The sequence below is a fragment of the Mauremys mutica genome, chromosome 9, assembly GCF_020497125.1.
Source record: "Mauremys mutica isolate MM-2020 ecotype Southern chromosome 9, ASM2049712v1, whole genome shotgun sequence".
NCBI classification, from domain to species: Eukaryota; Metazoa; Chordata; order Testudines; family Geoemydidae; genus Mauremys; species Mauremys mutica.
In genome coordinates, this window is record NC_059080.1 from 103,627,248 (window position 1) to 103,913,366 (window position 286,119).

General features: G+C 49.0%; 7 protein-coding genes and 2 long non-coding RNA genes across 18 annotated transcripts in view; 2 read left to right on the forward strand and 7 right to left on the reverse strand.

Annotated features, from left to right (window-relative positions):
* Nucleotides 1–20,235: 20,235 nt before the first annotated feature.
* On the reverse strand, nt 20,236–26,038 carry CPN2 (carboxypeptidase N subunit 2). Of its 6 annotated transcripts, none has more exons than XM_045029250.1 (3): nt 25,866–26,038; nt 24,623–24,704; nt 20,236–22,001 (listed from the first exon to the last, which is right to left on the reverse strand). In XM_045029250.1, exons 2-3 carry the CDS (start codon nt 24,697–24,699, stop codon nt 20,348–20,350), a joined length of 1,731 nt encoding a protein of 576 aa, XP_044885185.1. In that variant the 5' UTR covers nt 24,700–24,704; nt 25,866–26,038; the 3' UTR covers nt 20,236–20,347. The 6 variants fall into 6 exon arrangements, with proteins under 6 accessions (XP_044885185.1, XP_044885188.1, XP_044885191.1 ...); XM_045029253.1 differs by having other exon boundaries at nt 20,236–22,006; XM_045029256.1 differs by lacking the exon at nt 24,623–24,704.
* A 3,382-nt stretch (nt 26,039–29,420) lies between these two features.
* Nucleotides 29,421–37,302, reverse strand: LRRC15 (leucine rich repeat containing 15). Of its 2 annotated transcripts, XM_045029244.1 has the most exons (3): nt 36,930–37,302; nt 31,445–32,806; nt 29,421–31,400 (listed from the first exon to the last, which is right to left on the reverse strand). In XM_045029244.1, exons 2-3 carry the CDS (start codon nt 32,799–32,801, stop codon nt 31,006–31,008), a joined length of 1,752 nt encoding a protein of 583 aa, XP_044885179.1. In that variant the 5' UTR covers nt 32,802–32,806; nt 36,930–37,302; the 3' UTR covers nt 29,421–31,005. The 2 variants fall into 2 exon arrangements, with proteins under 2 accessions (XP_044885179.1, XP_044885178.1); XM_045029243.1 differs by having other exon boundaries at nt 29,421–32,806.
* Nucleotides 37,303–56,287: 18,985 nt separating this feature from the next.
* GP5 (glycoprotein V platelet) lies at nt 56,288–60,567 on the reverse strand. The gene is made up of 2 exons (XM_045030878.1): nt 60,506–60,567; nt 56,288–59,097 (listed from the first exon to the last, which is right to left on the reverse strand). Exon 2 carries the CDS (start codon nt 59,081–59,083, stop codon nt 57,131–57,133), a length of 1,953 nt encoding a protein of 650 aa, XP_044886813.1. The 5' UTR covers nt 59,084–59,097; nt 60,506–60,567; the 3' UTR covers nt 56,288–57,130.
* A 7,385-nt stretch (nt 60,568–67,952) lies between these two features.
* ATP13A3 (ATPase 13A3) lies at nt 67,953–178,523 on the reverse strand. The gene is made up of 34 exons (XM_045030653.1): nt 178,414–178,523; nt 132,974–133,070; nt 130,200–130,373; nt 128,727–128,897; nt 128,236–128,306; nt 123,666–123,746; nt 118,669–118,738; nt 116,714–116,848; nt 111,522–111,594; nt 107,974–108,105; nt 106,734–106,913; nt 99,480–99,637; nt 98,529–98,717; nt 97,277–97,338; nt 96,354–96,504; nt 95,728–95,844; nt 94,595–94,612; nt 94,326–94,479; nt 94,119–94,239; nt 89,428–89,552; nt 88,149–88,327; nt 86,673–86,795; nt 86,504–86,583; nt 85,561–85,603; nt 85,345–85,454; nt 83,929–84,025; nt 82,767–82,839; nt 80,660–80,837; nt 79,166–79,353; nt 77,840–77,928; nt 77,258–77,338; nt 74,283–74,372; nt 72,268–72,480; nt 67,953–69,422 (listed from the first exon to the last, which is right to left on the reverse strand). Exons 2-33 carry the CDS (start codon nt 133,022–133,024, stop codon nt 72,283–72,285), a joined length of 3,762 nt encoding a protein of 1,253 aa, XP_044886588.1. The 5' UTR covers nt 133,025–133,070; nt 178,414–178,523; the 3' UTR covers nt 67,953–69,422; nt 72,268–72,282.
* LOC123377585 lies at nt 149,588–162,475 on the forward strand. The gene is made up of 3 exons (XR_006582247.1): nt 149,588–149,633; nt 160,468–160,556; nt 162,337–162,475. It is a non-coding gene; the product is annotated as an uncharacterized LOC123377585 (long non-coding RNA).
* Nucleotides 178,524–180,157: 1,634 nt separating the features above from the next.
* Nucleotides 180,158–195,696, reverse strand: LOC123377996. The gene is made up of 4 exons (XR_006582417.1): nt 195,534–195,696; nt 185,544–185,595; nt 182,819–183,016; nt 180,158–180,928 (listed from the first exon to the last, which is right to left on the reverse strand). It is a non-coding gene; the product is annotated as an uncharacterized LOC123377996 (long non-coding RNA).
* Nucleotides 195,697–206,787: 11,091 nt separating this feature from the next.
* On the reverse strand, nt 206,788–224,868 carry TMEM44 (transmembrane protein 44). 4 transcript variants are annotated; one of them, XM_045029397.1, is made up of 10 exons: nt 224,762–224,868; nt 222,392–222,518; nt 219,482–219,575; nt 218,695–218,864; nt 216,556–216,642; nt 215,316–215,486; nt 214,924–215,067; nt 214,209–214,313; nt 213,711–213,869; nt 206,788–209,450 (listed from the first exon to the last, which is right to left on the reverse strand). In XM_045029397.1, exons 1-10 carry the CDS (start codon nt 224,776–224,778, stop codon nt 209,271–209,273), a joined length of 1,254 nt encoding a protein of 417 aa, XP_044885332.1. In that variant the 5' UTR covers nt 224,779–224,868; the 3' UTR covers nt 206,788–209,270. The 4 variants fall into 4 exon arrangements, with proteins under 4 accessions (XP_044885332.1, XP_044885331.1, XP_044885333.1 ...); XM_045029396.1 differs by having other exon boundaries at nt 213,711–213,950; XM_045029398.1 differs by lacking the exon at nt 224,762–224,868 and adding an exon at nt 222,635–222,824 and having other exon boundaries at nt 213,711–213,950.
* A 10,054-nt stretch (nt 224,869–234,922) lies between these two features.
* Nucleotides 234,923–254,043, reverse strand: LSG1 (large 60S subunit nuclear export GTPase 1). Its single transcript, XM_045031368.1, has 14 exons — nt 253,751–254,043; nt 252,421–252,547; nt 250,255–250,375; nt 247,764–247,850; nt 246,746–246,832; nt 244,471–244,531; nt 243,443–243,619; nt 242,120–242,542; nt 241,725–241,826; nt 240,815–240,958; nt 240,311–240,434; nt 238,811–238,890; nt 238,153–238,323; nt 234,923–235,604 (listed from the first exon to the last, which is right to left on the reverse strand). The coding sequence occupies exons 1-14, from the start codon at nt 253,838–253,840 to the stop codon at nt 235,425–235,427; spliced, it is 1,974 nt and encodes a 657-aa protein (XP_044887303.1). The 5' UTR covers nt 253,841–254,043; the 3' UTR covers nt 234,923–235,424.
* A 30,867-nt stretch (nt 254,044–284,910) lies between these two features.
* Nucleotides 284,911–286,119, forward strand: part of FAM43A (family with sequence similarity 43 member A) — a 2,193-nt gene continuing 984 nt past the window's right edge. The window contains exon 1 of the mRNA XM_045029036.1: nt 284,911–286,119. This exon is cut by the window's right edge and continues 984 nt beyond it. Within this exon, the coding sequence (XP_044884971.1) occupies nt 285,080–286,119 (1,040 nt within the window). The 5' untranslated portion in view covers nt 284,911–285,079.

A 286,119-nucleotide genomic window follows, 5' to 3' on the forward strand; every position in this document is an offset into this window, starting at 1 on the left:
GGCGAGAACTGCAGCTTTCTGTTTAGTTGAGTTCATTAAGGGCATTGCTTTGCACAAACCCTTTGATGGGTGAATACCATGGAAACGACATGTTTAAACTCATAGGGCCACCTCATAAGTAGATTTAATTCAATGGAGCTACACCGATTGACACCTGCTGAGGGTCTGGCCCACGGCGTTTCCAGGCCTCTAGGCTGTTCTTTCCGCTTTCTGCAAGAGCAGGGGTGATAGCCCCTGAGGCTGCCCAAACTCCATGCTGAGTAATCACACACGGCCTCCCTGAAATTCCCCCTGCGCTTCCCATTGGACAAAGTATCCTGCCTCCCTTCCTCTCCTGTGGCCTGCCCTTGTGCCAGCAACACTCCAGCTGAAAGGGCTGTTCAGTAAGTGATGTTAAACTCTGCCTTGCTCTGCCCCAGTGGCAGCTGCATTTTGAGTGCATAAGTGCTCTGTGATTCTTCTGGATGTGATTCTTTGCCGCTGTATTCATACAGTTTATGAACATGAAATCAACACCAAATCCTACACACACACCGGTATTACGGCAAATTCAGGGGCATGTGGCTTAGCACCAGAGTTGTTGGTTCTGAAACAAGGTTGCTGATGGTGGTATCACATTGCAGCCAGTTTTCCTTTCTGGAGATCATTAAAGATTAACAAAAAAAAAGTTAGCGGCTCCAGATGACACAGAGCTGTGCATGCTGGTGACGCAGCAGCAGACACCCTGCTTTAACCTACCGACCGCTATGCCTACCTTCATGCCTCCAGCTTCCATCCCGGACACACCACAAGATCCATTGTCTACAGCCAAGCACTGAGGTACAACCGTATCTGCTCTAACCCCGCAGACAGAGACCAACACCTAGAAAATCTCCACCAAGCATTCTCAAGACTACAGTACCCACACGAGGAAATAAGGAAACAGATCAACAGAGCCAGACGTGTACCCAGAAGCCTCCTACTGGAAGACAAACCCAAGAAAGAAACCAACAGGACTCCACTGGCCATCACATACAGTCCCCAGCTAAAACCCCTACAACGCATCATCAGGGATCTACAACCCATCCTGGACAATGATCCCACACTTTCACAGGCCTTGGGTGGCAGACCAGTTCTCGCCCACAGACAACCTGCCAACCTGAAGCATATTCTCACCAGCAACTGCACACCGCACCATAGTAACTCTAGCTCAGGCACCAATCCATGCAACAAACCTCGATGCCAACTCTGCCCACATATCTACACCAGCAACACCATCACAGGACCAAACCAGATCAGCCACAACATCACCGGTTCATTCACCTGCACTTCCACCAATGTAATATATGCCATCATATGCCAGCAATGCCCCTCTGCTATGTACATCGGCCAAACTGGACAGTCTCTAAGGAAAAGGATAAATGGACACAAATCAGACATTAGGAATGGCAATATACAAAAACCTGTAGGAGAACACTTCAACCTCCCTGGCCACACAATAGCAGATCTTAAGGTGGCCATCCTACAGCAAAAAAACCTTTAGGCCCAGACTTCAAAGAGAAACTGCTGAGCTCCAGTTCATCTGCAAATTTGACACCATCAGCTCAGGACTAAACAAAGACTGTGAATGGCTTGCCAATTACAGAACCAGTTTCTCCTCCCTTGGTTTTCACACCTCAACTGCTAGAACAGGGCCTCATCCACCCTGATTGATCTAACCTCGTTATCTCTAGCTTGCTTCTTGCTTGCTTATATATACCTGCCCCAGGAAATTTCCACCACTTGCATCCGAAGAAGTGGGTATTCACCCACGAAAGCTCATGCTGCAAAACGTCTGCTAGTCTATAAGGTGCCACAGGATTCTTTGCTGCTTCTACAGAACCAGACTAACACGGCTACCCCTCTGTTGCTTTAGGCTTGTTTGCGTTCAGTATGGTCCTGATTCCAGCCTGGTTATCGGCCGAATTCTTTGCCATGTTTTGTTGGGTGTTCTGGCACTGGCAGCTACATGAAGTGCTCTGGCCTCTCTTATAAATTAACAACGTCACTCTCAGGAAGAACCAAGACTGCCAGAGAGGGTCCTTTGTCTTTGGTGTGTTACTATCACCGGGCCGAGTGCCACACTGCTCTGGAAGCAAGGTCAGAATGAATCTGTTTTGCAGATAAGCACTTTCAAAGGCTGAGAACGTTTCTGGCTGTGTTCAGTGGCTGACAGTGAATGGACGACAGGCTCTCCAGCAGACGTCTCTGCCATCAGGAGCCAATCTCGCCAGTGGCAAGCATGGCAATGGACGCTAGAGGCTTCTTGCATCTGAAGAAGTGGGTATTCACCCACGAAAGCTCATGCTGCAAAACGTCTGTTAGTCTATAAGGTGCCACAGGATTCTTTGTTGCTTTTACAGATCCAGACTAACACGGCTACCCCTCTGATACTAGAGGCTTTGTGAGCCATTCAGCCACAGCAGTCAAAATAACGAATGCTTTTAGTCCTGCTCTGCACTACGTCCTTAGAGCTGCGGAAAATTTCACACCCTATGCAATGAATTAAGCTAACCCAAGCCCCAGTGTAGACAGCAGTAGGTGGCTGGATTGTCAATCTAGCTAGCATCTTTCGGAGAGGTGGATTTACTACTGTCGTAGTAAGTGTCTTTACTACAGTGCTGCAGCTGTGCTGCCATCATGTTCCCAGCATAGACAGACCCTTAGACAACATGTAGCAAAGTGGCCCTGATCTCTGCACTCCAGTTCGCGTGAGCTCAGTGGCCAGATGGTTTCTGGGTAAAACCCGTAACCACTGAACCATTAAAAAAGGAAAGAGCCTCCTGTCTACCAGTGGTCCCAGTATCAGCAGAGGTCAAAGTGTCCCACAGAAATACCTTGCTATAATAACAATGACAGGTACCATTTTCAAAAGCACTAAGTGATGCAAGGAATCCACATCCCAGGGATCATCAGCAGGACTTTCAGTGGTACTTAGGTGCCAATTCACTTGGTTACTTCTGAAAATTCTCCCCTCCTTGATTTAAGGTGTGATACTTCATGTTCTGTTAGGGCTAGAAACAAGCGGCAGATTCCATTCCAAGAGAAGTCCTGACCTGTAAAGCCCCTGGTTTAGCTCGAATGAGTCTTCAGGTACATGAACCCAAGACTGAATTGGCCCAGGACTCCTTGTCCCAGGACTGAATAGATCCAACCTACACAGCAGGTCAGGGTAAAATTCCACATTTGTGACTGAAAGTAGGACCCTAATAAGTAGAAAGTAGGTCATAAATGATCTGGAAAAAGGGGTAAACAGTGAGGTGGTAACGTTTGCAGATGATATAAAACTATTCAAGATAGTTAAGTCCCAGGCAGACTACGAAGAGGTAAAGGATCTCTCAAAACTGGGTGACTGGGCAACAAAATGGCAGATGAAACTCAATATTGATAAATGCAAAGTAATGCACATTGTAAAACATAATCCCAACTATACATATAAAATGATGGGGTCTACATTAGCTGTTACCACTCAAGAAAGAGATCTTGGAGTCACTGTGGATAGTTCTCTGAAAACATTCACTCAACGTGCAGCGGCAGTCAAAAAAGCAAACAGAATGTTGGGCATCATTAGGAAAAGGATAGATAGTAAGACAGAAAATATCATATTGCCTCTATATAAATCCATGGCATGGCCACATTTTGAATACTGCAAGCAGATGTGGTTGCCCCATCTCAGAAAAGATATATTGGAATTGAAAAAGGTTCAGAAAAGGGCAACAAAAATGATTAGGGGCATGGAACGGCTTCCATATAAGGAGAGATTAATAAGACTGGGACTTTTCAGCTTGGAAAAGAGACGACTAAGGGGGGATGTGATTGAGGTCTATAAAATCATGACTGGTGCAGAGAAAGTAAATCAGGAAGTGTTATTTACTCCTTCTCATAACACAAGAACTAGGGGTCACCAAATGAAATTAATGGGCAGCAGGTTTAAAACAAACAAAGGGAAGTATTTCTTCACACAGCACACAGTCAACCTGTGGAACTCTTTGCCAGAGGATGTTGTGATGGCCAGGACTATAACAGGGTTCAAAAAAGAACTAGATAAGTTCATGGAGGACAGGTCCATCAATGGCTATTAGCCAGGATGGGCAGGGATGGTGTCCCTAGCCTCTGTTTGCCAGAAGCTGGGAATGAGTGACAGGGTTGGATCACTTGGTGATTCCCTGTTCTGTTCACTCCCTCTGGGGCACCTGGCACTGGCCACTGTTGGAAGACAGGATACTGGACTAGATGGACATTTGGTCTGACCCAGTGTGGCCATTCTTATGAAAGAAAAAAACATTTTGCTGGGAATTCAGGAGGGCTACGGAGCATTCCCCTGAGCCAGGCGAGCAGGATTCAACCCTGTTTCTGCTAGGGTTACATTGGGTTGGGACCAATGTATTGGCAGTGCAGTTTCCATTGATAAGCTATAGAGGATCAGAGGTCAGTATTGCTGCCGTGTCAGACAGGCTTCAGGTGGCCGAACTGCACGCAGCAGTGTTCCAGGAGGACCAGATCGGAAGGGAGCGGCAGAGTGGCAACCACAGCACACATCAGCACAGTGCAGCTTGATTGTGGACAAGGGCTCAGCATGGCATCCATGCTGCATTGCACTGCGTGTCAGCACAGGCCCTGCCATGGGCCTCTGTTTCCATGGGGTTGCATGGGCTGTTCCTTCACCCCACTCCAGAGAACAAGCCAGCAGTGGATGACACCACATAGTTATTATTCAGCGACACGCTGGTGTCGAGGCCAGCAGGGACCATTGTGATTGTCTAGTCTGACCTCCTGTACAGCACAGGCAGAGACCTGCCCCGACATAATTCCCAGGGCATATCTGTTACAAAACCGCCCACTCTTGATTTTAAAATTGCCTGTGATGGAGAATCCACCACATGGTTAGTTACTGTCAGTGTTAAAAATTTACACCTTATTTCCAGTCTGAATTTGCCTAGCTTCAGATTCCAGCCAGTGGATCCTGTTAGGCCCTGTCTCTGCTGGATTGAGGAGCCCATTGTTAAATCTTTGTCCCCCATGTAGATACATATAGACTGGCATCAAGTCACCCCGTAACCAATAGTCCCTTTAATTTTTCCCATGCATGTGCAGAATTAATTTTGTTATGTGCACCAATATTGCGGTGATGTGGGGGGGGCGAGGGGTTCGGAGTGGGGAGGGGGCTCAGGGCAGAGGTTTGGAGTGGGGGGGGTGAGGGCTGGTGGTGTGGGCTCTGGGGTGGGGGTGGGGATGAGGGGTTTGGGAGGGGGCTCAGGGCTGGGGCAGAGGGATTGGGGTGCGGGGGGTGTGAAGGCTGGGGGTGTGGGCTCTGGGGTGGGGCCGGGGATGAGGAATTTGGAGTGTGGGAGGGGCTCAGGGCTAGGACAGAGGGTTGGGGTGTGGGGGGGTGAGGGCTCTGGCTGGGGTTGCAGGCTCTGGGGTGGGGTCAGGGATGAGGGGGTTGGGGTGCAGACTGCCCTGGAGCTGCAGCAGGGAAAGAGGACACCCCCCGCAGCCCTTTCTCCCCACAGCAGCACCTGGGCTGGGAAGGAGAGGTGCTGGGAAGGAGAGCTGGGGGAGAGTGTCTCTCCTTGCCGCGGCAGGTCCAGGGCTGGGGCCACGGGAGAGCGTCTCTCCTTGCCGCGGCAGGTCCAGGGCTGGGGCCACGGGAGAGCGTCTCTCCCCTCCATGGCAGGTCCAGGGGTGGGGCCATGGGAGAGGTGCCTCTCCCCACTGCAGCCCTGAATGCTTGCGCGGCCCTCAATAGGCTGCTGCTCGGCCGCACAGCTTACAGGGAACTTAGCCCTTAACCTTCTGTTTGTTAAGCTAAATAGATTGAACTCCTTAAGTCTGTCACTATAAGGCAGGTTTCTAATCCATTAGGCATTGTCATGACTCTTCTCTGAACCCACTCCAGTTTTTTTTCAATTGTGGACACCAGAACTGGACACAGGATTCCAGCACCGGTTGCACCCTGCCAAATACAGAAGTAAAATAACCTCCCTGCTCCCACTTGTGATTCCCCTGTTTGTGCAGCCAAAGATCACATCAGCCTTCTTGGCTACAGCATCACGCTGAGAACTCAAGTTCAGCTGATTATCCACCATGACTCCCAGATCTTTTTCAGAGTCACTGCTTCCCAGGACAGTCTCCCATCCTGTACATCTATCTACATTCTTTGTTCCTAGATAGATACGTATACATTTAGTCCTATTAAAATGCATATTATTTGCGTGTGCCCAGCAGTCCAGATCGCTCTGTATTAGTGACCTGTCCTCTGCGTTGTTTACCTTCCCACTCCTACAATTGTTGTGTCATCTGCAAACTTTATCAGTGATGATTTTATGTTTCCTTCCAGGTCATTAATAAAAATGTTAAATAGCACAGGACCAAGAACCGATCTCTGCAGGATGCCACAAGAAAAACACCCACTTGATGACAATTCCCCATTAACAGTTACATTTTGAGTGCTATTAATTAGCCACCTTTTAATCCATTCCATGTGTGCTATGTTGGTTTTATATCATTCTAGTGTTTTAATCAAAACACCAGGTGCTACCAAGTCCAGCGCCCTACCGAATGCTATGTCTGTTCCAGCAACACTCTCAGCTTTATCAGCCAAACTTGTCATCTCATTGAAAAGAGATATTGAGTCAGACTGGCGGGATCTATTTTCCATAAACCCATGTTGATGGGCATTAATTGCACTAGCCTCCTTTAATTCTTTATTAGTCGAGTCCCCTCTCAGCTGCTGTATTATCTAGTCCAGGATCAATGTCAGAGTGACAAGCCATTCACACTGGGTGCTAGGCAGGGCACTCCTGCAGCACCTGTGATACACAGGGCTTGAAGAGGAGTCCAGCAAGAGGGCACACGCTGGAGGTTAGTACAGTGAGGGAGCTAACCCCCTTCTCGCTCCATGCCGGCACGCACACTTTTCTCTCTGCTCTGGCCCCAACCCTACTGCACCGCTGGTGATGCCCAGCTGTCCTGCTGGAGCACACAGACCTCGGGGAGAACTAGAGCCATGGGGAGAACAGTACGTGCATTTCGCAGTGGAGTTCAGAATTACGAACATTTCAAAATTCACCTAGAAACAGAGACCAAAAAAAATTCTTTTTGAAAAATCAGAACAGGCTGTTTCAATGATTTCTAACTGATGTTCCGCCTGGTGGGTTTATGGGGAACCCGGAAGCACAGCAGAGCCAGAGCATAGGCACATGAGTGCTAGCACCCCCAGGGACTGCTGGCTCTCGACTCCCCTGCAGCTGCAGCGTGCCTGGCAGGCTGAAGGGGAGCTGGGAGCCTGGCAGCACTGCCTGAGCCAGGAGCTGGTGCTTCCAGGGATATCAGGAGCTTTGCTCCGCATTAGCTTGCCAGGCAGAAGAGCCAGGTGGGTGAGCTGGCAGGAAACCAGGCAGGCTTGGCTCTGTCGGACCTTCACCAGAATCAAACCATCTCTGGGACGGGTTCCGAGTTCAAGCAATCTGCATCCTTTGAAGGAAAACCACTCTGACCAGCTCCCACGACAGCAAAGAATGTTGAACTGACTCCAGGCTCATTCCGCATGGTTCAAGGCTGCTATCCAGAGGTGGAGCCCTCAAACTTCAGACAGATCCGATTACAGCACCAGCTCCTGTCACCATGGCTCTCCTGCAGCGAGTCACCACCCTGCCGACTCTCCTGCTGCGAGAACCACTCCCAACAAACAATTGATTCCAGGGTGGTGCATGTCTTCCGGATGAGTTCATTACTCACCACTGTCCAGGGAACAGCTCATTTACCCTTGTGATTGTTCACTAAGCGGTCACTATGACTATTTGCACTTTGTGACTGCTCACATGGCATTGTTTCTGTTCCCTGATTGGCTAATCTAACATTTTATAAACAGGGAAAACCCCTCTTCTACTGGTGAGTTACCCATCCTCGTTCAATGGATCCACTGAGCAAACAACAAATATTAGCTTTTCAAAATGTCAACAGAGCACAGCTAGCTTCAATATCCCCGTCCTCACCCCAGCTCCCACCAGCCTCCTGTAGGTCCTGCTTTCTGCCAGCGTTCTCAGGAATAAAGTCTTGCTTCTCTGAATGACAAAGTAAAATGGGTCATAACTAGTAAGCAGGGAAATTAATGGATGTGATTCCCACAAACATAAAAATGCTTCTCTGCTTTGTTCCCTGAGCTTTAATCACAGGTGAGCACATACTGCTACTGAGGGCTCTGAGTCCTCATGCTCAAGACCACTGAAATGTGTTCTTCCAGTTATTGGTTCTCGGGATGAAGTATCAAACAGAGACTTACCTTGCTAGGCAGAAATCATACAGCAATTCTGGGATCCGGGAGATTCCCCAGATTTCACTGGGACTCACAATGGCTGCTTAATGCAGCAGCCTTTAGTTAGATGCGGCCTCACGGCTAATACCTGTAAAGTTCACGTCTGGTTACATTGCTCCATTATACTGACGAGCTGCAGTACAGATACCCGAGGAGCCACGGTGCAGCTGCGTTTAGACTGTTAAAGCAACATTTGTATGTGTCTGAGCGGGTGCTGCATAGATTAGAGAAGGAAAGTGTCAGGATCTTTTATACAGCCCTTTTCAGCCAAGGATCTCAACGCTTTATAAACGCGCATTAACTGAGCCCCAGAGCTCCCCTGGGAAGTCAGTGTCACTATCCCATTGTGCAGACAGGCAAAGGAGAGGAGCAGAAGGGTAAAGTAACTTGTCCAGTGGCAGAGCTGGAAATGAAACGCCTGATTGCTAGCCCCTTGCTCTAACCACTAGCTTCACTCCTACCTTTTCCAGAGAAATCCACCAAGCTGGATGGCCAGTGTAACTTGATCATCAGCCACAGCAGGAAATGCCCTGGCTGGCTCAGAATGCCTTCCCAATCAGCATGTGACAGCACCCAGAAGTGTGCGGGACCCTTGAGCGGATACTCAGCCAGACCGAGCCCTTTCAGGGGACTGTCAGGGACAGTATAAATGCTGCTCTCGGAATGCTGGCCACTTCGCTTCAAAGGTAGGAACGAGGACTTTGGAGAGGCTCCTTAGAACAGCATGGACAAAACTCTGCAAAGATTTTGCTCAGTTGCCAAACAGTGCAAGGGGGGACAGGTGCCTCTGAAAAGCACACAGATCTGCAGAAAAGGGCAGCCCATACACCCTAGAACGTGCACCCTTAGCCACAGGCCAGATGGTGCTAATAAGACGTAATGAATGAGAAGGTGGGCGTGCTTTGTGGCTCTCAATGTCCCTAAAGACGTGGTTATGTTACGCTACTCACACCCCTGAGCGCTGCCCTGCTGAAAATGCACTGGGCCAGCCAGTATCTACAAATCAAAACCAAGCCCTCTCACCTGGGAAATGTCCAGGGTTCAGCTCCCCAGAACCCTGTAAAATCCCACCCCTTCGAAAGCATTTATTAAGCAGAGTACATCTGGCCTGCCAGGAAAAACACACCCTCCCCACATCTGTCTCTCATTACCTTGAGTGACGGGCCTTCCCGGGGCTCCAGTTCCTATCCCACGCAGATGGGCTGCTGCTCCACTTTTCCCTTACAGACATTGCCAGGGCTCCAGCGAGCAGCTGCAGGTCCCAACGCACCTCGCTAGCTCTTAGCACAAACTTACCATCAGGGTTAGTGAACTAACACAGAGCAACTTTCTGCTCCTTCTAGAGCATTTCTCCACATGGCTGAGGGCAGGCAAGTTCCACCACTGGGGCCGTGTCTGCTGAGACAATCCCTGCTATCTTTCAGCAGCGCAACGCACGGGATAAGTTCTAGGACAGGAATTTTGCCAGGGTAAATATTGCTGCAGCTCAGAGCAGGCACACCCCAAACGCCGAGGGTGGCAGCAGCATGCCAGGTGTACCACGACGTGGAGGCAAGCACCATAGGCCATGGGGCGGTCCCAGTGACCACTCAGACAAGAGGCCGAGGGAGAGGGTATTTCACTGGGGCTGGCAGGGAAGGGGCGGTGGCAGATGTCCTAGGTACAGAGGCTAAAACAGTCACAGTTCAAAGTCAGCAGGAGCAGTTCCTGTTGGGGTCCCTGGGGCAGCCCATCTGAGCCTCAGGCCTCTTCAGCCTAGTAACTGGGCTGCCCTCTCCAGGCCTGTCTCTATTCAAGCAAATAAGCCCTGGCGGGTTTCCAGGCCAGGCTCAGTCAGTGCCTCTCACTGGGACCCGTCTGCCCTGGCTCCCTGCCCAGCTGCTGCTGCTCCCCCGTGAGTGACACACAGACCTGCTCCCAGCCAGCTGTGATGTCTAGCAGCCACAGCCCATTCCACAGGCAGCTCTGGGGGCTTCCCGCTGCCTCCAGCTTTTCTGCAGCTCCTGGCAAGCCATGCAGCCACCACTCCCCAAAAGCAGCCAGTCTCTTCCTGATTCAGGACCCTTCCCCTTGGCTAGTGCAGTGGGGAAGGATGAGTTGGGAAACATAGTTCTTGCTTAGCAGATCCCTCACTAGCATGTCTTCATTAATGATCTGGAGAATGGCGTGGATTGCACCTTCAGCAAGTTTGCAGAGGACACTAAACTGGGAGGAGCTGTAGATACACTGGAGGGTAGGGATAGGATACAGAGGGACCTAGACAAATTAGAGGATTGGGCCAGAAGAAATCCGATGAGGTTCAACAAGGACAAAGTCCTGCACTTAGGACGGAAGAATCCCATGCACTGCTACAGACTAGGGACCAAATGGCTAGGAAGCAGTTCTGCAGAAAAGGACCTAGGGGTTACAGTGGACGAGAAGCTGGAGATGAGTCGACAGTGTGCCCTTGTTGCCAAGAAGGCTAACGGCATTTTGGGCTGTATAAGTAGGGGCATTGCCTGCAGATTGAGGGACGTGATCATTCCCCTCTATTTGGCATTAGTGAGGCCTCATCTGGAGTACTAATGGTCTCAAGTTGCAGTGGGGGAGGTTTAGGTTGGATATTAGGAAAAACTTTTTCACTAGGAGGGTGGTGAAGTACTGAAACGAGAAACTGGAGATGAGTCGACAGCGTGCCCTTGTTGCCAAGAAGGCTAACGGCATTTTGGGCTGTATAAGTAGGGGCATTGCCTGCAGATCGAGGGACGTGATCATTCCCCTCTATTTGGCATTAGTGAGGCCTCATCTGGAGTATTGTGTCCACTTAGAGGTTTTTATGGTCAGGCTTGACAAAGCCCTGGCTGGGACGATTTAGTTGTTGTTGGTCCTGCTTTGAGCAGGGGGTTGGACTAGATGACCTGCTGAGGTCCCTTCCAACCCTGATATTCTATGACTCTATGAAAGCCTGAACCTGGTGTACCTTCGCACGTCCATTGTCCCTAGCACAGGCTGAGCTGCCCCTGTGCTGTGCAAATGGTGTTAAGTCCTAATGGGACCACCCTATGATGTATTGCACAGTCAGGGGAGTTTTCATTTCTCACTACCATGTTTTCAAGGTATAAAGGACCGTGGGAAAGACACGTCTAGTTCAGTCTAGAGATGGATTCAGGCTGCAACATTCAGATCCCATGAATCTCCAACATCCCAGCACTCAGGCTGTTCAGAGGTAGGGCCCAGACCAGGAACCTAGAGTTTAACTGCACTTATCCACGAAAATGGGCCTGAGCTGAAAAGTTTGAGGTTGGCTCCAAATCTGGATCCAGACTTTTCCAAAGCCCAAGGATGTAAAGATCTGGATCTTTGGTTGAGCTCATTATAAAGAGAGAAGGGGCACTGGCTCAAACACCCCAATACTCAGTGGTGTCCCCTCTAACAGTTTTGGTCTAGGCCCATTCCTAACACAAAGCACTGTCGGGTTTCTGGATACACAGGAGTCGTGCTCTCTGTATCCTCTTCTGCTCAAAAAGTGGTTCGAGTATAACTTTGCCTCTCCCCTCTGAGTAACCCAGAAGACAGTGGAAAGCCAGGCTGTTCTTTCCTTAATATTTGGCTCGCTGTGTTTGTTTTCTCCTGCTTTGTGTCCTCTTAGATATTCCCACATTGGGATGACATTTCAGAAAGCTGCAGAAACTTTTCAATCTCTGGATCCAAAACTAGCGGGGAGGGGACCTCTACAACGTTTACAGCTCTGTCTAAGTTTGAATCAGAGGCAAAAACCTCACCTGATTTCTATTTATTTATTTATGGATGCAGATACTATCAGTCACAATGATTTATTTCAGACTGAGAACAACAGAACAAGAAAGAACAAAAATAAAGTCACAACGTTGCCAACACCAAGCATTCAAAAAACATGAGTCAGGCCCCGAAAAATCACGGGCTTGTAATCTATAACACATTTTCAGTCCTTTTATTTGCCTTCTGGGTTGAGCCTTTAAGGTTCACATTCTCAAGCTTTTCTCTGCACTCATGAGGGCTTGAAATTTACATTTTGTTTTGTTTTTCCAAAGGAAGCTGAGATTCTCACCTACTCACCTCACTCCAGGAGCTGGGACTTGTAAAAAAGGCTATTGTGAGACCGATGATAAAATGGAGAGTTAGCGACATTGAAATCTCCAGCGGAGAACACACAATGTGTCTGTCCCCTCTGTGACAGGCTGCATTGAATGGAACAAAAACCTGGCTCCCTGTCTCTGCAAACATGAGCTCTTAGAGAGGTAAAGGTGCAGTACACTGCAAATGAAGGCATAAGAGGTCCAGGGCTGATACACTTATTATCCAGAGCTTATCAGATCTACCTGAACCCTTTGGGTCAGCAACTGCACTAAAGATTTCATGGGAACAACTTCCTAGTGACAGCTTTGCAACTTCCTGCTAGGCCAGGACAACCGCGATGACAGACTCGGTGTAGTTTGGCATGTACCTTTCTGCTGTGAGCTGGAGCCCAGGACTACAGACTCGGGGACACACGTCCAAAACCAGGAGATTAGGACAGTTTGCCAGACTTGTTCTGAAGTTCAAAGGAGAGCTGGAGTCAGCTGGGGATTCTGGGGAAGGTTCAGGTCAGTTATTGTAGCTGAACACACTGGCCTGTCCCCAGCCAACTACAGCTCCAGGCAGCACATTGGCCAGGCAGCATTTCAAAGAGGTGGCAGGTTTGTTGTTTGCTTTTTGCGGGGAGTAATTTAAAGGAAAAGGTGCTTGTTCTCTCTCTCCCCGCCATTGTGTCAGGGGAAATTTCCCACCCCAGGGTGCACAGCGCTTTCTGCCAGCAAGTTCTGGTTTAGGACCCCAGCACTCAAGCAGAAGACGAGGAACAGAACCCACTGCAGGAGGTTACAAGGAGAAAGACCTTAGGATAAAAGCATTTGCCTTGTCAGCAGGTTAGTCCAAGGCAGCAGAAGCCCTCTAATGGGAGCAGGATCAAACCCTGTGTGCCTGGCCTGTCCCTTGGGAGCTCAATTGTCAAAGGCAAAGATGATGATCAGCTTTGTCAGAAACAGCCCAAACCAAGTGCACCAGGGCAATGCAAATACCCAGTTCTGGGCAGACGCCCACGCGCCCCTATGGGCTGTCTCGGGCAAATGAAGTTTAGAAATGAAGGGGAAAGAGAGCAGATAAAAATGGGCAGAGGCCCCTCAGAGCACAGCCTCCCTTACTCCAGTGCTGCGTGGCATAAACCCAGGCTGAACCACATGCAGGACTCCCTCCATGCTCCATAGTCCCCAGGACCAACAGGGAGAAAAGTCCTTCAGACTCAGCTGTGGCAATGAGCTGAACACTGCCTGTGGTAGAGAGTCCCAGAGCGACCCAAAGTAATTTGTCCCAATAACTGCCCATTATTTTTGTGCCACCCCAGCCTGGTGGATTATGCCAGTGCTTCCAGAGCCGTTAGTCTCTATTTCCAGCTCCTGCAGCCTGTCCCGCTCACTGCCGCTGTGCATGGTGCATGGTGCAGTGTAAAGCTGTTGGGTAAAGTCCGGGGCTGGAGCGTAGCAAGCAAGGTCACTGGCTGTCGTTTGGTGCCATCTAGCGACTCTTTGCAGAAAGACCTGTCAGAAGATTTCCAGGCCCAGCAACCTGTCTAACATCAGCGCTGTCTTGTTTTCCCTTAGCGCCTTTGCCGGTTTTCTCGGTGATGGGCTGTGCTCCCACCCTCGGAGGCAGAGATTCCTTCTCTCCTCCCACACTCCCAGTCCCCTCTCTCCGCTGCGCCCAGGTGCTGTCATTGTCACAGGAGACCCTGTGTGAGCGAAGCGAGCGCTGGAGGCAGGTTAGCTGCCTGGTTGAGTCTGCAGCAGCAGCAGGGATGCCGGTGAATGGCACCTGCAGCCCCCTGCATTCAGCTAACCCTGCAAATAATGGGGGGGAAGTGAGGTGCACCCACACAGCACCCACCAGAGGGACCCCATCACGGGGGGGTGGGGAGGGGCCCGAGGCACTTACCATGATGGCCAGCATGAGCATAGGCGCTGCAGGATAGGGCAGAAGGACTCAATTCCCAGAGACCAAGATGGGCACAGACACCCCCTGTTCTGGGACACCCAGAGCCCTGGGCACCGGGCCTCAAGTGGGGGGAGCGTGTTGAAAGGGGCAGCAGCGTGCCCGAGCTGCCCCCGGGTCCCTGGCAATCGAGGGCCTGGCTGCACTGACGGAGCAGGCCGGTGTCTGTGAGGGATGGCTGGGCACTGGGCTGCACTTGCTATTTACATATACTGCAAATGCTGCCTGGGGCTCCATGCAAAGCCACCTCGGCTGGTCTCCTCTCCGTCCAGCCTATGTCTGTAGCCCCTGCTGTGGGGGGGAGGTGGCAGCATTGGGGACAGGCTGGGGGAACTAGGGCTCCCCTGTGGGACTCAGGGTGCTCGCCCGTCTCCGTTTAACTTGGGCTTTTCCTCCTGGCTGAGCTCTGTGCCAGGACCCGCTGCCCCCCTCGCTGCCAGGCGACAGGGCAGAGTGCCCTAGGATGGCATCGCAGCTCATCCCGTGTCTCTCACACGTGGGAAGGGGGCCGGGGGCTGAGTTCATTTCCTGTTCTAGATGTTGGGCCAGATGATGAACTGTTTGATCACTGGCGCACCCAGCGGAGCTGCAAGAGGGGCAGTCACAAGGCAGCCGTAAAGACACCCACATGTCACAACCCAAAGCGTCTTGCGGCTAGCGATAGCCCCCATCCGTGGGGACTGAAGCATGGACCTCCAGCCCCACACACAGACCTCCACCTCCTCAGCTCAGGAACACAAGGCTCTGGGCTCCTGCTCCACTGATCGCCCAGCCGTGAGTGCCAGGGGCTGTAACTGGGAAGCTGGAGGGCAGGGGAAAGCGTGTGGTGCCCTTGGCAGAGCATGGAAAGGGCTCTTGCTGGCAGCAACGGGAATGGGCAGCAGCCGGCGCCCCGGCAGCCCCAGTGCAAGAGCACGACCCATTCCCCGGGGGAGATGGTGCAGAGAGCAGGGGCTGGAGGCCCCGGTTCGTTACTTCCAAGGCCTTCCCGGGGAGAAGCCAGTCCCACGGAATCCTGGCCTGGGGCCCTGACGTTTCTGAAAGACACGAATGGTGCTGGAAGCTGGGCTCACGACCCCTCAGTTTGCTGGGGAGGTACTTGGGTTCTGTGTCCGTGGCCTGTCACTCCACACCTCGGCTTCTCTGCAGCTCACGACTCGGCCACCAGCCCCTGGGGCAACAGCTGTGGCACTTGGCAGAACCTCTGTGTTCATTCTTCTGTACCCAGCCACTTCCCCAAGTATGGGTCCAGCCCGGAGAGACTCGAGGTGGTATTGCTATGGCAAGAGTTCGCCTTCCTGTATCAGCCTTATCTGGTGTCTGCTGTGAGCAGCTGTTGGCCCTCTGCAGCGCAGAGAGTCATTGGAGCGCAGTAAGGCTGAGAGACAAAGCAGCCCCTTGGCCAGCTCCTCTCCCGAGTCGCCAGACAGACAAGGGGGAAGAGGTCTGAGAAGGCTCTGTCGCATCATTTCACTCGCGTGTGTTCACCTGATGCTGGCAAACCCAGAGCTGGATTCTGATCTCAATGCACCAGCCCAAGTCGAAGGGTTTGGTCGACAGTTCACGGGCACACCTCTGAAACACGCCTCATTTCAGGGACCATCGCCGGGTCAGCACAAACTTCCTGTCAGTCATCACAAATTTGGTGTGTTCCGCCCCCCGAATTTTTTTTTTTTTAGAGTTATTTACATCAGGAACAAAGAATCACGATGAGCGAGTTGGTTGCACTCAAGGAACGTTGATGTTTGAAGAATCACACAGGGGCCAGATGTGATGTTCAGATTCAGTTTCACAGTTCCTCATCCACACAATCAGGGTGACAACACTCCACTCCTCCCGCCCCAACAACAAAGAAACTGGGGATCCCACAGCTGCCAAAGCAACCATCCCAGGCTGCCGTGGTCTATGCCAGGCGCGGTGGGTGTGCCTATGCAAACACGATCAGCCCCTGAAATTCTTTTCCACACTCGCCATAATTCACCACCAGATGTCAGGGTAGAGCTCATCCTGACTCTGCTTACATAACTCTAGCGGTACAATTATACCTTTCCATGCAGAGCGGCCCTGAGCGACAGGGCACCCCATGGAGTCTGCAGCCCTGGCTGGTGGGCACAGCACAGCACCAGCACGAGCTCCTCCCGGCTGCTCGGAGGGCAGCGGTGGCTGTCCCCCAGCCAGCTCCCTCCTCGCCTCACTGCCCTCCTGGCGGGGCAGCCTGGAGCCGAGAGGGAACTGGGGGAGGCGCACAACATGGGGAAAGTGTAAACACAGTTTTTCCTCTAGCCAGAGCTTGCAGGCTTCCCTCCCGTCTGCGGAAGATGTTGTTTGGGTGCTGGGTGCCCATGTCTCTATAGACGATCAGCTGTCTCCATTTCAGCGGCGCCCCCTGCTTTTGGCCACGAGATGGCGCTGCAGCACAGGCCTCTGAGTAACTTTCCTCTCCAGCTTGTAGCCAGGTGGGGTTATTCTGGAGTCACCAGGGGTGTTTTCAATTCACAACCTGCCTTAATCCGAATTGACTTTCCGGTGCAGACCAGCCCTCGCGGCGGGAGGGATCCAGATGGCAGGAGCACACTCACCACATGCTTGGGCTGGGCTTGAGGCTGCAAGGGGCTGGGGCAGCAGCCAGGAAACTGGGAACAGTAGAGCAGTAAAGCGCAGTTAGGTTCATCAGTAACTGACCTGCCTACGGATTGCACAGCCCAGCCGGGGCTGGAAACGGCCCGGGGCTCAGCCAGGCTGGGGGGAGCAGCCGCATAGGAGAGCAGGGGGATGGTCTCCTCGCAGTGCAGTGCAGTGGGACCCTAGTGCCAGACTCTGGGCCCGCAGGGCCGGACAGCACAGAACTGCCCAAGAGAAACGAGGTCTGTATCTACTTTTCTCTTTCCCTGCGAATGTGGCGCTACCGCAGTGAATGGGACCGGGGCCCCGGCGACCAGCGAGCTCCTTCCACAGCGTGGGCAGCGGCAGTGCACAATCCGGCCCTGGAGGGGCCCGTGCGACGGTCACCGGGATAGCGCCGTCCCTGTCCCCTTTAGGCAGCACATGGGCGTGGACGGACCAGCCCACGTCACCCCAGCCACCAAGTGGTAACAGCCTCGGAGCTGGGGAGCTGCCGGTGAAAGGGTTTATAACCCCTCAGCATCCCCCTGTCCAACCACCCTCTGCCTCCCCCGCCATGTGATGGGAATTGGTGACACTGCGCTCCAAGGTAGCTGGGTGGCTTTCCCTGGGCTACCGCAGCAGTGGCAATGCACCAGCTGGACACACCCACCAGGGGATGTGCTGGGATTGCTGGGGCCTGCACCCCTGGGTGGATGGTGCTGGGGCTCGCGGGGGGAAAACTGGCAGGGTAAGTCTCGCTGAGCTGCAGCCACACCTCGGCTTGCAGGGTAGACACGCCCTCTGGGGCTGGGTTAGGCAGCCAGTGCTGTGCAGTAAAAACAGGGGCAGCGGGGTTGTTATTTGTATTAGCTTAGTGCCCAAGAGCGCCAGCCACGGCCCAGGGCCCCAGGGCGTTAGGCGCTGTACAAGCCCTGCCCCAGAGAGCCTGTCGTTTTTACTACTGAATTAAGCAAAGGCCTGTGCAGCGGGGGGACCCCGTGTCGCCCAGGCCAGCCATGCAGGCAAATGTCCTAGCCCAGGATGATTGTACACAGATCTCAGACCGAGATTTCCTGCCTCATAGACGTGGTTTCTCAGCCTGAGCGAGGGGTCGCTCTGCATGCGGAAGGAGCCAGAGACTCTCTTGACTAACCTCTGGTACAAGGAATGCACCGACACATGCACTTGTTCATTCCACATGGATCAATTGCTTTGGTGTCCTCTGCTCGCCAGCCCAGCCAGCCACAGCCGCGGGCGTGACCTCGGCGAGGGAAGTCGCCAAGCAGGGGGTGGGGGGCATGGACAGTTCTGAAAGGACAAACGCACAGCACACCAGCTCTCACCAGACCGACGCTCAGGGGAGCCTGAATGGCAAAGCAGGTGACTAGCTGGGGTCCTTCCCCCAGGGCTGGCTGTCACTGGGTCCCGCCCCATGTGACTGCTGTCACGTCCATCCCAAGCCTGCGCACGGATCAACGGGGAGATCCTCTGGGTGGGCAGCCCACTCCAGGAGCGTACAGCGGAGCCTCCATTCCGGAGAAGAGCGAATAGGGCAACCTGCTCTGTGTACCCCCAATACTCCTCCCCCGCCCCTGTGACACTGGCAGACCAGGAGACAGCTCATGCCAAGGCCTGAAAACTTACAAAGTCATAGCTGGAAACAGACTTGCTTGCCTGTGCGTTAGCGTGATCAGCCTATGCATTGGCTGTGAAGTTGGTAACACTGAACTGCATTCAGTGTTTAGACTTCACGAAATGCTTGTAGGATGCAGCACGTCTTGCTCTCCCCTAGAACCTCGCTAGCCCATGGGGCAGCTCTGTTGCTGGTCGGTTGTCAACCTCTCTCATTGTGTAACTCACCACACTGGAGAAGCAGCATTAGATAGTTAAAGTCTCGGCCTGCGGAAGGCCGATGAAATCTGGTTAGCATCAAAGGCGAGAGGCCCCGTGGAGTGCAGGCCTCATTCCTCCAGCAAGGAGAGACCTAGGCATGACGCATCCCAGGGGTTTGGCCTCTGGAGTGAAGGGGATAAAATCCCTGTCAGGAAGAAACTGAATCTCTGATGCTGTCTGAACTCGGAGGGGCAAAGGTTCCTAGACATAAGCAGAGAGATGCCCTGCTGCTTGGTCAGGGTCAGCCCTAGGAGGCCGTTTGAACTGCGAGATTACTACAACCCTGTCACCTTTCCAATTGGAGGCTTCGGCGACAGTGCCAGCCCATGTCGGTCTGACGACGTCGCGGTGATTCCCCGCAGCACAGATGCGGGAGCTTCTCCCGGCAACACACCTACCAGCTCTCGGGAGGTGGAGTAACTACGCCGAAGGGAGCCATTCTCCTATCAGCACAGGTGGCGTCATCACTAAGTGCGACAGTGGCACAGCAAGTGTAGACAAGCCCACAGACTGACACTCACTGGTGTATCTACGCCTGTCGCTTTAACCGGTAACTAGCTCTCGTCTTCCTTTCTCCTGGTTAGTTTATTACAGGACTGGCTACCAGCGCTGTCTTTGCTGTGAGGTCTACGACACAAACTGACCTGGGGAAGTGACTGGTCTCTTGGGACTAGGAGCAACCTGAATATTGTGTCATCCTTGGGATAAGTGACTATTTATCCCTGGGTGGCACAACAGACCAGAGCGCCCAAGGGGCCCATCTGGTGAGACGGTTACTCTGCTTCAGGTGTTCACATCTGTCCTGGGCTGGCGACACTGAATTGTAGAACATGCGGCCAGTCTGGGGTCTTGGCTGTCAGCCTGCCCCAAGCTTGGTGCAAACGGAAGTGAACCGCTCCAGACAGCATGACCCCCCCCCCCGTCTCCCACGCATTCGGGGGCTCTGTGTCCCAGCTGGAGACTGGGGCCTGATTTCCAGATGCGCTGAGCAGAAGAGAGGAGGATTGTTTATTGAACCCGTCTCTGTGCCACCCCACTCCCACCCCTTTGCATAAGTACCCCGGTGCCCTTGGAGCAGCTCCCTTGGGCCTGGCTATTCAATAACTCCCTCCCCACTGACACCCCCGGAAGTGAGGTCACAACCAGGCCCCTCCTGCTGGCAGGTCAGAGGGACACCCTGGATAGCTGCAGCCCTGCAAGTATTTATCTTGGTGACCGCGAGGACGCCCCCATGCACCGCCAGAACGGGGGATGCAGCGTCACCCTGGGAGCAGCTGCACGTTCTTTACTGTGGGAAACTTTGAACTAGGAATAGCATTTAATGAAACTTGAGCTACAACCAATACATAGAGATGCCTGGAAACCCGTAACAATGCCTGGCGCACAGAGCAGGGGATAAACGAGACGAACAATAACAACCCATCACTCCGGTTGTGACTTTTAATGGCACCAGCCCCTGGGGAGAGCTTCGGTCTAAGGCTCAGAACAGGGGTTGTGAGAACCAGCCTCTTCCTCCCTTGCCGTCCCTCCTGGCTCTGCACGGATGGTGACCCAGACCCTCACCATGCCACAGCTGGAATTCAAGACCCAGTTGCGATTGTAGGCCAGTCCCCGGCCAGTCGAGTCCCCTTGTGGAGGGAGATGAACTGTTAACCGGTGGCATGCGGCTGTGTCACAGGCGAGCTGCACGGTGCCTTCAGGGTCATTGTAGGTGCATGGGGCCCGGGCTGTCTCTGCCTCTCCCGGGGACAAGGAGGAGTCTGCCGGGCCCGGAGCAGCCAGACACACCAGCTGCTCTTGAGGTAAAGCCGGGAGTGCCCATCCCTTCAGGTGGTCAGGGCTTGTGCAGAAGGTCTGAGAGTTCAGGGGCGCAGACCAGTTCCGGATCCAGCCGGCGAGAGAGGCCAGCCGGCAGTCGCACACCCAGGGGTTGTCCTTCAGGGCCACGCCGAACAGGTAGTCGTTGGAGTCAAAGATCCCCTCGGGCAGCGCCTGCAGGCGGTTCCCAGCCAGGCCCAGCACCTCTAGGCTGAGGAGGTTGTGGAAGGTGTCCCCCGCCAGGGTGGTGAGGTTGTTGTGGTCCAGCTGCAGCGTGGTGAGGTTGAAGAGGTCTCTGAAGGCCCCCGCGGGCAGGTGAGTGAGCTGGTTGTGCGAGAGCACGATGGTCTGCAGCTGGAGCAGGTTGCTGAAGATCCCCTCAGGGATGGTCTCAAGCCGGTTGGAGGCGGCGAAGAGCTGGCCCAGCTTGGGCGTGCCCCGGAGCAGGCCGGCAGGGAGTGCAGAGAGGCGGTTGCCCTCCAGGTTTAGGACGTCCAGGTTCGACAGGCAGGAGAAGATGCAGGAGCGCAGGCTCGTGAGGGCGTTGTGCTGGAGCTCCAGTCTCTGCAGGCGGGAGAGCCCAGAGAAGGCTCCTGGAGGCAGATCCGCCAGCGCGTTCCTATCCAGGGAGAGCTCTTTGAGGCTCCTCAGGGGCCGGAAGATGCCAAGCGGGAGGCGGGTGAGGCTGATGTTGCTCAGCTTCAGCACTTGGAGCAGGGCGAGCGGGTCGAACAGCCTGTCAGGCACCGGGGCCAAGGGGTTGTGAGACAGGTCGAGCACCCTCAGCTCCCTCAGCGGGGAAAAGACCGTGGGGGGCAGGGTCTCTATCTGGTTCCCTTGCAAGTGAAGCGCTTCCAGGCTGGGCGTGCGGTTGAAGAGCCCTGGCTCCAGGGCTCGGAGGGCGCTGAAGGTGAGGAAGAGATTGCGCAGCTCCAGCAGGCTGCCGAAGGCCGCGCTGCTCAGGGCTGACAAATTGCTGCCTGAGACCTCGAGCTCGGCGAGGCTGGACCGCTCCCCAAAGGCGCCCGCTTCCAGGGCCAGGCCCGGGTTGTTCAGGAAAACCAGCCTGGCGAGGCTGCTGCAGTTGCCGAAGGCCCCGCTCCCGACGGCGGTGAGGGAGGTCTCCACGAAGAAGAGCTGAGTGGCATTGCCCGGCAGGCCCTCGGGGATGCCCCAGATCTCCTCCCCGGAGCAGAACACCTTTGTTCCGTCGTAGCACTGGCAGGGGGGCGGACAGGCCTGGGCAAAGCTGCCCAGCAGCAGCAGCAGGCCCTGGAGACACGGCAGCAGGGCTCTGGGAGACATCATCCTGCGCTAGAGAAAAACACACAGTCAGTAGCCCCTGCCCAGCCCGTTCCAGATGCCATTGGCTGGGGGGGATGGACTGGAAAAGTCACAGAAAGCAGGAGCTCACCAGGGGCCGCAGCCTGTCCTCTAAGGCAAAGGCTGCTCTGAGTGACAGCTGGCTGGGCTGAGCTGTCTGCTGAGGTCGGCTCTTCTCACCTCTGCCACCAGGCTGCTAGGGATCTCCACAGGCTCCCCCCCGTACAGCCACGAGCCATGCCTCTCCCCCAGCAATCCCGGCCTCAGGAGAGCTGGGGATCTACTGGCTTCACCCCAAAAACTTCTCCCTGCAGCTCCGCAGGGAGCCTCCCCCCGGCCTGGCAGCCACTGGGTGCCCAGCCCCTGCGTGTGGCCCCGAGTCGCGATCCTGCGCACCCACCCGCCCCACTCCAGGGTCCCACTGCAGGCAGCTCCCTCCAGCCGGGTGGAGGAGGGGCAGGATTTGGGGGACAGGCGGGAATCCCGATAGAGCTGCTGGGAGGTTAGGGCCCCCCCAGCTACGCAGCGGCAGGAGCACAGGGGGCTGAGGCAGGGGCAGGAGCAAAGCAAGGTTCTAATCCCCGTTCTGCCACGGAGCCGTCGTGAGGCCTTTGCCAAGGGGTGCAGCTGGAGCACTTCAGGGGGGCTGCAGTTGGGCGTGTGATCCCAGAGAAGTGCCGAGGTCTCCGCCCTGCCGAGGGCAGGCTCAGGCTCAGTGTTTCAGTGGGTGGCTCAGGGAGCTCTGAGCCACCCACACAACTGCTGCCGCCAAAGTCAAAGTCTTCTTTGACTTATCACCTTTAAGTGAAGCAGCCGGCGCCCATTTGTGTCCATAAGGGCCGTGAGCCAGTGCCCAGGGCCCCGTCCCCCCTAGACCCGCCCCGCTCCTCTAAGCAGAGGGGTTTGTCTCTGCCACGTCTCCTGGGCCGCCTGCTCACGCAGTGTTTGTTATTAGAGCCATGTGCTGGGCTGGGAGCAGAACCACATCCGGGCTCTGTGCCAGGAGGAGAGAAGGATCCCTCAGGCCGATTGCTGCAAGGGCCAGGCGTGCGCTTGGCGACACCGGGGGAATTCCTGGCGAGTGATGCCGAGTCAGCAGCCTTACACCGGGGAAGAGCGCTGGCTGGCCCCACAAGTGTGCATTTGCTGCTGATCTTTGAAATCAGTGGTGAAGAGGGACTAGGCCTCACGGCTAGTTAACGTGTGTGTGGGCAGCAGGAGGGATTCAGGGGGGTGAAAGTAAATGTCTAACTGGGGTTTATTACCACATCTGAGGAACACACAGTGAGACACTTGATACGGTTATGAAAATACCTGTTCTGCAACAAGGCGCCTGTCGCTCTTACGTACATAACTTCATTACCCAACCCTTAGTAAAAGGATGTTCTGTAGAATTGGTCTACACTAGAATGTCTAATGAAAGTTCAGGGGCAGTGAGCCAGATCCTCAGCTGGTGTAAATGAGCTCCAGTGACTCCAATGGAGAGATGCCAACGTGGCTAGATGAACCTCTGCCCCATTAGGCCTGGTTTTATGTGAACAGGTCTCCAGGCATCGCGCACGTTCAGTGATGCACCTGCTTTATGTCAGTACCATTCTGTCTGCATTTGGAAATGTGTGGTTTGCGGGTGCACAAGGCACTTGTTTTGCCATGCATGTGCACAAATCAGGGATTTAGAACACACCTGTAGCAGTGTGCATGCACATGTCTGCACACCCAGGTAGGCAGGTACAGCCAGAATCAGGGAGGTCTGACACAGAAGTGATACACTCAGTGGATTTTTGTAAAGTGGCTTTGCAAACCTTCTATTTACAAGTCACACTTCAGCATCAAACGTTTAGTGAGATTGTAGGGGTGTGTCTGTGCACAGGCAAAGTGGCCTAACTTTGTATGTGCACTGCCAGGAGTGCAAGCACAATGCTCCAATTTGCACATACATCTGGCAGGTTAACTAGCGGTGTTTACATGTCCGTCCAGTAGGACGTGTAAAACACCCTGCACTCTTGTAGCTACAATGCCCAGGCAGAAAGAGGGCTGCTCACACTCACATTTATAGAAACCAGTTAACATTTCAGACAAACCCACCAACCATTTCACATTTTCCCCAACCTGCAAATCCGTGGTGGGCTTTGAGTTTTGCACAACGCTTGCTATCAGATGAACCTTCATTCCCTTTCCCAGACCATACTGGGTGAGCTGAATAGCTGCAGCCAACATTAGGTGATATTTTGCTTTCCCAATGCCTGGTCTTAGCCTATATGGAATCAGACAGCGACAGAGATTTCAGACCCCTCAAGCAACGAGTCGCCTCCAGAACACAGCTGTTATCTGCAGTATCCAAAAGCATGCACGAGTTACACTGACGAGATATCTGGCCAACTTCTTCTCTCCACGGCACTGCTGTCAACCTGGAGTGACGCCACTGATTTTAGTAGGGAGACTCTGGATTTACACCAGGGCAACAGAGCTGGATTTGACCCACCCTTTTTAGCTCTACAACCCATGCTGTTTTTCATGCAAAGCCAAAAGCAGCTGCAAAAGTCCCCGTTCCTGCCAACAAACCCAGGATCCCAAGCACCTGAGAGGAGTGACAATGCAGACACCTACCGTCGAACCAAGCCAGGCAGCCGGCGCGATTCTGCTGTTTCCTCGCAGGAGGGATTTGCCCCTTCAAACAGCAACATGTTTACTGAAAGGGACACGGAAACAACTGACCGAGCACGTTCCGCCTGGGTGGGGCCAATGATTTCTGCTTGGCATCAACAACATCCTCTGTCCTGAGCGTGCTCTGAAAAGACTCAGTGCGTCGGCATGAGCAGAGAGAAACGCTTTGCTTCTCAGTAAACCAAAGAGCAGCATACCACCACCACTGACCAGCTCCCCCAAAACAAAGGCACTTTCCAGGAGCGGGGACAGCTTCTGGAACACCCAGCATCAGCCCTTTCTAAAAAAATTAGAATGCAACCAGCAACGCTTTTAAATTCCCCCTCGACTTTAATGAAGCTCACTCAAGAACGGGCCTAGCAAAGTGGGTAGAATATAAAAATCTGATGCTTATAGAGCACCTTTCATTTAGGAGGATCTCAAAGCTTTTTACAAACTGCCTGCATGGTGAAGGGCTCTCTCACCCACCCCGTAAAGCAGCCACCACTGGGGTGAAATGCAGCAGCTGCTTGACACAACACCGCCCAAAGCTTTTAGGGGAAGAAGTGACCAGTAACTTCTCCTGTTGCTACCAAGGGGGAAATGAGAGGGATGCAGAATGTGACCGTTAGAGACAGAAATCCAGATGCAAACTGCAAACACCGCCCCCCCACCCCACACACACACACGTTGGGGACGTTCAAATCCAGTCCACACCCCAATTTCTCTGTTAAGGCCTTTTAAACAACTGCATAGCTTGGCCCCGTCTCTAGCCATTAGGAATTGGCCAGGAACTAGCACTAACATTGATGATCTTGCAGAAAGTTCCACAGGATTAATAAACCACCAGGGTTTGAGGGTTTGGTTTCTACAACTCATCCGAAAGGCATCCCTTCCAGCAGCGCAGCCCCCAGCGCCAGGCTGGGCATGCTGTCAGAGTCACCATCTCCTGATCAGCCAGCACTGCTTCCTGCAGCCCCCGGCTAGCCTCACATCCAGCCCCCAGGCTTGCTTGGCGTGGGAGAGCAAAGATCTTGGCCAGCTGTGATATGGCCAGAGAGACACCCTGTTCCCCAGGCCCTGTCAGTGAGTCCTCGCTCAAAGGACCCCCTTCAAGGGCCAAGAAAAAACAGTTGCCTAAGCTATCAGGGCTAGAGTTGTATTTAGTAAATCTGGGGGGGTCGCTTGCGGGGAGATGATCACATACCTGAGGAAGTTGTCTGGTAAGGGGCGGTTCTTGTATAGGTGTCACCAGCTGGCTGGATGCCCAGAGCTGCTACTGTACAAAACTTCTGTCATAGTCACATCCTACACTAGCCATCAGGAACTGGCTTTCTAAAACCAGACTAAGCCCCCAGCTGCGTTGGGTTGTTTAAGTGCCTCTTAGCTCCTGCTCTCTGCGGGGTGAGACCGGGCCACGGAAGGTGGGAAGTGTCTCTTGCTGTAGAAGCAGAAAAAGAAAAACCAGATTCAGCACTTTGTCAGCTGAGTTAATGTGAAGCAACCGCTTCCTCTCAGCTGTGCTGGGCTCAATGTAATTTCTGCCCTGTGGTGAAACCTCCTGCCGCCACTTAACACACATAACCCAGGTCTAACCAAATGCCCAAGAGGAGCAGAGCGGTGAGTCCCTGCTCGCTCATGCTGCTGTGAGTCAACTGGAGCACCACTGCCGCCGAGGGCACTACTCCAGCGCAACACTGGTGCAAGCAAAGGGGGATGAGATTCTCCATCGGGACTGGGACGGAGGTCTCTGATCCACCCCACAGCTATCACCTGGCCCTGGCTCCCAGTGAGCTAGAAATGCCCAGGGCCTTCTCCCTGGGTCAGCCAAGCCCACGCACCTGAGTTTTGTCGCACTCATCGCCTCCTCCACCTGTTTCAGGATGTGTGGCAGATTCTCAGTTGGCGCCAGTGGCCATGGGGTTACTCTGAGCCACACCCGCTCAGAGCGTTCAGCACACTTGGCTAAGGACTAGAAGATAACTCAGAACGTGTGTAGTGCGGCTTGACGTTCACGCCAGGTTATTCGCACATCCAGGCTAAGGCCCCAACCACTCTGGGAGTGACACGGCCACTCACCGCGTCAGTAGGAGAGGGTGTGGCACCTACCGGGCAGGACTGGAACCGAACAGGCACGGGGCACTTTCACGTGCTTGCAGGAGGTTTTGCACAGCCAAATGTGTAGCTCTGAATAAAACCCGAAGGGCAGGTGCTGTGGCAGGAAAACATGTGACACGGGAGGCCGGCCATACAGTTACAGGGGCCTCAGTGGCTGGACGTTCACCCACTCCCTGTCAGTGCCCTACAGCTCCCGGGGTGCCCATGGCTAGTCTTGTGCCAGTGTCAGGGCAAGCAAACCCAGTGGTGGGGTCCCTGCTTACGCTTAATAAAGACATTCCCCCTCTCTCACACCACCTTTTCTCCCCAGAGACCTGTGCTGACCCCAGTGTGTGAGAAGGAGGTGGTGTGGGTGTGTGTGGGGAAGCAAATCTGGCCCTTTTATATTTCAGTGCTTCCAATAGGCACCAGCAGCACACAGTCTCCTCCAGCCAGTGCCCTCCTGCTAGCACGGAGCCAGGGCAGGATGGCCACCGGCAGCATAGGGGAGGCAGATCCAGCCTGGTGTCCGCTCTGCCACGGCACCTCCGTATCAGCCCTGCTGGACTCGCTTTCCCCAGTAGGCTGCCTCTGACATGGCCACACAGGGTTCAGCTGCCCCACTGGCCTGGGTGCCAATTGGGGCCGGACACCGCAGGGATTGGGCAGGGCCTCAGCACTCCAGAGGAGACTCACCGGACTGGATACAGTATTTCTGGACCTTCAAAGTGTATCAAGCAAAGCATCATCTAAGCCCTGGTGACACGCTACCCCTGCCTGTCAGCGCGTGCCGTCTGCACAGCTGGGGTGTAAAGCAGTGTGCGGGTTCATGCTGGAAGTGTGTTCTTTACATAGGTTTTGGAGGCAGTGGATATTCCAGCCTGCCCTAGGCAAAGGAACGGTGTTTCATCTGCCTGTGTCTCCCCCGTAAATTGAGCGCAGAGACCATGGAAGGACATTTACACCTAAGGTAAACAGTGATTAAGCCACCTGGAGAAGCAAATTCACCAGCCCAGGAGGGACACAGCCTGGAGTCTGCACAAGCAGCAGGGGAGAAACCGTTACCCACGAGTCACTGGACACTGAAAGGACGGCGAGGGAACCCGTCCGTCGCCTAGGGGACAGCACCCTGGGAGTGGTGGATGCAGGGCCGGGAAATGCTGGTGGCCTGATGGCAGCGAGGCAGCTGTGGAGGGAAGATTGTAGCTTGCTACAGACAGACACTGAAAGGCCTGTTTGATTTTGTTTGTAACCATTTGCCGTTTCTCTGTTTAGTATCACATCAATCTCTGAGCTTTATTAATGAACTTACTAGCTGTGCTCTTAGCCGTCTCCGTGCTGGTATAGTGAAGTAACGAGTGAGTCCGCAGGGAGCCGAACGGGCTGGCGTGTGTACTGTCTCTCTGGAGACAGCAGCCGTGGGTCAGTTCTGTGGGTCTCCTGGCAGAGAGACCGGACTCTGCAGAGAGGCATCTCGGGGATGCTCAGGAACTGGGTTCACTGAGTGCTACCAGCAAGGCTTAGTCTGGCAGAGTCCTGAGGTGGAGGGGCGGACAGACGGGTGTGGCAGAGAGCTGACAAGTCCCAGCAGAGGTAACACAGCAGCTTACGGGTCTGGGTGTCCTAGCAGAGCGTCACCCATGTCCTGGGTGGAGGGCAGTGAGGGGAACCCTGACCCTTGTCCCCAGCTCACTGCCAATGCTTTCCAGTTAGCCCACCGCCTGGCCCGAATTTTAGCCATAATTAGGGTTTGAAACTAAAATGGGGAAGGGCGGGGGAAGGAATCTGGCTTTGAAACAAAAATCACTGCTCAGGCCAGGGGACGCCTGTTTGACAAATTGCAGCAGAGCAGGCCCCAGCCTGGGCACTATGGGGCTTCATTCTTGTTAGCCACACAGGGAACCCGCCCCGTGGAGCGTCCGTGTCACTCGGCCAGCGGCAATAGACACGCAGAGATCGCTGGGGCCGGGGGGGAGCACGCAGCCCCAGGGAAGAGGACCAGCACTGGGAAGCGAGAGTTACATGGACGCGGGAAGGAAGGACGAGGTGTTCCTAACGTTGCTGACCAGAGCAGGGCCAGCACGTTCAGCCCCTCGCTGCGAACGCGAGGAGGAGCTCCAGCAACGTGGGCGGATGACAAGACAGGCGAAGGGCTGTGGTTTGAGGTCAGTGAAATAAAGAGGATGCGCACGAGGGGGAGACACCGAGCCAGGCCCGGGCTGGGGAGAAGCCGTGCCAAAGCAGTGGGGGCCGTGCTTGGCATGGAAAGGGAGCCCAGCTGACAGTGCTATGCCGTTGGCTGAAAGGTGCGCCCAGCCCCGCTCTGGGGCAGCGCCAGCCATCAGCCTGGGCGCTTCCCCAGCATTGGGCAGATTTTCCTGCCACTTCCAATTCCGGTGGAGTAAATGCCCACTGCAGACCCAGCGCACGTCAGAGCCTTCAGCCCGGAGGGGCAGAGTCTGGCCTCAGCGACTCAGGTGTAAATCCGGCGTGAGTGCAGTAAGGTCCATGGGGTTATTCTGGATTTACAGCCGGCGTCACCAGGGTCACGCTCTGGCCCTTGCTTTCCAAACAGTGGGCTTGGAGGTTTTGTTTCACCAGTTTACACTGATCCGCCCACCCCAACGCTCCCAAGAACATCAGAGGAGTCTCTGACCAAAAGAGCAAGGGAGCTGTTCGGCCTGCTCAGTCACCATGTGCTTTGGAGGGTGGGGGAGATGCAGCTGCCTGGGGCCTCACGGCCGGCGGCTCTCAGAGTCCGGTGTCTGGAGAAGTGAGAGGAGAGGTTAGTGACCAGACAGAGTGGAGTTTGGTTGGGTCAGTGATATTTTATTGTCACTTAGTCTTCATATTGCTGTAGCACTTAGGAACCTCAGCCCTGGGCCAGGACCTATTGTGCAAGGGGCTGTACAAACGCAGAGCAAACAGAAGGTCCCTGCCCCATAGGGCTCACACTCTAAGTATTGGCCAAGAGACAACAGGTGGATACAGACAGGTCAGTGGGGACGACACTGGTCAGCACGATAGTCAGGGGAGTCGGCTCCGGAGTGGGGAGATGGCTCTAGCCATGGTAGGTGAGGGATTCCAGTCCATACTGGAAATGGGGGGATGGCAGAATGGGGGGTGTTGTGCCATAGCGAACGGGGGAGAGGCAGACACTGGGCACTGCTGTAGGGGTCAGTGTTATGGGTGCTGAGAGGTGAAAAAACAGGAAGGTCCATGCTCCATAGCAAACAGCATGCAGTGCGGGAGCACAGGGACGCCCACCCCCGCTGATTGCACTGCAGACACACACCAATCCAGCCCAGACCTTGGGCCGCAGCGTTTCCGGGGCACCAGGCGTTCGGATTGTGCCCATTTTTTCCTGAGTTTCCATGCAGTATAATTGTTTGCCTGAATTGGGCTGATTGGTTCTGCGAGTTGCTCATGGGTATGGAGCCTGATTCTACGGCCAGCTCTGCCCCAGGGCTGATGGGAGCAGGAGCTATGGAGGGCTGGGGCACCCCCACGGACACACTCGGCCACGACACACCTGTGTCACGGCTGGGCTCGAGCCCCAGCAGAGTCAGTGTGCGGCTCCGGGGACCCTACGCCCAGCTGGCCTGGGAGTGGAGCCTGCCCTGTCCTGACAGCAGGGCCATGGCCATCGGATCCCTGCGCACGTGGTGCTGCGGTGCTGGCAGCTCAGAGGCCAGGCAGAGCGTCAGGCTGGCCCTGCTCCTCACAGGCCCCTGGCCCTTCCCCAGCAGAGCCCTGGACCCTCGCAGGTGACGGAGCTGGGACAGTGAGAGGGACGAAGAGCCAGGGACTGACTGCGCCAACTCCTCCTCACGCGCCCACGGCTCTGCCTCAGAGCTGCTGGGGGGAAGCCAGCGTTTGGTGCCTGCCTCTAGCCTACGTCCAAGGCCCCAGGCTGACCCCACCACGCAGCGCATGGGTGGAGCTGTGCCACTCATGGGGTGGCCATGGAGAGCCCCTGGGGGGGGATTCTTCCTGTGTGCCTAGGCTGGGCCCATGGTGGCACCCACAGGGGCCAGGGTGACAACAGGCCTCAGGCTCTGCCTACAGGGCAGGGTGAGGAGGTTTGTGAGGAAGGCAATTTAGCCCCAGTCACTATAGTCGATGTAAGGCCTACTGGTAGCATATGGACTGAAATCCTCCCCCTCTCCCAGCCCCACACCCACTGGCCGTGCCCTGAGGGGGCGGGGCACAGAGGGGCTCTGCAGTGCCAACGCAATCCGCACAAAGCTTCACGGTGTCCAGCCTACGCTTTGTTCTGCCCCTTCCTTCGCTCCAGGACCACCTGGCTCCTCTTCCTGCAGCTGTAGGCTACCAGCCCCACCAGCGTGCAGAGCACTGCCAGGCAGCCCAGCGTGATGACAGCAACCACCACCCCGCTCTGCGTGCGAGTCAGGCCCCACAGCCCCCTCTGGGTGACGCCAGGGACGGCCGGTGGCCTGGTCAGGGACCCACTCGCCGTCCCTACGCTTGGCTGGTTGGCCAGCGAGGGGCTGAAGGGTGTTGGTGGAACTTTCTCTGGAGCCTGGTCGGATGGATGGGCGTAGGGTGACATTTCTGGGTGACCGAAGGAGGTGGGGTTGGGCCCGTATGTCGTGGCCCCAGAAGGGGTCTCCGGAGAGGAGTGCCCCTCATCAAACGATACAACTGGGGCACCCCTCACGAGGAGCGGCAGGGCGCACACGGGCAGGCTGTCTCCCACCTTCAGCAGATTGACTCGGAGCCAGTTCTTCAGCGCCAGGATGCTGGCGTCGCAACGCCAGGGGTTGTCATGCAGCTTCACTTGGTGCAGCTGGGCCAGAGGATCGAGGAGGCCTGCGGGGAGGTTCTCCAGGGAGTTGTTCTGCAGCTGGAGGCTGAGCAGCCCAGTGGCGTTCCGGAACAGGTCCCCCGGCAGGGCACGCAGCCTGTTGTTCTGCAGGGAGATGTTCTGCAGCTTGGGCAGGCCCTGCAAGAGCGCTCCCTCCAAGGTGCGCAGAGCGTTGGAGTGCAGAGACAGCTCCAGGAGCTCGCCCAGGCCCTGGAAGGCAAAGGTGGAGATGGTGCGGATCTGGTTCCTGCTCAGAACCAGCAGCTGCAGCTGGGTGAGGTTGCTGAAGACGAAGTCTGGCAGGGCGGTGAGCTGGTTATCATAGAGCCACAGCTCCCTCAGCTCGGGCATGGGCCCGAAGGCCCCAGGGGCGATGTCTCGCACCGCGTTCCCATAGAGTGTCAGCTTGGAGAGCTCAGGCAGGTGCAGGAAGACCCCCTGGGGAAGAGCTGCTATGACGTTGTTGGACAGAAAGAGCTTCTGCAATTGGCCATTGTGTGCGAAGAGCCCGGCCGGCAGGCGCCTGATCTGGTTCTGGTGCAGCCCCAGCTCCTGCAGCTCCCGGAGCCTGTCGAAGGCGCCCGCAGGGATCTCACGGAGCTGGTTCTCGTACAGCCTGAGCACCTGCAGCCTCGGCAGCCTCCGCAAGGCCTTGGCCGGGAGGGCGGAGATGCTGTTCTTGGCCAGGTTGAGCTTGGTGAGGCTGGTCAGTCGGTCGAACACCCCCTCCGGGAGGGAATGCAGGCTGTTCCCGTGCAGCTGCAGCTCTTTGAGGTTGCTGAGCTGGGCAAAGTGGGAGGGCTGAATGTGCAGGATCTGGTTGCCCGACAGCAGCAGCGATTCGAGTTTCCCCAAGGTTCGGAAGAGCTCCACGGGCAGCTCTTGCAGCTTATTGCTGGACAGGCTGAGGTAACGCAGGGCAGCCAGGCCCTGGAAGGCTCTGGGGCTGATCCGAGACAGGTCGTTCTTCTCAATTCTCAGCGCAATCAGCATGGAGACGTTGCCGAAGGGAGCGTCCCCCAGCTCAGCGATGCGGGTGTTGATTATCTGCAGGCTCATGGCGTTCGCGGGGATGGGGCTGGGAAGGTGCGTGATCCCTGCTCCTGAGCACGCCACTTGGGCTGATTTGGAGCACTGACATTCTTCAGGACACTGCCCGAGCGCCAAGCGAAGGACTTGAAACCCCACGAGCAGCGGGACCCAGCCTGTCAGCGCCATGGGGCCTGGAAGCAAAACAAACAGAGACATTCAACAGCCATCCGCTGCCAGCACGCCAGGCGGGCTGGAGGGCGCCAGGCCAGCAGTCACCTCACCAGAGACCGGCTCTTACAGCACCAGGCCTGCAGCAGCTTCTCACCGCGCAGGCCGAGGAAACCAGCGTTCAAGCAGAGATGCCCTGCACTGGCTGGGTGAGATTAGTAGCCACCGGCATCTGGGTGACACACACAGCGCCCCCAGAGACACTAGCAAAGAGTGAGAAGTCCTTAGCGCCTAGAGAGCATGTGGCCTCAGGGGCTGCAGGCTCTACAGATGTGGGCCTTGTTACCCCCACTTCGCAGAGGGGTGGAGAGGGGATGTGGCTGGCACAAGGGCCCAGCAGGTCTGTGGGAGCGCTGGGGTTAAAGCCCAGATCCCCTGGTGCCCAGTACTGGCTCTAACCATTAGAGAATGCTACTTCCCTTATTAACATCTTTGGAATCCAGCTGCAGCTGCCCCGCCCGTGACCTGCCCCCGCCTCCCCCTGTGCGCTGGGACGACAAGGCAGACGACATTGCAACAGGGAGCTGCGGCTGGAACAGGGCCTTTCATAGAATCACAGATTATTAGGGTTGGAAGAGACCTCAAGAGATCATCTAGTCCAACCCCCTGCTCAAAGCAGAACCAATCCCCAAATCCCTAAGTGGCCCCCTCAAGGATTGAACTCACAACCCTGGGTTTAGCAGGCCAATGCTCAAACCACTGAGCTATCCCTCCCCCCCATCCTGCAAGGATGCACCAGATTCCCCATTCCCAGGGTGGCAACACGCCGGGAGCCCCTCACCCGCAGCAAGGGCCAGCCACACACCTTCACACCCTGGGTTCAATGGGAGGATGCTAATATACATGGCAGCTGACACATGGGAACAGATCAATAGCCCCTCTAGCCCTGGAGCTGCTGGCAGGGCCAATGACCGATGCTTCCACAGGGAGTAGATGCACCTGGACTGAGCAGTGCTGCTCTGTGGGAGTTGTACTGACAGAAATGAGGCGCCCAGAGGCCTAGCTGGCTGGGAACGGGGCCAGAGGATCCTAGCTTGGCTCTGTGGTACGTATTTTGTACACGTTACTAAAGCCAGTTACAGTTCCTTCCCGAGCCAGCCACTTTCCCTGGAGAAGATTCAGGCTGGAGGGCTCGACCACGCCACTGAGGATGCACAGACCTCCCACCCACCCGAGGGATGGGAACGGGATCTCAGAGTGTCAGCCTGGACGAACAAGGGCAGACTGGAAAAAACTGGGAGCAAAGCCAAGAAGTGTCTCACACGCAGCCCGGCAGCCCCCGCACCCCACCACAGCTATTAGAATCATTCACAGACTTTTTGCAGCAAGAGTAAAAATTGCTCTGCTCCTGCGCAGCCCCCAAGGGCCGTGAGCGTGGTTTCCTGTGCTCCGGCAGAGCAGCGTTCGCGAGCTGTTCCAGCTGGAACCAGCTTTGGAATGTCTCCAGAGCAGAACCCAGTGGAAAACTCAAACCAGCAGTTCCTGGCATCCAGTCAGGGTTTAGAAATTCAACCAAACCCCAGGACAATTAGGTGAGCAAAGCTGCTAACAATAACACTGGGCTGTTACATAGCCCCCTCCATCCTCGAACAGTTAGTGGAGCTGAATAATTACATCCACTGCATGTGCATTAACTGCACTGTCCAGCAGGTTCCCCACTGGAATGAGCCTACGGCTTCCTCTGCCACAACAGCATCTCTGGGGCTGGGGCGGAGCGGAGCTGAGCACAGACACCCAGGCCTGCACACTTGATGGCAATAACCGGAGGGGGTCAGGCTGATGGCTGGAAACTCTGAGCCCTGGCATTTGCAGGGCTGCCGAGCAGGCGTAATTCCACTCAGAGCTGGGCTTTGGACAGTTTACGAGCCCCGGTAACTGCAGCGACTCCAGCCACTGCACATTCAGTGCTCGCTAGTCAGCCCCAGTGGCTCACTGCGCGGGGTGCACGGAGCCCAGGGGATCTTTCACAGACACATCGCAGCTCCGCTGCATGCCGGGACAGGCACCTCCAGGCACCGTGCAGCCCTGGCCGGGGCGAGCTGTGACTCACGTTAAGTGCCAGGCTCTTTGGAACCGTTGCTAATGCTCGCAGAAAGCAGCTCTTTGTTTGGGGTTAGCCCTGTGGGGAGACAAAGGAAACGCCTTGGGGGCAAGTTCTCTGGCTTGCCCTGTGGGCCGGTGGCCTGTGACCCTGGGCTGTGGGAGGGAGTTCACTGGGAAGGCCACCATGGGCCTTGCCAGGGGGACCCTGGTCTGGGGGACAGGCTGGCTCCTTCCTGGGGAGGAGTGCGGAGATGGGGCTGTGGGGCCGTCCTGCCTGTGCAGGGCCGGGGGCAGGGGATGAAACACACCTGGCTTCTGAGCCCACAAGAACTAAGACATGCCCCTTCCCCCACCTTACTGCAGCCCCGGCGAGGGGCTGAGCAATGAGCCCAAACTGGCAGACGCCTGCCCTGAGCAGGAGGGCACCCCCCCACCCTCCCACCGGGTCCCAGCACGCAGGCCCCAACACAGGCTCAGCGGCTCCAGAAAGGCCGTCCACAGCCCTGGAGCGCAGCTCAGATGGGAAAATCCTCCCAGATGTGTCTGGTTGTGGCCCTGGAGCACATTCCCAAAGAGCCACACCCATGAGGCAGGCCTAAAGTGTCCAGTTGGCATCCTGAGGAGGGGCCGGCCCACCCAGGGCTGTGGTGCACTGAGGAGCCTGCAGCTGGGCAGCAGAGGCTGGCCAGCCTCTCCCAACCCACCTGGAGAGAGAGTCAAGTGATCAAAGGCAGCTGTGCGGCCGGGTGGAGACGGAGCCCACGCTCAGGCCCTGCTCCTGGGGAGGGGGCGCTCTGAGCCCGGGGGAGACGCCTGGCACGATGGCACGGTGCCAGCGTATGGGCTGCCTCGGGATGGCGCGCGGGTGTGAGCACTGGGGTAATCATGGGGCCACTTTGCACTTCTCTGGCACGCCCGGGCTCCTGGCTCTCTATGTGGGTCCAGAGACCCTTGGCAAACCCTGCCCCAGGGGGAGGAGGTGTCTGCATAGGGCTTGCAGCAGCCCGGCCCACCTCACCTTGGGGGGAGACAGATGCCCTTTGGAGCCCAACTGTTCTCAGCCATGGGGGGCCCCAACGCCCATCCCCAGCCCCTGGCCTCCCACACTGGGCTCATGACCTTCACCCCCGCGGGCCACACCCGTCACTGGATGGAGCCACGGCCCCGATGCTATCACAGCCCCATCCACCCCCGTCAGTTCAGAACTCGACATAGAGGTGCTGGTCCATACAGGGTAGAAATGGAAAGTCGCTGGTTGCCCCCCTCTCCTGCTATTCAATCACCAGCCCCTGGCAGCTTCCCAGGAGCTCTGACCCCTGACTCCAGTAACTCACACTGACACCCCCTTTACCTGCCAAAGTGCTGGGTGAGCGTCCCACTGTGGAGCTGGGAGGACTCACTAACTGGACTTGCTGTATCGCTGCCAGGGAAAATATTTGCTCGCAAGAGGGAAAAAATCCCTAAAAAGCCATCACATTTTTTTGGTTTACAGATGGAAACAGTTTGCATCTGAGAACAATTTTGTTTACATCAAGCATCTTATAAACTTAACCGAGCACTCTGCACATCAAACGGTCTCTTCATGTCACACCCTTTAAAGTGAACTTGAACGATTCAAGCACCAGGTCATTAAAACCAGCTGAAAAGTATTATATTCCTTTGTCTTGGTCAGGACAAGAATTTACCACTGTACAAATGAAGTGCCTGAATATCACACACACACACACACACACACACACACACACACACACTGTTCCCCTTTAACAATCAACCTGTCTGAAACTTTGATTTTAATTTCTCTTTTCACCCATTCTTTAGGGATTATTATTTATCATGCTTTGATTTTTACTCCTCTTCTCTAACTATTTCTGCTCTCACAAGAATTCTCTAGAATTGGTTTGCTGCATAAGAACAAACCCTCGGAGCTGCTAAAGGAACTCGAAGGCTGGATGAACACACTGCTGTCCCTCAGCCCTGTCCCTGAAGAGCTGCACTGAGCCTGGAGCCAGCGCTCTCAACAAAGTAAATGAAAAAGTAACTTACCAGCCCTGTGTCTTGCTGCTCAGATCTCGCAGAGCCAGGGAGATGTTGAGCAGCAGAAAGCCCAGTGCTGCTGTGTGAGCAGAGTGCTATGTCCCCTCCCAGTATTTAAACGGTCTGAATCAATGAATCAGCAACAGGGCAGCGTCAGAGGCTAGAGAAATCATTGGAATAGGAAAACCTTGGGACTATTTCTCCCCTGATGTCCCCAAACCGAAGGGAACGTTTGTGTGAAGAGCTGTAACGTAACCCTTTATTTGAACCCTTGAGAGTCCTAATGCTTTTGTCTGGAGGAAGCAGCGAGCCCTGAGAACTGGATGTTACAACAGCAGAGATGCTGCCCAGATCCCAGGTCCAGGTCACAGGGGGAGAGCTCCCCCTCCCCAGCGGATCACAGACAACCCTCCAGTGAGACACAGAACCACTCTCGCTCCTACATTGAGACTAACCATTTCTGTGCCTACAAACCTGGGGCTAGGCTGACGATTAGCAGAGTCTCATGCTGCTTAGACAGAGCCTTTCCCCACTGACCTCAGCGTGCTGTACAGAGGGAGGGGGCTGCACTTCTCAGATGGGGACACTGAGGCACGGGGAAATTAAGTGTCTTGCCCAAGGTCACACAGGGAGCCAGGGATACAGCAAGGAACAGAGCCCAGGGCTACTGCCTCCCAGCTCTCTGCTGTAACCCCACTCAGCGCTGCCCCTGCCCACCGGCAGCTTTGACACAGCGTGTGCCCCACTGGAGGACAGCCCCACGCCCCCCATAACAGTGGGAGGAGACACTTACCGAGCATCAGCAGCGGCCAGGGCCGAGGGCGCACTGCTTGTCCAGGCCAGCCGCCTGCAGCGGGGCCCCTCATGCGGCTCCTGGGCGCCGGGCCGCGAGCCAAGGCCTTTGGGAGCGACCCGCTCTGACCCGCCAAAGCCAGGCAGCCTCGTGCCACTTCCATGTGAGCCCTGGTCCAGCTCGCCCCACGCCTGGCTCCATCACACTCTCCCCACAGCTCCATGGGCCTAGGACAACCCCCAGCAAACCCCTGCTCAGCTCCGCCTCCGGACCCCAAATAAATACAATAATAAATAATAATTGGAGATATACCAATCTCCTAGAACTGGAAAGTCATCAAGTCCAGCCCCCTGCCTTCACTAGCAGGACCAATTTTTGCCCCAGATCCCTAAGTAGCCCCCTCAAGGATTGAACTCACAACCCTGGGTTTAGCAGGCCAATGCTCAAACCACTGAGCTATCCCTCCCTGCAGCTGGAGTGAGTCCCCAGCACACACCTGGCCCAGCAGCCTCTGGTGACTGCACCCCACCCGTGCCATGGCAGTCCCTCTGCCTGGCCAGGCGGGGAGTGAGGGACAGAGCTCGGCTGGGGGCGAGGGGGGGCTGGGAGGGCAGGGCTATTTGGGGCTCCATACAGTACGTGGCCCAGGCCTCAGGCCACTCTTGGCTTTCGAGGAGCTGGTTAAGTGGCAGGCTTGGAGCTAACCACAAAGTGCAGGCTGCAGCCAGAGCCGCGGTCGTGGAAAGCTCACGGCCAGCGCGCTCGGTCAGTCCAGCTCACACGGTGCCACGCCTGCAAAATGGCCCTGGGCTGGCCCTGGGGCAAGCGTCCGCCCTCGAGCCCAGCTGTGCTGCTTCACGGACTGATGGGTGATCACCGGGCCTGATCCCACAAGCTCTGCCCGTGAGCCCACCGCCAGCCGCCACCCTAACTCCCTCCCGGAACCCGCACCCCCTCCCACACCCCAACCCCTACCCCAGGTCAGAACCCCCTCCCACACCTAACTCCCTCCCGGAGCCCACCCCCCCCACACATCCCCTACCCCTGCCCCAGGTCAGAACCCCATCCCACACGCTAACACCCTCCCGGAGCCCACACCCCCTCCTGCACCCCCTACCCCTACCCCAGGTCAGAACCCCGTCCCACACCTAACACCCTCCCGGAGCCCGCACCCCCTCCCGCATCCCCTACCCCTACCCCAGGTCAGAACCCCCTCCCACACCTAACTCCCTCCCGGAGCCCGCACCCCCTCCCACATCCCCTACCCCTACCCCAGGTCAGAACCCTGTCCCACACCTAACTCCCTCCCGGAGCCCGCACCCCCTCCCACATCCCCTACCCCTACCCCAGGTCAGAACCCCGTCCCACACCTAACTCCCTCCCGGAGCCCGCACCCCCTCCCACATCCCCTACCCCTACCCCAGGTCAGAACCCCGTCCCACACGCTAACACCCTCCCGGAGCCCGCACCCCCTCCCACACTCCTACCCCTACCCCAGGTCAGAACCCCGTCCCACACGCTAACACCCTCCCGGAGCCTGCACCCCCTCCCACATCCCCTACCCCTACCCCAGGTCAGAACCCCGTCCCACACCTAACACCCTCCCGGAGCCCGCACCCCCTCCCACATCCCCTACCTCTGCCCCAGGTCAGAACCCCGTCCCACACCTAACTCCCTCCCGGAGCCCGCACCCCCTCCCCAATCCCAACCCTCTGCCCCAGGTCAGAACCCCGTCCCACACCCTAACTCCCTCCCGGAGCCCGCACCCCCTCCCACATCCCCTCCCTCTGCCCCAGGTCAGAACCCCGTCCCACACCTAACTCCCTCCCGGAGCCCGCACCCCCTCCCACACCCCAACCCCTACCCCAGGTCAGAACCCCGTCCCACACCTAACACCCTCCCAGAGCCCGCACCCCCTCCCGCACCCCCTACCCCTGCCCCAGCCCTGAGCTCCCTCCCACACTCCAAACCCCTCATCCCCGGCCCCACCCCAGAGCCTGCACTCCCAGCCAGAGCCCTCACCCCCCTCACATCCCAACCCACTGCCTCAGCCCAGTGAAAGTGAGTGAGGGTGGGAGAAAGCAGAGGGAGGCTGGAGTGAGTGGGGGCGGAGCTTCAGGGAGGGGGCGGGGCAGGAGTGAGGCCTCAGGGAAGGGTAGGGGCAGGTTCTGTGCAATTAGAAAGTTGGCAGCCGTACGCCACGGCCTGGCAGTCAGGCCAACCCCACAATGCCCTGACATCGCGCTGCGATACGGGAACTCGCCCCCAGGACAGACCCGAGTCTGCTCGTCAGTAGTGACGGCCCCTGCTCAGGCCCGCCTGCATGGCCCGTTCTGCTGGGTGCATGAAGGGACTCGCTTCTTTTCCTCGGCATGGGGTGGCCACAATTGCTACTCCTGATGCTGTGCATATAGCACGTGTGTGCCGCAGACAGACAACTAGACACTGCAAGATAAACGGGGGCAGGAGGGGGCGGAACGAGGGGAGCCACTGGAAGAGAAATGGGATCCAGGGCAGAAAAACAGAATGAGGGGAAAGAACGAGACGAACTCAGCAGAAACTGGAAAGTACAAGAGAGACCAGAGAGTTTGTAGCTGGGGCTGGAAGATGGAGCGCGGGAGAACAGCAGTGCCAGAATCACGGCAGGAGACGTGGCACACGCAGCCACTGCACCACATACCAAGCTTTTTATTCACAGGCAACAGCTGGGCTTGGTGCAGAGCAAGGACGGGGGGACACAGAGACACACACGAGGACACGGAGCCCCCGGCGCGCACACGCGTGCTCAGGACAGCCATGCAATCAAGGAGTGTGCTTCTGCCATCCTCCAATAAACCCGGTGCCTTCGCCCCTGCCCTAATCAAATGCACGGAATTGCAGGGGCTAGTGTCCTGAGCACAGGGCTGGCGGCCTGGCGCTCTATCCCCCACTCTGGCATAGGCTCCATCTGTGGCCGAGGGCGAGTCCCCATCCCCCTCTGTGCCTCAAGGGCTGATACGAACAAACAATGTCTGGAGGAGGAGAGGCTCCAACGTGGGCTCTTTGGCAAAGGCATTTCCGAGGCTTTCGTGTTTTACAGGCTTCCTCCTGTTTTCCTCGGTGGGCAAGGTGGGCTCTTGCCTCACACTCCCTCCCTGCCGACACAGGAAACACCATGCAACAACAAACAGGCTTCGCTAGGCAGGGGTGAGCCATCAGCTTCCCCTCCGCACCACGACGGCTCCCCCCATTCGGGGAAGTGCTTTCCCCTACCCAGGGCCAATGACACCCTGCAAAGGGAATGAGTCACAGAGCACAAGTACATTGTTGTTAGGACATATGCCGCAGAGGAAGGGCCACTCCAGAGAAGCAGCTGCTTTCCCAGAGAACGTGATTCCTGGAGCCAAACACTGCACCTCTGTCCAGCCAAGGATTCACCCCCGCACCAGTGCCATGGATGTCAGTGAGCTAGTAAAGGAGGATGGAGGAAAGCAGAGATCTATTGGGGAGCAACATCCCCCCTCAAGGCTGCCTGGAATCTTGGGGTCACTGGTCCAATCACCCCCGAGGGGGAGCAGCCGACGAGTCCCTGGCCCTGCCGGGCAGGGTGCTCAGGGGAATTGCAGAGACACGCTGGCTACAGACTGTCCATGTTGCCACGTCTGCACGAAGTCGGGGAGAGGACCACTCCGCCTGTCCAGTCTGACCTGGGGGTGCCCCCAACCTCACATCAAAGACAACTCAAGCCAGCCCAAGACCGCAGCTTCTCGGCCAGCACTCCAGCCTCCGCGCCAGGCCAAACCCCAGCTAAGACAGCATCGGCCTTTGGAGAGGAGACGATGCCCGCTTAGGACCCAGCCACGAAGCCGTGCCTAAGCAGCACGCCCAGTGATTGCTCACCCTGAGAACCGCGCCATGGGAGCTGGGTGACTCTGGGATGACACAACCAAAACAAAGACTCTTGTTCAAAGCCTGCGCGCGGGTCCATTCCTGGGGCTTTGCTCAGGCAGAACTCGCTAGCCGTTTGGATGAGTTATGCTTAATTATACTTTCCAGGCTGAAACTCCCAAACTGCTTACGTGGGGCTGAAACGGAGCAGCCCTTACATTCTTCACAGGGCGTCTGCGTTTGTTCTGCCGCCCAATCCCTTAAAAAAATGAGTTTCCTCTTCATTAAGGCCTGGGCTGATTCTGTGCGTACCCAGCCCCCCGAATGGAACCATTCAGCTCATTGCCACATGAATGAACGTGTCTGAGTTTCCAGCACCATCCACCAGTGAATGATGTAGAGAAAGCGGTTTAAGTGAACACACGCATGCACACGCACACCACGCAAACACACCCCAGAGCGGAAAATGCTTCCCTTCAGCAGCTATTCCCGTCTCTATGATTTCATGTACATCTAAAGCCCCTTTCCCCATCCCCCGCCATGGATTCGGGGCTCCTTACACGCAGACATTCTTGCACGAGGGTTTGCTGCAGTAGGAGTATGTTGCCTCAGACCCTTTGAACAGAAGGAAGGGTCAGACCGACTGATGTAGAGTCACGGGGCTCGGTCACCCACCCACCTTTCAACACAGTAAGACTCATCCTTCGTTCGGCCATGACCTGCTGGGTACTCCGCTGTGATGCAATTTTGGTTCTTTCCTCACCAGCTGAGATCTGCTGCTTTAGACAAATGCCTGCAGGCGGAGGCGAGTCCTGAAATGCGACACAATTTACCTGGGTTCTTCAGCACTTGAAGCCTTACCTTTAAATCGAGGTTGGATGTCAGTTTCTAAAAGATCTGCTCTGGCTCAACCGGAAGTTATGGGCCGGAGGCAGGAATCCTTGGGTGAGGGTCTCACATCTGTTCTGTGTCGCTTTTTACGCCACACATATCACTGCAGCATCTGGACGCCTTTCAGTCGTGCGATAATTAATGCAGCTAATCGCTGACACGTTGCTCCCTCAAGCAGAAGCGTGTGCAGCTGGGGAGCGCTTGGAAGGAAGGTGGAGAGCTTGGGGTGGTCCTTGGTTCCTGGGGGTGTTCTTCCCACAGCCTGGACCAGCCCCGAGGAAGCTCTCTCCTGCACACAGACAAGTTTTGCCTGTATAAAGCCCCGCTGGGCCAGAGGAGCAGAGCTGCTGACCGGTCTCCATCCCAGAGCTTTAGTTGATCTTTTAAGTACCAAGGGCCGAGGACATTGGCCCCTCGAAGATGAGGGCTGAGACCATGAACTTGATTCGCTCTTCTGTGTGAAGCTGGAGGAGAGAGGGGAGGACAGGTGTGATGTCAAATTACAAAGGATGAATATAAAGAAACAACACAAGCATGTAGGGCCAAAATTAGAAAGGCCAAGGCACAAAATGAGATTAAACTAGGTAGGGACATAAAGGGTAAGAGGAAAATATTTTACAAATACATGAGAAGCAAGAAGACAACCAAGGACAGGGTAGGCCCGTTACTCAATAATGGGGGGGAAGACAGCAACAGAAAACACAGCAGTGTGCAAAGTAGTACATGCCTTTTTCGTTTCAGTTTTCACCAGAAAGGTTAGCAGTGATTGGACGACTAACTAGTGAACATCAGTGGAAACGGGGTGGGATATGAAGCTAAAAAAGAGAAAGAACAAGTTAAGAATTACTTAGGTTAGATGTCTTGAAGTTGTCAGGGTCTGACAAAATACATCCTAGGATACTTAAGGAATTGGCTAAAGACATCTTGGAGCCATTAGCCATTATCTCTGAGAATTTGTGGAGGACAGGAGAGATCCCAGGGGACTGGAAAAGGGCAAATACAGTATTTATCTATAAAAAGGAAATAAGGACAACCCAGGGAGGGAATTATAGACCAGACAGCTTCACTTTGGTACCTGGAAAGATAATGAGGAAATAATCAATCAATTTGTAAGCACCTAGAAGATAATAAGGTGATAAGTAACAATGAACATGGATTTGTCCAGAAAAAATCATATCAAATCAACCTAATATCCTTCTTTGACTGGGTAACAAGCCTTGTGGCTAGGGAGGAAGCAGAGATGTGGTATATCTTGACTTTAATAAAGCTTTTGGTACTGTCTCACGTGGCCGTCTCATAAACAAACTAGGGAAATGTAGTCTAGATGAACCTCCTAGAACAGGGGTTCTCAAACGTTTGCACTGGTGACCCCTTTCACATAGCAAGCCTCTGTGTGTGCCCCCCCTTAGAAATTAAAAACATTTTGTACATATTTAACACCATTATAAATGCTGGATGCAAAGCAGGGTTTGGGGTGGAGGCTGACAGCTCACGACCCCCCATGTAATAACCTCCCGACCCCCAGTTTGAGAACCCCTGTCCTAGAAGGTAGGTGCACACCTGGTTGGAAAACCATTGTCAGAGAGTAGTTATCAGTGGTTCACACTCAAGAAGGAAGGGCATATCAAGTGGGGTCCTGCAGAGATCTATCCTCGATCCAATTCTATTCAAAATTTTCATCAATGATTTAGATAATGACAGAGAGTACGCTTATAAGGTTTGCGGATGATACCAAGCTGGGAAGGGTTGCAAATGCTTTAGAGGACAGGATTAACATTCAAAATGATCTGGACAAACTGGAGAAATGGTCTGAAGTAAACACGCTGAAATTCAATAAGGACAAATGCAAAGTACTCGACTTAGGAAGGAACAATCAGTTGTACACATACAAAACGGGAAAGGACTGCCTAGGAAGGAGCACTGCGGAAAGGGATCTGGGGTTATAGTGGATCACAAACTGAATGAGAAACAACACTGTAATACTACCGCAAAAAAGCAAACATCATTCTGGGATGTATTAGCAGGAGTGTTGTAAGCAAGACACAAGAAGTAATTCTTCCGCTCTGCTCAGCGCAGATAAGGCCTCAACTAGAGAAACGGGCACCACACTTTGGGAAAGATCTGGACAAACTGGAGAAAAGCGAAAAGAGTGACAAAAATGATTAAAGGTCTAGAAAACATGACCTATGAGGGAAAATTGAAAAAATTGGGTTTGTTTCGTTTGGAGAAGAGAAGACCGAGAGGGGACATGATAACAGTCTTTGAATAGGTACAAGTTTGTGATATAAAAGAGGGTGATAAATTGTTCTCCTTAACCTCTGAGGACAGGACAAGAAGCAATGGGCTTAAATTGCAGCAATGGGAGGTTTAGGGTGGACATTAGGAAAAAACTTTCGGTCAGGGTGGTTAAGCACTGGAATAAATTGCCCAGGGAGGTTGTGGAATCTCCCTCATTGGGGATTTTTAAGAGCAGGTTGGACAAACCCCTGTCAGGGATGGTCTAGATCATACTTAGTCCTGCCATGAGTGCAGGGGACTGAACTAGAGACCTCTAGAGATCCCTTCCAGTCCTACGATTTGATGTGCTGGCAGTAGCCAGCATTGCTGAGGAGCCGCACTGCAGCATTCGGTACCAGCTGGAGTTTCCTAAGCACTGAAGGTGCTCTTGGTCTGTTATGCAGGACTTCAGACTAGATGATCCAGTGGTCTCTTCTGGCCGCAGAACGTACGACTCTCTGAAGGCAGTACGGCTCTGGTTCTGACTGCAAACCCGACAGCAGATGGGGTCGTGGAGAAGGGAAGGGCATTCCAGACCTCCTGCCTGAACCACTCCTGATGGAATGGATCTCGGAGAAGAGGTCACCCCTTGTTTCGAACGTTTGCAGCACGGCAAGCAGGTAATCTGTGTCTGTGTGCAGAGAACACATCCACGGCTAAAGCTGTGTCTACACGAGGCTGTTCCCCACTGTCACGAGAGCTGATGAGTAATGGCCAGAGCACTAGTGTACGCAGGACTCCTGCAGCCTCTGGCAGTTTTACCACCCTGCTGCCTGTCCTTGCTCACTGGCAGCCTAGAGAACAGTGGATAAAACCCCCACAGCTGCAAGCACTTTGGCTGCTTTAGTGCTCGTGCTGTGGCTCCTGCCGGTGAAGCTGGTGGTGGGGATCTTAGGGTTATACAAAGCCAGCGCAGACAAGGCTGATGGCACTGGGACTCTTCTGCAGCAGGGAGACCATTCTGCTTTCACATTCAGCCCTGTTCCCATTTGGGACCTGTGCAGCAGGCACCATCTTTAATCAGGGGTTGATGGAGGAGCCACGATGAACACCCAAACACACTGCTCCCGAGTCCAGAGCTTTCCATCTGGGACGCTGTAGCATTAGCGCATGGTTGCAAAGAATGATCACAGGCAAAACAATAACCTGCCCTCCACCCTCTGCACAGACCCCACAGCACTGCCCCTTGTGCATGGGCTGGCATCTCTGTGTGTCAGTATTAAGCAGCTTGTACCTTCAAACCACTTTGCAAACTGCAGCTGACTTCGTTTCACCACAGCAGCCCTTGAGGCGGGTACATAAACACTGTTAAACCCATTTTCCAGGTGGGGAAATGCAGTGAGAAGGTAAGTGACTTGCCCTCGGCCACACACCCCAAAGGCAACAGCAGAGTCAGCAACAGAATCAGGGGATGCCAGCTGCAGGCCTGAGCTCCCTGCACACGTCCGCACTGCACAGCTCTCTGGGACGTTAGCAGAGACTGATCTGGAATGTACTCAGCATAGCTGGAAAGCAAAGGCAGGGCCAAGCACGAACATATAGACATAGTTTAGGATGAGCTAAACATTTGTCAAAGCAAATCTGTTTTGCTGTGAGCCTGCTGACATAGGACAAGACTAAGTATGCCTAAAACAACTAGCTAGCCTTTAAAAATAACCAAGCACTAGAGATTTTTCCCTCATCCAGTTGAAATGATTGAAATAGGGTCAGATCCTGAGGCCCTTACGCAGTTTTTCTTAGTCTTCGACTCATGCAGAATTCGCACTGCCGGCAGTGGGATTTGGTCTGAGATCTGGCTCATGCTGTGTAGGCCGAGAGTCTGCAGGCACTAGGGGCGGCTCAGCTAATAGAGACACAATGGACAACGTGTTTGAGATCTTGCTGGAAAGCAGGCTGAGCTCTCAGAAGGGAGCGATCTCCTCTCCAGACAAGCCAGGACAATGCAGAACAACTAGGTCAGGAAATGGCAGTGCATTAAGAGCTAGAGGCTGTCCCAGGGGAGCAGGCAGCTCTCTGCTGTCTAGGTCAGGGAGTTTCCTCTCACAAGGAAACCGTCGCCGTCCTTTCGAAAACGCCGTCCCGCAGCCCCCGTGTCCCCGCGAGGGCTGGAGCAGGCTGCTCTGCTCACTCTGCTCCTGGAGCTTTCACTCTTCAGCTGCAGCCAGTGCCAAAGAGCACCAGATGCTGCTCCTCAGAAGCAGAGACCAGCCCCAGACTCCAGTGTCCCTCGCTGAGGGTGGATTCACTGCGTGTTTGCGACGGCTTTTTGCTCTAGGGCAGAGGTGGCTCGAGCAGATCACAGGTGTGTTGCTAACCTACTGCACCCACCAGAACTGGAGCTCAGACGGGCGACGGCAGCAGCACCTTTCCAGCAGCCCAACACGTCTCTGCCATACCCCAGCCGCAGCGTCTTTATACAGCGTTAGTGTAAGAACAGAACGGCCAGGTTGGGTCAGCCCAAAGGCCCATCTAGCCCAGCGTCCTGTCTGCCAACAGTGGCCAGTGCCAGGTGTCCCAGAGGGAGGGAATCGCCAAGTGACTCATCCCCTGTGGCCTATTCCCAGTCAGAGGCTGGGGACACCCAGAGCATGGGGTCGCGTCCCTGGTCATTCTGGCTAATAGCCACTGATGGGCCTGTGTGGGGCTGGCTGCTGCCTGAGCCCCCAAGAGGGGTGTGGTGCTCTGCCTGTCCAGGACACTCTGCAGAGAGAACGTGGGCTCTGCCCCGAATCCGAGTGGGACACGCCAGGCAGGGGCCCACAGGGCAGCCCCACAGAGGGAGAGGTGGGATTGCTGGGGGAAAGGGGACGTAGAGGGGCTTGGGGTGGGGGGGCTGCTCGGCGGGGGAAGACAGCAGGCCTCGCTGCAGCCCCCTCCCGCTGGGATTTCACTGGTGCTGCATCTCCAGCACCCCCGGAAGCTGTGTGAGCAGGAGATCAGCTCCCGGGGGCACAGCCAGACGGAGGGAGGTGAATGAGGCAAGGTGCCCGGGGAGCGTTGTAGCAGGCACGTCCACCCCGGCTACCCGGGAGTGAGCCAGCTGCTCTGGGGAGGGAAACAACCGTGCCCAGACTGCAGCTGTTCCACAACACTCGCCGGGGGGGTGTGGCTGTCCTGCACCTCCTCACACCCACTGCCTGTGCCTCAACCCCCCACCCCCAGGCACACGGCCCTCCCCACTGGCACCCTCCACTCCCCCCCCAAGTGCTCACCTCTCCCCGCAGCTCCACCCCTATGTCCCCGCCCCCAGCCCCCTCCCCCGGGCACTCCCCCTCCTCGTCCCCTGGGCACTCCCCGCCATCCCAGGACATGCCTAACAAGGAACAAAAGTAATGCCACACGACAGCACCCGGGGCCTGGGTGTTCCCATGCACCAGTCACAGGGGAAGCTCCCCCAGCCCCTCTCCCGTTTGCCACCCGCCCCCTCACGCCAATCACTTGGTACCTGCTGGTTGTGTGTCATTGGGGCAGGGTCCGTCTCGGATTTCCTACCAAAACAGGTCCCTGCCCCTGATGGCGCCATTCGCCCTGGCACCAGCCCAGCCATTGCCCCGGGAGCCCTGTGCAGGCCCAGCACTGAAGAGACCTGGGCAAGACCCGCTCCCCCTCGGACAGGCCAGTTCTCGCCCCGCACCCCAGAGCTGCGCGCCCAGCTCCCTTGGCCAGTGCGGGGCTGGGGGTGGCAGGGCTCCGGCCAGGGCCCCAGGGCTCTATTCAGAGATTGTCTGGCTGGAAAATCAGAGTCATGGCTAAAATTAGCAGCTCCGTGGGCTTGGCCTTGGCCCCAGTTTCTCACACCGCTGCCAAGCAGCCGGCAATGCTCCCCGGCCGCCAGGCAGTGAGACAGCACAGTCTGCTGGAAACACGGCCAGCCTGGGAGCCAGCTTCTCCGCCGGCCCTCTCAGAGGGCGAGAGATGACATCAGCCTCTGAGGCAGGATGAATCACAGCTCGGATCTCGCTGTTCCTCGCACGGCGAGGAAATGGCAGCATGGCCTGTGCCACGGGAGGGGATGGCCCAGATCTGAGGCAACCGCACGAAGCCCTGCAGTGTGTCAGCCCCTTACACCGGCTCCCGCCAGGGCCTCAGACCCCTCCGCTCCCTACACGGACCCCTCCGCTCCTTGCGCCGGCTCCCGCCAGGGCCTCGAACCCCTCGGCTATGTACACCGGCTCCTGCCAGGGCCTCAAACTCTGCTCCCCACGCCGACTCCCCCCAGCGCGTCACACCCCTCCTCTCCCTACACTGGCTTCCCACAGAGCAGCGACTCAAGCTCAAGGGCTCGGTGATGATCTCCAAGGCGCTCGCCTCCCGCACACCCCTTTGCCCCTGGGACAGGACGGGAGGCTGAACCAAATGGGACAGACGTCAGCCCTGGCTCGTCTGAGCGGCGACTCAGACCCCAGGAACGAGGGTGGGGTAAGAACCCATCGAGAGCAGAACAAACCTCGCTAGCCCAGGCCACTGCTCCCCATGGGATTGAAGCACGACACACGCCACCACTCTCCTCTCACCGCATTGCCCTCTGCTCCTCGCCCGGCTCCCCTGGGCACCCCAGTTGCTGGTCGCTGCTGGGGAAGACCTGTCTCAAAGCAGTGGGTCTTGTGCTCAGACCTGACCTGGAATCGCTTTCCAGGAACGCACGAGGGAAACACACGTACACAGAGGAAACCGTCTGCTCCCCGCAAACACCACACGGCCTCCAGCGAGCTGACCTCACTCTCACCAGCCACCTCAGGGGGCGTCTCTCACCCCATTGCTTCACCCCATACTGCACACGCCGAGATTCCTGCAAAGTTATTTCACGTCCTTCAATCTACCCCCTTCACCATCTTCGCCCTGCCTGCGCCATCTTCCTCACACTCCTTCCGCTTCCTTCTCCCGCCCGGGGCCAGGCTGCTGCCGGTGCCATTCAAACCCCTGCTGAAAAGAGAAGGATGGCGCAGTGGTTGGGCTGGGACCCAGGAGCCCTGGCTCGCTGCTCCCTTCCTGTGCAACCTTGGCCAGTGCGTGTGCCTCCACTGTCCTCCATCGCCCAGGGATGAGAGCCCTGCCCTGCCCCCAGCGGGTTGCAGTAATAAATACAGGAAAGAGCGCGGGGTGCCCAGACGCTGCAGCAAAGGGGCCATTTATACCTCCAATAAACAGAAAACTCCCCCACCAGCCAGGTGCTGTCCCCCCACCTAGACCAGGAACTCTGTGCCCCCAGACACCAGCCTCCTGGTCCCCCATGCCTGGGCCCAGACTGTGGCCGGCTTCTGCGTGATTGCGAGGGTGCAAAGATCCAGCCACAGCGTGTTCTCTGCACCCTCAGCACACGCCACTGCATGCGGAGAAGTCACAGCGGCGCATGAGGGAAACCTAGCTGCTGTGTCCTGCTACGGGGTGATGACTGGGGACCTCGGTGCCTCCCCGTGTTCCCCCCAGGGCGCGCCTCAGCCCTGCCCAGCATGGGGTATAAATCACCACCACACTTGGTCTCCCAGCCTGCAGTGACCATGTTAACCTGGGTCTCTCCTACCGCACCCAGGCTGCCACTTAAAGACTAGAGCTCCCCTCTGAAGGGGTCAGGGCCTCTGCCCCAGGAGAACTTGCCACAGTTACGCGGGGCCCACCCAGCGATGGCTGAGCTTAGCAGCCGCCCGGGGAAGAGGGGGCAGCGCTGTTTCTTTCACAAGGACATGACAATGGCGGGAGCACAGCCCAGCTGTGAACCATGTTCAGAGGAGGAAGACATCTGCAGCCTGTTCTCCGTCAGCGAGCCATCGGCTGCCCAGATGGGTGAGGTAAAGTTAAAAGCTCCACTGAGTTAACAGAAGGAAAGTGACTGTTTATGAAAAGTCCAAACCTTTGTGTTTCCACCCCTGCCCCTTCCTGGCAAAGCCCTGACTGAGCCCAGGTAATGGGACCGGACGGGACCCAGCAGCGTCGGCAACGTGGGGCTTTGGCCTGGGCCCCAGGGCCGTGTTCGCTGAGGAAGGAATGAGGGAATCCCAGCCAAGCCATGCTGCAGAGATCATCCCAAGCGGAAGCGACGTGTCTGAGGGCTGGGGATGAATGGAAAACTGGATTGCAGGGGAGGTGGACCTTGGACCTCCCCGTGCTCATGGGTTGAAGTGGAGGAAGCGGCTCACTGGAGTTTTGCCAGCCCAGGATTTGTTCCAGATCAGCCTTTCCCCACTCCACCAAAGCAGGGGTCGGCATCCCCATCCACCCTGCAACCACCAAACCATCAGACACAATGCGCTCCCCCCACCTCTGCCTCCAGCTCCCGCAGGTAGGAAGGTGAGGTGTTATCCCCCCTTTTCCAGAAGGGAAGCACCCAGGAGGGGAGCCCCGAGCAAGCCAGCGTCTGAGCACAGATCAGGTGCCAGGAGATGCTGGCTCCCAGCCCTGGCCATTCTCCTCTGAACAGAGAGCAGATCAGCCCCATCCCAGAGAGCTGTACGGCGCGGCGGCAGGCTAGGCTGAGGAGTGGGAGTGTGGCCACGAGGCGATCCAGGTGACGTGGCTGGCTGGTACACACTCAAAATACGAGTGCCCTTCCCACAAGAGTGAAACAGCATCGCCCGCAGCCCTCACACAGAGCACTTTGCAAACGGTTGCCCCCGCATAGCAGGGGACTAGAAACCCAAGTCTGAGAGGTTAACATTGAAAGCTACTTTCTCCAGGCCTGAGAAGGCAGCTGTGAGTGCTGGGATTGGAACGCAGCAGTCCCTGGGCCAGGCTCCCTCTCCCTTCATTTCCCTGATCATTTTCAGTTTATAAACAATAAGAATAATGACCCTTGGCTGCACCTTGTCCACCAGCTCCTCCCAATCTGTTACCACCAGGAAGTGCCTTGGCTCCTGCATTGCTATTGAAGTAACTTCACTGGGGGAGATGCATTGGCACAGAGCCCAGACTCATCACACATCTAATCTTTTGAGACCTCAGCCGGTGAATTCTGTGGCTCTTTACACATCCCTCATCATTAACATTAGCCAACACATGCATCTTCTCCTGGGCCGGCTCCTTGCTGATGGCCTCCTAAGCACAGTGATTTTCAAGCTTCATCTGTTGTAGGAAAGATTTTAGACTTTCAGCTTTGCAAAACTGCAGTGCAGTGGCAACACAAGTCCGAGGATGGGCAGCAGAGATGCAGCAGATGGAAAGGGCCACTGCGGCCAGGGAACTGCATGATGCTAATTGTGTCATGTCATTTAACCCAAAACCACAGCACTGAATGCTTCAGGGGCAGGCGGGAGGGAAGGGAGAGCACCGTGAACAGAGCCCGGTAGCTCTACTAGGTGGGTGTGGGAGGGACCATGGGGAGACTCTGGAGCTAAGGAAGGATTAGGAGGGGAAGCGGCTGGCATGATCTACAGCAGGGGTAGGCAACCTATGGCACGGGTGCCGAAGGCGGCACATGAGCTGATTTTCAGTGGCACTCACACTGCCCGGGTCCTGGCCACCGGTCTGGGGGGCTCTGCATTTTAATTTAATTTTAAATGAAGCTTCTTAAACATTTTAAAAACCTTATTTACTTTACATACAACAAGAGTTTAGTTATATATTATAGACTTATAGAAAGAGACCTAAAAACGTTAAAATGTATTGCCAGCACGTGAAACCTTAAATTAGAGTGACTAAATGAAGATTTGGCACAGCACTTCTGAAAGGTTGCCGACCGCTGGTCTACGGGAACACAGGGTGTCTTAGTCCCAGGGCAGCCTGGCAGACGGCAGGGATGTGCTTGGAGCAAGGGGCATGGGAGTTAATATCTTCTCTCTGGGTAAATTCATAGAGAGCTGGAAAGAGTTTCAGCGCCCGGGAGCAGACTGGGGGAAACAGAGCTGCAGCTGTGATTACGCTGTGCTGCAAGCATGCTGCATAGCCCTGCATGCCAATGTGACATTTCAGAGCTGCTCCTCCCGCTGGGCCCGCTGTGTGTCAAACAGGGTCCAGCCCAGGGCTGTCCCAAAGGGAGCAGGCCCAGGGAGGGGCAGGGCTGCTGAGCGGGCACTGCAGGGCACAGAGCAGCTTGCAATGATCCAAGAAGCAGCAGGAATTGGCTGAGGTGTAAAGTTCACACTGCACACCAGGTCCTAAGCATCATGTGCACCCCTCAGACGGGTGAATCCAGCCCCCAGGGGTGCAGAGCCCGCCTTGGCGTGAAGGTGATGGGGCTTTGCTGCACCGTGGGTGTTTAATGGGCCAGGCCTGTGCACAGCAGCCTGCAGAGTGGATTGGGCCAGGAACCCCCCTGTGAAGTTTCTCTGCCACCCCCTGGCCCCATCCCTAGGCAGGGCCTCGTTCGTAGCACAGCCATGGGGCTGAAATGGCTCCAGTCATCCTTGGGGAGCAGATCCCCAGCACCAGGCCCAGCGACCGTGGCTAAGCACTGGCCACCAGGGCACCAGGGCAGCGTAAGTGGGTCCAGGGACTTGCAGAGCCCGTTGGCACCGAGGCGAGTTTCACCCTTGGAGTTGAGGGGGCTCAGCACCATCCCGGAACAGGCCTGAGAAAGAAGCTGCCCCCTTGACACAGGCGCCAGGGCACAGAATTAAAGCCTTTCCCCTGCGTGTGTCCATGTCGGGGGTGACCACCACCAGGGGGCCAGGCAGTGCCCCCCAGAGAGCAGCACCGTGGGTTTAAGGCGGAGGCATCTTCCCTGAGGAGCTCCCTGTGTGGGGGCAGCTCGACACACAACTGAGTTCAGGTTCCCATCCTGCACGGAGCCCCGACTTTGCCCAGGAACCAGACGGGTCTGTCCAGGCCCTAGGCCAGTCCCCGCACGCTGGGAGGTCTGGACTGGGAGCTGTACCGCACAGCTCAGCCCCGCTCTGGCCCTGGGCAGCAGCAGCTAGTCAGAGCAATCTGGGCCTGGGAGAGGAACCGCCCCCACCCAGCTTTCTATTCTTATCTCTCCACTGACCTCAGAGCCTTGCACCAGGTTTCCTGTTGTGAAATCCAGGATGCCAGGCCATGGAAGGAGATCACGCTGCTCTGAGTGAAGGTCTGACTGTGCTGCAGTGAGCTGAAGCCTCCAGCGTGCTCAGTTTTGGAACTTGGTCATTACGAATGAATTTGGATTCAGGTCTGGATTAGGGTTAGGCTAGTCTGAGGGCTTGAGGCCAAACTGGGACAAGATGTGGAAATCTCTCCACATGTTGTTCCCATGAGACTTCTGGCATTTTGGGCCACGATCTTGCACAAACAGTTTTTGCAAGATTTCCGATGCATCCACTTCTGGAAGAGACAGCTCCTGCCAGCTTTGGATCCAACTCTATTCATCAAACCCCACTGCCCTGAAATTTGGGTGCCCCCTCGCTAATATATATGGCAGGAAGGAACAGTAGCCCCTGCTAGTCTGCAGGACAATTTCCTCTCACACATACATGCTGCCTACCTTCATTTCTTTCCGGATTATAGGTAGATTTGCAGTATAATATTGATATGACAGGTACTAGAATTGGTCTGACACCAAATGCTCATAAAAATGTGCATAAGCAGGAATCCACATGTACGGTAGCAGCCTGTGAAGTCTCAGTGTGCGTTAATCTGGAAACAACTGAGAAATAGTTTCACACTCTTCCCTCTTCTCTTTGAACACACTGCAATAAAACACACTACTGCTTCTATTCATGGTGCTTCCAGGCAGATCCACGCTTGCTGTAACAAAACAGACCCAACCCTCCCACTCTGAAGGGGTTTATCACATTGTACTACAAGGCAGATTAAACACAGATGAGCCTGTTTTCATCAGCAAGACAACTGCTATTCAGCACAAGTTGAGGAAAGGGCAGGCAAGGCTATGTTGCCTCATTCTGGTACCCGTCCCAGGTTGAGGTGTTAGTAGAGACGGTTTTGGAACAAACTGATAAATTAAATAGTAAGAAGTCACCAGGACCAGATGACATTTACCTGTGTTCTGAGGATGAAACTGCAGAACAACTAACCATGCTATGTAACCTAGCACTTAAATCAGCCTCTGTACCAGATGCCTGGCGGTTAGCTAATGTAACACGGATTTTTTATAAAGGCTCCAGAGGTGATCCTGGCAATTACAGGCTGGTAAGCCTAACTTCAGTACCAGGCAAATTGGTTAAAACTATAGTAAAGAAGAGAATTGTCAGACAAGTAGATGAACACAATATGTTGTGAAAGAGTCAACATGGCTTTCCTAACGGGAAATCATGCCTCACCAATCCATTACAATTCTTTGAGGGCATCAATGAATGTGGACAAGGGTGATCCAATGTATATAGTTTACTTAAACTTTCAGAAAGTCTATGACAAGGTCACTCACCAAAGGCTCTTAAGCAAAGTAAGCTGTCTTGGGATAAGAGGGAAGATCCTCTAGTGGATCAGTAATTGGTTAAAAGATAGGAAACAAAGGGTAGGAATAAATGGTCAGTTTTCACAATGGAGAGAGGTAAATAGCAGGGTCCCCCAAGGATCTGAACTGGGCCCAGCGCTGTTCAACATATTAATAAATGATCTCGAAAATGGAGTAAACAGTGGGGTGGCAAAATTTACAGAGGATATAAAATTACTCATGAGAGTTAAGTCCAAAGCTGACTGTGAAGAGTTACAAAGTGATCTCACTAAACTGGGTGACTGGGCAACAAAATGGCAGATGAAATTCAATGGCGATAAATGCAAAGTAACGCACATTAGAAAACATAATCCCAACTATACATACAAAATGATGGGGTCTAAATTAGCTGTTACCACTCAAGAAAGAGATCTTGGAGTCATTGTGGATAGTTCTCTGAAAACATCCACTCAATGTGCAGCAGCAGTCAAAAAAGCTAATGATGTTAGGAACCATTTGGAAAGAGAGATTAGTCAGAAAATATCAATGCTACTATATCCACCCATGGTACACCCACACCTTGAATACGATGTGCAGTTCTGGCTGCCCCATCTCCAAAACAATACATTAGAATTGGAAAAGGGGCAGAGAAGGGAAACAAAAGGGATGAGGGGTATGGAACAGCTGCCATACAAGGAGATATTAGAAAAGGGATGACTCAGGAGGGCTAGGATAGAGGTCTATAAAATGGTGCATGGTGTGAAGAAAGTGTTATTTACCCCTTCTCATAACACAAGAACCAGAGGCCACCCAATGAAATTAATAGGCAGCAGGTTTAAAACAAACAAAAGCAAGTATTTCTCCACACAACGCATGGTCAATTTGTGGAACTCATTGCCAGGGGATGTTGTGAAGGCCAAATGTATAACTGGGTTCAAAAAACAACTAGATACATTCATGGAGGATCGGTCCATTGATGGCTATTAGCCAGGATGGGCAGGGATGCAATCCCATGTCTGGATGTCCCTAAGCCTCTGACTGCCAGAAGCTGGGAGTGAGTGACAATAAATTGCCCTGTTCTGTTCATTCCCTCTGAAGCACCTGGCACTGGCCACTGTTGGAAGACAGGATACTGGGCTAGATGGACCTTTATTGTGTTCTTAGACGTTGCAGCAGGGTGCAAATGCAGATCACTAGACAATAAAACTGACTAGAAACAAAGGAAAGTGACTCGTTTATTTCCCATTGTCTAAGCAGAGTAATGTCCAAAAAGTGAACACCCTGTGGAAGCGATGAACACCAATAATCTAAGGTGCCGTTTGCAAGTCCGGTGAGGAGATGGATTTTCTAACAATGCGGTTTAGTCCTTTCCAAACACACACAATTTGAAGGCCAGGCAGGGCCATTATGATAATCTAGTCTGACCTCCTGCCAGGGCAGGGGGAACAATTGTATAGTGGGGGTGCTGAAAGCCACTGAACCAAACTGTAAACCCTGTCTGTGATGGAAACCACACATTGGTTGCTATTATTTCCGCAAGCCATGGGGTGCTGCTGCATCCCCATCACCCAACTTCCAGCACGTCTGCATCACACAGGTCAAGAACCTCACCCAGCCATTCCTGCTTCAAGCCCATAGCTTCTGTTTGATCTGGAGCCTCTCTTTTAAAACTAACAAAACAATACATATAACTGAGGGTACAGAATTATCCTCCGAACAGCTGAAACCAAGAGCTATTCAAAATGTGCAAACTGAAAAATCCTTACGATTACATTAGTCTGATTCTCTACAGCAGCATTAGTAGTTAAGCATGATGGCCAGACTCTGTACACAACCTCTACACCTAGTTTGTGGGCACTTCAAAAGCTCGAGAACTGGCTGAAGCTGGGGTTGTTGTTGTAGGCACATGCTATAAAATACACAGTAGATAAAGGACATTTTCAATATACAATGCTGTGCAGCTGAGAAACACACACAGTCTCCTGTTTACAGTGCTCGCTATGCAAGACCTGTAATGTCCAAAATATGAGGCCTGTGCCCAGTAATGCAACTAATCCTCTATGTTACATTAGTGCCGAGCTCCTAATCTGCATTCCTAACCCCATGTAAAATTCTCACCAGTACAACGGATTGAGCAGGGCTATTGCTGCGGTGCACAAGCTGCCTGACTTCATACACCACGTAGAAAGTGGTCACAACAGTTAAAACTTGGACTGTTACAGCCAAAACATAGAGAGACAAAAATATTTGACAATATGGAATGTTACATTTAAAAAATGGCCACGCATTGAGACAGTCTTGTGACCAACTGACCGGTGCGGCAGTGGTTGAGACAATTTCTCTTACTCTGTTGATTTCTCTCCTTATGCCGGTGGGAAGTTGGGTTGGAATTTCTGTGGGGTGAAATTCAGACAGCTCAACATCTCCAGTGATGGAGTCAGTAAAATATGGAGTTGCAGACGGAGGCAGCAAGGGGGTGTTCGTATGTATCACGGGCACAGGAGGAGGAGCTGTGGGGGTCTTCCAAGTGAAAGGCAAGTGTTCAGTGACAAGAACAGATGCTGTGTGGGAACGAGTGGAGCTCTCAGGTGTGTGGTGTGGAAGGGCTGTGGTAGAGGGGCAGTGAAAATGATCATCTGGTAGAGACAAGAGAGAAATATTCCTTAATGCTATGGGACTGTCACAAGTTAGGAACGTGACATTTTTTACTATGTCTAAATTCCTCTGGAGCCACCCTTTGAATTCAGCGATTTGACAATCACATTTCCAAGGATTGTTGTCAAGCACGACCTCTTGCAGCTTGGATAACGACGCAAAGAAGTCTCCAGGAAGAGACTGCAGGCTGGTACAGTTTAGGTAAATTGCCTGGAGATTACTGAGATTATAAAAGAGGTTTTTAGGCAGAACCTCAATCCTGTTATTGAAAAGGGAAATCTCCTGAAGTTTCTGCAGACCCTGGAAGATGCCCTCCGGGAGAGTAGAGAGATTATTTGTATGCAAAGACAAACGCCGAAGTTCATGCAGGCCACTGAACACGTTCCTTGGGAGAACACTTAACTCAGGATTGAAAGTCAGCACAAGTAGCTCTAAATCTGTCAAATTACCAAACACAAAATCTGGCACAGTGGAGAGTTTGGTGTCATATACCCACAGACTCCGGAGAGTCCGAATTTCTCCAAACAATATTTCTGGAAGGGATCCCAGTGGATTTCCATACAAGGTCAATTTAGTCAAATTGTGCAAATGCAGAAAGAGCCCATGAGGTAACAACTGCAGTTTATTTCGAGAGAGCGTTAAACTATTTAGTTTAAGGAGATTGCGAAATGCACCCGGGGCAATGGACTGAATGTCATTTGAATGCAGAAGAAGCTCCTGCAGCTCTCTCAGGTTATCAAACACACCAGAGTCTATTGAACTGAGCCTGTTCATATACAGAGTGAGCTTCTCAAGTTTGGTTAATGTGCTAAATATATTTCTAGGCAAGGCTGCCAAATAGTTTCTGGATAAGTTCAGTAGTTTAAGCTTGGCGAGGTTTCTTAGAACTCCATCAGGAAGCTCTGTCAGATGGTTTTTGTTCAAAAACAGCTCCTGCAAATTGACTAGTTTGTCAAACAGGCTGCGCTCAACATCTTTCAGCAAATTCTTTTCAAGGATCAACTGCTGAAGGTCCACCATTTCATCGAACACTCCTGTGGGAAGCTGAGTTAACTTGTTGTCAAACAGTTTGAGGGTCTTCAGCTTTACTAAGCCTTTAAACGCTCCTGGCAAAATTAGGGAAAGCTGGTTTGAAGACAGAATGAGACGCTGTAGCACTGTCATTCCGGAAAAGACTTTGTCCTTCAACTCTGTTGCTTTAGTACTTGTTATCAGAATTTGTGTCATGTTGGTAGGCAGACCTAATGATGCTAGGTCTTTGATACCGGAACCAGAGCAACGGATGGCATCTTTCAGAATACACTCGCATTCCTTAGGGCAAACAGATGCATTCAGCTGAAGGAAAAGATGGATGATTACAGCTAAACGAAAAACCAACATCCTTGCTGAAGTGCCTGGAATATGAGCAGTTATAAATTAGTACTAGAGAATCCAGTTTCCATTTTACATATTTGTAACAATTTGGTACTAATCATAATATGTACTGTGTGAATGACTGTAGCAAAAACCTAAAAATGTACTAAACTTCCGTTTGGATTATGATGAAAACTCCCCAAACTCTGTGGTTTTATTTGATTACGTGCATTTCAATGGTGCTCACTAGGGTTGCCACCTTTCTAATTGCTGGTAACTGGACTCCCCGTGGCCCTGCCACTTCCAAGGCCCCGCCCCGTACTCCCCCTCTTCCCCCTGGCCTCAGCCCTTCTCTGCATCTTCCCCCAGACCTTGCCCTCTCTCCGCCGCTTCCCTCCAAGGCCCCACCCCGTCACTAATTCCTCCCCACTCCCAATCACTCGCTGGATCGTCGCCAACTCCCCCCCCCCCAACTGGGCTCCCTCTGCTCTGGGGCTTGGACAGGAGCTGCTGCAGCCTGACAAGGAGCTGGCCTGCAGGTAGGAGGCAGCGGGGCTGGCAGGGGTTAATGACCCCACAGTATCCAGATGTTGGTGCCCGGTCAGTACATCTGACCGGACACTGCCAGGTCCCCTTTTCAATCAGACTGTTCGCTCAAAAACCAGGCACCTGGCAACCATAAATGGCACCCGGATACAGAAGCCAAAAACCAACTGTCCGGGTAAAGGCTGGAGGGATGGCAATCCTGGTGCTCATCTTTAAATTCAGAGTACTGAAGATTTATCATCTTGATTTTTTCATATTTGTATTAGCCACAATAAAAGCATATAATATATCAATATTTTGTGATCACTATTCGTATTTAAAACTTTGAAGCATGCTCTTCTCTGAAGATTAAAACATTGTATGTTTTATCATTGTCATGCAAAACAAGCCCTCTTACAGATATGGCCAAACAGCTCAGCGTAAGCCATCCTCCACATCTATATGGTTACATGAAATTTCTCTCCCAGTTGTACGTCACCTAACATTTGGAAATTAGCTTTGAAATTGTATGTATTAGCAGAAGCCCAATAGGGTTTTAGATCCTGTCGTACCTGGGTAAGAGTTTAACTGCTGAGAGAGATCAAAGAGGCAGCAAAATCTAACAGGGTGAGATAATGGAGGACTTCAACACCCCACCTATAAACTGATCAAATGGTTCAACAACACAAAGTAGAGAGAAGCAATTTCTCACCACTTCAATGATTGCGTCTTGGAACAGTGAATTCCTGAGCACACAAAAAAGGATATTCTAGTCATATACAGGAGCTAATTCAAGAAGTAACAGGAGCTGAGCTGATAAGTAACAGTGACCATCATATAATTAGACTCAACACCCAAGGGGAGGTAGGTACCAGTGGTACTAAACTTTGGAAAAGGAGATTTCAGTTGTGGCAGAGCTCTGACCTTGCTCCCGTGGGTCCTGCGCTTCTAGGCGGTTTATGCTAGCCTCAGTGGCTCACTGTGACCCTCCACGTAGCCCTTCTCTCTCTAGGGCCAGGGTTACAGTCTACTGAGCCCTTTTCATCATAGGCTGCAAGGTTGGTGAGAGAGCTCCCACAGTCTCTTGTTCAGCCTCCTGTCCTGACAGGGACCTGACATCCCCTTCCAGGAGCTGTTCCTGTAGTGGTGGGTTGGGGGGAACCCGGGCCCACCCTCTACTCCGGGTTCCGGCCCAGGGACCCTAATGGTAGCAGTTGTTGGCAGCCAACCTTTCACTGCCAGAGTTGCTACATTTCCCTGGGCCACTTCCCTACAGCTCTCCTGCTTCTCCCTTCTTCACCCTTACCTTAGGGCTCCTTTAACGATGGTCTAAGGGTGTCTTCAGTAACCAACCCTTCAGCCGCACTTCCTCTCCTCTAGCTCCCTGGCTCTCCCCTGCCTGACTGGAGTGAGCCCTTTTTATAGAAGGGCCTTAATTAGAGTCAGGTGGTCACATTAACTGAATGGCCTCACCTGACTCTTTACAGGTTAATTAGAGTCAGGTGTTCTCATTAGCCTGGAGCAGCCCTTGCTCTGGACAGTCAGGGAACAGAAAACTGTTAATCCAGTGGCCAGTATATCTGCCTTCTGCTATTCTGCTGTACCCACCTGGCCTGGGTCTATCACACAGTACAATGAGGTTCGTCAAAAAGGCTCTAATGCTACAAGCAAAGGAAGAAGGAAGTAAAATCCTTAGAAGTGGCATGGAATATACTTACCCCCCCCAAATAATAGAATCTCAGAAGACACACACATCACTGAACACAAAGAGAATTAGGAAGGCAGCTAATGAACCATTATGGTTAAATGGCAAGGTCTGAGAGTCTAATCAAGCCAGAAAGAAATCCTTCAAAATGTGGAAATCTGACTCTTGTGAAGCCAATAAATAGGAGCATAAGTACAGCAGGCATTAAGTACAAGGGAAATTAGGAGGGCCAAAATGAATTTAGAAGAGCAAATAGCTAGAAGTGTAAAAACAAACAAAAGACTCAAGTACATAAGAAGCAGGAGGCCTGCGAAAGATGGGGTGGCTGGTTTAGCAAGGTTAAAAGGGGCCAATTAAGGAAGATAAGGACATTTTGAAGAAGCTGAATGATTTCTTGGCATCATGTTTCACCACAGAGGATGTTTGGGAGATTCCTATCCTGGACCTGCTCTGAGCCGCTCTCAGAGACAGAGATGACAGAAAAGGAGTTGCTGGTGCAAAGTGATAATTTAAAAAGCAATAAGTCATCAGGCCTGAGGGTCCATCCAAGAATTCTGAAGCAGCTGAGCTGCTAACAGGAACATAAAATCATTCATTAAAAACAGTTACTGTTCCAGGGGACTGAAGGGAAGCAGATGTCGTATCTGCTAAAAAAGGCTGTAAGATTCAGGGAAGTATGGACCATTAACCTTACATCTGCATCTGGCAAACTGCTTGAAATGATCAGTACATCCAGGTGTTTTGCTAGTCTGTGTTCCTGATCTGAGAGGGTGTAACCAGCACGCTTTCTGCAGAAGAAAACTCTCTCAGTAGGACCCTAGAATTCTTTGATTGTATCAAGAAAGAAGCAGATTAAGGAGAACCAGCTGACAATTTATTCAGAACCCTCCTCCTCCCCCCAGGGCCCACGATCCCACACAAACACTTGCTAAAGAATCTCATCACTGGGTGAGAGGCGAAGCCTCCTCATGGATCAAAAGCAGAGTAGGATTGAATTGAGACCAAAACGTCAGAAGATTCAAAACAGGATCGGACATTTATATGGATAACAAGAATATCCAGAGTTGTTATAATTAAGCTGAAAATTCTGTAAGGGATATTAAACCTCTTGCTTCAGGGCTTAAGCCATTCCCTACTGAGGGGCAATTATCCCACTTCAACCTACTGCAGGGTTCTTGCATCTTCTTCTGAAGCCTGCGGTGCTGGGTACCATCAGAGACAGGACAATGGCCTAGATGGATCTAGTGCAGCAATTCCTGTGTTCCTAAAGATTTCTCAGTGTATTGTACAAGAATCCTAGAACTCAATCCATGAACAACATGTAGAACTGACAAGTTTACATACCAGGACTTGAACCCACATTCTTGGAAAATCAAATATACCAAATTCAATAACACATTATCTTAACTATTGTGAATTACTATCTTGTGCACATTCTAAACCCAGCCCCCAGCAGAATGTTAAATTAAAAAAAAATATATATATATATATGTGTGTGTGTGTTTGAGTCTTACCTTAGAGGCAAAGCATCCTAGAGGCATCTAGTAAGCGTATAGCAGACAAGTGAGGACTCTGAGATGATTCTGCATTTTACATGGGAAGGCTGACAGCATAATGCATCCTCAAGATAACACCTCTTAACTTATGCAAAAATGAGTGGTATTTTAAAGGCAAAGGACAGAATTTATGTTAACTTCACTGCCAAAAGTGAAGTCATGTAAGAGAAGTGGACTGATTTTCAGAGGTTCCCTGTACCCACAGCTCCCATTTACTCCAGTGGGATTTGTGGGTATGCAGCAAAACACACACACACACACACACACACACGGCTTTTGCAAGCAATGTGCCTTGGGACAAAAGAGGAGGTTACTTACCTTACAGTAACTGGTGGCTCTCTGAGATGCGTGGTCCGTATCAGTATTCCACGCTGGGTACGCATGCCTGCCATACGCCTGGAGCTGGCAAATTCTTGCCAGCAGTGTCCGTTGGTGCTTGTCCATGCCCTTGCCCTCCTCGCGCTTCCAACCAAAGGCATAAAGGGCGGCGCAGTCTGACTGCCTCTCCAGTTCTTTTTCTATGACAAATCTAGTCAAGAGCCGAAACAAAGGGGGGGAGGGTGGATAGACTAGATATGGACCACCTCCAGTTACTATAAGGTAAGTAACCTCCTCTGAGTGCTGGTCCTTATGTGCATTCCATGGTGGGTGACTGACAAACAGTACTCAAGTAGGGGGAGAGTGCGAAGATGCAGGCAGCAGAGCTGTTTGGAGAACCACTGTCCCAAAGGAAGCATCAGTGGGGAGTTCTGCACTAGAGCATCAGGCCCCACAAACATACGGATGGAACGCCAAGGAGCTGATTTGCAAATGTCAAGTAAGGGCACTTCCTGAAGCAATGCCACTGAAGTTGCTGTTGTAGAATGAGTTCTCACCCCATGATGAGGAGAAAGATGCAACTAGTAACAACAGGATACAGCCTGAAATCCACTCAAGGATCCTCTGGGAGGATACAGCTTGACCTCAGACTCATTTTGCTATAACAAGAAACAATGTAGGTCATTTTCTAATTTGTTTTGTCCTTTGCAAATAGAAGGTAAAAGCTTGTCATACATGGAGAGAATGAAGTCTCTGCTCTTCTTCAGATGCATGGAGATTCAGAAAAAACAGATACGTGGACTGACTGGTTCAAGTGAAACTCCGAAACTACTTTGGGGGAGGAACTTTGGATGTAGTTGTAAAGAGACTTGGTCTTTATCAAATATAGTGTGTAGCCCACCCACCACTAGGGCTCCCAGCTCACTCAACTTCCGGCTGAGGTGATGGCCACAAGGAACGCAACTTTCATTGATAGGTTAGACATGAACATGTAGCTAACGGCTCAAAAGGAGGCTTAGTGAGTACCGTAAATACACGGCTTACGTCCCAATGAGGAGCAGGTTTTCTTACTGGCAGGAAGATTCTGATTAGGCCCTTTAAGAGTCTGCTAGCTAATGGGTGAATGAAAATTGAATAATCACCTGACGGTGGCTGCAATGCACTGATTGCTGCCAGGTGGACTCATATAGAACCGAGGGATAGCCCAGCGGTTGTGAGAGAAAGAAGATAGTCCAAAATAGGGGAATATCTGACGACTCAGGAGATGTTTCTGCTGTGCCCAGATGGAAAAATGCGTCATTTGGCTGAATAGCATTTCCTAGTGGAACCGTTTTTGCTATTATTAAGGGTGGTTTGTCCAGTTTCTGATCAGGAATGTTCTAATGTTGATACCCATCCAAAAATCCAAGCCAGGAGATGAAGCACTTTGAGGCTGGGATGCTTGATCCTGCGCTTCTCCTAGATCAAGATATCAGGGAAGGACTGGCTGATGAGTGGAGAATGAGATGACTGTTGTAGGAGATTTGGGAGCCAATTGGGGGAAAACGAGGATGAATTGTACCCTGTTGTGACTTTGTAAGACCCAAGGTAGGAACGATAAGGGAGGAAAGACATCGCTCAGATGGTCTGACGAGGGGAGAAAGACAGCATCGCTCTGAGGGCAGAGTCCAAGAGCATCTCTGGAGCAACGTATGTTGCACTTCTTGTTCGTTCAGCAGAGCAGATCCTGATTGGGTGTCACCCACTGAACAGAAGTGTTATTTATTATTGAATCATGCAACTCCCACTGATGGGGACATACCTGCTGCGGGTGTCCACTAACACATCCTGAGTTCCTGGAAAATAAGGTGCCAACAGGGCGCTTCGATTCCTGATGCACCACTTCCACAGGGTGGCTGCTCCTACACATAGTGGGACTGATCTTACTCCTCTCTGGTTATTGATTTATGAGGCAGTTGTCAGGTTGTTTGATGTTATGAGGACATGGTGGGATAGGATGCATGGTAGAAAAACCTTGCAAGCTTCTCGCGGTGCCTGGAGTTTCAGAAGGTTGATGTGCATCCTGGTCTCTTGGGACATCTAAGTACCCTGCACCATATGGTTGTCCATGTGGACTGCCCAGCTGAAGAGAGAGGGGTCTCTAATGATGATCTTGTCTGGCAAGGATAATAGGAAGGAGACACCCACACATACCTGATGAGGATCCTTCCACCACACCAAGGAAGATGTTACTCTGGATGGAATTATTACTAAGGTATTCATGCTGTGTTTGACTGGTGAATACACTCTCTGGAGCTACCCCTGAAGGCAATGTAGGTGAAGTCTGGCGAATGGAATAACATGTCCATGAAGCCATTGGCTCCAGAAGGAAAACAAGTTCTGACTGGAACTCAAAGGTTGCCTATAACCTGATCTAACAGCTCCTGGTGCAAAACCTGTCCCTTGGGAGATGAACTCTCGCCATGACTGAATCTAGAGTGGCTCCTATGAAGTCTATAGTCTGCATGGAGTGAGGACACTTTTCCAAGCCCCCACTGACTCCGCGGGAAGAAAGTCGTTGAAGCATTGATGAGGTTGACTCATAGGCTTCCGGATATGTTTTGGCAACGAGAAGCCAACCATCAACATAAGGGAAAACAGTAAAGCCGTTCTGTCTGAAGAGCTGCTACTACCAGAAAGATCTTGGTAAAGACCCTAGGGGGCAGTGGTGAGGCCAAATGGGAAGACCCTGTAGTGAAAGTGGTCAGGGCTCACCACGAATCTGAGAAAATGCCTGTGGACGGGGTGAATATCCATGTGAAAGTACATGACCTTCCTATCAAGAGCTGTAAACCATATGTCTTTTTCCAGGGATAGGATATTGATGCCAGAGCGACCCTGTGAAATCTCAGTTGGTGAATAAAGTGGTTGAGATTACAGAGATCGAGGATACAGCTCTGTCTCCAACTACCCAACTTTTTAGGGACTAAGAACTATGTAGAGAAAAAACTTTTTCCTTGGTGTTGAAGAGGTGCACACTCTATTGTTCCTTGCTGGAAGAGGGATTCCTCGTGAGAATGGGGGTTTTGGAGAAGGTAGGTAAGTAAATTTGACCACATAGCTGGGCTAGATGATATCTAATACCCACTTGTCTGCTATGACACTCCAGTTGTGGAACTGGAGTGCTAAACAATAGCCAAAGGGTACGTGGGGATCATGTAGAGGCATCATAAATGGTTTGCACCTCTTGAGCGCCTGTCACAAAATATCTTTTTACTGGGGGATAAGATTGAGATGGTGCTGTAGGCATGGCAAGTGCAGGAAAACGAGTGGTCCGTACTCTTTGTCTCTTACCAGGAGGGTCATAAGATGGTTGGTGAAATAATTATTGAGATGCCGGTCTAGGTTTGTCAGGCTGCCTGTGATACTTCCCTTTTAGGGCAGCTGTATATATTCCCACGGAGCAGAGGGTGGCCCCGGAGTTCTTTAAATTATGTAAGGACTCATGAAGGAAGGCAAAGGCACATGCACAGGGCAACAAATACTGCTTGCAAAAATTCTCTGACCCCCAGGGCATGAAGTGCATGCGTTCCCACAGTGGAATACACATAGAAACCTGCATTCAAAGGGGGAGGACAGTTATGGTCAGTGTGGATGTGGTCCACCAGAAAGAGCAGCGTATGTGCCCCAACAGCCCAGTAGAAGTTTGAGTAGAGCCAGAATTCTTTATTCCATCCCCCCCATCACGAATAAGGTACAGAAATACACGCCTAAGAGGAGCAGAATGTCTTGCTTATGTTATGTCACATGGCCAATACATAACTGAATATACAGGCTTTTGTAGTAGACCCAAAGGAACATCAGTCTCAGATTCATGTATGTATTTATTTTGAAATCCCCTGTACTTCTGCCAAAGTGTAAGGATCTGGGGAACAAGGTCCTCCAGTTCCAGCCACTTCTCCATCACTAGGCTTTGCTGCATTGTGGCAGCACCAGCAGGGAATGGGCACCTTTCTGCTTCAGACTTAGGCTAAGAAATCCAGGCTGGGCCCTTTTTACCTCCTTTCTGTGTCTTCCCAGTTGAATTCCCTTGCCTCCATGAACTGTCTGCAACAAAAACCTAAGTCCATAAGGATCTTGGTGAAAGCAAAAGGTTCATAAAATATTGTTTTGGTTCCAGGTTTGTGCCTGGGTTTTAAAAAAACCTGTCAAGCTTTTGGGTGTTGGCTGGACCCCTCTCAAACACATTCCGCCTTAACTTTTCTTAAACAAAGTTCTTTGTCCTAAAATATTTAAATGTATTTCCACTCTGCAGTATGGAAGGGTCTCAGCCTCACTCATGAAGTGATGTTTCCAGACTCAGAGCAGGACAGATATGGCAGTGGCAGGAACAACACTGTTTGCAGGCAGAAGATTGGCAAGAAATGGAAGCGTCACCATAGAAGAAATGCTATCAGCACACCACGCTGCAACCATGCAGCACTGGAAGATCTCAATAATGAAGCAGAAATGCATCACTATCCTTAGTAAGGTACAAGTTACAGCCTCGACAGGGCCTTCATCAATCCATGATGCAAGACTAAGGTCACTGTCATTGTTTCCAGATATTAATCTGGTGTGTGTATATGAGCACACATGCCCCTTACTCAGCAAGAGTGCACGGAGATGGGGCTGAGCCGAAGCCCACTGAAGCCAATGGGAGTCATTCTATCCATCTATTTCAATGGGCCCTGAATCGAGCCCTAAACGTGTGACAGGGGGAATTAGAGAAACACTCCTGAACACTAATAACAAAAGCTATGAAAGTACACGCTGTTCATTTACATTTTTATTTCAAATAGCTTCAATCGTAAAAATGATTTTACAAGGCTATTTACAATTGTAATGTACAGTTATGCATGTGTGCCTCTTTGACAACTGGGTACCATTCTAGAGCAGCATTACATGTTTTTAAATATAAAGATGCAGTATCACTTCTGATTTAAACTAGCTTTTTAAAAATAAGAGGAAGGTGAGCTTCCAGAGAATGCTAAAATCACAAGCCTTCTATTTTTGTTAGTTTCAAGGAAGTCATTACCTAAACTAAGAGTAGTTTCTGGTTCAAAATTATCAAACAAGCTGCAATTGATTGAAAATAGCTGTAAAACCCTGATGCTGTACTGTATAAAATTAACATATTCAGGACTCTAAAAATTGTCAGAAAACCACCCCTTTCCCTCAGACATACAAAAATCTAATTTTATAATTCAAAATTTCATGGGAGAAATTCTAAAGCACTTCCTAAATCTTGAATGTTGTAATGACCAAGGAAAATACTAAAAAATTTGCAGCATAAAAAAGCATCCTGCGTGTGTTTAATGTTAATATAATATATACATAATACAGTAGAGGATTATTTACCAATTTCGGATGAACTGATTCAGCACAATCTTCATAAACACAGAAGAAATAAAATAAATAGAATAAAAAACTGTGACCATTTTAAAAATAAAAGTGCAATTGTAAGAGTTCCCAATTTAAAGTTTACAAACGAATCTAAACAATCTTTGCTTTGTGGTTGGCTTCTCCACTTTGACTCAAGCATTATTTGCAGCCTATTTTACAGCAGACTTGGTTATATAATGTCTGAAATCTACAGTTACCACTAATTATATCTGAAGGGAAGGAGAACTTTAAAAACAACCCTGAGGGATAGACATTTTAAAGATCTGGTTATTTATTTAAAAATTTTTAAAAGTTACATTTATTATTTAACAATTGCTTTCCTGGGTAGACCATTCTTTTACGTATGTGCATAAATAATATTTATATCAGATATATTTACAAATCCTAACACAGTGAAGTAAGACATATACAGATTTAAATTTAGGTCTGTATACACTTAAATAATTTAATAAGAAAATCTGAATCAAACTCTTCAGTGTGAGGCTGAATTATATAATAGAAAGAAAAAAGACCATCAAGAGTATTTAGTAGGACCCACTAAATAGTTCTGTTCATCTGAATTCATTAGCTTTCAAGAACAATTTACAAAAAGGTTTCTTTTAAGCACAAACTCTGAAGTCCAACATACTTCAACGTATGAACTGAACTTGCTAATTTGGGGCCAGATCTAGTTTGCTAGCTTTCTGTACACCTGACAAACCACATCTTCCTTTCAAAGTGATACACAGGCAAATAGGGCTGAACCCTGCCCTGAGGTAAGAAGGTGCAATTCCCAGGGACTTCAGCAGGAGCTGCGCCTACTTCCATGGCTGTATTTGAACCCTCGGAAGTACAAAACCTTGCAACAAAAAGAAAAATTGTAAAGGATTTTTTCCCAAAAAAGACAGATGATCTGTTATTCTTAACAATAACTAACTGTTCTTGGTCAAAGACGCTAGCTGCTCAGTCATATGATGTCAAAAGCATCCACTAACTTTGGTGCCCAACTTGAAGAACATAGCACCGGACTCTCAGAGGTGCTGAGCACCTACAATTCTATCTGGAGTGAAAGAAACCTGCAGGTGCTCGGGACCAGTGAAAATCACGCTCTCGTTTTCACAAGCCAGGCACCCAAAAGTAATGGACACACTTGACAATTTTGGCCCTAATTAAAAAAATTAGAATACTCTTTAAACAAACTCACTGCTCTACAAGTAGTTTACTCCTTATTATCTGGATATTTCTAATGGGCTGGTACAAGGAATATTCTCATCACAAATGCAAGACTGACTTTAACATCTGACCGAGGACAGTCGGATTAGCAGTTTGTGGGAAGAGCACTGAGCAATAGTACTTGAAAGATGCAGAGCATGTGCACATTTTTCTCTTCACTTTTGACTGAACAAGCAAGTTAAAATGAATTAAACTAACTCAACCCCCCCTGTAAGTTAACATTTAAACAAATATAGGATGTGGTCGTAAGTCACAGCTCCAAGGTCCAAGATGCATAGCTTCATGGAATCTTTCCACTAAAGTAAAATATTTTCTATAAAGGGGAGATATAAAGAATATTCACTCAGCTAGCAATAGCCTTTCCCCCCAAATTCCACACTCATGAGATATTTCGAAGACTCAACAGTGGCAACATCAGTAACAGTGATCCAGTTTTTACACTCTTCTACAGTTACAAATATTGTTTGAAGTTTAACAGTATAAAAGGCAGGAAAAGGACAATTCTGGTCTGCACTACTGATTAAAAGCTGGTAAATGCCTTCCCAAAATAAAACAGGAAGAGAACTGTCAGTTGCCATAGGGAATAGTACACTTGTGGTGTACTATCAATTCATGAGGAGTAACTGTTAATGTAACTGCTAATCTTCACAGTCCTAGAGGAACCCTCCAAAGCATTTATGCCCCAATTATTAATCCCAGCGTTGGCATGGCATGTTCAACACCGTCAAGGCAAGGAGGATATTACCACACACTGCCTTATATGAAAACATAAAGGAAATAGGCCTGAGCTGCAAAACTCCTCTTACTAAAGAATCCTAAAGAATGATATCCTCCCTGGATAACTTTAACAAGCTATCCCCGGGATTTTATATAGGGGGAACACTCCCTAGAGTGGAGTAATTTCCACAGTTTTCATTCAGCCCTACATACAATCCTACAGGATTTTTTGTGTAAGGGTCAGAGCTGGATTTCTGGTGTCCTCTCCCAAAGTTCAGAGTTGCTTAGATCAGTCAATTTCATATAGTTAAAAAAGGCAGTCCAACTTTTAGCATGTTTTATTCTTTCAAAAGAGCAATAGGAACTGACTGGAGGAGTTTTTCCTCAACGTTTTACTGTTTTATTTGGTTGCCAAAGGCTTTGGGTTTTTTACCCATTTTGATAGGCTTCTAAAACCCAATATTTTTGAAGTTGCTGCTGCTTACCGTCTCATATTTGCAATTTCATTTTCCAAGTGGCCTAGTACAATGCTCTTTGGCACCACCTCATGGTGAAACTGTGCACTGACACTTTAAGTACTCATGGCACCACTGGGTGGAAAAGGTGGTTTGTTTGTTTGTTTGTTTTTAAAAAAACGAAAGATCCAAGGCAGCCCAATAATTTTATAACAAGACCTGGATTGTGGCTCATCTGTTTCCATCTTAACATTGCTGCACACAACTACACGGTAATTAAGACACTGGCAGACCAATCCTTTGGTATTTATAAGCTCTTGGTGCCCAGGATTAATATTTGCTAATGCTAAGGGCATGTGAAAACCATTTTCTGCCTCCTAGCAGTAGTTCTGCCTTGCTGGTGCAAAGGTGTTAAAAATCGCTCAAATGATACAAATAAAACCTGGTCTGATAACAGTAATCTAATCCCTTTGTTGGACAGAGTAAGAACGTATGGAGCCACCAGTCAGTTAAATGCAATAAAAGTAAGATGCAAGGGAAGAGTTATTTGGCCTAGGTTCTTCAGCATCCCCCTTCTCAAAGACCCCAACAACCTGTCCTTCTGTAGCCTATGACAATTCAGGATTAGCTGAAGAGGGCGGTAAGAGGAGAGTGATGCGTTTCCTTCCTCCTAGGGACTGAGCACACAGTTTTTACTGCATTCCCAGTACCTGCAGGGTCAGACTTAAGGACTAGCTGCAAGTCCAGACTCTTACCTGTCCCACAGCTAGAAACGCTCTTGAACTATTAGGTACGAACCTGGTTTTAGTCCATGTGAAATGGAGGGATACACACACAAACTCCAGGATCATCTTACAGTCACAATGCTTTCTGATAAAAAGTGAAGAAGAAATAACTGACAACCCTTTCCATGTGGTTTCTATGGGTCTCCAGTACTGCTGTGAAAAGGCTGTGTCAGACAGCACACTGCGCTCACACTGCTGTTGCAACACAGGGTGGAACAATTACCACCAAATATTAACATTCCCCAAATACTCAAAGGACCCTATTTAACTGCCCTGCAGTTTAAACCTTTAAATACAGCTCACTTTGGACAAGTGAGGCTTCAAAATGTAGTAAAAAAATGTTTCTTCTAACTCAGTGTTTTTTAATGTATAATTTGTACGATGTCCAGCTCTGAACTTCGTATTCAGAGACCAAATAACCGGAAATGTTTGTACTAGGAGAACGCTTAGCATGCTGCAATACTAAATAAAGCCATAAAATTACATAGCTCTGAATACTGCTAAAGAAACATACCACTGAGATTCATTGTTACGTTACAGTGATTACTGGATATGAACCATTTTCCTGGGTTGGATCTTTAGCTTCTGTAGTTGTTCTAGGTTTTGGTGGCCATTCTGGATCAACCAACAGTTCCTGAGCTAAGTGCATGTACTTGGCTTTTGGAATCTTCTTTCTGCAGCCAAACAGGGAGGAAAGGAAGCATCCTCTCCAGCGATCCAAAGGCTCCTGCAGACGGGACAGGGAAATGAACAGATATGAAAACTAGGCTGCCAAGAGCAAAATACTTTAAAACCACATCAGAAATTTTACAATGAGACATCAGAAACGAATGACTTTCATTATGAATTTCATTCAGAAATTCTTGTCATTATACAGGATCAAGACAGTGTGGTGCAGAGTCTATATATAGGATCGCCTACCCCCTCGTCTGCATTGTGGCAGCAATGAGATTTTAAAAGGTACAAATGCGAGGAGAAAATAAGATTCTGTATCACAGTATCTCTGTAGAAGCAGCAAAGAATCCTGTGGCACCTTATAGACTAACAGACGTTTTGCAGCATGAGCTTTTGTGGGTGAATACCCACTTCTTTGGATGCAAGCATCCGAAGAAGTGGGTATTCACCCATGAAAGCTCATGCTGCAAAACGTCTGTTAGTCTATAAGGTGCCACAGGATTCTTTGCTGCTATTGAGGAATAATGGCCTTAAAACATTTTTTGTGATGTAACTGTGTCTGTTTGATGCCCAAGTTTTGTGAAAAAAGTCTAAATATTTTACACATATACACGTTTGTTCAACGGTATCCAACCAACAATAAGCAGTAAGCAATTTAAACTAACCAGGCCTATCTGACCATGTGTGCTATTAAAAAGCATGCAAAGCAGTGAATTAGAAGTAATCTGCTAGTGTGTCGCAATAAATCACTCCGTGTTTATTTATTTTTAAAGTCTTCCTCACTCCCCGCATACTAAATAGGCAATACATGAACCTTAGAAATTTTACTCCACTAACTGGAATAAATAGACAAACACACTGCTATCATTCTCAAAATATTTGGCTCCTCCCATTCTCAGTCTATGTGTTTACTGGGTATGACTGCCATTCTGGTGGATATAAGTGATTGCTCTTATGCGCCGTGGCTTAGATTTTCCCGTGCCGAATGCTAGCACGAGCCCTAGGCATCACGGCAGTTCTCAAAATCGGGCTCAATTTTGACTGAAGCAATGGCTGGGCCTTGTGCAGGTTCTCTGCCCAGAAGTAGACAAACAATATAAGGTGTTAAAGGTAATAACCAAGCCAACAGTGTTTTACTACATTGCATTTTCCATAGACAGTAGCCTCTGGATGGTACCAAACGCAGTTTGCTGACTATCTCTTGAGGTGGAAGAGCTGCCAACACCGTCACCTTCTACAGCAGCTTAAAAAGTAGTAGTAATTTACCATGTCTGTCATTTTGTTTCCCGTTGGTTGTATGTACCATAAATTACTGGTCACACACCTTTTTCTACAACACCAACACCTTTTGAAGTCAATTTAATTCATTTCATTGGGAGCTGGCTCAAACCCACCGTTAAGAACCCTGATTTCATGAGAATCAAAACATTTCTAGTCCCACTCTACTGATCTGCTGACATGCTGACAGACTACTACTAAGTGTCTGGAATGAACACTGGTGACACTGAATGTGTTAGTCCCTGAAATTCTAAATATGTCATTTTGGAGTGAAAAAACAAGTCAATGGAAAAATTAGAGAGGTCTCACACTGTTTCTCAAGACCTGTAAGTGAAGCTAAACTTCTTAATGTACACTTACCTGCTTAGGACATGTTTACAATAATATTTAAAGATGCTTCTGTTAAATTCCCTTTTAATTGTAAAGTTACAGAAATATGATAAAGACACTATTTAAAAACAGGTTTAGACAGGCAGAAAACAAACACACCCATATACCACTACGAAATGCATGGTAAAAAATTAAATTAATCTGCATACAGTTGAATGATTGATAGCAAAAATACTGGTCTCCAACCTGAGGTGGCTGGGCTATGGTGAGGCGATATTCTCCTTGTTTGTCTCGACTGAACACAACCTTCCAAAGGATCATGTCAAGGAGGATATTCTGTGAGACATTGCAGTGAGTGGGAAGAATTAAAAAGACTAATGATTATTTGTTGTTAGTGTGCACATAAAAATAAAATCTGAAACGATGATGTAGGCATAATTAACTCAGTGAAGAACTAAACTCAGCTTTCATTTGACAACATTTATTTTTATTAGTATTTAAGAGAGAAACCATCATCAGTATTTAAGTGCTTACATGAGGGTTTTAAGAGCACGAATATATGCTTTACATTAATTGCAATAATTATGACAACTGTATTTACACAAATAGGTTTTTTTTTTTTTAAACAACAAGTTTTGACACTACTATTTTAAGAATCTCCAGTAAGCACTGCAAGTTCTAAGGAAGCTTTGAATTAAGATTCTTTTCTCAAATCATGTTCTGCATTGTGATTAGTCTGACATTTTGGGTATTTATTTAGCAGTGTTGATCACAGTCCAAAGTTAGTTATTAGGTGAACCAGAGCAGCAAACTGGTCAGGGTTTCCGGGGGCACAGGTGCGGATGCTGTGCTCAGAGGCGGAGGGACTTGGTGAGCTGTGTGTCTGGTCTGTCTGTTCTCTAGGAAGGTTGCGTGGCTGGGCTGTGGACCCCTGATCAGGCTAGGTGAGACAGGTCTGTCTATGTCGCAGTGAGGGCAGTGTGGCTGCAACCCTGTGGTCTTTGAACAGCCCCAGGGTTTGAAGTGTCCGAGAGGTTAACCCTGCCCTGTTAAAGCCCGGGTAGAGCTGAGCAGTGAAGATTAGTATATAGTCAGTTGCCAGGTGAACTCCTGAGGTAGGCAAATAAGAGTGGCAGGCTGGTGAGTTATGGAGGGAGTCTGGCTCCTTCTGTTGGAGGTCTAGCTCTACTCCAGGTAGCAAATATGGACAACAAGGGAACAACTGTGTCCTGCCTCAGACATGCTATGTTTACGTTTCTGTCAGAAGACCAACTAGATCTCTGGTGCATGAATGCAAGCTGGTGGCCATACTACAGGAGAAAATATGTGGTCTGGAAGCACAAGTTTCAACACTTCTTTGACAGCACATTTGGAAATCATTACCACAGACACGACAAGGGGAGGAGTCTGTGAAAGGAGAACTGGGGAGAACAGAAGCCAAAGAAATGGGCTGATGATTCAGGACAAAGAGCAGAGAGAAAACCAGGAGGTATTCAACCCAGCACTCATTCAGTATCAGGTACTCAGTGAAGCAACTGTAGAGGAACCTGTTTCCGGAGGAACAGAAGAGAAAGCTAAAAGGGACATGCCTCATGGGCATCCTTGCGTTATGAAGCAAACAGCTACAAAGACAGGTTTTTCACTTGTCTCAAGAAGGCAAACAATCCTTATCAGTGACTCCATATGAAGAGTGGACACTGAATTTAGCAAAGGACACAAGGAGAGCAGGATGCTGTGCTGTCACCCCAGTGCGAAAATATGAAATGAAGTGCAAGAAGGGTGGGGTTATTAAATCTTCTGGCAAGTCTCCATTGGTTCCAGTACTATGGCATCCCACAGATTACGGAAAACTTCTGGGATCTTGGAGGGGAGCTGAAGAGGAGGAACGTCCAAGTTATCTTCTTGGAGAGCCTTCCAGTCCCAAAAGCAAGGGAAGGCATAAAATATTGGACATGAACCATAGACAGTGCAACGGGCGTGAAGCCAAAGGTTTGGATTTGTGGCAGACTAGGCCGTATTCCAGTGAGAAACAGGGCTATATGAATGCGACCAGCATGCATCTCACAGGCAGCTCATCACCTCGCTTAGACACTCACTAGCTGAGGCCAATGAGGGGGACGGGGTATTAATCCAACAACCCAAGGGGCAGGTGCTAAGGGGGCAAATGCAGTATTAATTCAAACTCCGTGTGTCATGAACAAACTGAACTGATATGAAAATGTGAAGAGCAAATCTAAAGAATGTAGGGGTCTTGGTGGCCAAACAGCTGAACATGAGCTCCCAGTGTGATGCAGTGGAAGAAAGGGCTAATGTGATCATTGGATGTATAAACAGGGGCGCAATAAGTAGGAGCAAGGAGGTGATTTTACCTCTGTATACAGCATTGGTGAGACCAATACTGGACTATGACATACATTTCTGTGGCCACATTTTTAAAAATGATGTTGAAAAATTGAAGATGATGCAGAAAAGAGCCACAAAGATGATTCAAGAAAATGCTTTACAATGAGATATTTAAAGAGCACAATCTGTTTAGCTAATCAAAAAGAAGAGAGGTGACTATTACGGTGTGTAAGCACCTTCGGGGGGAAAATACCAGGTATGAAAGGACTTTACTCTAGTAGTGAATGGCAAGACAAGAGCCAATGGCTGGAAACAGAACCCAGATGAGCACAAAGTAGAAGTCAGAGACACATTTTTAACAGAGGATGATTAACCATGGAAACAAATTATCAATGGAAGTGGTGGATTCTCCATTTCTTGATCTCTTCAAATTGAGACTGAAGCTGTTCTGGAAGATATATGTTTGAGTCAAACCCAATTTACTGGGTGAAATTTAATGTGATATATAGGAGGTCAGACTAGAGGATCTAATGGTCCCTTATGCTGTTAAACTATGAGTCACAGTTATGATCCCTATCACATAAGGATAGTGACACACTAAAAAAAATCAAGTGTCAGAAGTCTGTGTTCAACATAGTTCACTGCTGCTGTACATTACATTGAATTCAATAACGATGCTTAACTCAATTATTCACCTTATTTCTTATTATATTAATTATCTGTATTATGAAACTTTAAACTTTGTGGCCTTAACCTTGCCTGAAAATATATTAGAAGTACAAACATAACTGTACTCCATCAGCATTTTATACAGGATATACTTGTAGCCCAGGAAAAGGCTACATGGAAAAGGCCACTTGTTAATCTGAGCTACTTACCTCCACCAAGACGGATACAATTGCATTGATGATGATGATGATGAGAATTGTTATACGCCACTGATATGGTACACAAACTAGCTGCAAGACAAAGTTGTCACAGGTGAACAATGTCCACTAAATGCATTGAACAGTTACACACAAAAAACTGTGTACATATGAAATAAAGCAAATTTGAAACAATCTTGGTTGTAATCCTCGAATTTTAACTCCTATTTTATTGCTTAAACACGACTCTTTGTGATAGGGCAAATCATGCTTATTTGCAGAGTGCATTTGGTAGTATCACCTCCCATTCTACAGTACCTTGCTGAGAAATTGTTAAGGGTTTTAAACACATGCTGCTTCTGCATTCATTAGAGCTAAAATAAAGATTAAAAAATGGTGAGACTAAATTTATATTTGGCTCTCACTTGACTCTATAGGTATATGCCAGATTTTCACTAAGCTTGTCTTCTGGTAGAATTTGAACTCTAGCTTTCAAAGGGTCAATCTAGCCAATGGGAACTTTAGATTGGAAGAGAAGCCAGCCAACTTATTTTATGAGGTATGAAGTTTATGTACCTGCTTGTTGAATCTTACCTCAAGAACCCCGTCAATGGATTCAACTGGATACAACATGATGAATAATGTGAAGATATAAATAAATATCACAGATATAACAAACAGAACTGTAAAAAGAAAAAGAGAAATATAACATTAAACATACTGTCACGCTTCGTGTTTGCATATATATCTATTACAATAACCCCTGAATAACAGTTTACAACATGTATTTTGCGTTGGTAGACCATATACAAGTACATATTACATGAAACAGTCTTGGATTTCTCTCCTGTAAAATTATACTGCAATGCTTTTATTGTATATGCAAAAAAGCCACCTTAAACATCTGGTTAATTCTCATTAACTTATGAAAACAATGCAGCTTATGTGACACTTAACTTACAAAAAGGCTTCCTCTTTCACAACAACAGAATATACATCTCAAAGCACACTGCAATGGTGGATATAATCCTCATTTCACTTTAGTGCGCATGCACATACGTGTATATCTGTGTGTGTGTGCGTGTGTATATATATATATATATATATATATTTCTCCATTAACCTTCTAAAACAATATATACCATACATATAATTTCAGATAAATACAAAATGACTAAATTACAGGAGTTCAAATCAACCACTGCCCTAGCAACAAAAAGTTACAGATTTTAGATTACATTTTTTTGCACTCCCAAGAAAAGACCATTTTTAAAAAGTAAGTTTTGAGGCCCATAATGCAGACCAGAATCTTTCAGAATTCTGAAAAACATTAAAGCAACTGAATCTAAATCTAAAAAATCTGCACGTGAGATTTCTAAATACACAAAACTATCTTAAGGATATTAGCAAGCAGATTTAGTGTATTCAGCAAGCACACAGATTTAAGAAATGAAAAATGTTATTATTCCGTGTCTTAAACAAAACAGCAGTGGAATGCAGGAGTATTCTGCTACCAAAATCATTGAGTCAATAGAGAAACCTCATTAAATACAGTGGTAATGACTGTATTTAGGTGGTTTTTCCAGAGAGCGCATACCATTTAACTTTCATGCATTTTACTTTGGAAAAAAAAGTTAAAATTTGTAGAATGTGAGAATTTCTGCATTAACCTTCCCAAATTCCCAGAGGAAATCTTGACTATTCTACAATACTGCCCCATCTCTTTTCACCTGAGAAACTATCCCCTTCCCTCTTCTCTTGGGGAAACCCCACACTCTTGCAGCAGCAAATCTGTTACTGCAAAAGCAGCACAACATGCGCCTGAACGAATGTGCTAAGTGAACAAAATACGCCTACTGTAATTTGGAGTTCTTACTTAGAAAAATACAGAGGATTTGAATATAATGAGAAGAGACTTACCATTTTTGTAGCAAGGCTGCCTAAAGGGCTTCCCTTTAGAAAAGACAATTGCCACTATGAGGTACTGAAAGCTGGAGATAAAAAACACCGTTGTGTTTTCATAGTTTTTGATATTGTGCTCATCATGAAGAGTTTCATTCTCATGTTGGGAGGAACTGGTGTTTGTGGCTGCTGATAAGTTACAGGCACTGCAACACAGAAGAACATTCAACATGGAGTCAAAGTAGAAGATTACAATAAGTTTTAGCCTTGTCTTTATTGTGAAAATAATTCCAGTATAAATTGCTACAGAGGTTATGGTGGGTATGTTTTGGACATTTCACCACGGTTAAAGAAGTAATTCAGAAAGGCCTTTGTGTTAGGTGGTGACAGGTCATGAACTGGAGTTTCTTTTGTGCCCCATGAGTTCTGAATTCTTTTGGGTTTCCATTGTGTCAATTAGTGATACTAATTGTATAGGACTTATTGTTCTATTGCCTGTGCAGTAAGTGAATTTTACAAACTGAAAAACAAACAAAGCGAGACAGGTATAAATAACAGCCTGTAGCCCAGTTTGCTGCTGCTTCATAACAGGATGATAGAACTTCATTATACAGAGCTGAAATAAGCATAAAACCCATGAAGTTTGGGTCTGAAAATTGCTCTGAAGTTCAGGGCTCTTCAGATTCAGGGATCCAGTGCAGGCCCACTTCTACTAACATTAACAACTGGAAGTAATTGCTAAGACTCTATCTTAGTACACAAAACTATCATACAAAGGTTATTACTTTCCCTTCCTTTCCACTCTCCAGACAGTGGTGTAAACACTGACAGTCCATCTCTGATGGTCTCTTGTGGTCCTTGCAGCCATTCCTTATAAGGAGGTCACAGAACTCCCCTAGTACATTATCTTCAACCCTTAGAATACGGTTCCAGAGTGTTGTACACCGTGGTACTGCAGCTTAGTGAAACTTCTTCTGTACTTCACCTCCTCTAGCAGCCCAATCCCATAACACACGCTTCACTAATCCTCCTAGCCCGGATAAAATGAAGCCCATTACGCCGCTGGCCCTGATCTAACTTCCTGAGCATGAGACGATTATTCCTCTTCCCCCAAGAGGGCAAATCATCTCTCACTCTCTGCTCACCTTGCAGCATCCCCAGCCCTTTGCCAATTCTTCCACACACCATATCCTGACCATCTGACACGACCCTACCTTTCCCTACTAGTCTCCACGAGTCTTACAGGCAGCAGGAAAGAGGGAGACCTCCAGTTCTGTGACAGAGGCTGGCAGGGCAAGCTGAGGCCCACTCAAGGCAAGAATCCCACTGTAGTTTGATTCCAAGAAATCAGATGCCTTTTCTCCTTCCACGGCAAGGAAAACTGCACATTAGCCAGTTGCCATGTGAAATGCACCTTGGAATTTCCTAGTTACCAAAGGGCATTAAATTATTTATAAACCATTCCCCCTAATCAGTGCTACCATATTCTGTATTTACCCATGTACAACTTACTCTGACTGTGTGGTCCAGGGCTCATACCAGGGTTGCTGTTTGACCCAAATAAATCCTATGGTTTGAAAACCAAGGCAGGTGATAATCTGAGACAGAACTGAGAAGAGAAGTTGACCTGAGATGAGACCTGAAGGTGGCCTTTGTGCAACAAGCTCCTTCCAAGCAGGATTTAAACTCACTGTATTGGGAGAAAGAAAATCAAGGATAGTTTATAATCTGCACGTTTCCCAGTATTATTTTGTTTAACTTTTATGGAGTTAGGCTATGTCTATGCTAGGAGCTCTGGGTAGGGTGACCAGACGTCCTGATAAAATCGTGACCATCCCAATATTTAGGCGTTTGTTCCGCGTCCCGATCGATGTTAGGTCAGGACGCAATTTGTCCGGATATTTCGCGGTACTCCATTTGGGGGGGGAGGGTTATCCGCCGGTGACTCCCCCTCCCCAATGTGTCCCTATATTTTCTTCCTTTCATCTGGTCACCCTACCTCTGGGTGTGATTTCCCTGCTCCTGCACCATAGCACACTAGCTCTCCTGAGACTCGCAAGAGGATAAGTAGCCATGGTAGCACAAGTAGTAGCTGCCTGAAACTGGGAGGGGGTAAGCACTCGGCATGGTTCAGCCATGCCTTTGGGCTACCATGACTACTCAGCTGTTTATACTCACACAGGCTTGATGAGAGCTAGTGCAAGTATGTGTCTGCAAGCCGGGGACTCTCACCCCTACCTCGTAGCCTAGACAAAGCTTCAGAATGTTCTACTTGTGACTTTCAGATATTTGCATTGTCCCAAGTTCCTTTGGTGGTTCTGAGTGTGTATCAGTTTGTATCAGTTTGCACAAGGCAGCATCTCGATAGGTTGCTGCCACAGAGATGGTGAAAACCAGCCTCCTATTGGCTAACCAAGCCTTGTGGCACCCAGGGGAGTAACAGCAGAGGTAGACTGACCTTCCCATCTTCATGGCACCTGTAAGAATCAGCAGCAATTACAGGTCCCCTGTCTGTGTTTTCAGACAGGATACCTCGATTTCAAGAGCAATAATTCTTCTGTTAATATCCCCTGAGCTAATCATTCGCTGCTTGCTTTCAAGTGTGGATAAATACATATGCCTACAGCGCAAGTGAGAATGTAATCTCTTGTGCATGAAAAAAAATCCATCTGTGAAAATGTAAACAACAAAGTGTAATCGCACCATGATCTTTTGGATTAAAAGAGTCTTAACTCTTTAAATAATGCCTACTCACTTTTGGTCAAATTTCAGCCTCATTGTACTGCCAAGAGCTGAATTCATGACATCATGGCTGCTAATCAACTCTGCGTGGTGGCACAATGTCACATACCTGAGCTCGTGCCGATTTAGTGCAATACTTTAGCATTAGATTTTCTAATTCATACACTCTTTGGGGATATTCCCACGGTTTTGTTCACCCTTTTCCGCTACATTCCCTTAAGGAGAGACAGACGTAAGTGGCATCTCTCTCTTGGGATAGAAAGGGAAGGAGAGAAGGAGGTTCCTGTGCTCTTGCCTGCCGGCGTGTGTCAGGTACGGGAAGTGGAAGGTCAATCCCTCCTCCTACCTATCCCCGGTGCGCAGAGACTGGGAGAACAGCTGGCAACGAAACAGTAACTACTGAATGAAAGCAGAAATCACCCAAAAAAGGACAAGGGCCACAAGAGACCTGTGGCTGCACAAGGACAACCAAGAACATACTTACTTGCATGGCAGACATAATTAAAAATGTACATTTAGACCATTGACATGAACAATGGGATTGAAAATAATGAAACAACGGGATTTTTACCTTCAGATTTTTTTTTAAATAACCCCATCTCCCTCCCATACTATAGCTACATGCAGAACTGTAGAAGAAAGATACAGTGGGATACTTGTCAGAAACTTGGGGACTTTATCATATAGTTTATTCATACTTTTGAGATGGTGCCTTTACAGTTACCAAACCAAAAGTCATATTGATGTTAGTAGGAATATTTAACAAGATACTAAAAAGTATGTGCTTGAGACGCACATTTGCTCTTTTTTCATAGTTAAACAAACAGCTGATTACTAATAAAACAAAACATCAGAAGTAATTCAGCATAATACTCACTGGTAAAGACAACAACCAAAATGATTGCCAGATCGATGAAAAGAAACTGGAAATCTCCTAAATTACTCAGGATCTATACAGAAAACACAAGTGCAATATTACTCATTTCTTCACAGTAAGAAACATTTTACAGCTTTTTAAAAAAATTCATTTGCATGAATACTTGCACAGAAACTTTATAAACCATGGGTTGATCCAGTAATGGGCTGAGTATCCGAACTCCGTGGGAGTCAGGAGTACTGTGCCCCTTGCAGGATCAAACCCTGTGGTAGCAACGTTCTGTATGACACTAAAGCATGCAGATTCAAATCAATTTCTAGGTAGTTTTTCAGTGTAAGTTGTTCTTTGGCCAAATTAGTAGATAACAATGCTGCCTAAACCCAGCAAACAAAGGCGATCTTAAACCCTGAAGTTTCCCAAGAGTTCTACACAAGAAAATCCCATTCATTTAATCACACAGCATATGGCTCAAAAGCTGCCACTCCAAAACTCCCTTACTACTAACTTGTATTCTGAATTAAAGATACAGAGGTGAATTAACCAGTAACAGTTAAAGTGGAAGGAATTTCCACCGAGGGCCTTTAAATTAAGAGATTTCTGCCAAAATATACCCATTTTCTTCCCCACAACTCAGTATCTTCCAGTTGCTCTATCTCAAGCTGTATGACATTACTGACGTATCATTTTGTTTACAGTACTGTTCCTTTGGTAGTTGTTGATACTATGGCATGGTAACCAATGGAAAAACAGGTCTTCATTCTACACGTTCTGTTAGGTTTTAGTATTTTATTGCTCTCTCTAGGTACATACCTCCATCACAGCAGTTCTGAGAGCCGTTATAACCTGATTTGGTTTTTTTTGCCTTTAATAAACAGAAAATGTTACCATAGTATTCCTTATACTAACTACTGAGAAGGACATGAAACACTGTGAATACCGTGGTAATGTTAGCTAGTCATCAAAGGCAAAGTTGTAATATTTCTAGATGACCATTATATATATTATCTAGAGAACGAAGGCACGATGAATCTTATCATAATCACCAAGCTCCCAAAGAAATTGACAGTACATTAATTTGCACCAGCCAGAGGTTAATTTGCTTATCTTAAACCCTTTGAATTATATTTAATAATGTTTGAGAGCTATATTGTCAAATACTCACAGAATATAGTAGGGTAACGCTGAAATACTGGATAATGCTGTACAAAGCCATAAACTTAAATACGCAAAAGGAAGTTATTAAAGCAGCACGGCCTTCCCTGTAAAAACAAATACATCCACATAACTAAAGCCATGTAAGCCAACAATTATAGCCTGGTGAACAAAAAGATAGCTAGCACTGAACAGAATAGCCAATGCAGTGAGATATTTTTTGCTAAAGACTGAAAGGTCAAAGACATGTAAAGAAACTGAAATGAAAAAAAAGTGGGGAAAGGAGGGTGAGAATATATTTGCTAGCTGATCACAATTATGAACATGCCATCTACAGAGAATCACCACATTTCTGCTTGATGCTGTTTAATTTAAAAAAGGTTTACTGGAAAAACCAATAAATAAATTAAAATGCACCTCTCTTCTATGGTGGCACATTTTTACTCAATAGATTGCTCTTTGTGTGCATTCAGAATCAGATCTGCTGACTTCAGGGACACAAATTTCTTTTGTCCACTTATTCCAGAGCCTGCACAGCTGCAGTATACTGAACCAGATTCTATTCTGGCTCATGCATCAGGAAAGTTGTTAACCAAGTTCCAGTTGCTGGGACAAAAATCAGTTCTCAGCAACTCCATTTGAGAAGTCAATAGGTTTCCCCCAAACTTATCGCTAAGGCAGAAGTTTCTGAATAATTTTTATTGCTGGTGATTATGCACAAGCAGGAAAGAACATTGCTTGCCTCTCAGACCCCAAGTTAAGTTTGCAGGGACTGACAACAACTAGAAAGAGACACCTTTATACATGTAAACAGAGTAAATCTGGTCCACAAATCATTGAGATAAACATGAAACTGCAAGTTTCTCCTTTACTGTCACTCTTCAGAGCAGAACTGCACTTCAGGGCATGAACAGAATCTGTGGCACCAACAGTTGCTTTTTCAGTCCTGAATGGTCTCTCTCCAAGAGCACAGATATTAGAATTCTTGTTAAAGCTGCCTGTAAACGCCAAAAAATTAATCCTGATTTCTAATGGCAGCAAATCAATTAATTCTTAGGAAATTTAATATTCCTTCAGACTACTTCAGATGGCTAAAGGCTCACTCACAACTTTAAGGAAGAAATTAATTTTACATGGACAAAAATTGGGATAAAAACATATGGGATCATGCTGTGGAAATACAATACATTACTCACAGAGTGCCTTTACTAAAAGCAAAAAATATTAAGGGTTATGTCTGATCCTCAGGATCCAAACTGGGCCCCTCTCAAATCAAATAGGAATTTAAACAGTATATGGAGACAAACAGGCATGCACTGCTTTGATTTCATATTGGGGGCATATAGGATATTGCCTTGCACACAGTGCTATATCAACCACTTCTACTTAAAGGAAACAGCTTGTTGAAAAGTCTGAGGTGTGTTACCTGATAAGGTTTGGCACACAGGAAATACTAGGAGTTCTGGAGGTGAATGGTGATGCCACAGAAGCCTCAAGTTCAGACAGTGATATACCACCATGGGCCTTCTTCAGTGCCTGCCAGTTATCATGAGGATAGTTAGAGATTTTTTAATAATCTTTTAGCTTTAAAATTCACAATAATGTGACAATAGCTCCTTAAACAAAATAGAAGTGTACTTACACCACAGTCATTTGCACCATCTCCACACATGCCAACATAGTAACTATAAAAACCAGACAAGTTTCAGCATTCTACTTCATTCCACAACTGTAATACTTATTCCAACTATACTGAACACTTTTATACAATCTGACGCTTTCCAAGTGCTGTACAGACATTTACGAATCCTCAGGATAGCAGGTTATTACTATTATCATGATGTAGATAGGGAAACTGAGGCAGAAAATTTAAGTGACTTGTCCCAGGTCAAGGAGCAAGCTATGGTCAATGCCATAGCCAGGATTAGAACTCAGAACTTTGTGACCACCTTTCCCATAGTTAATCTACTGCACCATGCTGCCTCCATAGCCTGGGAAAGGTGCATCTTGCAATATTTTGTTACATATTTTTCAAATTATTTCTAAGGTATCAGATGGAAACTATCCCTAACACTAGGGGAAAAAAATACAGCTGCAAAAATAAACCAGCCATTAGACTAATCCCCATTAAAAAAAAAAAAAAAAGGTAAGAGCCGATTTGACAGGACATGAATAACCAAATAAACAGAATTCATCCCACAAATATTTACTTGTTTAATAAGTAGAAATTAACTGAGGATATTAACTGTTCACACTAAGCCAAGTAACAAGATTTTTGATTATGCCTCAGAAACACATTGGTCAATTTAGTCTAAATTGATGCTGTACCAAATTAAATTCTTCAGTTGCAACCTCCTGAAAAAGCAGCTACTTGAAAAAGCTGCGTTCCACAGTCCTCCAATAAATGACACTATTTTTGAAAGAGCTCTATTAATTGTCCAATTTGCCAACTGAGATGTTATAGTCTAGCCTTTTTACCAGGCTAAATGTAAATAGCTCAACCCATAAAATGCTCTGTTTTCCCCCAAGAACATTTTTCTAACACACTAAACACCCAACATTTCCAGAAACAAACAAATACTCACTCCACATTTTGTAACGCTTCCACTAGCTGGGTTTTCTGATCAGGTGCCATGCGGGCAAATACAGTGCCATGCAACACCAGCTGAAAGACAAGAGATTTCTTACCAACATTAGTCACAGTGCAAAATCTGCACATCATCCAAAAGGCCAAACGTCAATCAGGTTACTAACCTTGGGCACAAGGTCCTGAAAATGCTCCAGTATAACTGCGAATGACTTTCCATTCATTGCAAAATGATATTTAGTCAGCTGGAGGTCCTCAAGACTTTCATGGACCAATTTAATTGGAATATCCTGTATCAAAAGAAGGAACTTTGGTTAGTTTAGTCATAATATACTTACCCATATTCTTCATATTTTAAGGCACTATACAAAGGACCAACAGAAGTAGTAGCTTTGGAAATACAGCTTTAATAAAGGTTGCTGAGAATTTTAATTTGAGCTGCAGGAAACCTAGTAAGATTAAATTACACGTATTTAATAGCAAAAATTCTACAGTTTATTACATAGTTAATTATAAATAAATATTTTAGAACAAGCCCTTTAATAAAAACAGATTGTTTTATGTTTGAAAGAATCACCTGCAGCTGCAGCACCAATCTCCCAGTTATTTTTTAACATGTGTTTAGAGTAACATTTGATATTTTACTGCTGGTTGGTTTTTTAACACTGAAAGCAGTAAGCAGAACTAGAGCATGCAGGGTCCCAGGGCACAAATGACATTGAGTCACAGGTCTCATATGTGAGGATGCTGCTGTGTCTGGGGCCAGTCTCTGCAGTTTTTGCTGCTTTGGAAAGGTGGTTGTTTAAGACACTACCCTGCAGCACTGATGATAAGTGTTTGTTTTTTTTTAACTGACTCAAATGGGAATAAGATCAAGCCCTTAAATGGAGGCAATTTAACACTGTATAATATATCCTGGGATGGTCTCTTTATGCAGGCCAGTGTTCAGTAAAGCTGTTTGTCCTTAAGACAGGTTTCATTATATTTACTTTTTCCCCTGAAGAGGACAAAACCCAGCACTAAGTAGATCTCAAGAGCAGAATTCGGTTTCAATGTACAGTAGTTTCATTATTTTAATGTACGCACAGTGCTTTGAAGAGGAGAACAACAATATAAATATCATTATTATTACTATCTATCTCTTAGCTGTACTTAATGCTAAGGGCCTTAAAATTAAGCTGCTCTGCCACAGGTAGCTGACGGCTTACCAACCACACCGCTGGTCAGGATTTTGGTGTGCTGCCAATGATCAGCTTCTGCAATAGACAGGCAAATCCTGTTGGCCAGCTGAGTGCATCTGACCCAGATTTCCTCAAATTTTCCCAAATAATTTTTCCAGACAGAAAATGAATCAACTCTGAGCTTTAGTTGTTAATTAAACCAAGCAGAATTCAGTGAAAGATGAAATCACAGGAATTTCTTTCTCGAAACAGTCTGCGGTTCTAAACCAGCCCCATATTACGAATTGCAGGATTGTGCTGTACTTCTGGGATTGCATTGCATTGCATTTTCATTGGTAAGTTAAGTAGTGCATTTATTATGACTTGTACAACTATGTACTAGGATAATTTAAGGAAACTAAAGAAGTGAACCTAGCAGTGACTCTTATGCTAACACTTGAGATAAAGCAAGGCAGAAATTACCTGTGAGTTAATGGCTGGTGATGAATTAGTGCATTTTGTGAGGGTATCTGCATAATGCCAGTTTATCCTGGCAACTTGCCCATCCTTTGGAGGTAGCGCTTCAGCAATAATGACCTTATCCTGAGGTAGAATCATTCCACAGTCTCTAGCCACAGAGATAGCAGTTAACATGTTATCACCTGTTAAGCAAGTAAAGTAAAAAAAGGGTTTCATTAAACCAATGGCAATATAGATAAACATCAGGAAAGGAACATACTTGAGTGAAACCTGCTTTAAAATAGCAGCAGCAGCAGATCTGTCTGACTGGCATCAATGACTTCCTTACAACAATTCAAATCCACAGATAACCATGATATTGTACTTCCTGGTACTTAGTCTTATTTAGTCTGCAGAAGAGAAGAGTGAGGGGGGATTTGATAGCAGCCTTCAATTAACCTAAAGGGTGGTTCCAAAGAGGATGGAGCTCGGCTGTTCTCAGTGGTGGCAGAAGACAGAACAAGGAGCAATGGTCTCAAGTTGCAGTGGGGAGGGGGGTGTCTAGGTTGGATATTAGGAAAAACTATTTCACTAGGAGGGTGGTGAAGCACTGTGGAGCTGGAAAGTTTATTCAGAAGGACCATAGGTCAGATCAATTAATTCAATCAAAATAACTATCAATAAATCACAGGAACACCACAGCATTGTTCACAGTTCACTCTTGGATATTATTATAGTAAGGTAGAATTCTGGTATATCTAAACAAAAATTTAACTTTTTTCCCCCCAAATGAATGCATAATTTTTAACAAATAGCACGAATCATATTAATGTGACTTTCCATTGCATCTTCCTTCCAAGCATCTCAAAAGAGCTTTATACATATTACTGAACTAAGCCTCATACACCCCTCCTTTTACTGATGGGGAAACTGAGGCACAGACTGTTAGACAACTTGCCCCAGGCCACACAGGGAGTATACAGCAGAGTAAGGAACAGAATCTAGATCTTCTGGCTCTTAGTCTTGTGGGTTGTCACAAGATCATACTTCCTCTCTTCAGATACCAAAAGCAGAAATGTTATTGTCCCTGTCTCGTCTTGTTTCTGTACAATATCAAACTTTTTCTATATAAGAGAGTGAACTTGGACCAGAGAAACTAAATACAACTCAGCTTTACACTCTGGATGTCAAATGTAACAACCCACATAGAACATATAACCCACAGATAGGGGGGAAAGCATTAAAGCCTTTCAAAACAATACATTTATTTGTTCCCAAAATGTTGGGTTGACTGTATTCTAACCTGTGACCATGACAGTGCGAATGTTGGCTTTATGCAAGTCTTCAAGTACAGCAGGGGTTTCTTGCTTTAGTTTGTTTTGCATGATAATTAACCCCATAAAATCCATGTTGCTTTCAATGGCATCTCTGTAACAAAAGGGGGAAAACATTTTCAGAAAAATTACAGCTAATTGATGTAGGGTGGATTGCTTTTTTTTTTTTTTTTAAGTGATGTGACTATGCTTTTATGGCAAAGCAAAGAGAAAGATTTTATTTTTCATTATGAAAAATAATAAAAAGATTCAGCCTCGTAAGCAATTTGAGAAATAATTTCTGTTAATTTTTAATTAGTTTATTTATTTAAGGGGAAAAAAATGTAATCGCAAATGTGGAAAAGAAGTCACTTGTTTTGTGCAGTAACTGAATTTCTTTGAGATGCATGTCCCTGTGGGTGCTCGTGCATCTCTGGAGTCCTTGAACCGAGATTTACTGTCTATTCAGCCCGTGCATGCGCGCGACAGAATCTCGTGCCACACACAAGGCCATATTGGGCTGCATATTTTTTTACATTTAGCTGGAAACCCAAATCTAGGAAGAGAGAGAGGGCTGTCTGGGGAAATTAGTACCTTTGTGTAAGATCAACCCTTGAGTAGCCAGTCATCAAGAGATGGGAAAACTCAAATTACTTCTTGCCAAAGGTAAGCAGCGACTACTGCTAGACCCTTTGAGAACATCCTTGGGGCCAAACAGAGACCAAAAGGAAGTACTCGATATTGAAAGTGATCCTGGGCCACAGTGTTTCCTCTGTGCGGGATGTATTGCTGTAGGGAAATAGGTGTCCTTAGACTGAGCGTCAAAAAACAATTCTCCTGCTTCTAGGGAAGGGATAAGAACTGCCAGAGTCACCATCCTGAACTTTGGAGACTTTACACATTTGTTCAGTCACCTTAGTTCTAAGATTGGTCTCAACTCTCTGTCCTTCTCTGGCATGAGAAAATACTTTGAGTAAAACCCTTTCCCCCCCCCCCGCCCCGTGAGGGGATGGGACCAGTTCTGTCGCTCCTAAACGATGGAGCGAGTATACCTCTTGACTCTGTATAGTCTTGTAAGCGGGGTCCCCGAAGAGGGAGGGAGCGAGGGACATGAAGCAGATGATGCAGCCTGATGTTATAACCTCCATGACTCACTTGTCTGTTTTAATATGCTGCCAGCCCTGCTGGAGATGGGAAAGATCCAAAAGCGATGGCAAAAGTTTGCAGCTTGCAAACTAGAGGTGAGGGAGGAGTCAACCCTCAACCAACCCAAACTGTTGTTTCAATGATATCTGGATACTCACTGAAGGGGCTGGGATGCTCTTTGCCTCTGGAATTTGTCTCTTTCTAAAGAGTTCAGTGATTCTGTGAAATCCAGAGAACTGGGCTCGGCACAGTCTCTGTGCAGTCTGAGACCTGCTAAATCTCTTCTTGTTCCTAGGAGTGTATATACCAAGAGACATCAATGTGGCCCATAGTCCTTCCGTGTGTGCAGAGACTTGTCCATAGTTCCCAAGAAGAGCTTCTATCAAACTGCAGATCCTCAACAGTATTCTGAAGCTTTCTTGGGAACCCTGACAGCTGGAGCCACAATGCCCGTTGCATGACAACTGCTTTGGAGATGGTTCTGGTGGCAGTGTCTGGGCCACGTAAGGACACTTGGAGAAAGGCTCCAGCTAATAATTGACCCTCCTTAATGATGGCCTGGAAGTGCTTTCGATGCTCCTGTGGAAGATGATCAATAAAGACTGAAAAACTGACTGATAGTTTAAAATCTGAAATTGGAAGGTCACGAATGAATTGGCCTTTTGGCCAAAAAGGTCTAATCTCTTCTGGTCGTTATCATAAAGAGTAGACCTGGAGTAATACTGGTTACCCTGCTCATTTATGGCATCCACCACCAGGGAATTAGATGGGGGATGGGAAAAAAAAATTCTGAGTTCCTGGGGAGGACATAATATTTCTTATCTGCTTGTTTACCAGTTTGTGGGATAGTGGCAGGAGTTTGCCACACAGTCTTTACTGGATCCAGAAGCACTTCATTAATGGGTAGCACAATTCAGGTGGGTGTTGCCAACTGTAGAATGTCCAGGAGTTTGTGCTGTGAGTCTTTACCCTCCGCAAGAGGTAACTGGAGGGTGTCAGCCATCTTCTTCAGAAGGTCCTGGAACTGGTGAAAACTGTTGGCCATCGATGGTAATGGAAGCATGACTGAATTGTCCGGAGATGAAGACGAAACAGGAGTTTGAGGGGTAGCCTTTGTCTGTCCTGGCCTCTTGTTTTCAAAGGTCTCCTCGTGTTGGGGGTTTGGTGGCGGAGACTGTGTAACTCATCATCTAGTGCAATGGACCCAGATGTCTGGCAAATTGCTACTTATGCACTGCCCAAGGATCCCAGCATGTCCACTGGCGGGCCCAGATAACGGGGGGATGGTACCCAGGACTGATCCCACCATCCCAGATGTGGGGAAGAATCCTTGTTGAAGAATGGGCTCCTGAAACAATGTGGAGGGAACCCCACACAGAGGGGGGGACTGACTGAATGTCTCCTTCATCCTCCTCAATGTCCTCCAATGCCCCCCCCCAACAGAAAATGGCAGAGAATCCTGCGGTACCCGGAAGCAATGGCAATCCAGACACCAGGGTCTCAGTCCCAAGAGTTGTTTGGTACACATAAGCTGAGGGGACAACAGCTTGCCTAACACTGACACATCCTGGGAATAGCAGACTTCCTCCTGTGCGAAATGGGTTGAGATTGATGCAGCAGTTGAGCTGGATGGTCCTGTTGATCTGGAGCACGTAAGCTGAGAGGTCGAAGATTGACACCGCAGACATAGCAGGGGACTGAGGCCTTTTGGGAGCCAGCTTCTTGTGGTGGGAGACCTGGGACAAGGCTGAAGGGGCCCTGGGTCTGTCCGGAAACAGATGTATGCAGGGATCTGCTGACCATACTCAGAAGCAGGTTGAAGGGCGCATTCCATCATCGGAAGGTTCAGTTTGGTCTCCCAATTCTTCTGTGCTCTAGGGTTTGAGATCCAGGCAAAAGTTACCCTTCTGGAACTCTCCCAAGCAACAGACACACTTGGAGTGGCTGTCACTGACTGGAACAGCCTCCCAACGAGAGAGGCTGTGTTTGAAAACTGGCAAGGCAGGCATGCCAACCAGATCAAATGAGCTCCCCCAAAAAAGGGGGGGGAAGGGAGAGGAAAATACCCACAACTCTCACTAGTATCTAATATCAGAGGGGTAGCCGTGTTAGTCTGGATCTCTAAAAGCAGCAAAGAGTCCTGCAGCACCTTATAGACTAACAGACGTATTGGAGCGTGAGCTTTCGTGGGTAAATACCCACTTCGTCAGATGCAAGACGAAGTGGGTATTCACCCACGAAAACTCACGTCCCAATACGTCTGTTAGTCTATAAGGTGCCGCAGGACTCGTTGCTGCTTTTACTAGTATCTAATTAATTCTATACTAACAGCAACTAACACTAACTAAACACTAAACTAACTACACATCAACAACAAAATGCCCTGAGGCATGCCAATGGTGGACACACTAGAGCCCGTCTCAGGCAGAGGCAGTAGAGAAGAAATGGAGGGCAGTTTACCCACACAATCCTATATACTTGCAGTGCGCAGCACATGGCTGCATAGACCACATGTGGGCCAAACGTACACTGCTAATGGAAAATCTCCAATCAAGGACTCCAAAGGCATTCGAACACCCGAAGTGTAGCACCCACAGGGACATTACTAGCAGCAGCAGCAGCAGCTTTTTTAAAAATATCCATGTCAAGAAAGTATTTCTCAGGGAAGAAACTAAACTAAATTTTGGCTTTACAAAGAGAGCATCTTACGGAATACTTTGAAAGTCATTAGAATTATAGCCAATTTTGTGTCTTTGTTTCAAAGCCACAACTTTAATTATTTTCCCAGGCAGCTTATATGGAAAGGTGCAGGTAATAAATGAGGGTGATCACAAAACTCTGGAGGTTTCTAAATAGACACATGATCTACCATACTTTCATTATTTTCTTCTGTCACTTTTGTGACAGAACAACATGGAAGTATGCAAGACACTGGTGTCTTTCGTGAATGTTCAGTTGCTTCTGTTGATTCTTCCACATCTGAAACATGAAGTCTGATTCTCTACTCTGGTCCATCAGCTTTGAGCTGCTGTAACTCCCTTACTCAAACAGGGTGCAGACCTTGTACAACAGTATGTAGAATCAGGTTCACAATCCTCATTATGTCTTCCATGTTTGGTTCTTGTCAGGAACACCACAACCAGTGACTCTTTAATGGACGCGTTACCTTCTGCTACATAAATATACTTATATTTAAGAAGAAAGTGGGGATTGTCATGTTAATCTGTATCAGATACCGCAACACAACAGTTATGGTACACTGTAGGGTCAGGGCTGTTCCACAGCACGCACTTTATCACCAAAAGACACTTGTTTGCCTTAGGCTTCTCTGCCTAATGTCCAGGATACTAACATCACTGCTCAGTACTGCAGGTGAGTAGACACAGAAGAAAGAGCTAGATAGGAGATGTAATTTAGGTAAAACCAAATAAGCAGCCTCAGGCGATTCAAGTAGTACAAAGAATGTAAATAGTGCATGTTTTAGTATGAATTGTCTTAAATATGTTAGTTCTCAATTAAAAGTAGCCCCTCTTACCTGTTAATATTCTGGACTTTGTGCCATGAAAGTTTTGATTCCAATTTTCTGTGAGCAAGAGCAATAACTCTGAAGCCCTGCTTAGTGTAGTCTTCCAAAATGGTTTCAAAATCAACAGGAACTTAAAAAAAAAAGGCAATTACTGAATTATTAAAACCTCCCATATCACATCTGAACTCTATGAGAAAAGTCAGTTTATTCCTTTACCTGTTTCTTGTTTACACAAACTGGCAATCACCTCTGGGGCACCTTTCATGAACGCATCCATTCTCTTCTCCCCTAGCACTCTTGCTACTACACACATGCGTTGCAAAGCAGAAGAAAATGGAAACTGACGCACAATTCCAATCTCATAACTGGCCTGTATAATTAATCAGAGACAACAAAGAGGGAGAGTTGCTGGGCATATCTATCCCCTTTATTTTTATTTTTTTAAAAGCCATTTTCTTTGGAAAAGGGAAAATATTCACACTTACCGAGAGCTCAAATAGTTCCTAAAAAAGACACACAAAAAACACTTTGTTTCTAACAATCTATTACAGAGCTTCATTTCAAAGCTATATTTCCAGTGCTATTATCAGATATGTATCATATCAGTAATACATCTGAATAATATGATATGGCAGTTGCATCCACAAGATAGATTTTCAATTTAAACAGCATTGTATTGTAATTAGGCTTAACAAGTTTGATATTAATGACTTGCATTTATATAGTGCCTTTCACCCCAAATGATCCCAACGCACTTCACATACGTGGTGTAATAGTGAAAGCACGAGCCTGGCATCGATAGATAAACATTTTATTCCCAGCTTTGCCACAGAGGTGATGTGTGTCCCCATGCCTCAGTTCTTCCACATGGGAAGAAAACTTGCCCACCTCAGAGGGTGGTGAGGTGTAACTCATTAGAGTTTGAAAAGCATTTGGGGCATGTCTATGCAGCAAAGAAAACCTGCGGCTGGCCCACGCCAGCAAACTCAGGCTCACAGGGCACGGGCTGCAGGGCTGTTTCATTGTTGTGCAGACCTCCAGGCTCAGGCTGGAGTTTGGGTTCTGGGACCCTCCCCGTAGACCCTTAGAGACTCGTGGATTGAAGGTGCTAGAGAATTGCTAAGTATTATTCCTTATTGCTATAAATTCAGCGCTGTTATACGAATTAAAATGCAGAACCCTGTTGTGAAACATGGTATGAGTTTAACAATGCACTCCCAACTCCACTCAACACCTAAGGCCAGGAAGTAAGAAGAGAATATTGCAGCTAATACATGGGGAGCATACAGAGGCAAACTAGTTACCAGGTAAGGATACCTAATTGTTTCAAAAAGCATCATAGTATCTTTAAAACAACCAGAAGTGATCAGAGCATCATCATACTGATGCATTAATTTGGTGTCAAGGAGTAGTGCCATCTACCCAATCACCATCTCCTGCAATACCTGAGTGCTCCCTATATTTTCCCTTCAAAGTAGGGACCAGTCCTGATCCTGTTTAGGATTAAATCTGCAGGACCACAATACAGAGGAACATGCCTCCACCCTTAACTCCTCTAATGAGCTAAAGAACAAAGTACATGCAGAACAGAGGTTTATATTTGCTTGAAATTTTGTACCATTTCTTGATTTGTGGCAGGTTTGGATTCTGGAAGAAGCTGTTTTGGAGGTCGAACCACAGTTGGCATTATTCGATTGTGAAGAGCTGTTTCCTCTTCAGTTGCTTCTTCAAGAATCTAAATGAAAACAACAGCTAATTCACTTATTTCATTAACTAACGTTACATCAGACAATTATATTTCTGAAAACAACAAAAATTCCAGTAGTCACCATCAAGAGCTCTATCTTTCTCGACAGGATTTCTACTGAGAATCAACAATATTAAATATCAATGAAAGAGCAGATAGGCCAAAGTCCCTTCAAAAACTTTAGCTAAAAAAGGGTGCACCCACTGTGCCAGAAACTGACCCACACTCCCAAGACTGGAGAAAGCGCATTAGATATTAAGAATTCTTTCAGTGTCAATAATTTAGGTTTTCGTATGAGACATAAGTATTTTTAAAAGATGAGTTTCTGGGCTGACACTCTCCCTGTAGAGTGACACTTCAGTACTGTAGCACATCTGGGAATTTAAATCTTGCAATCTGAGGATGGGTATAACAGATCATATATCATATGACTATGTGACATTTCAGATTACTGCACTTAGAAATGCTGATTCCCTTGAAAGAACCAATGAACTTACCCATCCTATGGCTTCAAACATCTTTAAATCGAGCGGGTCCCCAGAAAGCACTCCTTCAATTTTCGTGAGTGAATGACAAGTTGCCATGCAAGCAACAAACTGAGACGTCACCAGGCTCTCACTGCAAGCTCTCTCTTCCGGAAAAAGGAAACTAACGCAGAAGACAGTAAAGCCAACGAAGTGATGATGTGCTTTGCGCTACAATGATTTATTATGAGATCATTCCCAAGGGTTATATTAGCAGAGCACGGGCTACACAAGTCTTTTGAAGCTTGTCCTTTCCACACAACACAGGGAATGGATTAGGACTCCAGGCTGGGATTTACAGTAAAGCCTAAGGGAGTTAGGCAACCAGCTCCCATTGAATTTCAATGGGATATAGGCATATACACCCTTTAGGCTCCTTTGAAACCCCCACTCTCACTACGTAAGTAGTCAACCACCTCTGGTTTGATCACATGTAACGTCACATGGGGCCTGTCTGCACAGGAAGTAAAACTGGTTGCCTGAATCAAGTTCATGCTAACGCAGATAACACAGCCTGACCAGCCAGTGACGATAAAGCCAAAACCAAGTGCATAGACCAAGCTCACAAATCACTTTGCACGTTTTGCGTGCTCTGGTCACAATTCCATTGTGGTCCCTCCCCCCCTCAGCTAGCTAACCCACATTTTCGAGCTGTGTCAAAGTGTCGTGGATTTTCCACCAAGTTTTAATATCTACCCTTTTCTAGTCACTTCTTTTGTGCACATTCAGGAACACAAAAGATCAGTTTCTTTTCTACTTTATGCAAGTTCTTATATCATGCTCATCACCATAGTCTGAATGCCAGTTACATATTTGCTCTCACGTCAATCACATTGTACCAAATAATGAAACCAAACTTCTCTCCCATGCAAATATTGCAACACATTTGTCCTTACCGAGCATTTCCCACTCTTTGGATCCCCCAAAGATCTAAGCCATCTTCAGTAAGCGTGCCAGTCTGCCACAAAAACAAATGAATAAAACAGTCAGTGTCAACAGGGAAAGCCTTCCGAGCCGAGGTGGGCTCTGAAAAGGGCCAGTGGATACAGCAGAAATATCAGCAGAAAATGAACAAAGTGACACTTGAGCAGTAACTGTTGCACTTTTACTTCCAGACAAAATATAGATTTGATATTTATTAACTGATCTTTACAGAACAAAAGAAGAGCACATTTCCTCATGGATTCTGCAGATAACTGCATATGGCTTTGTGGAAACATTCATTTTGTAAAACAGAATTGTATGACTGTCACTGGCCCAGTGCAATGTACTCACTGCTCAGTGTCTGTAATAAGAACAGCAGCTATCTGTGCTCATGGGGACAGGATGGAACACACAGCCCCTCAACCCTCAATTATGTGAGCTCACAAGGCCTCTACTCTTTGGAAGAGGAAATTCTTAAACTTGTACATAGAATTAATTCTAAGTGAAAAAGACAACAGATGGACAAAGAAGCAACAGCCCAAGCTGGGGAGGGAGGGTTGAAACTACACTGTTAGCTGTGGCAGTAGTTATTTACACAGAGTTAACACACCATTTTGAATACATCTGCCAAACAGAAATAAAACAGTTGTGCAGACAGTTTAAGGAGTTAGACAAAAATGTAGAGGGGAAAGAAGTTTGGATTAAGTACTAGCTGAAAGGAAGAGACAGACTAGCTGTGTTTACTTGCACTATTTCTGACTTTTAATTGTGCCTATTCCTACATAAGGAACAACCTTAAACATACGAGCTTGGCCTTTCATTTGAAATAAAGTTAAATGAGAAATGTGGCCGAGCGACAAAGTCTGAACCCAAATTTTCCCGAAGCTTGGGGGCCTTCAGACAGTTTCAGTTTGGACCCAATCTCCACACAACACTTATGCTTCTCGGAACTATTGACAAAGTAGCATCTGGAGCTTGGAGAGGAACATTCCACTCAGATTTTTAACTATTTGCTAGGGTTATTTCTATGTTTACCATCTACCACCAATGAATTCACTTAGGATCTGTAGCTATTGGAATAGAGTTTTTTTATTTTAACAAGTTAGACCTTAAATCATGATTATGAATGCCATTGTAGCCACTACTATAACTGCTACTTTTAAAAAACTGCACACAACACTTCCCAGCCAATAACCAGCAAAATATTTTTAAAATGTATCTGACCTTGTCAAAACACACGAGATTCAATTGGCCACAGATATTTATCCTCTGAGGACTGATGCAGAAGATACCAATCTTTTTCAACCGTCTCTGTGCATAAACGATCCCAGCAGTCATTGCAGCAGGAAGTGCAGGTGGTACAGTGATGGTTATAATGTCAAGAGACTCAATGATTATTATATGAGCAGGAACCTAGAGTTCAAGAGAGTACACTAAGTGAATAACAATCCAGAGCTTGTAGGATTCACCAGTCTCTCCTTAGTACATTAAATTTAATGTAGAATTGAGACACAAATTTCAGAGGTGAAGCTCCTTTCATCTCTTCCTGGATTATCGCAGGTAGCTTCTGCTGTGCTCAGAAAGTTAACAATGTTGCCACAACCTTTACTTGCACAATACAATTTTGGCAATCTAGTGCTAAAAGGTTTACATATTTACGCCTCTGATATCTTCCCCCATATATAGTTAAAAGTCAAAGGTGAGTGAATAATGTGCAACAAATCTGATAAATTTGTATTTTCTATAATCTCACCAAATAATTTCTATGAATGATCCTTGGTATGTAGCTCATTTCTGTGTAATATGTTTTGCCTATGCAATATCTAATTCGTTTTGATTAGATACAAGTCACATGGTATCCTATTTCTTCTTTGGATCACAGTAACTTCTAGAATCAATTTTCTGGTGCAAATGCTTGTGATTAGAAATTCAAATTTCACTTTCCTCTAATATTCCCTTAAATTTTGCTTTTTTACTGAACATTCCCGTCAGTAAATTTGTCTGCTACAACATTCACGGAAAACAAATGCAGCCATAAAGGTTTCATTTAAAAATTAGACTTAGTATTTGCAGAAAGTTGTCTCGTACAAGCTCACCCAGTCCTACTAACAAAACACCGATCAGCCTCTACAGTTAAAATAAATTAGTAGGGTAATGGAGAGATGGTAACCATACCTCATTTAGTATGCTATTGACAACTGTGTAAAGAAACCCAACTCCTGCCACCACCACAAGGAACAGCAGAAACATGTAGGCATCTCTGTAGAGTTTGAAGTCAGTTGGCTTTGGATACAGTATAGAACGAACAAGCTGTCCTTTTGACGTACTAAAGCCTATAATGAGAGGGATTTTAAGGTATCAGATTAAAAGTGCAAACAATGGCAATGTCATACAATGCACCAAAAGCCTTTGAGACTCTAAAATCCTGAGCTAGTCTTGATCCTCAGGTTTTGTAAGTGCTAAACCTATCTGCAAATTCTGACTTCCAGAATCAAATCATTAAAAAGATGAAGAGCAAATTTAGTTGTATCCATGTTTCACTCAGATAGTCTTTATACTTTATCTGCAACCCTGCACATAGAACCGTTATTTATCCTAGAATAACTGGTTCTTCAAGATTTATTGTCCACAAACTCCACTCTAGGCATGCATGGGTTAATAAGCACGTGAGATTGGATTCTCTTTAAATAGCCGTACCTGTTGGAGCCATGCCTGCACTCCACCGGCCCTTGTGTCCACCGTAGCTGGAGGTATAATGGGCAGGGTGGCCTCAATAGCCACTCAGTTCCTTAGTCAATGAGAATTCCAAGAAGAAAGGATTCTGAATTAGTGGGGAAGAAGGGGGGCCATGGAATCTGTGTGGACAGCACATCTCAAAGAACCACAGTTACTGCAGAGTAAGTAACTGTTCTTTTTTTCAAGCGACTGCTCACAGAGATTCCACTCTAGAGATGACTGACAAGCACCTCCTGGAGGTGGGAAATCCTATTTTCAAGGAGTCTTATTTTCAAAGTAACAGCAGAAGAGCCCTGCTGAAGTTGGCCTCCGATATGGATTCTTGAACCAAGGCATAATTAGAGGTAAATGTATGAACTCAGCTCCAGGTAAGCAGCCCTACATATTTCAGATATTGGTGTATTACCCAGGCAAGCACCAGAAGCTGGTGAAATGGACTCTAACGTGACCCAGATGATCCTTGCTTGCTCTCTGATACCAAGTCTTACTACAATCCAAAACCTACTAGATAACCTGAGTGGGAAGAGGTTGCCCTTTAACCCTTTCTGCAAAAGCCAGGAACAGTCTAGGTGAGGCTCTGAATGACTTTGTTCTGTCTGAACAAAAGGGCAATGCCCTCACCACATCTAGCCTTCGAAGCCTTGATTCTCCCAGGGTGGAAGGAGGTTTGGGAAGAAAACTGGTAGATGGATAGATTGAGATGTAAGTCAGACTACCTTAGGAAGGAACTTGGCGTGAGGCCTAGGGATGATCTTCTCCTTGTGACATATGGTGTACGGAGGACCTGTCTTGAGGGTCTGGACTTCTCCCACACTCTTAGTAACAAGTAACAAGCCACAAGAAAGACACCTTTCATGGAAAGATGGTACAAAGAGCAGGTTGCCATAGATTCAAATGGTGGGTCCCCATTAATCCAATGAGGACTAAGCTGAGGTCCCAATGAGGACTAAGCTGAGGTCCCAGAGGTGGAAAGGCATGGCTTTTTAGAATAGTGTTCATGCCCAGGGAGAACCCGAGGGCCAGGGCTGATAGGCATACTGGAGTGGAGGGCACATAGAAGGATACCAAGACGGAGAGCCCCAAGAGAAACCCTGTCCTTTTTCTGTGTCCTCTGATGGAGTCGTCTCTGGATTCCTATGGAGACCTGTATGGTGGGAAGGAGAGGGGGCTCCACTGTGCTCTGAGTAGGACAATGAAAAAGAGTAGGCCTCCACCAAATGTGGAGCGGAGCTGTCCAGGAATCCATGCTGGATCCGGTGAATTAGGGGAGAAAGTCTGGTTGCTTGCACATAACATCGCTGAAGCACTCCAAACAAGAAGACTCTGGGACTGCACGTATAGATGGAAGCCCTTCCTGGGACCAGCCAATCTGTGCCGAAATATCCAGCACTGAGACAACCAGTGCTGCAAAATCCATCGGTACCGTGAAGGTTGTGACTGGCCCTGAAGGAGAGGTGGTGGGTGCTGCAGGTTTCGGCATGGAAGCTGGTGCAAGGGAACATGGCACTAGCACAACGTGACGCTGGTGGTGAAAAGTGCCGTTGCGCTCTTTGGAACCAGAATGGGACTACAAGCTGCGACTCTTGGTGAATGAGGCCCCAGGAGAAGTTTTAAGTCTCTTACTCAGGGCTGGTGAGGGAGCCCTGATCCTGGACCCCCCCTGGAGCTGCACTCATTCCTCCTTCTCTCAGAAGTTACTGAGGTGGTAGGGGAGCGGTGTGGGGTCCATGGCGGGTGGCAGCACTGAAGCTGGAAGCTGAGCCACAGCTGGCTGGTGCTGAAGCAGGATCAGACTGACCCATGCTGAGTTTCTCTGAGGCAGAGGTTGGAGACTCCATGGACTTTTCAAGCAGGAACAGCTTAAGTCTCACCTCCCTGTTTTTAAGAGTCTGTTTGGAGAACAAGAGACAAACAGAGCAGTGCCCTTATGCGCTGTCTCCCAGGGAAAGAAGATAGTGGGAATGCTCAGTATTTATTAATGATCTAGAGGATGGTGTGGACTGCACCCTCAGCAAGTTCGCAGATGACACTAAACTGGGAGGAGTGGTTGATATGCTGGAGGGTAGGGATAGGGTCCAGAGTGACCTAGACAAATTGAAGGATTGGGCCAAAAGAAATCTGATGAGGTTCAACAAAGACAAGTGCAGAGTTCTGCACTTAGGAAGGAAGAATCCCATGCATTGCTACAGGCTGGGGACCGACTGGCTAAGCAGCAGTTCTGCAGAAAAGGACCTGGAGATTACAGTGGACAAGAAGCTGGATATGAGTCAGCGGTGTGCCCTTGTTGCCAAGAAGGCCAACGGCATATTGGGCTGTATTAGTAGGGGCATTGCCAGCAGATTGAGGGACGTGATCATTCCCCTCTATTCGGCACTGGTGAGGCCACATCTGTAGTATTGCGTCCAGTTTTGTTCCCCCCACTACAGAAGGGATTTGGACAAATTGGAGAGAGAGTCCAGCAGAGGGCAACAAAAATGATCAGGGGGCTGGAGCACATGACTTATGAGGAGAGGCTGAGGGAACTGGGATTGTTTAGTCTGCAGAAGAGAAGAATGAGGGGGGATTTGATAGCAGCCTTCAACTACCTGAAGGGGGGTTCCAAAGAGGATGGAGCTCGGCTGTTCTCAGTGGTGGCAGATGAAAGAACAAGGAGCAATGGTCTCAAGTTGCAGTGGGGGAGGTCTAGGTTGGATATTAGGAAACACTATTTCACTAGGTCAGTGGTGAAGCACTGGAATGGGTCACCTAGGGAGGTGGTGGAATCTCCTTCCTTAGAGGTGTTTAAATCAGGCTTGATGAAGCCCTGGCTGGGATGATTTAGTTGGGGATTGGTCCTGCTTTGAGCAGGGGGTTGGACTAGATGACCTCCTGAGGTCCCTTCCAACTCTGATATTCTATGATTGTATGGGCTTGGCAGAGTCACATAATGGCAGTAACTACGCTAAGACTATATCCTGTGGTTGAGGGATATGGATACCGCAGGGTTCCAGCTCACAGCATTAAAGAAGAACTGAGCGATGGATAAGGCCGCTCTACTCCATGTATCCCAAGCTACAGCGGTCACAAAAACACACGTGTAGCCACAACAGACACTGCTATTCAAAAGGAATCTGATCTCAGGTATAGGGGGCGTATGTACATCTGGAGTGAAATCTGTGTGGCCACTAACTCAAAGACAATTTGTTAATGCTAAGGGTCTAATCCTGAAAGGTGCTGAGTATCCATAACTCCCTCGCATTACTTCTGATACTTAGAGTGAGGCTCGTATTTTACATCTCAATATGCATAAGGAACAGTGCGTAACTGATGTCCCAGGAGCAATGCAAGAAGTATGGAATTTTGGGAAGTCACAATTCTTTCTGGCTCAGAAGGAGATTAACATAATATTCACCAGCCTCTTACTCAGTGATTACTTCACCTCTTTACATCAGACAGCACATTTGGAGTGTGGAACCACAGCTGCAGCTGTTCCCCTCCCAAATGCACAGACAGGGAAGCAGTGTCTCCTTTGAACCCACACTCCCGTCCGCACAGAGCAGGGATTCCTGTAAGCCAGGGAGGAGAATAGGTAGGACTCTACAACCCCTTACTCCCCTATGCAGCCACCTTAAGAAAATGTTTCTTCCAACAACACAGTCCACAGATCCATTATGTGGGTACTTCAGTCTGCACTCAGCATGGGGGCAGACCACATGTGTCAGTTACTGGCTGCATGAGAATCCCCTGCCAGCGGAAGCTCCCTCCAGTTGAGACAGCTCTCACAGGCAGATTCATTCAATTCTAAATTTCCTAAATTATAGATTTTGTTAACTACACTTTGAGGAAAAAGCACAGCAATTTTGCCTACTGGAGGATCACAGGGAATTCCACCTAACAAAATAAATCCAAACTTTTTGTCTATTTCCATCTCTAATCTGGATCATCTATTTGTCACAAGGACAGATTGAATCTCTGGACCTTTTTACTCAAAGAAAGGAAATGTTCATGTAAGCACAGAAGATTTTCCTATTCTTCATCATGCTTCGGTCCACAGATCTGTTCCAATGGGATTTTCACAGTCGTGTGCCTCCACGGTGGGAAGGAGAACCATTCTTTATACAAGGAAACTCAAAACAAGGTACGTTATACATTTCCATCTTCCCCTAGTGTGATGGAGTGTGGGCCCAAAAGGGTTAAGTAACCTGACAGACCACACCTGAGGGACATTTAGGCTTGATAAGCTATCCCTGACTGAGGATGGAGGCCAGCTGAGCAGCAGGGGGCTGGTATACGGCCAATTAGCAAAGGCAGGAGGAGGCTGCAGCATGGAAGCCTGTAGTCATTCTCTGGGCTGAGAGAGGGAAAAGGAGAAAACAAGCAGAACCCCTGGGATCTTGGCCCTGAGGAAGGTGGTGCAGAAGGAAGCTTGGTAGAGGTGGAGTAGGAAATGGCAGCAAGGTTTGTGACAGTGCACAAAGACCTGTAGTAGAGGGCGGGTCTAGGTTCCCCTACAGCCATGGGGGAAGTGGCACAGTCTGGGCAGTGAACTGGAAGACTGCCTCAGACAATTCTTACAGAGAGCCTTTGATACTGCAGAAGGGGGAAGACGCTTAGGGACCTGGCCGGAAGGCCACGCCATGAAGAGGGAGCTTCCCAACTCTCACAGAGGAAGCACTGTAACTCCTGGAGCATGAGAGGGGCCGCTGCATGCGCAGAGACAGAAGGGGACATCATGCTGGTCACAGCTATTCCCCAAATGAAACCACGAGGTGACCCAGTGGTGAGAAAAGAAACCAGTGACCCCTGGGGCCTAACGCCTGGAGAAAAAGTCCGCCCCAAAATGGCATTGGCTAAAGACTGGATGGCCAATATGTAAAATTTGGTGAATTTATGAACTTGTGGACATTTGCCCACATAGCAGATTTCAATACATGAGAACTGACTTCTCCAGCCTGAGACTGTCAGCACTTCTAGGAACTGAACTTTGATGTTCAAAATAAATAATATTTTTGAACATACTCAGGGAATGAGTGCTACGACAGGACTACCTGTCAGAATTAAAAGAACAATATTGGGTCTAATCTGAGAAAGCTCCTAATTTCCAAAATGTATCTAAGCAGAGACAGTAGCTCTTGGGAGGTGCTTAATGGACAGAAAGAATAAGAATACTTCCTGGCAGGGGTGCAATCTGGATAATTCCATAAGAGGCAGAATGAAGGTTCAAGGTTTTGCTCTATGACCTTGTGAGTCTGGAATAAGGTTGTTGCCCTAAGGAAGCATTTAATGTTGGGATTCGTACAAAACGTCCTTTTCTTCAACATGCTGGTAACATCATACTACAGAGACGTGACCTTTTGGCTTGGACATTGGTATATTCACATTAAGGCCCTCCTGAAAGAACTCAAAGCTAGGTTTTACTTGAATTAACATGATGCTTAAACTATAGACTATGCAGAACTATGGAGGTCTGTGGACCTCAGCATGACGAAGGACAATTTACAATATTGCCTTTAATTTGAAGTCAAGGCAGGAAGTGAGACTACTGGGCTCCCTTGCCAGAAGTTATTTGCAGACTACACATTGTACATGCAGAAAGAAAACCATATATAATTTTAAGAATGTTTACATTTAAGATATCTGCACTGACCTTCCTCAGCTTCCAATCCTCCACTACCAAGAGAACTCAAAAATCAACGAGAATGAAAAACAAAAGGAATCAGAAAGGAAGTAAGAATTTAAACTGAACATAAGCAGTGTTTCTATCAGAATTTGTCTTTTGAAAATAATTTTTGCTTTTTAACAGTAGTCCAGGGATATGTCCACTAGAAAAAAAATTACTATAAAATAAAAAGGAAATAAGATTAAAATAGAACTTCAGAAAAAAATCAGTTAGATGTTTTAAAAAACACACAGCAGTAAGATTAGAATAGAAGATGATTAGTCCATGCCTATATTAAAAATGAAAATCATCTATCCATGCATCTTATTCAGGCATTGATGAAAAGCTGTTAGAGGTTTAATGCTTTTACTGGGAAACTCCTTTAGAAAAATCACAATGTTTTATTCAAGCTAAACCTACCTCTCCTATCTAGAATTATGGTTTAAGCATAGGTCTATAGGTAGGTTGCTTTGTAAGAAACAGACTTGCAACATACTGACAGTTCTTCTGGGGAATCCTATGCAGAGTTTTAAAACGATAATTCTCACTACTTTAATAGCTCTGTTATCCAGACTATTAACATGACTGAGTATAGTGTTATAAATAAAGATAGTGAATATACAACAAGGTGTCTGTCATTTTGGGGCAGAGACTGCCTTTTAAATAAATTTACTTCTTTAACATGAGAGACAGACTCTCTCCATAGGCAAGTGTATCCAAAAGAAGAAAAAAAAAAATCAAAGAAATAGACACAATGCATTCTTGAGCAAAAACACTGCAAACTGAGTTTAATGCTACTGCAAATGTTTCTGGGCATGTTTTAAATCCCTTGACTCTAATGGTTAATTGATTTGTCAGTGCTGAAAAATCAATAGCCTGCAGGGCATTATCAAGTACCATTGTAATAAAAGTTTTAAAAGTAACTTTGTTAAATGCTTTGGGGAATATCTGTTTAACACAACTAAATTAACCGACAAAAGGTAGAAAGCAGCAGATAGACATAACTATAAAAATCAAATGGTACGCGAATAAGTAAGAACAATTAAAATTTGTACCTGTTCTCACTACTATGGCTTTGACTCGTTCTCCAGTATAAAAACGGGTTTGAATGACATTGGTCCCACAGAACAACGTGTGTCGCTTATGTACTTCTGGACTGTATACTTCATCTCCCATTGCTTTTGGGTCTTCTGCAGGATTTGGGAGATTAGTCTTTGTTACAGGAACACTTTCACCTTAAATGGAAAAAAAGTTCTTCAGTTCATCCAAATCAAATAGAAATAATAAGCACTTCTCATCCACAGCTCTCAAAGCACTTTCTAAAATAGTGAGTGTTATCCCCATTTTATAACAAAGAAATAAAGTGATCTGCTTAAATTAACTCAGCCAGACAGTAAAGCTGAGGAAAGAATCCAGGAGTCTTAATTTCCATTACCCCATTCTTTAACCTTCTAGACCTCCCACAGAATCCAAGAGTCTCGCTCCTAGTCTTCCCTCCTCTAAATCACTACACCAGTTAGCAAAACATGAAAATGTTGCTGCTTGTAGTACTGAAGGTAAAAAATAAAAACCTGTCAAACAATAAATTTAACTGTTGCTGTAAAGAGTCATTTGATACAGGCAAGGCTACCTATAGTAAGCTTTGCTAGCATATGTTCCTACATGCACCTTTATCCAGTTTTGATCAGTGGCTTGCTAATTATTCATGTAGCAATTTCAACACTTATAAACAAAAACAAAATACAGAGTTTCTAGCAATTAAACATGACCCAGATCAAAACCACGACTCATCTTGCCTAAAGGAAAGGCAATCCAAAAGCTTTGTACGGATGTATTTTTTTAGTACGGTTCACATTTTAAGACTTTACATTTGAGAATTCTTAAACTCTCAGCTTGCAGATTCCTTACTTAACAGAAACATGCTTATTTTAATTAAATAGTGAAAATAAAAGAGAGGTAAAAAAGAACAGTGAGATGAAGATACCTCATTACCCCATTAATTATACAAATATAGAGACTAGCATCTTGCACAATGAAGCCCTGATCTGGTTGGCTTATAGGCAGTACAGTACCACAATATAAATGCTTATTAAATAACATTAATATTGCCAAGATTTGAATAAATACTATCAATACCATCTTGAGTACATTATAAAAATACACATTTCAGGGTACGTAAACAAATTCCTTCTCATAAGGTAATTTGCAAGTCAGAAAAAGAACAATGACATAACTTTATCAACTAGCATTTTTAGTCGCATAGCTCAGCCATCCAGGATGTAAATTTTACTTCACCTGTTAACATGCTTTCATTAACGATGCAAGTACCACTGACAAGTACTGCATCACAGGGCATGATTGTCCCATTAGATGGAATCACCATGATGTCTCCAGGCACAAGGTCTGTGGAAAGGATCTCTTCTATTTCTGAAAGTAAGGTAAGAATTTAAGAACAAGCTCTTTTTCTGCAACTGTAAATGAAGTCTTGCAAATCAGCACCAGCAACAGAATCCTACATGGATGTAACAGCCATGGCCCAGGCTACAACAATTATGCTGCTGTTTCTATTATTAATAGTATAACTTAAAATGATTAAGCTAATGATTCACTAACACTCTGTATGGATCCTTGATTTTACACTGGTGGGTGCCTCAGAAATAATACAAACAATTTGCCACACAAGGAACCTAAGGCAGCTCAAGACTCCTGTTCTCCACATAAGAGCGGCCATGCTGGGTCAGACCAAAGGGCCATCTAGCTCAGTATCCTGTTTTCCAACAGTGGCCAATGCCAGGTGCCCCAGAGGGAATGAACAGAACAGGTAATCATAGAATCAGAACTGGAAGGGACCTTGAGAGGTCATCTAGTCCATTCCCCTGCACTCATGGCAGGACTAAGTATTATATAGACCATACCTGACAGGTGTTTGTCTAACCTGCTCTTAAAAATCTCCAATGATAGAGACTCCACAACCTCCCTAAGCAATTATTTCCAGTGCTTAACCACTCTGACTGAAAGTTTTTCCTAATGTCCAACTTAAACCTCCCTTGCTGCAATTTAAGCCCATTGCTTCCTGTCTTATCCTCAGAGGTTGAGAAAAACAATTTTTCTTCCTCCTCGTAACAACCTTTAACATACCTAAAAACTTATGTCCCCTCTCAGTCTTCTCTTCTCCAGACTAAACAAACCCAATTTTTTCAATCTTCCCTCATAGGTCATGTTTTCTAGACCTTTAATCATTTTTGTCGCTCTTCTCTGGACTCTCTCCAATTTGTTCACATCATTTCTGAAATGTGGTGCCCAGAACTGAACACAATAATCCAGCTGGGACCTAATCAGCGCCGAGTAGAGTGGAAGAATTACTGCTTGTGTCTTGCTTACAACACTCCTGCTAAACATCATCCAGAATGTTTGGTTTTTTTGCAACAGCGTTGCACTGTTGACTCATATTTAGCTTGTGGTCCACTATGACCCCCAGATCCCTTTCCGCAGTGCTCCTTCCTAGGCAGTCATTTCCCATGTTGTATGTGTGCAACTGATTGTTTCTCCTAACTGGAGTACTTTGCATTTGTCCCTATTGAATTTCATCGTATTTACTTCAGACCATTTCTCCAGCTTATCCAGATCATTTTGAATTTTAATCCTATCCTCCAAAGCACTTGCAACCCCTCCCAGCTTGGTATCGTCCGCCAACTTTATAAAAGTGTACTCTCTATGCCATTATCTAAATAATTGATGAAGATATTGAACAGGACCGGACCCAGAACTGATCCCTGCAGGACCCCTCTCGTTTTGCCCTTCCACCATGACTGTGAACCACTGATAACTACTCTCTGGGAATGGTTTTCCAACCACCTTAAAGTAATTCCATCTAGGCTGCATTTCCTTAGTTTGTTTCTGAGAAGGTCATGCGATATAGTATCAAAAGCTTTATCAAAGTCAAGATATACCATACACCTCTACCCCGATATAATGCGGTTGTGGGGAGCCAAAAATCCCTACCACATTATAGGTGAAACGCCGTTATATCGGGGTAGCAGTGGAAGGGCTGCAGCGGTGATTTAAAGGGCCCAGGGCTCCCCGCAACAGCCGGAGCCCAGGGCCCTTTAAATTGCCGGAGAGCCCCGCTGCTGCAGCCCCGAGGGAGCAGCGGCAGGGCTCCGGCGGTGATTTAAAGAGCTCCAGGCTCCGGCCACTGAAGAGCGCCCGGGCCCTTTAAATTGCCGGCTGAGCCCCACTGCCACAACCCCGTGGTAGGGCGGCAGGGCTCCAGCAGTGATTTAAAGAGCTCCGGGCTCCAGCCTCTGTGGAGAGCTCGGGCCCTTTAAATCACCAGCGAGCCCCACTGCCGCAGCCCCAGGGTAGTGGCGCAGGGCTCCGGCGGTGCTTTAAAGGACCTGGGGCTCCCCCGCAGCAGCCGGAGCCTTGGGCCCTTTAAAGCGCCGCTGGAGCCCTGCTGTTACTGCGCTATATGCAAACCCATGTTATAGCGGGTCGCGTTATAGAGGGGTAGAGGTGTATCAACCACTTCCCCCATCCACAAGGCTTGTTACCCTGTCAAAGAAAGCTCTCAGGTTGGTTTGATAGGATTTGTTTTTGACAAATCCATGCTGACTGTTACTTATCACCTTATTATCTTCTAGATGTTTGCAAATTGATTGCTTAATTCTTTGCTCCATTATCTTTCTGGGAACAGAAGTTAAGCTGACTGGTCTGTAATTTCCCGGGTTGTCCTTATTTCCCTTTTTATAGATGGACACTATATTTGCCGTTTCCCAGTCTTCTGGAATCTCTCCCGTCTTCCATGACTTTTCAAAGATAATCACTGCTGGCTCAGCTATCTCCTCAGTCAGCTCCGTGAGTATTCTAGGATGCATTTCATCAGGCCCTGGTGACTTGAAGACATCTAACTTGTCCAAGTAATTTTTAACTCTTTCTTTCCCTATTTTAGCCTCTTCTGATCCTACCTCATTTTCACTGGCATTCACTACGTTAGACATCCAATCACCAACAACCTTTTTGGTGAAAACCAAAACAAAGAAGTCATTAAGAACCTATGCCATTTCCACATTGTCTATTATTATTTCCCTTCCCCACCCCCCATTAAGTAACGGGCCTACCTGTTACTCAATGAAGGACCATCAAGTGATCCATCCCGTCGCCCATTCCCAGCTTCCAGCAAACAGAGGCTAGGGACACCATCCCTGCCCTTCCTGCCTAATAGCCATTGAACTTATCTAGTTCTTTTTTGAAACTTGTTATAGTCTTGGCCTTCACAACATCCTCTGGCAAGGAGTTCCACAGGTTGACTGTGCGTTGTGTGAAGAAATACTTCCTTTTGTTTGTTCTAAACCTGCTGCTTGTTCATTTAATTTGGTGACCCCTAGTTCTTGTGTTATGAGAACAACGCCACCAGAACCTGGAACAGTTGGCGATGTGGCTGCCAAAGGAGGTTACAGCCCTGCTCTGATTCACTGAAAGGTACTAGAAAATGTCTCCCCGTGGGGTTTCTATTTTTATCCTTTAGGCCAGAAGTAGGATATTGCAACGTTAGCTATATGCATGGAGAGGTAGATAAACGAAAATGGGGGAGGGACACAAGGGGCTTGTCTAGACCTGCTCCAGCATAAATGCTGATCTGATCATCTGGAAGAAGACACTCAAGTAGATTATCTTTTCCAACTTTTAACTTCACACCTATCCCTTTTCCTGAACAATGCTGCTAAGAGATCACAAGGACTCAATTACTTTAATCATACAGAACTATGCAAGGACCTGTATTGATTTTAAACTATTCATTAAGGACCAGTTTTAGATTTATCTTTTCAACCAGGGAAACTTACCTTGATTCGCTCTGCTGACAGAAACTCTGACAATGCTGTGAGCCGCCACCATGTCATGTAACATAATATATTGCTGGAAGGGGGGAAAAGAACAAGTCACTAATTAGAAGCACTAACAGCCTTCTAGATCCATAGAGAGACAAGGTGGGTGAGGTAATATCTTTTATTGGACCAACTTCTGTTGGTGAGAGACACAAACTTTCAAGCTTACACGGAGCTCTTTATGTTTAGCAGAAGGAGCTAACATGGAATTCAAGGGACTATTCAAGGAGAAGTGGCTCTTTCCCTCCATGGCTGGGGAGGTGTTAAAGGAAGTGGGAGGGTGGCAGCTGCGGGGGGGGGCGGGGGGGGGGGGTTGTTAGTGGGTTACAGATTGTTGTAATAAGCCATAAATCCAGCGTCTCTGTTCAGTCCATGATTTGTAGTATCTAGCAGGATTATGAATTTAAGTTCCCAGACTCATATTTTGAAGGTGTTGTGCAAGTTTCCTTTGAGGATGAGGACTGATAGGTCACATATAGAGCAATGACTCTGTGAAGTGTTACAGGTGATAGGGTGTTCTTGTCTTTCATCATTTTCCTATGAGAGTTTATTAGAGTGCACAGCGATTGTCTGGTTTCACCCACACGGTTGTTATTTGAGCATTTAGTATACTGGATGAGGTACACCACATGTTGTCATGAGCATGTGTTGGACACATGGATCTCGAAAGGTGTGTTGAGGGGGGTGTTGAGCATCGTAGCAGTGGAGATATGACTGCAGGCTTTGCATCTGTTGCTCTGGCAGGGTCTGGTGCCGCTTTGAGTTGATGTGTCCTGGTCTGTGAGGAGCTTGCTTCTGATGATGAGCTTGGAGAGGCTGGAGGGTTGTTTGAAGTTGAGGTTCAGGAAAGATTTCTTTCAGGATCAGCATGGGTTGTAGTTGTCTGAGGACACCTCATACGGGTTCCAGTGTGTGGTGGTAGGAGGCGGTTTTATTTCTGTATTGAAGCAGGTTCTCTTGGGTTATTTGGATGATGTGATCTACTTCTCTTGTGGAGTGTCCTTGTTTGGTGAAGGTGGCTTTGAGTGTGTTAAGGTGTATATCCTGGACTTTCTCCTCAGAGCATATTCTGTGGTATCTGAGCACCTGGCTGTAGATAACAGATTCCTTGGTGTGTTTGAGGTGGTTACTAGATCTGTGAAGGAGGTGTGGTGATTTGTGGGTTTCTTATATATCGTTGTCTGTTGGGTTCCATTATTGAAGCTGATTGTCATGTCCAGGAAGTCGATGCTCATGTGAAAGTGCTCCAGAGAGAGTTTGATGGACGGGTGGTAGTTGCTGAAGTTGCGGTGGAAATCTTGAGGGAGTTTAAGGTGTCTGCCGAGAGGATGAAAATATCATCCATGATCCTCAGGCATATTATTGGTTTTGTGGTTCATTTGTCCAGAAATTCTTCTTCAAGGTGGCCCATATAAAGAGATTGGCATATTGGGAGCCATCCTACTACCCATGGTTTGGACAAAGTGACTGTTGTTGAATGGAAAACTGTTGTGAGTGAGGATGAAATGAATGAGTTTAATGATGTGTTTGAGGTGCATATCTGAGGGTTGTCCATTGTCCTGTAAATATTTGAGGCAGGCAGTCATGCCGTCATTGTGAGGGATGTTGGTGTATAGAGAAGTGACATCTGTGGTGGTGAGGATGGCGCTTTGAGGGACGCTGTTAATGTTGTAGTGTTTGTGAAGTCGGTTGTACCCTGGAGGAAGCTGGCCATTTGTGTGGTGAGTGGTTTGAGGATGGTTTCTATGAGTCTTGACATTCCTTCAGTGAGAGTGCTGTGGCCAGATATGACGGGTCTTCATGGGTTCCCTTGTTTGTGTGTCTTTGGAAGCATGTAGAAGGTTCAGGGGTGGGTTCTTGGGGAATGAGTTTGTAGACTTTCTCTTGGAGTTGTGTGTGGAAAGATTTGATGATATCCTTAAATTCCTGGGTAAACTGTGGCATGGGTTCTTCTCTGAGTTCTTTAGAGTAGGTGTGACGGAGAGTTGTTAGTTGACACTGCATGTTCTATATCCATAATCTATCATACCACAGAATAAGCTTCTTTAAATGACCTTGAACTGCATAGTACTATGGGACCCGTTCATATAGAATATTTTAGGAAATGGATTTGGATCAAAAAACCTGGAATGTGTCAACCTTTAAGGAGCAGTGCAAGGCCCATATTTTTACCCAGGCTTCTAGAGAGGGAGTGCAAATTCACTGAATAAATGCTAATTAAAGCTGATCAGAAATTTTCTGATGAAACTTTGCTTCCTCAGACAACACCGATTTGTTGAGCCCAACATATTTGGGTTCAATGACATTTCAGCGAATCCAAGGCAGTGTTTCCACAGCAGGGTGCCGGTGACCCCAGTGCTGCCAGGTTCACAGCTCCAGGGCAGACCCACTAGGGGACTGCCTTAGAGCCGCAGACTTCGGCATTTCTAGGGTCTGTGGCTCAGGGCACACCTGCCATGCCAGGGTTTCCAGGCTCCCTGCTGTAGAGCCGGGAGCCTGGCAATCCTGGAAGCCCCAGGCTCCCAACTCTGGACTCCAGGGGTATTGTTACACTGCAATAAAACACCATGGCTGGCCCACCTAAGCTGACTTGTGCTCGCAGGACCGGAACATCTACAGAGCCCGAACGTCTACACTGCAGTTTTACAGTACTGCAGCCTGAGCTCCATGAGCCCGAGTCAGCTGGAGGCGTTTTACTGCAGTGTAGCTATCGGCCTGGAGTCCTGGTGTCCCTGGCCGGGAATGGCAGGGCTGCTCCAGAGCTGCAGGCTGTCGGAGCCCCGCGCTGCTGAGTGAAACTGACATTGTCAGTTTCATAGCTCTTAACCCAGCAGCTTCAGGTCCTGGGGAGTAAAAATCAAAATTAATTTTGGGGGTTTTTTTGTTTCAGTGAAAAATCTAAAAATGTCAATTTTGGCTTAACCCAAACTGATTTTATCATCATATTTTTGGTTCATCTCCCAAACTGAAAAATGAATTATTCTCTCTGCTCTAATTCTAATGCAAACATCATGCTCACTAATTTATATACATTTTAAAAATGCAGAGTTTGATTGTGAACTTTAAATGCTGCTGTTTTAAAAAAAAACAAAGTCTTTTCTGACCTCAACTACTGAACATTGCTTTTAAATGGTTCCATGGTAGTTCTGTCTTCAGTCAAGACTTCCTGACTCTGAACTCAGAGTCCCACAAACTATATTATAATCTCATTAATCTCAACTTCAGTAAACTGCAACCTCCATCTCGGCACTGAAAGTGGATCACCAGATTTGCAGTTCACTGTGCGACAGTGAACCCTCTTCATTCTCTCTTCCAAGGAGGAGGAGTCCATACAAGGTGGAGCAACCAGTATCAACAAACAATCTTTTGTAAGTGTTGTAATGAACCGTGAGACTGAACTAGGAGTTGTAGTGTCATTCCTCCCTTTGGCCAACAGGAGATAAACATCCATAACGACCCAACTCCAAGGCCACATGTTTTTCAGTGTGACCTCTGTGTATCTGTTTATGAGGGTCAAACTGAGAAGCCAAATCCAAGGACCCAGGAACTCTAGATCTGACTGCACCAACTTTCATAACATGGACCATTCTCTTACCCTCACTAATCCACATAAATTAGGTAAATTTTTGGAGATGTAAACAGTATCTCCATAGAACAGAGCACATGAAGGACTTTAGGTAAAGGATCAGAGGGATAGCCGTGTTAGTCTGGTTCTGTAGAAGCAGCAAAGAATCCTGTGGCACCTTATAGACTAACAGACGTTTTGCAGCATGAGCTTTCGTGGGTGAATACCCACCTCTTCGGATGCAAGCAGTGGAAATTTCCAGGGGCAGGTGTGTATATATAAGCAAGCAAGAAGCAAGCTAGAGATAACGAGGTTAGATCAATCAGGGAGGATGAGGCCCTGTTCCAGCAGCTGAGGTGTGAAAACCAAGGGAGGAGAAACTGGTTCTGTAATTGGCAAGCCATTCACAGTCTTTGTTTAGTCCTGAGCTGATGGTGTTAAATTTGCAGATGAACTGGAGCTCAGCAGTTTCTCTTTGAAGTCTGGTCCTAAAGGTTTTTTTGCTGTAGAATGGCCACCTTAAAATCTGCTATTGTGTGGCCAGGGAGGTTGAAGTGTTCTCCTACAGGTTTTTGTATATTGCCATTCCTAATGTCTGATTTGTGTCCATTTATCCTTTTCCTTAGAGACTGTCCAGTTTGGCCGATGTACATAGCAGAGGGGCATTGCTGGTATATGATGGCGTATATTACATTGGTGGACGTGCAGGTGAATGAACCGGTGATGGTGTGGCTGATCTGGTTAGGTCCTGTGATGGTGTTGCTGGTGTAGATATGTGGGCAGAGTTGGCATCGAGGTTTGTTGCATGGGTTGGTTCCTGAGCTAGAGTTACAATGGTGCGGTGTGCAGTTGCTGGTGAGAATATGCTTCAGGTTGGCAGGTTGTCTGTGGGCGAGGACTGGCCTGCCACCCAAGGCCTGTGAAAGTGTGGGATCATTGTCCAGGATGGGTTGTAGATCCCTGATGATGCGTTGGAGGGGTTTGAGCTGGGGACTGTATGTGATGGCCAGTGGAGTCCTGTTGGTTTCTTTCTTGGGTTTGAAAGAAATTTGGGTGCAAATTTAACACCATCAGCTCAGGACTAAACAAAGACTGTGAATGGCTTGCCAATTACAGAACCAGTTTCTCCTCCCTTGGTTTTCACACCTCAGCTGCTGAAACAGGGCCTTATCCTCCCTGATTGATCTAACCTCGTTATCTCTAGCTTGCTTCTTGCTTGCTTATATATACACCTGCCCCTGGAAATTTCCACTGCTTGCATCCGAAGAGGTGGGTATTCACCCACGAAAGCTCATGCTGCAAAACGTCTGTTAGTCTATAAGGTGCCACAGGATTCTTTGCTGCTTCTTTAGGTTAAGGATTCTTATACACTTTAAACATAGATAATTGGTCTTATCTCCCTTTCTGGGGGAAAAAAGGGTTTGTTTTGTTGTTTTAAATATTGAGTTCTTTGGAGTCAATTTCATCTCAAAATTACACACACAATGAAGTTAAACTTTAAAGGGGTTTTCAGGGAATGATTTTGAAATGTGTACTCTAGTAAAAAATCGTATTAGTGATGACAGCTATGTTAATTTGAACTTACCTTTCTAATGGTGTACAATGAGCTAACAATGGATATCACAGACATAATCACAATCGCTAATGCATAGTAGTAATATTCATCAGTGACCCACAATATCACGCTGAACAGTTGGAAAATGTAAAACGGATTTAGAACCTGAGAGAGAAAAAGAGAAAAAACATACTAAGGTTACATCAAATGTAACCCTTCTCCTATATTAGTCTGAAATAAATTCAACTTATTCTCAGTGGGAGAAACTTAGGCTTTTCAGTTCCTTCTGTCTTAAAAAACGGTTTTCAAAGTTTTGCCTATGTGCGTCCTGTTTTTCACAAACATTTCACTTCACGTGCCAGAATAAATTATAAAATCAGAGTGATTTCCTTAAAAAGGGCAAAATTCCAAAGGCACACAGTTCTCAATGAAGTCAATGGGAGTAGCATGTGCAAGTGAGAGCAAAAGTCGGCCAAAACATTTTCTCCAACTTTTGCTATCTCTGCTTCCAATGACACTGAACACTTAACAGCATCCTCAAGAAAAAAAGACAATTTTAACTTGACTAACAAGGGAATTGGTATCCAAACAACTGCACAGCTGGAGGTCTGGCAAGTTTATTTTCCTAAGGAGCCCAAACTTCAGGAGTAACTGCTAGCTCAATGAGTTTAAAAACCATGTTATCCATAAAAAAGAACAACTCTAGTCATTTGTTTGTATCTCCAAGAGAAGATACAAAGAAAATGGAACAAGATAAACATGCAATTTAGACTTGCTTATCTGGTGAATACTATTATCGAGTCTTTACCACGTTTACAGTTTGGGACAAGTATATTTAGTGCTCATGAGTAGAGACCTGGCAAGAGCCAGACGCAGCATGGGTTTTTGCTGTTTAACTCTCTCCAGAGAGCTCTGATATGATCTGTAATGCTCTTGTTATTTAGACTCAGAACTGGCTTCTGGGACCCACAAAACCTGCAGCTGTTGGCTCCCCCTGATCAGGAGGTCTAAGAAATATTAAGGTCTGTCAGGGTTCCCTCCCCACTCTGAACTCTGGGGTACATATGTGGGAACCTGCATGAAAGACCCCCTAAGCTTATTTCTACCAGTTTAGGTTAAAACTTTCCCAAGGCACAAATCCTTTCCTTGTCCTTGGACGGTATCGCTGCCACCACCAAGTGATTTAGGCAAAGATTCGGGAAAAGGGCCACTTGGAGTCCCTGTTTCCCCCAAAATATTCCCCCAAAGCCCCTTCACCCCCCTCCCTGGGGAGGCTTAAGAATAATATCCTCACCAGTTGGTACTATGTGAGCACAGACCAAACCCCTGGGTTTTTGGGACACGGAAAATCAATCAGGTTCTTAAAAGAAGAATTTTATTTAAAAAAAAAAGTAAAAGAATCACACCTGCAAAATCAGGACGGAAAGTAACTGTACAGGGCAAATAAAAAGATTTAAAACACAGAGGATTTCCCTCTAGGCTTAGCTTCAAAGTTACAAAAAACAGAAATAAAACTCCCTCTTAGCATAGGGGAAATTCACAAGCTAAAACAAAAAATCTAATGCATTTTCTTGCCTTTACTTACAATTTTTGTAATCTTAGAGTCTCATTTCAGTTAGGGTTTTAGGAGATGTTTTTTCCTGCCTGGTCCCTCTCTCGTCCAGAGAGAGAACAAAACAAAGAGAGCACAAACAAAAACTCCCTCCCACCGGCCCCCCAGATTTGAAAGTCTCTTATGTCCTTCTTGGTCCTTTTGGTCAGGTGCCAACCAGGTTATTTGAGCTTCTAAACCCCTTATAGGTAAAGGAGGGATTTTATGCTACCCTTAGCTGTATGTTTATGACAAGGTCAATCTCACTAGTGAAGAAAAGGGTTAAAATTTACTTTATACAAAATAATCCTCATTTGAAACCTCACACACATTCATTGCCACTCCAAATATTTATTAATTCTACATAGTACTTTTTTTAATAAAAAGTTCTTACCTCCTTAATCAGAAGCTTAAAAATGGAAGGCACTTTCACGGCAATTTCATTTACTCCATAGAATACTTTTCTGTATGAAGTGAGAGCCAAAAAGTTAGTTGCTCTCTGGTTGCAGATAATTTATACCACACTACTGCTATTTTAACCTTAATTATTTTAAAGCACTTTATCTTCCCATTCATTTGAGAGTGTTAGGTGGTCTTTCACACAGTCAATATAGCCTTTTAAATGCTAGGCGAGGATGAATAATAGACAAATGTATCAGCAGTGAGTAGAAAAAAAATTGTGTCTGGATGAGACACTGCAGGCTTTGAACGTTAAGGTATTTATGATCTAGGTATACACTGAACCACAATCAAATTTTCTGGTGATGCCAAAAAAATCTGAGAGGTATCAAGCATACAACAGAAAAAAAAACCTAAACACAAAGTGACCTGAAGAGATAAAGATAGTGATCTACATATAATGATATGTGATGCTACACGAAACATAGAACTGTTGAGAAGAAACACACATACAAAACCAAAGAACAGTTACCTGGAAATAGTAAGAGAAAGATTTAGAGACAACAGTGGATAGCAAACTACATGTAAGTGTGATATCACTGACAACACCACATAAACAAGAGATGAGCCTGAGCAGATTAAGAATAACTACAGGACTCTGAGAATGAGGGTGAAAGGGTCGGGAGCTCAGGTGGTGTTCTCCTCCACCCTGCCAGGCACGGACAGACACATCCTGGAGATGAATGCACGGCTACAGAGATTACTTTGACAGGAGGGCTTTCTTTTCCTGGACCATGGTATGCTTTCCATGAAGGAGGACTGCTTTTGTCCACCTGACAAAGAAATGGAAGAGACTTTTGGGACATCACCTTGTCAATCTCATGAAGAGGACTTTAAACTAGTTAAGTATCAGAGGGGGAGCCGTGTTAGTCTGGATCTGTAAAAGCAGCAAAGAGTCCTGTGGCACCTTATAGACTAACAGACGTTTTGGAGAATGAGCTTTCGTAGGTGAATACCCACTTTGTCGGATGCACTAACAGACGTTTTGCAGCATGAGCTTTCATGGGTGAATACGAAAGAAGAAGTGAAGAAGTGGGTATTCACCCACGAAAGCTCATGCTCCAAAACGTCTGTTAGTCTATAAAGTGCCACAAGACTCTTTGCAGCTTTTAAACTAGACTCAGAGGGGCCAGCTGACAAAAGCCCATAGGTAGGTATTAAAATAGGTGACCCTGAAGAGGGCTGGAAGCAGGGGAGGAGGAGGAGAAATGGAAATTTACAACAGGGTCATAGGAGTAACAAGAGGGAAATCTCTGCAGGAAACTGCTCACCATCATAGAAGTCTATACACAAATGCAAGGAATATGGAAAATAAACATGAAGAACTGGAAGTCTCAGTACACAAGCTAAATTGTGACTTAAGTGGCATCTCAAAGGCTTGGTGGGATAACTCTCGTGACTGGAATATTGCTTGTTCAGGAAGGACAGGCAAGGACAAAAGAGAGGAGGTGTTGCATTATACAGCAGGAATATGTAAACTTGTTCTGAGGTCCAGAAAAAATTGAGAGGCAGACCAATTGAAAGTCTCCGGGTGAAGATAAAAGGGGGAAAAAAACAGGGGTGACATCATGATAGGGACCTACTACAGACCACCAAATCAGAAGGGGGAGGTGGATAAGGCATTTCTAGAACAAACAACAGAAATATTCAAAACACAAGACCTGGTAATAATGGAACTTTTCCAATAGATATCTGGATAGTAAAAGAAATATGGCAAAACACATGTCCAGTAAGTTCTTGGAATGTGCTGGGGACTTCTTTCAGATGATGGAGGAAGTGGCCAGGGGGACAGCCATTTTAGACTTGATGCTGACCAACAGGGAGGAACTGGTTACGAATCTGAAGATGGAAGGGAACTTGGCTGAAAGTGATCATGAAATGATAATTTTTTTATAATCCTAAGGAAAGGAAGGAGTGAGAGTAGACTTTAAAAAAAACACAACCGACATTGACAAACTCACAGAACTGGTAGGTAAGGTCCCATGGGAAGAAAATCTAAGGGAAAAAGGAGGTCAGAAGAGCTGGCATTTCTCAAAGAAACAATATTAAATGCACAACAGCTAACTAACTCAAATGTGAAGGAAAGATAGGAAGAACAGTAAGAGTCCAATATGGCTCCATGAGGAGCTCTTTAATGAATGAAAATCAAAAGGAATCCCACAAAAAGTGAAAACATGGACAAATTTCTATGGATGAGTACAAAAGAATAGTGTAAACACAAAGGAAGAAAATCAGAAAGGCTAAGGCACAAAATGAGTTATCACAGCAAGGGTCATTAGAGGCAATAAGAAGAGGCTCTATAAATACATTAGGAATTTACAAATGAAGAGTTTACTCAAGATAGTTAGGTCCAAAGCATGGTGCAGAGTTACAAAGAGATCTCGGTGCCTGGGAAACAAAATGGCAGATGAAATTCAATGTTAATGAATGCAAAGTAATGCACATTGGAAACCATAATCCCAACTGTACATATAAAATGATGGGCTCTAAACTAGCTGTTACCACTCAAGATAGAGATCTTGGAGTCATTGTGGATAGTTCTCTGGAAACATCCACTCAATGTGCCTCAGCAGTCAAAAAAAGCTACCAGAATGTTAGGAACCATTAGGAAAGGGATAGATAAGACAGAAAATATCATAATGCCACTACATAAATCTATGGTACACCCACACCATGAACACTGCCTGTAGTTCTGGTCACCCTGTCTCCAAAAAGGATATTAGAATTCTAAAAAGTACAGAAAAAGCAACAAAAATGATGACGGGTGTGGAACAGCTCTATATGAGGAGCGATTAAAAAGACTGGGACCGTTCAAGCTTTGAAAAGAGACAACTGATGGGAGATAGGATAGAGGTCTATAAAATCATGACTGGCGCAGAGACAGTGAATCAGGAAGTGTTATTTACTCCTTCACATAACACATGAACCAGGGGTCACCCAATGAAATTAGCAGGCAGCAGGCTTAAAACCAGCAAAAGGAAGTACTTCTTCACACTACACAGAATTCATTGCCAGGGGATGTTGTGAAAACCAAAAGTATAACTGGGTTCAAAAAAGAATGTTAAGTTCACAGAGAATAGGTCCATCAGTGGCTATTAGCCAACACCGTCAGGAATGCAATCCCATGCGCTGGGTGTCCCTACACCTCCGACTGCTAAAAGTCAGGACCGGACAACAAGGCAACAATCACTCAAAATATCCTGTTCTCCTCCCTCCCTCTAAAGCATATGATACCACCCACTGTGGGAAAACAGGATACTGGGCTAGATCGACCATTGCCCTGACCCAGCATGGCCATTCTTATGTTCTTATAAGTAAGAGAAAGACAAAGGAAAGCACAGGTCCACTATTTAATGGGGAAAGCAAGCTAATATGACACCAAGAACTCTGTTTAGAGTTTAATGGCTATTTTTGCTTCAGGTCTTTGCTAAAAAGGTTCACTGTGACCAGATGCTTAATCCAATTAATATTAACTACAAGGGGGAAGGAACACAAGCCAGAACAGGGAAAGAACAGATTAAAGAATATTTAGATAAGTTATATATATTCAAGTTGGCAGGGCCTGACAAAATTAATCCTCATACACTTCAAGGAACTAGCTGAAGCAATCTCAGAACCAGTACCTATCATCATCAAGAACTCATGGAGGACAGGTGACGTTCCAGAGGACTGGAAATGGGCAAACACCCTACCTATCTTATAAAATACACTTAAAAGTCAGAAGTTGAAACAAAATTCCTCTTTATTAATTACCATAAGATAAGTGAGATGGGGTGTACCAGGCCCTTTGAGGCCCCCTGTTGGAGGCCCCAAAGTCCCACCATACTCTACCCCAGGAAGGAGCAGTCGAGATGGGTCTTCCAGGCCTACCTAGATGGGCCTTGTGGAAGCAGCCAATCAGAGCCCAGCAGGCTCAGATAAAAGGACCTGCAGGACTGAGCAGGTCAGTCCCTGGCTGAGACCAGAAGGGTGCTCCTCTGTGGTCAAAGGAGCTTGATGGGCTGCATTTGCTAAACCTGGGAGTGAGAGGGTCTGAGAACTCTAGCCCTAAGGTTCCAGACAGAAGTAAAGAGGTCAGGTGGGATGAGGCCTAAGGAATGTAGCAGCAATCAAGTAAAGGAAGCAGTACGTGGCTGCTGTGTTGGTCCCTGGGTTGGGATCCTGAGTAGTGGGTGGGCTCAGGTTCCCCCTCCGGGCAGTGCTAGAGTGTCCCACACCTTGACAAGGGTTAAAAGTCCAGGAAAAGGGGCTAGATTTAAAGGGCCCTGAGACAGCACCACAGCCCTCAAATCTTTTTCAGAGTCACTGCTTCCCAGGATAGAGTCCCCCATTCTGTTAGCACAGCCTACATTCTTTGTTCCTAGATGTATACATTTTGCTCCATTGTGTTCACCAAACCCAGTTTCCTCCCAACTTTATCACCTTCACCTCGCCAGCTCTTAAGAGCCGTCATATCTCTTACCCACCTTATTGTATACACAATTGATTTCTGAATCTTTTGACAATTTGTGGATTTGAAAAGATTATTAAGCATCACAAGAATTTCCTGCCAGGAATTAAGCAATTAAAGCCTTTATTTTTCAAAGACAATAGGCATGGCCGATTCCACTGTTATGGTTATGGTAATGCTATTGCTGAAAAAATGATCTGACATGAACCTAGTTTAAGAGACTAGAAAAAAACACTTCTATCTATATTCAATGCCTATATAATCAATCACAAAGGAGACTATTCAAATTTAATGAGATTCCTCAATTCAAGGCTATACATGTAAAGTGTTCTTTTGAAGGGAAGTTTAACATCCAACCACAAACATTGATCACACTGAATTTTATTCATTTATGAGAAATATACCATAAACCCAGCTATCTAATAACCATGTACCTTTCTGACATCTCTTAGATTCATATTTTAGTCTGAATATTGTATTACCTGTCGTCATGCACCTCCTTAGTCAAACCTTTACTATGTTCATTATGAATTGAAGAGCAGGAAGTAGACTCATCCAGTCCCCTAAAATAATTGTAGAAATTAAACAAGTTCTCAGAATCAAGCTTCTTAGCTAATATTCTTTTTTAAAATATCCCATGAAGATGCTTAGGAACTGTAAAGACCAGACATTTTTATTAGAAGTTTAAGTTGCATTATACAAGAACAATATTAAAAAGCAGTCAGTTATGAATGTCATTCCACTTATTTTTGCCTAGTTATTGCAAGTATCAATTAGGTAAATTAAAGACTGAGCAGAAGACCACTGAATTCATCTCTTGGTTAGGTCAAGTCTGCCCTTTGGTTTTACAACACTTATTTTTTAATTTAAGTTTTTATTTTAAACACCTGTGTAACTAGCATTGGACGCTTCCACACAAAAAAACAGGCAAGAATTTATTTAATTTGTATTTAATAAAATGAATATGATATGGATTAGCTTTGACCTATAAATTACTATTCAAATCCCTCTTTAAAATTCTTTTCCATGAGGCCTACAAAAATTGACAAGAGTTAGACCACTGGTACAATGAAACCACTGCCATTGTCTCACTGTTTCTTTCTACCCCCTCCCACCCCCCCATACAACCTTAATTCAACCCCATTGTGCATATGCATTATGATACATTTTTAAATTATATGACATACCAATTTTCCCACAGGACCTCTGCCTCATTCAGTGCACAGGATGGATTCAATATTTCTTTTTATCTTCATCATTCAGTGTGTGTGGCCCCATGTATTTACTGCACATCATCCAAACACTACCCTAAATACAGAATTATTAGTTTCCTCATGGGTTTTCTATAGTGTTCATAGTATCAGTTTACCTCTTTACAAAGATTAATTAACGTATCTTCACAACATTCCTGTGAGGTGAGGTGGTATTCAGTTTCCTCATGTACAAAATGAGGAACTGGACACAGAGATTAAGGCCAAAATTGTCAAAAATGTCCATTAATTTTGGACAATCAATTTAAGAAGCCTAAGGCCTGATTTTTCAGAATAGTTAGCATTTTATAGCACTTTATATGTTTGACAGCAGAGCTCCCATGCACCTCATTTATAGTTGTGAACGCTTAGCTCTTCCGCAAATCTGACCCCAGGCGTGTTAAGTTGGGTACAAGGAAAATGAGGAACACATGTTGGCCATCGGAGAAATTCTGTGACTTGCCCAGAATCACATAGGAACTCTGTGGCAGAGGCCACGAGAGAATTAAATTCTCCAAGGGAGGCCTCAACAACAATGCAAACTTTTCTCTTCCTGCAGTTCCCTGCCACATTCACTATGCACTTTCCAACTTGTGCAACAAATGAGACAGGGGTCCTACACTGACAACAACCTCATTCGCTACACAACCCTGCTTCTCTCCCAGAGCACAGGAGAGAAAGTCATGTACAGAGTTTTTGTGCCTAGTGCCACTGGCAGATGAGATGAGCAACTGCACAGGAAACCCTGCTCAGCTCCTGAAGCCTGGGGATGGAGCACCCTAATTTACTCTGCGGGAATGGCATATGCACAGTCCAGTTCAGCAGGCAGGAATGTGAAGGGATGAAGTATGTTCAGCGCACATGGAATCTTCAGAGAATTTAGCAGCCAAGCTCTAACAAACTTCTTCTAAACACATGCAAACAGATTTTTCAGAGGCTTTTTCACAGAAACAGCAAAAGACATCCATGACACACAGGCAGCCCCCTCTGCCAATTTCATATGTCTGCTCCAAAGCATGGAAGGGGTAAAGCTACTTAATCAAACAACCAGCAGTTTTGTTTGTGGGGATTTTTAACAGAGGGGAAAAAACATACTTTCCCCTAACCTCATTGTCTGAAACAGATGAACCGTTTTAGCTGAAAGTAAAAACAAACAAACAAAACAAAAACCCACCACCCACACCTGAGGCAGACACCTCTCATGGAAAATCCAGCCTAAACAGTTTAAGTCTGGCAAACTACAAGCAACTGAAAATAGGGTCCTATCATGCAAAGTGCTGGGCAATGTTACCTGTAGGCACTGCTCTAATTAAGGTAAGTTTTGGGATTGAATACAGACTTCTGGTTACAAGATCTTTGCACTCAATTGAAACTAGCCAAGATATATATTTTCATCCCCAAAAAAGACAGTAAGTTTCCTTACAGTTTTATCACCACTTGTACTCTGATGTAGTGGTTTTGCTAACTTTTCATACTACTTTTTACAGATTTCTTTAGAAAGCAAGAAATGTTTGTGGAGCAACATGACTGACAGGCTTTCACTGACATAGCAAAGTTCCTTAATAGTGGGGTTTTCGTTATTTTTGCTTGCCTCCCTTCCCTCACCCCTTTTTTTTTTTTTTTTTTGGCCAAACGAACTGTGTCCTAGACTTGTTTTAGCCTTAGGAGCTGTTTGTTTAGATGGCTGCTCAGTGTGGTGAACCGGTGGTTAAGACTGCTCAAGTATGGTTAAGACAGCAGTTAAACCTTTGAGCTGTCTGAATCTCCCACTGTAGGAAGCTGCTGTTGGAAAGTGGAAAAATGGGACCATGTGTTCGTTTTGCCTTTCAGCATAAAAGGAAAAGCTTATCTGCAGGGCACTGGTAACTTTCTTCCTCAACCCTGATGCCCCATGTACTGCTACTGAACGAGGGAGGCGGTGGAGCTAATAACACTCGGGGAAAGCAGCTGGGGCTGTAACTCCATCTGGAAGCACTGTTAGGTCAACGATTTTCAGACCAATTTCATACCTCATTCTATTATTAACGAGAGACTTCCAGCTCCGAAGCAGGATTAATGTGGAATGGCCGGGGTACATTTATGGAGAGCTGGATAACTGGCCACTGGGGCGTAATCCCTCCCTCTGCTTTGGACCTGACTGAACAGCAATATAAGAGGTGAGTATTCCCCCACTGTGAGCTCTATATTGAATGGTTGCAAAAAAAAAAAAAAAGAGAAATGTCACTTAATGCTGGGCCTCTGAAACAGCTTGCATCCCCAGGCTTGCCTGCCTTTGGGAAATAAGTGAAGATCCCTCTTACCCTCCCAACATCTCTAATTTAGACTGCAGATCACTACAAAACAGTCACAAGTGACGTAGAGCACAGGAGATATGTAGAAGTAAATCAGAGTGGACTCACTCAAGAGCACACCATCCAGGAATCAAAAGTTATAGAAATATTCTCCTAACTTAACTGAGGCTTTGGCTACACTTGCATTTCAAAGCGCTAAGTGTAGTCAAAGCGCCAGCGCTGGGAGAAAACTCTCCCAGCGCTGTCCGTACTTCACCTCCCTGTGGGAAATAACGGACAGCGCTGGGAGCGCGGCTCCCAGCGCTGGGGCTTTGGCTATGGCTACATTAGCGCTTCAAAGCGCTGCCGCGGCAGCGCTTTGAATAGCTAAGTGTAGTCAAAGCCCCAGCGCTGGGAGAAAGCTCTCCCAGCGCTGTCCGTACTCCAGCTCCCTGTGGGGAATAACGGACAGCGCTGGGAGCCGCGCTCGCAGCGCTGGGGCTTTGACTACACTGGCGCTTTGTAGCGCCGCAATTTGCAGCGCTGCAGAGGGTGTTTTTTCACACCCTGCTGCAGCGCTGCAAATTTGCAAGTGTAGCCATACCCTTTGACTACACTGGCGCTTTGTAGCGCCGCAATTTGCAGCGCTGCAGAGGGTGTGTTTTCACACCCTGCTGCAGCGCTGCAAATTTGTAAGTGTAGCCAAGCCCTCAAAGTAAAGAGAAAATTACTCTTATCAGCTCCGTAGGGCACCAAAACAGAGTTATGGCTAAGGTGCTTACAACCAGATTCTGCTCAAAATACAATGTAAATAAAAAGTCTCAGAAGTGACAGGCCACAACGCTGTGATCCCAGGAAATGGAAGTCATTCAAAACAGTGGTTGAGAGAGTTTTGAGCACCTAGACACGTGATCCAGACAGAGGACCTAAGCTTACTCACATTTCACATGCGGAATTCTCACCAACTCCAGCTGTGCCTCAGGGCAGGATGGCTCAATATGGGCCAGGAAGGAGGAACACACATATAGTGGGGCACAGAACACGTCGGTAGGCTACACCCCTTCCCCAACAACAAACCAAACCTTCTTAGGATATGTCTACATTGCAGTTAAAAACTCATCGCTGGCCTGTGCCAGCTGACTTGGGCTCGCAGGACTGTTTAATTGCAGCGTAGATGTCCAGGCTCAACCAGAGCTGGAATGTCTACACTGCAATTAACCAGCCCCACAGCCCAATCCTGCAAGCCCAAGTCAGCTGGCACAGGCCAGCCCCAGGTGTCGACATACTCTTAGAGATGTGGTGTGCTAGTCGGTGGATTAACCAAGACCCCTCCTAGCAATCAAGAAAATCCTGAAGTTTATTGGGGAGATGGAAAAGGCTCAAACCAGAGAAAGATTCACAAGAAAACAGAACTGGAAAACAGTACTGGAATACTGTCATTTTTTATAAGCTTTTTGGGAACACAGTTATGGCTACCAAGAAAATATGCATACTTGCTCTGCAAGGCAAGGGTAAAAAAGAAGTATTCTTACTTTATGATGACAAAACTTTGGACTGCATCATTCCAGAAATACTTTACACTGTGGTGTGTGAAATAGCGAATCTGTAAGGCAAATACATGCAATTAGGTATTAAGCTGGCATCATTCAACACGGATTTTTGTTTAATTTAGTATCACTGTTAAAAATTTATAACAAAACTGAACTTGGCAGCTACACTGTAAGTTTTAAAAATGAAATACAAAATGTTTCCTGTGTGCTCTCTCTCCAATACTGACAATGTATTTTATACAAGATAGTTAACTTTTCAATAGTCTTATTCTTTCATTAATCCCACAATATACTGACGCACAAGATCTTTACACTTTGTGACTTAAAATATAAGAGCACATTTCCCTACCTCAACCAACTGGCCTCTTTGGTAGTCTAAGCAGGTCACATGTATTGTACTGTGTGTGCATAATATATATTCTTTTCATAGCTGCCTTGAAGATTAAGGATTCAGATACCACAGGTCCACTTACAGGAGAATATTTGTTCGGGTTGTTTCTATTCTCTTCAGCAGGGCTTTCACATGAATGACCACTATGGCCATTTGAAACTTTGCCTTCAATAGATTGCAGATTCTGTAATGGGTTGTCTCCCCGAGAAAGCACAATACGAATCTTTGCACAAAACCATATCCTGAATTCATCCTAACAAAGAAAAAAATTGTTACTAGAGAAACAAATAGCAGAATACTGTTTAATACCTTGTAAGGATGCATAGAAGTGAACCTAGGGACATCTTTCTTTTCTGTAATAAATACCAATGTCAGTTGGAAAACAAGCCAATTAGAAAGGTCCACATATACTTACAGAAATGAAAGACACCATGGGATTGATACCAAATTACCCCCAGGACAAGGTTTTACCACTCTAACTCCACATAACACTAGCAGAAAACTTTCAAAGCTCTGATGTGTGCTAGTGAACCCTCAGACTTAGTTTTGGAATCTTTCGGTTTTTATAAATAAATGGCATGGTATTTCTTTCATATATTCAACAATAATTTATTATTTCAGAGCACAAGGAGGATTGGTTTACGCTAAGTGGGGGGGTGTCACTGGTATAGGGGATAGGAAACACAGAAGGAATGGCATGAGTGAAATGACTGCATCCCTTAACTATTCATCTCCATGTTTTCCTATTTCTGAGCTATTCTGAAGTATAATATTTATTGTATAGAAATTTATAGCCTCAGCTCACGGTCATCCAAAACCTCGGTCTAATCAGTTCCTGAAATCTTCTATAACTCTAAAAGAAAACTAAGTAGGATATGACGAGTAAACTTTGGAGGAAGATAGTATTCTTTAGAAATTTACATACACAAATTAAATTCTACAATAATATTGCCTTAGCTAAAAAGGACACTGTCAAGATATTGCCTGTATATTTTTCATATATTTTGCCTGTACACCTACCTTATAATCATCCCTTCTTAAGAGTAAAATCAATTTCTTGATATTTCTTTTTCTCAACTATTTAATAGAGTTATGAATGCAAACAACGTGGAATAATGAGTGCATGACTATCAAACCTTTTGAAAAATCCTCTTAGCAAAGACGTTAAAAGTTTCACTGAATGCTACTTAGTTTCTATTTCTTATCTAGGCAATCACAAAATACTAAAGTATCAAAAGTCCTTACTAATAACAGCAAACGTCCTTTGGATATTCACTATTCTTCTCACACACAAAGCTACACAAGCAGAGTACAACCTTTTACAACCTTCATAGCAAATAGAGTATTTTTTCTGAAGTCCTCAAGATTTAATTTACCCCAAAGCTTCCTTCATGTTTTCAATTTGCTTACAACTGGCAAACTACCCCGTCATTTATTTATAAACTGTGATGCAAAGGAAGTAATATCACTAGGGTTACAAGCCTGAGAGCTGATAACTAACTTTTCTGTTTCAAACACTGCATTTACAAAACTAGAGCACAGTGTACAAACTTACAGTCGTTCTCAGTAGCACCACTTCACAGTCCTTAAGTGTAGTCCTTTTGCACGTTGCTCTCACACGCCACTCAGGCATCCAGTAGAGGAGAAGGAGGAGGAAGCCACCAGTACAAAGCACCCCTATAGCAACTAAAACTAGCTTCCAGTGGCACCGATTATAACCATAAATCTCCTGTACGGAAACAGGGAAACAAATAATGAACAAAGATATCCTTAATTGCTTTGGCTGGAAAATTCAGGAGTAACCTGTCACAAATGGTGGCAGATAAATGTGTATATTTCAAAGGTTTTTCCTCCTTTTCTTTGCTGGGGGAGGGTTCAAAGAAGTTTATTTACTATATTGTGGCAACAGCTTTTGTTCAGTCTGATACCCATAGAATCATTACAACCCACAGAAGTGCTACATACACACCAATTTAAAAACACTGCAATACAGAAACAGACTCCTCCCTGGACTGCTCCTGAGGCAGTTATGCAGGGAAACTTGCGTTACAATCTAACCTTTAGTTTTTAAGGACCCGGTTCTGGTCCATGGTTCTGAAGATGTAAGGGGATATGGCATACAAGCCTGCTCTACACCCCAACAACAGCTGGGAACAGTTTAGCATACTTCTTTCTGCTCACAATCAGACAACAAACACAAGTGGATAAAATTGATAATTTTTTGGAAAAAAAATTGATTTAAATCTTCTTTATTTTATTTAAATTATATAGTTTTTTAAATAAACCAGTTAAAATGAAATCTGAATTTAATATAAAATATGTTAAGACCTAAACTTATTATAATCTCTTGAAACAATAACAAAAATGCTGAATACATGAGCCTCTATCAAAATCTTTGAGTTAAAGACTGCTTTTCTATATAAAGAATCAGGGGTAAAACATCTAATTTTTAGGTCAAGCTTTATAAATAGGGCACTATAGGTCATGTATTGTAGTGAGGGCTTGTTTTGTTTAATAAGAATACATTTTATGCGCTGTTTTGGGTGTTTAATTACATTTCAGTTACCATCCTAATGCAACATGACACAAATCATGAGCAAAAGGTTAATTATCTATAAGATAGCATATCATTCACCATTTTCTAACATACTAAAATGTATAATTAATAATAATCTGAAAATATTAAGCTATATAATTACTTCAATAAATTTATATAGTTATAGTGTACCCTCCCAGACAGGGAACAAAAATGTGTAAAGGCTCTATTTAGCTGTAAAACAGCATGTTTTAACCATTATTATATGAACCAATGAAAAAGCATCTTCTTTAGAAAATAACAAGTACAAGTTGATTAAAATCGAGGACTTAAATCAACATTTTGCTGACAAATGGTTTTCATTCTCTGGGGAGGAAATAAAAAGGGGTAGTTGGGAATGGGAGGAAGGAATTAACTAAGTTACTCTTATTTCATCTTAAAATGTAATAACAGCCAAGCCTCTAATCGTAAGAAGGTACTTTTCACCCACATGATACTTGGGAACCTGTTGTTTTAGAAGTAGTGCAGCCCACTGTAACGTTTATGTACAGCTGGTGAAACACTAGCTTGAGACACAGCAAAAAAACATGCTCCAAAGACGGCAGTTACTGTGGCAACTGGAGAAAGTCCACTCACCTCCTAGTAGGATGCAATATGAAATATATTCAGAGTACTCTCTTGTTACAATGAAGAACAAACTACACAAAAATATGAAGTGCCTCTTAGGATAATAAATTAACAATCAAAGGTAAGTACCATCATTATCTGGGTTCAGCCTGGGGCACAAAAATTTGGCTGAGTGTTTCAATGCAGTAACACAAAGGAAACTTTCAGATGCTGAGCTGTATTTCCTCTGTCTCAGATTACAGGGAACAGATTTCCTGCTCTGACGTATCAGTGAAATGGAAGCTATCACTGAGACCCACCAGCATCATTCACATTTATGAAAATATTAACACTGAACAATATTTGCAAAATCTCTTTCTGAAACATCATTACACTCTAATTGCTAGAGCTCATTTATTTCTGTCAAAAGGTTTTTTGTTGTTTTTTTTTAAAGGGTTTTGGCCAGGACAGTCCCTTCCTGAAGCCCTGTCCCAGCCACCCTGACTTTTTTGGCAAAAATGGATGTTTGTCCCATTTATTCTTGCCAACTTGATCAGCTGGCCAGAGCACCTGGGACAGATGCTCACTTTGGTCACAATAGTTGGATATAGAGGAACATGCTGGGTGGGGGTTGAGCTACAATGCCAGCCCCGCGCACGGGGTGTGTGTGGGTGGAAACGGACGACGGCTCGGGCAAGCAGCAATGCCAGCCCAAGCCTTGCACGGGGAGCGGGCACGCTCGGGGGAGTGGCCCCTCACGAGGGGGGGGGGGAGGGAGGGATGGGTTAGCCCCACATGGTGTGCCATTTTCCCCATACCCATGGGACAGGAACTGCATCTGGGCGAGTGTGCCAAGGGCGTGCACAGAGGACAGCCAGGCCCACAGCTCTAGCCACACTCCAGACCACATGGGAGCAGGGCCAGGATTTGTTTTTATGAAACACTTCACTGCAATTTTCCTTTCAAAGGGTACACATGCAGTGGGACCGGTTAGATTTTTGGCTGTACAGATCTGCTTGGTTCTTCATACTCTTTTTAGGAGTTTGAATAAATGGAAATTTGTACCCCAAGGCTCATCCTCTGCGATTCCAGAAGGGGCTCATGAGGACTGTGCCTTAAGCAATATGCCCCAAACAGAAAAGCAACATTTTCTTCAATTTGTGAAACGAGACCATAAACCTGATTACCATCTCATCCTCCTCGCCTGTATTGACAATCTTCTTTTCTTCCTTTTCCATCTTTACTGAGATAAGGAAGTCCTCAACTTCAGATACCGGAAGACCTCTAGCAAGAGAAGTATTGAAAAAAAACTGTTGAAGCAATATTTTGACTACTGTGCACATGCATTAACTTTTGATGTATCACTGGCATAACGACATTCACAACATACATGTACATGAAATGCACTGACACATCCTGCTTTCATCTAACTCTTAACAGAATAGTAGATGTTGAAGTATTTTGCTGTTCAATGTACAGTAACTCCTCACTTAAAGTCGTCTTGCTTAACCGTTGTTTCGTTGCTGATTAATTAGGGAACATACTCATTTAAAGTTGTGCAATGCTCCACTCTTACGTTGTTTGGGTGCCTGCTTTCTCCACAGCTAGAAGCCTCCCTAGGCCCCCTCCACGCACCTCCCGCCCACCGCCGTCAGACCCTGCGGATCAGCACCTCCCCCTTCCCCCCCCACCTCCTGCCCTGGCAATCAGCTGGCTTGCAGCGTTTTGGAGGCAGAAGGGGGGGAGGGGCAAGGACTCGGCGCACAATCTCCCCCTGCCTCCCAAACACCGCAAGCCAGCGGATTGCCCCGGGCAGGAGCAAGGACTCAACGCCGCCTCCTCCCTCCCTCCCCTAACTGCATTTTTTATTATTATATTCCAACATCAAGACTAAAGCACCTCAGTAAATACACACACCATTATATATCCTTAGTCTGAACTGTATTTTTAGATTCTTATGGAGGTGGAGATGCACAGCTGGAGAGCAGTACCAAACAGAACACAAGAATTAGAAATTCTTACTAATTTGGGGGGGGGGGGAGGAGTATTGTGATAGCACCCAAGGGCCCCACTCAGGAGCAGGCCTAAACCACACTAGGTGCTGAACAAATGTACAGAACGACAGCCCCTGCCCAGACCACCCATTTCCAAACTCAAAAAAAGAGAAGAAGTGAATAACAAACAAAAGATAAGCAGAAAGTGGAGGGTGACCAGGGTAACAGTAATGTGGTCACACAGTTATGTGGGTTTATTACGTGCCCACACTGATGTTTCTGTCTCACTAGAAAGGTGCTCTCTTTTACAATTAAATATTAACTAGCCAATGGACTTTCATCCTAGCCATACCAGATGGACTGTTTCTTGCAGGGTACACACCAGACATCAAGAATTGAGAAGTGGTGGCCATAGGATTATTTCTGGCTTTTCGATGCACCTGTCAGGTATGGTCTACATAATACTTAGTCTTGTGAGTGCAAGGGATAGGACTAGATGACTTCTTGAAGTCCCTTCCAGTCCCATGATTCTAAGACAAAGGATAGCGTGGAAGAAACTGTAGAGCAGTGGTCTCCAACCTTTTTACGCCCAAGATCTGCTGGCATGTTTCTCATAACACAAGAACTAGGGGTCACCAAAATGAAATTAATAGGCAGCAGGTTTAAAACAAACAAACGCAGTCAACCTGTGGAACTCCTTGCCAAAGGATGTTGTGAAGGCCAAGACTATAACAACGTTCAAAGAAGAACTAGATAAATTAATGGAGGATAGGTCCATCAATGGCTATTAGCCAGGATGGGCAGGGATGGTGTTCCTAGCCTCTGTATGCCAGAAGCTGGGAATGAGCGACAGAGGATGGATCACTTGATGATTAACTGTTCTGTTCATTCCCTCTGGGACACCTGGCACTGGCCACTGTCGGCAGACAGGATACTGGGCTGGATGGACCTTTGGTCTGACCCAGTATGGCCATTCTTATCTCATACTCTACGTGAGTCAGCTCTAGAGGGGCATGGACACTTAGCAAATAGCTGAGAGACCCACTGGCAAACAGCAGAGGAATGAGGACACTCAGGCATCTTGCGTTCCCATGCCAGACTCTGGAGGGGAGTGTGCTCGAGTAGGTACAGACTCTTCTGCCCATTTCCTCCAAAGCGTGACCCTTTCTGCCCCATCCCCTCCAATCTGCCCCGTCCTTCTCTCACCCACCATCTCAGACTTCTCATCCTAGTCCCAGTCTCCTTGACCACCCATGCCCACTCCCTCCCAACCCCTCTGGCTCCTTGTTTCCAGTCTGCTTGGCCAGCCAGTCCCAGTTTCCCCTCTCCTGCACCTCATCTGACCTCTCTCCACCCCAGCCTCCAATTACTCCTGCCCACATTCCTCAGCCCCACTGGCTCCCCGTCTCCCTTCCCAGGACCTTTGTCCAACATCAGCATCCCTCACCCCAGGCTCCTTTTTCAGTCTCTCTGCACAGCCAGTCCCAGGTCTCTCCTTTCCAGCATTCAGACTCTTGTAAGATCTGTATCCCTCCCCTCCAACTCCTTTCCTCACCCCCCACGGGTTCCCAGTTCTCATCCAACCACTTCCCTCTCTCGCTCCCAGTCTGTCCCTCCACCCCACTAGCTCTCACCAATCCCCTGGCACTGCACTGCCCCCCCCCATCACTTCCTACCCCACTGCTTTCCACTTCTTGTCCCTTCTGCATTTGAATGAGGCAGCTTTTTCCTCCACACTGCCGGGGCAGGGGGCATGAGTAACAGGCGAGAGGCACCCTGCTCGCAGTTCTTGTGCACAGCCCCAGCCAGGGCTGCAATTGCAGTGAAAGTCAGCCCTAGGCTGGCGCATGTCCAACGAATATATAATCTTCAGAGACTATAGCTGCAAAGCACTAGCTCAAGGGTAGACAACCTACGGCACATGTGCCAAAGGCAGCACGTGAGCTGATTTTCAGTGGCACTCACACTGCCCGGGTCCTGGCCACTGGTCCGGGGGGCTCTGCATTTTAATTTAATTTTAAATGAAACTTCTTAAACATTTTAAAAACTTTATTTACTTTACATACAACAATAGTTTAGTTATATATTATAGACTTAGAGAAAGCGACCTTCTAAAAACGTTAAAATGTATGACTGGCACGTGAAACCTTAAATTAGAGTGAATAAATGAAGACTCAGCACACTGCTTCTGAAAGGTTACCAACTCATGCACTAGCAAGTCAAAACTGAGCATGTGTGAACTGCAGTGTTTCAAAGACTTATCACTTGGCCAAACTTGGGCAGATTTTCACGCGGAAGGCAAAAGGCATATATATCCCTGCCACAAAGGCTACCTCTCAGCCAAAATTCAAGTCACTGCTCCAAAGCATAAGGGTGCAAGAGCTTCTAAAGAAGGTCACTGGAATTTTTTAGTATGGACAAAACAACATGTTTTTCCCTAACTTCATTCTCAGAAATGACTGAACCATTTTAGCTGAAATATCAACCCAAATGGTTAAAGTTTGGCAAAGTTACAAATGACTGAAAACAGGGTGGAGGGAACCATTAGGAAGCATTAACTGGGAGTGCTTCCACCCCCACCTGTAATAGAACATGTATTATTGTTTCCTTAGGCCTTGATCCCTCTTGGAGAACTGTGCAGGCAGCCTATGTTCCAACACAGACAACCACCAAAGTCAACTGAGATCCAAATGGGTGCAGGAGTCCATCTGCAGGGAGCTCCTTGCAGGATCAGGTTCTTAGATAATAATACAAGAAATAAAGATTAAAAATTATTTCTATATTATCTTTTTTTAAATAAATATCACTTCTAGTCAGCTGAATAATTGTGTCAATGTCCTCCCACATTTGTTTGAACCGAGTAAGTAACCTCTACAATATGAGCTGTCACAGTTCCAATGGAAGCAGATCTCAACAAACAAGTTATTCAGAAAAATGTATTGATACCTAGTGTACTGTAGAGCTAGAGAGTCCCCATTTGTCTTCAAACTATGCTCTGGCACAATTCACTGACACGGCTGCACGAGGCAGGACGCTTAGAACACTGTGACGCTAAAATGATTTCTCCTTATAAAAATATTTGAATTTTAAAAATCCAGTTGGACTACTTTGGACATGCATTCTAGGTGTCTACATTGCTAAAAATGCTTCCAGTCATAGAAACACAAATACGACAAACTCAATTTCCCATTCCATTGCTAAACTGACATTTTTATATCACATGACAAACTAAAATCGAAGCATTGGTGTAAATTTCTATTACTCTAGTTTGACTTCACTTTTTTTTTTTTTTTTTAATTTCAAATGCACACCACTCCTCCATGGAGTACACAACTGTTACATGAAGTTCTCTCTAAAACCAGGTATTTGAGTTTATTAAAATTGTCACCTGTACGTTCTTCACTACACAGCAGATTAATTTTGAAGAGCCTTTTTAACTGAGGAAAATATCTTGGAAATTTTATTAGTAAAAACTGCCCTAAATTAATTAATGGTTTCTAACAAAATTCACAAACCTGACCATTGGATTAACAACACGTGTCAAATGCAAGTTTATGTACACACCACAGATAAATCACAAGATTTTTTTTTCAAATCAGTTTGTATAACCAGAAAAGTTTTTGGTGCCTAATGAATTATAGTTTATAGTAAAGTTCACAGCAATCATGAGAAAAGTGAGAAAAGATTTCCATTTATCATGCTGGAACTAACTTGTTCCATCCCTAAAAAATATAGGCATGTTACTCTGCTGCACTATCAGTATCCGTGCCTGAAGGCGGGAGTTCGATTCTTGATGAGAACAGGGAGCCAAAGCAAACTGTTGCCAGCACTGAGGGGCAGAAGAATAAATGGTACCGAGAAAGCACTGAGGGAGAGAGGAATAAATGGTATTTGATTATTCATATTTGCATATCTGTTTGCAAATCTGGATCAATTGACATTCTTAAACTGGGAATCATTCCACAAACCACATGGCACAGATAATCCAAGTGTATTTTATTATACTGCTAGGCATTCAAAAAAGTAACAAAAAAAGCGAAGTATGCTGATACACAGTTTTCATTTTGGTACTGAAAATCCTGTTTCAGAAATAAGGCTGTTACTTTAAAAATTAACACAAATATAACAAACTACTCCCTCATACAAGTTCTATCTTTCCTAATTCCAATATGCATATACCATGCTGTCTAGCCACCAGAACCCACAACAACAAATATATGCATTCCAATGTGAACACATGAACACACCCTCACCCTGTAAATATCAAAAAGTTGCTGCAATTTGCAAATTAAATGTTCAATTCTGCAAACCTTGTCTCATAGCTTTCATAAGTATCCCCAGTGGGACTCCTGAGTAAAAGCTACTCACAAGAATAAGAGTTTGCAGGATCAGGACACAACCTCAAATATTCAAACAGTTAGTACAAGTAGTGTGTCCTCAAAACTTTCCTATCATAAATTAATGTTAAGCAGATAAAATTCCTTCATCTCACCACTGCCAGCTGCTCTCCCCCTACATCTCCCCACCCTCTAGCTGGGCTCCAGACGAAGCAGCTCCTGGAATCTGAAGGCCCTCCAAAAGCAGGGAGTGGACGCTTTCTCTGCTCCCTGCTGCACAGCTAAGTCATAGAAATGAACAGAAACAGACACCTGCAAATAGCAGCAGTGGTAATGGATCCACCCCGCTCTTTGCCAATCGTGTCCCTGGTAAAGAGCAAGTCACTTTGGTCTTCAGGCAGCCATGGACCTGAGGAAAATGCCACGGTTCAGCTGGCTCTATCAACAGCATGGAGAAAGGAGTCAAGATTAGAAGGAAGGAGAATAAAGGAAAGCAGGGGGGAACAGGAAGAGTGGCCAAAAAAAAAGAAAAAGGAAGCTGAGGGAACCCAATAAAAGGCAGAATTAAGTAGAGAGAAAAAAGACATGAGAAACAAGATGGCAGATGTGAAGAGAAAGAGAGAGAAAGTGAAGAAAAAGCAAGTAGTGACAGTTTAATAGCAAGTGTATTTATATGTTTTACTTATTCTAAATGCATCACAGTGAATACAAATAGACACAAATTAAAAATTATATCAAATTGGTTTAAGTGCTTATGTCCCTAGCAGCTTGCCAGTATAGCCCTATGCTACAAAGTTGGGTATTGTTAAAAGCGTTCTAGCTGTAGTCAGCCATAATACAAAGAGTGTCTATATTCTCCTCCTGATATTCTCAATTCCTCATTTCAAACGTTAATTTGCACTACTGTGCAAATGAGGCAAAAGGCACAAATATACAAAATCTGTTAAAATTAACATTTCATGGTAATTTATCTCTCAAAAGCCTTTTTAAAGTCTAATGAGATTCCTGAGGACCATTATTAGACTATTTTCTTTGGTTCTGAAATCAACTTTTTAAGATTTTGTATACTTAGTAGAGAACATTTGTAACAATTTTGTATGGAAAGGATTTTAAGTGAACAATGCTGAACATTTGTCACAGGTATGAGTAAACCTAAATAAATAAATAAATAAAAGTTTCTGCTGAAAGCATGAGCTGTTGCCATAAATTAAAGAACTAGAAAAACCAAGTTAACAGAAAACTGCAGGATGGTAGGAGAAAATGAGAGAACCTCTTATCTTGGGAAGGATATCTCCACACAAGAGGAAAGAATGAAGTTTTGAAGAGAGACATTCCTGGTGCCTGGATGTATACAATACTAGGTTCTAAGATGGCAACATAGGCACCAGTACGGAGGGGGTCGTCTTTTTGTTTGTTTGTCTGAAGTGTTTTGCCATTTAGTTAGGTCCTCCAATACCATCCCCTTCTTAGTCTGTTTTAATTATGTAAGTATTTTTATTTTCTTAGTTTAATAGTGAAAAAAGAAGTTTAATCTTAAACATCTTTTGTTCAACTGCTTCTCAGATCTTTGGAACAGCATTTAAGTAACAAAAAAAAGTTTCTCTTACCAGTAGCAGTCTATCCCCAGTCCTCACCAAATGCTTTTGTTATCACAAGTTCCACGATGCAGTTCTTAATAACTGAGACCCTATCTAGAAGGGAAGTCCTGCCAATGAACTATTTTGTCTAAAATCTAAAAAAAGTCTCCAAGGGCTTTTCAAACTGTGTTATCAAAAGATTAAAATATCGCAGAACATTTGGCACTGCTTGGGTCTGGGTTTGTTTTGGGGGGGGGGGAAGGGGGAGAGGGGTTGGACGGGGGGAGGATGGAAAGGGAACAATTGAAAAACTTTAATTGGATTTGTATAGAGGGTATGACTCCAGCCATCAGACTGTTGGTACAGCTCGCTCTATTCAAACTAATACAACAGCTCACTAGGGTCCTAGGACATAGCTTCATGTGCATGCATGAGCCCTGATGCTATCTGCATGGCTACACGCATATAGGATATTATGCTTCTGACCAAACCCTTCCTTCTATTTACAGGGAGCAGCTTTGAGCTCAACATTTTTATATGACTAACCACACAATACAAGATACACACAAAACAACTCATCAGTGGGCACAGGTGAAGTAGAAAAATATATATATTTTTTATTCTTTGCTCCACAAAAATGTTGTAAAAAAAAGTTAATCAATGACATGGCCATGGTACACCCGATTAGAAACCCATTAGATCTTGCAGTAAACGGGAGTTGGTTTGATCAATGCCTCAATAGGGAGACCTTCAAGGTGCTGCAAAAACAGGTGTTCATAATTCAAATGGTTATAAAGCACTCTTCCTTAGGAGTCAGAAATAAACCAGCATAGTGTTAAAGGACTCTGTGCTTGCTGGAAGTGCACTTTTCATAGAACATATAAAAATCAAGTTACTAATCACAATAGATTCTAAAGAAACACCAAAAGGTAGGGGTATTAACTTGGGTCCATGGCTGAATGTATGTAATAACAGGCTACCTATTTAAACCTAAGAATAAGAAAATCTGTTTGTTGACAGACGGGCAGAGCACAAAACAATGAGAATACTGGTCAGCCAACAAAGTGGGGGTCACAAAACACCACCTGCCTAACTATAGCTATGAGACAAGGTGGGTGAGGTAATATCTTTTATTGGACCAACTTCTGTTGGTGAATGAAAGAAGTTTTTTAGCTTACACAGCTATTTCTTCAGGTCCGAGAAAGGTAATTGGAATGTCACAGATAAATACAAGGTGGAACAAATAAGAACTTAACACATGTTGCAAGAGACCATTCAAGATGAAGTTGGCAGATAACATCTCTACAGTCATAGGACAAAGAAGGGTTAGTACATTACAACCGAAAATAATCATCAAAAAACCCAGATAACAGCCATGCAACACAAAAACATAAAGTGGAACCAATACAACTCCTCCACAACCCACAGAACAGCATTTCCAGAAGAAACCATGACTGGGACTCAGTACATGGACATTACATGGCACTTCATCATCATCAATTTACCAAGATTACCCCTCAGCAGAGCTGAACTATCTGTTCTCTCCAAGAAACGGTACTTCTGCCCCACCACAGAACCTGATACCATACTATCAGAGGAACCAGCTAGAGGCAGAGCTCTTCTTGACCTGCTGCTCACAACCCGGGAAGAATTAGTAGGGGAAACAAAAGTAGATGGGAACCTGGGAGGCAGTGACCATGAGATAGTCGAGTTCAGGATTCTGACACAAGGAAGAAAGGAGAGCAGCAGACTATGGACCCTGGACTTCAGAAAAGCAGACACTGACTCCCTCAGGGAACTGATGGGCAGGATCCCCTGGGAGAATAACATGAGGGGGAAAGGAGTCCAGGAGATCTGGCTGTATTTTAAGGAATCCTTATTGAGGTTGCAGGAACAAACCATGCCGACGTGTAGAAAGAACAGTAAATATGGCAAGCGACCAGCTTGGCTTAACAGTGAAACAGATCTTAAACACAAAAAAGAAGCTAACAAGAAGTGTAAGCTTGGACAAATGACCAGGGAGGAGTATAAGAATATTGTTCAGGCATGCAGGAAGGAAATCAGGAAGGCCAAATCACACTTGGAGCTGCAGCTAGCAAGAGATGTTAAGAGTAACAAAAAGGGTTTCTTCAGGTACGTTAGCAACAAGAAGAAAGTCAAGGAAAGTGTGGGCCCCTTACTGAATGAGGGAGGCAACCTAGTGACAGAGGATGTGGAAAAAGCTAATGTACTCAATGCTTTTTTTGCCTCTGTCTTCACGAACAAGGTCAGCTCCCAGACTGCTGCACTGGGCAGCACAGTATGGGGAGGAGGTGACCAGCCCTCTGTGGAGAAAGAAGTGGTTGGGGACTATTTAGAAAAGCTGGATGAGCACAAACCCATGGGGCCAGATGCTCTGCATCTGAGGGTGCTAAAGGAGTTGGCAGATGTGATTGCAGAGCCATTGGCCATTATCTTTGAAAACTCATGGCAATCGGGGGAGGTCCCAGATGACTGGAAAAAGGCTAATGTAGTGCCCATCTTTAAAAAAGGGAAGGAGGAGGAGCCGGGAAGCTACAGCCAAGTCAGCCTCACCTCAGTCCCTGGAAAAAATCATGGAGCAGGTCCTCAAGGAATCAATTTTGAAGCACTTGGAGGAGAGGAAGGTGATCAGGAACAGTCAGCATAGATTCACCAAGGGCAAGTCATGCCTAACCAACCTAATTTCCTTCTATGATGAGGTAACTGGCTCTGTGGATGAGGGGAACACACTGGATGTGTTATTCCTTGACTTTAGCAAAGCTTTTGATACAGTCTGCCACAGTATTCTTGCCAGCAAGTTAAAGAAGTATGGGCTGGATGAATGGACTGTAAGGTGGATAGAAAGCTGGCTAGATCGTCAAGCTCAACAGGTGGTGATCAATGGCTCCCTGACTAGTTGGCTTGATTTCTAAATAGCCTTTGTAAAGCATTTGGTCAGCTTCTGGAGAAAGGAATGTGCAAATTAAGTGCCCAATCAAGAAGCACTTAAGGGACAATGGATCTTGGGAGGCTCCAATCTACATAAGAAGTCTAGATGAGGACATTCAAGGTAGCAGGTAAGCCATGGCTGCTGCCTGTAAAAACTGAGTCATGCATGGACAAGTGACTTGCCCACGTGACTCCAAAACTCCATCTTGGAGCTGAACTTTGCATAGGCGAGAGGAGGGGGTCTCCACCCACAAGAGAAAGTCTATTTAAGCCTGTGGGAAACCCCTCCATTTTGTCTTCAGCTGGCTAAAGAGAGAGCCTCTCCACCCCCAAGGATACCTGAAAGAAACTGGAACAAAGGACAGTAACTACAGGGAGTGTGAGTGATTGCTGAACCCAGACTAGCAGGACACTAGTCTGTAAAAGGAAGCTTACTGGAACTGGTGAGGTTTTATCTTTATTCAGGAGTACTTGTGGCACCTTAAAGACTAAGGGCTTGGCTACACTTACAAATTTGCAGCGCTGCAGCAGGGTGTGAAAACACACCGTCTGCAGCGCTGCAAATTGCGGCGCTACAAAGCGCCAGTGTAGTCAAAGCCCCAGCGCTGGGAGCCGCGCTCCCAGCGCTGTCCGTTATTCCCCACAGGGAAGTGGAGTACGGACAGCGCTGGGAGAGTTTTCTCCCAGCGCTGGTGCTTTGATTACACTTAGCGCTTCAAAGCGCTGCCGCGGCAGCGCTTTGAAATGCAAGTGTAGCCAAAGCCAGACAAATTTATTTTAGCATGAGCTTTCGTGAGCTAAAGCTCACTTCTTCGGATGCATAGAATGGAACACACAGACAGGAGATATTTATACATACAGAGAACATGAAAAGGTGGAAGTATGCATACCAACAGGCAGAGTCTAATCAATTGAGATGAGCTATCATTAGTTCCTCCTGCTAACGATAGCTCATCTCAATTGATTAGACTCTGCCTGTTGGTATGCATACTTCCACCTTTTCATGTTCTCTGTATGTATAAATATCTCCTGTCTGTGTGTTCCATTCTATGCATCCGAAGAAGTGAGCTTTAGCTCACGAAAGCTCATGCTAAAATAAATTTGTTAGTCTTTAAGGTGCCACAAGTACTCCTGGTTTTTTTGCGGATACAGACTAACACGGCTGCTACTCTGAAACCTATCTTTATTCAGTTTTCTTAGACATAGTCTTGCGTGTTCTATTTTATTTTACTTGGTAATTCACTTTGTTCTGTCTTTTACTACTTGGAACCACTTAAATCCTACTTTCTGTATTTAATAAAATCACTTTTACTTATTAATTAACCCAGAGTCTGTATTAATACCTGGGGGGGGGGCGGTAACAGCTGTGCATATCCCTCTATCAGTGTTATAGAGGACGAGCAATTTAATGGATTTATTTGTGGTTTAGACCCCATTGGGAGTTGGGCATCTGAGTGTTAAAGAGAGGAACACTTCTGTAAGTTGCTTTCAGATAAGTCTGCAGCTTTGGGGCACGTGGTTCAGACCCTGGGTCTGTGCTGGAGCAGACTGGCGTGTCTGGTTCAACAAGACGGAGTGCTAGATTCCCAGTCTTGGCACATCACTTGGCAGTTCCCAAGGGGGTTTCTGTGATCCAACCCATCACAGTACTAATAAAATTGCATAAAGTTTTCCTTTGCCCTGAGTGTGTCTCCGTTGTGCACATGAGGGTTCCCAGCCAGACACTGAACCTGATAACCTTGATTCTAGGCCTAGAACCCAGCTCTTTAATTAGTAATTAACTGGAAACCAATAATAATCAATAACCACTACAGAAACAGGCAACAGCCTTCAAAACATCCCCTGGCAAGAAGTTCCATGCTCTGACTGTGCACTGTGTGAAATAGTACTACTTTAAGTTTGTTTTTAACTTGCTGCCTATTAATTTCATCAGGTGACCTCTAGTTCTTGTGCTACATGGAATAAATAATAGTTCCTTATTCACTTTCTCTACTTCATTCATGATTTTTTTAGACCTCTATCATATCCCCCCGGACGAGTCATCTCCTTTCTAAAATGAATAGCCCCAGTCTTTTTAATCTCTCCTCATATGGAAGCTGTTCCATACCCCGAATCATTTATGTTGCTCTTCTCTGTACTTTTTCCAGTACTAATGTATCTTTTTGGAGACAGGGTGCCCAGAACTGCATATAGTACTCCAGGTGTGGGTATACCATACATTTATATAGTGGCATTATGGTATTTTCTATCTTACCATCTATCCCTTTCCTAATGGTTCATAGCATTCTGTTCGTTATTTTGAGTTCTGAGGCACATGGAGCAGATGTTTCAGAGAACTATCCACGATGACTCCAAGATCTCTTTCTTGAGTGGTAACAGTTAAATTAGACCTCATCATTTTGGAAAACATAATACCAACTATATATACAATGTACATTATTTTGCATTTATCAACACTGAATTTCATGTGCCATTGTGTTGCCCACTCACCCAGTTTTGTGAGAGCTCTTTGCAACTCTTTGCAGTCAGCTTTGGACTTATCTATCTTGAGTAATGTAGTATTGTCTGCAAACTTTGCCACCTCACTGTTTACCCCTTTCCCAGATCACTTATGAATATATTGAACAGCACTGGTCTCAGTACAGATCCTTGGGGGACACCACTATTTATCTCCCTCCACACTGAAAACTGAACATTTATTTCTACCTTTTGTTTCCTATCTTTTAACCAGTTACCAATCCACGAGAGGACCTTCCCTTTTATCCCATGGCTGCTTAGTTTGCTTACGAGTATTTTGTGAAGGACCTTGTCAAAGGCTTTCTGAAAGCCCAAGTACACTATATCCACTGGATAGCCATACTTGTTGACATCCTCAAAGAATTCTAATAGATTGGTGACAAAAGCCATGTTGACTCTTCCCCAACATATCGTGTTCATCAATTTGCCTGGTACTGGAGTTAGGTTTATCAGCCAGTTATTGCCAAGTTCACCTCTGGAGCCCTTTTTAAAAATTGGCGTTACATTAGCTAGCCACCAGGCATACGGTACAGAGGTTGATTTAAGTGATAGTTTACATACCACAAGGAGTAGTTCTGCAATTTCATATTTGAGTTCCCTCAGAACTCTTGCGTGAATACCATCTGGTCCTGGTAATTAATTACCGTTTAATTTATCAACTGGTTCCAAAACCTCCTCTATTTACACCTCAACCCAGGACAGTTCCTCAGATTTGTCACCTAAAAAGAATGACTCAGGTATGGGAATATCCCTCACAACCTCTGCAGGGAAGACCCATGCAATGAATTCATTTGGGTGTCTCCACAATGGCCTTATCTTCCTTGAGTGCTCCTTTACCATGTTGGTCATCCAGTGGCCCCACGGATTGTTTGACAGGCTTCCTACTTCTGACGTACTTTAAAAAAAAAAAATCCTGATAGTTTGTGTGTCTTGCCAGTTGCTCTTCATATTATTTGTCAGCCTGCCTACTTATACTTTTATACCTGACTTGCTATTTTCCTCAGTGGGATATGACTTCCAATTTTTAAAGGATGTCTTTTTGCCCCTAACCGCCTCCTTTATTGTGTTGTTTAGCCATGGTGGCATTTTTTTGGTCCTCTAACTGTTTTGTTTTGTATTTGGGGGATACATTTAGTTTGCGTCTCTATTATGGTGTTTTTTAAATAGTTTTCATCTAGCTTGCAGGCACTTCACTCTTGTGACTATTCTTTTTAATTTCCATTTTAAAGGAATGAAAGAAAAGGAAAAGAAATTAAGTCTTATTAGCAATTACTGCCTGATCCTGCAGCTGCTGCAAATACAGAATTCCAGGGGGCCTTCTACATACAGGACAGATGGAGAATTGGGTACATAAAACAAAACCTTTGTCAAGTTTTATTGTTAAAACTGTTGCACAACAGAATCATGAAAAAAGGTGAAAGGAAAAAACATAAGGCCCAAAGACAGACTATGGAAATATTTACAAACACAATCTTATTAAACTATATTGCAAAAGAACGAATAGCATCTTGTCCAAGTAAAAAGAACCCTATTTTCTCCATTAACTGACTTTGAAACAGCTGGCAGAGCCTGCAGCTAAATTTAATTTTTTTTTCCCTTTTAAACTAAGGAGGTTTGATTATATGACAGTCGTACACAAACTCTGACCTGCATGTGGTAGGACTTCAATACCAAAAGATATTTAAAAAAAGCATTCACTGAAACCTGGATTCCACATGCCCCTTCCATTTGTAGCCACTCCCTCTTATGGGACCTGTCACTTTCCTCAGATCCCTTGTCTATGATGTCTCCAAAGGAAAAGCTGCTTCCAAAACCTTCCTCCACCCTTTCTCATGCCTTCTCCAAGCAGCAATCCTTTAGTACAAATGTCTAACCCAGAACTTTTGCTCTGATTTGAAGTAGAGTTGATCACCAATGTTATTTCCATAGGGTCAGTATCAGTGGATGTCCACTATACTGTATGAGAAAAGTAAAAAAGTGTTGCTGGTTTGTATGTTCAAGAACAGTAGCTCTCAAACTTTTGTACTGGTGACCCCGTTCACATAGCAAGCCTCTGAGTGAGACCCCTCCCCCTTATAAATTAAAACACTTTTTAATATATTTAACACCATTATAAATGCTGGAGGCAAAGCAGGGTTTGGGGTGGGGGCTGACAGCTCACGACCACTCCATGTAATAACTTCATGACCCCGAGGGGTCCAAACCCCCAGTTTGAGAACTCTTATTCAAGAAACTTCAGATCTAGGATTAGAGGTCGTCTTCTCCCCACATCCATTACACTCCTGATCACAAGAAGCTGAAATTCCTGTGATGTTTCATCTTCAGAAGTAAGATGCTCTTCTAGTGCCAAAAGGTGTAACGTCAGTCCAATATACCGTTATAAATTTGAAATAAAATGCCTTTTTTTTGTTTACGGTGCATTACAAAAAAGATTGTTTTTAACATCTTGATTTTTGTTTCAAGTTCCAGAGAAAATAATTAAATTAGAATAAAGAGGGCAAAAGAGGCTCTGACAGAAAGACATTTCTAAACTGAGTAATGCATCTTCACAGAAATTTAAGACCCTGCCATTTATAATTCTGCAGTGTTTCTTCTGTAGACAGACACCCTTAAATATCATTCTTTATCCCCATAATGTAGAATAAATATTTGAATAATGCATACAATTTGTAAGAACTATTCAAGTTCAGAATCTTCCAACTAAGTTTTGAAAGGAGTGAGGGTTATAATTTGTCATGGCAAACAAAGCTTAACACTTTAGTCAACTAACCAACCTCTAACAATAAGAATGACATAAGAATTTAATGAATACATGGAAATTTTACAAGTACACCAGCTAAGTTTTAACAAAGCCCTCTACTCAATACCCATTTTATCACTTCCCATCTTGGGCTTTCTGTTATAATAATGCAGGCTTTTGTTTCTGTGCTTAGGCTTAAGGAAGACCATTGTATCCAACATATACTAAACCAAAACTGTGTTTATATTTGTAAAGCGTATTCTTTGTATAATTATACTTGTCTGTAGGCTGCAATAGAGATTTCAATGTTTATAGTAAAATACATGCTACACTCAAGATAACTTTATGTCCTATGTTACATTCAAAATCATACACATCATTATAACTAAACAAAGTTCTATAATTAATGCTGTACTGAAAAACCCATTTCTAGTGTATCTGTCTGCATATCTTCAGTTTCAAAAACTTGTTAACTATAACTGTACCTAATAATAACTTGCTAATATTTGTTACAAAAGTAGTTTGGGAAAAACAAAAATTGTTTTATCAACTGGTGAAGTATCTAATTATCACCTGCATTTCTTGAACTCTTATATTTTTATTATTTTAAACTGCAGATAGTCACATATTAATGCAGACCTGTGGTTGAGAAATCCAACACTCAAAGCTAAACAATTCCTAAAGTTAGATAGTTCCCAAATGCTTAGACAAATATAGAGGTAATATCTATTACTTGACCAACTTCTGCTTGACAAAAACTCTCTCTCACCAACTCTCTCTAATATCCTGGGACCGACACAGCACAGACATATGTAGTCCTTTCTATTCCTCTCTTCCCTATTAATTGCATTATTCTCCACCATCAGATGTGAAGTGTGGCAGAGTAAATGTCATGGGATCAAACGTTAACCTTTGGAATTAAAGTGTTTTTCCTTAAACTTTCCTGAGGCTGTTTAAAACCAACCACGCAGACGCACACGCGCACACAAAGAAATCCTCCTCCCTCTCCATTTTTTTAATCTGTGGAGCCCATGAGCACTGCTTGCTTTGCCACTGCAGCTTATAAAAGTTTCTTGAATCACAACTGCACAGTTAAAAAAGTTAATGGTTACCTTTGTTAATTGACTAAATCAGCAGAGGGATGTCAAGTTCTAGCCTCTCCATGTGAACTTGCCAACTTCGTATGTTCACAGGTTTAAAACTACAGAATTTACCAATCTGACTTGTTTTAATGTTATAATTTTTACAAAACAAAGCAAGTATTAAATCTGTAGCTTCAGCTTTGAGTTATCCAACATCAGCATTACTGAAAGGCAATAAGAGAATATATTAAGAAATTTTAGCAATGGTATAGGCCCATTATTAAATGGAGACGGTAAAATTGTTAATAATGCAGGAAAAAAAAGGCAGAAGTGTTCAATAAATATTTGTTCTGTATTTAGAAAGAAGCAGAACAATGAAGTATTTTCCAGTCCATTAGTAGCCGAGGAAGTTAGACTATATCTACTAGGGATAAAGATTTTTAAATCAGCAGCCCTGGATAACCTGCACCCATGCATCCTAAAGGAGCTGGCACAGGAGAGGTCTGGATCACTTATGAACATTTCTAATAAATCTTGGAATATCAGCAAAATTCTAGAAGACTGGAAGGGGCTAATGTTGTCACAATATTCTAAAAGGGCAAATAGGATGACCCAGGAACTACAGGCCAGTTAGCTTGACATCAAGCCAAGGTAAATTATAAAAGATTATATAGGATTAAATTAATAAAGAATTAAAGGATAGGAATATAATTAATGCCAGTCAACATGGTTTTATGGAAAACAGGTCATGTCAAGCCAACCTGAAAAACCTTGAAAGAGGGGTCACAGTGAACAAACAGTACCTGAGCTCCCAGTATGAGGTGGCAAAAAAGGCTAGTGTGATTGTTGGATGTATAAACAGGGCAGTAGTAAGTAGGAATAGGGAGATGATTTCGCCTGTGTATGCATTGGTGAGACCGATACTAGAATGCTGTGTACGGTTCTAGTGTCCACATTTTAAAGAGAGTGCTAAAAAATTAGAGAGGGGGATAAGAAGAGCGACAAAAATGATGCAAGGGCTGGAGAAAATGTCTTACAGTGAGAGACTTAAAGAACTCAATCGGATTAGTTTATCAAAAAGAAGACAAAGAGGTGGCATGATTTACAGTGTCTAAGTACCTTCATGGGGAGAAAATACAATGGTACTGAAGAGTTCTTTAATCTAGCAGAGAAAAGCATAACAAAAACCAATGGCTGGAAGCTGAAGCCAGACAAATTCAAACCAGAAATAAGGCATAAGAAGTTTTTAACTGCAAGGTTGATTAGCCACTGAGTGGTAGATTTCTCCATCTCTGCCTTTCTGGAAGATCTGAATTAGCCAAACACAAGTTACTGTGCTCAATACACGGGTAACGGGGTGAAATGTAATGGCCTGTGATATACAGTGAGTCCTCGAACTTACGACGCCCGACTTATGTCGGACGCCATTTACGACGCTTTTCAATTGACTTGCAACATTTCAATTTACAACGCAATTCTGAGGAACAAATTGTGTTGTAAATCCGAGGACTCCCAGCACAGAATGTCAGACTAAATGATCTTCTAGCCCTAAACTCTAAGAATTTTTGAACCTATGAGATACTGAGAAGTTCTCATGCCCATTCATCTCAGAGTCAATAACATACCATATGTAACAGTGATGCTTTTAATTATTGTACAAAATAATCTACTAGGAAATGAATTGCAGATGAGGAGTTAATTTCTGCTTGCCACGGACCTAGTCCGGATTCACACCAATGATCTAGTGGTGAAAAGCCTCCTTCCTAGAAGTCAAAACAAGCTCACAGTACCAGTTGAACATCAGCCTATGCTTTAATTCCCTATAGCCATACCACCTCATTTGCAAGTCAAGCTAAAATTACCTAGTATTTTAGCAAGACAAGGTGGGTGAGGTAATACCTTTTATTGGACTACGGTCTGTTGGTGAGACAAACTTTCGAGCTACATAGAGCTCTTCCTCAGGTCCAGGAAAGGTACGGAGACTGTCACAGCTAAATACAAGATGGAACAGACAACTTAGCATAAGTAATTAGCACGTATTCTAAGGGACCATTCAAGGTGACAGTATTTTAGCACCTATTTGTATCTACATGCTTCCATTGGAATGTATACATAAACTCACATTAAAAGCTATTTCTCTTATTTAAATATTGGTGCTCTTATGTGAAAGACAGCAATTAGACAAGGTGAGTGAGGCAATATCTTTTATTGGACCAACTTCTGTTGGTGAGAGACAAGCTTTGGAGTTCACACAGTTCTTCCGGCCAGAAGAGCTCTGTGTAAGCTCAAAAGCTAGTCTCTCTCACCAACAGAAGTTAGTCCAATAAAAGATATTCCCTCAGCCACCTTGTCTCTAATATTCTGGGGCCAACATGGTTACAACAACACTGCATACAAGAGAGCAACTGTCTTTTTGAAAGAGGGCTCCCCAATATTTAGAAAGGCTGTTAATTTTCTAGCTTTAAAATTTTTAAAGTTACCCTATAAAAAAAGGAAAATTGCAGATAACCTACTGTAAAAGGATTTTAAAGAAAACATCACTATATAATATACTAAGTGTTGTACTTCCAAGGGAATGTTTAATTTAAAATTATCTTGATAAAACAAAATTTTTGGACCAACTAGTTGCAGATCAACAATAGTGTCACAGCTACACAAGGGCATTATTAAAAAATAATCTAAAAAGAATTCCTAGTTTCCAGAGAGAAGGGAATACTACAAAATCACACACACATATCCCCTACCCCTATAACTTTCCACAGGCTAGGGCAGGTGACATTTCCAAAGTAAATGCCAAGTAAACAAACACTGTTATATGGTCTATGTCATCAGTATTAAGAATGAAGATTTACATCCCTCTTAATATCAACCAGGAGAGCCTTTCCAGAAAAAATGAGAAGTTGGCTGTCCTTACCTCTTTTTCTGAAACAAAGACAAATATCTATTTACAAAATACATTCTGAAAATTCCAACAACTATGCTATGAGACAAGGACCACTTGTAATGAATGTCACCAATTGCCTTGAATAAATAGTGCTCACAACTGTATCCACTGTTGAGGCAACAAGAAGTTTAAGATGATAACCCTTCAGGGAGATTTTTATCTCTACGTGTACTACTGACTCTCGGTATACTATTATTTGGTAATCTATGCACACAGTAATCACAAGGTCTAACTCAAGTCTTTGAGTCAATCTTTATGAGTCAATCTTACAAATCATTTCCAAGAATGTACATTTTTTTTGTTTTTAAGAAGTGAAGAGAAAGAAAGCCATCTATGCCCTCTAGTGGGCACACACACCGTACACTGAAAATATCCCAGGTGGCAGCTAGTTACCGGACCAGGGCAAGGTGTTCGGCAAGTGGGACACCAGCAACCACTTTCTCCCTGGGGGCAGCTTCACCAGCTTCGCTGACTGGTGGTTCATCCACAGGGCCCGACTCAACTGTGTTCCCCTCAACGGAGCCATCCACCATGGCAACTGGGACAAGCACTGCAGGAAGTGCGGCTACACAAACAAGACCCTGCCCCACATCCTGTGTGGATGCAAACAGCACTCTGGAGCCTAGCGGCACCGCCACAATACCATCCAGAACCGGCTGGTGAAAGTCATCCCGCCGTCACTGCGGAAGATCACCCTCGACTCGGCCATCCCCGGGACAGACAGCAGACTGCGGCCCAACAGCATAGTGACAGACGCAGAAAAGAAGAAAGTCCTCATGGCAGACGTCACGGTGCCATTTGAAAACAGATCACCAGCCTTCCATGAGGCCCGAACACGGAAGGTGTTGAAGTACACCCCGCTGGCTGAGACTCTGAGACCCCAGGGCTATGAGATCCAGAGACACGCCCTGATCGTGGGAGCCCTGGGCTCGTGGGACCCCCACAAAGAGCTGGTTCTGAGAGCGTGTGGAGTCAGTTGACGCTACGCCCAGCTTATGAGACAGCTCATGGTGTCCAACACCATCAGGTGGTCCAGAGACACTTATACGGAACACATCACAGGACACCGTCAATACCACATTGAGTAATTGAGACCGCCGACCAGGGAAATAACCCACTTCCTTCCCTGACAAACCAAGGGACGCACCCCACCCATGTACCTATCCGCTCCACCGATACTGACTTGGACTCCTTATACATTCCATGGATGGCGAACCCAAGCCCACTTATCCACTGACACTTTAAAAACTCTTGCACCCCAATCTGGGTCTATGCCGGTTATGTGATATGTATCTCTTCATCCTTGCAACCGATACCTGTAATCCCTCATAACTCAAACCTGACCCCAGATGTACAGTGCCTTCCCTCTTAACTTGTGTATATTTAATTTTAAACATTAATGTTAATAAAAAAATTTAAATCAAATACTAAGAAAGCAATCACATAAGAACATTGGGTCACTGGCAGCAATCATTAGAATACAAACACCTGCCAGTGATCTCTTAATCTGTACTATGGAACCAATCTTGTTTGTTGTGATGAGCAGGCAAACAACCTTAGGGTATGGCTACACTGGCGATTTGCAGCGCTGGAAAGCCTCCACCAGCGCTGCAATTAGTAAGTGGCCACACCTGCAGGGCACTTCCAGTGCTGCAACTCCCTGGCTGCAGCGCTGGCCGTACACCTCACTCGGCATGGGGAATAAGGATTCCAGCGCTGGTGTTGCAGCGCTGGTCATCAAGTGTGGCCACACACCAGCGCTGTGATTGGCCTCCAGGGTATAAGGTGTATCCCAGAATGCTTTTATAAATTACTCTCTTTGTTTTGTTATGCAGCCTCTCTTTGTTTTGTTGTGAATCCGATCGGAGCTCCGAACAAACAGAGCTCCTGTTTGCTGTGATCATCTGTACCTGGCTGTAAACAATCAAATGAGAGGCAGGCAGGGAGAGTGAATGAAACAGAATGGAGGAGCTCCGTTGAACTGCTTATCTAAAAAAACAAACACTGATCACAGCAAACAGGAGCTATCTGTACCTGGCTGTGAACGATCAAATGAGAGGCAGGGGAAACAGCGTTGGATGCAGGGTTCGCAAACATTTTGTGATTTTTCCAATCTCTCTCTTCCCCGCTCCCTGTCACAGTACACCACAGGGAGTAAGTGAAACAGTGGGGAGTCCGTGTTGGAGGCAGGCTGTTTGCAATTAAGAGTTAAGACTAAGGGGTCAGAAACATGTTCTGATTTTTCAATGCAGGAAGCTAAACACACAGTGTTGGCTCCAAAAATCCCCTCTCTCTTTCCCCCCGCTCCCTGTCACACTAGACCCCACTCCACCCCCCTCTTTTGAAAAGCACGTTGTGGCCACTTGAACGCTGGGATAGCTGCCCATAATGCATCACTCCCAACAGCGCTGCAAATACTGCAAATGTGGCCACACACCAGCGCTGGTAGCTGTGAGTGTGGCCACACACCAGCGCTGGCCCTGCACAGCTGGATGACCAGCGCTGCAAACTACCAGCGCTGCAAACCGTAAGTGTAGCCATACCCTTAGAGTACATCTGTACTGGAGTAAAAGACTCCTGGCCAAGCAGGCTGGAGTCAGCTGATTCAGGCTCACAGGGCTAAAAATTGCTGTGTAGACATTTGGGCTCCGGCTGGAGCCGGAGCTCTAGATCCCTGTGAGGGGGGAGGGTCCGAGAGCCTGGGCTCCAGCACAAGCCCAAATGTCAACACAGCAATTTAACAGTCCCACAGCCTGAGCTGCACAAGCCAGTCAGCTGACCCAGGACAGCCGCCGGTGTTTAACTGCTGTACACACATACCCTATAAGGTAAACCAAAGACACTGCTAAAAACAAAACTGGTTTGTAAGTTTCTAAAGTACATCGGCACGGTTTACAAAATTAATTAGGGTGGTATTCCAATAAGATTTTAGACAAAATTAGCACCTCCATGAGATCTTGAGATAAGTGAACCATAGACACCCTGATTTCTCTGCCAAAGTAAAGAACCATCACAAGTACCAAATGCAATGGTCTGAAAGAACTGGTCCATTGTAACACCTATTTTGTAAACTGACATGTATCAACAAATTTATTGTTTGGAATGCAGAGTTTTGTTTTTGTTATACAAATCCAACTACAATCTAAAAACAGTAATGATGCTACAATACTACATTTTTAGACCTACTCATCTGATCCCACAAGTGAACAGATAAACTAATAATTGTAATCAGCTGGAACGGTATTGATAAAAATAAATGAACTGACTTGTTAGACTTATACAAGGAGTGTATTCAAAGTCCGGGGTAATTTAGATAATAAATTAAGTAACACAATGACGACGAGTGGAGACAGCGTAAAAGAGATTTGGGGAACTGAAGGACCTACACAAATGATGGAATTAGATATTTGGGGATATTTATTTTCGATCCTGAAAAGTAAACAAAATTATAGCAGTGATTCTTTCAGAGAGATATCTGTCTAGTTTGTCATTGTGTTTATAATAGCAAGTCACTCTCGGTGTACAAGCTGTCGTTCACAGTCTGTCATTTTGAGAACTTTAAGTTTTTCGTTTGAACTTAAAGAACGTATTGGACAGATCCTGAGCTCAGTGACTTTGGTATAAATCTGAAGGAACTCCAGTGAAGCCAATGGGTTCACATTACTTTCAACAAAATAAAATCCAACAAAAGGACTCAAAAATTAAAGAATAAAGTTAATGGAGAGGGTGCAGCAATCCCAAACATTCCTTAGCCATCTATAAACTGGAGGTAGGAAAAGATGACCTTTCAAAGGAATATGCACCTGGGAACTGACAGATGTTTTAAATAGTTTGTATAGATTTATGGTACCAGGTGAGATTTTAATCCTCCCTCACACATTTGCGTTCTCTTTTCTATGGTACTTGTGAAGTCACTAACTCTTAGAAACAAAGATATCTACAGCTCAGATTTCTTAGGGAGGTGCATTAGTTTTGTTAAAATACAGTAAAGCCTCACTAATTTACACCAATCAGAGGATCCATCATGAATCACAAAGTTTTTAAATTGGCAAATAAATTGAAGAGTACAATATAAACAACAGGGACAATAACTGATAACTGTAGTTTTACTGTTGACATTTAGATCATAAACTCCAAAGAACATGGCTTCCTATATGTTGAGTAGAATGTTATTTCAGTACTAGTAAATATAATGTATATTTTCTAAATGCTGACGTCGTGGTACTATAATACACACACAGCCACACCACAGCATTCAAATCTGAAAGATGAGTAAAAAAACATTTTTTGCACAGACTACAGTATGTGTAATATGTTTTACTATATGGCAGGGGTGGCCAACCTGTGGCTTCAGAGCCACATGCGGTTCCTCAGAAGTTAATATGTGGCTCCGTGTGTAGGCACCGACTCCGGGGCTGGAGCTACAGGCCCCAACTTTCCAATGTGCCAGGGGACTCACTGCTCAACCCCTGGCTCTGCCACAGACCCTGCCCCTACTCCACCCCTTCCCGCCCCCTCCCCTGAGCCTGCCGTGCCCTTGCTCCTCCACCTCCCCTCCAGAGCCTCCTGCACACCAAGGAACAACTGATCGGGAGGCGCTGGTCTGTGGGGCTGTCAGTGGGTGGGAGGCGCTGGGAGTGGGAGATGAGGGGAGCAGATGGGGGGCTGCTGACATATTACTGTGGCTCTTCAGCAATGTACATTGGTAAATTCTGGCTCCTTCTCAGGCTCAGGTTGGCCACCCCTGCTACATGTTAGTTGATTTTAAACATGCACTATTTTTCTGTTCTAGAATCCTGAAAACAAGTTTTTAACTTTAGTAAAACCTCTTACATTTACCATTAAGAGAATGCTTTACCCACTCAAACCAAGGTAATGTAAATGTAAGTATATAACAGAAAGCTCAATACCCTGAAGTGTGGGACATGTTCACCTTAATTAGACTGTAAACTCTTTGAAGAAGAGTAGGGGCTGTGTTTTCAATATATGCCTAGCACACTCGGCCCTCAATACAAATAACATGCATTAAGGGAATTAGTGATGATAGCTCATTTTTAACATATATAAACAGTCATTGTATTGAATAATGTTAAATTTTAAAACTAAGAGGTTTGTATAGTTTAAGTTATACACAATTTATGTGCTTGTTAGCTGAAGGGCAGCAGCAGAGACCCCACCAAAAAAAAAAAAGAACAGAAAATACAGTACTATGTTAAATGTAAACTACTAAAAAAATAAAGGGAAAGTTTAAAAAAAATTGACAAGGTAAGGAAATTGTTTCTGTGTTTGTTTCATTTAAATTACGATGGTTAAAAGCAGCATTTTTTTTCTGCATAGTAAAGTTTCACAGCTGTATTAAGCCAAGGTTTATAATGTTTTGTTCAGCGTTACAAACACTTCAGAGTTATGAACAACCTCCATTCCCGCGGTGTTCATAACTCCGAGGTTCTATTGTATATAAAAAGCCACTGAAACACCAGTCCATACATCAGTTGAGAGATTGCTGGTGATGACAACTTACTTATTTACAGGAATGTATATGGTTATGACCATATAATTTAGCCTCACAACAGCCCCATGAGGTGGGAAAATAGCCTCATTTTGCAGATGGAGAAACGGAGGAAACGGTCACTTATACATGTTCAGACTGCAAGTTTCTGACAGACAGGAAGAGAACACAGATCTGACTCACCGTCCTGAAATTTACCCTCAATGCCATCACATTCCTACCAAGGTTCAAGCCATGGTCAATCTAGCTGCTTCTGAGTCTTTCAGAGTAGTCATACAAATCTGGATTACCCCTTTTTCACCCTACTAGTTAGTCAAAGTCTGAGGCCCTGGGATGTTATAGTTGGCAGTAGAAATTGATGGAGTCTGGTATTTTCTTTTATGCAATCTTGTTTATTTGCAAGGAATGTACAGAGCTTCTCAAAACACAGGAGGAAACAAGAACAAAGGGGCAATTTCTAAGTTTACAGCCCCAAGGTTTACTCTCTAGCTTTTTCCAGGATCACATGTGCTCACAGGCTGCTGCTTACGCAGACAGACAGACAGACAGACCCCCCCAAAGGCTTTGTCTTAGGAGGGGGCTGTGATTTATCTATCCTAATCACTATGTTAACTGAAAGGGGCATTCACACCCAATCTCAATGTGACTTTAACTCAACCCATAACAGGGTTTCACCTAGCTCATAATCCTAACGTATCCACCATCTCACACAATTAGAGCTTGCCGACAGTTACAACACTACACTAGCACAGCTCTGCCATTGTAGCACTTCAGTTCAGACACTACTGATGTGGACAGGAGGGATTCTCCCATCAGCGTAAGTAATCCATCTCCTGGAGGGGCGGTAGCTAGGTCAACAGAAGAATTCTTCCATTGACCTAGAACTGTCAACACAGGGACTTATGTCAGCTTAACAACGCTGCTCAGGGGTGTGGATTTTTCACATCCCTGACCAACGTAGTTAAACTGACCTAATTTTCTCGTGCAGACCAGGCCTTAGATTTTACAGCATCTGGAATTAAATCCTGACAGAAACCTGCTGAAATACTCACATGTCATCCCCCACTTAAACTGTTATTTCTAAATCTGACTTCCGTCATTGTTTATATAAGTGACTATATCTGTGGAATACCTCATGCTGTTGATGCTATGCAAATAATCACCTTTTGCAAAACTGAAATATTAAAACTTCAGATCTTGTATTATTAACAGTCTGGGTTTGTTGCAGGTTCTATCACCAAACTAGTGAATTCTGACAGCTGGTAAGGGGCCCTTCAGTTTCAGCTCTGGAATACTTATTTCTTTCAGAACAAGAGCTATTAATCACAACTCCACTTATTTTTAAATTCTTCCTCATACTCAACTGTGTATGTAGTGAAACTGTCCTTATAAACATTAACTGCTCTGATAAAAGTATTTTGTAGTTCTAAGGCTGACTAACTTTAGAAAACTTGTGTGCAGGAGGAAAGACATTCTTCTTCACATGGGCTCTGTTAAAGATGTAATTTTATTCCTTTTCAGCTGCTAGAACAAAAAATTTTCTTCTTGAAAACAGATACTGAAACACAGAGGACTGTAAGGTTCTTTCTCTGCTATCCAAATTAATAACTTATTCACCCAGCGATACCAATCCATAGTTAAATTTTCAAATGCAACCTCTGTACCCAGACACCTCTATTTGTGATTCTCAACTTGAGTTACCTGGGGTCTGATTTTCAGAGGCGCTGAGCACTTGAAAACCTGAGCAAAGTCAAGTTGGAGGCTATTTTTAAAAATAAGATGCACACTGACCTACACCATCCTTCACATGAGAGAAATACACAAATAGCTTCTACACTCCCTTCATCAAGACCACTGAACGATCTGAATGAAAGGTAAAAATATGTGACCCATGAAGGAGAATCCTGGCTGGGGACTTCAGGTGCTATTAGAATACAAATAAATAATGAATTATCCCTTTGGGAGCTAGGTTGGATGACATAATAGGTCTTTTCCATCACTTGCATTTATGACTCTCTGGGAAAAGAATATAATATTCTATATAGAATAGAATTGTAAGTGCTACAGTGACTGCACTATAACAGCTTCTGACAATGCTTTGTAATAAACTCAGATTACAGGTCAGGAATTTCTGATATCTTCCTGATAACATTTGGTCCTTGCAAGTCAATATAAGAAAAGCTGCATGTATTTTCTGAAACTTTCTAGTTATTGTACCATATATTTTGATGAAAGGAAGTAAGCATGTCCATGGTTTAAAAAAAAAACAAAACCCAAACCTGTTAAATACCACCAACGACATCATGGAAACTGAAATATTCCATTAAAAAAGAAAAACCACAGAGGCAGATGTCAGATGTCCTTAACAAAGAATAAAGGAAAAGAAACAAACTATGAGACTTGCAAGGCAAATTGTTCTAAAATAGGGTATTTTCCCTAGTTTTTGATTAGTCACTAGGAACTGACCATCCCTTCAGTTGCACATCCACAGGTCCCACATCACCACTATGGCATGAGCTCTACAGATTTATTATTAATACCAAACCTAAATTATTTACCCTGCATAAACTGTGGTTCTTTGAGATCATGTTGTCCACTCTCTGTGCACATGTACACCAAATCAAATTATTGTGGCCAGCAGTCTCTACTGAGGTCATGCCTGCAAGCTTGGATCACCTTGTGCACCATCACTCAAGGTCGTAATGAGCCCAACTGTCCCTCGGTTCCTTTGCCAATACAGAATCCAGGTGTTACTGGACTGCCGTAGTGGGGAAGAGTGGCGGGTTTTGGAATACATTCAAGCAACACATTTCAAACTAGTTACACTGTAGGGTAAGTAACAGTTTTCTTCTCTGAGTAACTGGCCACACATACTCCACTTCTGATGACTTACAAACAGCAACCTCATGGACAGCAGGTGCATACCTGGAGTGTATTTACATATTGATTATAGGACAGTTCTGCCAAAGAAGGCATCAGATCTTGAGGAGGAAATAATGCCTTTTGATTTCTGAAACTGATATGTTTCTTAGGGGAGCCGCAGAAGCTGCCTGAGCCATGGTGGAGTAGGCTTTAACCTGTCTGATGGATCTAGTCTAGCTAACTCATAGCATGATTTAAGGTAACTAAGAACCCATTTAGTCAGTCTTTCCCTCTGCCCGCAAATGCTACAGTCTGGGTAAACTCCTGAATGGCTTTGTTCTGTCAAGAGTCCTAACTACATCAAAGGTATGTAGTTTAGCTTTCCTTAGTTGCAGTGGGGCTTGGCAAAGAAAACAAGCAGATGAATCATCTGATTCAAATCAAAGTGAAAAACTATCTTAAGTAAAAACCTAGGATGAGGCCTAAGGGTTACCTTATCCTTAACATGTAAATATAAGGTGGATCAGCCGTAAATGCCTGTATTTCTCCTACACTTTGAGTTGGTTGGTATAGCTTTAAAAAAAAAAAAGCCATATTAATAGATAGATGTAGTAGTGATAATGTTGCTACAGGCTCAAGAGGAGAACCTATTAACCCAGATAAAACTACATTAAACTTTCAGGAAGGGGGGCTCTCATAGTGGGGAAAACTCATGACGGATTCCCTTATGGAATCTAGCAACAGTAGGATGTGAAATACATTGTAATCCCGAGCAGTGGAATGATGTGCTGATGCTACCAAGTGTACCCACATGGAGTCGATGGATAACTCTGCATTCTGTAGGGACGGCAGACAGTCCAGAATACCAGGAATCAGGGTCTCTAGGGGTACAGCTACTCTGCAGTGTAAACCAGTGTTAGTAAATCTCAAACTAGCAAACCCACAGTTTGTTAATGTAGGGCTTGGAAGTCTACTTTCATTTGTAACCCCAGGTTAAGAATTGTTGAATCCTGGGTCTCAAACTGGGACTCCAGCTTCTACACTGTATGATGCGAGCCCAAGTCCCACTACCCATATACCAGACTTCCTAGCGCCTCCCAAAATGTGGCCATTCTGGCCCTTTGTTTCTGGTGCAGCATGGGAAAACTTGACTGTCCAAAGGACACAGAAAGTTCGTCCATGGGATTGTGGGATACTTTTGGTGACTCCCAGAGCACAACTCCAGAGGGGCTGCGTCTACACTGCAGAGCAATAGGGCTTGAACCCTGCGTCACAGCTTGACTCGGGCTCAGACCCTCCACTTCTGTGGCGTTCTAGGACCCCAGATCTGAACCCTGGATTAGTGCCATGTGTGTGCAGATGGAAGGGAGGTCAAACTCTGGGCTTGTAATGCAGTACAGACATACCCTATGAGAAGTACGTGGCACTGAGCTGTCTAAATAGAAAACCTCTTCCATTTGGCTGCATAGGTCAGCCTACTTGAGTCTTTCCAGTTCTGCAACAATAAATACTGGACTTCAGCAGAGCAGCTTCTTCTCATTATAGTTAACCAGCCAGCATCCACTCTGTCAGATACAACAAAGCTGGGTCTGGATGTAGGATCTAACCTTCATCTGAGAGATCCCAGTGGGTGAGACAGGTAATTTCAGGGGCTGAGTTGACAGTTCTATTAGGAACGAATATGAGAATGATCTGGTTGCCAACAATAGGGGGGGAGGAAGGGAGAGAGAGAGAGAAGGTAAAAATTCCCCAAATTCTCTGTACCGCTCTCGATATCAATTTTGCAGTAATGAGATGGGCAGCTGTATAGCTGCAGCCAAACAGCCAGAGGACCTCCTTTGTTGAAACATCTGTTTTCTTCCTCGTGGTTCCAGGGATCTTTTTGGGTTGAAATAATAGGTAGATAGCAACTGTCTCAAGTAACTCTGTGACCCAGCCAGTTTTCTCTTAAGAGCTGGCATACAGACTCCCAAGGATGACAGAGTGGCCATCAAATCCTTCAGAGAGTACAGAGTTTCATTGTTTTCTGCATTAAACAGGTCACAACCTTCAAAAGGGAGATCCTCAATTGTTGTCTGGACCTCCTTCTGTATCTCTGAAGACTGCAGATGTTGCCATGGATCACGCTGTAGGGTCCAGCACATCTAATGCTGCCAGCAATGACGTACAGGCCACTAATTACCGGTCAGTTATAAGGAAGCCTAATGGGCACAACTAATCCAAATGTCTCAAATTATTTCTGTGTGCTAGGCTGCAGCCAATAGTCTTACTGAAGTCCCACAAAAGGCATTTCTAGACCATACTAAAGGTTCAATCTGCTATCCCAAACTATGTGCCAAAAGACTGTAGGGAATCTGTCAGCTCCAAAGGAACACTCTCAACTTAATTTATACCTGAGCTGGTACATGTCAGACTCATCATCCATTAGAATCATAGAATATTAGGATTGGAAGGGACCTCAGGAGGTCATCTAGTCCAACCCCCAGATTTTTACCCCAGTTCCCCAAATGGCCCCCTCAAGGATTGAACTCACAATCCTGGGTTTAGCAGGCCAATGCTCAAACTACCAAGCTATCTCTCCCCTCCCTGCAAACAAATGTCACATTAGACATATGAAGTTATGCTTAAATCTCATTCTTTAAATATGGCACCTGGAGTGCTGATAAAATAAAAAAATATATAATTAGAATCATTACTTAGTAGAATTCAGCAGTAAGCGAACAGCACTTATGAATTCATATGATTTAGCTTTTTTATATCAATGAAAGGCTTCAAAGCAGCTGTCACTAGCAGCTATCTGGCCTTATTGATAATTTAAGAGCCCTTGGCTTTGCCTTATGAAGTTTAATTTCCCAAAGCCGTCAATTAGATCTTGGTAATATCCTCATTGGTGGATTATTGCTCTAGAATACTGTGTAAGCTTTAATAACGTGAATAATTACAGCCATTTATTGTGCAGTCTGTTTTATATCTGTGTATTGTGTTCCGGCCACATGCATCCCTGCAACTATATTAGTCCACACTAACTCAAAACACAACCATCTTAATCCACTTTAAAGTGGATTATAGAACATGTATTAACTGGCCAGTTAATACACTTTCAACTTCTGCATCATGTGGACACAGCTCAACTGAGTGTGCACTAACTAAAATGAATTAAGAAGCAGCCTTGGCCAGGAGGGAAGGGTGGAAGATATAGTCTCCTGATTCTAAAACTTGTGCAAGTGGTCCAAGAGCAGAAGAAATACAAGCAGTATAGTTCAACTGTCTGTGTGTGGTCTCATTTCTCTCATGTGATTGGTTTATGCTGTGGACACAGAGGATTTTGGATACTGCACAATTCTCTCTACTCATCTCCAGACAAGGACTAACATTAGTGCCCTCTTTTGCCTCTCTCATCTGCTACTGGCACAGGTGATGGCTTCTGTTGGCTCTGGAAGGGATTTTTGGGTCTCAGGTCTCACAAGAGTGGGGTCTCAATGACTCTGTGGGTTGGAATGGTTAGTTAATGAAATTCCATAAGGTATATTTACCTGCATTTCTTGTTTAAGTTTTATAAATAAAGTTAATTTTAGTTTTAGTTATCCAGCAGAGAGAAAGTATATGATTAGCTGCACGTCCTGAGCAATGAATTTTGTTACTCACCTTCTCGTAACTGTTGTTTTTCAAGATGTGTTGTTCACGTCCATTCCAATCAGGTGTGCGCGCACCATGCGCACGACAGACGGAAGATTTTTGCCTAGCAGTATCCATAGGGTCAGCCTGGGCACCCCCTGCAGTCACGCCTTTCATTGTGCCCAATTAGGGGCTTGCCACCCCTACCCCCGCTTCAGTTCCTTCTTGCCAGCTACTCCAACAGAGGGGTAGGAGGGAGGGTATTGGAAAGGACATGAACAACACATCTCGAAGAAAAACAGTTACGAGAAGGTGAGTAACCATTTTTTCTTCTTTGAGTGGTTGTTCATGTCAAATCCAATCAGGTGACTCACAAGCCCAAGTTCAGGAGGCAGGGTCAGAGCTGTCCACTGATTGGAGCACTGCTTTACCACATCGTCTCTGGCCTGCTGGGTGATCGCACAGTGCGCAGTGAAAGCGTGTATGGAGGACCACATCGCTGCCCTGCCTATTTCCTGGGTCGGAACCTGAGCCAGGAACGCCGCTAAAGAGGCCTGCAACCTGGTGGAGTGCGCAGTGATTGGAGGGGGCAGGCACCCCTGCCAGGTTGTAGCACTCTTGGACGCAGGACGTGATCCATGACTAAATTTGTTGAGAAGAGACAGGAAGACCCTTCATTCTGTCTGCCACAGCCACTAATCATTGAATGGACTTTCAGAACGGCTTTGTTCTCTTGATGTAAAAGGCTAGTGCTCTGCGGACATCCAATGAGTGAAGCCTCTGCTACCTGCCGCTCGAGTGCGGCTTAGGACAGAATACTGGGAGGAAGATGTCCTGGTTGGTGTGAAACTGGGAGACAACCTTTGGGAGGAAAGCTGGATATGGCCTGAGCTGAACCTTGCCCTTGTAGAACATGGTGTAAGGGGGCTCTGATGTTAGGGCCTTGAGTTCAGACACCCCCCTGGCTGAGGTTATTGCCACCAAAAATGCCACCTTGTACGAGAGGTAGAGCAGGGAGCACCTCGCTAGCAATTCAAAAGGCAGCCCCGTCAGCCTAAAAAGGACTAGGCTGGGGTCCCAGGCTGGGACCGGTTGTCAGATGAGTGGATATAACCGGTCGAGACCTTTGAGGAAACGGCTGACCATAGGGTTGGCGAAGACTGACTGGCCCGCTACGTCTGGATGGAATGCAGAGATGGTGGCCAAGTGAACCCTTACTGATGACATGGACAGACCCTGCTACTTGAGATGGACACGGTAGTCCAGTATGAGTGGCATAGAGATGAGCGTCAGGGACGAATGATGCTGCGCTGACCAGACTGAAAATCTCTTCCACTTGGCAAGGTTAAGCAGCTCTGGTGGAGGGTTTCCTACTGCCAAGAAGGACTCATCTAACCTGGTCCAAGCAGGAGAGCTCCATCGGGTTCAGCCATGGAGCTTCCATGCCATGAGGTGTAGGTTCGGGTGCCGGAGACGGCCATGATCCTGAGTTAATAGGTCCGGGAACAGTGGCAAAGTAACTGGAACATCCACAGACATTTGTAGGAGCAATGTGTTGGCGGGACCAGGTTGGAGCTATCAATATCACCAAAGCTCGTTCCCTCTGAATCTTGAAAAGTACTTTGTGAATGAGTGGAATGGGCGGAAAGGCAGAAAGGAGACGACCTCCCTATAGGAGGAGGAACGCATCTGCGATGGAGCCTAGGCTGTGATTCAGGAAGGAGCAAAACTGTTGGCACTTCCTGTCACATCATGTGGCGAACAAATGCATCTGGGGAAATCCCCACCAACGGAAGATTGAGTCTGCGACATCCGGGCATAGAAACCATTCGTGGCTGTGGAATGACCTGCTGAGATAGTCCGCCAACTCGTTCTGTACCCCAGAAAGGTATGATGCTTGCAGGTATATCGAGTGCTCTACACAGAAGTCCCACAGCATGAGAGCTTCCTGGCACAGGGGAGAGGAGCATGCACCCCCATTTGTTGATATAAAACATCACGTGGTGTTGTCTGTCATTATGGATATACGTCTCCCTGTTGAGTGGGCTCAGAAAGTCTGGCATGCCAAGCACACCGCTCTCAGCTCTCTGACATTAATGTGAAGAGCGAGATCCGCCTGAGACCAGAGGCCTTGAGTCCTGAGGTCCCCCATATGTGCTCCCCAGCCCAAGGCTGACACATCTGTCACTAGTGAGAGAGACGGCTGTCGGCTGGTGAAGAAGACCGCCCCGCCCCCACACACAAACCAGCTGTGGGTCGAGCACCACAGAAGAGTGTCGAGGGCAGGACGAGGCAGGGTTACAATCCTGTCCAAGCTGTCCCAGACTGGCCGATACACCGACACTAGCCACAACTGAAGGAGTCGAAGTCTGAGTCTGGCATGCTGCACCATGAAGGTACAGGCAGCCATGTGTCTTGGAAGATTCAGGCAATTCCTTGTGGTGGTGGTGGGGAACTGCCCGAGACCTCAAATGATGTCGCCGAGGGCCCAAAACCTTGCTTCCAGGAGGTATGCCCTGGCTTGTGTTGAGTCCTGCACTGCCCCTATAAACTCTCTCCTCTGAACCGGGGACAGCACTGATGTTGCCTCATTCAGAAGAAGGCCCAGTTCATCAAACGTTGCTCTTATGAAGTCAAATTGTGCCTCCACTTGAGACCTGGAGTGGCCCTTGATGAGCCAGTCATCAAGATATGGGAACACCTATACCTGCTGCCTGCGCAGAAACATGGCCGTGACTGCCAGGCACTTGGTAAACACTTGAGGTGCTGCTGACAGGCCGAACAGGAGGACCGTGAACTGGCAGTGCTTGTTGTTCACCACAAACCTGAGGTATTTCCTGTGGGGCGGAGTTATCGCTATATGAAAGTACGCGTCCTTCAAATCAAGTCGAGGGCGGCGAACCAGTCCCCTGGATCCAGCGAGGGGATGATGGAGGCTAGAGAGACCATGCGGAACTTGAGTTTCTATATGAACTTTTTGAGTTCGTGTAGGTCTAGAATGGGCCTCAACCCACCCTTGGCTTTCGGTATTAGGAAATACCGGGAATAGAAACCATTTCCCCCGAGGAACCTCTTCCACCGCTCCCAGCGAGAGGAGCGAGTGCACCTCCTGTATAAGGAGTTGCTCATGAGAAGGGTCCCTGAAGGAGGATGTGGAGGGGCGGGAGGGCATAGAATTGGAGCAAATATCCCCTTTCTACCGTGCGTAGTACCCAGCGGTCCGATGTAATGCAGGCCCTCGCAGGGTAGAAAAGGGATAGTCATGACGAGAAGGTACGGCGGGGTGGATCCAGTTCCTGAGCTGGTGCGCTGTCCTCGTGCGTGCCTTCAAAAGACCTGTTTCTGGCCCCAAGGAGGCTTGGTCTGGCCAGAGCTCTGGGCTGAGGACAGATGCAGCCTCTTCCTGCAGCCCCTATTCCTCCTCCGGGAATCGTCCTGTAGTTTTTGCTGGTAAAATGGCAGAGAAGGCTGCAGCCTGAAATGCCTGTGCTGCGTAGCGGGGGGGTGTATGCCCAGGGACATGAGGGTGGCTCTCGAGTCTTTTAAACTGTGCAGTCTCCTGTCTGCCTTTTCAGAGAATAGGGCCTGACCTTCAAAGGGTAGGTCTTGAATGGTCTGTTGGATTTCATGAGGGAGTCCAGAGACCTGGAGCCAAGAGGACCTTCTCATGGGCAACCCCATAGCCATGGTTGGGCAGGCGCATTGGCACTGTGAAGAGCCGCCTTCTAGGGCCTCCTTGCAATGAGTTTGCCTTCCTCCAACAAGGCATTAGATTCTGAACGGGAGTCTGGTGGTAACAGCGTGGCAAACTTGGCCATCGCTCTGCAGTTGGTAAAGGAGTACCTACTAATGATGGCCTGCTGGTCTGAAATGCAGAGCTGCAAATCACCGGTGGAATAGACTTTTCTTCCGAACAAGTCCACCTTTTTCACCTCCCAATTTTTAGGGGAGGATCCCTGAAACCCCTGACATTCACTTTGGTTTGCAGCATCCACCACCGAAGAGTCAGGTGGAGGGTGAGTATAGAGATGCTCGTATCCCTTTGAGGGGACGAAATAGCGCCTCTCGTTCCTCTTCGCTGTAGGGCAGATGTGGGCAAACTATGGCCACGGGCCACATCCAGCCCGCAGGACCGTCCTGCCCGGCCCCTGACCTCCCAGCAGGGGAGCCTAGTCCCCGGCCCCTCCCGCGCTATCCTCCCTCCACCGCAGCCATGCCGCCGTGCGGGCCGTGCTGTGGTCCGCTGCTCCCGCTGGGCAGCGTGGGGAGTGCAGCTGGCTCTGGCCAGCTGTCGCAGCTGCAAGCTCCTGCTGCTGGTAAGGGGGCAGGGAGTGGGGGAGGGGGTAAGGGAGCGGGGATCCTGGGGGGCAGTCAGGGAGGAGGGGGTGGTTGGATGGGGCAGAGGTTCTGGGGGGGCGGTCAGGGGATGGGGAACAGGGAGGTTGGGAGTGGGAGTCCCCGGGGGCCTGTCAGGGGATGGGGATGGGGGTTGGGAGGGCAATCAGGGGACAGGGAGCGGGGGGGTTGGATAAGGGGGTGGGATCCGGGGGGGCCATTAAAGGCAGGGGGTCCCGGGAGGGGGTGCTCAGGGGACGAGACCCAGAAGGCGGTTGGATAGGGGGTGGGAGTGTGGATAGGGGTCGGGACAGTCAGGGGACAAGAAGCAGGGGGGGTTGGATGGGTTGGGGGTTCAGAGGGGGGCAGTCAGGGGGTGGGAAGTGGGAGGGGGCGGATGGGATGGGGCCAGGCTGTTTGGGGAGGCACAGCCTTCCCTACCCGGCCCTCCATACAGTTGCACAACCCCAATGTGGCCCTCAGGCCAAAAAGTTTGCCCACCCCTGCTGTGGGGAGCAAAGAGGCCGGAGTCTGTGGTCTCGTTTATAGTTTTGATGAGTGGCAGCACAATATGCGAGGGCCCAGAGGGGGTGAGGATGTCCACCATGGGATCAGCATCCTCTACCAGCTCCTCTGCCTGGATCCCCAGGTTCTGGGCCACGCTGTGCAACAACGGTTGCAGGACCCTGCTATCCTCCAAGTGCCCACAACGGCCTCATCTGGGGAGGACGAAGACGAGAGCAGCAGCACGTGGCCTTGGTCACTGCCCTCGGCGACAAGAGGGTCATGTTGTTCACTGGGCTGCTTATTGCCGGCGCCAAGTACAGAGCGGCAGGCAGATGTACTGGCGTCGTCTCCGGTGCCAGCTGCTGCGAGGGGGCGAAGGATGCTGACACAACCAACACTGACCTGGATCTCAACGCCTGGCTCTGAACCTGGGCTAGATGCTAGGCCCAGCAAGTCCAAAAGGGCCACTGAGCTGGTGGTTGCCAGTGAGTTGGCCACGGCGTCAGAGGAGGCTGGCGGTGTTGCCGAGACCTAGACCTCCTGCTGCTGGACAATAGGACTCTGCTTCAGACTCCGAGGTCTCCAAAAAAGAAGACCACAGAGGAGCAGTACGGGTGGTGCCGATGAGCGGTCCCGGGCCTCTGGGGATTGGTGTGGTCCCCCCAATGTGGTTGGCCGGCACCGAGGACTGGCACAGAGGAGACGGGGAGCAGTGTGACATCATCGCCGCTTGCCCTTAGATGGAATAGGTGGCCAGGTTATCACTGGTGCCTCGTCCCTCCTAGGAGAAGGCAGTGCCGTCAGGCGAATAAGGACCTGCACCACCCCAAAAGTCTCTGGAATGGAGGGAAGTTGAATGTCCCAGCCAGGACAGTCAAGAGGACGGTGTGGGCCGGACTCCACTGGACCCCTTGCGGGGCAGGAGTCGACAAGCCCCTGGAAATTCAGTAAGGAAAGTTTTAGAACATTTCCCCTGGGTTTTCTTTAAATCTGATAAGGCACAAGTTGTTGAATTCAGCGCTTCTAGAGGTAAGAGCTTATGTCTACTTCCTAAAACTAACTTTAGCCAAGCAAAAGTGTAAAATCTAACTCCTTTTTCTATTTGACAAAGAGGCAGCATCATGAGGATCTGAAGTCCTCCAGAAAAGGAAGGATGGTCCAGTGGTTAGGTCGCTAGCCTGGAACTTGCATTGTCCCATTTCAACTCCTGGCTTTACCATGGACTTCCTATGTGTCCTTGGGCAAATAACTTAAGTCCAGATATTTGAAGGTATTTAAGTGCCTAAATACATTGGCCTTAGTATATTTGTGCCTCGGTTCCCCATCTATAAAATGGGAATAATAGCATTTTTCTAGTCCATAGAGATGTTGGGTGGATAAATACATTAAAAGATTCTGAGGCACTCAGATACTACAATACGGAGCCATACAAGAACCTCAGAAAGTCAAAGGCCTAGCAACATCACTGCACAAAAGACAGGTATAATAAATTACTATTCCACTTGAAAAAATCTGTAACTCACCTTCCAGACTAATGTTCTAAAACAATTCATTTATTCATTGTTGAAATAGGCATTGGAAAAGCCAAAAAGCCAAAAATATTTAGTAATCAGTGAAATAGAAGAGACCAGAAATGGATGAGAAATGTGAGAGTTACAAACATTTAGTACGGAAGTAGAGTGGAAGAAAGAGTGTAAATGGAAAGTGGCATTTCCCATAAACAAACAATTTCCAGAACAGCAGAAGCTAGAACACGGATGACTGGATAGGAAAATGAACAATTCAACACCTTTGGCTGTTTCAACACTGGTTCATACTTCAAACACTATAATTTCTACTACTTCTAGTGCCAGATGGGAGTGAAGACTTCTTGAAGTTGGTACAACAGGTGTATTCGACAACCATTTATTAAATTGGACCATTATCTCAGAGCTTAAGCAGGGTCAGCCCAGCTCAGTACTGAGAGAGAAGACCTGCAAGGAAAATCAGTTTCTACAACAAATTGTGTTGATGACTTGACTTGATCTTTGGCCAGGAACTCTCTTTTGTTCTGTTTGTACAGTTATGATAATACAAATAATAAGAACAATGCATGATTCTTCTCTGAACCAGTACTGAACTGGTGCCCAAGCCAGGTGACTGGGGGAACTATCTTCTTAGAGGTGCTTTCTATAAGAAGAAAAAGTAAGGTCCAGATCCTGTGGAATTTTTCACAAGATTAGAAATGCTAACCCAAATATGCTAACCAAATTCCTATTTTGGTAATTACATTCTGCCTTCCTAAAATTTCCCCTGCAATTGCTACTGAATATTAAAAAACCAAGGCAAAATGTATTCCAAACTTCACTGTTTAAACATATTAGCATCAGGTCAGATCTGAAAAATAACCTGAACCTCTGGGGCTCCCGTGAGTCATCTCTGTTCACCTCCTCCTGCCTGGGGGGCCAGCACAGGGGCAGCTGTGTGCCCCACTCCTGCCAACTACCACCCACGTTGGTGCGCGTTTTGTGTGCTGCAGAGCGAGCATGCCAATGAGTCACTACAATTCTCACTCCACAGCACACACAGCTCAGCAAAGCAGCAGTATCTGGCAGAAGCGGGACACGCAGCCACTGCCATGACAACTCCAAGGGCAAGAGATGACCAGAGATGGATCACAGGCACAGGGAGCAGGAAGCAGGAAGCCCCCACCAATCCAAGCCCCAAGGATGAGGTGGCAGTAGCGCTGACAAAGGTTTGGGTCCTATGGGTTCTGAAAATACTAGGCACTCTTGGGTCAGCTTCTGGGTTGGGCTATAAAATTAGGCCTGAGCAGATCACTAAACCAGACTGCTTTTGTCACTTCTCGCTCCACCATTCCTATGTTTGTGCATTCTCTAGCTAGACGTTTAGTTCTTTGAGGCAAGAGTCTGTGCCTTCTTACCTATTGTTAAAGCACCTCACATATAGTTGGCAGTATACAAGTAACAGGACGCAGCATGGGCCAGGAGACACAGCACTGGACTGACAGAAGGCCTTGGTTTTTCTCTCAGCTCTACCACTTGCTATGCGACCCTGGGCAAGTCATTTAACCTCTCTGTGCCTCAGCTTCCCCATCTAACACAGGTTTAACAATGCTTAACCACTTTTGTGAAGTGCTCAGTATTGTTATTAGTACAGCATTTTTCACTTGCCGCCCTAAACTGCTGGGTAGCATTGACACGTGCTATTAAATAGACACAGAGTTCCTCCCACAGGTGACTACACTGAGGACTTGTCTAAAACACTACAATAGCACAGCTGCACCGCTGCAGTGCTTCAGTGTAGCCGCTACCTGTGCCAACAGGAGAGATTCTCCATCAGCGTAAGTAATCCACCTCGAGAGGCAGTAGCTAGGCCAACGAAAGAGTTATTCTGTCAACCTAGCGCCATCTACACAGGGACTTCGGTCGGCTTAACGTCACCGCTCTGGGGTGTGCATTTTTCACACCCCTGACCATCATAGTTAAACCAACCTAATTTTCTAGTGTAGACCAGGCGTGACACTGTACAAAATGCTGGACATCTATCATACACAAGCAAGCCACCTTAACAATCAAAAGGAATCGGAGGGGAAAGGGAGAGATGATCCTAGCTGATTACAGAATTACCAGCAGAAAACGAGAAGTTAAACCAGATATCGTTAAGTTCACAAGTGAAATCCCTCTCTTTGGCTCCTGAAGGATATGTCTACACTAGACTTTAAAAAAAAAAAAAAAAAAGCCTCTCAAGTGGACTGATTGCCAATTAACTCACAGCAGTAAACACACGGTGAAAGCTACCCTCAAAAGTGCCCAAACATTTATTCCTTTCTACAGAAGTTTGTGCATTATGTTAGGGCTCAGCCTAGGTAAAAAAGTCAAGTGCACATAAACCCAAAGTGAAGAAAAGAGTAAAGATCCACAGATTGAGAACAGCAGAAGCATAAGTAATTGCAACTTACAGTATCTAACTCGTCAAGAAGTTAAAAAAAAAAAGAGTAAAACAGATGTGGCCATCTGTTTTTCACAAGTTAAAAAGTAATCTCATCATCTACCCTAGGAGGACAATGTTTTACAAAAGTCAACTTTATTCTAAAAGGTAATTGAAGAAAAGCAGCAATGCTTTCAAATGTAGTTGCTCACAAAAAAGCATGGCTAACCTGTCTGAAAATTCAGTGCGGACTAGATTCAGCTTCTGAGTCCCCTGCAATAAAAAGGGGGGGATTAAAACAATAGTTGAAATTTAGTTTCAGTTGCACTGGCAAACCAAGAAAGTTGAGACTAAACACTACACCACTCTGACAATACAAAGTGATAAATGTTTTCACAGCTGTTTTTTCTAGAACTACGCAACAACTGAACCAGACTTCTCAGCATTCAAAATATAATATTTTGAATATAATATAATAAACCACAAGGAAAAACAATTAAAACATTAGACTTGAATAACTATGATCAGATGGTCTGAAGCTATAATCACTAAGCATGGAACTTATTATTAGGAGTAGCAATGTTGTTAAAAACCCAAGCACAGTGGATTTTTTCAGGGGATGTTATTGCTTTTTTCATTTTTGGTACTTCTGTGACATTCTGACATAATTACATGACCATATATTGGAAATCTTTTTATTTTAAATTGAAACAAAAATTAGAACCTATTAATAAAAACTAACTAGTCTAAGAACTTAAAAGGGAAGTGATAACAACATCAAGGTTTGCTTATCAGGAAACCAAAGATTTAGAACTGTCCAGATAGAAGCCTAGAGGGGAAGAGGAAATGGATGGAGTGATTACCAATGACAAAGGCATACCTAGTGGGTTAACTAACTATCACTGAATGTTCATGTGGAGAGTGGGGGACGCAGTAGGTAAAGCTGTAACTTGTGAGGGGCCTTGGCTTTCTAGAATTCGGGAACTTCTGGAAGTTGGACACGGTATCTGATAATATGGTTCTGTGCAAAGCTACCTAGCTCATCTTATTTTTCAGTTTTGACAATGCTGAATTCACTTGGTGGTTGTGTCTGACTATAAAGGTAGTAAATGTGAAAGTTGATCAATCATGCAAATTTGTGATTGGTGATTACCAAACATCAGTACAGAGAAGGAAGGGAAAGAAGCAAATTAGTGGATTGAAGGAGTTAAATTAGAAGACTCTTTTGTCTCAGTTGCTAAAGATACTATCCAAGAATTCAGAGTAAGATCTGCCATTTGTTCTGAAAAATAAAATGGAAAAGATAAGAGAACTATTCAGATACAAACATCCTAAGCTTCTGATGTATGGGCGTTTAGCATAGTTTAATGCAGAATGCAGTGGCATGCCTGCCCAGTGGCCATCCACAGAGAGAGCACGCTGAGCACTCCGTGAGTACACTAGCTTCCAATTAGTTTTCTGATGGAGTTTAGATTGTTAATTTAGACCCATAAAGCCCTAAATGGTTTGGAACCTAGCTAATGAAGTGTCTCTCTCTGCCTTGTGATATACCGCAACAACTCCAAATAGCAGAGGTTGGTGGCTGGGTCCTTGAAGGGTTCTCAATGCTTGAACATGATCTCCTTCGTGGTCTGATAAAACGGTGATTTATTGACCTTCGGAAGATGCTGCAGGGCTCACGTCAAGCTCATTCCCAGGCCTTTGCTAAGGAGATGGGTTGAGGGATAGAGCGTGGATGTTTGAGAGAGGTTATTTTGCTGCGTTGTTGCTAACGGGGTTTAGTCTGTTGAGTTTAAAGTGGTTATAGTTTGGAATTATCATCCATGATTATATACTTCAGTTACATAAATACTAGGAGCCAGTTGGGATAGATGCTTTTAAATAAATTTGAAAACATACAAGAAAACAATGAAAGGTCTAAATACAACTGGAAAACTTGAACATCAGGTGAGTTTTTAAGTTCTTAAACTCAGCTGAACCATATCCTATCAAAACTGACACAGATATGAAGGTTCCTTACAGGGAATACATTTCTTGCAAAACTCATGGTTGCATAGGTATAAATTGCAGTTTTACTGAACAGTAAGAACGTACCTGATGTCATAAGGAAGTCACAGTATTGCCTCAGTTATACATAAAGGTGAAGTTTAATCAAGGAGCAAAATTCAAGGGATTTGTTAATGAGAATACTCGCTACCCTACAACAGAGTTAGCCAGACACTAATTCAGGTTATATCTGGGGTTAAGAGTGCAGTCACTTAATTAATATATGTAATTCAATTAATGATACTGGAGAAATTGAAAACATTTTACATTTATTAACACCTGTGTCAAGCTGCTGAAAGACCAAGGTGTTACTGAAGCCTGCATTCTTCAAATCCAGGTTTCTCAGGTAGCTATTTCGTACTTTTGATTGAATTTGATGATTCCTGAAAAGCACTTCACAGGAGCACTATCAGAGCAGTTTTCCTCAGGGTTTTGCTGCTGAATACCACCTCCAGTTCTGATTTTATTAGACCTCAGAAACCATGGACAAGCTTCTTCAGCAGTCCTTGGATGGGGAAAATTCAGGGGGTTGCAGGAAGTGGTGTTCTTCCCTCTGAATTAGTGTCTGTACCTGATGTTAGGAGTACTGGGTGATTGGAAGTGCCAGATTTGCAGTGAGTGCTTTTGGAATGAGATGTAAAAGCAAAGTCTTGACCCCTGTGGTCACTAAAACAGTGACAGTATGCAAGAGTATAAGCAACTAGAGCCCTGGCTAAATCTCACTTTAGCTAATTACATTCTGCCTACCTACAATTCCCAGGAAGTTTCAAATGGTCATAGTTTTCTTCACTGCCTGTCTTAAATTGTGGTGAGGTGTTACTGTGAACTGTTCTCAAAGACATGTTTCACCGCAGAAGTGGCAGCATTTCAGTGACAAGTGGAATGTATAGAATGCAGTAGTTATAAATTGGTTTGTGATCCTTCAGGATGAGAGAGGCTATGTAAGCATTTCAGGTTTTGTATACACACAAAAATTGTACTAAATTTGAATAAATCTGTTTAGAAACGTGTTTAATTAAATCAGTGTAGCCCTCAAGTGGACCCTCTTAAATTGATATAAGAACACTTTATATTAAAATAGCTTCAGTCACTCATGTAAAGCACACTTAGGCTATGTCTACACTACACAGCTTTTAGAGACATGGCTGTGTTGCTAAAAGTCATGCAATATAGGCTGCTATTTTGTCGACTCTCCTGCTGACAAAAAACTTCCACCCCCAATGAGCAGCATTTGCGTTGTCAGCAGGAGCGCCTAACTTGTCATGGCAAAACTTTTGTCTTTCGGGGGATGGTTAACACCTCTGAAAGACAAAAGTTTTGTTGCTCAATTGCCAATGTAGACATAAACAAGAATGCTCACACAAGGGAAATGCACCAAGTTAACTAAATCTTTTCTGTACAACTTTTATGTACAGAAAAGACCACATTTCAGGCTGGATAAAAATCTATTTTTTTTTAAACAATAAAAAAATCAGATCTTTTTAGTTAAATTGGATTTTTTTTATTTTGTCATTTAAATTATAAGGTTTTTAAAAAAAAACTGTTTAAAATGAAATCCAAATTTAATACAAAATGTGTTAAGGCCTAAACTTCTTATAATTTAGTTGTAAATGTGAAACATGTTTGGATAAGAGAAGTTTATGTATCCAAGACAGTTAAGGTTGTTTTGTTCAATAAAAATAAATTGTATATGCTATTTAATGTGTTTAATTAAATTCCAGTTAACATATTTTAATGGTTTTATAAACCAATGAGAATGCACCTTTCTTTAGAAAATAACTGAAGTCTAAATAGCAAAGTTGATTAAAACAGATTATTTAAATCAAGACTTTCCATTTAATGATTTAAATCATTCTAGAGATTAAGAGGCTAGGACTTTTCAGCCTGGAAAAGAGGAGACTAAGGGGGGGATATGACAGAGGTCTATAAAATCATGAGTGATTTGGAGAAAGTAAATAAGGAAAAGTTATTTACTTGTTCCCATAATATAAGAACTAGGGGGCACCAAATGAAATTAATGGGCAGCAGGTTTAAAACAAATAAAAAGAAGTTCTTCTTCACACAGCGCACAGTCAACAAGCAGAACTCCTTGCCTGAGGAGGTTGTGAAGGCTAGGACTATAACAGCTTTTAAAAGAACTGGATAAATTCATGGAGGTTAAGTCCATTAATGGCTATTAGCCAGGCTGGGTAAGGAATGGTGTCCCTAGCCTCTGTTCATCGGAGGGTGGAGATGGATGGCAGGAGAGAGATCACTTGATCATTGCCTGTTAGGTCCACCCCCTCTGGGGCACCTGGCACTGGCCACTGTCGGTAGACAGATACTGGGCTAGATGGACGTTTGGTCTGACCCAGTACAGCCATTCTTATGTACCCTACCTTATTCCACAGGTTCCATGAAAGCATTCCTATTGGCTGAAGGTAATTTTTACACCTAAGTAAAAGACAAATGTGCTTGGTATTTAACTAAAATTTAAATTCAGTTATATTCCAAAGGTAAGTAAATCTAACACAGTCTGTAGCTCAGCTCTTCTTGTTCCTTATCGCTTTGACTAGGACTTGTTATAGGCCAATTCTGTGAAATCCTCCCATTTGAGTGGAAAAACACAAGGAGACATGGAAATACATAGGGTTCCTCGGTCCTTCACCAGAACTGAAACCTGAAAGGCTCCTATGTCTGAGGCTGTGTCTACCTGCCACTTTCAGCGCTAAAACTTTGTCATTCAGAGGTGTGAAAAAAACACACCCCTGAGCTACAAAAGTTTTAGTGCTGAAAAGCGCCAACCTAGAGAGCGCGTTATCGCCGGGAGCCGCACCTGTTCCACCCCTTGTTCAGGGCAGTTATTTTTTATTGCCGGGAGAGTTCTCCCTCGCGACGCAGCACGACTCCATTGCGCACATCACCGCGCTGCCAGGGCCGGGCGGGAACGTGGGCAGTGCAGACATACCTGAAGTGCTGGATAGAATACTCTGAAAGGTACCTACAATCCAGAGTCAGGGAGGGGCAGGGCCAGTAGGGAACAAGAAAACTCAGGGAGGACAGTAGGAGAGGGGACCTCCTAAAGCAAATATAAGAATGAAAGAGAACAAAAAAGTGGGGGCAAAAACGTGCTGAGAATTTTTTTTCTTCAAAAATTGGACAATATGGATGGGCCCTTACAGGGGCAGGAATTCCGGCGCTCAGTCCCGGGGCGCTGGGGGGAGGCCGGTGTCAGGGCTGTGGCTGGGAGATCGGTCCCGGACCAAGGGCAGAGCTGCTCGGCTCGGCTCACCGTTCGCAGCGAGCCCGGCGCGGGGCCCGGAGCCGCACCGGCCGCGCTGGCCATGGCGACGGGCCAAGCCCAAGGCAGAGCCCCAGGGCCACGGCCAGGAGGCAGCACGCGCCGGCGGGAGCTGCCCTGGGACGGGGCCGGGCCCAGCCTGGGACCCCGCGGAGCGGTCGGGCCGCCCTCGCCCCGGGAGCCGGGTGACCAGCGGTCCCGATTTGGGGGGTTATTGCGGAGGCTCCTATCACCCCCCCTCGCACGTGCTGGGGGTCCCCAGCCACCCGCCCGCGGCGGCCTCCGGGGCGCGGAGTCGGGGCCCGGCCCGGCCGCAGCTCCGGGCACGTGGCAGGCCCGGCCCGGCCCGGCCCGGCGCGGGCTCTACCCGCCGCCCACGTGCTCCCCGGCCCCGCAGACTCACCCGGCGGCGCGGCGCCCCCTAGCTCAGCCCCATGGCGCCGGCGGCGTGAGCGGGGCCGGCTCCGCGCTTCTGTGCGGCGGGCGGGCGGGGAACCGCTTCCAACCGGCTCCGCGCGCCGGGGGGGGGCAGGATGTGACGTCACCCGTCAGGTGCCGGAACCCCCCCCCCGCGGGGCTCCGAGTGCCGGTCGGGGGGGTCACGGCACCGCGCGGCACCCGGCGGGGTGGGGGCGGGGTCGTTGAGGCCGCACGGGGGGGTCTGGGATTGGGGAGGGGCCGCACGGGGGGGGGGTCTGGGATTGGGGAGGGGCCGTCGGGGCCCCACGGGGGGGTTCGGGATTGGGGAGGGGCCGCATGGGGGGGGGTCTGGGATTGGGGAGGGGGCCATTGGGGCCGCACGGGGGGGGGGCTCTGGGATTGGGCCATTGGGGCCGCACGGGGGGGGGTCTGGGATTGGGGAGGGGCCACACGGGGGGGGGTCTGGGATTTGGGGAGGGGGCCATTGGGGCCGCACGGGAGATCTCGGGTTGCTGGAGGGGTCTGGTCAGGTGGTGCTGAGGCTGGGGTCAGCACTGGCGAGGGGTGTGGCAGTAACTGGTGGGGAGTCTGGGAGTGTTGGGGGGGCGTGGGGCATTCTGGGAAGATGAGGAGGCTGTGGAGCTTTGGGGGTTGCTGAGGGGGCGCTGGAGGTCTTGGGGATTGCATAAGGGGCTTTGGGCGCAGAGGGAGATGGGTATTTAGGAAAGTTGTTGAAGAGAGTGGGAGGGGTTGTTGCTCAGGAAGTGTGGCTGTAGGGTGCCGAGAGGCGGTTGTTCCTGGTGAGAGCAGCAAAAAAATCCTGTGGCACCTTATAGACTAACAGACGTTTTGGAGCATGAGCTTTTGTGGGTGAATACCCACTTCTTCGGATGCAAGTGGTGGAAATTTCCAGGGGCAGGTATAAATATGCAGGCAAGAAGCAAGCTAGAGATAACGAGGTTCCTGGTGGGAGAGGGACACTTATTGTTAGGGGAGGAGGAGTATTTTGGGCAGTGTTAGGGGACTCTGTGTATTCTTGCCATTCCCAGCGTGGGGTTATCCTAAGTCGGGGTGGGCAAACTTTTTGGCCTGAGGGCCCCATCTGAATGGGGAAATTGCATGCAGGGCCATGACTGTAGGGCTGAGGCAGAGGGGTGGGGTGCAGGAGGGAGTGTGGTGTGCAGGGAGGGGCTCATGACAAGGGGTTAGGGCGCAGGAGGGGTGCAGCACAGGGCTCAGGGCAGGGGGTTGGGGGGCAGGCTCCAGCCTGGTGCTGCTTACCTGGGGCAGCTCCGGGGTGGGAGCGGCTCGTACCAGGGCTAAGACAGGCTCCCTGCCTGCCCTAGCCCTGCGCCGCTCCCGGAAGCGGCTGGCACCACGTCCCTGCGGCCTCAGGGTGGGGGGAGGAAGAGACAGGGACAGAGGGCTCCATGCACTGCCCTCACCTGCGGGTACCTCCCCTGAAGCTGCCATTGGCCGCGGTTCCCCCTTCCCAGCCAATGGGAGCTGTAGGGGGCGGTACCTGCTGATGAGGGCAGTGCACAGAGCCCTCTCCCCCCTGCCCCCCCATGGGGGCTGCAGGGACGTGGTGCTGGCCGCTTCCGCGAGCAGCGCTGGGCCTGCAGCGCCACAGGGGTGGCAATTGCCCGCGGGCCGTAGTTTGCCCACCCCTGTCCTAAGCCAATTCACTGGTAGTTATTGGCATGCCAAGTTATACAACGGGTGGGTGAAAGACAGCTTTCTTCTGTCTTTGTCAGAGGGGGGCCTCTGTCGGATACAGAGAGCACAGTAGTTGTAGGTTAGATGAGTTAAAACGATTTCCCAGACTCTGGTCCTCAAGGCTGTAGCTGGTGGGCTGCAGAAAGCTGACAGGTCCGGTGGTGCTGACTCCCTCCTTGTTTCCAGCTGCTAAATTCCATTGATAGAAGCTAAAAGTACACTAAATACCTTCCTAATTTTGTTCTTCCGTATGAGTAACTGTTGCAGTTGACACAGCATGTGATTGTGAAAGGGAGAGGAAGTTGTTCATGGAAAATCTCCGTATTAAGATGAGATCGCCATTTTCACAAGGGTGGGAGTTAGCCATTTGTAGTGGCTCAGCAGGGGTACCCATGTGCAAAATTGGTCCAATAGAAACCGTGAAAGGGCTGTGTCCAACATCAAGATTGTGTGAGAAATCCAAGTCCCACAGCTAAGCATAGGAGAAACGACTGTCCCAAATGCAGATCACTAGGCCTTCCATTCATCATAATTCAGAGAGAGTTTAAAGTCCATGCATTCAGCACCCACAAACTGTAAGATATGCCTGGTATGTTTGTGTTATTTTATAAAGATAGAAATACAGACCAAAAAAAGTGCCCCCATTCAGCTGCTTTACCCTCAGCATCTCTGGATCTTCTTGCCTGCTGCTCCTCTTCATGGAATGCCCCAACTCCAGGCCAATTGCTATCCTCTCCTCATTCAGTTCCCTCCTAAGGACTCACTTCTTCCACTGTGACCTACAGAGATGAGTCACTGCTATGAACTGTAAAAGCATTTTTCCTGTTATCTTCCTAACTAAATATCTTAATGCATCTTGTCTGCTTATTATTAGCTTGTATGCACCATGAGTAAGGCTATGTTTTAGTGACGGGTATTTTTAGTAAAAGTCATGGACAGGTCATGGGCAGTAAACAGAAATTCACAGCCTGTGACCTGTCCATGACTTTTACTATATACCTCTAACTAAAACTGGAGCTGCGGGTGCTCTGAAGGGGGCAGTCCGGGGTGCCGCAGGTGCTGGGGTACAGTGGCCTGGGACCCCCACTGGTGCTGAGGGAGAGGGTTAGTGGGGCTGGCAGGCTCCCTACCCAGCTGTGGCTGGCATGTCCCTGCAGCTCCTGGGGATGGGGTGGCCAGGGGGGCTCTGTGCTGCTCTCGCCACAAGGGCTGGCTCCACAGTTCCCATTGGCCGGGAACTGCAGCCAGTTGGAGCTGTGGGGGTGGCACCTGCAGGGGCGGGTGGCACACAGAGCCCCCTGGCCCCGCCGTGGAGCTGCAGGGATATGCCAGTGGGAGCTGAGGAGCTCCTTCCCCTCTACCCCCCCTCCCTCCCCCAAGGTAAGCACTGCCCCGCACCCTTATTCCAGCCCTGAGCCCCCTCCCTGCTGGCCCTCGAACCAGCACCGGCCACTGCAGAAGTCACGGAATCTATGACTTCCATGACAGACACGCAGCCTTAACCAGGAGGCATCTGTATCATGGGTCTTGCCCAGCACCAAGAACGTTGTCAATAGTGAATAAATGAATACAGCGAAGGAAAGCCAGATGGAAGCATACATATTTTAAGTTGTTAAATACACAAGTATATATTCTAACCAAAGCATGCACTGTACTTCCCATAACTGACTCTGCACTACCCTGTTAAGCCTATAATAACTGGTTGCAAAATTAAAGTCTTAACTATAAATATGGCTTTGTGTCCACCCCCAAGCTGGTTAACACTGAATAAAAAAAAGTGTTTCTCCCCTGTTAGCGCCTAGGACAATACATAGTTGTCTTCCTGTAACCAGCTTGACACAAATTATTTTGCAGTGTAGAGAGGATCTGCTACCTGGGCCTGTGTAACCACTTTAGCCTGATAGGAACAGCTTGATAGATGTTGATTTATAACCGTGGTGAGTGGACCCCTGACAGCTGTCTTGGGGAAAAGCTGCACTGTGAATAACACTCAGTTGTGTTTGTTGCAACAGATTCAGATAAGAATGTCAAACTAGTTACAGAAATGCAGGTATAGTGTACACAAGGTTTTCCTAGGCACAGATCCTTTTTGAAGTCCTTAGTAAGTTAAGCCTGTCTGTATTTGGGATTCATCAATGCAACCCATATTAAATGGATGAAAAATTGGGTAACTGATGGATCTCAAAAAATAATTGTAAATGGGACGTTGGCTTCCAGTGGGGGTGGCGTCTCAGAGGGATCTGTTCTTGGCCCAGTGCTATTCAATATCTTTATCAATGATTTGGAAGAAAGTATGAAGTCATTTCTGGTAAAATTTGGAGATGACACAAAAACGGGTTAAGACAGTTAAGAGGGGACTTGATCATGATCTACCAGTACCTACACTGAGGTGCTCATTAGTAGCAACATATCCATGGCCTTTTGCTCTATTGCTGTTATGAGGAGCATCGACAATTCACAGTATGGAAAGTGTTCCTGGGGAAACATTGCTTGTAAGTGGCAGTTGCTCTTACAACGTATTGCTGCAAACAAGCATCTACTGTAGTAGAACACTCTTTAGCAGAAAAAAGCATAAGATCAAATGGCTGGAAGCTGAAGCTAGATAAATTCAGATTGGATATAAGGTACAAGTTTTTAACTGAAGGCTATTAACCATTGGTACAACTTACCCAAGATTGTAGTGGATTCTCCATCACTTGAAGTCTTTAAATCAAGACTGCATCTCTTTCTAAAAGATAGACTATAGCTTGAAAAGAAGTCATGGGCTTGATGATCATAACGGTCTCAGCAGAGATTGAGTGGTCCGTAAAAATAACTATTTATAAAGTTATCATTGATGTTAAAATGAAGTTCTCTCCAACCATTTCCTGTTGGTGAAGATAGTAGTGAAGAGAATTACTTTTAGACATCGTTCATTGAAATTCTTTTAGTCTTTTACAAATAAAAAGCTAATTGGTCTTCATATTTTTCTATCCATAGCAAGTTCTAATACATATCTTACCCACATCAGAAGATTTCCTTTATACTATTATTTTTCTATCCTCTGGCAAATTTGAATTCATTTATTGCTTCACAAATTCCATTACCATGCATACATTTATTCATTCAAAATTTAACTTGCAGCCAAGTGCAAATGACATGTTCCCTCCACCCTTCTCTTTAAGTTGCTGCTTGGCCTCTTTCCAGCTCTTCAGAAGAGAGGGGGTAGAGATGCTCTCTTGCAATGTATTAGTAATTTTCTAAGAAAGGGGCATGTTAGAAAACTTAATTATGATGAGTTGAAATTAATCAAATTGTTTTCTTGAAGTCTTTTACGTAAGAACATAACAATGGACATACTGGGTCAGACCAATGGTCCATCTAGCCCAGTATCCTGTCTTCCACCAGTGTCAATGCCAGGTGCTTCCGAGGGAATAAACAGAACAGGGCAATTATTGAGTGATCCATCTCCTGTCACCCATTCCCAGCTTCTGGCAAACAGGCTAGAGACATCCAGAGCATGAGGCATCCCGTACCAAATTGTCTAAGAGCCATTGATGGACGTATCCTCCATGAACTTATCTAATTCTCTTTTGAACCCAGTTATACTTTTGGCTTTCACAACATCCCGTGGCAACAAGTTCTGCAGGTTATGCATTGTGTGAAGAAGTACTTCCTTTTGTTTATTTTAAACCTGATGGCTATTAATTTCATTGGGTGACCCTAGTTCTTGTCAAGTATCAGAGGGGTAGCCGTGTTAATCTGGATCTGTAAAAGCAGCAAAGAGTCCTGTGGCACCTTATAGTCTAACAGACGTATTGGAGCATGAGCTTTCGTGGGTGAATACCCACTTTGTCAGCATGCATGCTGACAAAGTGGGTATTCACCCACAAAAGGTCATGCTCCAATACGTCTGTTAGTCTATAAGGTGCCACAGGACTCTTTGCTGCTAGTTCTTGTGTTATGCAAAGGGGTAAACAACACTTCCTTATTCATTTTCTCAACACCATTCATGATTTTATAGACCTCAATCATACCCCCCCGTTAGTCAACTCTTTTCTCTCCTCATATAGAAGCTGTTCCATATCTTTAACCATTTTTGTTGCCCTTCTCTGTACCTTTTCCAATTCTAATATCTCTTTCTGGAGATGGGGTGACCAGAACTGCATGCAGTGTTCAAGGTGTGGGTGTACCATGGATTTATATGGTGGCATTTTGATATTTACATTTTGGCTATCCCTTTCCTAATAGTTCCTAACATTCTGTTAGCTTTTTGTCTGTCACTGCTGTGACAAAGTTCCTCTTCTACCTTGGTGGGTCCTGTGCTTATTGGCAGATTTGCTCACCTCAGTGATCTTCCCCACAGTCTGGGTCAACTTCTCCTGTGTCTGATCAGGAGTTGGGAGGTTTGGGGGGAACCCGGGCCCACCCTCTACTCCAGGTTCCAGCCCAGGGCCCTGTGGACTGCAGCTGTCTATAGTACCTCCTGTAACAGCTGCATGACAGCTACACCTCCCTGGGCTACTTCCCCATGGCCTCCTCCAAACACCTTTATCCTCACCACAGGACCTTCCTCCTGGTGTCTGATAATGCTTGTACTCCTTAGTCCTCCAGCAGCACACATGCACACACCCCTCCCCCTGGACTGGAGTGAGCTCCTATTTAAACCCAGGTGCCCTGATTAGCCTGCCTTGATTGGCTGCAGGGGTTCTAATCAGCCTGTCTGCCTTAATTGGTTCTAGTAGGTTCCTGATTACTCTAGTGCAGCCCCTGCTCTGGTCACTCAGGGAACAGAAAACTACTCATCCAGTGACCAGTATATTCCCCCTCTACCAGATTCCTGTACCACACTGGTTTGGATCCGTCACACTGCACACTGAGTAGTTGTTTTCAGAGAACTACCCACAATGACGCCAAGATCTTTCTTGAGTGGTAACAGCTAATTTAGATTCCATCATTTTGTATGTATAGTTGGGATTGTTTTCCAATGTGCATTACTTTGCATTCATTAACATTGAATTTCATCTGCCATTTTGTTGCCTAGTCACCCAGTTTTGTGAGATTCCTTTGTAACTCCTTGCAGTCTCCTTTGCACTTAACTATCCTGAGTAATTTTGTAACATCTGCAAATTTTGGCATCTCATTGTTTACCCCTTTTTCCAGATCATTTAAGAATATGTTGAACCGCACTGGTCCCAATACAGATCCCTGGGGGACACCACTATTACCTCTCTCCACTCTGAAAACTGACCATTTATTTCTGTGGTTTGTTTCCTATCTTTTAACCAGTTACTGATCCATGAGAGGACCTTCCCTATTATCCCATGACTTCTTTTAAAGTATAAGATATTTGATCAGCTCAGTATAGCAGGAACAAGGAAGAAAGCCAGTGGCAACAATAAGAGGAAAACTAACCTTGTAGCTCAGCTGTATGATTCAGTCCATATTTCAGCTGCTCAGCATGGGACTCGTCAACATAAGAAAATGAACCATAGAACACAAAATTCATTATAGTCATCACCTTTGAAAATATTATACTGGGTGTGAACAGCCATAATTTCCTAGAGACCTTGCTTTACATTTCAACCCACACATATGTGGGAGTGACATAAAAGTAACTATAGTAGCCTTGTTTCACCAAATCCAATGGCCAGTTGCAGAGTTCATGGGCTTCCCTTGGATATTATGATCCTAGATTCACACACCTTCCCATCTGCATCTGGTCCATAAATAATCTGAATTGATTCAAGTCTCTTTACTTAAATTTGGTATTATTCCTAAATATGCTTTCCATGCAGGAAGTTCTTTTTGGCTCTTTCCCTACACAGACCAGTCCTAACCTTGTTGCTGTCTGTCACCATACACTTCACAAGCTCCTTTAAATGTAGCATTCTCTTACTTGTGAATTGGCCAGTCCATCCTACAGAATAATAAAAATTATTCCTCCTGGATATGTACTCTCTCCCCTATGGTAATTCATAGACTATATACCAACTCCAGCTTCCCCACACATGACATAGTGCATTCACCAGGTAAAAGACAAACGTCATAACACAATGGTCAGGCTGCTGGTGTGCTGTGAACACTACTTATGCTGACAATGTTTCATTGTTATTGTGGTCCCCCGTCTACCTGTATCTACTTCTTGTCTCGTCTGACAGAATGTACCTCTGTATTCACACACTATTGTAATAATCTTTGTACAGAGTATGCCTTGTAAGGTGTCATTTGAAAACTCTTAATTTGCTGATCATTATTGTCCTGGTAAAGCATGTGTGGCAACATTGTATGTGAAGTTATAAGATTCCATTGCATGGTGTTAACACATGTCCCAAATCCCAGAGCCCTGCCCAACCTGAGGTTGGCAAACAGGTCTGTCCTAAACAAAACAACAAACAAACAAAAAAGTGCACTCTGCTTAATTTGTATTTAAGCAGTAAACAATGTCATAAAGCAGAAAGGGAAACAAAGAAAGCTCAAATAGGTGAGGGGGAAAAAGCAACAGGTAACATTCTTCCATATAGATTCTTTCCCAGCTGGACACCAGGAGACAATGTTTTTCAGGAGAGGGACTGAAACTATAAACAGAGGGACAAACACCCCAAGCCCCCCCCCCCTTGCCCATTACATTCACTGTGCCTGAAGCACCCAAGGAAGCAAGTATTGGAGAAAGGGTCCTCACCTACAGGGTTTGATGAGTCAGACTGCTGAAAGCATCTGATGAGAAATGTTGCTTGAATGTAATACAGTTTTAAGATGTGTTAATAAACGTCTTATCTTTATTTCTGACTTTTATGCCTCATTACTTGTACTCTTGTAAAATCTCTGTAGTTAATAAACTTGTTTTATGGTTTATCTAATCTGGTGTATTTAAATTGAAGTATCTGGGAAACTCCATTTGGAGTGACAAGTTTTGTGCATATTTTTGTATTAAAGAAATAACAGATTTAATATAACTTGTATTTTCCAGGAGAGGACTGGGCAGTACAGGACATACATTTCTGGGGGGAAAATCTAAGACCTGGGATGTGTTGGGGTCATGCTGCAGTATAACCAAGGGTGGTGAGCGCCAGAGTATAACCCGTGTGTGGCTGGCAAGCTGCAGTTACACACAGACACTCAGGGTGTGACGTGCCTGCTGGAAGGCTGTTTGTGAGCGGCCCAGATGGGAGGTAATTCAGCAAGGCATTGTAAGGCACCCAACACTGCAGGACAGGGGCAACAGCCCCAACTGGTCTGGATTGTACCTTGGTGTGTCTCAGTCTCATACTTAGATTGTAAACTCTGAGGGCAGAGACCACCTCTTTCGTATGTGTTCAGTGCCTCACTCAATGGGGCTAGGGCCTAGGAGGTGCTGCAATATGAATAATAACCAAATAATTTGGCCTTAAAAAAAATCTGTAATAGGGTCCAGGCCTTACACTTCAGATCATAACTTAATCGGCACCCAAGGAGATCAGTAACAAGTTGTCAAGTTTTATACCAAGTAAACACTCAAATACTCGTAAATTAGATAAAACAAAATACGCTTGTTACTTTCAAACTTTGTATGTGAGCACATCCTGCCACACGAAAGCTTATGCTCAAATAAATTTGTTAGTCTCTAAGGCCTGGTCTACACTAAGGGAGGGTGGGGGTCGAACTAAGGTACGCAACTCGAACTACCTTAGTTCGAAGTACTCACCCGTCCAGACGCCGCGGGATCGAAGTCCACGGCTCCCCCGTCGACTCGAGGTGGAGTTCCGGAGTCGACGGGAGCGCGTTCGGAGTTTGAACTATCGCGTCTAGATTAGACGCGATAGTTCGAACTCCGAGAAGTTGAACACTACGCGTTGACCCGGCAGGTAAGTATAGACGTACCCTAAGGTGCCACAAGGGCTCTTGTTCTTTTTTTGAAGATTCACGGGGCCAGAGCAAGTGAGAGGGCAGCACTGGCAGACTGTTGAGCATTAGGCCTGTCAGGGATAACATTGCCCCATTCCCTGATGTCTGGGAGTTGCCTGGCTTTTAGGGACTGATGCAGCCACCCACACTCAAGCAGCGAAGCACCTTATTATGGGCTACATTCTGCCACCCTTACAATGGTCAGTACCAATGGGTACCACATGAGCAATGGGGATGGAACCTGACCTTTCATTTGCAGCAGTGGAGATATTTCCTGCAACATTATTGATTAGCTTAAAAGGGCTTGGGCCCCATTTATCATAGAAAAGTTTCCAGAGGATTGAAAAAAGTGGGCCTAGTGACAGCTCAGGCAGCAAACATCCTAAGCGAGCCTGGCTTTTGCCCCATAGTCTGTCCCAATTTGCACATTTTAAAATGCAGTGCAGTGCCAGCTCCCAGAAGTGCTTTCACTCTCAGAGGAAATTTGCTCAAGATGCTTTTCCAAGTGCTTTCAACAGAAAAATGCTGGATCCCCAACGTTTCACACAGTTCTTAGATCAAAAGCCATCCCTATCGACACTGGTCATGGAAACGATTCTTACACCCCCCGCAGTAAATACGTGCTGTGGTTTTAACAGTAGGGAAGGAACAAAGCAAGAAGGATTATAGCTACTGCACTTAAGAGGTTTTGTTCAGCTGACCGAAGCTGGTTGTGTAATCCTGGATAGTTTTTATACAAACAACCTAGGACAGGGCCATTATTAAGCATCTACCTACCCACTCAGCCTGCTACTGTAGTGCCACTGTGCCTCTCTCTATTTCCATCCATTCCAGTAATCCCCCACACACGGCTCTTGGACACTGTTTCCTTGTGTATATACGCTACCTCATCATTTTTGTACCGTAGTTAAATGGCCTTTAGGACTGGTGTCACCCACGCAGCCTTCTAGATCCAGGACCTTTCACTTACTGCTGGACATGGACAGCCCCCACGTGGCTGCACTCTGATCCCCAGCCTCCCCTTCCAGTCTTCCTGCCCCCAGCCGTGCCGTGAAACACACTCTAATGTGGTCTCCGTCACCCTCAGGCACCACTTCCCTAGAAAACTGAACTGTCTATGTAGCGTACAAAGGGCTGGTCAGTGGTTTGAGCAGGGGCCTGAGATTCATGACTTCTTGAGTTCCAGCTCTGGCTCTGCTGGTATCTCCCGCGGGGTGGAGTTACCCCCGGTTCTCGTTTCCCCAGGCTGGTCTACACTGCGCGTGGGAGAGAGCTTCCAGCCCGGGCCCACACACGTGAGTAGGGCTTGAGCTAGCACTGAAACGCTGTCTAGACATCGCTCAGGCTCAAGCTCACCCCCTCCCCTAGGGCAACCAGACAGCAGACATGAAAAATCGGGAGGGGTGGAGGGGTGATAGGAGCCTACATAACAAAAATACCCAAAAATCAGGACTGTTCCTATAAAATCAGGACATCTGGTCACTCTACCTAAGGCCGAGAGCCCAAGCTCCAGCCCAAGCTCCCCCAGCTATTTTTAGCACCTAGCACAAGCCCGACTCACACGAACCTGTGGCCCTGGGCTAGGCGGCTCATTCCCAGATGCAGTGTAGACGTACCCGTAGCTACCTGACCGGCTGTTGTTTCCTAGTTACTGTCTGCCAGGCACCACAGCTGTGGCAATCGCACCGATTATTAATTATCCAGGAAGCCGCTGGTGGTGTACGAATGTCACCTCCACCCCGACAGGGAGTGCCCAGGCATCTCTTCACTAAGGGGATTTATTTTTCTTTTGGAGTTAGAGCCACACAAACCCACTGAGCCAGCTCCTGTGCTGACGTTCAGCCCAGGCAATCCCATTGTAAGCCCAGTGTTTGGCCTGTTGCACTTTGCACACACTCGCTACTCACCACCAAGCTCACGAGCCCAGGACATGCAGGACCCACACAATGCAGGGTGGTGGTTTCATTTCACTGAATGGCATTAAACTGGCTTTTGTTGCTGAAGCAACCTCCTGAAAACACGCCCTCACTTGGCACAAATAGAGGCTGAGCCTGAGTAAACCGTTGTCTGCTCTATTTTCCTATGCAGTAGTCAAGCTGAAAGGGGACAGCAGGGTGGAGAAGTGGGCTTACCTGCCGCTAACAGAGTTCATCCCCCTCCATAGCTAGTGGCAACCCATCACCAGCCCCACCAGGGATGGCTTTATAACAGTGCTTCTGAGAGCCCGGTGGTTGCCTTTGGAATACACTAGACCAGCGGTTCTCAAACTTCACTGCAACGTGACCCCCCGCTTCTGACAAAAAGGAGGGGGGACTGAAGCCTGAGCTCCCCTGAGCCCTGCCCCCCCGGGGGTGGGGGGCAAAGCCCAAGCCCCGGTGCCCCAGACAAGGGCTTTAGTCCCAGCCAGGGGTCCTGTAACCTGAGCCTGGCGCCTGCCGCCGAATGTCGGGGCTTGGACTGGGGCCCCAGCAAGTCTAGGTCAGCCCTGGCAACCCCATTAAAATGGGGTCACAACCCACTTGGGGTCCCGACCCACAGTCTGGGGACTGCTGCACTAGATGATACCGGGGGGATGCAGTTCCTACATTTTGTCCCGGATGGAATTTTCCTCAGAACACACTCCCCCACCCTACAGGGATAAGATTCCCCTTTCTGAACCTTTCCCAGGTCAGACACTGCTCCTAGGAAGTGTTTCTTGCAGTAGCTCTAACAAAACATTGGAGCCTGGTGCATATCGGCAGTTTGAGATGGTTTGAAATGAAAATGATTGTACCTATCGATTCAGCTGGCATCCCACAACTCTAACACACACACACACACACACACCCCTTCATGTGCTTGCTGAAACAAATGTGTGCTGAATAAGTGCAGTATCTAATGCTGGAGATACACCTCTGAGGCCAGTGCAAAGGATAACACAGTGAACTTTACAAACATTGTGCCATTTGCCAGCCTGCAAACAAAGTCATCCAGCTCCATCTCTTGCTACCAGTAAAGGTGATAAATAGTCTGGCAGGGGGAATTGTGCAGCCAGGGAGAAAATTGCTACCACCCCCTGTCCAAAGTCTACTGTGGATAGAATAGCAGGGTTGGAAGAGACCTCAGGAGGTGGCTAGTCCAACCCCCTGCTCAGAGCATGGCTAATCCCCAAATGGGGGCCCTCAAAGATCAAACTCACAACCCTGGATTTAGCAGGCCAGGGCTCAAACCCCTGAGCTATCCCTGCCCCCTCACAGTGTAGATGTTTAGCCTCATGGCCATGATCCAGAGAGGTATCAGTTTAACAGCTGATCCTTGACAGAGGAAGTAACTCGATTCTGTCCTGGCAGGAGATTGCAAGCAATGCTCTCAAGCTGGTTTTCCTCCATAGCTGCTAATGGAGGAAGTAGAGGAGGAGGGCTCATTTTCCCCTGACATTGCACTATTAATCTTATAGAATTTTAATTCACTAGAGCACAACCTTACACCCATTTATTGGGATCAGTGCCACAGATTGATTTGCTGCTGTGTATCTGGAGAGAATAGTCTTTTTAAAGCACTGCCACCAAGCCACACATACTGGTTCAGTTCACCACACCCTGCTGCTATCCAAAAGTGACTGAAGGAGATTTGAAAGCATGAAACAAGAAAGATTTGAGGCCTATTGTAAGCATACACAGCAGTCAATGAGAGGACAACATGTACCCCAGCACTCCTCATGTTGGGCCCTGAGCTAAGGACCTCAGCAAATCTCTTGTATGGCTTTCTGGAAGAGGAACAAAGAGATATAGACCAGGGGTAGACAACCTATGGCATGGGTGCTGAAGGCAGCACATGAGCTGATTTTCAGTGGCACTCACACTGCCTGGGTCCTAGCCACTGGTCTGGGGGGGCTCTGCATTTTAATTTAGTTTTAAATGAAGTTTCTTAAACATTTTTAAAACCTTATTTACTTTACATATAACAATAGTTTAGTGATATATTATAGACTTATAGAAAGAGACCGTCTAAAAACGTTAAAATGTATGACTGGCACGCGAAACCTTAAATCAGAGTGATTAAATGAAGACTCAGCACCGCACTTCTGAAAGGTTGCCAACCCCTGATATAGACCATTTGAAAGACAAATACACTACAATCCCAAATGGAAAAATCTGTGACACTTGTATTTTCATGTCTGATTTTATAAGCAAGTAGTTTAAGTCAGGGGAAACTTAGTGGTACACAAGACAAATCAGACTCCTGAAAGGGATACAGTCGTCTGGAAAGGTTGAGGCTGAGCCACTGGTCTATCCCATCCTGGCCCCAATAAATGAAGTGGGGTATAGGATATAATTGGGTCCCAGGACTAAATCAAAATGATCCCTAAGGGCCACTTGAGGAGGTATCAGGAGGACAGAGTTTCAGCTTGGCTGCCCCCCAGAATTGAGCATATATGTCTATAGCTATGGAACCTGAGGCTGGAAGGGTTGTGACAGAAACGAATTCTCCGTTAGACTCATACAGGCAGGTTCATCTCAACCAGCAGATTTCACAGAAACAGATTTTTCTCTAGGGCTCACTGAGAGAAGCCCCTCCTGAGTGCTTGAAAGGGAATCGGGCAGGGAGAGAAATAACTCCTAAGGGATTTGGATGGGAGTAAAAACGGGAAAGAATCCTTTCAAAGCACAGCAGTCACATGAACTCGGTCCACTCCTCTGGTGGCATTTCCAGCGTGGTGCCAGTCAGTGACTCTGTGGTGTTCATAGAAAGGAAGACAGAATCACTGGGCAAAAAGAGACCTGTCTTTCCTGGGCAGTAATAATTAAACTGCTATTGCAAAGTGACACGAAGGCCCATCCTACAACTAACTGGAGTTACAGCATCCTCTGGGCTGAAATTCTGCCAGTTTTGACTCAAGGCCCTGGTTAAAGAAGGAGAGGGGGTGGAAACTGCAGGATCACCGTAGTCCTGCACTAGTCTTGCCCACATCTATCCCTTTCCCCAGGTTCTCTCCAGGTCTCGGTCCAGTCTGGTTTTCAGTGACTTATGCAGCAGAATCCCCTCACATCCCTGGGGAGACGACTCCCCAGTCCAGTGGACTCACTGCGAGAAGACAAGCAGCACAGCAGGCCTGAGATCACCCCTCTGAATACAATGCAGACACTTGATGCAGTAGCTGCAGCATCAAGTAGCTGATTGTGTCCAAGTCCTTCTCTCTCCCCCCTCCCCCTGCCTTGACCTCAGAGGCTGCTGTTGGACTGGGGCCAAGCAGGAGGAGGTGCTGCTGGCGCTCGCCGTAGCCCCAGGGTTAGAGCACTAGCCTGGGCTGGGAGAGCCCCGGGTCTGATTCCCAACTCTGCCTGAGGGGAAGACAGGATTTGAACAGGGGTCTCCCACATCCCAACCACTGGGCTAAAAGCTGGCCCGTGGGCACCAGAACCAGCACCTCCTCCCTCTCCTCCCGGCATTCTGTGCCTGCCTCACGCCCACAAGAAACGGCTGCGCTGCCTGTCCCTGGGGCAGGTTCCCATTCACAGCTCAGAGCCAGGCGCCTCCCCAGATGTGGGTGCCAAACTCTGCAGAAGAGGCAGGGCTTAGCACCCCCCACCTCTGGTCAGCAACTCCCATGGCTAGCTTAAGGGGCTCCCAGCAGCCAAGCCCATCCTAAAGGCCTGTGTCTCTGCCCCGCTGGGGAGCCCAGCTCTGCGGGGCGGATTGCTGTCTGTTCCTGTGGTTATCTAGGCACCTAAAAGCTCCGGGCCACCGATGCTGGGCTTTGCACCACATGAGCCCCTTCCTGGATCCAGGCCCAGAGCATCCAAACTCCCCACACCCACCCACTGGGAGCTCTGACCTTATTCCCCAAGCCCGGCTTCCCGGAGCTCTTCCTGTATGCCCTGTTTGGAGCAAATGGCCTCCTGTGTCAGCACGATGCAGGAGTAATTATCCACCCTGTATCTTGGTGCCCCTGGGCTGTAGGCGACTCCGCAGCAGGGCCAGTGAGCGGCTCATCAGGACTGTGGTACGGGGCCTGGCTACACAAGCATCCAGAGATTTTCTGGTGGCTGGTTTACAGACACCCTGCAATCGAGGGGTTACAGCAGGGATGCAGAAGTCTGGACTCTTGGGTTCTCTTTCCAGCTTTGACACCCATTCGCTCGGTGATCTGGAGCAAGGCACCTATCCTCTCTGTGCCTCAAGCCCCAGGCAAGCTGTGAGGATTACATAAGAACATAAGAACATAAGAAAGGCCGTACTGGGTCAGACCAAAGGTCCATCTAGCCCAGTATCTGTCTACCGACAGTGGCCAATGCCAGGTGTCCCAGAGGGAGTGAACCTAACAGGCAATGATCAAGTGATCTCTCTCCTGCCATCCATCTCCATCCTCTGACGAACAGAGGCTAGGGACACCATTCTTACCCATCCTGGCTAATAGCCATTTATGGACTTAGCCACCATGAATTTATCCCGTCCCCTTTTAAACATTGTTATAGTCCTAGCCTTCACCACCTCCTCAGGTAAGGAGTTCCACAAGTTGACTGTGCGCTGCGTGAAGAAGAACTTCCTTTTATTTATTTTAAACCTGCTGCCTATTAATTTCATTTGGTGACCCCTAGTTCTTGTATTATGGGAATAAGTAAATAACTTTTCCTTATCCACTTTCTCAACATCACTCATGATTTTATATACCTCTATCATGTCTCCCCTTAGTCTTCTCTTTTCCAAACTGAGGAGTCCTAGCCTCTTTAATCTTTCCTCATATGGGACCCTCTCTAAACCCCTAATCATTTTAGTTGCTCTTTTCTGAACCTTTTCTAGTGCTAGAATCTCTTTTTTGAGGTGAGGAGACCACATCTGTACACAGTATTCGAGATGTGGGCGTACCATGGATTTATACAAGGGCAATAATATATTCTCAGTCTTATTCTCTATCACCTTTTTAATGATTCCTAACATCCTGTTTGCTTTTTTGACCACCTCTGCACACTGCGTGGACATCTTCAGAGAACTATCCACGATAACTCCAGGTGTTAATTGGTTAACACCTCTGAAGCGCTTCTGCAGGAGTTTTCTAAGGAGACTTGCAGGAACTGCCTTCCCTCCAGAGCTCCCCAGGCCTTGTCTGCCGCTTCAGGGAGGTGCTGTTCACCCCACGGGGACCCACCAATGCTTTCTGCATGTTGATAGCACCTTTCATCTCCAGAGCGAGGCAGCCGTTCACCAGCACAGCCTCCCCACACTGCTGGCAGCTCGCCTCGCAACAGTCCCGCTAGGAGAGAGCAGGCTGAGGGGGTACCTGGCTCACCCATAGCCAGCAGACGCCTCCTGGAGGTGTCTGGTGCAGAGGGCAGCATGGCCTCCCCCTGCTCAAATATCAGGCATCAGGCTACCCCCAGTCAAGACATCAGCTTAAAAATCATGAACTAAATAAGTAAAAATCCTGGCTCTTGTCCTGGGGTCTGAGCCTTTCGGCCACACGTGGGTCACCCTTTCCCACCTTTCTCCACAGCAACAAATGCTGGAAATGTCACTTGTCTCCAGAAAGGCTGAGCCTCTCACCTGCTCGCTTGGTGCCAGGTGCAGCGGTTTTCAGCATATCACCAGACTTGCTCTGAAATCCCAGCTCAGGAACAGGTAGGATCATGGCCAGTCATGGTGAGTTTGTTTGAGTCTCCTGCTCTCTTCCCAGGCCCCCACCAACAAATGGTCCCTCCCACCCAGACACAGCTGTGACAAAGCAGAACAGGCAGCTTTGATGTCTCCTCACCCTGGCAAAGTCCCCATTTATAAGGTGAAACCAGGCCAGGGGATCCTCCACAGCCCTCCTGCCCCGCCCTTATTAGCACAAGAAATGACTAATTCCTTTTGCCTCCTTAAGCAGGTTCCAGGCCTGCAGCTGTTGGGTGGATTCCTGCAGCTCTGCACAGGCCAGGTGTGTTCTAACCGAAGGATGGGCCAAGGCTCTAGCTCAGGGATTGGCAACCTTTCAGAAGTGCTGTGCCGAGTCTTCATTTCTTCACTCTCATTTAAGGTTTCACGTGCCAGTCAGACATTTTAACGTTTTAGAAGGTCTCTTTCTATAAGTCTATAATACATAACTAAACTATTGTTGTATGTAAAGTAAATAAGGTTTTTAAAATGTTTAAGAAACTTCATTTAAAATTATATTAAAATGCAGAGCCCCCCCCAGACCGGTGGCCAGGACCCAGGCAGTGTGAGTGCCACTGAAAATCAGCTTGTGTGCCGCCTTCGGCACGCGTGCCATAGGTTGCCTACCCCTGCTCTAGCTGCATGTGTGCTGCTGCCTGGCTGGTGCGCTCCCATGGGCCTGGAGCGAGCAGGGGTGGAGGAAAGTCCAGGTGTATTTTCACAGGACACCTTTGTGGGCCCCCAGGTGGGAATCCCTTCCTGTGCTTTCATGTGAGGCACCCTGGGGCCCTGTGTGCTGCAGGGGGGTGCACAGCACCTCGGCCACAGGCCTTGCCACTACCAAAGACCTTGGAGCCCTGTAGGCAACTGTGACTAGGGCCTAGGCCATTCCCTCTGGATGTTGCAGAAATGGCCCAGCTGCTCAGGGTGTCCCTCCAGCAAGCAGTGGGGAGAGACCCTCTGCTCCCCACTCCAGCCCTGCAGCAGCCACCCTGGGACTGGGCGGGGGGGGGGAGAAGCCTCTGGAACTGCAGAAGGAGCATGGGGGTGGGGGAAGTGGGGAAGGGCAGTGATGGGCAGATGTGGGAAGGAGAGTTCCTTAATAAATCTGGGCACCTTAATAAAAATCACCGTAATAAATCTGGGTGAGGGGGCGATGCTACTTGTCTCTCTCTTGCACACACACAGAGAAAGGGGGGAGGGGTTTGAGTGATTACAAAGAAAGCAGTTCAACTTCCCTGAGAAATCAGGGTCAGTCCGAGAGGGTCCAGACGAAGTCGCTTCTCAGTTCACGAGCCAGAAAGAACCACAGAGAATCGTTCTCATGCAGACAGAGCTATGAACAGGAATATACATCGGTGAGGTCTTGATATGGTGCAGCCTGGCTCCCGTGCGACATGCCCTTCGTGCCTAGGGTACCATGTCTACACTTGAAGCACCACAGCGGCCCGGTTACAGAGCTGCAGCTGCACCGCTGTGGAGCTTTGGTATGACGTCCCGTTGCTGTAGTTAATCCACCTCCCCGAGAGATTCTTCCATCAGCTTCAGGCTGTCTATGCTGGGGGCGAGGTCAGCAGAGCTACACTCTTGGGGGGTGGGTTGGATTTTTCACACCTCTGAGAGATACAGCTGTGCCAATGTATGTTCTCAGCGTAACCAGCCTAAGCGGGTGCCCAGCTCCACACTATCTGGGTGCATTTTAAAGCCTTAAATTGGATCAATTAACATTTCAAGGACCATGACCAATACCCTCTGCTGCCCACAATGTTTAACCAACCAGCCAGCTAGGAACCCTGGATTACATCATTCACTCAACAGGAAGAGACTAGAAACACTGTGACTTGGAGCTCGCCCTGCCTGCGACCAGGAAGGGAATTCACGAGGGGGCAGATCTGCTGGTGAGAGCCCCTAAGCCCCACTTCCCACCAGCTCCCCCTTGGGATGTGGCACGCCAGCCGCCCAAGGAGTTGGAGATGGGGGCAGTGACTCCACAGGAGAACCTGGTGCCTGTATGCAGCAGGCTGTTGAGATCCCGGGCAGTCACCTGGCAGCCAGCACACTGGGGAGGGGGTTTCATCACCCCAGAGCAGCTGCATTCTGGACCAGGTGGCTTTGTCCCAGGCAAGAGTCTAAACCAAGAGGTAACAAAGGCCCTGGTCCAGGCCAGAGCCACACAGGAAAGGCGCCAGTGCAGGCTCCTGCCGCCCATAAGTAAAAACAATCGTTTCCTGGTGACCAAACCACCTGGGAGTGCAGTGCAGGGAGGAGCCGAGGGTAAGCCTGTGCCTGCAGGCTAATGGTTGGGTAGATGCCTCAGTCAACAGAGCACTTCCCCCACCATGAGACTGTGACCCTCAGCACCAAAACCACAGGCCTCCCACCACGAAGGAGCGCCCAGATTAGCTGGCGGCAGTAGTAGGCCCTTACCCACTTTGTGGACCAGGTGCTAGAGGGGGACACTTGACATGCTCAAGGTGGCTGTCAGGTGAAGCTTATCCCAAGGACTCAGATCGCCACCTACATGCTGATTCTGCCGCCTCCCCAGTGGGCGAGAAGAAGATCTCTGCGGTGCCACGGTGCAGCCCTGTGCTGGCTGAGCAAGAGGGTTGCAGCTCAGTATATGCACTGATGGCTTTGCAGCCTGTATTGTCTCCCCATCTTCCCCAGCAGTTGCTGAACAAAGAGCTGACGGAAGCGAGCCCCTCGGGCGAGAAGGCTCAGCACTGATCAGCCCCCTCTGGGAGGGGTCAGTGCCCCCTGAAAGCACCCGGCCCGCCCCTCCACAGCCAGGGCCTGCGGTCATGGCACCAGTGCGTCGCCAGTGCCAAAGGCTGCTGGGATCGTGGGCAGTATCAGCAAGGACATCTAGCCTCTGTCCATTGTCTGCAGAGATGGCCAGCCATAGCGCTGGCTCCATTCCTGTGCCACAGCCCAGGCTGAGGCTGACTGCCCGGGCACAATGGCCATGAGGATGTTTGGAGCTGGCCAGCCACCAGCTTCCTCACAATCATCTGCACAACGGGGAGCTTCGAGCAGGCGGCAGCTGGCCAGGACACTGACGTCCAAAGTCAGTCTCGCCTGGCTCAGGAAAAGCTTGTGTAGGAGGAGGGACTGGAGGCAAGGAACGGGACTGAATGTCAATGGTGCAGGCAAAAGATCTGCCCCCAGTGTTCAAAGCCATCTAGCACCGGAGAAGCCCAGAGCTACGTAAGCACGGCAGCTGCTTTCTGTCAGCCCAGGGAGCAGCTTGCCTGTGAGTGGCCCCAGGTAACTCGCCAAAGCCTGTGTCAGAGCCCCAGTGCATACTGGGAGTTCCTGGCTCCCAATCCCGCTGTCAGCTCACACCTGGCTCCCAGTGTGCAATGCACACACTGCTGAGAGGCAGCGGCAGTAGGAGAGCGGCGTTCTCTTTGCAACGAGTTCTGCAAAATGAAGGTGGCCTCGTGCATTCCCACCCCAGGCCGTTGTTCGGAGAAAGAACAGGAAAATATCATCAGGGCATCAAGTGGGGGTTATAAGGCAGGAAAAAGGGAAACTAGATCTTTTAAATGTAGCCAATAAATGCTGCTAGATTGACTCTGCATTGGGAGTTGTGTAGGGTCACGTTACCCGTTTAGTTAACGAGGCTCACGAAGATAATGATAGGCCAGAATTCAACCCGCAGAAAATGAGCTCTGAACAATAGGCCAGTCGCTCCAGATGGACGTGCCTTCAGCAGCAGGGCTGGGTCTGGGCATTATCTCCCTGAGAAAACCAACTGCAGAGACCTGCAAATCCCTGTGCTAGGACACAGAACAGCTCCTCACCACCCATTGTGTTATTAAAAGCCAAAGTTCTTGGCAGACTTTCAGGGTAAGAAGTGGGATTCTGATGGCAATGCCATTTGCGGGTCCTATTGGCCCTTTGTTAGCAGAGCTCAGCATGGGTCTCAGAACTGCTTGTGCACAGGGGGGATTGCCCGTTGAGGGACTTGCAGCAGCTCTGGCTGAGTTGTGCTGCTGGCAGGTCTGTGCCTGAAGAGCCAGATAAAGGTGTGCGGTTGGCTGACAATAGGAAACCTTCCTTAGCCCTCAGAATCACTTGTCCCAGGGGCATGAAATGTCGGGAGTACACCGTGTTTTCATGCTGTGAAACAGGACAATGTTTATCCGCTTTCAGGGGCGTTGTGAGCGAATCTGATGGAAGAGGCACCATATGTGCTAAGCATTAACACATCATGTGGGATTAACTACAGCCAAGGAATGGAACAGGCGATGCATGTGACCGGCCGAAGGGGATGACTGATTAATCACAGAATAGAAGTGATGGGCTGGAAGGGACCTCAAGAAGTCATCAAGTCCAGCCCCTTGCGGTGAGCAGGGCCAAGTAAACCTGGACCATCCCTGACAGGGGTTTGTCCAGCCAGTTCTTAAAACCTCCCGTGACGGGGATCCCACAACCTGCCTCGGAAGCCTGCCCCAGAGCTTACCCACCCTGAGAGCTGGAAAGTTGTTCCCTAATGTCTCATCTAAATCTGCCTTGCTGCAGATAAAGCCCGTTCTTCTCGTCCTACAGTTGATCACTGTCCTCTCCGTAACAGCCCCTATGATAGTTGAAGACCCTCCTCGAGTGCCCCTGCAGTTTGCTTTTCTAGCAGCTAACCAGGCCCAGGATGTGAACCCTTTCCTCAGAGCTCAGGCTTTCTAAACTGGTCAGCATTTTTGTTGCTCTCCTCTGGACTCTCTCCACTTTGTCCACAACTTTCCTGAAGAGGGGCCCCCAGAACTGGACACAGTCCTCCCGCTGAGGCCTTACCAGTGCCGAGCAGAGCAGGACCATCACCTCCCGTGTCTTTATGACATTGCGGGGTGCAAGCCAGACCAGAGAGGGGCTGTGTCATCCCTTCCCTGCAACCTGGGGGACCTCACAATCTAAGTTCCCTCTAAGCTGCATGGCTGTGCGGCCGCCCAGCATCTACCGAGTGCTGCACACTCCACGAGCCCCTCCCCCCACTGCCGCGCTCCTCCTGCCCTCTGCCTTGGAGCCCCTGGGCCGCTGCTCCCGGGAGCCTGATGTCAGGGTGTCCCCCTCCCTCCATCCTCCTGCCCCTGCAGCCCATCTCTGTGTGGAGAGTGTGGGGGGGGGCATGACAGGGCTGAGGAGTGGGGTGTGGGATGGAGCTTGCTGGCGGCTGCTGCTGTGTCTGCACAAGCAGGCTTCAGACTGGTGAGTGCCGAGCTACTTAAAGGGGCAGCGTCTCTCTCTCTCTCTTTCTCACAGAGAGGGAGATTTTAAGTGAGCATAAGTACAAGGCACTAAATTCAGCAATGGCTACAGGAGACATAACGATAAACACTTTCTAGTGCTCAAACTTAACAAGCTAGACTTGGGTCAAGGTGAGAGTCTTACCACATGTTCCCAGTAACAGGGCTGATGCCCAAATTCTCAGGCCAGGCTCTGCCCCCAAAGTCCAAAGGCTCCTTCTTCTGTTGTCTTAGCGGAGAGAGAAATGGATCAGGAGAGAGCCCTTGCGGTGGTGTTGCCCCGCACTGTATAGTCCAGTCCCCCTTTTGCAATGCATTTTCCTGAGGGCTACCCCAGATCAAGTGCATTCCTGCTGTGAGGCTGGAGTTACGGAGTCTCACTCCCAGTGAAAGAGGTTCCATGCTGCTGTTTGCTAAGAGGCAGCTCTGTCTGTTCCCACCCCGCTTCCTTGCCAAAGAATGCCCATTTGACGGGGGATGGCCCATCAGCTTTGATGACACCTGGCTAGAGGCAACAGCTTGTCCTTTGTCTGGTTTCCCCAGGCTTGTCTGGTAACTACACTGCAGACCCAATATCCGCTTATGTTATAACTCCACATAGAATGTTACTGCACCTTCAGCGTGGTATTGTTATTGACAGTGAGTTAGTAGTATTCAAAGGATACCTCACAAGGCATATTCTGTACAAAGACTATTACAGTCGTGTGTAGGGTGTGAATACAGGGGTGTATTCGGTCACAGTCTTGTATACGACACTTCTGTTCAGGGCCGGCTCCAGGCACCAGCTTAGCAAGCAGGTGCTTGGGGAGGCAACTCTGGAGCGGGGCGGCACTTTCAGCTATTCAGCGGCAATTCGGCGGCGGGTCCCTCACTCCGGCTCGGCGCGAAGGACCTCCCACAGAATTGCCGCAGATCACGATGGCGTCTTTTTTTTTTTTTTTGGCTGCTTGGGGCGGCAAAACCCCTGGAGCCAGCCCTGCTTCTGTTAATATACCCTGGGATGATATTAGCCTTGTTCACAGCGGCATCACTTTGTTGATTCATATTCAAGCTGTGATCCCTTAGAACACTCAGATGCTGTCCAGCTGTGCTGCCACTAGCCAGTTATTCCCCATTTTGTAGTTAGGCGGTTGCCTCAGTGCAGTACTTTGCACTTGTCTTTATGGAATTTCATCTTGTTGGTTTCAGACCAATTCTCCACTTTGTTACAGCTGTTTTGAATTCTAATCCTGCCCTCCAAAGTGCTTGCAACCCCTCTCAGCGTGGTGTCATCTGAGAACTTTATAAGCATGCTCTCCTCTCTACTGTCCATATCAGGGGGTAGCCGTGTTAGTCTGTATCCACAAAAACAACAAGGAGTCCGGTGGCACCTTAAAGACTAACTGATTTATTTGGGCATAAGCTTTCGTGGGTAAAAAAACCCCACTTCTTCAGATGCATCTGAAGAAGTGAAGTTTTTTATCCACGAAAGGTTATGCCCAAATAAATCTGTTAGTCTTGATTGTCCATAATAAGTTTGGTTCCCTGAGCTTCATGCCCCGGAGGTTTGTCTGGAGTCTTGAATCTGTACTGCCTTTCTCTGTCCTCTTTTAAATCCCTCTTTGAAACAGTGTTTTGCTCTGAAACGGGGCTTCGTGAAACTGGCCCCTTCTGATGCAGCAGGCCTGCCTTGGGGAAGCGGAGTGGGAGGGCTCAGGCCTCCTGGTCATTCAGGGACAGACATTTACACTGGCCTTGCCCAGATCCCACACGCCGATGAAGCCTGAGTTGCAGCTTTGCAAATAACAGAACCAGGGGATTTTCCATAACTACAACAAACAAAACCTCACTGAGGCAGCAGAACATTTCGGGGGAGCGGGGTGAGACTAAACCGTGACCGGAGTGCCCCAGACTGAGCCAGGGCGTGGCCAAGACAGCCACATGCCCACCCTCCTGGGGGTGTGCGTCAGGGCAAGCTGCTCGCTCCTGGAGGGAGCAGGAGGAGCAGAAGCTTTAAGCAGCTGCTCTGCTCTTTAGTTCCAAAAAAGTGAGGCGAGAGAAACGGCACCACCACGAAACGGAAGCAAGCGGCTCCTGGCTGAGCAACGAACGTTCACTTAACCAGCAAGGGGGGAGGCTGCCCATGCAGTGGGTGCGGAGAATGGAATCGGCGCTTTGGGCCCAAGGCATTCTGGGTACATTCCCAGCATCCTTTGGGGCTGGCTCCTCACTCCTCTTTGCACCCATCTGCTATGTGGATTCCTTCCCCTTTGCAGGTTGCTTCTGAAGCAGGCAGTGTCGTGTTTGGGGGATCGTTCTGATGTGGGCATAGGGGCTTTAAAATGTACAGTGTTTTAATAATGTTGCTTGGCATGCCACACTGGAGACTCTCAAAGCATTTTACACAGGCAGGTAAATAGCTCTACCACCATTTTACAGACGAGGAAACTGAGGCACTGGGTGGTCCAATGACTTGTCCAACCTGCAGTGAATGAGTGGCAGAGACAGGAGTTTGTCACCTAGCCCAGTGCTCTAGCCACTGGGCTAAACCGATCCCTCATCTTTGCTGGCTATTCCCACATAGCCCAGCCCAGCCCACGAGATGGAAACCACCTTTCCATGCTCTATTACTCCTAGAATTTTCGTCTGATAGCTGCTGGGACAGAGGCTCCCTGCCTGTCCCCTGGCATCGCCGCCCCAGCAGGAATGAAAAACCGCGACTTGCTCCCACTAAGCCCAGAAAGGCCAAAATTAGCCTCCCTGCTGTGAGTGTTTTGGGGAGGGGAGCCGCAGCTGTCTCTCAGGAAGGGATTATTGTATTCCCCGGCCCTGTCTTATCGGGGGAAATGAAAACGGGACGTTGACAAATTGGTTTGGTTGCAGCTGGAATAAGCATGTGATTTTCCATAATCGCCCACAGAGGCTATTGTTCCAAGTGGTGGAGGGGCTGGGGGAGGTTACTAGCAAGCTGATCCCGGGCAGGGCTTGCTCTCTCCTCATTGTGTTCCCAGCCGGAGCGCGCGGAGTCCAGGCCGCATGAGGCCGAGCCCGTTATCACTGCCTGGCAAGCGCGGAGCAGATTACATCGCCGGCAGGAGAGAGGGGACTCAAACTCCTTTGCAAGAAGAGATTTTATCAGCAGCTTCTGGCACCAAGCCACATTCCTCCGGCCTCGGCTGCTGGAACCAGAGCCACCCGGCGCTCCTGACACAATAGCCACCGGGTGGTTCTGCCTCGCCCCGGGGCTGCTCACAACCTCTGACAATGCTGCAGCCGTTCTGGCGGGGCAAAGGGAGGCCGAGAGCAGGAGTTACGGGCTCAGAGAGAACAAAGGGTGCCAGGCTTTTCCTTGGGCACCGCAGTACCCGGGCTGGGGTGCGAAGAGACAGGCTGAGCGGAGGCGTGAGCGTCCCATGACCGCTCTGGTGCGTGCACACACCCGACAGGGCCCAGGCCTGGGCGAATGGGAGCCAGGAATTCCACCTCACCCCGGCTCCAGCCAGGCCCCAGGGGAACTGCCCTCCACACAAGGCCTGTGCCGATGAGCACTGGGCCTGTCCCCGGGCGAGGCAGTGGGGTCTCCGAATGGGCGAGGGATGTGAAACCGGGGTTCCAGCCCCAGTCCATCCAGTGACGTCCATCACCTCCTCTCACCGCTTCCCGGGGGGAAGGGATGCCTCGGGGGGGCACCTCCTCAGGAGCAGCAGGAGCCTCACCACACCCCCGGCAGGTCCCAGCCCCAGTGCTGGCCCCAAGCGACTTTGCCTTTGGCTAGCTCCAAGGACAGGAGCTCCACAGGCAGAGCGTAACGAGCATGAGCACCCTGCCCGGGACATCCTGGAGTACAGAGCTCACCCGCCAGCTACCCACATGGAAGCACAACACGCGGCTGAGCGGGTCCAGGCACCCCTTTGCTGGCCTGGGATATGCACCCAACGGTGCCACGAACTAACGCCTGCTCTCGGGGCTGGAATCCATCCCGGGCAGAGCCAGCAGGGGCCGCATCCCCCATCGGCCGGGGGGCGAGGTCGCTGCACCCCAGGCGCAAGTTATATCACTTCCACAAAGCCTGATCCCGTCTGTGATGCAGAGAAACTAGGCCGAGGGCAGGAGGCAGCCAGCTGGGGGCCAGCGCCCGGCCGACACAAAGAACCGCATTGTGTCACCACTTACATAATGCCGCCTGTGGCAGGGGAGCTGGCGGATCCAGACCGTGCGTCGCAGCAGCGTGCCTGTCACGGGCTGAGGGTTGCTACATAACAGCACCACACCAAGCAGGACTTTTCCCCTTGAAAAACACTGCACAGTGAATCCGCCCCTTAATCTCCACCAGCACCTCTGGCCACGGCTTCGGTGGAGGCAGGCACGGGAGTGGGAGGAGTCGTGGCTGCAGGCCAGGGCAGACAGGGGCGGCCATTCCGCTTATGCCAGATGCTGACAGACAGGGACACCCCAACTGATGCTGAATATTGTAAAGCCCCTCACCCCTCCAGCAGGGCTGGCTTTAGGGCGATTCCCGAGAGTTGGGCCCTGTGCCTAAGAGGACCCCGCACCCTCCGCCGAAGTGCCGCCGGAAACAGTGGCAACCGATTGAGCTGCTGCCGAAGTGCCGCGGCTATCTTCGGCGGCAGCTCAATCACTGCGGCATTTCGGCGGCAGCTCTTTCAAATCGGGCCCCGCACGTCCTAAAGCCCGTCAGCCCATGGGTCGTGACCCCCGGGGCTCACAAACGACAAGCCTGGGGGCCACAAGGCACTGAATGTTTTATTAATTGAAAGCAAAGAAAATCTTGCAGCCCCACTCCCTGCCCAGTCTGACCCTTCAAGGCCCCATAGTGCCCCCCCCAGCAGCCCCGATATCACAGCCAGTCTTTACTCAGTTTTACAGGAAAGGTCTGTGCAAGGGCAAACACTTTCTGACCCCTTGTTCTCATACACACACTCTGCTTGCAGATTTTCAACCAAGTGCCCCCCTGGTTTGCACCCTGGAGTCAGCAAATGGCAGGGGAGCCGGCAGAGGAGAACCAGCTCTCCTTGCATTGCAGGATGGAGGCAGATCCTGCTGAACCTGAACACACTGGCTCAGAGATGCTGGAGCCAAACCCAAGTTGCTGGGACCAACAGGTGACGTGTGTGATGCAGGAGGCCAGACTGGGTGATCTAATGGTCCCTTCTGGTCTTAAACACCATGAATCGGTGAAACGGCAAAAACGTGAGCAGAAGTGCAACCCCCCCCCTCCCCACCCTGCAAATCCAGCTCCTCCCCAGGCCCGCCTAAGCCCAGCTATTCCCATCCGGGGCCCAGCAATGCCAGGTTCCAATTGTTCTATGCAGCAGAGTGGCTGGGGTGGGGGGTGTCCTCTGAGGCCTAGAGACCGCCAGACCCATCACGCACACAATCACTGGAGGCCAGCAGGGCACATGAACACACTTCACTGCCACTGCCCCCAGGGCACAGCGCTGCTGGGCCAGGGATCCCCCGGAGGCCAGCAGGATTACTTGTGGGTGCAGGAAGCAGGATTTGCCCCGCTTGTGTTGTTCAAACATCCATTCACTATCTCCCCTTCCCTGTCCCCACCGTGTATGAGCTGGAGGCCGCACGGTAACAGGATATGTGCCTGCGAGACACGGGATCTGGGCTCTGCACCAGAGTCTTCCAAGGCACCTCTCTTTGCCCATCTCCCGCTGGGCCAAAGACCTGCCTACATCCTGGCAGTGTTCTGCAGCGCAAGCAGTTCACGTGTGCCTGGTGCTTTGAGATTCTCGGTGAGAAGACACCAGGGACGTGCAAAGTATCATGAATATGACTGCTCACTACATACCCCCCTGAAGGCAGCAGAGCCCGTCTGCCCCCTTGCACAACATGTGAGATCACTTGCTCCAGGGTTTCTCCTGGCATATCTGCTTCGGACACGACTGAGGCAGCCCTCCCCAGGCGCAGACTTGCACGCTCATATTTTATTGTGCATTATCTGAATAGGAAAAGGCAATACAGCAGAAGAATTTCCTTTCCCCTGGGTTTCCAGTCTTTGCATTGTCTGGATTTCTGAGCTTTACTACCAGGCAATTAATCTCCAGCCATTAGAAATATTAATGTGGAGGTTTCTTATCAGCGCCGGCTCGGGAATGTTTTGCTGTTCTGGGCCAAGGGAGCGTCTGACCCAGCGCAGGTCACAGCCACTCGCTCCCTGAACAATTGCTGTGCGTTCGCTGCCCTAGGCAGCTGCCAGATGGGTCACCTACCTGGATGGGGGCAGCGCCAGCCAGGCTGGGGGCTGCGAGATCAGAGCGGGAGCGACAGAATGCCAGACGCTCTCGGCAGATGTCGTCTTCTCGCCTGTGCTGCGTTCCCAGAAGCCAGGGGTGAGGGCAGCTCAGTGTCCTAGGAACGCACAGCAAGGCCACCCTCCCGTTTGCTGTAGCTCATCTGGCCTAGTGCTCAACAAGCCCCGAGCCTGGGCTCAGGGCATGGCTGGCTGTGGGCGGCGGTGCAGAGCAGAGGGGTTCCAGCTTTGCCAGGGGAACAGAGCGGAGCTGAGAGGGACGCTGGGGTCTATAGGTGCTGCTCTAAGACCCAATAGCATGACGGAAAAGGAAAGCCTTTCCCACCCACACCTGCCTGGGCCTGCTCCCTCCAGCCAAAGCGAGCCCAGCATTCCCCCCTGCCCCAGCACCCCTTCCCAGAGCTCCTGCCCTCTAGCAGAGCTGGCTCCACGTTCCCACAGGGCGGGACACACCATCCTGCTGTTTGCTGCAGTGCGGGACCTCCCATCTCCCAGCTGCACCCCCGCCTCGCCGCACGCAGCACACACAGCCGCTGCTGCCAGTTTTTCACACCATCCTCTCGGGTCACAACAGCGCCCGCACCCCACTCCCTCTGACGTTCAGCCCTCGCAGCTATCCCTGGGGAGCATCCCGCTGGCCGGCTGCGATCCCACTCCCAGCAGCTTCGCTGCGCTGCGCTAGGAGCGGCTCGAAAAGATGCAGAGGAAAGGGGGCCTGCGGCTCGACCAAGCAGTTTCAGACACCAGTGATCTGCGTGTGGGGGCACTGTGATACCAAGAGCCCGGAGCATGCGGGGGGCCCCCGAGGTGACAGAGCACCCCGACTGGCCAAGGAAAGGGGGATTCCAACCCTGCTTCCCCCTGCAGCTCTTTCCAAGGGCTCCCGGACTGCCCTGCCCAGGCCGAAGCCAGCACAGCTGCGGCAGCGGGAGTGTGACCCCCGCCCAGCTGACACAGCTGGGTCAGCAACCGCCCTCGTGCAGGTATCGCAGGAACAGCAGCGCTCCAGCATGCCAGGAGCGGGCGTGAGCCAGCGTCACTCTGCCTGGCCAGCCACACCAGCAAACCATCTGGTCAGAATCCGGCCAGTTACAAGCAGATAAAGGGAGGCCTGGGGCCACACACACCATTAGCGCCGGCAGCCTGTGCTTCCCCTGCTCACGCCAGCCAGGACGCGGGCTGCTGAGTCTGAAGCCGCTGTTTGAGAGGAGCCTCACGCAGATGCCCAGGCCAGGCCGTAGGGCTCCCCACTGTCAGTCCAAGTGGTGGGGCTGAACCTGAGGAGAGCTGCCAGAAGCCCGCTCTGGAAGTAATGGAGAAGCACTGCGAGGCCGGTCAGCTACCCTCGCGGTCAAACACCGGCACCTTGTTTCTCCTCTGAATTTCTCCTGGGACTGGCAGCTCTGAAGTCCCGGCTCTGGCCAGGGAGACGGACGTGCTCCTGTTACTGTCCTGTCAGGGCACATTCCCCCTCCGGCACCAACGGGGCCCGGCTCAGAGGAAGCGCACAGCCACAGCAGGGGCGCTTGTGAGACGTGCATCCCTGCAGCTCGGGGAGCAGGGCTGCGGCCAACCCAACGGTGCCAGGGCGGGGAAACTGCCCCCCCACCCCGAGGTCAGTTATACTCACTGGGCAATGGGCACGGTTCAGTCCTGATTAGTGCAGACACAGCAGCATCCCTGGTGAGGTGCACTCACTGTAAGCCCCCCCATTTTAACAGGGCCTGGGGTGGGCTGCCCCAGCGTCACGGTGAGTCTCTGGCAAAGGAACGCTGACCATGGGGCTCTTCTGCCATTCCCCACCCCCAGTGCATGCGGCCAGAGGAACGGGGCCATGGCCAAGACACCCCAGGCCATTCCGAGCCCCAGCTGTGTTTTCAGCTCCTTGGGGCTGTTTGCAGACAGAGTTTGTTTGCGTGGCCTTCAGGTTGCTCCAACCCAGTGCAGAAGCAGCCGCCCTGCACAAAGCTGCAGCAGGATCAGGGAAGTACACGGGTGAGATTTGAGCTACATCTGCATCTACTCCCTGCCCTGTGCAAACGAGGGGCACCCCTGGGTCTGTCCCACAGTACTGCTGTAACCTGGACCTTCCAGGGGTCTTCTACAGAGGATCTTTCTTCTGCTGGTTTTTCGAGTTCCCTGCTATGATTTCTCTGCCCAGGGGGCGTCATTATCACACAGTCTCAGCGCAGCTGCGGTTTGTTTGAGGGCGTTCACGTCGAACCCGAACCCTGCGTTCAGCACTGAGCTGCTGCCGGGCTGGAGGTTCGGTGCCTCGGTGCCGTTTCTGTTCCACTGAATATTCATGTCTCCGAAGTCCCACTGCGAAGAGAAAGGATTTCGGGTTACAGGGACAAGGCAGGTCTGTAGCACCAGAGCTCCTGCAGAAGTGGGGTTTGCGCTCCACTGGATGCAGACTGGCCACACGGGAGCTGCTCAGGCCAGCTTTACAGGGGGGGAAAACATCTGAATTCAAACTTCATCTGAAAATAGAAATTGTCACAAAATTCTCATTTTAAAAAAATTTTCAACAAAACTCCACATGGAAACCTTTTTGGGGTAGGTTTTTCATTCCCTCCTTTTCTCCTTCCCCCTCCCACTGCAAGCGGGAAAATGAAAAAAAAAAAGAGGGAAAAGGGGGAAACAAACTGAGAAAGAACATTTTTGAAATCAAACATTTTCATGAAGAAATGCGGAATGAAAGGAAAAGCCGCCCGTTGGATTCCAGCAGGGTGAAAACTCTCCAGAAACTCTCAGTGGTTTTTTAACCAGCTCTGGCCATTACTGCTCAGTTAATAACCAGAGACTGATCTCAACTAAGGTGACTATCGAGCGCTGCTAACCTGAGAAACCTCAGCCAACTTTTACTTCAAGGAACAATGGATCTTGCTGTTGAGAAGAGCTCAGTATGAGGCTCAATGCACTGTCTGTGCCATTGCCAGAAGTACACGGCCGGCGCTCTCTCCAGTGCAGCTCTGAGGCCCGATGAGTAACAGTTTGTCACTCTGAACCTAACCTATTGTCAAGAGATAACGATAGTGAGTGGTCCAGAACCAGCTGCTCATCCCCTGGGAGTTTTCCTGGCACTCCCGGCAGGTAATCAGGGTACACTCTTGTGCCACACAGGCCATCTGACTGGTCAACACAGTTCCGGCTCAGTATTACTGACCTTGGAAATACCTGCAGACATCAACAGAAGGTCTTTCAGCCATTCTGGAGTCAGGAACGTTTTCTGCATTGTACCCACACCTGTGCAGAACGAGGCCCACTGGATTCCAGGCAGTATTTACCTCTTTAGCCCCTTGTATAACTAGCCAGTGGATCTACAGGCCCACCCAGCTGATGGATTGAAGTCCACCATTTAAAGCCATTGCTTCAGAAAGGGCTTGAGGCAATGCTGTGTGATGGCACTAGATGCCAATTCATGCCCACCCTGAATGGCCCAGGTGTACCGAGCCCTCCTGGTGCTTTAGTGACAAATACAAACTCCTCCAGCACTTAGGCAGAGCAACTCAATGCGCCTCCCTTGTCACACAGAGCGGGTCTGCACTGGGGGAGACACGGGGTAGCCGTGATAAAGTGCACTAACAGCCCACACACCCAGGTCACTCACCGCACTGCGGACCCACGTGGCTTCCCACAAGGCAGCAGGGATCACCCTCAGAGGGCAGAACAGGGAGAAAAGTGGCAATATTCAGTCCTCAAGCTCCACCCACAACTCCTATGGCTCGATGTGGCACATACGGGACCTGGGATCCCACAGGTCAGTGTGAACTCCCTTTCTGCCTCTGCTCATTGTGAGGGGGCACCTGCCTGCCCACGCTGCCTACCAGCAGGGGGCTCAAGCTCACTCCACACGGCCTGCGCCCCCAGATCTGTCCTGGGGGGACGGACAGCGCAAGCCCTGCTTGACCCCTCCGCCAGCTGTGAGAGTGGGGGGAGGGGACTGACCAAGCGATTCACACCAGCTGCTCCCAGCACTACAGAGCTGGACGCCCCTCTCCTCCCCACCTGGCTGATACGTGCCAGCCCAGGGGGATATGGCTTTCTGGAGTCCAGGGCCGTTTGGAGTTTATCATCATTGTTACTTTATCTCCAGTCAGTGAAAGCCAGTTTGGAGGTGGGGTAACTTCCTTCAGGGGAGATTAGACGACTTCTCTCCTCTTTGACCTCAGCTAGTTCTGTGACCTAAAAACGACACTGGGCTGGAGATCATGGGGGAGACACTACTCTTGTGCAACAGTGTAAATCCAGAGTAGCTCCGCTAAGGGCCAGTGGAGTCCCTTCAGATTTACACTAGCGGGCCTGAGAGCAGAATCTCTCCCTGGGACTGCACTAAGGACAAAGCAAGCACATGATGTTTCTTTAATTTATGAGTGATTATTTCCTGCCCTGCAATCTGGCCTCTTTCTGGGGCTTGTGATGTCTCATGCATCTAAACCAAGAGACTTCAGTTGTAATGATTCATGGATTTAAAGTGAAAGAAGCTTGGCAGACATGGGTGTCCCTGGAGTGCTGGTCCCGGCCTCCCCCGCGCGGGCCCAGCGCAAAGCAAAGTGAGAGTTCTCCACACCTGTTCTGAGTTTAAGAGATACTCAATACTTTTGCTGCAGAAGAAAACCAAAGCTCAAGAAAAGAGTTGGACCAGAGCAGCCCTGACCCAGCAGCCCAGCCCACATCCCTTCTCTTGATGCCTCGCTCGGGCACCTAGCCAAGGTGGAGATTGCCACATGGGCACATTCACAAGCAGCTTTTGAGAGCAGGAAAGCTGCAGTGAGCAGAGAAATATGGGGACTTCTTATTTTCGAAATAAAGGCAAAGAGAGCGGGTGAGTGAATGTGCAAAGTGAGCCAGGGGTAAGAACGACTGCAAGGAAAACACGATTTCACAAGGTGTGTGAGACACTGCCACAGAAACACAATCCAGTCTGGCCAAACAAACGCAGGAGCCGTTTCAGTGTGGGATGTGCAAGGGCGCAGAACGCCAGCAAAGGCTGCATGGGTCTGTCAACTAGCCACACGCTCCAGCCAGGGCTGTAACTTGGAAATACTGCCCCTAGCCACCAAGAGTATTGCAGCCACTTTGGGCTCAAACACAGTGACTGTCAAACCGCGTTCAGCCTATGGAAATGGAGCACAAACCAGCCACCTCACCCCAATCACCCGAAGAGATTCTTTCTAGTGTGCAGTGCGGCTCCTACTGGAACCAGTTACCAAGTGCAGGTGTTTAAAAAACCCAGAAATGAAACAAAACAAACTTTATAGAATCAAAATGTGTCTTTGTTTGTCCCCGTCCATATGGTAACTGTGCTGGTCCCGTGCAAGGCAGAAGGGGCTTTGACCTGCTGCGATCTCCTGCCATAAACCCATTTGTTCCCACAGAGACGCCTGCTGAAACGCCAGGGACATGGTAAGAAACGCCAGCATCAGACAGGAATCGCTCTGAAACCAGGCCAGCACGGAGCAAACACTGCCCGTCTCTCAAGGAGCAAACACTGCCCCGTTTCCACAGGAGGGGAGAGCCCCAGAGCCCAGGGGGCTGGCGGCTTGTAACAATGGCACAGGAAAGCTCAGCATTCCCATTTACGTTCTGGAACAGAATGGTCCCATTTTTAGAACTACATAAAATAGTCCAACATTTGCTCCCCGCCCTCCCTCGTGCACGCAGGTTGTCCAGCTCTTGGGATCCTAACACTGTGGGCCTAATTCTCCCTTCAGAGGGCCGGCACTGCTCCAGGGCAAGCTGCATGCACGTAGCTCAGGACAGAAATCGCCCCAACGACCGTGACAGGCTTTGCAGAGTTTCTATGAAACATCTCGCAGTTTGACGGCAGCAGCTGAGTCGATGCACAAATCTCCTACTGAGGAGGAGCAAAGCAGGCCCAGGAGGAGCTGGCATTTCCCCAGAACTGCGCATCGGTTAGAACTTTTGAAAGAAAAGGTTGCCCGAGTTTTTAACCTGGCCCAAACAACATATTTTCCCAGCCCCGTTCTTGGAACCAGCCGAACCATCTTGGGTGAAATCTTCAAAATACAATTCAGCCTGAGGCAGCCCCCAGCCTGGGACTTTCAGCTCAGACAGTGACAGTTTGGCAAAGGTTGAAGCAACTGAAACCAGGGTCTTCTCCTGGGAGACGAGGCCGAGTTTAATACGGGGTGACGCACCCAGCCCTGCCTACGAAGCAGTAGCTACATGCTGAGCTCCGTTTCAGTCCACATCCGCCCTGCTAGCTCCTGCTAATGGCAAGCAGCACTTTGCCTGAGTGGGAACTGCCCTGGCCCTCCGGCCCGGCCCTCGGCAGTCAGCGAGGCAGAGATGGAGAAGGGCCCTCCCGCAGCCCTGGAGGGGGTGTCTGTGTGGGGGGGGGGAGCTGCCTTCTTGTGACTGGACCCTATCACGTGCCAATTCGCCAGGATGCTCTGGGGACTCGGCCTGCAGCCGCACACACACCTGGGTGGGATGGTCCCTGACCTGGCGGACTCTGTGCTCCGTGCACCAGTGAAGGCAGAGCAGGCCGAGTTCAAGGCAAGAGGCTGGGGTTAGCGCAGGATCCAGTGCAGATGACCAGCGGTAGCCACCTACCTCGAGCTCGGAGCTAATGGAGGAGACGTACGAGGAGCTGGAGGGGGAGAGCTTGGCGTGGATGACCTGGACTGGAGGGCAGGCAGGGGGCTCCGGCAGAGCGGGGTCGGCAGCACTCATCTGTCCATCTCCCGGCAGCCTCACTGCACCATGGCCAGCCTGGACGTAGCAGGGAGCAGGATTTACCAATGTACAATCAAGGGGCACAGCAGGAGGACCAGAAACCCCTGGAGGAGAGGCCTGTGTGGGGAGAACACGGGGGGCAGAGGGTTGGGTGGCAGACCTCACTGCTTACGGGGGCAGGGCTCCCCAAAGCTGCAGACCGATGAGCCCCCAGTCACCCCAGAACGGGCGTGTGCACACACAGAGCCCGGCTCAGCTTCTCTCACTGGCTGGCCCCGCAGCCCGCTGCGATCCTGGCCAGCCTCCCTTCCCCCCGCAGCTCAGCTCTGTGCTGCTGTTAGCCCACCCAGCGCCCCAGCTGTTCTCCTGCCTCACCTGCTGCACCTGCTCGATGGTGAGATCCAGGCAGCGGCCGACGGCAGCCCCCTCGTGGAGCGACTTGGGCGCTGGGAACATGCTCAGCGGCAGCCAGTTGGGGGCCTTAGAGAGAGGGGGGGCAGTGAGCAAGCAAATCCCAACATGCACTGGGAACGGCAGGGCTGAGCTCTTCAATGGAGGCCGGGGCAACGGCCCGTCCCTCCCTCCCTCCCTCCCTCCCACTGCGGCTCTGTACAACTAGCAGAGCGTCACTGCCGGCGCCACGAAGAACCAGAGCAGCGGGGGGCTCCTGGGCCGCAGGGCAGAGGGAGAGGAAGGGTGGTGGGGAGCAGGCGCGGGGGAGACCCTCAAGGGGCTGTCAGCGTGGGCTGTGCAGCCCCCCAAAGGGGGTGGGAGGAAGGAGCCGGGAGCCAGCTCTGCACAGAGGAGAGCAGGGCCCCGGATCAGGCTGCGTCCCGGGCAGCGTCGTAGCAGGATGCTGGAGTACAAGGGCCAATGTCAAACCCAAGGGGCACAAAAACCTCAGCAGGCTCCCAACTGCCTGTGGGCAGCACAGGAGCGAGCTCTGCAGCGGGCACAGCCGTCCCTGCAAGGGCCTGGCGCCTGGGCAAGGCACCGGGGGTGGGACCCTGCCCCCGGCCGTCGCCCCGTGCAGGGCGAGTGGCAGCACCCAGTGCAGGGCAGGGGAGAACCCCGAGACAGGAGGAGAAACCTTTTCCTCTTCCGTTCCCTTCGGCTCCTCCTCCTCCTCTGCCTGTGCCAGCAGCGCCCACGCAGCCGGGGTCTCTGTTGCCTCAGCCACAAGGCCCAGCCGCTGGCTCATCTGGCTTTTCATCAAGCAGGACAGACAGGCGATCTGAGCTCCCAGGGTTAAGGAAGTGACGGCGTCTCAGGGTAACACCGGCCCCACAACATGGCTGCCTGGAAGGGAACTAAACAGCACTGGCTCAGGGACAATGCCCAGCCCACACTACCGAGCCCATCAGACCCAGGGGCCTAACCGCTGCAGCCTGCGTCGTGCCCTGGAGCTGAGGGGTGCTCAGTCCCTCGGCCGCCATGCCAAACCCACCATGCCAGCCCGTGGAGCCGGGGGAGGAAGGATACAGCCACGTCGAGCGCAGCAGAGCCCAGGGAGAGCAGGAGCCAGGGCATGGCTCTCACAAAGTACGCGGGCCGCTGGTCGTGAGTCACAATGGCTGCTGCATACAGGACGCTGGCCAGGGCCGAGGAGATGCTGGCCCAGTGCTGGGTCACTGGAGACAGCCTCCCTCTGCACTGCAGAAAGCAGGGGAAGGTCAGAATGGCTCCCTGAATCAGCGCGAGCTGTTCCCCCGCCCTGTGGGGCACCCATGGCAGCAGGGCCAGTCCCTGCTTCGCCGGGCAGCACCCTGCAGCAGATACAGCGCAGTGCACTCAGCAGTGGAAGCACAGCGACTGCCCATAGCTGTCTGCAGGCCGGGAGCTGCCATCTGCTGGCCCGGCCTTCCCTGCCGCCCGGGCCACAGGTATCTGCCTCTGCAGCGAGACGGGAACAGCCCAATACCATTCTCTGTGCAAACACGCAGACACCGGGGTCAGGTGCACTGCCTCCTTCTATGCCACCACCCTGCTGCCACGCTCCGCGTCCCCACGGGCCTTATTGACCTGGGATCTGAGCCCAAGGCAAAGGGCACATGTAAACCCCTCGCTCTGGTTCCCCAAGGGAGCAGCCCGGTCGATCCCGGATCTTGTTGCTGTTGCAGCAGGGGCAGAACAAACCCTGGGTTAGGGAGAGCGAGGCCTGCCAGGCAGCAGCAGGGACCACGGCCCAGCCCTGAGCCTGCAAACACCCCCACCCGAGCAGGCCCATGGACACAACAGGTCGGAGCAGACAGACAGACTGGGGGAGCAGGGGAGGACAGGGTGCGGGATAAGAATCCCTGGGCCTCGTGAAGCGTCGGGCGACTGCCCCAGGGCAGGCGTGAGCGCTGAGGAGATGGTGGCAGGCTGGGAAGGGAGGCCCGGGCAGGGGGAAGACAGGGTGGGACTCACCCTGGCACATGGGCACTCGGGGAGCGGCTGTCCAGGAGACCGTGCCATGCCCCAGCGTGCCGGGAGGGGCCACAAGACCCACATCTACACTGGCCCAGGGCCCTGTTGCACCAGGGCAAGAGGCCCATGGCTGCAGCCCTGCGCCGTGGCTGGGGCGACACACCTGTTTGGAGCTAGCTCGCAGGCTGTGCATCCATGCTGTCCCCAGGCCACGGAGCCACGTGCACTGCACGGCCACCAGGGCCCCCACCCTATGCAGGGCTCCCAGCAGGGCAGCGGCTCGGCGTTACCGAGCTCCGGCCAGCCCCCTTACCGCTCCAGACAGCGCAGGGATCCTGGCCGTGAAGGCGACGAGCGCAGCGAGCATCCCCAGAGCAAAGCCCAGCACTTCCGTATTCTCCTGCGGGACGGGAGGATGAGAAATCCTGAGCCACTGGGAGCCACCAGGGCCCCCCCCGCTGCGCGCCAGAGGGGCCCGCCAGGCACTGCGTGTCGCCCCCATGTGTGAATCCGCCCGGACACGCTGTCAGATCCCGCACAGCACCTGCCTTCCCGCGACTGCTGGACCCACCACGGCACCCGCCCTCGAGGGCCGGGGCTCTGGGGCCACCAGGCAGCCTGGGAATGCCAGGCCTAGTGTCCGCTGTGCACAATGGGACACACCTGCCCCTGCGTCGCTAGGGGCCCTCCGGAGCCCCACAGCTTCGCCCTTCGGTAGCTCATGAGAGCAGCGTCGCTTCCCAGAATGACGGGGGCTAGAGACAGAAAATCCGATGGGCCCGTCCGGCGCCCAGCCAGCCGACACGCACGGCCGCGCGACTGGCCCTGTCCCCATGAGCGTCTGAACGCGACGCGCTGGCACAGCCCGTTCCTTCTAGCGCAGACAAGCCCCCCGGCCTGGCAGAGCCCCCCCCTGCCCCGGCCGCCAGGGTCACCTGGGCTACAGAGTAACATGAACACACTAAAGCAAAGGGGCTTCAGAGAGTCCACGGTGATCACCCTGCCTGGCCGCCCGGAGAGCCCAGGGCAGAGACCCTCCCGCGGCCATTCCTGCACCCAGAACCTCTGGCTGAGCTCAAGCAGAGCTGCTGGAACCCAGCCCTGGCGAGTGGTGCCGGGTGCTAGCAATCTGCCCCGGGATCCCAGTCCCTCTCCGTCCAGCCGCAGCCTTTGGGCTCTGTTCCCTGCCAGGCCGGCTCCCAATTGCCAGGCTCCATCTGGGTTTAAACAGGGACAGCCCCAGTCCCTCGCTGGGGCCTTCCTAACGAACCCAGCGGCCGCAAGAGTGGGGCCGCATCTCTTAGGGATCACGTTTCTCTGGTGGAATTTTCACTGTCAGTGGTGAGAATAAAAGTGCCACGGTGGGCTGGGGGGCACGGGCTGGGGGCTGCCCCTCAGAGGGCATGGGGGCCAAGGACTGCCCCTCATGGAGGGTGAGGGCCCGGGGCTGCATCCCGCAGGCAGTGGGGGCCGTGGGGCTGCCCCTCGCGGAGGGAGGGGGCCGTGGGGCTGCCCCTCGCAGAGGGTGGGGGCCGTGGGGCTGCCCCGCACCGGGGAGCAGGGAACAGGATGAGACAGTGCTGGGGAATGAAGGCGGGGACTTGGCAGCCCTGCTCCTCACCTGCACAGAGGGCCCCAGGGCTCTGCACTGGCTCCTGGCAGGCCCTCTGCTCAGGGCTCGCCCACACCGCCTTGGCCCCCGCACACCAGAGCTCCTTATACCAAAGCACTGAGCAGTGCTGGGTACAAGCTGAGCTCACGGGTCACGTCTGAGCAGCGGCGTATTTGCCCAGCATGGCCCCACACTGCCAAGCTGTCCAGCCCACGGAGGGGAGCGAGGGTAAACCCAGCAGGGCTCCTGCAGTAACTGTCCCCGGAGGAATCCCGGCTCCACCACTGACTCACTGGGAGCTCCTGGGCAAGTCACGTCCCCGGTGAGTTAGTGTCTGCAAAGCCCTTTGGGAAGGTAACTGGTGAGTGTGAGCAGATCCCAGCGTGGGGCCCAGCCATCCAGACACCCGCAGGCCTCTGCGGGGCGCATCCCTAGGAGCGGCTGCGAGGGGAGCAGGGGGAGGGCACCAAGCCAGGGGAATGGACGGAGAATACAGGACAAGGAGCAAAATGGCAGAACCACAGGCCCCCAAGTCCTTTCAAAGCGAGCTGGAGAAACCCCGGGCAGCCCTGGGAGGGGACGGCCCCAGACTGGCTGGGCACATGCCAGAGGCCGCGGGGACTTTCGCAGCTCTGATGTCTGTGAGCCTAATGGCCTCTAACTTCAGCGGGTGAAACCACTCCCCAGGGCCGGTGCCCCGACGCAGCTCCTGGCCGGGGCTCCCTCAGGCAGGCTCCCCCCGGCCCCAGCAGGCTCAGCGAGGGGGTGCACTACTGGGAGCTTTGCCCTGGCTGGATCCCTGCCAGCCCAGAGGGACACAGGCAGCGGGAGCTGCGTTACCTGAAGCGCCGTCCCCAGCAGTCTCCTCTGGGCGCCGTGGAACTCCTCGGGGGAGGATGAGGTGGCCATCGCCAGGACGTACCAGCCAGGGCCCGTGCACAGGGGCAGAGCGAGTGCAAGGAGGCTGCTCCTCACCTGTCTCCTCCTCCTCTTCCTCCTGCCGGGCGGAGCTGTGCAGGACACAGAGTCTCAGCCGGGAGACACAGCGAGAGCCTGTCGGGGAACCGGCCCCGCACTGCAAGCGCCAGCCGAAAGCTCAGCGTAGAGACCGGGTCCTCGGCAGCACCGGCCTCTGCTGCTGGAGAACATCTCCCCAAAACGGGATCCTCGTCCCCCAAGAGCTCGCCTGCCCCCGGGTCACTGGCTGCGCTGGGAGTGGGGGCGCCACCCTGACTATCTCCCAGCCCCCTATTAGCCCTGCCAATCCCCGCTCCTAGGCAGCACCCAGCCCTCTCCCTCCACCCCCCAGCAACCAGCCTCCCTGAGCCCAGCCTCCACCCCCCATCGCCCAGCCCCCTTCCAAGACCAGCCTCCACCCCCAAACCCCTGCCCAGCCCCCACCCCCTCAGCATCCAGCCTTCCAAGACAGGCCCCTCCCGAAATCCCCCTCCCAGCCACATGCTTCTCACCACTCATCTCCCCAGCCCTCGGTGTGGCCTGGAACGCATTGCTGGCCCCCCCAGCACACCTGTATGCATCTAGTCTTGGGAGGGGCCAGGTTATCCCCTGGGGTTCCACCCTGCCCCGCCCCCGCCATTCAGGACAGGGTGACCCGCCAGGCACGTACCTGGTGCGGGTCTGGGGTCGGACGCACAGACAGGAAAGAGAGTCAGCAGGAAGTGAATGATGTCCACAGCAGCCATGTACGCCCCTGTGAAGACCTGCAGAGAGACCAATCGGCTCAGAGCCATGATCACAGGATGGGGAAATGCTTTATGGACGGTGAGGACCAGTCTCTCAACAGCCCTGAGAGGACGATATCAGCCTCCTTCTGTGCATGGCCCTGGCACGGAGAGGTGAACAGCCTTGGCCCAGGTCACATAGCCAGCAGGTGTCAGAGCCGGGAAAGAGCAGATGGGTCCCCACTTCCGGTCCCCAGCTCTCAGCACAGATCTCTGTGGCAGCCTCCGGGTGACCCCAGCGCTCCCTGGGCCTCCCCCAGACCAACAGCATCTGTAGCCTCCTCATGGGCCATGGCAGAGCAACGGGGCAGACAGCTCCCGCAGCAGGCTCTGGAGCTGAACTAAACCCTGCCCGTGTAGCCGACACCCGGCGCCCCGGGGAGAGCCAGCAGCTGACTGTAAGGGGTGGACGAAGGCCTGGCATGGTGACCTGCTCACGGCTGTGGTGGCTCTCCTGAGCTACGGTGCTTGGAGTTCTGTCACTCCCAGCCTGGCCGACAGCCCCTGGTGCCGAACGTCACCCCAGTGGGCTCCAAAGCTCCCAGGCCAGGCAGGGGCATGACACAGAGTTCAGATTTTACTCCAGCTAAGCCAGTGAAGCGCAGAGTATCCGGCTTCTCAGCCCCCGCTGCAGACAGCCTCTTGGCCACAGCACACCAGAGTCTGGTCCAACGCCCCCCAGAGTGCCCTGCACCACCCCAAGAACTACCAGCGAGATGAACTCCCGCAGCCGTGTCAGACGGGGTCAGGGACTCGTCCCGGCCCCAGGAACCTGCCTGGAGAATTTAAGCACAAAAGGAATTTTTTCAAACAGCTTCTGAACCCTCTGCCCCAGTGGCTGGTGGCAGCGCTGCTCCAAGCATCCCCGTGCTCAGGCACAGACAGCGCCGGATGTGTAACACAGGGCCCGCCTGCCCCAGCAAGCCCGGCTGTGAAAACCTACAGGGGCCGTTCCATTCTGAGCAACAGCCCAGGGACTGGGAGTGGGCTGGGGGAGGGGGATAACTGCCCTGCAGGGCAGCGCCCCGAGGTGTTCTCCCGCCTCAGCAATGGGGCTGGCCTGCCGTGCTCGCCCGTTTCTCACATTCGCACTCAGCTCAGGAAGCACACGGCGTGCAGCCCCCTTTCCGGGCAGGTCAAGGCACAGCCGCTCCAGCTCTGACGTGCCTCCTTCCCCTGCAGCCGCGGGGGGTCCGTGTGTCCACACACACAGCCCATCTGCACGCCCAGCTCTGGGAATTGTGCGCACAAGGCAGGGCCTGCGGCGCCCCCATGTGGGAGACGAGAACATCGCGCACGTTTTCACTAACTGGGTTTGAGAATCCCACCACTGGTTAAACCAGAGCAACGGCCCACACAGCCCCGCCGATTCGGGCCGAACTAAAGGCAACAGCAGTCCTGGGTCCCCCCATCCCGCCTGCCCCATGCACTCGGGGAAGGGGCTGCTGGCTGAGCCAGAGGGGCAGAACTCAGCGTGCTCACAGAACGAACGGCATCTCCCCAGGCCAGATACACTGGGATGGTCTGTCTGGGAAGGACAAGGACTGGGTGTCTCCTTGTGTCTCTTTCTAATGCAGCTATCGCGGCCTCTGGGGGTACGTCTACACAGCAATTGCACACCCACGGCCAACAGACTGGGGCTAAGGGGCTGTTTAACTGCAGGGTAGATGTTCAGTCTCCAGCACAAGCCCTCGGACCCTGCAAGGGGGGGGGGGTCCCTGAGCCCGAACATGGACCCCGCAATTCTACAGCCCCGTAGCCAGAGCCTGAGTCGGCCGGCCCGGGCCAGCCGCGGGCGTCTGCCTGCAGTGCGGACATACCCCGAGCGCCAGCCATGAATGCTGGGAGTGACCAATCGCCCTGCGCTGAGGAGACACCGGCAGTGAGGGAGGCTGGGCCCAGGGCCCTCCCAGACCGGCTCTGGCTGTTCATGACTCCACCGGGGAAGCAGCTGTTACTCTGTCAGCCCCGAGGAACAAGACAAACAGGGTGGGGAGTGTGAGCCTCACCCTACCCCTGCCTCCAGGCTCCAGTGACTCAGCCAGGGAGACGCCTGCCCCGGAACCACTGCTCCGGGTCAAGGGGAAGAAGGTGCAGCAGAGTAGCACCGAGGCTTAAAGAGCCATATCATCAGTGGGGGACTGAGGCCCCCTTTTTCGTGGGGCAGGGACCCTTGCCCAGGTACTGCCCCACTCCCTGCCACCGTCCCCCCCCAGAGGTGTCTCTGTGGGGCCAGGCCTGGCTGGGCTGGGCAGGGCAGGGAAACACACACGGCCCCCAGCGCAGTTTACAAGGGAAAGGCAGCTGGGCCGAGTCTGCGTTATCCTCACCCCGGAGTCCCCTCCTCAGCAGGGGGACCCTGAGGCAGCCGTGGCTGGGGCGAAGGGGGGGCCTTGTGTCAGAGTTGGCTGCCTGCATGGCGGGGGGCTGCCAAGGATCGGAGCTTCATTTGGATCTGTGCTGGCCTCCTGGGATTGCGGTTACCTCAGGGGAGGTGGGGCGGGGTCTCATGGTGGGGGGACCGTGGCATCTGGTGGAACAAAGGGACAGAACTCAGCCCGGGAACCCGCCCCCTCCAGCCCTCGGGCACGGCACCCAGGGACTGCAGGGCCAGCTGTGCCTGGCCAGGGCTGAGGGGTTTGGGGCTGGGATGGGAGCGCCACCACCTGTGCCCATGGCCAAAGCCCTAGCCAACGTCCTGCACTGGCCGCAGGGGCTGGGCTGGGGGCTGCCCCATGCCCAACCTCCAGGATCTGCAGGCCTCCGCGGGGGCAGGCCGGACGTCTCCCGCGTACCTGGATGGCGAGCTGCTGGGCGAGGAGTGCCCCGATCGTGTTGCACATGCTGCCCACAAAGCTGTAAATGATGCAGAGCACCGACACCTCCTGCCAGTCCTTCCTCCTGCAGCGGGCACGGACCAGCCTGGGAGGGACCGAGGGAGAGGGATCAGAGCAGGGGAGCGCTGCCCTGTCACCCAGGGGCTGGGGTTCTCAGTCCAGCTTTATCGGCTAGGATGAGGCACAGGCTGAGCTACTTACCGGTGCCCAGGGTCCCCCAGGACACCCCAGTACGTGGGGGAGTCAGTCAGAGCTTGCCCCTTCAGTGGGGTCGCAGGACATGCTACTAACGAGCAACGCCAGGCCCCCCGGCCCGGGGTGCTCTCTGCCTTGCCCCAGGGCTGCTCCGGTAACCACACAGCCAGTGGCCCTAGCACTAGGTCTGTGCCGGGGTGGCCAGGGCCGCTCACTTCCCCTCCCTGGGCCGCAGCCCCCCACGTGGGGGCCAGGGCTCAGCCGTGATGAGCCGCGGCAGAGCAAACTCAACACACCTCAGGGGAGGGGTGAATTCCAGATGGTGCTGAGCACCCACCTCTGGGCATCGGGCCCCTTCAAAGCACCCCAGAGGGGTCCCCCAGATCACTCGTCCTTGCTGGAGGCCCTGTCCCAGTGACACTGAGCCCCCACTCAGTCCCAGGCTGTGCGTTCCCCCGTCTCAGGCTGTCCTGAGCATCCCCTTCCCAGCCAGCCCCCGAGGCAGCCCCAGGGAACTCCCTGCACCCACGCAGCGGAGCAGCCAGTGCCATCTCCGTGCCAGCCTCGCCCCGAAGGGAGGGCAGGAGAGGCTCTGGAGCGGATGGCACCGCTGCTTTGTTGAGCTCCTCCCCAGCTGTAACCGTCGCCATCGGTCACCAGGCCCAGGAGGGAGACCAGCGGGCGCAGGCTGGGTGCTGACACACTGGGGAATGGGCTTGGGGCCACGGGTGGCAGCTACAGGGCAGAGCTGCCTGCAGCACCTGGGAGCTCCAGGCTGTGCAGCCGGTGGGGGGAGGTTTATTGTTCCCCTTTCCCTGGAGCGCAGCTTGCAGAGCAGCCGACCCTACAGGTAACGGCTCTCTGAGCACCCGGAACGCCCCCCCAGGCTTTCACATGGGGCGAGCCAGGGGCCTGGAGAGCCCGAGGCCCCCACCTATCGTCTGAGCTCCGTGGGGTCATTATGGACACTGCAACTTCAGGCCAGCCTGAAACTCCTCCCCTAGGGTGACCAGATGTCCCGATTTTATAGGGACAGTCCCGATTTTGGGGTCTTTTTCTTATATAGGCTCCTATTACCCTCCCCCATCCCCGTCCCGATTTTTCACACTTGCTGTCTGCTCACTCTATCCTCAGCAGAAGGGCGTGGGGGAGGGACAGGGAGAGGGGTGTGGGGGCTGGGGAGAGGGGCGCGGGGCAGACCCGAGGCCGGGGAGAGGGGCACAGGCAGGGCAGAGGGACGTGAGGCAGAGGGGTGCGGGGGGGGGAGCAGACCCGAGGCTGGGGAAAGGGGTGCAGGGCAGAGGGGGCCCAAGGCCGGGCAGACCCGAGGCCAGGGAGAGGGGTGCGGGGCCGGGCAGACCCGAGGCGGGGGAGAGGGACGCAGGGCAGAGGGCCCGAACCGGGGGAGAGGGGCGCAGGCAGGGGAGAGGGGGGCCCGAGGCTGGGCAGACCCGAGGCCAGAGAGAGGGGCGCGGGCGGGGGACGGAGGAGCACGGAGCCAAGCAGACCCGAGGCCAGGCAGAGGGGCATGGAGCCAAGCAGACCCGAGGCCAGGCAGAGGGGCGCGGGGCTGGGCAGGCCCGAGGCCGGGGAGAGGGGCGCGGGGCCGGGCGGGGGAGAGGGGCGGGGCCGGGCAGTCCCGAGGCGGGGAAGAGGGGCGCGGGCGGGCGGGGGGAGAGGGCGCGGGGCCGGCACCCGAGGCGGGGAGAGGGGCGCGGGGCCGGGCAGGCCGAGGCGGGAGAGGGGCGCGGGGCCGGGCGGGCCCGAGGGGCGCGGGGCCGGCAGGCAGGGCGGGCAGAGGGGCGCGGCGCCGGGCAGACCCGAGGCGGGGAGAGGGGCGCGGGGCCGGGCAGGCCCGAGGCGGGGCAGAGGGGCGCGGCGCCGGGCAGACCCGAGGCCGGGCGCGGGGCCGGGCGGAGGGGCGCGGGAGAGGGGCGCGGGGCCGGGGAGACCCGAGGCCGGGCGGAGGGGCGCGGGGCCGGGCAGGCCCGAGGCGGGGGAGAGGGGCGCGGGGCCGGGCAGGCCCGAGGCGGGGCAGAGGGGCGCGGGGCCGGGCGGAGGGGCGCGGGAGAGGGGCGCGGGGCCGGGCAGGCCCGAGTCGGGGCAGAGGGGCGCGGGGCCGGGCGCACTCACAGCCCGTGGGCCGCCATCCAGAGCAGCGCGGCCAGGCCCCCCAGCGCGGCGGAGGCGCAGGCTCTGTCCCGGGCCAGGCAGGCGGCCAGGTGCCCCCAGCTCCCGGCGGCGGCTCCCATCGCAGCCCCGTCGCTGGCCGGAGCCCGCCGAGCAGCCGCCCGGGGCATGGCCGGGGCATGGCCGGGGCAGGGCGCAGCCGGCTCCGCTCCCAGCCGGGCCACACGCCCCTAGCGGGGAAGCCGCGAGAGGCGCCGCGTCCCGGGCCCGGTCCGGGACAGACACGCGCCCCCCGTGGCCAGGCCGTGCCAGGGCCCGTGGCCCCCACCCGCTGTCCCGTGTCCGGTGCTCGGCTTGGAGGCTCTGGGGGGCGGGGGCTGGCTGTACAGCGCCGAGCACCAGCGACCTGCTGCAGCTGGGGCTCTTGGCTGCTACCTGCCTGGCCACAGGCCAGCACAGAGCGAGCTCGTCTCAGCTCAGGGCTGCTCCTGCCCGGGGGCTGAGGGCCCTGTTTCTCTGTCTGGGTTTCTATCTCACACCTGGCACTGTAGTACCTGACCGAGCCCCAGAAAGCTGCACAAAGCCCGTGATGGCACCTCCTCCATGCTGCTCTGGGGGCTCTTTTTCTTCAAGTCCATGGGAACGGGGCACCCAGCCCCTGGCAGGAGCTGGCTCTATAGCAGTGGTCCCCAACCTTTTCCATGGGGTGGGCGCCGGACGACTAGTCGCCGAGGACCGTGGCCGCCAGACAAGCAGCTGCCGAAATGCCGCCATGAAGTGGCAACGTCGAGAGGCATCGCCACCAAAATGCCACCGTGAAGGAGCATTATCAAGCGGCGTCGCCGCTGAAATGCCACTGAAATTGGGCGGGATTTCGGCAATAGCGCTTCTTGACGTTGCCACTTCTCGGCGGCATTTTGGCGTCTGCTTGTCTGGTGGCCAATAGGCGGGTGCACATGGATGCCCTGGTAGGCGCCACAGCGCCCGCGGGCACCACATTGGGGACCCCTGATCTAAAGCATTAGCCAGAGCAGCAAGAGGATTTCAACATATGGGAGCCAGGAACAGGGCAAGTCACTCCACAGCTGAGAGGGGCCGAGCGTTCCCCTGCTCCACTGGCCACAGTTCCTTGGAGTGGGGCTGCTCCTTCATCTCAGCCTTTTGTAGGAGCAATCAGGCTTCTACACGCAGGAGAAACCTTCCTGCTCTCAAGGAAACAGCTGAGAGGAAGCTACGGCACCTATTGCCCCGCTTGATGAGAGAAATATTCATTGTCTGACCCATAAAAGCAAATCAAGTGCTTCAATAGGAGAGCCCACCCGGGCCCCCAAGGGCCTACACTCCAGCTATCCCCTGCACAGCAGACAGGAACTGCCCCCTGCTCTCTGCTGGGGCTGGAACATGGAAGGCAGGTGCAGCAAGGAAGGTTTTTGTCAGTGTGGTCAAGGGATTAGATCAGGGACAGAATCCAGGAGTTTCTAGCTCCTAGCCCTTCACTCTGCCACTGATTCATTGTGTGACCTTCAGCAAGTCACATTAATCCCGTTTTCCCATTTCTAAAAGGGGGATAATGCATCTCCATCTCCCCTCGGCCTTAGTGTGCTTTGGAAATGGGACACGTTGATTGCACCAGTGCAAAACAAACCAACTCCACCTCCCACTGCTGCATGGAAACAGAACTGCCAGCTCCCTGGGCACTAGGCATGTCTTGTAAGCGTATGGGACACACTGATTGCACCAGTGCAAAATAAGCTGTGTGTGTGTCATCGCATCCCACTGCGGCATGGAAACAGAACTGCCTACCCTTGTGTCACAGGCCCTAGATTAACAGCAGTGTTAGGAAATTCTCCTCAGCTCATGCAGAAGAGTCCTATGGTTTTGGAGCAGGAGGATCCGAGTTCTAGCCCCCCCTGCCGCTCTGGAGTTCAGTGACCTTGGCATGCAGCACAAATAACAGGAGTCCTGCGTTGTCGCAGATTTGTGACCTATTCAGGGGCTCAGCAAAGTCTTGATTGTTTCCCAGGCAGACTTCGTGCCCAGCAGCAGTCACACCGCTGGAGAAGTTGTAAGTGTTTAGCTACAGCATGGTAAGAAATGACACCCACTGCTTAGTAATAGTACAGGGTTGAATTTACTTAGTTAGATTGTAGAAGCAGCCCCTTGTGTCAGGTGCTGTCAGAACACAAGAAAAGGTGCAGTGTCCGCTCCGAAGAGCTCCTGAGACAAAGGGCAGAAGAGCAGGACACAGCACGGAACCAAGCCATAGGTGGATGGCCAGCACACAGAAATAATACTTTCAGATCTCAGCGCACTCAAGAGAAGTTAGCAAGCCTTATTATCCCTATTCTCCAGGTGGAGAAACCCAGGCACAGAGGTATGAAGGGACTTGGCCAGTATCACACACTGAGTCAGTGGCAGAGCCAGGAATAGAGGCCAGGTCTCCTGCCTCTCGCTCCTGGGCTCTATTCACTGCACCATGGAGTCATGATGGCCAGAAATCCTCTCCTTCCCCCTTTGATTACAGATAGGCCAGAGGGGTGCCAGGGATTGGGTACTGGCAGCTGTCAGGGCAAGATCCAGTTCCTATGTACAAAAGCACCAGGTGTGAGAGGCTTGTCTGTGTGTTGCTAGGTGGAATCCAGGCCAGGCCCTGGGTAAACACAATGCTCAGGGTGCCAGCCCTGGAGCCAGGGAACATGTGCATGGGTCTGTCGGTGCCCCTGAAAGAAGAGCTAGTCCCCAGGTGTTTGCTGCCCCACGCAGTTGCCCGCCCTCTGCCATCACCAAGGACACAGATGAGCACAGTACTAACACCTGTCACTTTCAGCTATTTTGGGGCAGGCCAGTCCATTTAGATGATTGGCCAAAGTTTGCTCTCTACCCCACAGTTGTGCAGGGGGCGTGCTGGCTGATATCTTCCCCCAGGCTGGGCACGTACAAGGCCACATTTTAACGTCCTCACTCCTTTACTTCAATGGGAGCAAGTACTGCAGGGTTTGTCAAATGCTTTGAGATCCTTCAGCCTAGAAGGCACTAGAGCAGTGTACAATATTAATGTTATTGCTATTTACCAGGTTTGTCCAGTGGTAGAATGAAAGAGCCATAAAAGCTTGTAGCTATATCTAGCATATGGAAGGAAAAGGTGAGGACGGGGTGGGTCCCATTGCTAGGTGGACATTGTGCCTTGAGCAAAGAAATATTGCTGCTTATTACAGATTCCTGCCAGGCACTTTGTTTTGCTGGTTTGTGTGACGAGCCTCTCACACCTGGTGCTTTTATATATAGGAACTGGAGCTTGCCCTGACAGCTGCCAATGCCCACTCCCTGGCAGCATTAATGCCCTCACTTCCTGCTTTTCCACCTCCTTAACTGACAGTTCAGGCCCTTCTCCCTCAGAAACCATCTGCAATTGCAAACTGAGCTTCCAAAACACATATACAGGCAGGGGCCGGACTGGGGAAGGCAGAACTAAGTTCAGACTCTGCTCCGGAGCCATTCTAGAATGTTCTGTCAGAAAGTCATTATGACAGAAAATGCACTTCCCACAAAATCAAAATTTTTCTGCAGGAGAATTTTGATTTTGCTAAAAATTTTCAGTTTTCCATCAGGAAAATCAAGACATTTTATTTCAGGTCAGTTCAACCATTTAGTTTTGAATCAGTTTAAATAAATAAATCTGAGTTTCCCTATCAACACGTTGCCTCATGGGATAGTAATTGACTTCCATTCACTTCTGTTGACTGGAGGACTACAACTCCCATACTGCAATGTGGAGCACCCTCTGACCGAGCTGCATGGCACACCATGGGAGCTACGTGTCTTGGGGTACATTACAGGAGATGTAGTTGAACCAGGTAGCCTGGCGCTGAGGGGAAAATAGTACCATCAGGTTCCTAACCTAGAACTCTCATGAGGCAATGCACTACTATTGGGAAAAGTGGGGGTTAGTATTGAACTGACTCAAAACACTGCATGGCAAGTCAGTTCACTAAACCAAAACACTTCGAGTTGGGGAATGTCAAAACGTTTTGCCCAGAAATGTTGAAACAAAATGTTTCAAGTCAAAATTTGAAACTTCTTTTCCACCAGAACCTTTGCGATGTGCACTTGCTCACAATTTGAGACAAAAACAAGTGTTCCTGTAGGGCGAAATGCCAAATTTCCCCCCCTCCTACTCCATCCACAGTCCCAGAATAGCTGGACATGTCTGATGCAACAGGCTTCAGAATCAACCCCTCACGGTGACAATTTGAGGGGAGTGGTATAGAGCTCCCGGAGTGCTGTGAACTGTCCCTGCTGATTCAGTACATCACAGCATGGCTCACACGCAGCAGATTAACTTCACGCACACGGGAGGAATATTTATTTATTTAAAAATGAAAGCAATGGGGACAGTGATCTAGCACCATCCCACCCCTCGTACATTCACTCTCACCCTAGGATCCATCTTTGCATCACCTCATGCCTGGCACCTGCTGGGAGAAACTAAATCTGAGCTGTCACCAGGACAAGGCAGTTGTACTCAGCAAGAAGGAAGGGGACAACTTGGTCCAGCAGTAGAAGAAAAAGATAAAGCAAGAAAAATGTTGATTTAAATGTATTGCTTGTTTGCTGAGCTCAAAGCTGCCTGTTATACCAGCCCAACACCAGCATTACATTAAACACGAGACTGGACTATCTCCTGTAATCTTTGGAGCACTCTGCGTCTGGACTGCAGGGTATGGGAAATCCTTGGGCACGGCTGTGCCCCCTCCTGCGTACAGTGCCAAGCCAACAGCTGATGTATAATGGAGCTGAGTAAATAATGCACACAGCTCTGAATAATTAATTATTCATTGCATTCACTCCGCCCACATCTGCGCCTTTTCTGCCTTCATTTACTGTAAATAATGTAGGGATTGCAGATACTGGCAGGAATGTTTGTGGAAAGAGTGAATTTTTATTGTGTGCATGCACGTGCCCACCTGTACGTTTGTAGAAGTGAAGCTGGAACTTGTCAAAGTGAGTAGCTGCTGCAGAAATCCGTTTCCAGGAGTTACACTCTTCAAATCAAGGAGCTGGAACAATAGCACATGACCTGTACATCTAGTTGGCACAGCCTCAATTTCAGGTGTTGAATACAGGTGCAGAACTGCTCATGGGCAGTCTACAAGGCAAGATTTATTTGTAGAAATTATTCAGCAAATACCCTTGGCTACTGAATGAATGAAACACTCACACAGTGAAATTATTTTGCTCTAAAGAAGCAGGAGTGCCACCTGTCCTGTGGCCATCAATGATACAGGCAAATCACTGCAGAGGAAGTGCCCTTTGTTCAGCTTTCATGTCTCTTCGTTAGTAAAGAGCATCTTAAAATAAGCAGCATGTTCTCCCACAAAAGCCAAGCACGAGGGCATGTCCTGGTGCAATTGCCACACAGTGGTTGTGAAGTGAGCTGTAATATCTTACAGCTTCTTTTGTCTTCAGAAGAATGGTCCTGCTTAGTATCACAGGTAGACAGTAGCTGGAGGAATACACCTGTCAGACACTCAATCTTTGCAGCTCTCAGCAGCCTCAGAGCCAGCACATCGGCGCAGTGTTACTTTAATTCTGCTTCCTTAGCTAAAAAAAGACACACACAACATGGTCCTTCCGGCCGGTCTGTCAGTCTGAAATTCATTGTGCACCTTGTCATGCATCCAGCAGCACTTTCACTCGGGTTCAAGTTGCCAGCACTGTGACGTAGTTTAGAAGTCTCTTACAGGGAAAGATGTGGGCTGAGGCCAAAACAGCAGTTCTACTGTCAAGTACCTGTGACATTTCATGACCGTTTGTTTACAATGGGGACAGGATTTGTACTCATTAGCAGGCAATTCACGGCCTGCTCTTTTCCCCTCTTCAGAGCACGTGATTAGCCCCTAGATTGATGTGGTGCATGAAAACCACATTTCTCTTTTACCTTCTACAACAGCCAAAAATAGCTTTGTAACACCATGACCCAGAGCACTTCAACCAAGATGTCTGTCTTCTTTGTGGATTCCTTTCCGCTCTCTCCCCTGTCCGCCTGAGTGGGATCATCTGTCGCTGAGCATCCCAAAGCACAGTCACTGGCGTACCTAAAGCTATTAGTAATGTCACACAAACACACTAACAGGGGCACTTGGCTCCCATGCGCCCCCTTGTGGCCAGGGATTCCTCCTCCACCTACCTTCCAGGCTCCCTTTAAGTCTCTCTCTTCTGGGATGGAGCTTGGACTTTCATGCGGCTTCCACAGAGTCCCTCTCATGGTCTCAGAGCCCTGAGACAAGCCCTCAGAGCTACCTGTCTGTCTTCTATACTCTGCATTAGGGTGCTGACATCCAGGCTACTTCCCTGAGTCCTTGCAGACACTGCTTCATGGCCTTCCACAGGAGCCCAGGTTGCTCCCTGTGGTTCCTCCACTAAACGGTGTTTTATTCCCTTTTATGAGGCCCAAGCTTCAGGCTGTGATCTGACACCACTTCGTCCAGCACCATAGGCTGGGAGGCAGCTAATTATGGCAAAGATGGGCCTACTGAACAGGGTGGCCTCCAGGCTTCCTGGACCTTAGCAGGAGGCCACCCTGTTACACGTGCAGTTTAATACTATTAAGCACTTTTTGGGTTCAAGTTGCCAGCACTGCCACTTGTATGGCACCGTTTATCCACAGATCTCAAAACACTCTATGGAGAGAAGTGTCACCCCTGTTCTACAGAGAGGGGAACTAAGGCGCAGGCAAGTTACATGGTTTAGCCAAGGGCCATGTGAGGCCTGGTCTCCACACACAGGTGCACCAGTTTAACTAAAGGTGTGATTTAAAACGCCTCCTCTCCTATGCAGAGCTCAGAGCTCAGTGTCCAGGTTCCATAACAACAGAATAGCCTCTGTATCAAGGGTTAAACCAATGCAGTTGTGTCTGTGGACACTTTATATTGCAAATTCACAGGGCAAGCTAAACAGAGCGTAGCAGTTTTAAACCAAGGTAGGTGCACATGGGGGTTTGCACTGGTTTAACTAAACCAGTTCAAGACTGTGTGCAGACAAGCCCACAGAGTTTGTGGCAGAGCTAGAGACACAACATAGCTCTCCTGACTCACAACCCAGGGTCTTGTCCACTGGAACATCACTGTGGCATCAGCACTGTGTCACAGGCTTCTGCACTTAGCAGACCTTGAAGCAATCACTTGAGAATAGAATCATTAACCCCTTTCACTACGTCACATTCCCAGATTCAGTTCACACTGGAGGATAGAAAATTCAGCACCTCCGCTGCTTCCTACTGGAGAAGCCTCAACATGGTCATCCCACATTAAAAGATCTCTCATTCCTTCCCACTCTCAAGAACACATTTGTATTAACAGGGCAGAGATGGAGCTATGGAGCATAGCTACTCTGTGCCGCTGCTCACACATCTGCACCGCCAGCATCACCTCTTCTTACATCTCTGACATGGAATTCTCCACTGCACTTCAAAAGAGCTGCTTCATCCTGGAGCTTAGTTTCTCGGCAATGAAAGCTTCAAGGCAAAAACCTATTTTTAGCTGCTGTCAACTTCTCTCAGGGACCCAAGCCACAGAAGGTTCTTCCATGTTCCCATCTTTCTCTAGGGGATGCTATCTTAGAATACTGATTACACTGAGTTTTACATTTGAGAGGCACTCAACATACAGGGCCCTGAGCAGTTAGTTCTTTGGCCTCCCTGAACTAGGTAGCTGAGGATCATCTTGACTGTAGTGAAGCGTCCATTTCCACAGATGTATCATGGGGCAGTGATACCTCCCTTCGTAAGAGGGAAAGTCCCCTCACTAATGCCACCAATGTTCATGAAGGGGTGTAAGAGCCTCAGGTGTAAAGTGGCATCAAACAAAGTCCAATACCTACTCCTGGGGGAATTCTGTGCTACTGTGCGTGCGTACAATTAGTGAGCCCTGCAGATTTCCATTTTTTTTGGTGCAGAAAAAAGCTTCTGCCAAAACGTTGCTGCAGTTCTGCCTAAGGCCCACCACAGGGCGCTATGGCGCAAGAACAGCAGCAGCTCCCAGCAGAAAATAACTTCTGCAGTTCTGCCTTTTGCCCACCAGAGGGCGCGGTGGTGCTAGCTCAAAGCTGCAGCTGCAGCGAGGGAAGAGAAAGCGCCTGCCTTCTTCGTCAGGCCAGGCCAGGCCAGGCCAGGCGCTATGGGGAGACAGCGTGCGGGGCTGGGGTGGGGCATCAGACAGGGGCTCACAAGGGCTAGTGTGGGAGGACAGACTGGGGCAGGGGCTGAATGGGAGTGGAGGTGCAGAGACACATGGGGATGGGGAGGGGTTGCAGAGCTACATAGCGACAGGGGAGGCTGGGTGGGGACGCAGAGACACATGGGGACGGGGTGCAGAGCTACATAGGGATAGGGGAGTGGCTGGGTGGGGACGCAGAGACATGGTGATGGGGAGGGGGTGCAGAGCTACACAGGGATAGGGGAGTGGCTGGGTGGGGACGCAGAGACACAGGGTGTTGGGGAGGGGGTGCAGAGCTACATAGGGACAGGGGAGGCTGGGTGGGGATGCAGAGACACATGGGGATGGGGAGGGGGTGCAGAGCTACATAGGGATAGGGGAGTGGCTGGGTGGGGACGCAGAGACATGGCGATGGGGAGGGGGTGCAGAGCTACACAGGGATAGGGGAGTGGCTGGGTGGGGACGCAGAGACATGGCGATGGGGAGGGGGTGCAGAGCTACATAGCGACAGGGGAGGCTGGGTGGGGACGCAGAGACACATGGTGATGGGGAGGGGGTGCAGAGCTACATAGGGATAGGGGAGTCGCTGGGTGGGGACGCAGAGACATGGCGATGGGGAGGGGGTGCAGAGCTACATAGCGACAGGGGAGTGGCTGGGTGGGGACGCAGAGACACATGGGGACGGGGCAGATGTGCCTGACTGAATGGGAGAGGCTAGGGGTCAGCCAGGGTCTGCATGAGATCAGTTCCCCAACAATCCCTTCCCACCCCCCAAAAAACCTGTTCCATACTTTTCCCACCCACACCCAGACTCCTTCCCAGCAATTTACTTCCCTCTCCCCTCAGCTCCTCTGTTACCCGACTCCCCGAAGCCTTTGCTCTGCTTCTGAGGGGCGTGGGAAATACGGTTCTGTATTGTCGTTTAAATGAATTATTACTCAAGAGTTCGTATCAATATGCCTAGTAAGGAATCTATTTGTCAAAAAACATTTCCTGAATCCTTTTTGTTGTCTGTATTATTACAGACATACTTGCTGACAGGTATTTTGAAATAAATGACCAAAATAATTGAAACTGGTGTGATTATATTGTGTTATTTTGACAAATAAAATATGCAGCATTTTAAAATATTGTGCGCAGAATTTTTAAATTTTTGGTGCAGAATTCCACCAGAAGTAAACATCTTGTATAATTTCTAGAGACATCAAGGGCAGTTATTCTCCTTTATAACCTGGAAAAACAAAGCACTAGTTAACTAACCTCAGAATGCTTTCCAGTCCTGTTGTTCCCTGCCAGCGGATCAGGAATGGTGAGTAAGGACAGATGGACGCAGGGGACTCAGTGTGCAAGCCTATTGCTCTGGCCTCTGACACATACCTTTGGAGTCTGGATTTTTCTCAACTTTGACAGTATTTGTTGAGCTTGTCCTACCACTGAAGTCACACTGAATTCCTGAAGATTGACTAATTCTGTAACTAATATGGGCTCATTAGTTTGAATTATTTTAGGGCTCAATTCTGGTTTTATATACGATGCTTCCATTACTGCATATTTTATATCTATATCTGCCCAGTACCAGACCTTCGATGAGACATAGTGAGACATGGCCACATACAGGACATCAAATCAAATTGATTTGGGACAAACTAGACACCAAAGAGACTTGTACTCAGTCAGATGGAGGTTGTTTTAAGAGATAAATGGAAAAACGTATAGAACCGTTAACTCTAAAACACAGAACATCAGGGAAACAAAAGCCACATTTCCTTCCCCACAGCATGTTCAGACCCAGCTACATCTCCAGCTCTTTACTTTGCCAGTAAACTGACAGAAGTTTCCAGAGTCAAACTCTACTGGACGTTACACTGGCCAAGCGCAGCAAGAAGGGAGTGGCTTTAATACAGATACACCATTCCTGCTGCCAGAACTAAATAGCAAAAAAATTCACGACTAAATTTTTTGAACTTTAATTTATGTTCTGCCAGACTTTACCAGAACAGATAAAAAAGAGAGACAGATGAAAGTGTCTCAAATGTAACAAACTTTATCCAATAAGATTCAATTATTCAACTTCTTAGTCAGTTGTACAGGTTTTTGTTTAACCCTCCACAGCTATAAAATAGGTTTTGTTTGGAAACTTGACATACTCCTAAAATGACTCAACCACTCTCGGCCAAGGACTGACTTTTCCGGAGCAATCAAAAGCCTAAACTGACCTGCTTCCAGGAGAGACCAATGGCAAGTTATTTGCTGGTTAGCAGGGAGCTTTGTTTCTTTCTCTGTGTGGCAGAGTCTGACCTCACACACCTGCCCCAGGCAGCCTGTAGCACAGTCAGATTTCCAATGTGAAACACTGATGCTGGTTTATCCTTTTCTGCTTCAGTGCGCGCATAAGATGTAGGACATATTGCGATCTCCAGCTTGGCAGCAAGTGCCTGGGGTGAATGCCACAGCTATGCATCTAGGTGCTTGGTGATTCTGCGAACCTTCTCCTTTTTGTTTTTGTTCCCATGTTTTTTCCAGGACTTTCCTCTGACATTCTCAGAGCTGGATGCAGCCAAAGACACAGGCCCGCTGCCAGGTTTATATCCCATCACAGTCTGGACACCTTTCATCAGAGCACGGACATTCTCCTAAAAAACAATAAATATTTGCAAACCTGTAAGTATGGAGGCATTTAATTGTAGATTAAATTACAACACATTAATTTTAACATGAGGCATAAGCCAATCGAGATGCTAGGAGGCACATCCAGAGCTGCAGAGGTCCCTCTGGCAAAGGAGGAATGGTGTCATACGACACAGCAGAGCCAAAGTCTGCCAGGGATTCCTGCCTAGCAGTGCAGGGGACGGAGCCCCAGAGGGCCATAGGTCAGACCACTGCCTAGGGGCACATTGGGATTGCAGTGGTCTACTTCAGTCATTGGGCTGTAATGGCCTTTGTAGAGCAACACTGCAGCCACTCTGCTGGGGTCCTCCTGCCCATCCGTGAAATGCCCAGCATATGGGCAGCTCCGTTTGGGCCTAACTGTGAACTTCTCCTGTACTGTGTTGACAACAAGGGAGTTTTGGAGTAGGATGAGAAAAAAGAAATTCCATGTCTTTAGCGGGGACACAGTATTTTTTGTCTGCTCACTTGCAGGTGGGTGCTATGGACACTGGGGTCTGCCAGATCACCTTGGCAGGGTTGCAAGATGTCAAGCAACTTGTGCTGTTGCTCTCTGACTTCCTCCAGAGGGACCTGGAGAGAGTCCACAACCTGCGGCGCAGTTCCTGGAACTGTCTAAAATCGTCTGCTCATGTTGGAGGTGGTGTCATGATGGCCTCATCATGGGGGAAAAATGAGTAGAAGTGAGTTGCTGGTGTAACCTCTTCCTCCTGTTCCTCTAGCACTTCTTGTTCTGTCTCAGGCGGTCTGGAGACTGATGAAGACAGAGATCTCATTTGTGTCTGTCTCTGCTCTGCAGGTGGTTTGGGAAAGTGCACCCTATATGAAGCCCCTGGTTCCCAAAAGGGCTAATATGGGGAATTGTTATGGGGTTGCATCCTTGGGGAGCCCTTAGCAGGGACCTGGTTCACTTCTGGTCTCCAACTATCACAGACAAGATGCTGCTGCTCTGTGTTGGTCCTGATATGGTCCTGATATGATGGAGGACTGCGTGAAGTAATGGAATACTCCTCGTCTTCCTCCTCATCTTCCTCGCTAGAGAAGGGTGGTGAAGGAGAGTGGTGCTGTGTCTCCGGGGAAGAGGCATGAGGTGCAGACAGCTCGCTACAGAGAAGTGACAACTCAGGGATGTCAGAGACTATTAGGTCCCTTGGCTATCTGAACTCCTGTGGTACCAGCAGGAGCATCACTGGCACCGGTGGGTGTGTAGAGATTGAGGGCGTTGTCGGTGATGAGGGTGGAGTGCATTCTCTTGAGCAGCCAGTAGATAGAGCCAGGGATCACCTCACTGTTGAGGGCTTGCTCGGTGCGGAAGCATTCAAAGTTGTTTTAGTTGAGACAAGTGGTACCGATTTCAAAATTCTTGTAGAGTCCTTCTCGGTGCTGAAGGACAGTGCTTCTGTCTGTGGTCCTGCCCATTTAGGGTCCTTGGACCTCTCCTCAGTGCCAGTTCCGGAGGCGCTCGGATGGTCGCCTCTTAAGTCTCGCCCCTGAAGACGCTGAGGCTACTGACCTCGCAGTGGATGCCTTTCTCTGAGGCGGCTCCTTAAAGGGTGAGCTAGTGGCCCACTTCTTTTCATCTGGGCAGGAGACAGTGGATTCTCTCTTGGTGGTGCGTAGTGAATGAGGGTAGGCTGATGATTGTGCCGATGGTGACCGCAGCAGAGGAGAGGTTAGAACCAGCCTCAGACCCTGGTCTCAATGAGATCTCTCCATTAGTGAAAGAATTAGTCTCAGTTCTCAGTCCTTTCATTTGAGGCAGTGAGTACACTTCTGAGAGACATGTCCCTTCCCCAGACAGCATATGTACTGGGAGTGACCGTCACTGACAGGAACGGTCTCACGACAAGAGAGGCACCTCTTGAACCCAGGGGATCTGGGCATAATCCCGAGAAGGGATAGCTTAGAAAAGCATAGAAAAAGAAACCTACGCTAAGCTAAAGAATAACAGGGAGGAAAGAGCAACAGATTTTTTTTTAAATCAGGGGAAGAAAAAAAAGGAAACGGCTAAGATAGAACACGTTATAACGGAAACACTTCTGTTACTAAGGCTACAGATGTCTGAAGGGCTCTGCTGTGGATTCCATACCACACCCAACAGCAGCTGAGAAGGAACAGAGGGCAGTTGGACTACACAGCGCTATATAGACGCAGCTCACGGCGCGAGATGGGGAGGAGTGCATGTGCGCCACAACGGGCACTGCTACTGATCTGTGATCCCCGGCGCAGGATGCTACTGTATCTACAGTGGAGCGCCCATAGGGAAACTACTTAAAGAAGAACTTCCAGAGTTCCAAGACATTAAATGTCAACATTAACAGGCTAAAGTGCTCCTTCACTAAGGCTTTTAAAATTCTTGGATGCTAGTTATCCAAACCTGCCGATTTATAAATGTCTAACTTTTGTAGCTGCTGTTTAACATCCTCCATGGTTACTTTTTTTGGTTACACTCTAAAGATGCTAACAAATTGCTACTAGCATACAAGTCTCTAAGGCAACTACTCCAGAACTTACCTGGTGGAAAAATGTTTTGTCCACCACATTCTCAATTTGTTTTGTGTTCGGATTCCTTTTGGGCTTTTCTGCATTGCCCTGCATAGCTCTGTGCTGAGCGTATCTTTCGTGCTGGTGTTGGAAGTCGTTTGGGTCAATGCCAGGAGGAGGATGGCAATACAAGAGCTTACCCTGTAAAAATCAAAATCAATCAATCAATGGCTTTCATCCTCATGGCACGAATCTCACAGCCCGAGCCTGAGAGGGTACAATACAGACCTCCCAATGATGCCATGAGCTCTAACAAGGCCCATCCAATGCGAGGGGCTACAGAAGTGCAAAGGATTATTATTGTCAAGGTTATGGGCACTGCAGTCAAAGGCCAGTCAGTGCGTGGCCCACTAACCACAACGAGTTCTCTTTCCAACTATGTACTATTTTATAGATACTCCTTCCTCTCCAGCTAGAACGAGCCATCTAGCGTGTCTCGTTCTGCCATCACACACAAAGCCACCTTTCTAACTGTCAGCAGCAGGGAGCCCTTCTTTTCACAGTCTCTTTTTGAGTAAAAAGCCCAGATTATAAGTTTTTGGCTAAAAAAAACACTTCAGTGTATTGTGCATCCCCCAAAGGCAGAGCTGCTTGAGCAGGATAGAGAACAGCGGCAGTGAGAACTTACACTGACGTAATCTTTCAACACATAACGAGCTGATCTTGGCTGGTCCGGCTGCCCATGCGCTGTCATAAATCCTCTCATATCTGGGAGAAAGGCAGCAGAAGGTTAAAATTCAGAGACCTGTTATAGCAGACTCTCTGAACAGTCTATCAAGGGAAGAGAGACCCACAGCTATGCAGTAGATACTGCTGTCACTAGCGCAGTTCTTTCTTTTGAGAAAGAGCCCATGTCCTCTCCAAATCCCAGTCTGATGCCAGGCTTGTTGGGAAGAGCAGGGAATGGGAGATGAAAGCGGGCACCAGGTGTGGGGAACGTTGTTGATTGCAAGGGGCAGCTAGAAGCACTCGAGTCAGAAGGAAATGCAGAGATTCGCCAACCCCCCCAAACCCAATCGCTGTTAGGCTAGAGAAGATTAAACAGACCAGAGTACGCTCAGTCCTCAGAAGAGGGAGCTAAACACCTGTTGCATTTAGCTCAGATTGACCCTGCTGACTGATTCGGGAGTGTTGGCATCAGGCACCTAACAGGAGGCGTGTCACAAACCAACTTCCATGTTCAAGATCATTGCCAGGTACCATTCAGATATATATGTTTTATGTAAATGCCTTCTGATTAGGGTTAGTTCATCCACAGGAAGAAAATTTGCGAAGCACAACTATATACTCCTGGGGGAATTCTGCACCAGTGCCCAAGGCAGAATTTCATTTTTCTCTACACAAATTGTGCTGCAGAATTGCTGGCTGCCTGTGGGGGCTGCTGGCCCAGCAGAGCTCGGCTCTCCAGCTCACAAATACAGGACGCTGCCAAGGGAAAGAGGTGCTGGGAGGTTCTGGCAGCTGCGGTGCTCAGTGCAGGAAATTCCACACAAGCCCAGGACCCAGCATCAGGCTGTTTCTCCCTCTGGATCCCAGGGATCTCGGGGAGAGGGAGGGAGTGTTTGGGCTGGAGGGGTGGGGGTATCCTGCAGCTGGCCTCTAGAGGGCAGGGGGTGCAGGTGTTTGAGACCAAAGGGGCAGAGTTTTCCCCCAAGAGGTGTCCAGCTGGCATGTGTGACACACCCAGACTGAGGTGCCCAACAAAAGCATAACAGAGAAACAGGAACTGTTTCGTCGTAGGGGTTTCTTTAACTCTCTACTCCTAGGGGAATTTATTTGTTGTCTGTACTGTTACAGACATACTTGCTGACAGGTATTTTGAAAAAAATTACCAAAATAATTGAAACTGGTGCGATTATATTGTTACTTTGACAAATAAAATATGCACAATTTTGCAGAATTTTAATATTGTGTACATAATTTTTTGGCACAGAATTCCCCCCGGAGTAATTATAACACATACAGAGGATTAGCCAACTACACATGGCCTCCAGCAAAGGCCTCATAGTCCAGGAAGGAAGGTTTTAGTACCTGAGACACCCAAGTGTGACACTGAATTTAACCCTATGCTTCAGTGGCTAAGTGAATTGCGGGGGATGGCGGGAGGGGTTAGGGTATCATCACTCACATCCATATGCTGTTAGCAGCTCTTCAGATGTTGGTTGGCGATCTGGCTCCTCATCTTCTCTGGGTCTTATGATATTTATTCCATAGGTTGCTTCTAAAACATATCGTGGGATATGCTGGCAAATGTGAGCTAGTGAAGGAAGCCACAGGTTGAGTTCCGTTCTGCATGCACGAGTTGCACAGGCTAAAGGTATTCTAGGTTACTCACGGAGACTACTTTGCTTTTAAGAGTAAAGAATGACTTTCAGATTTGATTATATAGGTTGAAAAAGGAAACACACATGAGCCTCCACAATGAGGATTATCTTAAAATAACACAACTCAAAAGAACAAAGGCAGAAGACTACAAACACAGGTCTATTTCATCCCTTGGGCAACTCCACTGACTTCAATAAATATGGCCAGAAGCCTTAGTTCCTGCTAGCATATGTATATTTCACATTTAAGTGTTACTACATGCCAAACACATGTGCAAACACATTTCCAAACCTCAAGCAAAGGATATTAGAGAGATAGGTGGAACATGGTCCCTCATCTGATCTATAGGCAAAATTCCACAGCAGATCATCTCTGCCTTTGTAGAGACGAAGGATGGCATCACCAGACCGGGACAATCGCAGAGACATAGGCCAGGCTCCACATAGAGAGTCTACAAGGAAAAGAAAAGCAGAGGTCACCGAGAGCATCCGATGCATGTTCCAAGCGAGGAAAGGGAATGAAAGGCAGAAAAATCACAGTAAAGTTGGGTGTGGGTGGGGTGAGAGAAAAAAAAGTTAGTGCAAGGGAAGATTCATTGAGCAGAAACTCCACAACACTACAGTGGTGGCATGGAGATGGCAGCCGGAGCTTACATTTTGCTCAGCGTGAAGGTGACAGCTGAAAGAAGAACAGAAAGCTACAAGAACCCAGCTATGTACCAATGACTCCCAAGGACAAAGAAAAGTGACAGCTCTGAAGGTTTTTCCTTGCAGTCTGAAAAGACTCTATCGAAGTGGGGGCAAAGCAGAACAGTCAAGGAAGATATTCTTCCTGCACTTTATGCTATGGAAGGTGCTTCTTGACCTTTAGAAATCTAAAGTACCTATTTCTGACTGAGGACTCCTCCTTACCACGTGCTGATAGAGAGGAAGGCCAAGTACCACATTTACAATGGAATATGGAAAATGCTTCCATCAGAACAGAAGCTTTCATGCATTACTCTCTCTAAGCTGTAGCCAACTCTATGAAAATGCTTGAGAACCCCTGCCAGAGAGCATGATCAGACATTCCTAAACCACACTGGCACAGGTCAAAATAATACATGGCATTCAGATCAGAGACCTGAGAATTCCCAGCGTCTGTCACGGGGGCAAGCCACCTTGCTATCATGCTTTCTTCAGCTGGAGGTGAGTGAAATGCCAGCACGCCGGTGATACCTGAAAGTGCTTTGTGTGACCTGGCGTGGCAGACACCGACACTTTCTTGTTTCCAAGGATTGTGTTGATTGTTGAGCTCTTACCAACATTAGGGTAACCCACCTGGAAGGCAGAAAGTAGATTGATAAGACAGTCATATCAGGCGAGGCATTATTAAGCTACTAATAGTGGTTTGGCACAGGGGCTAACCATCAATCTAAGCACCATTTGAAAGCTGTACTGGAGAAAGCTGCAAGGCTGCAGTGCTTAAAATGAATCCACACTTTGACTCCTTACTGATTTCACTTGCCAGGTTTTTGTCCTCATGGGAAGCGGGCCTTCTGGATGAGCGTACATTTCACACTGCAAGGCTCTTGGACCACATTAGTCTATTTTGAGTACAAGCTCCAACTTACCAGCCCTACTGTGACCTCTCCCTCCTTCACCTTCTTCCCAGTATGTATCGTTCTGAATATCTCTAGCAGTTCGTTTTTCTGTACCAGGTGGCTGAAGTTACTGATGTGCCTGCTCTGCAGTGGCGCTGGGCTCTGCACTAAAGCCCTGTCAGTCCTGCTTTCCATACAGCTTGGGTTACTGGCATTTACTTCTTCCTCACCATCATCTTCAGAACAGGTCTGCCAGGCATCCTCCTCCTCTTCACAGTCCTCATATTCATCACTGTCGTCATCATCACAACCCAGGACTCTGTTTTCAAGATGCAGAGTGTTATCCCTGACTGTGCTTTCTGCACCACTCTGCAGGGCTCTGTGCTCTCCCTCACTGGACCTGCCATCTTCAGAGTCACTTGCCTCCTCTGCTGCCTCCTCAACTTCTAGTCCCTGGGTAAAGAATGAGAGTTTCATGAATGGAACAGAGATAGGGCAGAACGTAACCAGCAGCAGTGCTGTGGGGAAATATTATTGTACTGTACAAAACTATGCAGCCAGATTAATTCTCACCCCCCTTATCTATTTTACAGGATTACTGCAAACTGCCGATAACCATGCCACACTCCTGTGTCGGCAGCGGTCTGAGGGTTTGGAGCTCAGTAGATGTCTTCCTCTAGTGGCTTCCCATCTTTGCTCAGTACTTTATTGCATTCCCCCTTGCATACCAGCTGCCCGCATACCCTCACCCTTCTCATCACTGATACTTTGTGTGTTCCTAAAGCTACCTTTCTCGAGCCATCTGTCCATGTTTTACTGTTACATACAGACATACGTGTAGTGCGACATACAACCAAAAACCCCTAAGTTCTGAGCTCAGTTAGACTGGACAGCTGCTGGGCAACGGAACCCGCGCTGTATGGTGATGGGAGGTGAGGGCTCTGTACATCAGTGTCTCTGTGCATCTCTGTTCTCATTGTACATCTTGAAGTAAATTAACGACCATATTTTTATATAACAAATTCCCACAGAGTTTTAAAGCTTCATCTGAGTAGCCTACTATGAAAATAAAATAAATTAAGTAAATAAATAAATAAAAGCCACCATTACCCAATTTCTCCCGCGTACCCCACGAGATGTCTCGTGTACTCCCAGAGGCACGTGTACCACAGCTTGGGAACCCCTGCTCTAGAGTGAGGCTCAGCAGTTACCCTTCCCTAAGGAAGACGGTATTTCCCCTCTTTTTCTGGAGTTCAGTTACACTACTGTAAGCATGACTGCAAGAAAAACATATGTCTCAGTCTTACAATTCACCAGACACACAACCACCCGTGAACAAGTGACCTAAGCTACCTTAGGTTCAGCACTCAGCCGCATGCCTTCTGCCAAGGCTGACCAGAACACAACTTTAACACCTTCTCTCTCAAAGAACTGCGCCCAAGCCACACGCTGCTCTCTGCTCAGCAAATCCGCCTTGTTTAGCAGAATGACGTTCTCTTTGTCGCTGCTCATTTCCTTCACATAACGTTCCTGGAGAACACAAAAGGACTAGACAGGATTCTGATTTGGAAACCGCTGCAGTCCAACATCAAGGAAAGTAAAATGAGGTCTGCTTCAACTTACCTGTCGTAGGCTCACCAACAATTCTACCATTAGGGGCAGATTTACAAAGGATTCCGCACACAGCTGCACGTGATTTGCAAATGCAGTTACTGGGACTGCTTGCACAAAGTGGGTATTTGCAATACAAAGGGCCAGACACAGTTGGCATTTACATACACAATATACCCTAGATACTCATGTAAGTGTGGCACAGGAAGGCTCCAGACCTTGGAGTACTGACTCCCAAGGCTGACTCTCTATTTATCAAGTCTGCAATTTTGTTGCTGCAGGACATTTTATTTCAGAGGCTTCTGTTAAATAGCTGCTGTTTCTGTGGGCTTGTCTACACTGGCAATTTACAGCGCGGCACCGGTCTCACTCAGAGCGCAGCAAGTTTTAGCGCTGTAAAGTGCCATGTAGACAGTGCCCCAGCACTGGGAGCCGCGCTCCCTGCACTGGTAGCTACGCCCCTCATGGAGGTGGGTTTTTTAGAGCACCGCAACTACACAACGCATGTTAAAGCACTGCCGCGGCAGCACTTTAGCGTTGCCAGGGTAGACTAGCCCTTAAATTCCCAATATTTCTTTTAAATGTTTAGGATAACAGTAATGCACTGTTTTTTGATTCTACACTGCTTTTGAGGAGTATATAATATACACACACACCCCTTATATGCTGTATAACCATATAATTATACTGTATATAAAATTATATACAGTCAAAGTTAGCACTGAGACAAGGACAGTAGTTTAGAAGGACATTTGCTTCACTTAACTTACCAGATCTTGGCATCTAAACAGGAGTGGATTTCTGGCATCTACTATCTGAACCACAATGTCACTGCAAAATAAAAGGCCAATAAGCACCTTTTGCTGGCTGTTCTCTGTATAAGCTCAATGACTGCCAAGCACTGCATGAGGAGAAGGGAAAGCCCCAGGAGATAAATCATGCAGGATAATCCCATCTGATCCCAAGTGTCGAACCTGCTCAGAACTCCAACTGAAACAGTTCCTTCACACACACACACACACACACACACACACACACACACACACACACACACACACACACACACACACACACACACACACACACACACACACACACACACCTTGCCAGTGTGCCCTTGGGGAAAAACTCCTTCCCAAGTCAAGCAGTTTACGTCAATGAATGTGAGTAAGACTCATCACTGTTCAGTGTTAATACCATTTATGTCAGAGATACCACTGTTGTCCAATTCTCCGTCCCCCCCCCTTGGAACCCAATAGTGTAGACTAAGCTAAAACTTCCCTGGGAGGGACCACCTCAGAGATGGAGGGAGAGCCCGTACACGTGTTTCAGCATTGAGATTAGACTGTTTGGTGGGGAATTTTATGGCTAAAGATACAGTTACAAAATGATGTAGAGAGAGTCCATTAAACATCACACAGAGAAAAACTATTACCAGCTACATCTGAAGGGAGTGAAAGCCAAGCGCAAAGGAATCATATAATGCATCACATGGGAATAGGACAGAAATCAAAGCTGAATATCATCCTGAAAGCCCTGTATTAGGACTGTGTATAGTAAGGAGAAGGAAATGGTAGACGTCCAATTGCTGAAGACTTTTGGAACTAGACTGAAACAAACCCTTCTAGTAATGTGCAAGCCTATATTGCCAGGGAGATGGACTGGATGGTGTAATAGGTCTCTCCCATCTTCAAGGTTTATGATTAGACCACAAACATGAGCTCCAAGGAGAACACAGATCTGTTCAGACCAGCACCACTATCTAAGCACGTGTAAGATGTCTGGATACCAGACATAAGGGCGCATACAAGGGAGGATGTTTCAGACAGCATGGGAGCTCACCAACCAAAGCCCCCTGTGACACTAAGACAGTAACAAAGAGGCTCTTTATGAAATGAGCAGATCACTGTGACCTTGCTGCTGAAGTATTTTTCAATTTCAGAAAAATCAGTAGAGACACAATCTCAAAGTTAATTACTAATGAAATTAAATGCCTAAACGAGATTAAACTGGCAGATGGCTTTGCTCTTCTGTTTCAGCTAAGCAGAGCAAACAGAAAGATTATTTCTGTGTATGCTAGGTTGTTGTTAATGCCCCCAAAATTCTTCTTCTGAGTGGCAAGAGGCCCTAGACCAGGAGCCCACTCTCCACCTCACCTTGACTTTCAAGTGCTCCACTATTCCAGGACACATCATTTTCCTACCACCCCAGTGCCGTGGAACGACTGTGTGTGTGTGTGTGCGCGCGTGGGGGGGGGGTGTGTTAAAACTGATAAAAGATTTTGAACGAACAGCCTAGAAGGCAGGTCCATCGGGGAATCCACTGAAAGAGGGTTGCAGGTGTTGCTGATGTCAGTGGGCTACTTGTGCTGCAAGCAAAGCTTGTGCGCACGCGTCTGCAGCATCGGGGCCTAGAATTGTGTGTGTGTGTGGGGGGGGTATTTAAATTGCTTTTAGTGGCATAGAATCTTTGTCACTTCAAAACAAAATTAATGCAGTGTTCACAATGGAAAGGTACTTAGTCCTTCAATATGTTCACAATCACTTTGTTAATTTTTTTAAATACACACAGGTCAAAATATTAAAAAATAGGAATCTAAAGTTATATTATTAAGTCCATATTTAGGCGTTTAAGGGTGGGGTTTTCAAATACAATTAAGTGACTTAGAAGTGCAAGTCACTGACTTCAGACTGCAAACTATGATTATTTCACTTTTCTTAACTTAGGCAAGTTCAATATATTGGAAGGTGGAGTTGGTTGCAAACACAGCACAGGCTATCTGCTTATCAATCATATGTTTCAGTTAGTGCTGTTCTCACAGTGAGGATGCTAATGAAGCCCTGGATATGTTTTCAGCAGAGATGACCATTTTAGGTCTGAAGCTTCATAGTTACAAAATGTCCACATTATGAAGTGGGGAGTAAAGTACTAACAATGTGTGAATAAAAAAAATCTGATTTAAATTAAAAGCAAAAAAAAGGCAACGATCTCTCTCTCTAAGTCATGATTTTTATTGTCCGTGACACAGAAACCGATAAATGTTACCTTCTTTCGATGACTCTCCAGAGCTGGCGCCAAAAGTCTAAATTCCGTTCAAATGGGGTCAAAATCAATTTCTCTTCTTCCTCTAGCCTAGAGAGAAACAGAGAGGATACTCCACATGCAGATCATGTTAGACTGCAAACAATTACACCACACTCGCCTTTCATTGAGCAATCTACAAACGGCAGGGACCCAAACATTAAGGTGCCCCTTCTGCGAGGTTTCTAAATAGATCTTAGCTCCTGAAGAAACCCACCTTAGTGCCATTAGTATACAGATGATGTGACTGGTCACAGCAAAGAAAAGCCAACTCCATCAGCAAACAAACTGGGAAAATTCAGAGCTGGGGTATCAGAACAGATCAAAGAAATTACCCCTGTGCACCCAGTATCTACACAGCTAGTTGGCGTGTGGAAAAAATGTACTTGGGGCCCATTCCTGGCAGCTTACTCTCTGGGCCAGGTCCACTCGGCTCCCATTGGGAGTGAGCACCTCACATTTCTCTTGAGCAGCACTCTCCTGTAGAAACCGGAAGTGGCATTGGCATTCTCTGGAGACACGTGCTTATCCCACCTCCTCTAAAGGGGTGTGGGTATGACATTGTGCTTCGGCTCAGAGCGTGGAGTCTGAGGGGATTCTAAATTAACCTCCATTTTTTTTTTGAAAAAAAGGAGAAACCTGCAGTATGTAAACATGATATACAGGTTGACTTGCTCCTGCCTCAGCGCAGGGGGCTGGACTCAATGACTTTTCAAGGTCCCATCCAGCCCCACATTGCTAGGATTTTATGACATATGGTCCAAACTCTTAACCTCATAATAACCAGCACATAAGAGGGTACTTTTTGGAAACTTGCCACAAGGATGGGCCAGGACCATAGTGGTGACAGACCATCAAGGGTTTTTCCCTGTATTTACCAGGAGCAAAAGACATGCTCCCTATGTCCCTAACAAAGATATAGAAAACCCACCCTCCTCTATTCTCATTGAGTGGTTGCGTTAAGCATGAGTAGCACACTCACCGAACAAGCTGTCGTCTCCACTCCAGAAAGCTCTCTCTCTCTGCTTGCTTTAACTTCTCAGCACTGGTTCTCCTATCCCAGTATGGTCTAGAAAGATCATATATTGAAAGAAATATAACAGTGTTTTAGAATGTTTTCTCGGTTATACTTGTCCAATAAAAGGAAGGTCAGAAAGAACACTTGCTCTGGACAGTTCAGAGGCATTTTACTGGTTGTTGTTCTTATGTACAGGTATGTATTTTTAGCAGCCTTGGAAGTATGACACTTCTTTGTTCTCTTTAAATATCATTTCAAAAAGCAATGGGCGCATTAAACAGAAAAATGCATTTCATGCTACAGACGCTCCCCGGGTTACGCAAACCCGACTTACGAAAATCCACACTTACGGAAAAAGTTCCGTAAGTTCCGTAAGCTTTTTTTTTTTGGCGCATAATTGTCAGGTATACGTTCCCGACTTATGCAAAATTCGACTTACACAAGGCGTTCCGGAACGGAACACTTGCATAAGTCTGGGAGCGTCTGTACATTATAATCTTTCACTCAAAAGGCCAGTTTCCTCAACTGTACTGCGTAGGATATTTAAGAATGTGGGATTCATCTCTCTCTCTAGATCTTTTTAAGTTTAAGAGTCTCTTCTATCTGGCTGATCTCAAATAGTGTGGCTGAGACTAACAGTCCTCTTTAAAGAAGAACTGACTTTTAAAAATAACCAGCACCTGCATCTTTCTCAGTGTTAAAACTCTTATATTCCATTCAATTATCTTAAATGTTAATTCCTATGATTCGCAATTCTGCAACTGATTCAGATTCTGAAGGCAGTGAACTAACGCCACATGCAAGGAAGATTTACAATCTGAAGCTGTTGCATAGGGATCCTGTTCTTGGGAAGGTCTTGTACTGCAGCATTGTAGATGAGCTAAAGAGTTAATTTTAAACAAACGAGTACTAGAAACAAATCTATCCATATTGTAATAGTCCTATTTGTGTTTAAAAGTAAACTTTATTAATCATTTTTAAAGCTTTTTTTGTCTCCACACATACACAATGCACTTCGTAACTACACACTCTGGCCTTAGACCTAAGCACTCAGGTGGAGGGCTATTATCCTTGAATTACAAAACCCAATTATTTTATCATGTGACTGTAATAAAAAGACTAAATTAACAGGTTAGTTAACAATTCAGTACATAGCATATATGTTTGAGCACCATGATGTGGCTCAAAAATAGAGTATTACATACAACCAAGAATTTATTTGACTGTTTTGCAAGTCAACCTGTTAGCTTAACTTTTTTTTTTAATATTTGAAGTAGTATCATAGTAGTAATGAAATGACAGAACAGGACATGTGTCCTACTGAAATCACATCAACAGAATATTACGTGAATGAAACCTAAATCATTCTTCCATAAATATAGTAGCTCTGAAGTCAACAGTTTTTGTAAAGAGGGAATAATTCTCTTTTACCCAGACTGACATGGTCATGAACAACAAAAATACAAAACACAAACAAAAATAGTTTGAAATTTTCTCACTTTCAAACAATACCACCAACCTCATAATCATCTAGCTCTTATATAGCCATTTTCACCAGTAGATCGCAAAGCGCTTTACAAAGGAGGTCAGTATCAATATCCCCATTTTACAAATGGGGAAACTGAGGCACAGAGTGAAGTGACTTGGCTGAGGTCACCCAGTAGGCCAGTAGCTGAGTTGGGAACAGAACCCAAGGTTCTTAAGTCCTAGTCCAGTGCTCTACCCACTAGGACACACTGCATACCCTAGTATGTGCAAAACATGCTGCCTGCTGGACAGCTACACTGGAGGTGTAATGTCTACATTCTCTTTGATTGAGCTAGCATGCTAAAACCAGCATCGTAGCCTGGCTGCACCATGGTGAGATGGCTAGCTGTCCCAAAACCAGAGCTAGGATTTCCAATGGGATTGTACCGAGGCAGCAAGGCCATCCCACCACCCGTGCAGCCACGGCTGCGAGTTTTAGCATGCTGGTTCAATCAAAGGCAGCAAGGGTATATCCACCTGAGCTGGAAGTTACACCTCCAGTGAGCTGGACCCTGTGAAAACCTTCCAGCTCCAGGGTGGACACTCCCAAAGCGGTATATGGTATTCTGAGTTGCCTGGTGCCTCACCTTATTTTTAAAAAAGCACACTAACTGCTGTGCTGCTGTGCCTCTGTGCTCCAGCACTGACCCTGGTATGTTACACTGAGAGTGCACTGCCGCCCAGCGGACATCATGAGGTGCCTGGTACCCCTCACAGCACCAGTGACAGGTTTTCTGTGATGTAACTGGTACATTCAGATCAAAAATTCAAGCAACAGGACAACATTTCAGTGAAGTGCAAATGTTAGAATAAACGTGGCAAATAATAATAGCTGAACTGTAAATCTCCATAAACGGAAACTTCCACTGGAAATGCCAATAGACTCAACGGAGGAGACACTGCAGTACTGCTCTGAGCTGGATCTTACCTTCTTGGTATACTCAAAAACTGTCTGTTTTCCTCATGGAGTTTCTTGATATTTTTTGTCTCTTCGGCTGTCAGCAGGCCAGTCCTCGCCTCAGCAGGAACAAACTTGATATTCAGTTTCTCTGTTTATAAAGGAAAAAACCCTGCCATTAACATTCACGCTCAGCCAGTGCAGATGTTAGGCTCTGGGCTCCAATAAAAGAACCCCCATGTGAAGGTGGAGGGATTACACGCCAAGCTGGCAGGAAACCTTTCCAGTGAAAACCATTCAGCTACGCACCAGTCAATGGTTGCTGGGCTCACTTGAAACCAATAATTATATGCAAATTCTGACTGTGAATTTGTGCAAAGACTGCATATGCTGCTTCAGTTTACAGATGCTACATCAGTTGTTGACCATTATGATAAACACAGTTTGAGTCCTTTGGGGAGATTTTAACACTATTGTCAAAGTGAATTGTTTTTAATGCTAATTCACTGTTTGGGAAAGGTATGAGATTCATAGTACCGGGAGACTGAAGTCCTCTAACAATAGCGCAGAAAGCAGATGGCAGCTATGTAAGCTTTCCACCCACTCCTCTGCTAGTACGCGTCAACCTTCACCTAGAGGGACAAAGGATTAGTCCCCATTCAATCCTTGGCTTCTCTGCAGATAATGCAAAGTAACGTTCCGTGTGTGGTGTGTATTTGTGCGATGTGCTTCTGGTTCCATTAGGAGATGGACTGATACCATGAGACATTCCACATAAGGCCTGTTCTATACACAAGCTTGCACTGAAATAGCCAAGTTGGTTTTAAATGCACATTTTCCATTGTTTTGGTAGAAGTCAGTGGGTGGGCATGCTCAATATGGAATAACAGTACCCTATTTTAATTTAGCTCAATTCAAGCTTTTTCCAACTGATATTAAATCAAATAGGACACTTATTTCAAAATACGCATGCCCACCCCCAGACTTGCACCAAAAGTGTTGAACAGCAGCAGGGATAATACTGCTCCCTGCAGAACTCAACTAGAAACACACCTCTTCAATGATGATTGTCCATAGTTAACTACTTTTTGAGCATGCTCAGTAAGCTAGTTCTTAAGCAATTTAATATGTACTCTATTAATTTTCTATAGTGCTAATTTTTTAATCATAATGTCATTATGTGCCAAGTCAAACACCTTACAAAAGTCTATTACATCTATTCAGCTACTTTTATCAACTAACCTTGTTATCGTATTAAAAAAAACAGGTTTGCTCAACAATACAGGTGAGTCCCATCTTACACTGGGGTTACATTCCACTGTCAGCACGTAAAATGAAAATCACGTATAGTCAAAATTACATTGAGTGTAATGGTGGGCAGAATCGCCCACACTACAGATACAGTATTTAAATTGTTATTTCTCTCTCTCTCTCTTCGCATGTTAAATGTGCGTAAGATGAGACTCGCCTGTACCTATCTTCCATAAAACCACAATTAGGGGTATAGAACAACTTCTGTATGAGGCAAGATTAATAAGATTGTGACTTTTCAGCTTGGAAAAGAGACAGCTAAGAGGGACATATGATAGAGGTCTATAAAATCATGACTGGTGTGGAGAAAGTAAATCAGAAAGTGTTATTTACTCCTTCTCATAACACAAGAACTAGGGGTCACCAAATGAAATTAATGGGCAGCAGGTTTAAAACAAACAAAGGGAAGTGTTTCTTCACACAACTCACAGTCGACCTGTGGAACTCTTTGCCAGAGGATGTTGTGAAGGTCAAGACTATAACAGGGTTCAAAAAAGAATAAGATAAGTTCCTGGAGGATAGGTCCATCAATGGCTATTGGCCAGGATGGGTAGGGATGGTGTCCCTAACCTCTGTTTGCTAGAAACTGGGAATGGGTGACAGGGGATGGATCACTTGATGATTACCTGTTCTGTTCCATTCCCTCTGGGGCACCTGGCATTGGCCACCGTTGGAAGACAGGATACAGGGCTAGATGGACCTTAGGTCTGACACAGTGTGGCCATTCTTATGTAATCCTACAGCAGCTTATGTGAAAGCATAGGGAAGGCCTCAGAAGCCGCATGCTCCAGCTTTTAACATACCTAATGCCTATTAATACACAACATATTTTTCCATTTCAAATCATCATATCATGATGGGTCTCTAGAATGGCCAAAAACTTACCAGCTGCAAATTCCGTTCCTGCAAGCTCTGCTGTAGCAAGGAATTCCTCAAGCGAGCTTTGTTCTGTCACTGACTGAAGGTTGAGGCGGCCCCAGTCATACCCATCATTTAACTCACTTGTATGTAACTGCAAAGAAAAGCAGATGTGTTTTCAGGCTGCTCTGTAACACCCATAAGCACCAAGTCAGAGGCATTTAACAGAGCCCCCAATGGCATGTTCACGCTGGGCCTAGAGGCAGGGGCGGCTCTACCTTTTTGGCCGCCCCAAGCAGTCATGCGCGGGAGGCGCCCCGGAGCCGCGGGAGCAGCCCCGGAGCCGCGGGAGCAGCGGACCTCCCGTGGGCATGACTGCGGAGGGTCCGCTGGTCGTGCAGTTCGGCTGGACCTCCCGCAGCTGCGGATGGTTCGCAGGTCCGGCGGCTCCGCTTGAGCTGCCGCAGTCATGCCTGCGGGAGGTCCGGCCGAGCCGCGGGACGAGCGCCCCCTCCGCAGTCATGCCTGCGGCAGGTCCAGTCATCCCGGGGCTCCGGTGGACCTCCCGCAGGCATGACTGCGGCAGGTCCGCCGGCCCAGCCTGCCGCCCCCCCGGGAAAGGGCCGCCCCATGCGCGTGCTTGCCGCGCTGGGGTCTGGAGCCAGCCCTGCCTAGAGGATTCAGGGCACTGGCCTGGCAGGTGGCAGTTCTTGCCAAGGACAGACAGCACAACGGGACCCACGCTGTGATTCTCCCTGTGTTCACCGCACTGACCTGCTGACGTGCAGGCTAGGAGAGACCCAACTTCACAGGACCAACGCTCTGAGCGCTCCGCTAGTCTGGGCACACTGGTGGGGGGGGGCTCCCCACGGGGGGACGGGCACACCGGTGGGGAGGAGAGGGGGCTCCCCATGGGGGGAGGGAGCACACCGGTGGGGGGATGGGCACACCGGTGGGGGGGGAGGAGGCTCCCCACGGGGGGACGGGCACACCGGTGGGGAGGAGAGGGGGCTCCCCACGGGGGGGCGGGCACACGGGTGGGGGGGAGGGGGCTACCCACGGGGGGAGGGAGCACAACGGTGGGGGGGATGGGCACACCGGTGGGGGGGGAGGGGGCTCCCCACGGGGGGACGGGCACACCGGTGGGGGGGCTCCCCACGGGGGGACGGGCACACCGGTGGGGGGAGGGGGCACACCGGTGGGGGGGAGGGGGCTCCCCATGGGGGGAGGGGCACACCGGTGGGGGGGAGGGGGCTCCCCATGGGGGGAGGGGCACACCGGTGGCGATAGAGTCCGCGGAGCGTAGTCTGGACCTGGGCCTGGGCCGGCGCCCAGCGCTCCGCAACGGGCACGTTACCCAGGAGTCCGGCTGCCTGCTGCCCCGCTTGGCCTGGCTCCTCTCCTTCATGAGGGCCCGGCCCAGCCCCGGGCTTCTCTTCTTCCCCATGCCGAGGCCTCCGCTGTTCCAAACGCTTTTCTCCTGGTCTGGTCTCCAGCGGCACCCGTCCCTGCACCGGAAGTGCTCGTTCCGTGACCCGGAAGTCGAGTGACTGGGGAGACCCTGCAAATGGGGGGAGGGGTGGCTTCCAGAGGACCCCTGTCTCCTTGGTGCGTCCCGCGGAAAGGAGACCGGGCTCCCCGGAGCCTCAGCATGGCCCGGCCCGGCGCCGCTTGGCAACGGTACAGGCCGGTCGCGTCCTGATTTACTGTGTCCGGTGGAAACGCGTCCCAGAGCGAAGCGTTCCGGGATCCTGTCGGTCCTATGGGGACGGTCCGTCAGCACCTCCGCGCCGGCCGCCAGGGGGCGCTGCGGGGCGGCCGAGCCGTGCGCGAGGAGACTGGCAGAGACATGGTCCAGCTCCCCGGCCTCCAGCCTGGGACTCTGTCCCCGTAGGCCCCGTTCTCTGTCTGTCCCCACAGGTGCCCCCTCCTCCTCCGTCCCCCCGTGCCACCTCCTTCTCCATCTCCATCCATCCGTCCGTGCCACCTCCTTCTCCTCCTCCTCCTCTATCCATCCATCCACCCCCCGTGCAACCTCCATCCGTCCATCCGTCCGTCCGTGCAACCTCCTCCTCCTCCTCTTCCTCCTCCACCCCCCCATGCAACCTCCTCCTCCTCCATCCATCCACCCCCCCATGCAACCTCCTTCTCCATCTCCATCCATCCGTCCCGCTGTGCAACCTCCTCCATCCGTCCTTCCTCTGTGCAACCTCCTCCTCCTCCTCCATCCATCCATCCCTCCATCCACACCCCCGTGCAACCTCCTCCTCCATCTCCATCCATCCATCCGTCCGTCCCCCTGGGCAACTTCCTCCTCCTCCTCCTCCGTCCCCCCGTGCCACCTCCTTCTCCATCTCCATCCATCCGTCCGTGCCACCTCCTTCTCCTCCTCCTCCTCTATCCATCCATCCACCCCCCGTGCAACCTCCATCCGTCCATCCGTCCGTCCGTGCAACCTCCTCCTCCTCCTCTTCCTCCTCCACCCCCCCATGCAACCTCCTCCTCCTCCTCCATCTCCATCCATCCCTCCCCCCGTGCAACCTCCTCCTCCTCCTCCTCCATCCATCCCTCCATCCATCCACCCCCCGTGCAACCTCCTCCATCCGTCCATCCGTCCCCCCGTGCAACCTCCTCCTCCTCCTCTTCCTCCTCCACCCCCCCATGCAACCTCCTCCTCCTCCATCCATCCACCCCCCCATGCAACCTCCTCCTCCATCTCCATCTCCATCCGTCCCGCTGTGCAACCTCCTCCATCCGTCCTTCCTCTGTGCAACCTCCTTCTCCTCCTCCATCCATCCCTCCATCCACACCCCCGTGCAACCTCCTCCTCCATCTCCATCCATCCATCCGTCCGTCCCCCTGGGCAACTTCCTCCTCCTCCTCCTCCATCCCCCCGTGCAACCTCCTCCTCCATCTCCATCCATCCCGCTGTGCAACCACCTCCATCCATCCGTCCGTCCGTCCCCCTGGGCAACCTCCTGCTCCTCCTCCATCCCTCCCCCCGTGCAACCTCCTTCTCCATCTCCATCCATCCATCCCGCTGTGCAACCACCTCCATCCGTCCGTCCGTCCCCCCGTGCAACCTCGTCCTCCTCCTCTTACTCCTCCATTCCTCCCGCTGTGCAACCTCCTCCTCCATCCATCCACCCCCCCATGCAACCTCCTCCTCCATCTCCATCCCCCTGTGCAACCTCCTCCTCCATCTCCATCCCCCCATGCAACCTCCTCCTCCATCTCCATCCATTCATCCACCTGTGCAACCACCTCCATCCGTCCGTCCGTCCCCCCGTGCAACCTCCTCCTCCTCCTCCATCCATTCATCCCCCTGTGCAACCACCTCCATCCATCCGTCCGTCCGTGCCCCTGGGCAACCTCCTGCTCCTCCTCCATCCCTCCCCCTGTGCAACCTCCTCCTCCTCCATCCATCCATCCCTCCCCCTGTGCAACCTCCTCCTCCTCCATCCATCCATCCATCCACCCCCCTGTGCAACCTCCTTCTCCATCCATCCATCCTGCTGTGCAACCACCTCCATCCATCCGTCCGTCCCCCTGTGCAACCTCCTCCTCCTCCTCTTCCTTCTCCATCCTTCCCCCTGTGCAACCTCCTCCATCCATCCATCCACCCACCCGTGCAACCTCCTCCATCCATCCGTACCACTGTGCAACCACCTCCATCCATCCATCCTCAGGTGCCCCCTGGTCCATCCATCCATTCCCATGTGCACTCCTCCTCCTCCATCCATCCATCTCCAGGTGCCCCCCTCCTCCATCCATCCATTCATCCCCAGGTGCCTCCTCGTCTATCCATCCATCTATTCCATGTGCACCGCTACTCTATCCATCCCCAGGTGCCCCCTCCTCTATCCATCTCTCTACCACCAGGTGCCCTCCCTTCTCTGTCCATCCCCATGTGCATCCCCCCTCTATCCAGCTACTTGTCCATCCCCAGGGGCACTCCTCATCCATCTATCCATCCATCTATCCTTCCATCCATCCCCACATGCACCCCTCTATCTATTCCCATGTGAACCCCTCCAGTATCTGAGCTGCTCTTACAAGAAGTAAACACTAATCCATCTCGTTCCCAGCCCTGTTGGCAGGAAGAAGCTTGAACTCATTGTGGGATGTTTTCATGAATATACATCCATGGAAGAGAGTGCTGGTGTGAGTTGAGGTTATTGCAAAGCCGAGTTGAACAGATTATAGAATACCAGGGTTGGAAGGGACCTCCGGAGGTCATTTAGTCCAACCCCCTGCTCAAAGCAGGACCAATCCCCAGACAGATTTTTGCCCCAGATCCCTAAGTGGCCCCCTCAAGGATTGAACTCATAACCCTGGGTTTAGCAGGCCAATGCTCAAACCACTGAACTATCCCTCTTAGCTCTGAAGCAGCTATGTTGGTGCTCACTTTATTTTATCTGTCAGGGAGTTCCATAGTCTTGGTCCAGCCAGTACCATGCACAGCTTTGTAAATCGGTGCACTGGACTCTGGTCAGTGGGGAGCCAGTGTAGGGAATGGTGAATCAGTGTGAAGTATTCTAGTGAGTGGATGATCTGCTGCATTCTGGCCCTGATGTAGCTCCCTCAGAGCATTTGGTTTCATACTCAGGGTATTCAGACACCCCATGTGTGTGCAGGATGGTTTACAGCCCTTTTGCACACTTGCAGACTCCATCTGTTTACAAAAATAAATTCAACATATAAGAGGAGCCCATTAATTTTAACATAGATTTTGTTTACATTAAATGTATTCCCTGGATGGGAAGTTCCACCAGTTTATATAGCTGTCACCGGGTGCTCTCTCGTTGCGGCTTGGCTGCTCCTTCTTTGTGGCCAAGTCACTGTATTTTCCCCCTTCCGGGATTATCAAAGACTCCCCATACAAATGGTCTCCGGTAGTCTTCCCATGCATTGCCCAGACTGTGCCACTTCCCCAGTGCCTGGCAGGGGACCCCGCACATGCCCTCAACTCCGAGTTCCAGCTCAGGGACCCTCTAATCAGCAGCCAAGGTCTGCACCATCTTACACCTTGCTGCCATTTCCCTGAGCCGTTTTCTACACCTTGGGCTCTTGGGTGGTTGGTTTGTTCCTTGCTCACCTCCCTAACATCCAGAGAGTAGCCACAGCCTCCGTCACTGCAGCCCCTTTCTGCTGCCAGCATCCTGGCTTTATACTAGCCTCACCTGTTCCTTCTCAGCTGGGCTCCATCATTATTCAGAGGTTACTTAGGCTGCCTCATTCCCCTCTGCCGTGGCCAGTCTGATTAAATGGCCCCTTCTCAGCCTCATTCACCTCTTCTCAGTGGTGCTGGAACAATTTGTGCAGTGGGGGTGCTGAAAGCCATGGAACCAAACTGTAAACCCTGGGTATAATGGAAACCACTTCCAGCCAGGGGGAGCAGCAGCACCCCAGCACCCCTCGTTCCACACTTCTGCCCCTTCTAGGCTAGTGTGGGTGAACCCACACACAAGAGATGGTGAACATTGATCCCAGACAGGGAGGATTCCTATTCTCCCCCGCTACATCCAGTCACGCTTTAAAGCTGATGTTTTACCTTCTCCACTTATCTGCAATCAGAACCAGCTAATGGGGCTGCCGGCTCTCCCTTGGCATGGACCATCCCAACCATAGACATCGCTACATAGTGTCATTCTTAGTTACATTTGGAGCATAGCTAGAAAGTCTTAACGTGATGTCTGCTCGACTGAAAATCACTGCCAAGAGATCGGGCAAAATCTCTGTTACTTTGAAACCCTTCCAGCTCGACTGGAGAAAGCACTAGTGGACAGGACATACCTTGCACAGCCAAAAGGAGGCGAGGGTGAACGAGATCTTTCACTTACCTGTTCACTTTGACCAAGTCATATTTTTGATGAGCCAGTGAAATCTAATCATATCAATGCTAAGCACAGCAATCATTCCTCATTGGCTCTGTATCCTTAGCAGGATCGCGGCTAGTAAAGTTGGTGTCTGGCAGAGTAAATGTTCGTGATGCAGATTGCGAGGCCCTCGGGGCAGGGATTGTCTTGTTATCACATATGTGCACAGCAGCTAGCACAGTGAGGCCTTGCTCCCTGACGGGGCCTCTAATATAGGTAACAACGGTGAGGAATAATGGGGATGATTTTGTGAGAATGAACTAGGCAACTGGGTACTTAGATTTTTCTTCTCATCCCCACTACACAAAATCAAACTAAGAAAGACACTAAGTAGAGATTCAGGCCCTGCTTATCCCATTTAGAAACAGAAAACTAACCTTACTGGCTCTGAAATGGTGACTCTAGCAAACAGGGAGGGATTCTGGGATGTGCAGATGAGGTGGCTGCCAACATCTGATGAAAGTGAAAGCCCTGAGCACAGGTTGGGACAGGGACAGGCAGCTGGCCCAGCCAAAAAGGATTATTCAAATGAACTTTAATAGCAACCGTTGCAACAGATCCAGATCAGGATGAGAGTAAAGGGTAAGTTATTAAACAATTTGACCTGTTCTTTTGCAATGAATTGATTAATGAGCCATTTCTCTTTGTATGTCTCCTGGACTGAATCCAACCATTACTTACTGCGCCAGAGTCACGTGTGTCAGGTTTAAATAGAGATCATGCCAGGTTAACCCTTGAATGCACAGTCATTGGACATGGCAGAGGCCAAGCTGATTCTTACTATTGAATGTTGATCATCAAAGGCACATCGGGATATGTATCCATCAGGTCAGAGTGCTCCCAGCACTAAGCATACCTGGCATGCCCGTGTTATAAAGCACGTCAGGATATGTATCCATCAGGTCAGAGTGCTCCCAGCACTCGACGTACCTGGTTCGCCTGTGTTATAAATATATATTTCTTCTTTTGTTTTTTGTGTCAAAAGTGGGCAGGTGTAATACAGGTTTTCCAGAGCACAGCTGTGACTTGCAGGAACCTCTGCTGTCACTGCTGTGGCGTCAGGTTCCTCTACCACACAAACATCTTTCTTCCATCTCTCCTGCCCCCTGGAAAAAGCAAAGACTGCTTCTTCCCAGCAGAGAAGGAAGAAAAAAGAGATCACTGTTGTCATTTTACTTAGGGAAGGTGCTCAGACATTATGGTGATGGGCCGTAGGTAGCTTTGTATGGTAAGACTTAATTTATTCATCTTTGGAATAAGCAATCTAAGGTCCTCATGCACCAATGAAGGGTGCTGTATTAGGCCAAAGTATTCATTTTGATATTTCTTTAATACTTTGGTTAAAAAAAATACACTCCCCCCACTTCTTATTCAGCAGCCAGAATACTGACACATCCACCAGTGATTGCTTCACTGGTTGCATCTGGCAACTCTTGTAACTCAAACATCAAAGGCATGTGCAATCCAGGAAGCAGAAGAGAACCATCTTCCTCCTTCCTGAAGGCCAGCTCTGAGGTTGTGCAGGGAGAGGTGCAACTCTTTACCTCTTGCCATGGAAGAATGGCAATGCATCCTCCACTTCTCGGGTTCTTCCTTTAACAACATAGGACAGAACATAGAAGATCCAGGCCACCTAGGACTTCATGGTTGCTATTATGCTGAACACCACGGCCACTCCAGGATAGAACTCAGCTCCTCCTGCCCCAAAAGCACAAGTCCCTCCCACATCAACTAAAGGAGAATCTCTATCAGCCATTAGAAGCACAGGGCCCATGGTACTAGTTGAGCAGATCAGATTCCACCCAGCAGAGGGCAGTGGTTCTCCCTCTCTCTCCCACAGTCTCTCACACACCAATTCTTTGCCAATTGCTCATATATATTGCAATGGAATGGAATGGAATATAAATGGACTGGAATGCATGAATTACAAATCTGTACCTGTGACTGTTGAGAGGAGGATTTAGTTTCATTTAACTTTGCGGTAGCTTCCAGAGCCCCACCAAGCAAGGGCTCTGTTGGGCTGAGTCTGTGAAAACAGATGGTAAAATACATTCCCTGCCCCAAGCCCTTTCTAGTTGAAGCGTACATCAGCACGTTGATCTTCAGGGGTAATTCCCAGCTTGAGGAGACATACCCACAATAGCTCTGATCAAGAAAGCGTTCTCAAAACAGCAGAAGAGTGGCTAGCTGCCCTGAACACGTACCCATCTGAGCCCCTAGGTATGTACTTGGGTAGCTAGCCCATCCCATTGCTTGCGTTGCTGCAGTTACACTCCTATTTTTAGTGTTAGCTCAATCAGAGCTAACAGGGGTAGGTCTCCTCCAGCTGTAAGTTACACCATCAGCTTCCAGCGTACGTGTAGCCTAAAAGACAAGATGATAGTGGATGAAACAAGCAGACCACGATGGAGTTGGGAGAAACCAGGTTAAAAAAATAATAGGATGTGCACAATGCTTAGCTATTGTGGAGAAGTGATCACAGCTGGCCACCGTCCTAGGCATTCTCCGGTTGCAGGATTCTGTGCACATCACAGAATAGGAGAGTTTGAGGAGTTATATGAAGGGGGATGAGGTTAGGGCTTTGTGGATTTTGACTGGGAGCTTTCCCAGGCATCATCAATTTGGGAGAATGAAGTGTTTCCAGAGACCTGCGCATTGCCAACAGTTATTGCATTGTGTATTACGGATGCTGGAGAATTGCCTGAAATTCTCCCAGTTTTTCAGGCAGAAACTGTCCTGGCGGCCCCATAAATAATAAGAAAAGATTTGCATCTGTGAATGTCAGCAGCAAAATGTACCAGTGTGCGCTGTGCTGGGCAGAACCACGCCAGCGTAGGTGCTGGTGGGTGACCCGTCCAATAGAGACACTGGAGTCTTCTGCAGATTCTTAAGGGCATTGTCTGTTTTTCAATGCAGCATTTCTAATCTCAAGCTGATTTAGTTGTTTACAGACCCAACCTAACCAAAATGTGGTTCTTTTAGCATCACCAGAAAGCGGCAATCCCCTCGTCTAACGCCGGCCACGTGTGAATTCCTGTGTGTGAACTCAGCGTCTGTGCGAGGTGCTGATTGGCAAAGAACAGACGTCATCCCGAGAGCGGAATACAAAAGCAGCGGCTGTATATATGAGCATGCGGGGATAGCTAGGGCAGCTAAAGAGCATCAGCTACTGACAGGATGTGTTGTTCTGGCCGTATGTGGTAGATTCAATAAAGTTGTTACATTCAAATGGCTTCCAGGCTGAACAGCCGCTAACATGGCGCTAGAAGTGACCTGGACTGAATGTTGGACCCTCATTTTTACAACTCATCGAACAGACGGCTTCTCCAGCAGCTCGGCCCCCTTTAAGGGCTTGTCTACACTACCTGCCGGATTGGCGGGCAGCGATCAATCCAGTGGGGGTCAATTTATTGCGTCTACATTGACCGCTGAGCGCTCTCCCGTCAACTCCGGTACTCCACCAGAACGAGAAGCGCAAGCGGAGTCGACGACGGGAGAGCGTCAGCAGTCGACCTACTGCAGTGAAGACACTGTGGTGAGTAGATCTAAGTACGCTATTCACGCAACTTCAGCTACATGATCGGAGATCGACCCCACACGGTAGTATAGACAAGCCCTAACACTGGCCTTGGGTTTGGTTTGATGCTGACCCCAAGAAAAAGCGCCCCCTACTGAATCACAAGCCCCACTTCCCACAGCACCTTTTCCTACCTGTATATTTCTATGGACTCCTTGCTCTAATTCAGTAGCCATGCCTGTCAGTTTGCAGAAGGCAACCGTAGCAAATGGCATTTGCACGTCATAGAATCATAGAATCATAGAATTCAAGATCAGAAGGGACCATTATGATCATCTAGTCTGACCTCCTGCAAGATGCAGGCCACATAAGCCGATCCACCCACTTCTTAAGCAAGCGACCCCTGCCCCATGCTTCGGAGGAAGGCGAAAAACCTCCAGGGCCACTGCCAATCTACCCTGGAGGAAAATTCCTTCCCGACCCCAAATATGGCGGTCAGCTGAACCCCGAGCATGCGGGCAAGACTCTCCAGCCATACCCTCTGGAAAAAGGCTAACAATATCCTATCATTGACCCATTGTACTAATTACCAGTATGGCACTTAATTGACCTATTGACTAAGCCCGTTATCCTATCATACCATCTCCTCCATAAACTTATCTAGCTTAATCTTAAAGTCATGGAGGTCCTTCGCCCCCACTGTTTCCTTTGGTAGGCTGTTCCAGAATTGCACTCCTCTGATGGTTAGAAACCTTCGTCTAATTTCAAGCCTAAATTTCCTGACTGACAATTTATATCCGTTTGTCCTCGTGTCCACATTAGCACTGAGCTGAAATAATTCCTCTCCTTCCCTGGTATTTATCCCTCTGATATATTTAAAGAGTGCAATCATATCTCCTCTTATCCTTCTTTTGGTTACGGAAAACAAACCGAGCTCCTCAAGTCTCCTTTCATACAACAGGCTTTCCATTCCTCGGATCATTCTAGTGGCCCTTCTTTGTACCCATTCCAGTTTAAATTCATCCTTCTTAAACATGGGAGACCAAAACTGCACACAATACTCCAAATGAGGTCTCACCAACGCCTTATATAACGGGACTAGCACCTCCTTATCCCTACTAGAAATACCTCGCCTAATGCATCCCAAGACCGCATTAGCTTTTTTAATGGCCACATCACATTGCCTACTCATAGTCATCCTACGATCAACCAGGACTCCTAGGTCCTTCTCCTCCTCCGTTACTTCCAACTGGTGCGTCCCCAGCTTATAACTAAAGTTCTTGTTAGTCATCCCTAAATGCATAACCTTACACTTCTCACTATTGAATTTCATCCTGTTACTAATACTCCAGTTTACAAGGTCATCCAAATCTCCCTGGAGGATATCCCGATCCTTTTCCGAATTGGCAATACCTCCCAACTTGGTGTCATCTGCAAACTTTATCAGCCCACTCCTACTCTTGGTTCCCAGGTCAGCGATAAATAGATTGAATAAAATTGGACCCAAAACCGAACCTTGAGGAACTCCACTGGTAACCCCCCTCCAACCCGACAGTTCCCCCTTCAATACGACCCTCTGCAGTCTCCCCTTTAACCAGCTCCTTATCCACCTCTGGATTTTCATTTCAATCCCCATCTTTTCCAATTTAACCAGTAATTCCTCATGCGGTACCGTATCAAACGCCTTACTGAAATCAAGATATATTAGATCCACCGCATTTCCCTTGTCTAAAAAATCTGTTACTTTCTCAAAGAAGGAGATCAGGTTGGTTTGGCACGATCTACCTTTCGTAAATCCATGCTGTAATTTGTCCCAGTTGCCATCGGCCTCATGCTCCGTAACCACTCTCTCCTTTAAAATTACAAGCTATGCTGAGTGGTAGACAAAGAATAAGTCTGCATCTCTCGTACTGCAGTGTGGGATCATCTATCCTCTCTGCATGTGTCCAAATGACTGGGTCGCTTGCCAACTTATTTTGCCTTGGAGCAAAACCACTGTTCCAGATTTTATGCAAATCCTGATAATTATTTAGTAGCAGCAGCTCATTTTCAAAAGCCAAGGACACCAGGGCATTTTGCCAACAGGAAACATTGTTCTTTGCAGCAGATTTTTCTTCCATTCTCCTCTGGGACAGCACTGGGAGATCTCAGTACTGTGCTTCTAAAATATTCATGTAACAACTGCTGTTTAGTCATGCAGTTTCACAGTGCCCGAGTTAGTGGTATTACCAGGCCTGTTAGTTACAAACTGATATAGTAAGAATCCCCGCACCACCTCCCCACAACCAGAACTCAAAAGATAATTTAGCTCTATGCAAAATTGCAGCTGTTTTAATTCCAGCCAGCGCAGCAACTTTTCGGGGATAATCAGAGGCGGGTTCTACCAAAGGCTATTTTTACATTTTATTAAATGCTTCATTGCAGGAAACTGATCCCCAAAGCATGGGGCTAACTGAGATCAGATTTTGGCTCAAAGAGTTTATCTGAGACAGGAATGTGCTTTGATGATAAGTATGGGCACCAGTTGTTCCTCCCAAGTACCTAGCTGCGCTCACACGCACCCCGAGCAGCCAGTGTGGTGGAACATTGTTGCTCAGAAGGGGATTGTTCTTATGGCTCCGTAGAAGGGGAATAATAAAAAATCCCACAAGTGACACCGAACGGTTATTGGCCAATGGGAGCTGCAGGGGTGGCCCCTGCAGATGGGGCAGTGTGCAGAGCCACCTGGCCACGCCTCTGCGTAGGAGCCAGAGGAGGGACATGCCACTGCTTCCGAGAGCTGCTTGAGGTAGGCGCCACCTGGAGTCTGCACCCCTGACCCCCTCCTGTGCCCCAACCCCCTCCTCCAGTTCTGATCCCCCGCCACCCTCCAAACCCCTCAGTCCCACCCTCCTTCCCCCCAGAGCCCACACCGCCAGCCAGAGCCCTCATCGCCTCTTGCACTCCAACCCCCAATTTCATGAGCATTCATGGCCCACCATACAATTTCCATACCAGTTTGCCCACCCCTGGCTTAGAGTGTCTCCTCCCATGCTCCTCTGCAGTCCTTGTGGTTTGGCACAGAGGAAGTGCAGTTATGCAGAGATGTGGGACATCCTTCAGACACCATCCTCCTCTGCCTAGCCCCACTGGCTTTCTGGGGGCAGGGCGGGGTGTGTGTTCCCTTATTGCAAAGCAGGAGCAAAGGGGCCCGTGTTAGCCTGTCACAGGGCGGCTCCTGCCTGGAGTGCCCTCCTGGGTTAGGCTGCAGCATGACAGGCATGCTTGTCTCCATTGCCCGTTCTGGAGTCCCCTTATGCCACAAGATCACCTCCCTGGCTCTGGGTTATTGTCAAACATTGTGCAAATGTCCAACACATAATCCCCAAACACATGCAGTTCATTTCTCACCCAGTGCAAACAGTTACCATCAGCTCATGTCTCAGCCCACAATGCCCCAAATGTCACACCCTGGCATCTTCAGCCACACCCTGGCTCTCTGGCAGTCCTCCCTGGTCCTTGTACCAGGGCAGTCATGGCAGCCCTTCCAGCTCTACCCAGCAGCTGGGAGCATCCCTCACTCCCCAAGCCCCCTCCTGGCTCTTCTGGGTCCGGCTCTCTGACCTTGGGGATGTCTGGGGGGTCAGCTCCTCCGCTGCTCCCCTGCCTTCAGTCCTCGCCAGCCCCCCGGCCCTGGCTCTCTGGCTTGGGGACGCCGACCAGCAAACCCCTCTTCCTGTTCTCCTGCCTTCAGCTTTCTCCCAGGTCGCAAGCGCACATTCTGGCAGCTGTCACCTGCCCTGCCATCCCACTCAGGCAGCTGTGATTCACTGGGTCTTCCCCTGTTTTTTTATCACCCCCAAGTGCTGTCTGTGACTGGTGCCTGGAAAGGACCACAGTGAAAATGCCACACTCAGGGCAGACAATCCTCAAAGCTTGTGGTTTACTCTATAATTAGAGTCACCCAGCCAGTAACAAAAGCATTTCTGCAGTGCCACACTTGTTCATGAGAAGCCACACACAGCCTCCTTTGGGCAGTCCAGCCGTTGGCTCCCAGCCAGCCAAACAGGTCTAATGCAGTGAGAGGTTACTGAAAACCCAATTCACCATATTGATCCTAAAGGATCAGCCACTTACCTCAGGTCAATATGAATGTCAGATCTTACCCACATACAACCCTGTCAGCCAATCCTTAGTAAACTAACTGAAGATTCATTAGTAAAAGAAAAGGAGTTATAAAAGGTTAATAGATCATATACATACAAATGATTGCAAAGTCCTTATATCTGGATTGTAGCAGTGATGGAACAGACAGCTGGCTTGTAAAGTCTCTCTGGTAATGTCCACAAGATTGGAAGGACCTCAGTCCATAGTTCAAGATGCTCCTTTTAGTTGTAAATCCACAGTCCAGAGGCAAAATGGAGGTGTCTCAGGGGTCTTTTATATCCTTTGCCATATGCATGGAAGTTTACTGTCCCAACCAAGGCCCACAGCCCAGGTGCATGGAAAGTTACTGGCCCAAGATGGAGTCCTGGGTCACATGTCCTTATCACATGCCCTTACATGCTTTCCTGACTCACAGGGGCAGCCATTGCCCGTATTCTTTCTCAGGCGTCCACAGGAGAGGTTTACTGGGCGGGATGAGTTTCTTCAATGGCCCGTTATGGGCTGAGTGTCCTTAATGGGTCATCAACACATAGCTGTCTGGCCCTGATGTAAGTCTGTCTGGAGAGTGTCACCCAGGAACAAAATACATATTGACGGTTCAGGTACACAGCCAATATTCATAACTTCAGACACAAAGAGGCTACATGCATAGAAACAGGACAATCATACTTAACAATGCATAACTTTTCTATTGGTACCTTACATGATATACTTTGTACCAGATTTATGGAAATTGTGTCACCTTTCTTATACACGGCATCACACTGCCCCACCCTCTTAACTAGCCAGATGGAAGCACCTGTCCAGGCACAGGGACGCTGGACCGGCTTCATGCCCAGAGCCCAGCCACCCTGTGGCATATCCCTGCAGCATGGGTCTCTTTCCTCAATAAGGAGGTGGGTTGTGCTCGCAGACTAGCAGGGGAACTTTATCTATAATGGGTGGGGGGAGATGATGTCTCAAGCTGGTGAGAGCCCAGGAGATATTATTTATTATTTGTATTATTGCAGTGCCAAGGAGCCCCAGGCACGGACCAGGGCCCTGCTGTGCTCGGCGCTGCACAGGCACAGAACAGAGGCAAAGACGGTTCCTAGGACAGTAGATGGGATGAAAAGATGCTATAGCCCAGATCTCTTTGGGCAGTTTTTATCCACTGATGTAAAGATGATGCAGCATCTGCCTGAGAAATGGTAAGTGTAGGTGTACAGGAGGGTCATGTGATTTGTGTAGCAGCTCCCACGAGCTAGAGAGGCAGCAAGGTGCCGAGGAGTAAGCATATGGCCCTGCCACTGACTCAATGAGAGCCCTCAGGCAAGTTACTTAAACTCCCTGTTTGCCTCTAAGCAACATGGAGGGGATGATGCTTTCCTGGCTGGCTGGGCGGTGTGAAGGCTGACTAGAGATGTTTGTACAGCGCTTTGAAGAAGCCAAGTGCCAAGGAGCAAATTAACTAAGTTTTTCTCTACCCGCCAGACCTGCCATCTCTGCCTGGGCCCAGAGAGCCAAGCTGTGTCGCTTCACTCCGCTTCCCCCGTTGTTACCAGGAAGGCAGGGGCTACAATGGACTCTAGCAGGCAATTTGCTGCTGATGCCAGACTAGAATCCAACTCACTGTCCAGAGCAGCGTAACCTCTGCAGGGCTCACAGGAGTGCAGGTGAGCGTTTGTCAGGGCAGTGAGCGAGCGTGACTCAGCAACACAGGTAATAATTGAGATATACCAATCTCCTAGAGCTGGAAGGAACCTTGAACGGTCATCCAGTCCAGCCCCCTGCCTTCACTAGCAGGACCAATTTTTGCCCCAAATCCCTTGGTGGCCCCCTCAAGGATTGAGCTCACAAGCCTGGGTTTAGCAGGCCAATGCTCAAACCACTGAGCTATCCCTCCCCCTCCACTGAGCTATCCTCCCCAGGGAGGACATGTTAGGTAGCAAGGTGCCATTTTCCCCAAATGTAAATACACAGGACCAGATTCACCCCCCACACACACACACCTTATTGTCTCAATGACAATCTGACCCGAGGAGGAGTCTCGAATGCGGCTCTCACTCATGCTGACTCCACAGGTAGCGCCACTGAAATGGAAGAGGCTACTCGTGGAGTAAGGTGCAAGTCAGCGTGAGTAAAGGTGGCAGAGTTTTGAATGTTGTCTAGCGCCAGTTCTAATTATAGCTGTCGGTACAGGAAATGCCGCTTGGACGACTGAAGAGAATCCATCCCGCACAGGAAGCAGGGTGTGCCTGCACTTGGCATAAAAAAACAAACCTGGGTGGATGTGAGCAGCAAACCTCACGGACTGTGTCTGATCTTACAAAACAGCACAGTCATGTGCCCCAGAGATTGTATATACCACAACCACACCCGTGTCTGCCACAAGCTGTGTATACCACAACCGCACCCCTGTGTCTGCCACAGGCTGCATGCCACAACTGCACCCCTGGGTGTGTCACAGAGACTGTTCATATGATAACAGCACCCCTGTGTGTGCCCCAGAGACTGTATGTACCACAGCAGCACTCCTGTGTGTGCCAGAGCCTGTACATACCAAAACAGCACCCCTGTGTGCCCCAGAGACTGTACATACCACAGCAGCACCCCTGGGTGTGCCCAGAGACTGTACATACCACAGCAGCACCCCTGTGTGTGCCAGAGACTGTACATACCAAAACAGCACCCCTGGGTGTGCCAGAGACTGTACATACCACAGCAGCACCCCTGTGTGTGCCAGAGACTGTACATACCAAAACAGCACCCCTGGGTGTGCCAGAGACTGTACATACCACAGCAGCACCCCTGTGTGTGCCAGAGACTGTACATACCAAAACAGCACCCCTGGGTGTGCCCCAGAGACTGTACGTACCACAGCAGCACCCCTGGGTGTGCCCCAGAGACTGTATATTCCAGGGCCACCCAGAGGATTCAGGGGGCCTGGGGCAAAGCAATTTCAGGGCCTCCTTCCATTAAAAAAAAGTTGCAATACTATAGAATCCTGTATTCTCATGGGGGCCCCTGCGGGGCCCGGGCCTGGGGCAAATTGCTCCACTTGCCCCTCCCCACCCCGGGCAGCCCTGGTATATACCACAGCAGCACCCCTGGGTGTGCCCAGAGACTGTATGTACCACAGCAGCACCCCTGGGTGTGCCCCAGAGACTGTATATACCACAGCAGCACCCCTGGGTGTGCCCCAGAGACTGTATATACCACAGCAGCACCCCTGGGTGTGCCACAGGCTGTATGTAGCACAGCAGCACCCCTGGGTGTGCCCCAGAGACTGTATGTACCACAGCAGCACCCCTGGGTGTGCCCCAGAGACTGTATGTAGCACAGCAGCAGGACGTGGCCTAGGCCACACAGTCCCCGGAGCACAGCTGGTCACAAGTCAGAATTTCCATTCTGAAAAACTTCCTTTCATCGCAGATCAGGACAAAGACTCTCAATTTCTGAACCGAAGCCAGTGGAGGAGCTGGGAGTGGAGGCCAAGGTGTCTGGCCCTCAGCCCACAGCGCTCTCACTGGCCTGAGTGGTAGTTTCCCAATACAGTGACAGTAACTCCTCAGTCCTTTTTGCTGGGTGTGATTTTAAACAGCCCTGAGACCCATCCACTTCCAAGAGATGCAGTCATTGCACAGGGTGGCCTGCTCCAGTGAATGCCCTAATACAGTGGTTCTCAAACTGGGGCCGCCGCTTGTTCAGGGAAAGCCCCTGGCGGGCCGGGCCGGTTTGTTTACCTGCCGCGTCCGTAGGTTCGGCCGATCGCGGCTCCCACTGGCCACGGTTCGCCGCTCCAGGCCAATGGGGGCCGCAGGAAGGGCGGTCAGCACGTCCCTCGGCCCGCGCCGCTTCCAGCAGCCCCCATTGGCCTGGGACAGCAAACTGCGGCCAGTGGGAGCCACGATCGGCCGAACCTGCGGACGTGGCAGGTAAACAAACCGGCCCGGCCCACCAGGGGCTTTCCCTGAACAAGCGGCAGCCTGACTGTGAGAAGCACTGCGCTAGTACACACCCACCACCCTCCTCTAGTCAGCGCTCCTGTCTGCAAACACCAGGCCTCATCTGGAGAGCACTAAGCAGCTCTGGCTCCGTGTCAGTCCCCAGGAGCTGCAGGACGGCAGCACCTCGCAGGCCTGGAGTCTCCATCTTGTGCCGTACTCGGTGTTTAATAAAATCTGTTCCCACAGGAGGGTTAAATCCAGCACTAACAAATCCCAGTACATAAGGACACTCTTTCCCCCAGAGTATTAAATGGTTTCATTTTACCCAGAAGCCCAGCTGACTCATTTCATGCGAGGCACTGATCAGCCGCCAGCTGGAAACACCTGTTAGGCCCTACAAACTGGGCTGCAGTGGGACCAGTGGCCTGGAGGTAAGAGGGGCCCCAGGCCATTCCTGACCTGACAGCTGGTAGCAGCTCGGAATTTCCATTCGGTGGGAAATTTCCCTTCATCCTGAATTGGGACAAAGAGTCGAAATTTCTAACCTGACCCCAAACCTCCAGAACATTTTCATTTTTGAAATATCAAAACTACTCTATCAAGGTGCTTTGCTTCAGTGTTAGCATTTTGAGGATGATATGAAAGGCTGAAATTATAAAACTGAAACTTACTGAAATGTGCAGGAGTTTTGAAGTCGATATGTTCCCATTGACATTTCACTTTAGTCAAATCAGCGTTTTCCACAGAAAACTGTTCAGCTGGAAGAACTCTTCTGACCAGCTATCCCTAGAGCGAGGCAAGCCCCTGAGTAGCTTCATTTGCAAGTGGTGGTCATGAAACTACCTGAGAAATGCAGCCTCTCTCCAGCTCGGTTTTGCCCTTTTCCCCTGAGCAGATGTTGATGTTTCCTGTGTTCCTGCAGACCAGAAGCCGGCTTGGTTGCCTGCTATTCACTGCTTTATCCGGGCTAGTGCCGCACCGTGCAATAACCAGATGGCCCCGCGACTAGTGTGTGTGGGTTAGTCCTCGCTTCAGCCCAGCTGCAGCAGCTGCACCAGCCCTGGCCTTACCTGTGGGTTAGTCCTCGCTTCAGCCCAGCTGCAGCAGCTGCACCAGCCCTGGCCTTACCTGGTTCTTATTTTCACTGTCTCATTTCATGAACGCAGCAGTTCCTTCAGTCCCACTGAAGTCCCTGAGAGCGTTTCCACTGGCTTTCCTGCAGGCCTAGCAGAGTTTCTACTGTGGGAAGGCAGAAATCAGCAAGAAGGGAGCAGAGGCAGCGGGAAGGAGGACGGAGCAGAGTGATACCAGGGGGCTGTGCCGCTGAGCTGTGCTGCCTGCAGAGTGAGCGGGTTGAGATGTTAGGGACACACGGTCCCACGGCTCACGAAAGCTCTGAGGCTGCCTGTGCGGAGGCAGGGGATTTCCAGTAAAGGGGGGTTTATTCCATGACTGGAGAACAGGCTGGGTCACGGCTCAAGGGCTCTCAGGGTCTCGTCAATCAGCAGAAACGGCATTCTGCTGTTGGCAGGCTCTTCCTCCAGAACGCTGTCCTTCGAGGCAGAACAACCTGGGAGTCCAGCACCCTGCTACAGCCTCGCTGTGTGACTCTGGGCAAGCCAGTGCCCTCACAGTGCCTCAGCTCCCCCTCTGTAGATGAAATCCCACCACCCGTGGCAGAGGGGATCCTGGTGCGTAAACTAGTAACATCTGCAGAATGCTTTGATTATCATCGAGTAGCACCTGGAGATCAGGGCCCCGTCGTGCCGGGCGCTGCCCAGACCCCAACCGAGATCTGGGCCCTGTTATGCCGGGCACTGCCCAGACCCTGATTGAGATCAGAGCCCTGTCGTGCTGGGTGCTACCCAGACCCCGACCGAGATCCGGGCGCCGTCGTGCCGGGCGCTGCCCAGACCCCGACTGAGATCCGGGCCCCATTGTGCCAGGCACCACACAGACTCTGACCGAGAGCAGGGCTGTAGGAAAGGCAGGGAACACCCCTCTGTTCGAGGGGCACCCCAGAGCTGTGGCAGGGGAGTCAGTAATGTGGCTGGCAGGGAGGATGAGCTGCTCAGAGTTGCTAATCCAGTTTTGTGGGTGCAAGCGCCTGGATTGAGTACCACAGTGCTGGGTGCTTCAGAAACGTGTGACCTGGGGTCAGAGGCCTGGCCACCTCGTGGCAGGGCTGGAGGAGGTGAACTCGTGCGGTTCTGGAGCGACACCCGTCCCAATGCGCAGCAGCATCTGAGCGTGGTGGAGCTGCGCCCTGCTGGGGCCCTGTCGCAGCAATTCAGCACAGTGCGAAGAAGAGGAGGAGGTTAATTGTATGTTGCACCAGTACCTTGTCCGTACATCTTCACTAAGTGGGATGGCAAAGCCCTGGGTCCCGCAGGGCTCTGGAGACGGCTGTTAGCCAGCAGCAGCAGTGACCCTTCCCTCCACCGGGCCTTGCTCTCCCTGGGGTGTGACCCAGGGATCACAGCCATGCCGAGGGCTCAGGACCTGGCGGAGAAGCAGGACCGCATCCATTTGGTGTTAGGAAGAGATTTAAACACATGGATCTGAACGTGACGTCCTGCACAGGCATCACCTGAGTGCACGGGAGCCAGAAACCTTCATCCACAGCAAGGGTGTGGCAAAGGCAGCAGCACTGCGTGCTCCCGCCCCAGGCTACTGGTGCTGGGGAGGGCCCTCTGCTGCGCACCTCCACTCACACCTGGCCCTTTCTGCCCTGCTGCCAAGAATCTCCACCACGGCGGCAATTCTGTGCTGTGGATGCAGGTTAGATTTTTGCCATTCACCTTCGGCCAGGGCTGTTTCCCAGCGAAGAAATGGCAGTTATCTGTGCCGGACCTTCGAGTGGAGAAGAAGAACTCCTGTTGCCTGGGGGAGCCAATCTGATGCCAGAGTGGAGCCTGATTTTCACAGCAGGTGGTTCAGCAGCAAGTTTGACCAGGGTTGGGAAGGCAGCAGCCCTGATGGATGCCCCTGTCTAGCAAGGCGAAAGGTGAAGTCAGACCATGAGCAAAGGCTGCTGCCAGGGCTGTCAGGCGCCATCAGAACGCCTGGCTGGATTTTAGTGCCAGCTGTTCCCCGCTGGACTGTGCAGGAATGTGATTCTGTTCACTTCAGGGGCAAATCCCATTGGCATGAATGGACACAGTGGGCTGCAGGTGGAAACCAATCTCTTTATTAACTGCCAGTCCCAGCCATGTTGATTGGATTTGTACTAAATGAGCTGCCAGTGTCCCTGTGTGACAATGCCCTTGGGCTGGTGGGCTGCAGGGTGGCACAAGCACCTCTTATTGGCCAATACATGGGCAGAGAGAGGCGTTTCGGTGACAAGCGGTGGGCAGTGGGAACCCACAAGGGAGCTCAAGGAACACCCTGATCCGGCCTCCATTGGGTCAGGCAGGAGCACAGAGAGACAAATACCTACCCAGCCAGAGGGAATACTACCACTCAGGGAGAGAGAGGATGGGCTGGGTGGGGATGGGGTGGGAGTCAGGACACCTGGGTTCCCTACCCTGCTCTGTCACTGGCCATGGTGTGACCCCAAGCAACTTATTTAGGACTCAGTTCTGCACAGTGCTGAGCACTCTGACCCAAAACCGCACGAAGAACCCCACTGACTTAAATGGAGCTACGCACATGCTTAGGTGCAGTGCTGGGTCGGCCCAGCGTGCGCAGTACCGGGTACAAGCAGGCCTTGACCCGCCGTGTTTCAGCTTCCCTACCTGGGAAAGAAGGAGAAATAATACTAAGCCCCTGGGGATCCTGCAAAACTGGATGAATGCTTTTAAGGTGCTCTGGGATCCTGACCGGTGAGTGGGGCTCTGTACAGCCAGTGCAATGCATTACCATTACCTACCCCCAAACGACCGCCCCCTACGCTGTGCCCAGGTTATAGCACCACGCTGTAGGCAAGACGTGTCCAGGAGCCAGAACACTTTAATTTTTTTTTAACATAGACATATATTGAAAGTATGCTTCAGTTCGGGGGTGGGCAAACTTTTTGGCCTGAGGGCCACATCTGGGTATGGAAATTGTATGGCAGACTATGGCCTGGTCTACACTAGGATCTTAAATCGAATTTAGCAGCGTTAATTCGAACTAATCGCTCAACCGTCCACACCAGGAAGCCATTTAATTCGAACTAGGGGGCTCCTTAGTTCGAATTTGGTACTCCACCCCGACAGGTGGAGTAACGCTAAATTCGCACTTGCTAGCTCGAATTAGGCTAGGTGTGGATGCAAATCGAACTTAGTAGCTCCGGGAGCTATCCCACAGTGCACCACTCTGTTGACGCTCTGGACAGCAGTCGGAGCTTGGATTCTCTGACCAGCCACACAGGAAATGACCCGGGAAAATTTGAATTCATTTTCCTGTCTGGGCACTTTGAATCTGACGTCCTGGCTGGACATCGGGGCGAGCTCCGCAGCACCTGCAACGATGCAGAGCTCTCCAGCAGAGGAGTCAGCCCAATGCAAGAATAGAAAGAGATCCCCAGCATGGACAGACCGGGAAGTCCAGGATCTGATCGCTGTGTGGGGCGAGGAGTCTGTGCTGTCGGAGCTGCGCTCCAACAAGCGTAATGCAAAGACCTTCGAGAAGGTCTCCCAAGCCATGACACAGAAAGGATACAGCCGGGATGCGATGCAGTGCCGCGTGAAAGTCAAGGACCTGAGGCAAGGCTATCAAAAAGTCAGAGCGGCAAACGGACGCTCCGGAGCACAGCCCCAGACATGCCGCTTCTACGAGGCACTGCATGCCATTCTCGGTGGGTCTGCCACCACTGTCCCACCACTGACCGTGGACTCAGTGGATGGCATAGTGAGCCAGGACAGTTCCTACTCGATGTTCGCCGATGGGCAAGACGACGAAGGGTCCGTGGAGGAAGGCGCAGGCGACAGCGAACACAATGCCGCTTTCCCTGACAGCCAGGATCTGTTCCTCACCCTCACAGAGATCCCCTACCAACCCTCACCGGCCGTGAACCCGGACTCAGAGTCAGGGGAAGGATCAGGCGGTAAGTCGTATAAACAAGAAAATATTTATTTGCTCGAAAACATGTATACCAAAAATATAAATTCTATCTATAAATACTATATCTAAAACTTTTTAAAGGGAAACTAAACGAACAGTAGGTCTACACAGATTGGGATGGAACAATAGTCCTCCATGGACAATTCCACAAATGCTTCAAACAGTTCCTCAAATACCCTCCGCAGGAGGTTTCGAGGAAGAGGTGCCCTATTTGGTCCTCCGGTGAAGCTCACTCTTCCACGCCACGACATCCTCAGATACAGGGGAACCATCGCCTCTACCAGCATGGCCGCGTAGGGTCCCGGTCGGTGAAGTGCTTCCCTTAACATCCTTTCTTTCTGCACTCGAGAGACACGCCTCAGGGTAATCTCGTTACTGAAGTGCTGCATCTAATTAGGGCAATTAGCGAATAGTTACTGTTCTTAATGGTTTACTTATACTTTGCATAACAAAGCCCCGCGCTTAGCAGCCACGTGCTGTAGGCCACACAGGAAAAGCATACATTGATCTTTCCCCTGCAGTGTCGGGAGTGGCTGCAAAAGGGTCATAGTATCTGATTTCCAGATTGCCGTTAGCACGACGGCACAGCTATCCGTTAACTGATAAGCATAATGTACTGTAAGGCTTACCAGGACTCTCTGCTAGAGGGATTCTGCTCTCTCTCCCGACTTCTCCGCTCTCCTGTGCAATGGCGCAGCCAATCAGAGCGTAGGCCAAAATGTTGTGCTTCTCTGGAGACCACGTGACACTTGTTGTCCGGTACGGTCTTCTTCATGGAAATTGACTAGACGGTGTTCACTGTTCGCGAAAATGTATCTGTACAAGGAAATCACTAACTTTCCCCATCACACAGCTTCGGGTCCTTCCCGGACTGCCCAGGCATCCCCCTCGCAGAGACTGGCAATGATTAGACGGCGAAAGAAGAAGACTAGGGACGACATGTTCGCTGAACTGATGGTCTGCTCCCGAGCAGAGGCTGCAGAGCAGAAACACTGGAGGGAGACCCTATGTGAGCAGCATCGCACACTCATGGAACGTGAGGATAGGTGGCGGCAGGAAGACCAGCAGACCACCCAAACGCTACTTGGTCTCATGAAGGAACAAACGGACACGCTTCGTCGCCTTGTTGATGTCCTGCAGGACCACAGGCTGGAGGACAGGGCCCCCCTGCAGTGTCTCTGCAATCGCCCTCACCAGCCAAGAAGTCCTGGCCCCCCCTCACCCAAAAGTACAAGACGGAGGGGTGGTAGAGGACGTGAGAACTGTCACTGAACCAGAGCAGAGCGGCCGTGTACCCCGCACTTCTCACGTTAGAAATTTGTAGAAGTGCTTCCCTTATAGGCTCAGCCAGTCCCAAATCCAAGGTTCATCCCCCCACTGTTTATTAGATTAATAAAAGCTGTTTGCTGTTAATCACTGTTTCCGTCATGTCTTTCCTGTCAGAGGATTTTTCGGTGTATGGGGTGGACAGGGGTTTCATACTTGCACGGTATAGCCTACAGTACCAGGGTACAGACTTGGGGAAAGGATCAACTGCGGGGCACACACACACTGCAGTCAGTAGGCACCAGGGTCATTCTGTGTTGTGTATGCTGCCCCTGTTCATTTCGTAATGTGTATAATTGTCCAGGGTCCTAGCGCCTGTCACGCCATTACTGTGAAGGCAGGCTGCCCTTACGATGCACTTGCAACGGATCCACGAGCCTATCCGCTGCCCTGAGCCCCAACAAGAGCCCTCATCCACGGACAGATAGTCACCCTTCTCCCACACCCATCACCCCTTCCCACGCAGAAACCCGCAGCCCACTGCCGTCATCCAAACCCCTATGCAAAGAAGGCACCACTCGCCCCTTCCTGCAAACCCTCCCCTTCATGCAGAACCACTGTCATCCGTCCCCCACCCCAGAGACCTATGTAGGAGCAGGAGGATGTCAGTCCTCTATGGAGGAAGCGGTCTGTACGTCAGTGCACACCGTGCCCAGCACAGTATGCGTCCATGTCTCAACACCAGAACAGAAATGCAAAGTAAAAGAAAGATTTATTAATAATGAGTGTAACAATTACTTTGCTTAAAAACGTGCTTTGGAAGTGGGGGAAACTTGGAGAACAAGGCATGTAGCCGCAGATCCAAATCGACACAAACTGACACAGGCCCAGGGTCAGTTTCTCTTGAAAGCAAGTGGAGAGTCATAGGTTACCCTGATCTCCGAGGAAACTTGCTTTCAAAGCCTCCCGGATACAGAGCGCTTCCCGCTGGGATATTCTCTCGGCACGGGTGTCTGGCTGAGCGTAAACTGCAGCCAGGCGATTTGCCTCAACCTCCCATCCGGACAAAAAGGCCTCGCCCTTGCTCTCACACAGATTGTGCAGCACACAGCAAGCAGCAATAACTACGGGGATATTCTTTTCGCTGATGTCCAAGCGAGTGAGTAAGCTCCGCCATCTCCCCTTGAGACGTCCGAAAGCACACTCCACCACCATTCTGCACTTGCTTAGCCGGTAGTTGAAGAGTTCCTTCTCACTGTCCAGGGCGCCTGTATAGGGCTTCATGAGCCAGGGCATTAGCGGGTAGGCTGGGTCCCCGAGGATCACTGTAGGCATCTGCACATCCCCAACCGTTATTTTGTGGTCCGGGAAGAAAGTACCTGCCTGGAGGAGTCTAAAGAGACCAGAGCTCCTGAACACACGCGCGTCATGAACCTTGCCCGCCCACCCGACGTTGATGTTGGTAAAACGTCCCCTATGGTCCACTAGTCCTTGCAGCACCATGGAAAAGTAGCCCTTTCGGTTAATGTACTCGCTGGCCTGGTGGGCCGGTGCCAGGATAGGGATGTGAGTCCCATCTATAGCCCCACCGCAGTTTGGGAATCCCATCGCGGCGAAGCCGTCTATGATGACCTGAACGTTTCCGAGAGTCACTACCTTTGAGAGCAGTTGCTCAACGATTGCGTGGGCTACTTGCATCACAGCAACCCCCACGGTAGATTTGCCCACGCCAAAGTGGTTCGCTACTGACCGGTAGCTGTCTGGCGTGGCAAGTTTCCAGAGGGCTATGGCCACTCGCTTCTGCACACTCAGGGCTGCTCGCATCCGGGTGTCCTGGCGCTTCAGGGCAGGGGCCAGCAAGTCACAGAGTTCAAGGAAAGTGCCCTTACGCATCCTGAAGTTTCGCAGCCACTGTGATTCATCCCAGACCTGCAGCACTATGCGGTCCCACCAGTCCGTGCTTGTTTCCCGGGCCCAGAATCGCCGTTCCACACCATGAACTTGACCCATTGCCACCATGATCTCCACTGCCCGGCGTACCCTGCTTTCTGAGAGGTCTGCGCCACTCTCCTCACCGCGCTGCCGGAGCCTCCTCGCCCGATTTCTCAGTAGCTGACTGTTGCACAGGTGGACGATAAGGTGCGAGGAGTTGACAACGGCCATAAGTGCAGCGATGATCGCAGCGGGCTCCATGCTCGCAGTGCTGTGGCGTCCGCGCTGTAACCGACCAGAAAAGTGCGCGAACAGATTTCCCGCCGGCGCTTTCAGGGAGGGAGGGCGTTTGTGAGTGACGGTTGAATGATGACAGTTACCCAAAACCACCCTCGACACATTTTTCCCCCAGCAGGCATTGCGAGCTCTACCCAGCATTCCAATGGGCAGCGGGGAGTGCGGGAACTGTGGGATAGCTTCCCACAGTGCACCGCTTCCAAAGTCGACGCTGGCCCCGTGAATGTGGACTCAGAAATTCGAATTAGTGTATTTAGTATGGATACACAAATTCGACTTCATAAGGTCGAATCCACAAATTCGAACTAAGTTGATTCGAAATAGTCTTGTAGTGTAGACAAGGCCTATGAATGCTCATAAAATTGGGGGTTGGGGTGCGGAAGGGGGTGATGGCTCTGGCTGGGGGTGCGGGGTCTGGGGTAGGGCCAGAAATGAGAAGTTCAGGGTTTGGGAGGGGGCTCCGGGCTGGGGGTTGGGTGGGGTGAGGGCTCCAGCTGGGGGTGCAGGCTCTGGGATGGGGACCAAGGGGTTCAGAGGGCAGGAGGGGGATCAGGGCTGGAGCAGAGGGATGGGTCACGGGAGGACATCAGGGGTGCAGGCTCTGGGAGGCACTAATCTCAAGCAGCTCCTGGAAGCAGCAGCATGTCCCCACTTGGTGGCAGGAGCTGCAGAGCAGGCACTTGGGGTGGGGGCAGCGTGCGGAGCCCCCTGGCTGCCCCTATGCGTAGGAGCTGCAGGGGGGACATGCCGCTGCTTCCGGGAGCCACAGCATGTGCAGAGCAGGGAAGGCCCCAGACCCCGCTCCGCAGCAGGAGCTCGAGGGCCGGATTAAAAGGTCTGATGGGCCGGATGTGGCCACCGGGCCGTAGTTTGCCCACCTCTGCTTTAGTTTAATACTTTTCATATCAGTAAGGGGGTACCTGCAGTTCCAATAGAAGCAGGTAGATGGCGCAGTGTCACAAAAGAGAGGCTGGCTTTAGATTTGTTTTAAGGTAAACCAAACTCCATCCATCGTTTGGCAAATGATCTAAACATACGCACATGTTTTCTGTTTGATGAGTTAACATTGCTCCCCTTTCTGTGGTGCATTTATCTAAATAATGGTGAGCTACTATTTTCTGCCAAAGGCTGTTTTTCTATCTGGGGATTTGATGCATAACATGAAAAACGGTATCTATGATATATACAGAGATGAACCAAACATCTGAAACTGTCTCTCTCTGTATATATGTGTGTGTAACCCAAGCAAAAAGTTAGAATACAGCTTGTAATCATGCTGCTGCATAGAAATAAGAAACAAAGCATTACTCATACATAATCGCATTTTCCCTTGCTGCAGGACTTCTGATCTGAGTGGTGCATTAGCCAATCTATTAAAACAACATTAGAGGATTATGTTAAACCACAGTAACAAGAGAATCCACTGGGAAGTGCCATCTTTAACTCACCAGGTTTGCCCTCCCGTGCGGGGCCTGGGGACCTATGGAAAAACCACAGGAGTGTGCAGCGACCCACAGAGCCAGACTCCACATTGGATGGCCTCCCCTGAGGATGGGTCCCTGGAGCTGCCTTAGAAGTTTAGCATTATTTTTATTTTGAAAAAAGTCTATTGAGGGAATCTAAGTTACCGGCCACATCCCCACACTGATGAGGCCGCTGCAGCTCAATGTGCTCCTCTCCTTGGGGCGGAGTGTTATTGAGGTGATGCCTGTACAGCATTCAAAGAGCCTTGGATATAGGTAAGCGCTAATGATGATTATTATTACTACTTGGGCAGATTTAATGACTGTTCTGACAGCACAGTGCAGGCCCTGATCTCACAGCCACTGAGTCACGGGGAGTTGCTCACGTGCAGCAGAACTGGGCACACCTTTCAACCCCCATTGAAGTTTATAGAAACACCCCAGTTGACTTCAATAGAAGCTGAAGGCGGCAAATGAAAGCCAATCGGTTCCAACACACTCGACTAAACACTTCCAAACCACACAGAAAATATTCCTGGGACACCTGGGCCGGTTGCAAACTCCCTTAGGTAAATAGTTTGGCCTGTCTCCTTTGAGCATCTTCTCTCCAGCAGTTTGTGACCACTAACGTTACAAGTAGGGCCATCAATTAATCGCAGTTAACTTGTGATTAACTCCGAACATTAATCGCAATTAATCGCAGTTTTAATCGCACTATTAAACAATAGAATACCAATTGACATTTATTACATATTTTGGATGTTTTTCTACATTTTCAAATGTATTGATTTAAATTACAATACAGAATACCAAGTGTACCGTGCTCCCTTTATATTATTCTTAGTACAAATATTTGCACTGTAAAAAATTATAAACAAAATAAATAGTATTTTTCAATTCACCTCATACAAGTACCATAATGCAGTCTCTTTATTGTGAAAGTGCAGCTTACAAATGTAGAATTTTTTTGTTACATAACTGCTTCAAAAACAAAACAATGTAAAACTTTAGAGCTTACAATTCCACACAGTCCTACTTCCTGTGCAGCCAATCGCTAAGACAGACACGTTTGTTTACATTTACAGGAGATAAAGCTGCCCTCTTCTTATTTACAATGTCACCTGAAAGTGAGAACAGGCATTCACATGGCATTGCAAGGTATTTACGTGCTAGATATGCTAAACATTCATATGCCCTTTCATGCTTTGGCCATCATTCCAGAGGACATGATTCCATGCTGATGACACTCTTAAAAAAACAATGTGTTAATTAAATATGTGACTGAACTCCTTGGGGAAGAATTTTATGTCTCCTGCTCTGTTTTACCCGCATTTTACCATATAGTTCCTGACCCAGCATGTTGTTCGTTTTGAGAACACTTTCACTGCGGATTTGACAAAACGCAAAGAAGGTACCAGTGTGAGATTTCTAAAGATAGCTACAGCACTTGACCGGAAGTTTAAGAATCTGAAGTGCCGTCCAAAATCTGAGAGGGACGAGGTATGGCGCTTGCTTTCAGAAGTCTTAAAAGAGCAACACTTTGATGCGGAAACTACGGAAACCGAACCACCAAAAAAGAAAATCAACCTTCTGCTGGTGGCATCTGACTCAAATCAGGAAAATGAACATGCGTCGGGCTGCACTGCTTTGGATCTTTATCAAGCAGAACCTGTCATCAGCATGGAAGTATGTCCTCTGGAATGGTGGTTGAAGCATGAAGGGACATACGAATCTTTAGTGCATCTGGCATGTAAATATCTTGCAACACCAGTTAAAACAGCGCCATGTGAACACCTGGTCTCACTTTCAGGTGACATTGTAAATAAGAAGCGGGCAGCATTATCTCCTGCAAATGTAATCAAACTTGCCTGTCTGAGCGATTGGCTGTTTTGGGCACCTCACTGCAAGAAGGATGTGGAAAAATTGGAGAGTCCAGCGGAGGGCAACAAAAATGATCAGGGGGCTGGAGCACATGGTTTATGAGGAGAGGCTGAGGGAACTGGGATTGTTTAGTCTGCAGAAGAGAAGAATGAGGGGGGATTTGATAGCTGCTTTCAACTATCTGAAGGGGGGTTCCAAAGAGGATGGATCTAGACTGTTCTCAGTGGTAGCAGATGACAGAACAAGGAGTAATGGTCTCAAGTTGCAGTGGGGGAGGTTTAGGTTGGACATTAGGAAAAACTTTTTCCCTAGGAGGGTGGTGAAGCACTGGGATGGGTTCCCTAGGGAGGTGGTGGAATCTCCTTCCTTAGAGGTTTTTAAGGTCAGGCTTGACAAAGCCCTGGCTGGGATGATTTAGTTGGGGATTGGTCCTGCTTTGAGCAGGGGGTTGGACTAGATACCTCTATGAAGTAGGACTGCGTGGACTTGTAGGCTCTAAAGTTTTACATTGTTTTATTTTTGAATGAAGTTATTTGTTGTACATAATTCTACATTCATAATAAGTTCAACTTTCATGATAAAGAGATTGCACTACAGTACTTGAATTGAAATACTGTTTCTTTTTTACAATGCAAACATATGTAATAAAATATAAAGTGAGCATTGTACACTCTGTATTCTGTGTTGTAATTGAAATCAATATATTTGAAAATGTGGAAAACATCCAAAAATATTAATGTTCATGGTATTCTATTATTTTTTAACAGTGCAATTAATCACGATTAATTTTTTTAATCGCTTGGCAGCCCTAGTTACAAGTGATGCCTGTTTGTCCTTGGCCTGGTAGCTTCCCTTCCATGGACTCTGAAACACTGTTCAAACATGGCTTACTCAGTCCCAGCTGCATTGCTGTTTGCCTGTGGTCAGAAGGTAGTTAGTGACTCAGTGTTAAGGTCGCCTGCTCTCTCAAACAGATCTTTCCATTCCTGTGGGCAGAGCCAGCCGCTGGTGGAAGGTGGCAAGGAGGAGCAGGAAGAGTGGGGAAGTCCTTTTCCTCAGTCGGTTTCAGCAGTGCATGGCATCCTTCCTGCTGCGGAGTGCAGACATCCTGTGGAGCAGCCAGCAGCACAGGTGCATCCCTGTGCCCACATCCAGATAGCATGAACACAGCCCTGAATTCCCAGCCTGGTGCTGGGAGCTGCTCAGTTCTGTAGCCTTTTTTACGACCCATTTAAGGACCATTCCTGCCACCCAGAATGTGAACTGAGTAGACTGCAAGGGGGGGGGGGAACCTGGGGTATAAGACTCGGAGGGCAGCACCTTCTTCCAGGAAAACGTTTTGAACTGGAGTTCCTTGGGGGCAGGCATAAAGCTAACGCTCACTCTTCCAAAGCAGCCACGTTAGGTGGGGAGAAACCCTCTCCCTCTGGGAGTATCCGAAGAAGGGCCTGATCTCTCTCGGTGCGGGAACATTCTCCATCCATCCCTTATTTATTACTAGCATTGCTGCGGTGAGCACTGGGAGGGGGGAGCCAATGGTTTTGCTCAGTTCGCTATCACATCACCTTTTTTTCCAACGTCTATGAACTGAGCTTGGGCAGCTGTGGAGTAAATACAGCCTGTCCGGCTGAGCTCCATTGCAAGGAACGGGGCTGCGCCCCCAGGCAGCCGTTCTCTGCTACAACCGGGCAGATCCCCTTCCCACACAGGGCGCATCAGACGGACGTCCTGAACATGCTCAGTGGAGTCCTTCTGACCCCACAGATCAATGCTACTGAGGGGCAGGCTCACACTGCTATCAGCTGGTGGCTCCCCCATGGAGCCGTGCGCACGGGCATGTACTCAGCACAGCTCACCTCCCTCCCTATTTGTCGTGTGAGGGAGACCCTGGCACACATCTACCTCGAATGCACCAGGTTGCAGCCCCTTTTCTGGTTCCTCCAGCACCTCGTTCGTAGCCCCATGGAGCTGTGCTTTCCCCACACTCCTGATCCACACACACCCCGTCCGTAGCCCCACAACGTCATGAGACCTCCTCATCAGCCCCCTCCTGGCACTGCCCAAAGTGGCCATCTATAAAAACAGGAGGAGGAAGCTGGAGGGGGAGGTGCTCTGAGACTGTGGGGCCTATTTCTGATCCTCCCTTGGTTCACGTCTCCGGGCAGAGTTCCTCTGGGCTGCGTCCGCTGGCTCCCTAGACACCTTCGAGGAGCAGTAGGCGCAGTCCAGGGTTCTCTGCTAAGTGTCCCTCACTGGTTCCCTACTTATCCCCCTATGACCTCAGGCCTGTCCCTGTTTTCTTATTAGTCGTCCCCCCAAATCATTTGGGCCCAGAGTTGTTCCACCCCTTAGCCTGGGCAGGGAGAGGCCTTGCCCACCTCCCTGAACTCAGTCGGTAGATGGCTGGCTGCACAGCTGCATGGCATGTGCTTGAAGCAGGCTGCTGGCTCAGCACTGGTGGCCCCAGCTGTGGGGCAGGAGCACCCCCCCCCCACACACACACAGCTGCAGGCAAGGGCTGTGGGATGGGCTCAGTGTTGAATCAAGCTGCGACTGAGGGATCCACTGTCAGAACTGGGTCCGGCACGAGCAACCCAGTGGGAAAAAGACCTTGGTACATACACCAAGGAGGTCTGGCCCCGAGCTGGCCGGACCTCACGTGTCAATCACATTCGCACACCGCCTTGGTCCCCCCAGGATTGCCAGCGCTCAGCCCCAGGCGAATGTCACCTGTAACTCGGCCCGTCTCTTGGCCCTGGCCCAGGGCAGCAGGTAACACCCCCAGGCCAAGCCGGAGCGCGAAGCCCCCGCCGGCCGGGCCGGCTCCCCGGGGGTGTGAAGGGAGCGGGGCTGCCCTGCCCGGCGCGTGGGCTCGGGGCTCCCCCCGCGCGGACACACCCCACCGGCGCGGCTCGGTTAACCGGGACGTGGCTCCGGCGGAACCTGCCCCGCGCCAAGCGCCCGCCGCCCCGGGGAGCGCCGCTCAGCCCGGCCTGCCCCTGCCGCCGGCCGGGCCCGGAGCCGCGGGGAGGGCGGGCGGCTGCAGACGCGGCGCCGCTCTCCTCCCCCTGCTCCTCTCCGCCCCTCTCCAGCGCCGCCCCTGCCTGGCGCCCGCCTATATCTGCGGCGCAGCGGCCCGGCCCGCCCGGCCAGGATGCCAGGCGGGAGCAGGGGCGCGGAGCGGCGGCGCCTTTCCCGGGGGATGCGCGCCCGGCCGGCCGGCCGGTGACTGAGCGCGGCTCTGCCCGGCGGAGCGCCCTGGCCGCCCGCCCCTGCGCGCCTGGCCCGGGCCGTGCGCTGCGCCGGGCCCGCGGGCGGGCTGGCGGGGAGATGCTGCCGTGGCGGCGGAACAGGTTCGAGCTGCTGGCGGAGGAGCCGCGGCAGCCCAGCAAGGCCAAGGGCTATGCGGTGAGGCTGCAGTGCTCCGCGCTCGGCTCGCTCGCCCGCGCCTGCCCCGAGGGCGCGCTGCACCGCGTGGGCAGCATGTTCCGCTCCAAGCGGCGCAAGTTCCGCGTCACCAGCGAGGACCCCACCTACACGGTGCTGTACCTGGGCAACGCGGCCACGCTGCAGGCCAAGGGCGAGGGCTGCACCGACCTGGCCGTGGGCAAGATCTGGGCCAAGAGCGAGGCGGGCCGGCAGGGCGCCAAGATGAAGCTGACCATCGGCGCGCAGGGCATCCGCATGGCGCACGCCGAGGAGCGGGCCCCGCGCCGGCCGGGCCACCTCTACCTGCTGCACCGCGTCACCTACTGCGTGGCCGACCCGCGCCTGCCCCGCGTCTTCGCCTGGATCTACCGGCACGAGCTGAAGCACAAGGCGGTGATGCTGCGCTGCCACGCCGTGCTGGTCTCCCGGCCCGAGAAGGCGCGGGCCATGGCGCTGCTGCTCTACCAGACCTCGGCCGCGGCGCTGGCCGAGTTCCGCCGCCTGAAGAAGCGCGACGACGCGCGGCACCAGCAGCAGCAGCTGGTCGGGGAGCAGAGCATCCCGCTGGTGCCGCTGCGCAAGCTGCTGCACGGGCAGAGCTGCTACAAGCCGCCGGTGGAGCGCAGCCGCAGCGCGCCCAAGCTGGGCTCCATCACCGAGGACCTGCTGGGCGAGGCGCAGGAGGAGCGCGCCCGGCACTTCGAGTGCGAGGACATCCTGGAGGCGCCCGGCGGCGCCCCGCTGCTGCTGCGGGCGGGCCCCGGCCGCCTGGACGGGCCGGAGCTGACCCAGCTCATCAGCGACCTGGGCGAGCTCAGCATCGGCAACGACCTGCAGGCGCTGCGGGCCGACCTGCGCGTCACCCGGCTGCTGTCCGGGGAGAGCACCGGCAGCGAGTCCTCCATCGAGAGCAGCGGCCAGGAGGGGGGCGCCGCGCCCTG

What these genes read in the sequence shown, in the direction of transcription:
- CPN2 (XM_045029250.1), bottom strand. Translation starts at nt 24,699, where the DNA reads ATGTTGCTGTTTGAAGGGGCAAATCCCTCCTGCGAGGAAACAGCAGAA. An exon ending in CTGCCTGGCTTGGTTCGACG is followed by an intron (nt 22,002 to 24,622) that starts GTAGGTGTCTGC and finishes TCTCTAGCGCAG; the next exon opens with GATGATGTCTCCCAGAGCCC.
- LRRC15 (XM_045029243.1), bottom strand. Translation starts at nt 32,801, where the DNA reads ATGGCGCTGACAGGCTGGGTCCCGCTGCTCGTGGGGTTTCAAGTCCTT.
- GP5 (XM_045030878.1), bottom strand. Translation starts at nt 59,083, where the DNA reads ATGTTGGTTTTTCGTTTAGCTGTAATCATCCATCTTTTCCTTCAGCTG.
- ATP13A3 (XM_045030653.1), bottom strand. Translation starts at nt 133,024, where the DNA reads ATGGAAAAGGAAGAAAAGAAGATTGTCAATACAGGCGAGGAGGATGAG. An exon ending in GCAGCCTTGCTACAAAAATG is followed by an intron (nt 77,929 to 79,165) that starts GTAAGTCTCTTC and finishes TTCTTTTTACAG; the next exon opens with TTCTGTTTGTTATATCTGTG. An exon ending in TTGTATCCGTCTTGGTGGAG is followed by an intron (nt 74,373 to 77,257) that starts GTAAGTAGCTCA and finishes AATGTCTCACAG; the next exon opens with AATATCCTCCTTGACATGAT.
- TMEM44 (XM_045029396.1), bottom strand. An exon ending in CGACCCCAGACCCGCACCAG is followed by an intron (nt 218,865 to 219,481) that starts GTACGTGCCTGG and finishes TGTCCTGCACAG; the next exon opens with CTCCGCCCGGCAGGAGGAAG. An exon ending in CCATCGAGCAGGTGCAGCAG is followed by an intron (nt 213,951 to 214,208) that starts GTGAGGCAGGAG and finishes CTCCCCACACAG; the next exon opens with GCCTCTCCTCCAGGGGTTTC.
- LSG1 (XM_045031368.1), bottom strand. Translation starts at nt 253,840, where the DNA reads ATGGGGAAGAAGAGAAGCCCGGGGCTGGGCCGGGCCCTCATGAAGGAG. An exon ending in GTCACACAAAGCACTTTCAG is followed by an intron (nt 240,959 to 241,724) that starts GTATCACCGGCG and finishes TTTTCCTTGTAG; the next exon opens with ACTCTCTATGTGGAGCCTGG. An exon ending in GCTGCTAACAGCATATGGAT is followed by an intron (nt 238,891 to 240,310) that starts GTGAGTGATGAT and finishes CCTTTCTCCCAG; the next exon opens with ATATGAGAGGATTTATGACA.